The following is a 288358-nucleotide window of genomic DNA, read 5'->3' as shown; positions in this document are numbered from 1 at the left end:
TGAAAATAGGCCGGGCGCAGGGGCTCATGGATGTAATCCCAGCACTTTGAGAGGCCAAGGTGGGCAGATAGCTTGCGCTCAGGAGCTTAAGACAAGCCTGTGAAACATGGTGAAACCCCGTCTCTACAAAAAAATACAAATATTAGCTGGTGTGGTGGTGCATGCCTGTAGTCTCAGCTAGTCCCGAGGTTGAGGTGGGAGAATGGCTTGAGCCCTGGAGGTGGAGGTTGCAGTGAGCCGAGATCAGGCCACTGCACTCCAGCCAGGGTGACAGAGCCAGACCCTGTATCCAAAAAAAAAAAAGAGAAAAAAAGTGAAAATGAATACTAGTAATGAGGTGTTTAAATTTTTTCACCTTTTTGTCATATATCTATGAATAGTATATTTCAACAGCTATATATTTGTATATTTAAATCCAATATTGCTGGGATTCTTTGCTTTGCTTCGTGAAATAGGTGGATTCCTGGAGAGTTCATGATAAAATGTAGTGCAAGTAGCCCTACACATGGAGTCAGTAATCCTGAGTTCTTAACATTCTTCCTGCACTGGTTTGTTGTATGGCCTCCGACAAACACTTGAACACTTAGTGCCCTGGCCCTTACACCTATAAAATGAGTGTCATGCTGGGGCATGGGTGGCAGCAGGGCAAAGGTCTTTAGGTTTGTCTGGCATCAGGAGTCTGACAGAGGGAATAAACAGGTACTATGATTACAAGTGAGTTCTTATAAAGGTGATAATACTTGTCTATCGATCTCAAAGGGCATTTGTGAGGAGGATCACATGGGACTAAGAGGAAATACATTGAAAAGAATGAGTTGAAACCTTTTAGAAACGAAAGGATAAGATAGTGACTTTCCTCTTGACACTGTACATGTTGTATGTCAAAAATGTTAAACTGACTGAAATTCTAGCCTTACCTGGAATTTCATTTTTCCTTTAAAAATAATTTCAGATTTTATTTACTCTCCATATCCATTCCTATAAGCTATAACCTCTATGAAGATAACCCTCACGTCTATCCCAACCACAACTTTCATCTTGAGCCACAGAAATGCATTCCCAACTGCTCGCTAGATATCTCCACTTTGATGCTTATATACTGCCACCCTGTATACTGCCACCCACTCAACATCATTAAAGAAGCCATCGGCTGCATCAGACTTTAAACTATAATTTCTTCTGATATGTAACCTCAGAGTTAGCTTACACTTTTTCTCCTGTGTCCAATGATTTGTCAAGTTCTATATGGTCTCATACTACAATATCTCTTACTCTTGTACTTCCATCCTCCTGTTTCCATTTCTATTGCTACCATCTCATTTTGGTCCCTCATTACATATTATCTGAATTATAGTAAGTGTCTCCTCTGTTCACCCTCTTTCACCTGTCTCTAATCTGACTTCCACAATCCTGGAGAGTAATCTAAAACACGTGTCTGAATATAGTACTCCTCCAGTTAATCAGTCTCAGTGGGTTCCCTTCATCTAGATAGAACAGAGTACAAGGAGGCTTTTCATCATCTGGCTGCAACCAGTCTTACATTTCACCACTTTGTCACAAATATGTTTCAGTCATATTAAACCACTTGTAGTTGCTCCAATCTGCCATGCTGTCTCTTGCTTACATATGTTGCTTCCTGTTCTTGGAACACTCTCCCTGCCTTCTTACTTAATCATTTTCTCTGCCTTGCTAACTCCTGTCTGGCCCTCAAGATTCAGTTTGAATATCATCTTCTCTTAGAAGTCTTCATTAGTATCCCCCTTTGTGTTTGCATGGCTCCCTTTACATAATACTTTTATAGCATATTCTATGCCAATTGTTGGTTTATTTCTCTGTATCTGTCATTAGACTGCAAGCTTCCTGAGGACAAGGATTTTGTTTCATTCATCTTTGTATCACTAAAGCTAAGAGAGTGCTTTGCACAGGTAAATACATGTTTGTTATATGAATGAATGAATATGAACTTTATTATTAAAATTCTGATCAGTATACCATGTGGCAGAAATTGGAACATATGTAACCCAAAGATTGAGGTTTAGGTTAGAGAAACAAAGTGATTTACTGGAATCAAGTTATCAGGCAAGAGAAGGCAGGGAGAAAGGCAATTTGATAACGATTAAGGCCCAGGAAATGGGATTAATATACTAGGGACATAGAACAAAAGCCAGGGTCATAAATCAGAGTAAAAATTTTAATCTGAGTAAGTGAGTACCAAAACAGAGACAAGGCAGGGAAGCTCTTGTTGTTGAATCAGTCAAGGCCCTCAGGCTTTGGTGAGAAGCCTTGAGTGATAGACCAGCTCTTGAGTGAGAATGACCAAAAGATATATTATGTCTGGCTTCTGGGCCTCATGTATGACAAGCATTGGGACAGACAGAAAATCTTGGTGACCCTGAGTTAGATCTGGCAGATGCAAATGTTTCCTACACTGACTTAACCACATCGTAAGGACCAGACTAAAGTACTCCGATTTGAGAAAGCTGAAAATAATGCAACGTGTGGTTTAAAAAATCAAAATTGTCATATTAACTTGGCCTTTAAAAGGTTATTCTTAATGGTGATTTTCACGGTTAATAAAGCCATTAAGTACCCAAAAGGAGTGACCTTATCATACACTTTACATTTTAGCTTTAATGAATAAATCAATATGCAATTGATTTAATTAAGGAAGCTGCAGATAGTACTTTCACAACATGATTCACTTTGCATTTGTAAATATTTCAACTGCCAAGAATTTTCCCACCAGTCGTGTGACTTTTATGAATCTTAAACAGTTTTTAAAATAACTGCAGACCGATTCCATATTGAGAATAGATGAGAACATGTTGGATGAGTTTCTTAGGTCTGAAAGTTCTTCATTTTGCTTTCAGTTACATTTCTTCCACTAGACATGCTTTTTAGACAATCACATTAGCTTAATTAACTTCATGTTGCTCCTAAGAAGTTGTTTTTTTTTTCTTTAGCAAAGACAACAGTTCTTCTACTCTGGGGAGATACATTAACAATAAAATGTGTAAATAGTTACTTGACTAACTTTTGTAAGGCACATTTGGTAGCTTTTGGAAAATACCAATTTAGTCTGTTGAATTGCAGTAATATTTGACTAATCTGTTGTGCTATTTCATTCATCATGTCTTACACTCTACCAGAGTATAAGCCCCTTGAAGGCAGGGGTTATGTTTGATTCATCTTATGCTTCACAACTGTTGACACATAGTTGGTACTCAATAAATATTGACTAAATTAATATATGCATGTGGCCTTACATGACAATTTTGCTGCTGTAATGAAGACTGGTAATTCACTTATTTAACATTCCTCGTATTCTACCTCTGCAATATTTATAACCTATTCTCCTTCTTCTAACTCTTCAAGTATTAATGCCCACATAGATATTTATATGACCTAAGGCTAAAGTCATCACATTTGGATTAAATCTTAGTCATCCATTACAGTGAATGATTCTCTTAAAATCTGCATTTTAGACAATGTGTTTTTACTGGGCACAAAAATATAATTTGAAGTATCAATTATTTTAAAACAAAATATTATGCTGCTTTCTAATAACTTTTTTATTAGAGGCATAGAGCCTGTATCTGGATAAAAATAGGTCATCTGGTAAATTCATAGGGTTGAAAATCAAAGCAACCTTGAGAAATTATCTAAGACATTACTTTCGTTCATTATAATCTCTTCACATAGTTCAGGCCAATTTGTATTAATATTATTTTGAGAGATTCTCCTGTTGAACAAGTTCCTTTTAAATACAATAAAAATAATAGAAAAACAAAGACATACAAAATACAAATCTATTTTTAGTATTAGGTTCAATTAATATAAAATTACTTTGTCAAATTGCAATAAAAGTTCTAATTGATTATTTTTAGTTTTTTGGTTTTCTTTTTTTTCTTTTTTTGAGATGGAGTCTCATTCTGCTGTCCAGGCTGGGGTGCAGTGGCATGATCTTGGCTCACTGCAACCTCTGCCTCCTGGGTTCAAGCTATTCTTGTGCCTCAGCCTCCCGAGTAGTTGGAACTACAGGTGTGAGCCACCACACCCAGCTATTTTTTGTATTTTTAGTAAAGATGTGGTTTCACCATGTTGGCCAGGCTTGTCTCAAACTCCTGACCTCAGGTGATCCACCCGCCTCGGCCTCCCAAAGTGCTGGGATTATAGGCGTGAGCCACTGTGCCCAGCTGATTATTCTTAGTTTAAGTACATATCTCATCATAGGCCCATACCAAACAGTTCTGATATGGGCACCAGTCCAAGGATCACACTTTGAGTAGCTCTCATCTAGAAAATAACTGATCAAACAAACCTCTCTGTTGCTTGAGACACTGTTAATACAATATTTGCAATCAGGTTACAATCAAGAAGGCTTGCAGGTCTGTGAAATATTCTGTCTCTTTAGGTAACTTTTTGGAATTCTGATCTAATATATTGTATTGATATAATTTAGGTCTGAGAGGACAATCTTCTTTCTCTTTTTTTCAGGATTTTGTCAGTTCATTAAGTATGGACTCATTCTAGCTAAGCTAATACAAAAGTATCTTTTTAGTGAAAAATAATTGTTACAAGCATGCCTTTATAAATAGTGCATTTCCTCCTTGTTGACAAATGTATATAAGAAGTTAAATAATATATTCTGTATCTTGATTATGATTATACTTTTGTCAAAACTCATAGGCTGTACTCCTAAAATGGGTGATTTTTACAATATGTAAATTATACTGCAATAAAGCTGACTTTAAAAATGCAGACTGTGGTGGGGGCACATCCACTGGAGTTTCTGCCAGTAGGTAGGAAATGCTGGCACCAGTGGGATCAGAAATATGTGAAGTCTGTTAGATAGAAGCATCCGTATACTTTCCATATGAAGGATGCTTTCCTTTAGGGAATAGAAAATACTTAAGTCCAGGGCCCAAGCCTCCCTCTCCCCAGGAAGGTGCTGTCTGGACAATGCCACCTCTAGCTTTTGAGATTTGTTTTCTCTTTTTTGTTTTGGTCAACACTTGTTTCCTTAGATATATAAACTAGGTCAATTAAGATGCAGTCAGTTGTTGGTGGCCTGTGAGTAATTCGGGCCATATAAGGTGACTGTGTGCTTCCGTTTTGATGTATTTTGTAATTTTCTTCAATCATGACCAATTTTTTGTGGTAGAGGTGGGGATTGCCAAAGGATATCAGACTGGAGACTCCTGATAAGTGGTAGGAGTATTCAGTGGAGGTTCAGAGCATAGGGTGCTATAGCTACAAAAGTTTCATGGAAGAGATGGGATTAATATAGTTACCCATGGTTAGGATTTGTACAGAAAAATATTTCAGATGGGAAACTTGAGGCCTACTGTTAAGCCATTCTAGCTTGATCAGGGGATTATTGGGATACAGTGTGGAATAAAGTGAGAAAACCAGATTTCTCCTGTAGGTGTTGAAAGGTCAGTAGAAGTTTTTCACAAAGGATGTATAACCCTTGTTAAAAATCTAGCTAAAATCCCATTGCTCAAACCTAGACTTTATGTTCATATTGTTTAAGAGTTGACAGCGTTCAATTTTCTGTATGTGCACTTTGTTTTTCCAACTAGACCATGAGCTCTTATGGGCAAGAAATCACTTGTCGCAGAGCGGGTAGTACTTACTGAATTAGTTGGAAAGCTTTCCGTATTCCTTTAATCCATTCCAGTCTTATATGTTGGCCTTTTAATCAATATCAGATTTTTTATGTCTCTTTCTTAAATATTCAGTCTGGCTCTTGTAAGATTGTGACCTATGGTTGAAGAGTAACCTAATACTTCCTTGATAATATATGCCAGTTAATACAAGCCATCGTCATGTCTTTTTTTTTTTTAAAATAGAGATGTAATTCGGACTCATGTTAATCTTGAGTGTATACAAGCTCAAGTCTTTGGCAGAGAGCTTAGTTATTTGTTGTGAAACACAATCTTTGGAAGCTTACCATAAAATTCTCACTGAATGTGGAAACTATGTTATGAAAGGCTGGCAACCTGTGAAATCTTGACTCCCTGTGAAGTTTACAACATGATTTTGTAGTTGTTTCCCAACTTGTCCTGCAGAGCAACTCTGTCATGTCTTATAATGGTGACTCTTGGTTGCCAAGCTAGAGTTGAAATCAGAATATCTTGTCCTGACATAAATTTTGGTGAGTCACTTTTAGGTTTGGAGAGGAGTAAATAATCTACCAAGGATGTTCTCTCTCTTAATGAGAAAAGGGAATAGAGAGGAAGTTGTGATTAGAGTTTTCCGTATCAAATATACCCTACTCCTCCACTTTTCCCTCCCTATTGTTGGGTTGAGTGAATCCCCTTTGTATGCTAAGAGCACTGAGCAATTGTTCTTTTCAAACACTTATCATATTGCATTGACATGGACACATGTGTCTATTTTTTCCACATTAAGTAAGCTTTTTCGATGGCAAAGACTGATTCTTAGTCACCTCTGTATTACCAATGGCTAGTAGAGCATCTGACACATGGTGGCTAGAAAATAAATATTTGTTGAATTGAACAAATACTAATAATATTGATAATAGCTAACATTGAGTGCAATTACTTTTCAGCAGGCACCACTTTAAGCACTTTACAGATAGTAATTCCTTTAACTCTCCCTACAATCCTATGAGGTGCCTACATTATACAGATCAGAAAAAATAAAGAACAATGAATTAAATACCAGGTATGCTTAAGGTTATAAAACTGGTGAATGGCAGAGGCAGGAATCAAATCCATGACTCCAAAGTCTTAACCACTATGTTACACATATATATCAGGTAAAAGGAATGGTTTGTTTTCTAATAAAATTGCCTATACAAGAAGGCCAATTAACTAAAGATGGATTCTGATTGGCCAAGAGAAGTTCTTTCCTTTCTCCTAGAGTTTAGCTACCATTTTCTATTACAACTACCTGCTCCTTAATATGATTGTTTCCAGTCTGTCACTTTTACATACATTTGTGAGGTTGGTTTCTTTTGGATTGCATCTAAGTACTGGATAAGTTGCACCGTTTTATTGGGCAATATGTGAGAACATTTGGATCTTGAAATTCCATTATGTGTGGCCTGTTAAAAATAATACTTTCAAATCACTTGTGCTTTTAAACATTTTTTGTAAGTTGTTCTTATTTTTAATTACATGGATAATACATGAATGAATTCTTGTTGAAAAAAGTCAAACAATAGAATGTGAAAATTGCTCTTTACCTCATCTTCCACATCAATCCTTTGCATTGAAATGACCATTTTATTAGCTTGGTGATGTATACTCAATAATGTACTTTGTTTCCTTAATGATTTGTCTTGGTTATTGCTTCATATCAAAACATGTAGATCTACCTCATTTTAGTTAATTGTTGCATAATTATTCAGAAGATGCATGGTGATACATTCTTTATTTCTCTATCGATGGATACTTAGGTTATTTCCGATTTTTTCTTTTTTGTGGCTACTATAGACGATACTGTAGGTCATATTTCAGTATAGATTTAATTCAAGATTCATAAGAAGAAATAGCTGGCCATGGGGATGTGTACACTTCTACTGTAACAAGATATGGCCAAATTGTCTTCCCAGATAGCTGTAACAGTGTTGCTAGTAGTTTCTCCACAAAAAAGACTACTTGAATAAATGGAGAAATATGCCAAATTCCTAGATGAAAAGGCTCAATTTTATAAAGATGGCATTTATCATCAAATTAATCTGTAAATCCTGTGCAGTTCCAATTATAGCCCAATAGAATTTTTTAATGGAGCCTGACAGGCTGATTCTGAATTTTAAGAGGTAGAGGAAATAAGCAAGAAGAGTTGGGAAATTTTGGAAAAAAAAAATTGAAGGAGTGGTAATGTTGCAAGAATATCCACACAGTTAAATGAAAGAGAATGGAGAGTCTAATATACATATAACAATTTAGAAATTAAAAAAAGTAAAATTTCAGTCCTGTGGGAAAAAAATAAAAATCTATTTAACAGTGTGGGTAAATTTGGCTATCCATCTAGAAGCAAAGTTGAATACTTATTTCACACCCTATATAACTCCAAATGAATTAAAATTAAATATTAAATTAAGTATTTATAGAAAACAAAAGAATAGGAATTTTAAAGGAAAACTTGAGAGAATATATTATTGTCTGGGGTTGCAGAAACCTTCTTAAGCCATGGAGGAAATACAGAAATTAGATAAGTAGCAATAGATATTACAATACACAAAATATTACATTTTTAATGAAAAAATCATAGATTCAAAAGCTAATGGGACAAGATTTACAACATATTTTACAAACAGAAACTTCTTTTCTTTTTTCTTTTTTATTTTAATTTTAAGTTCCGGGGTACATGTGCAGGATGTGCAGGTTTGTTACATATGTAAACGTGTGCCGCGGTGGTTTGCTGCACCTATCAACCCATCACCTAGGTATTAAGCCCAGCATGCATTAGCTCTTTTCCCTAATGCTCTCTGCACATCCCCACCGTGTCCATATGTTCTCACTGTTCAGCTCTCACTTATAAGTGAGAACATGTGGTGTTTGGTTTTCTGTTCCTGTGTTAGTTTGCTGAAGATAAACGGCTTCCAGCTCCATCCATGTCCCTACAAAGGACATGATCTCATTCCTTTTTATGTTTGCATAATATTTCATGGTGTATATGTACCACATTTTAATATCTGTAGTATACAAAGAGTTTCTGCAAAGTAACATAAAAGTAATCAATTGAAAAAATTAGGCAAGGGGTGTGAATAAGGATTAAAAAGAAGAGGAAATGAAAATGGCCAATAAATAAATGGAAATATCCTCATCTTCATTAGTCATCAAGAAAATGCAAATTACCATAACAATGAGATATCAATTTTTTAACTACACAGAGAAAATTTAAGTGTGCTAACAGTGCTGACCACTTAGCTAGAAAAAGGGCACTATGATATATCACAAGTAGGATTTTGAATCGCCACCGCCTTTCAGGGAAGTAATCTGGCTGTAACTGTTTGAATGGAAAATTCAATTCAAAACAAGTATATTTACTTGTGTCAATGTCTCTGAAAAGTTTCATTTTAATAATAGTTCTCTTTGGTGAGGGGAATTGGAGGACTGATAGGAATTTTTTTTCTGTTTGATTTTTTTCCCCACATGTACATATTACATATCACCTATTAAAATAAAATACAAGAACATTTTTATATTTTTCCTTTTTTTTAGCTATTTCTTACAGGAAGGAACAAAAGCTTTTAAAAACTATGTAAATATATATTTTGATCCAGTAATCTCATGCCGGGCACTTTTACCTAGTTAAAAATGTATATGAAATACATTTATAGACCTCCCACCTTGGGAGGCCGAGGTGGAGGGATCACTTGAGTCCAGGAGTTCAAGACCAGCCTGGGCAACATGGCGAAACCCCGCCTCCACTAAATACAAAAATTAGCCAGGCATGGTGGTGCTCACCTGTAGTCCCCGCTACTTGGAAGGGGGTGGGGGTGGTAGTTGGGGGGCATGAGGATACAGGGGTGGGGTGGCGGGGAAGAATCGCTTGAGCTTGAGAGTTTGAGGCTGCAGTGAGCCAAGATCATCCCACTGCACTCCAGCTTGGGTGACACAGCAAGTCTCTGTCTCAAAAAAAAAAAAAAAGTGTATTATATGTATAAACATGTTCATTATAATACTATTTAATGTTTATACTAGAAAAACTGGCAACAGTCTGAATATTATGAGCAGAAAAAACTGGAAACAATCTGAAATTATTCTTAAATTTGAATATCGTGAAATATTTTTCTTCTAATAAAAATTATGAGTAGGACTCATTATAAACAATATCAACCTTGAGAGATGTAAGTTCATGATGTACTGTTATGTGAGAACAAGTTGCAGATAAATGAATTTAAACTGACATAATTAAAAAAAAAACCCTCACAAAGGAAAGAAGCAACATGTAGATATATGTTTATAAGACCATGCACAGAGTTGCAGAAATACATACATCAGGTTAACATTGGTTACCCCGAGTAGGGGCGGGAAGGAATGAGAGAGAAGAAGAGGTGGCGGAAGATAAGAAACAAAGAAAGGCTACCAAATAGAAAAATTCTCATGGTATATTATAAAGCAAGCAAGTAGAATATAATTTCTACCTTTAATACTATTGCAATTGTGTGAACTTTGAATATGAATATAATCAAGAACTAGAAGGAAACCTGGATAAATGAAAACATTGATTTGGTCAGGTGATGGGATTATGGACCTTTTTTGCTTTGGAATGCAGACATTTTAATATGTTTTTGTAATAACATAACATAAATATAAAGATGATATAGAACTTTGAAGAAAATCTTATTTTCTTATTGTAAATATTGTGCCATCTTCTTCTTTCACAATGTTGCCTATGAAAATTCAAAATCAATGACATCTGAATTTTCATTGCAAGGTGCAAGAATCAATGACATAGGGCAATGTGTTTTACTCTTTGGAAACTATCAGTAAATTTTTTCTTTATTGTTCGGGAATTTCACCACAGTGTGTCTAGGTGTGGGTCCTTTTTCATACATCCTGCTTGACACCTGATGGGACTTTTAAATCTGAGGGCTCATGTCTTACTTTAGTTCTGGAACATATTCTCTGATTATTGCTTTATCTATTACTTCCTATCCATTTTTTAACTCTTCTTTTACATTTGGCATTTGTAGTAGATAAATGCTGGAACTTCCAGATATATACTCCTTGTTTCCTAACTTTTCTTCCTTATTGTCCTTTGCATTGCATTCTGAGTGACACTATTCGTTTTATTTAGGGGGAGCTAGTGACTGGAAGAGGGCAGTCTAAGGAAGATTTGGGGAGTATTTGTAAAGTTCTCTTTCTTGATCTTGGGCTGGTTACACAGATTTGTTCAATTTGTAAGAAATCTTCAAACATTAGACTTTTGATATATACACTTATTTTAATAAGTAATTTTAAAAAAACTTCAAGGCTTTTGGCCTGAACAACTGGAAGGATGAAATTGCCATCCACTGAGATGAAGAAGGCTGCAGGTAGAGTAGGTTTGGGAGAAGATCAGGAGTTCAGGTTTGAACATGTTGAGTTTGAACTGTCTCTTGGATATGCAACAAGAGGTGTCAGCTATTGTGTTCAATCCTGCTAATAGGTTAGGTAAGATGAAGACAGAATTAATGATAGATTTAGCAATTTGGAGTTCAATAGTCCTCTTAATGAGAGCAGTATTGGTGGACTTGAGGAGAGGGCTGGGAGCTGATTAGAGTGGTCTTAAGAGTGTGGAGGAGACCAAATGAAGACAGGAAACATAGGCAACTCTGTTGTTTGCTGTCTGATCCAAAGCCATGATTGGGGTAAAAGGATGGCGTCAAACTTTTTGGCTGCTTCTTGTGGGACTCAAGCCTGTTATCATTTGGTTGCCCCATGGTCCGTTTATATTTAAGTCTCTGCCATGTCTGCACTAGAAGCACTCCTGAAGCTCTTCCCACTCTTCAGGAGCCCTTCCTGTGCACCTTTGGGCTGCCCCTCCCTCCCTCTCTTCCTTCTTCTTTCTGTCATCTCATCTTTTGGGCATTTCTTACTTTTTCTGATCCCCGAGGGCACCAGTTCCTGTTTCCCAGTGTGCCATATCCACTCAATCTCCTCATTTTACCTTTTGAAACTTCAATTTCCTTACCTAGAAAATGTGCAAAAGAATGGCTGCTTTATTGTGGATTTATGGGGGTCAAATGAGATTACATAAAGTACAGTTCCTTGTAAATTGTATACTCTAAAAAAACGAAATGCTAATTTTATGTTAGCTGTTACTTTTAGAATTTAAAGAGTGGTTGATTTCATTATTGTGATATGGAATATCACTCTTTTCTATTTTCTGAATGTAATTGTTTTTAGTGAATTTAGACGGCTTGCATTTTAATGACAACCTACTTACAATCTCCAATTGTAGTTAGCAGTACTATGGGAAGTGGGGCCAAGGATATTTAGACCCATTTCTGATCCTAAGTTTTATTCTGCCAAATGACATGTTGAATTTAAAATAATGGACCTCCTCACTACCCCTTTATACAGATTTTCTCCCACCAAATTATTAGCTACTTTAAGGGAAAGTATGGAGCCTTATTTTTGCCATATTCCCAGTGCCTTGAAAAGCATTTGGCACATAGTAGGCACTCATTTATGTTTATTTTTTGGAAATTGATCAGACTTGAGCAACGATTTCTGTTTGCACTGACTTGGGAGATATTATTAGTGTGATACAAGTTTTGCTTTAAAATATTCTAACAAGGTTTTACTGGCAGGCCAATAGTACCTATGGTGTGAGTATTAGTTTTAGGCAGAAATAAATTGCCTTTTAGGACTAAACATCATGGATGTTTACAATCTAAACACTAATAGTAACTTAAGAAGCTAAAAAGGCTATGCTTATTAATAGCTGCTATTACTGATACTGTCTCCAATGTCAAAATAACCTTAAAGTCTCACATCTAGTAAAGTACAGAACCGGAAGGCATACTCCTGACTACCTGAATTCAAAGCCAGTGATCCCAACTCCAAACTCCTCTAATATGTTTTAAGCCAAGTGTGTAAGGAATATAAGTTGGCAGTAGCCTCAATTTCAGTTTTCTGTTCTTAGGGAACAGTATTTATAATTTTTTTGCTTGGCTTATTCACTTTTCTCTGAGGATTAGCGATATAGAGTGATATTTGATCCTCTTACTCTGTGACATGCTAACGTGCTATTTTTCCCCTATTTTCTTTCTTTCTCTTTCTCTTTCTTTTGGTTGTTCTGACCCACACTGAGGCTCTGGAAGGTCTTTTAAGTTTTAATCCCTAATGTTTCCACAGGAAGAAGAGAAATGGCTTTTTTCCACAAGACTATATCTAATTTTAGTATTGTTTATGCAGTGACTTTGAAAGTATGTTTTCAAATTGCTATTAGTCTCTTTGTGTAGCCCTTGTGGCCTAAGCAACAATCAAAATTAAATGTTAATACATTTAGAGGGAGAAAAGAGCCTGATATAGCAAAATTAAACAAATATTTAATAGGTTCCTACTATGTGTCAGCATAATTTTAGGCTCTAAGGGAACACAGCAGTGATTTTATTTTGAATCAAAAAAGTAAAGACAAAAAAGGATGCATTTATGCTAAAAACTGATTTAATGGCAATAAAAATGTATTTTAAAATTTCTCAACAGATGATGTAATTTCTTCTTGAAACAGGTTATATACCTTTGCAGATTTAATATCTGTAGTATAATCATTTTATTTTAAATGAGTAAAACCAAACAGTAATGTTAGTTGCCCATTTTTCCTTTTTCTCATTTGGTTGCCTCAAATCATTTGCTAAATATACATTTTCATCTTAGTCTCTTTGTAACAACCATTAATTTAAAGCAATTTGTGGTACTAAATGCTTCCACCTGGATGAAGACTTCTGCTCAAAGCTTCTCTATTCTGTTTTTCTGGAGTTATGTGCTATTCGCCAGAAAAAAAGAGACTATAATATTTATCATATGTTAGCAAAATCTAAAATCTTAGAGTTAACCTACTTTTTAATGCTTTGGCAGGAATTTTAATAGTTATACGTCAAGGGTGAATACAGCTATTTTTTTTAGGGGGAAGGAATTTAAAATTCCTTAGCAAATTTTATCTCTCATCAACTTTTCTATATGTACCCTGTGAGGAAGGTAAATATAGAATATCTTTTTATTCCTGTTATATTGTTGGCAACACGTGGCCTTGTCAAAGAATGGCTCCTTAGAACTGTGTCTAGTAGCTTTGGAGCAGATAGTAGATTCTTCCCTACTTCTGCTCTATCCAGTTCTTCTGACCTACCTTTTTCTCTTCATTAGTCAACACCCTGTGGCCATTGAATACTTGTTCATATATTATTCTGATACTACTTGTTAACTGCTTCTAACTACTGTACACTAACTTTATATAAATTTTAAATTTTACATACATTTTAATGATTTAAAATTTAAAAATCCTTTTTCTTATTTAAAAAAAATCTTTAGCTTCTTCTTCAACACATACCATGTTGGTAAGCACACAGTAGGAACTCAGTAATCATTTTGGGTTCATTCATTTAGTCAACACCTAATGATTGGTACAAGCAATGTGGAGCACTGAATAGGAGGTCAGAAGAACTTGATTTGAGGTTGAACTCTACTATTTACTAGCTATATCACTTTAAGCTTTTCACAATCTCTCTGAGCAATTGTTCCTTCTTTAAAATGAAAGTGACTAAACTACATTTTTTTCCCCAAATTCCTTTCAATTCTATGATTCAGTGATCCAAAGGAGTGAATAAGAGTTTTCCATGCCAGGTGTGGTGGCTCATGCCTGTAATCCCAGCACTTTAGGAGGCCGAGGCGGGTGGATCACCTGAGGTCAGGAGTTCGAGACCAGCTAGGCCAACATGGAGAAACCCCGTCTCTACTAAAAATACATAAGTTAGCTGGGTGTGGTGGTGTGTACCTATAGTCCCAGCTACTCAGGAGGCTGAGGCAGGAGAATTGCTTGAATCTGGGAGGCAGAGGTTGCAGTGAGCCGAGATCATGCCATTGCACTCTGGCCTGGGTGACAGAGCAAGACTCCATCTCAAAAAAAAAAAAAGAGTTTTCCATGTTTCTAATTTCCCACCCATGCCTTATAATGCCTTGTAGTTACTGAATGTTCTGCCATTCTCTGGGGTTTTGTATTTGCAGCTTTGTTTGATGGTATACAACAAAATGATTTTTAATAGAACTCTAATACAGATATGTTTAGTGGATAATTAGTATATAAAGAATAAAAAGGCATATTTCTTTCCAGAGTCTATTGTTTTTCCAGGCACAGTAACCAATGGTTTGAAAACATATCCCTCAAGGGATAACGAGTCTTTTTCTCTTTAATGCTTGCCCTAACATATTTGCTTTATTTTTAGCTGAATAGAAGATCTGTGTGTTATAGACCAAATTTCTTCAAGCTGGCCTTCTTTTTGACATACGCAATTTTTCTAATCACAGTTGTTTGGGAAAGCAAGACTGTGCATGCTGATAGAAAAGACAGCAGAATCAGACAATTTTAGGGATAATTAGACCAGTCATGAAAATAAGGACTGGTCTATGTGTGTAGGACCTTAGAAAAAATCAGTCTTGGATAAGTATGTAAATAAATCTTTATAAAAATCAAGTTCTTGATCAAATAAGAAAAAAAGACCTGACAAGAAATTAATATAATCTATCTCACTCTCATAAAGTTGTTGCAAGGATTTAATAAGATTTAACACAAAGATATTACTGTATATCTTATACATCTCTCCTTACCTCTGATGTCCATTGTGGGGTAAAGAGATGGGAACACTCCTCGGCGCCTCTGGGAGGCACTATTACTATTGGTGAAGACCCCCAAATCTACATTTCAACCTTAACTTCCAATTTTAGTCTCTCTCTCTCTTTTTTTTTTATTTTGTTTTTAAATAGAGATGCAGTCTCACTATGTTGCTCAGGCTGGTATCAATCTCCTGGGCTCAAGTGATCCACCCACCTCAGCCTCTCAAAGTGCTGGGATTACAGGTGTAAGCCACTGTGCCAGGCCTTAACTTTGAATTTGATATTTCCAACTGTCTATCAGGGATTATGTATATGATAGTAAATCCCACTATCATTACAAAATCAATAAAATATCACTCAAATTGATCACCTTCCCCCCATCCCAATTATTTTTCCTGTCAAATTTCCTAATTTTTCTCTAAGTCAGTTTTTTCCCAGTGCAAACCAGAAAGGAAAGATGACTTAGGCTTTGCCCAAGGAGGTCGAACGTCAAAGAGGGAGCAACATCTAGGAAAAAAGTAGCTAACTAGAGTCTCAGAAATTGGAGCAGCGGAACAGAAAAGAAGCCGGAGAAAGAAAGGAGATTTAGAAAGTGAATGATTCAAAGACAAGAAAAAGCATGGTGGAATTGAAGGACAGTTCAGAAACTAATTATACAAATTGGGTTCATTTGTTTCACCATTCCTCTTACATGGCTTAAGCACTGTTTGGGGGCTAGAGTCTTATTTTTAAAGGAACCAGAAGGTATAGTAAAATTTCTAATATAAACACTTCTTTCTGTTTTGAAATCTCAATTCTTTGAAGGCATCTTAGAATCTTCATTCCCTATTATATTCTACCAACTAAGCAATACACAACAAACACTTACCAGGATTTAATTACTTTGGGGTTAAATGAAGAGACATTTTAAATTGCTTCCTCTCCTAGGCTTCTTATACTCATCTTTTCTACCGCATTACCACCGTAAGCCTAGCCCAAGCTGAGAAATATCAAGTCCAAACTTCCCACTTTAGTATTTGAGTTCTTTCAAAATCAGACCTCAATTTATTTCCAACCTTATCTTTTCCTACTGCCCATCAGAATCTTTCCACTTATCTAAACCAGTCTCCATTCATTATCTCTTGATCTTTTGTTTCTTTGTCTTCCTTGTGAATACCCTTGCCCCTCATGTCATCTTAATCCAATATCCCTTAAGACTCAGTTTAAGTCCTATCACTTCTGGGAAACCTTCTATGTACATTTCGGTGAATGGGAACCTCAATTTTTTTGAATTTCTATTGTAACTCCTGCTGTGTCATACATGTTTGTACCTAACCATTTTTTTTTCTCTTAAATGGTATACATGTCTTCACTTCCTAGAGAAGGCATGTCTTTGAGGGAAAATACTGTATACATTTATACTTCTTTTGTGTCTCCCACAATACTTAACAAAAATGGTTTTTGAATGCGTGATTTATGTTCAGTACAGAAATAGAAGGAAAAAGAGGGTGATGATGAAACAATATAAACCTAAGTTTCACTTTATTCTGTAAGTGATCAACAAAACACCTTAAAAACTGAAAATGTCCTTGACATTCCAAATTCACAATAATAACACAACGTAAGACTGTATGTCATTGTTGCAATATGTAACTGTATATAATAAACAGGGTAGACAACATTCTAAAGCAAGTATTTAAAGTTGAAAACAATTCAACATAAAAAACCTTTTTACTTTCAAATATATTTGATAATTTTGAAGAGGATTTATGCACACTGGATTTTAGAAAGAATCTATTGAGCTTCTAGAAAAAAGGAAAATGACCAAAGAAACAAGTCATTTTAAAAAATAAAGTCATATCATATCCAATGGCCTTTTAATAACATAATTGCTGTTTTGCTTCTTTCAAAACTTGAAATAAAATTGTTGCCACTGAATTCAGATTTTGAGGTCAGTGATATAATTATTCCCACATATCCCAGGGAACAATTTAAAACCTTGATAACAAAAGTCTTGAAGAAACAAGCAAGCCATTGAAGGCAAGAACTCTTCTGAGGCTGTTATCACTTAGTGAGGTAAAAATAGATGAAACTTGTAATTGTTACGAATATCATTTTCCACATAGGCAAACTTTAAGCAAAGAGAAACCTTAAACTAGAAAAATGTTACCTGAACATCTCTGAAGTGGAGTCTGGTTTATTGGTCTGGGGATTATAAAATAATCATAAAATTAGCTCATTCTGAATAAAATGCTAATTTTGAACCACTTCATGAAATTGACATGCGTGCCTTTAATAGCTCATTTTCTTTTTTTCTTCCTGATTTTTTTCTCCTTAACATTTTATAAATGTCATAATACACATTAAGAATCACGATGCCTCCCCTGTATTTCTGAGATCATTATCTTGGATATTACTGCACAGTTTCAAACATTTGAAATGCTGACATTGATTGATAAAGTTATTCATAATACATGCCTATTGCTGATTTAATTACTTTGAGGTTAAATGAAGAGGCATTTTAAATGGTGTGCTTTAATATAGTTCAATTATTGAAAACAAATCAAACAAGAAATATGTTTCAGAAAAGAAAGATGATAAAAGGACATCATTTCTGTGAAAAACTTTATTTTTAAATGTAGAATATTTATAAATTAATGGCACACAGAAAAGATGAATTTCTTGTCCTTTCTCTTTAAATATAAGCATCATCAAATATTAAGTGCCTGTAAATATCTACTCTAATTGATTTCATGCTTTTCCTTGACCTTGATACAAAGCTGGATGTGTCCCTAAAGAGCTAAATACCCATTTAGTCCTTCTGCTTTGGTGGGGCTAACTGATTCCTTCCTATTGCGAAATCATTTGCTTCCCAAACACTGTTCCCTCTAGGATTTAACCTGTCTTCTCAAAAGTACGCGTATATGCCACAGCCTATCATACTAATGCTATCTGCATGGCTTGTCAGTAAAACAAGCCTGCAGTGATGGGAGTGCTGCAGCTTTTAGTGCAGTTTCAAGCATAATGCAGTCAGCTCATGTCGGGAGATGATGTAAGATGAAGTTTCAGGGCTGTGATGAAAAGGTCTTCAAATCTAAATAGCTTCTGCAAGGCAAATGATTCTGTGTTTCTCAGGTAATTGTAATCCCTGAAATCAAACCACCTCTCAAGGTATGCAATGACATGGTTATCAAATGTTTTAAATGATTTCTTGAGCATCAGAGCTGAAAAGAATGACAGGCTTAGATTTGTTTGAAATTCATAATATTTGTCATTCAGCCTCTGAACCAGCTTGTTCCTATCATTTGGAATGGGGCTATACAGATGGCAGCCACTTGAATGCCTTTTTTTTTTTTTCCCAGAGAGAGACTGCTGTCCTAGAATTATGGCAGCATATTAAAGAAAAAAATTATACTTTTTAAAAATAAATTTTGCAGCTCCCATGGGATGTTATCTTGGGAAAACCTGCTACTTTATTTTCTTAAAAAAGAGCTCCTGCACAACAATATGTCACATCAGTTAAGTGCTTAGAGCAGGAATTTCCTTAGGTGACTCTTAGTGTTTCTAGCGGGAATTTTTAATTTATTTTGCTGAAATATTTCAAGTAAGATTAAATTATATTGTTAATAAGAGCAATTCTGCTCTAAGATATTTCCCCAACAATAAACAGATATTTTGATCTTGAAGGCTAAAATGTAAAATATATGGACCTACTCTAAACAGTGCTTGTTAACTATTAGTGTGAAAGAACAATTTATACTTAGGAGTTAATGTGCTTTTTAAAACTTGCCTCTGATGACTATCTGCTTCACACATTAATGTTATTTTTAAAAAGATTTCTGTTTTCTAATCATAAAATGGATAATTGAATACAAGTTGTGCTAATTTCTTTCTCAGCTAACCAGACATATGAGGAAAGTGACTGCTCAAAAGAGCATACCCAAGTCAGTCTGGTGACATGGTGGCAGTGTCCCTTGGTTGCAGACAGAGTACATTAGAAGTGAACAGAAATGCATTTAAGCCATTCTTCTTTTGTGCTCTTCTCGATCACAGCATTTACTGTGCTGTTTTGTAGTTGTCAGTTTATGGGAATGCCTCTTTCTCAGACTGTGTTCTTCTTGAGGCTAAGGACCCTGTATTTCATCTTCATAACCCCATCACTTAGCACAGTGATGATCATAGTATTTGGTAGTGAAAGATCTGTTGGTTGCTGAACACATTGTATTATAAGACCCATGAGAACAGTGACTCTATTGAATTCAGTTTTCTATCTTGAACAGCTAGTATATTTCCTGGCTAAAACAATGTGGAATAGAAAAAACTATAACTTTGTATTTTGTGGAAAAATGTTACAGACATCACCTCATTTCAACCTTCCATAAGATGGCTTCATGCAATAGTAGATAGGGGAGTTTATTATCATCCATTTTACAGATGAGGAGACAAAAATCCAGAGTGATGAATTAACTTACTAAAATTCACTTTACTTAACAAAACTTGTAACTATTTAGAGATAGACCACGCAAGGTTGGTCATCTATGAGTTAGGAAATGCCCTTAAAAATAAGTCTCGGCTGGGCACGGTGGCTCACGCCTATAATCCCAGCACTTTGGGAGGCCGAGGCGGGTGAATCACGAGGACAGGATTTTGAGACCAGTCTGGCCGGATGGTGAAACCCCATCACTACTAAAAATACAAAAAGTAGCCAGGCGTGGTGGCGGCCGCCTGTAATCCCAGCTACTCGGGAGGCTGAGGCAGGAGAATCGCTTGAACCCGGGAGGCGGAGGTTGCAGTGAGCCCAGATAGTGCCACTGCACTCTAGCCTGGGTGACAGAGCAAGACTCCGTCTCCAAAAAAAAAAAAAAAAAAAGAATAAGTCTCAAGGAGGCCCTGACTTTTTGAACCTTAATTCATCCCTCACTTCTGCTTCCACTTCTAAATTGGGAAAAGAAAGTTGCTGTGGGTGTTGTCAAATATTAATACTTTTTCCTCAGAGATATTTAAGTGTGTGTGTGTGTGTGTGAGAGAGAGAGAGAGAGAGAGATATTCTTTTGTTTCCTCCAAAGACATGAGGACTGATTATTTATACATCATTTAGTGTTTAATAATTTCTTTTACACAATCTTTGTAATGGGCCAACTAATGTAAACAATGTATTGAATCCATTCCCTGAAGTCATGGCTTTTTCTCCTTTAAGGTGGCAGAAAAGTTCCCACAACTTTTCCAGTCATACTTTTAGTGAAATGGATCAACACTAGGCAGTCTAAATGGCAGCATGATTGTAATACTGATACTCTGGGGTTGAAAAACTATGCCAATTAATTTGATGCAAAATTAGTGTCAGAACACTCTCGGAAAGGTATTTTTTGTTCGCGTTTAAACTGGCTGGAACTCTGAGTAGTTTCAGAAAAGCAAAGCTTTGTAAAGATATCATAAAATAACCTTGCCCATTTATTGCTAAAGAACTCTAAAGTGTACTCTTCCTAAAGCAGTCCATGCTTTACTTCATCCTCACTTGCAACTGTTTTCCAATAATACAGTGTCTTGATGTTGTCATTTTAAGTGGAAATCCACTCTAACCAAATCTTAAGTTGCTGCTCTACAAAGATCTTCCTCAAATTGAATACAACTCCTGGAGTCCTAAACTCATCTTGCTTGGCACAAAGCCAATGCGTTTCTGGAAATCAATTTCTCTAGTGGGGATGGAAGGTGGAAAGGTGAGTAAAGTTAACAGCTGTTACTTTCTTCTATTCTTTCATTCTTTCTTCCAACCTTCTCTCCTCCCCTCTCCTCTCCTCCTCTCCCCTCCCTTCCCCTTCACTCCCTTGTCTTTCCTCTCTACCTCCTTCCTCTCTTTCTCTTCCTCTCTCTCTTTTTCTTTCTTTGTTTCTCTCTTTCATTCCTTAACAGGAAGACCCCCTAAGGGGAAAGCACACAAACCAAAACCACTCCTAAAATGAACAAAAAATAACACCTGTCTAGGGCTTTGTTGGTAAAGTCTGGAGTTGCTGTAGAGGTTTTTACTTGCTGTCAAACTGGTTATTGCTGAAACTGTGGTTGGGGAGGTAGCAGTACCACTGTAGTGGGGAGGTATATGCTGGAGATTGATCAAAAAGATTCATGGCTTTGCCTTGAGGGGAGCAGTGAGTATCCCCTGGGGTAAATGCAGGAGTCAGTGGAGGCATGGTTTGCCATCCTGCTTCCTGCCATATGCAGTACTGAGCAACAGTGCCTTGCAGATAACAGAGAACCAGAATTCAGTGCATCACTGAGTAGCAGGAACACCAGTAATGATGGTGACTGCCAGATATTAAGGATAGCCCCTTGTCCCTCATTTTAATGTGGCTTAAGTCTGAGAAGTCTATAGAATCTGATGAGGAAGGAAGCTGCAGTAATGACTGATAGTGAATGCCCTATCAGCTAGGAATGTGAGGGTTCAGAATGAAGTCTGATATGATTTGAAAATCAAAAAGAAACAAAATGTACTATTTTTTGCATCAGAGCAATCTGGAACAAATTCATGCTTATAAGAAATACATTTAAAAAAAATAGATACATCAAACCTCTGGGAAGTAGGATGAAAGCCAGAGGAACTTTCACTTTTTACTTGAAATGTACGTGTGCGTGTGTGTGTAGCTGGGGGAAGGAACAATCCTTTTCTTTCAAAACAAAAACGATAGTCAGTTTGGATTGAGAACAGGATCTGCAAGTGTATAGATGTCTTCAAGGTCGTCTGAACCAGCCCTAATACTGATGTACTGTATACTCCTAGGATGACTTTGAGACCTGGAAGCTCTAGATTTAGACATCGTTTTGAAGGAGTATTACTAGGAGTAAAGTGTATGATCTCTTCTACTCATTATCCAATTCCATAAAGAATATTTGCCAGTATAAATATTTTATACTATTATATAAACTGTAATTATATGCCAATAATTAAATACCACTTATTTGTTCATTCAACACTTAATGAATATTTATTGGGACCCTATTATGTGGCAGGCACTTTCCTAGGCACTTAAACCTACATAGGACAATAAAAACAAATAAATCTTGTCATTTTTTTGCTCCTCAGGTTTGCTTGGGTACAAGAAATGTCACATTTTGTCTTGGTATGGGACAGACATACCAATAGTCTGGTACATCCTTCTACTGCTATACTTTATCAAATTGTATTAAAATAACCAGTTTATGCAATTTGGATCAAAAATAGCTTTTATAATATAAAGGTAGAAAATATGAAAGATGGGAACAACATATTTAAATCAGTAAAAGAAACTGCACAGAAAAAAATAAAGCAAGGAAAATGATAAAGTGGGGAAAATATTTACAACATATATGACACATGCATTTTCTATCTGTGACATATAAAGAGTTCTTCCAGGACACTAAGCAAAACATCAATAACCAGTTGAAATGCCTTCAAAGGACACAAACAGAAAATATACCAAAAAAGGAAAAACAATAGCAAATTTTATATATATGTGTGTGTGTGTGTGTGTGTGTGCATTTAAATGTTCAAGCTCACTAGTAATCAAGGGAATGCAAATTTAAGCACTAAGATACTATCTCTGGTTATCAGACTGGCAAATACTAATTATTAAAAAACTCCAGTTCTAATTCTCCCACACAGGGGTTTTCAGCCTCGCACTATTGACATTTTGGTTAGGATAGTCCCTTGCCTTGTGCAGCTGTCCTGTGCATTGTAGGATGTTTAGCAGCATCACTGGCCTCTTGCCACTAGAAAGATGCCAGCAGCATCCCTTTCCTGATGTGACAACCAAAAACGCCTCCAGACACTGCCAAATGTCCTCTGGTAGGGAAAATCACCCTGGATTGAGAACCACTGGTCTAACCCTACAGAAGGGCTTGGCATTACTCCCACTTGTCGTGATCTTTCTTTCAAATCTGTGCATGTTCTTACTCCAATGCATTTCCTCTTCTACACTTATCATCCTTCATGTGTCCTCTGAGGCTTTTGAGAATTTTTTGTTTTGTTTTGTTTTGTTTTTCACCAGGCTGGAGTGCAGTAGCACCATCTAGGCTCACTGCAACCTCTGCCTCCCAAGTTCAAGTGATTCTCCTGCCTCAGTCTCCCAAGTAGCTGGGATTACAGGTGCCCGCCAACATGCCCAGCTAACTTTTGTATTTTTTAGTAAAGATGGAGTTTCACCATGTTGGTCAGTCTGGTCTCGAACTCCTGACCTCAGGTGATCCACCCGCCTTGGCCTCCCAAAGTGTTGGGATTACAGACATGAGCCACCGCGCCTGGCCCAGTGACTCCTCAAGATGAATTCCCATAGCATCCTGCATTTACCTTATTTCAGCACTTTGTATAATGCATTTTATTTTATTTAATTATTCGGCAGCCTTTTCTAATAGAATGTAAATTCCATACAGGCCTGCATTGTGACTTTCCTGAGCCCCAGCCACTTTTGGCTTCATGGGTCCCTTTCTCCATAAAAACTATTGAAATTTTACTTTATGACTGCATTGGTCTAAAGACTAATGCAATTGAGCCTGGATAGTATATTCATTTTTTTCTTCTCATTTTAAAAGAAATTAAAGCATTTTCATGAGCTCCTGTAAAGTATAGTGGGTGCTAGGCACTGTGCCTCCCATGCCTAATGGACAGAATGGCTCTGGTTTCACAAAGACAGAGACTGTGTCTGTCTTGATCATCACTGTGCATCCAATGCCTACTAGTGAGTAGGTGTTTCATAAATAGTTCTCGAGTGTATAAATGGATTGAAATTTTGCCAAACAAGAAGTATTTCTAAATATCTGGGCCACAAAAAGACTTCGAAATAATTTTAGGCTGGGTGCTAGTGGCTCATGCCTATGATCCCAGGATGCTGGGAGGCTGAGCAGAGAAAATTGCTTGAGTCCAGGAGTTCAAGACCAGTCTGGGGAACATAGGGAGTCCCTGCCTCTGTGGAAAAAAAAAAAAAAAAGCATGGGCCTGTGCCTGTGATCCCAGCTACTCAGGAGGCTGAGGTGGGAGGATTGCTTGAGCTCATAAGGTCAAGGCTACAGGGAGCCATGATTGCAGTACTGCACTCCAGCCTGGGTGGCAAAATGAGATCTTGTTTCAAAAAATAATAATAATAATAATTTTAATTGTCAAGATATCCTCATCTCATTATTTTTATTGGATTTTCTCCCTAAATTCATTTGTGCTCTAGTTTTGACATGTAGTTGAAAAATATTCTACATTCTTTCATCATATTTATTATTAAAATATTCCTGATATGATTTATTTACCATTTTAAATAAACTCTTGACCATCTAGCCTTCCACTTCATTCTAACATCAAATGCGTGTGGTCGAACTGAGAATGTAGGCTTATGGTATATATTAGATTGCTTTATGTAGATTCTTCTATAATTATGTACTGGTTTTCTTTTATTTTGGAAAATAAGGATACAACAGGCAAATAAATTTAAAAGTCTGGTGGGATGTATAAGAGTTAGATTATGAGCCAATTCTGCTTTGCTTGTATGTATAAAATAATTGTGATTTTGACAATTTTGTGAATTTGCAATTTTGCCAAGCAAGGGGTCATCCAGCACTGACACATTGATATATGCTATTGATCTATGCTAACTAGCATATAGTCCCTTTCCTCAAGGAGCTTGCACATTAGTGCTATCCTTAAATTATTTTCCTATATGGGATTAGGATGCATGATAACATTAGTAATCAAAAGGCTACTAGTTAATTATGTAATGTGAACTTAATTTGGTTTATACTGGAAAGGAGAAAAATAAAGCCACCAATTCATTACAGTCTGCTTTTTTTGTTCTGTTTTTTTGTTTTTATTAATTTGATTGCCTCCATCTTTGCATGCAATCTGCTTTTTATGGACCGTATTTACATGTGTGTTTCCACCCAGTTGGTTTCCACCACCAATTGGGAGCTCTTGGAAGACAGGAGCACATTTTTTTCCAAATCCTTATTGCATCCAGAGAACTTGCTTTGTGTGTAGTAGATGCTCAGTAATTGTTTTTCATTACTTAGATACATACAAAAAGCAAGCAAACAAGTCACTAATTATAAAATATTGCTAACACAAGCTCAAGGTTGGGAAATAATATTAAGTGGAGATGTTTCACCTTAAAAATAGAACCACAGAACTTATTCAAAGTACTGTTTCTGGCCGGGCCCAGTGGCTCACACCCATAATCCCAGTACTTTGAGAAGCTGAAGCAGGTGGATCACTTGAGGTCAGGAGTTCGAGACCAGCCTGGGCAACATGGTGAAATCCCGTCTCTACTAAAATTACAAAAAAAAGAGTTAGCTGGGTATGGTGATGGGTGCTTATAATCTCAGCTACTCGGGAGGCTGAGGCAGGAAAATCACCTGAACCCAGGAGGCGGAGGTTGCAGTGAGCTGAGATTGCACTACTGCACTCCAGCCTGGGTGACAGAGTGAGATTCTATCTCAAAAAACAAAACAAAATAAAACAAAAACCCCCCAAAAAACAAAACAAAAAGCAAGCAAACAACAACAAAAAACCCCACAAAGTACTGTTTCTAAAATACTCTTGATTTGCAAAATAATAATTGGTAGTCTTGGGAGAAAAGTGCATCTTGGTCACGCTTGAGCCATGCAAACTACTCCTGTTCTATTCTATGGTACATCTTTCTAATGATAGAATATTTATGTCCTCTTGCTCCTTTAGGCAGTATTCAAAATGTTATTTTTCTACAGGTAAGAGTCATGACATCGTTCTTCTTGACTTAAATATTTTATACTTTTGAAACATGTAGCAATTCCCATGGGAACAGATATTATTTGCTGATAGTCTCTTAGGTTGTATCATTCTTGATGACATGGCTGAAAGCTCTTTTGTTTCATTAATAACATTTCTCCCATTGTAGGATGGGTAATCTCTGGGCAGGTTTCCCATTGCGAATGAAATCCAGCTAAAGAATGTGGAGTCTTGTTTGATTCTGCAAAGAGTGTGACTTAATTTGGTTGCTATGAGTCAATTGTCACCTCAATTATGGTTCCTCTAATCCTTGTTGATCAGAATCAATCACTTTTTTTTTTTCTGAGCTCTCCCAATAGGGTACTGCTATCTCTATTTAGCACTTATTTATTCTGCTGTAGTTACTTGACTGTCTTATCTACTACAAGAAAGAATGAGGGTCTCTCTTATTCATCTTTGCATTCTCCATGCACCTAGCATAATGTCTTGCACATAGTAGGTCTCAAAACATATTGGTTGGAAAAAATAATTTCAAAGTGGAGTAGAGTTTAAAATGCCTGTGATCTCCTCAGTGCTTAATGCATATTTTAAGAAGGTATACATTCTAACAGTAAGGGTGTGTGGATGTGTTTGGTGGAACTCCTATGTGAAATCAGGCTAGATTTTTTTTTTGTTTTTTCAAACAGAATTTTTATCAGCCAGGCAGCTTTCAGTGTTCACAACCTTATCACTACTGGCTGTACATTTCTTTGAAAATGCCAAGTGAGGGTCACCAGGCTAATGGATTTATCCACTATGATATTCTAGGAAATTATGCCATCCAACTTGCCAGAAGTTGCTTCAAGGTCAAACACTGAAATATCTAAGTAGATTACAAGGGTGCCTGAAAGATTCCTTTTTGACAAAGTCTTGTCCATTTCTATATCTATATTCCAAACTCTGATTACATATTTCTACTGTCCATTGTTAAGATGTCTTTTCTTTACGACCTTTTCTATTTACAGTCAGAATCTAGCAGTTATTTGAATTCTCAGCTCGGTGTATATTTCAGAAAATGTTACCCATTTAGCAAGTGCTTATTTGACTCTAAGGAACAAGGAATAAAATCAGGAAGATGAAAGAGTAACACTTCGTTCCTGTAAAGCAGTGGACTCTGTTTGGTCAGGAATTAGAATATTATCACACCGGTGTGCTGAACTGGCTGAACAGCCTCTCTTACTGATCCATGTGTAATGATTGGCAGATATTGGGCATCCTACCAAACAAGGGACCATACAGCTCCCGTTCAGTCAGACCTTCTGAAAACATTATCCCTCACTGGCCACTTCCTGTCCAGTTATTCACTCAAGACAGGTCTTCAATCACCTGGCCAGTTATGAAACACAGCACTAACTACCTGGTTACTCTCTGGCTTCGTATTTACTTTGACAGATCTCTGATCACTGGGTTTATCACAGGAAAAACACCATCCTGAAAAGACATTAAGTGTATAGCAAAGACTCCAGCTTGAGATTCAGTTGTGCTTCAGGTATGTTTTGAAATGCTTGATAGATTGTTTATATATTCCTTGAAGACAGGAACCATCTCCCTTGTATTTTCTAAGTTGTACCTCTATCTTCATTGCCACTTTTGGGCTGCTGGTTTGACACTTCTCCTGCTTGATTTTTGAAATGCCTCATCTCACTTTGGTTTGGTTTGATTCAGCATGCCCTCCTTAACCTCCACACTGCATGTGTTAATGGCACTTCGGAGCATCAAGGAGGAAGAGTGCTATAAATGAAGGCAGTGGCATGAAGGGCTTCAAAATAGAGAGAGATAAGTGGTCAGAGTTGTTTTTTTTTTGAGACAGAGTCTTGCTCTGTCGCTTAGGCTGGAGTGCAGTGGCACGATCTTGGGTCACTGTAACCTCGACCACCAGGGTTCAAGCGATTCTACTGCCACAGCCTCCTGAGTAGCTGGGACTACAGGTGCGCCACCACGCTTGGCTAATTTTTGTATCTTTAGTAGAGACGGGGTTTCACCATATTGGCCAGGCTGGTCTCAAACTCCTGACCTCGTGATCCGCCTGCTTTGGCCTCCCAAAGTGCTGGGATTACAGGCGTAAGCTACCGCACCCAGCCCATAAATGGTCAGAGTTTTAAGACACTGGGTGATAAGAGGACTGAGAAATCGGGGGGGTACATATTTTGGAGTGAGATTTCACCCATTTAGCTCCCTGCTCCCCAGGAATCCTTGGATTTTAGGCAAGATGCTAGACTTCTCACTGTATGATCAATAGGAGTTTGCATCATTTTATAGTTGGATATTAAATAAAAGAGTAGCCCCTGAAGGCTGGAGGACTTGGCAAATTTGGGTATTCTAGCAATTGTCATTATATATAGCTGTCTCTGTGAAAAATCCTGAGTTGGATTTTAACCCAGTTGAAGAGGAAAATCAAAGAGGAAGGCAGATAAACATTTCTTTACATCTGTGCCAAGGGAACATGTGAGAATCTAACTCAAGATGTAGCATTGAATTTGATTCTGGAAAATACCAGAGAAGACTATAATTGAGTTCCTCTAAAGGAATAAGTTCTTTAATTCAATGTCATCTTTTACTTACAAAAAACATGCCGTCACTGTGTACCAGGAAAGTAGAATTCTATTGTGCTTACCTTGAAGCGTGGTTTGTAATACAGTCATTGGCAAGCTCTATTTATTTTTTAAAGGCAAGCAGGGGAAAAATGGTAAAACCCAAGCCTCTAAATTTCTATTGACCACAGGATGCAGATCTTATTTATTGTCTATATGTCACAAAATGGGAACATGTGGCTTTAAAAAATTAAACTTTGATCTAGGCTTCTTCCTTTCCTCTCCAGTAAATTCTATGAGTATTTTTTTTTCTTTTAGTATTTATTTCCCATCATTATTACAATATGATTAAGTTACATACAATTTGGAAAATAAAAAGAAAGAAGGAAGTCTCCCTGTTAATACAGTCTCACTGTCCCCTATTCTCTTTTTTTTTTCTTTTTATTATTATTATTATTATACTTTAGGCTCTATGGTACATGTGCGCAATGTGCAGGTAAGTTACATATGTATACATGTGCCATGCTGGTGTGCTGCACCCACCAACTCATCATCTAGCATTAGGTATATCTCCCAATGCCATCCCTCCCCCCTCCCCACACCCCACAACAGTCCCCGAAGTGTGATGTTCCCCTTCCTGTGTCCATGTGCTCTCATTGTTCAATTCCCACCTATGAGTGAGAATATGCGGTGTTTGGTTTTTTGTTCTTGCGATAGTTTACTGAGAATGATGATTTCCAATTTCATCCATGTCCCTACAAAGGACGTGAACTCATCATTTTTTATGGCTGCATAGTATTCCATGGTGTATATGTGCCACATTTTCTTAATCCAGTCTATCATTGTTGGACATTTGGGTTGGTTCCAAGTCTTTGCTGTTGTGAATAATGCCGCAATAAACATACGTGTGCATGTGTCTTTATAGCAGCATGATTTATAGTCCTTTGGGTATATACCCAGTAATGGGATGGCTGGGTCAAATGGAATTTCTAGTTCTAGATCCCTGAGGAATCGCCACACTGACTTCCACAAGGGTTGAACTAGTTTACAGTCCCACCAACAGTGGAAAAGTGTTCCTATTTCTCCACATCCTCTCCAGCACCTGTTGTTTCCTGACTTTTGAATGATTGCCATTCTAACTGGTGTGAGATGGTATCTCATTGTGGTTTTGATTTGCATTTCTCTGATGGCCAGTGATGGTGAGCATTTTTTCATGTGTTTTTTGGCTGCATAAATGTCTTCTTTTGAGAAGTGTCTGTTCATGTCCTTCGCCCACTTTTTGATGGGGTTGTTTGTTTTTTTCTTGTAAATTTCTTGGAGTTCATTGTAGATTCTGGATATTAGCCCTTTGTCAGATGAGTAGGTTGCGAAAATTTTCTCCCATTTTGTAGGTTGCCTGTTCACTCTGATGGTAGTTTCCTTTGCTGTGCAGAAGCTCTTTAGTTTAATTAGATCCCATTTGTCAATTTTGGCTTTTGTTGCCATTGCTTTTGGTGTTTTAGACATGAAGTCCTTGCCCATGCCTATGTCCTGAATGGTATTGCCTAGGTTTTCTTCTAGGGTTTTTATGGTTTTAGGTCTAACATTTAAGTCTTTAATCCATCTTGAATTGATTTTTGTATAAGGTGTAAGGAAGGGAACCAGTTTCAGCTTTCTACATATGGCTAGCCAGTTTTCCCAGCACCATTTATTAAATAGGGAATCCTTTCCCCATTTCTTGTTTTTGTCAGGTTTGTCAAAGATCAGATAGTTGTAGATATGTGGCATTATTTCTGACGGCTCTGTTCTGTTCCATTGATCTATATCTCTGTTTTGGTACCAGTACCATGCTGTTTTGGTTACTGTAGCCTTGTATAGTTTGAAGTCAGGTAGCGTGATGCCTCCAGCTTTGTTCTTTTGGCTTAGGATTGACTTGGCGATGCGGGCTCTTTTTTGGTTCCATATGAACTTTAAAGTAGTTTTTTCCAATTCTGTGAAGAAAGTCATTGGTAACTTGATGGGGATGGCATTGAATCTGTAAATTACCTTGGGAAGGATGGCCATTTTCATGATATTGATTCTTCCTACCCATGAGCATGGAATGTTCTTCCATTTGTTTGTATCCTCTTTTATTTCCTTGAGCAGTGGTTTGTAGTTCTCCTTGAAGAGGTCCTTCACATCCCTTGTAAGTTGGATTCCTAGGTATTTTATTCTCTTTGAAGCAATTGTGAATGGGAGTTCACTCATGATTTGGCTCTCTGTTTGTCTGTTATTGATGTATACGAACGCTTGTGATTTTTGTACATTGATTTTGTATCCTGAGACTTTGCTGAAGTTGCTTATCAGCTTAAGGAGATTTTGGGCTGAGACAATGGGGTTTTCTAGATATACTATCATGTCATCTGCAAACAGGGACAATTTGACTTCCTCTTTTCCTAATTGAATACCCTTGATTTCCTTCTCTTGCCTAATTGCCCTGGCCAGAACTTCCAATACTATGTTGAATAGAAGTGGTGAGAGAGGGCATCCCTGTCTTGTGCCAGTTTTCAAAGGGAATGCTTCCAGTTTTTGCCCATTCAGTATGATATTGGCTGTGGGTTTGTCATAAATAGCTCTTATTATTTTGAGATACGACCCATCGATACCTAATTTATTGAGAGTTTTTAGCATGAAGGATTGTTGAATTTTGTCAAAGGCCTTTTCTGCATCTATTGAGATAATCATGTGGTTTTTGTCTTTGGTTCTGTTTATATGCTGGATTACATTTATTGATTTGTATATATTGAACCAGCCTTGCATCCCAGGGATGAAGCCCACTTGATCATGGTGGATAAGCTTGTTGATGTGCTGCTGGATTCTGTTTGCCAGTATTTTATTGAGGATTTTTGCATCAATGTTCATCAAGGATATTGGTCTAAAATTCTCTTTTTTTGGTTGTGTCTCTGCCAGGCTTTGGTATCAGGATGATGCTGGCCTCATAAAATGAGTTAGGGAGGATTCCCTCTTTTTCTATTGATTGGAATAGTTTCAGAAGGAATGGTACCAGCTCCTCCTTGTACCTCTGGTAGAATTCGGCTGTGAACCCATCTGGTCCTGGACTTTTTTTGGTTGGTAAGCTATTGATTATTGCCACAATTTCAGCTCCTGTTATTGGTCTATTCAGAGATTCAACTTCTTCCTGGTTTAGTCTTGGGAGGGTGTATGTGTTGAGGAATTTATCCATTTCTTCTAGATTTTCTAGTTTATTCGTGTAGAGGTGTTTGTAATATTCTCTGATGGTAGTTTGTATTTCTGTGGGATCGGTGGTGATATCCCCTTTATCATTTTTTATTGCATCTATTTGATTCTTCTCTCTTTTTTTCTTTATTAATCTTGCTAGCGGTCTATCAATTTTGTTGATCCTTTCAAAAAACCAGCTCCTGGATTCATTTATTTTTTGAAGGGTTTTTTGTGTCTCTATTTCCTTCAGTTCTGCTCTGATTTTAGTTATTTCTTGCCTTCTGCTAGCTTTTGAATGTGTTTGCTCTTGCTTTTCTAGTTCTTTTAATTGTGATGTTAGGGTGTCAGTTTTGGATCTTTCCTGCTTTCTCTTGTGGGCATTTAGTGCTATAAATTTCCCTCTACACACTGCTTTGAATGCATCCCAGAGATTCTGGTATGTTGTGTCTTGGTTCTCGTTGGTTGCAAAGAACATCTTTATTTCTGCCTTCATTTCGTTATGTACCCGGTAGTCATTCAGGAGCAGGTTGTTCAGTTTCCACGTAGTTGAGCGGTTTTGAGTGAGATTCTTAATCCTGAGTTCTAGCTTGATTGCACTGTGATCTGAGAGATAGTTTGTTATAATTTCTGTTCTTTTACATTTATTAAGGAGAGCTTTACTTCCAAGTATATGGTCAATTTTGGAATAGGTGTGGTGTGGTGCTGAAAAAAATGTATATTCTGTTGATTTGGGGTGGAGAGTTCTGTAGATGTCTATTAGGTCCGCTTGGTGCAGAGCTGAGTTCAATTCCTGGGTATCCTTGTTGATTTTCTGTTTCGTTGATCTGTCTACCAAGCAAATGGAAAACAAAAAAAGGCAGGGGTTGCAATCCTAGTCTCTGATAAAACAGACTTTAATCCAACAAAGATCAAAAGAGACAAAGAAGGCCATTACATAATGGTAAAGGGATTAATTCAACAAGAAGAGGTAACTATCCTAAATATATATGCACCCAATACAGGAGCACCCAGATTCATAAAGCAAGTCCTGAGTGACCTACAAAGTGATTTAGACTCCCACACATTAATAATAGGAGACTCTATGAGTATTTTTGAAGGAGGAAAAACTAGGAAAAGCTTTTCTTTTGATGTCTAGGCACTATTTGGTTAGAATCATAGCAAACATGTTTTGTTTTTGAAGAAGCAGTATGGAATATTGTGTCGATGCTGTAATAAAGTATAGAATGTTAATCTGAAGATGTTAAATAGAGTTGTCAGACACTAATATTTTGAATTTGTAGTAAGTTTTGGTTAAACACATTTCTAAGATTAAGTGATAAATTATGAGAACCAGGCTTAACTCTGATCTGTAACATGTTCAAAAGAATACATATACTTGCAAAATAAAATGATTTAATTCTGTATAATTTCTCCATATGTTTCAGCTATTTTTTTTTCTGTGCAGGAAGAAGTACTAGAGCAAACTATAATCTGTTAGTAAGGCAAATATGAGAAGTCGTAAAGTTTTTACTTCAAGATATTATTTATTTTCAAAGTTGAAACAATGCTGTGTTTTGTATTTGATAAGACTTAGACCTTGCGTCTTCTCTTTATGTGTAGAGAATTAGTTATCACAAGCACTCGCTTTGGAGACTGGAGGACACAGAGATGCCTGAGTTTTTCCTGTTCAGTCATTCTGTTTCAGAGAGGAAATAATAACTGCTGCAATGACCTGGCAGTTTCTACTCCATGCAAGTCTGAGTAATTCGGAGGGGACACTGCATATCAGTCATTGTTTTGTGTCTAAGATTCAGTGATAAAGAAGCACCTATATATTCAAGAGAAAAGAAAGTGGAGGCATGAATTCAGAGAATTATTTAAGCCCAATCCTCCATGTGCTGAATGAAAATCACAGGCCCAAACAAAATTACAGGTATAATTTTTGCCACTTTTCATAGGAAAGCATAATATGAGGCAATGTATTGAAATAAACTGTAAAAAGGCCTCAAGCAATTGAGGTTGGTCATTAGCTTTTTTTATAGGGAAATTCTTTCTCTATTTGGGTTACGGTGTCAAGGTTATCCTTCATCTGGAGAATTTTGTAATTTTGCATTGAACAAGAGACTGTTACTTATTTTTAAAACTAGTGTATGCAAATTATGATTAAATTCCTGGGTATTTAATCTTTTGAATATCATTTAAAAAATAGAAATGATGGTACACTGAGATAATAATTCACTCATTATGAATAATTTATTTTATAGCTTGAAACTCTGCATAAAGCAAAGTTGATGTTGCCTAAATTTTCAGGCAGATTCTAGTTAAGATATCAGTAAGTTTGAGTCATGTGTGTAGTATTATGTAGTGAGAAATATTTGTAATGTGGATGCTAAAAATTCCCAACTTGAAACCCTAAAAGAATTATGCTGTCCAAATAATGTTTTTCTAATACAATAAACATGTTTTTGCCTTCCTGAAAAAAAGGGCAACTAAATCTGCTTTGATTATAGGTGGCTTTTATATTTTAAAAATTTATGGCAATTATAATTAATCTTTTTTAAGCTGGAGAGTGAATATAATCATCTTCTGATTACAGATTTTAAATAATGGAGGCCATTAGACATCACAGAATTTCCCAGGCTCAAACAGCTTGTCATTCATAGATGGTATTAAATTCTCATGTCAAGGAGGAACCCCTTGATCCACTGTTTGCCTATTTATTTATTTTATCCTTTTGCATTTTGTTTCTTCAGAATTTACTATGTGCCAAACAATATTCTGAGAATTTACAATAATCCTGTGAGGCAAGCACTGTTATTATCTCCATTTTATTGAGGAGAAGTGTGTTATAGTAGAAATAGTACTGTATGGGTTTAGCATCAAACAGACTTGGTTGAATCCTGAATCCACCACTTACTAACGATGTGGCCATAGGCACTTATTGTGTACTTATGTTGTGAACTTCAATTTCCTTTAAACAAAATGAGGGAAGATACTACGTACCTCACAGGGTTATTGTGAACATTAGATAGGAATACAGGAAATCACTTTACCCAGTTTCTGACAAATAATAAGTTTTCAATACAGTTTAATTTCCTTCCTATTCCCTTCAACCTTGTGTTAGTCAGGACTCTTGGTTACAAGTGATGGGAACCCACATCAAATGGACTTTAACAAAAACGAAAACGTTGGTTCATTTAACAGGGAAATTTAGGGGTTCTACCAATGTCAGTAGAATGTCTGTCTCTTGGCACTGTGTTCCACTGTTTTGGCTTATTTTCAGGCAGATTATCAATCTAATCCATTTAAAACCTTAATCGGCTTTTTACCAGTTTGCATCTGGTCAGCGTTATGGGCTGGTAACCAAAGATACATATCTCCGTGAGTCATGGTGTTGTAGGAAAAACTGGTTCTTGTCACACGACCAGGAAAGATTAGGCTCGCAGGCACTTTGAAGGGTGAGGGGTAACAGAATTTATTGGGCAAAAAGGAAAAAGGAAAAACAACACAGCAAAGTGAGATGAAGTCCTGCTAACAGGCTCTCCACCTCACCGATTAAATCCCAGGTCACCACACAGGAACAGGAAAGGCCAGGCTCCTCCCCACTGCAAATGGTGCGAACTTTCGTGGCTCCACCCCGTTCTTCCAGTGCGCAGGCCGGTTGGAGATTCTCCGAGGACTCCTTTATGCTTGGCTGTTTCAATGGCCCTTGAATCTGTGCCTCAGAGTTTCTGTCTTTAGGCAACAGACCTAGGGCTTTGACCATTGACTCAACGCTTAGTTAAATGGCATCTGTCTTGCTCATTCTTGGGATAATACAAGTAATAGTAGGTTAGGATGTGGTGGAGATACAGTTCATCTGTCTCTTGCCTGTGGCAGAATCCCAAAGAACTGTTCTTTAAAATGCAGGTAATTGTGCTCTTTGTCACACAGGAAATGCACAGGATAAAGTCGTAGGTAAGGAGCTAGGGGATTAGTACCAGTCTTATCTCTTGTGATGTATCCTGTTTTGTAAACTTTACTCACATTAAGTTTAGCTTGGAGCAGAGTATAGCTTGGAGCAGAGTATACAGCACTTCCAACCTGGTAAGATTCATGGTTATCTGTCAGTCATTTTGTATTGCTGGCCATAAGCAGAAGGTGTCTCCTTATCTACTTTCAGACACATAAGCTTGAGCCACAGTTTTTATCTTCCTGATAGGCACTTATTCAAGGTCAAAAGCAGTAATCAATGAAATTCAATATCCTGAAGTATTTACATCAAGTACCCAAAGTCTGAATCCTAGGATATAATAGGAACAGTTTAATAAGCTACTGCAAAATAGAGCTTGCCTATTTTCCAGCTGGAGACAAGAGAATCTTTAATGTCCTGTATTCCAATCACAATTGACCAGTTCCACTTTTGTGATATGTTACTTTTCAGTACCACTCTTCTAGATATCAATATCAATTTTTTTGAGATAGGGTGTCACTCTGCTGCCCAGGCTGGAGTGTAGTGGCACAATCACGGTTCGCTAAAGCCTTGACCTCCCTGGGCTCAGGTGATCCTCCTACCTCAGTGTCCCAAGTAGCTGGGACTACAGGAACACACCACCATGTCTGGCTAATTTTTGTATTTTTTGTAGAGATGGGGTTTGGCCATGTTGTCCAGGCTGGACTTGAACTCCTGAGCTCAAGCAATCCTCCCACCTCAGCCTCCCAAAGTGCTGGGATTACAGGTGTGAGCCATGGGCTCCCAGCCCAGTGTCAATTTTATGAGCGGTCTTTGGGTTTCAAGGGACAAAAACCAATTCAAACTTGTTTATTGACTTACATGATGAAGATGTTCTGGAATGGCTAAATCTAAAGGTTCAAATCTTATCATGAGAGTGCTGTATCTCTCTAGGCAAATGGGCAATTAGCATACCGAATGATAAAGTTAGCTGTAGGATGCCATGCTAGAACAGAATAGAAAGCCAAATAAAATTTCCCTTTTTCTTAAAAAGTTCCTAGTATAGCAGGAAACATATACATATAGAGACATCAGTCTATATAACCTGTAAAACCTTAAGGAAGAAGAGCATGAGAAGTGGTCTTTGAAAAGGAAGATAAATGGAGAAAGAAATGGAGCTTTCCTAGAAATATAGCCAGTCGAAGAGAAAGTAGAATTATATACAGTTCATATATAATTCAGTTCTACAGACATATGCCATCAGTGTATATTAGTTTGCGGAGAGATACAGATTTATACAAATGTTTGAAGCAAAGTACCATTTAGTGAATTTTTGAAACACTAAAATCTTAAGTCCTTAATTCATTGAGTCATTCAGTAGATTGACTGCCTATGTTATGCTGGGTGCTATGTTCTTTGAAGCCTCACTGAGTCTTTGAAATAAATCTTTTCACAGTAGTTGGTAGTTTTTATAATAAATAGGACTTTCAAAATACAACCTTTAACACACAAATATGAGATGCCTCCTGAGCTGAAATGCTAAGTTTTGTTTTGATGATGTTTTGCTGCAATCTTCTAAACTTCCATTTAAACATATTTCCTTTAATCATAAAGACGATGTCAAAATTCATTCAGAAATGTCTTCAAAATTCTCATTAGCACATGAAGAAAATTTTCATTGATTTGATTGAAGGAAAAGGCGAGCACTTCCATACATATTCTTGAAAGGGAAGATAAAAGCCTGCACTCCAACTGATGAAGGCCAACTATTGAGTTTTACTGATCTTTCTTTTTCCCTAAAAGGGTTACTTCTCTTTTCCTCAGTTTGCTTTCTTCTACCAAAGAGTAACAATGACTTATTCTGTGATTGAGAACTAAACAGCCAAGCTCTGACCTGAGCATAGAGGGAGTAGGGCTTGCCATGTAATGTCTAACTGTTACTTACACTTGGCTTTTTGCTTGCATTTCTTTGTGGCAGACAAATAAATGATACAGTCTTTCTGAAAGCTTTCAGAATGTCCCAGAGGGCTGCCTTAGAAAAAGCCAAATCTCTGTTGAATTCACGAAAGAAAGCAATTTCTGTCCATGTGAAAGACGGAGAGAGTAGAACAGTGTATTGACCACTGTGGGGATTTTAAGGGTATCTAGGGAAAATCAGTTTCCCTAGGGTACGATCTAAATTTTATTTGATGGATGGTATCTATTGATGTAGCTCTGTCTTTTGTAAAGAAGCAAGCCAACTTATTATTGACTTATGAATCTGAAGAAAAAAGGCAGGGAAAATATGAAGCAGCAGCATGCTTTCTAACTGTCAAGTGTACATGGATTTGATGTCAAAATGAAGATAACATTTGTCTTGGGAATCACTTTGAATAATTTAGAAATAATATTAAATGATTAACACCTATGTTCTGTCATTCTTGTTCCTACCTGTTCTCATATGATATAACGTTATTATACATTGTGTTTCATCCCGAAGGATCCCAAAGTGGTTTACAATCACAGCATACTTTTAAATCAGTCCAGGTCTCCTGGTTGAACAATGTATTTGGGATGACAGAATTATAACTTTCTTGGCAGACCCATGCATAATTCACTAAGATTATCTGCACTACAAAAAAAAAATCAGTTTATATATAATTCTTAATAATGGAAAAATCACTCCCTTAAGTTGAATGCTTGTCAAAATGAGGAAGAGGCTGAACTAGCAATGCTGAGTAAGAGTACTAGGCCGGGTGCGGTGGCTCATGCCTGTAATCCCAGAACTTTGGGAGGCTGAGGTGGGCAGATCATCTGAGGTTGGGAGTTCGAAACGAGCCTGACCAACATGGAGAAACCCTGTCTCTATTAAAAATACAAAAATCAGCTGGGCATGGTGGTGCATGCCTGTAATCCCGGCTACTCAGGAGGCTGAGGCAGGAGAATCTCTCGAACTCGGGATGCAGAGGTTGCAGTGAGCCAAGATCGCGCCATTGCACTCCAGCCTGGGCAACAAGCAAGAGCAAAACTCCGTCTCAAAAAAAAAAAGGCGTACCAAACTTGTGTTATCATTCTGTTTCCACCAGGGATGGGCTTGTAAAGGATTATGTAAAGGGGACTGATACATAGAGCAAATTACATGGTTTATGTATCTGGATACATCAGTGAGTTACAATGCATTGCCCTGTGTTCCAGAACTCTAGCTAGAGTCAAAGGGCTTGTTAAACCTACATTGGTCACTCTTCTGTGAAAGGAACCATATCAGGCATACCAAACCTGTACTACATACCCTGCTTGCCCTTTTGCTGCTGCTCAAATTCAAGGTGTCTGTGTTAAGGTGCTCCCACTCATTTTCCTCACATTGATAGACTGAAAGAAAAGAAAGCAGTTGAAACTTAACAAAATCAGTTTGTGTAACTTACAGAGCGTATCTGCCAATAAAATGTTATTTGTAACTTAGAGTTTATAATAATTTGGACACAGCATTACTATTTTAAAAATATTCTTAATTTTTTTGGTATATATTTATGAGGTACAGTGTGATATTTTGATTGTGTATTCATAGCAGAATGATTAAGTCAAGCTGATTAATATATCCATTGTTTCACATACCATTTTTTTTTTGTGGTGAGAGCATTTGAAATCTACTGTCTTGGTAATTTTCAAGCATATAGCACATTATTATTAACTATAATCATCATGCTGTATAATAGATCTCCAGAACTTATTTCTCTTTTCCAACTGAAACTTTGTGTGTGTGTGTGGTTTTTTGTTTTTTTTTTTGATGGAGTCTCTCTCTATTGCCCAGGCTGGAGTGCAATGGCATGATTTCAGCTCACTACAACCTCTGCCTCCCAGGTTCAAGCAATTCTCCTGCCTCAGCCTCCCTAGTAGCTGGGATTACAGGCACCTGCCACCATGCCTGGTTAATTTTTTTTGTATTTTTGGTGGAGACAGGGTTTCACTATGTTGGCCAGGCTGGTCTCAAACTCCTGACCTCAAGTAATTTGCCTGCTGTGGCCTCCCAAAGTGCTGGGATTACAGGCCTGAGCCATGACACCCAGCCTGAAACTTTTTGTTCTTTAACCAACATCTCCCCATCATGCCCTCTGCCCCAGTCCCTGGTAATCACCATTCTACTCTACTTCAATGAGTTCAACTCTACTTCAATGAGTTCAACTATTTTAGATTCCACATATAAGTGAGACCAGGCAGTATTTGTCTTTCTGTGTCTGGGTTTGTTTCACTTAATGCCCCCCAGATTCATCCGTGTTGTTGCAAACGGCAGGATTTCCTTGTTTTTAAAGGCTGAATAGTATTCCATTATGTGTATGTACCACATTTTCTTTATCCATTCATCTGTTGATGTCAGCATAATTCTTATTGAGAAAAAAGCTCAACATTTCTTTCTCTTTTGACTTTAAGGGCTAACTAAAGATTAAGGAGAATCAGAATTCAGTAGTTTATCCAACCCTGGTACCAAAAACTTAAGGCCCAGTCCAAACTTCCAGGTGGCTTTGTTTACACTGTGAGGGGAAAACCACCTACTCAAGTCCCAGTAATGGCAGACACCCCTCCCCCCACCAAGCTGGAGTGTCCCAAGTCAACTTCAGACTGCTGTGCTCGCAGCGAGAATTTCAAGCCAGTGGAACTTAGCTTGTTGGGCTCCATGGGGGTGGGATCTGCTGAGCAAGACCACTCGGCTCCCTGGATTCAGCCCCCTTTCCAAGGGAGTGAACGGTTCTGTCTCGCTGTCATTCCAGGTGCCACTGGGGCATGAAAAAAAACTCCTGCAGCTAGCTCAGTGTCTGCCCAAATGGCCACTCAGTTTTGTGCTCGAAACCAGGGCTCTGGTGGTGTAGGCACCCGAGGGAATCTCCTGGTCTGTGGGTTGTAAAGACCATGGGAAAAGCGTAGTATCTGGGCCAGATAGCACAGTCCCTCACGGCACAGTTCCTCATGGCTTCCCTTGGCTAGGGGAGGGAGTTCCCCAATCCCTTGTCCTTCCTGGGTAAAGCGACACCCCACCCTGCTTCGCTTCGCTCTCTGTGGGCTGCACCCTGTCTAACCAGTCCCAGTGAGATGAACCGGGTACCTTAGTTGGAAATGCAGAAATCACCTGCCTTCTGCGTTGGTCTCACTGGGAGATGCAGACTGGAGCTGTTCTTGTTCGGCCATCTTGCCCGGGAATCCTCTTTAGTCTTAAAATGTAATCTTGAAACAAACTGGAGAAACCTTTTATTCGCCCTTAGTCTTAGAATATAGCCTTAAAATGTACTTTGAAACTCTGTCTCCTTTCCTTTCCCAGGAGACACTCTTATCTAACTGTATGTTTGTTGAGAAATTCCAGGGACTAATTTTAAAACAAACCAGGCGTGGGGAGACAGCTGCAGAAGTCTCTCCCATTTAGAGATTACCTCAAGATGGAAAATCTACAGCCGAGTCACAACTTAGATGGGGCCAGCCAGCACTCCAGGTAGACAATAACTTACAATAGCCTCGGAACAAGACACGCAGACCCTGAACTCTGCGCAACTCCTGCATGCCTTCCATACCAAGTTTCCCTTCTTAAAACCCTGCCCTCAGCCCAAAACTTGGAGATGGTTTCTTTGAGGCTTGAGCCTGGCCATCTCCCAACTGCTAGCATTTGATAAATAAAGGTACTTTTCTTTCACCACATCTCGCTTCTCATGTTTTGACTTCTGAACAGTGATCAGCTGGCCTTGCATTCAGTTACAGAATTACACTAGTCTGTGCATACTAAGAGGTGGAGATCACTGGAGGCCATCTTAGAAGCTGCCTATCACACCAGTGCTTTGCATGACTCTCAAGCATAGTCCAAAGTGACCAGTCTAGAATTTCTCGGTAATTAAATTAGAATTTCTCTGTGTAAACACATATTGTTTTATCTTTAAAATTACATGTAAATGTTTGTGCGGTACTCCAAGTATAGATACATTTGTATAAAAGTAATGCTTTCCCCCAAATCTTTAAGTACAATTGAGGCTCCAGGAGGATGTCTATTTTATGGCATCATGGGCACATTGCATCTTTCTACCTCAGTGCTAAGGGTTACTAGTTTGAGAGGGTCTGGATTGTGTTGAAGCTCATCAGGGTCTTGTTGTCAGAGCTGAATTTTCATCTCCTCTAAATTCATTTGCCCTATTTAAAATTCTCCCATTAACCATATTCTTTTGTTTAATTCTGGCATTCTGTATTATATAGAAGTTAAACTTTTCTTTCTGATGAATGGGAATATTTTAAACAATATTCAGAAGTTGAACACTTAGTCTCTGCTCAGCTTTCAAACAGAGCTGATTTTATTTATCAGGCCAAAGATTTACCAGTTACTTATTTATCTGTACTCGACTTCACAACAGATTAGGTGGCAACTTCTGGGTATGAAATTTCTCCTCTATTTTGTTTAGAAGGAGAAACTTCAAAGGAAGGGAAATTTTTGAATTTATTATTGAAAAATTAGAGGGCTATGTGAAGGCTGTCAGGGAATGTGTGAACTATTATCACAGTATTGCTTTCAATTTCTATGTACGTAAATGTTTCTGTTATTATACTTCTATTATACTAGCGACCTTCAAGAATTTTCTGATAAACATACTCTGATAAACTATGTTTTTTGGTGGCTAAGGGAAGATTCTATATATGTTAGTTTTTCTTTTGTTCATTAACATGCATATTTCATAATATTAAGTTTTTATTTTTCTGTGGATAAACCACTAATCTGTTCTCTTTGGAACCTGTGCTAGAATTGAAGGAACCTCATTTTGCTAATATATATTTGCCAAAAAAAAAAAAAAAAAAAAAAGACAAAGCCAAGTGGCTTTCTTTCCATCTTCCCACTGACTCTTTTTTTATTTTTTCAAATAAAGGGAATTTTTTTTTTTTTTTTTTAATCCAAAGGGTGAGCTACTTGCCAAGCATACTGGTAAGGGTGTCAGATGTTAGATGTTATTTCAGCTGGGAGATAAGCAGCAAAGTATTAAAAAATACAAGGCATTCAAATCTGATATATTGTATCATCAGGTTATTCATTGCCACATAGAAAATAGGAAACAGCCTAATTTGGATTTCTGCTCACTTAGAGGCCTATATGGAGTCCGCAGAGGTGATTTTTCCCCTTCCTTCCTTCCTTCTTTTTTAAAAAATATTTTAAGGATCAGGAATTTCTGTACCTTTCTCATATTGTGAAGAAAGTAGAAAATGCTGGAAGGAAACATATCTCCCCTTCACTATATATATTTTGGTAACAGTTTTATTGAGATGTAATTCAGATATCACACAATTCACCCATTTAAAGTGTTCCATTCAATGGTTTATACTATACTTACAGAGTTCTGCAACCATCACCACAATCAATTTTAGAACATTTCATCACCTCAAATAGAAATCCTATACCCTTTAGCTATGACTCATAAACTCCCACCTCCCCATTTCCTTCCAGCCATAGGCAGCCAGTATTCCATTTTCTATTTCTTTAGAGTTGCCTATTATGGATATGTTACATAAATGGAATCATAAAATGTGGAATTTGTGTCAGCTTTCTTTCAGTTAGCACAATATTTTCTTTTTTTTTATTATTATACTTTAAGTTCTAGGGTACATGTGCCAATGTGCAGGTTTGTTACATATGTATACATGTGCCATATTGGTTTGCTGCACCCATTAACTCGTCATTTACATTAGGTATTTCTCCTAATGCTATCCCTCCCCCATCCCCCCACCCCACAACAGGCCCCAGTGTGTGATGTTCCCTGCCTTGTGTCCAAGTGTTCTCATTGTTCAATTCCCACCTGTGAGTGAGAACATGTGGTGTTTCGTTTTCTGTCCTTGTGATAGTTTGCTCAGAATGATGGTTTCCAGCTTCATCCATGTCCCTACAAAGGACATGAACTCATCCTTTTGTATGGCTGCATAGTATTCCATGGTATATATGTGCCACATTTTCTTAATCCAGTCTATCATTGATGGACACTGGGGCTGGTTCCAAGTCTGTGCTATTGTGAATAGTGCCACAATAAACATACGTGTGCATGTGTCTTTATAGTAGCATGATTTATAATCCTTTGGTTATATACCCAGTAATGGGATCACTGAGTCTAATGGTATTTATAGTTTTAGATCCTTGAGGTATCACCACACTGCCTTCCACAATGATCGAACTAATTTACACTCCCACCAACAGTGTAACAGGGTTCCTATTTCCCCACAACCTCTCCAGCACTTGTTGTTTCCTGACTTTTTAATGATTGCCATTCTAGCTGGTGTGAGATGGTTATCTCATTGTGGTTTTGATTTGCATTTCTCTGATGGCCAGTGAAGATGAGCATTTTTTCATATGTTTGTTGGCTGCATAAATGTCTTCTTTTGAGAAGTGACTCTTCATATCCTTTGCCCACTTTTTGATGGGGTTGTTTGTAAATTTGTTCAAGTTCTTTGTAGATTCTGGATATTAGCCCTTTGTCAGATGGATAGATTGCAAACATTTTCTCCCATTCTGTAGGTTGCCTGTTCACTCTGATGGCAGTTTCTTTTGCTGAGTTAGCAAAATATTTTCAAGGTTCATACATTTTCTAGCACAAATAAGAAATTCATTCCTTTATATAGCTGAGTAATATTTCATTGTATGGGTGTAACATTTTGTTTAATCATTCCTCAGTTGGTGGACATTTTAGTTGTTTCTACCTTTTAGGCTACTATGGATAATGCTGCTATAAACATTCATTTATAAGTTTTTGTGTGGGGATATGTTTTCATTTCTTTTGAGTATATTCCTTAAAGTAGAATTAGTGAATCAAAAGATAACTCTATATTTAAATTTTTGAAGAACTTCTGGACTGTTTTCCAAAGTGACTGCACCAGTTTCCATTTCCACCAGCAGCATATGATGGTTTCAATTTCTCCACATCCTCTCCAGCACTTTTTTTTTGGTCTGGCTTTTCAATTATAGACATCCTAGTGGGTGTAAGAAGTGTCTCATTGGGATTTTGATTTGTATTATCTTGATGGCTAATAATGTCAAGCATGTATTCATGTGTTGATTGGGTATTTGTACATCTTCTTTGAAGAAGTGTCTATTCAGATCCTTTGTCCATTTTTTATTTGGGTTATTTATCGTTTTTATTATTGAGTTGTAAATGTTATTTATATGTTCTAGATACAAGTCTCTTTCAGATATATGATTGACACTTTCTTCCATTCTGTGGGTTGTGTTTCCACTTTCTTAATAGTATACTTCGAAGCACAAGTGTTTTTAATTTTTATGAAGTTCGATTTATATATTTTTGTTTTGTTGTCCGTGCTTTTGATAGCATATCTAAGAATCCATTGCCAAATCCAAGGTTATCAAGATTTATCCCTATGTTTTCTTCTAAGAGTGTTATGGTTATAGCACTTATGTTTACATAATTGATCCGTTTTGACTTGTTTTGTATATGGTGTGATGTAGGAGGTTCAACTTCATTCTTTATGCGTTTGGCTATTAAGTTGTTCCAGCACCATTTGTTGAAGAGACTATTCTTTCCTTATGGAATGATCTGATACCCTTGTCAAAAATCAATAGACCATGGATATACGTTTTTTCCCCTGAACTCTCAATTCTATTTCATTGATCTATATATGTCTACCCTTATGCCACTACCACACTGTCTTGATTAGTATTGCTTTGTAGTAAGCTTGGAACTGAAAAGTGTGAGTCTTCAAACTTTGTTCTTTTTTAAAGATTGTTCATGTTATTGTGGGTCCTTTGAATTTCTATATGAATTTTAGTATCAGCTTGTCAATTTCTGCAAAAAATCCAGATGAGATTCTGATAGGGATTGCATTGAATCTATAGATCAATTTAGGGAATATTGAGATCTCTATTATACTAAGTCTTCTGATCATATAAATATGATATCTTTCCATTTATTTGGATCTTCTTTAACTTCTTTCAACATTATTTTTTAGTTTTCAGTGTATGTTTTGCACCTATCTTGTTAAATTTATTCCTAAGTATTTTTTTATGCAATTGTAATTGGAATTGTTTTCTTACTATCATTTTGGATTGTTCACTGCAAGTATGTGCAAATAAAATTAATTTTTGTATGTTGATCTTGTATCCTGCAACCTTTCTAAACTCATTTCCTAATTCTAATAGATGTTTAGTGGTTCATTACATTTTAAATTGAAAAATAACGAATACTTACTTTAAAAGCCAATCTATATCAATCTATATCTATATGCAAAATTTTTCCAATGCATTTCTTGAAGTAATGTTTTCTGTCACACCTTTCTCTATGCTCATTCAAATACATGCGTGCGCACACAGACACACACACACACACACCTCTCTCTCTAAGGTAATGCATATACACAGAGCACATTCTTTTCTTTTTTTTTTTTCTTTGTTTTTGAGACGGAGTCTCGCTCTGTCGCCCAGGCTGGAGTGCAGTGGCGCAATCTCGGCTCACTGCAAGCTATGCCTCCCAGGTTCACACCGTTCTTCTGCCTCAGCCTCCCGAGTAGCTGGGACTACAGGCGCCTGCCACCATGCCCGGCTGATTTTTTTGTATTTTTAGTAGAGACGGGATTTCACCGTGTTAGCCAGGGTGGTCTCGATCTCCTGACCTCGTGATCTGCCCGCCTCTGTCTCCCAAAATGCTGGGATTACAGGTGTGAGCCACTGTGCCCGGCTGAGCACATTCTTTTTCGATGGTGGTATAATATTCCATGATGTTGATGCACCATTTTGTTGAATTATTTTCTTGTTAATGGAAATTGATATTGTTTCTTTTAATTATTTGGTTTACCATTAAGTTAATAATGCAAAACAACAATTTGTGTATGTTCTTACTATAAAGGTCTGGGATTTGATTTTACCCTAATTCTAAGCTAACCAATTTGACTGCCATGGTTTCATAGATGCTGTAGAAGGCAAAATACTTCTGGGTTAAAGACAAAAGGTATTATTACACACAGCACTGCAAGCAGTATGAGCACAAGCATATTCACATCAGTTCCCGTTGTTCCTCAGTCCCACAGGGGAGATGATATGGCCCTGACTGATGCTTTATAGGCAGTGTGTTTGTGGTACACCTGAGAAGCACTAAGCTTAGAAAATCGACCACTTTTGTAGCAGACAGTAAGCAAGCCTGCTTTTGTACTCATTCCTTAAGGTTGCTCCCTGCAAACATAACCTGAGGAATGGACCAAGTAAAGAGCAATCAGGCTTTTATGTTCTTAGCATACTCAGCAAGATATGTGGGATTCCGAGAAAACCATGGATGACTGTTTCTCCTACAACATATGTACTGGTCATTTTTATTTCTTAGGCTAGATTTCCCAATGTGGGACTCCTTGGTTACATTATGTGTGTGCATGTGTATGTTTTTATATATATATATATACACACACACACATATGTGTATGCATATGTATATACACAAATATGTATATATACACACACACACAAATATACTGGTTAAGCTATATACATGTGTGTATGGTGTATATATACATATAATTGGTCTATTTTTAATTGGAATGCTTCTCTTTTTATCGTCAGTTTGGAGGATATAAACTTTTTGTTGTAATTTTTCAAATATATTTCCCAGTTTATCATTGCCTTTTGACTTTAGTTAAATTATATATGTATATGTGTATATATAATCTAACCTTTATATTTATATATGTACATTATATTTACATGTATATATGCATATGTACATATGCATATATGTACATATGTGTGTATATGTGTGTATACATATGTATATATAGACATGTGTGTGTATACATATATGTGTATATATGTAACCACTGTTTGTTTAAATATAAGCCACTATTTTAATATAAATATATTTATATTTACATATATAATTTAACTTACTATATTTTATTTAACTGAATATTGGCAGATTGGTTTTTAGAAGGTTGCAAAAATTTATACTCTCACCAATAACATTGGTATGTACCCATTCTTAAAAATATTCTCACCAATGTTGAATCCTGTAACTTTTCTCTGAGTACTAGTGAGGTTGACCACATTTTCATATTTAGTGGACACTATTCTCTCAAATACCTCTTCAAATCTGTATCCGTTAGAAATGTTTTTGGTTGCAAGTATCAGACTATCTGGTTAAGAGTAATTTAAGCAATAATGATAATACCACATTACAAGATGTCTATAAGTAAGCAGAAAGTTGACCATGCAGTTGCTCAAAAATGGCATCAAAATCCCAGGATTTCTTTCTTTCAGATATAGCATTCTTTGCAGGTGGGAAATTGATGTTTGCAAGCTATGTGCCACAGCTCCAGGCATCATGTCCACATTAAAGGCAGATAAAAGAGAAGATGAGCAGCAAGAGCTGTGTCTGTTTCTTTTATAAAAACAAAACAAAAGCTGTTTCAGAAGCCACTCCCTTTTCCACAGCAAACTTCTAGTTAAGTCTCAGTGACCAGATCTGGGATTTATGGCCATTCATAGAGGCTGGGAAAGCAAGCATTAACTTTTCTAGCTTCCATAGTATTTGTGGGTAAGAGGTAAGGGAGAGCAAAGCTGGAAATGGTTGCTCCGTTAGGTGACTATGACGGTTAATTTTTTTTTTATTTATTTATTTATTTTTTATTTATACTTTAAGTTTTAGGGTACATGTGCACAATGTGCAGGTTAGTTACATATGTATACATGTGCCATGCTGGTATGCTGCACCCATTAACTCGTCATTTAGCATTAGGTATATCTCCTAATGCTATCCCTCCCCCCTCCTCCCACCCCACAACAGTCCCCAGAGTGTGATGTTCCCCTTCCTGTGTCCATGTGTTCTCATTGTTCAATTCCCATCTATGAGTGAGAACATGCGGTGTTTGGTTTTTTTGTCCTTGTGATAGTTTACTGAGAATGATGATTTCCAATTTCATCCATGTCCCTACAAAGGACATGAACTCATCATTTTTTATGGCTGCATAGTATTCCATGGTGTATATGTGCCACATTTTCTTAATCCAGTCTATCATTGTTGGACATTTGGGTTGGTTCCAAGTCTTTGCTATTGTGAATAGTGCCGCAATAAACATACGTGTGCATGTGTCTTCATAGCAGCATGATTTATAGTCCTTTGGGTATATACCCAGTAATGGGATGGCTGGGTCAAATGGGATTTCTAGTTCTAGATCCCTGAGGAATCGCCACACTAACTTCCACAATGGTTGAACTAGTTATGATGGTTAATTTTATGTGTCAACTTGGCTGGGCCATGATGCCCAGATATTTGGTCAAATATTATTCCGGATGTCCTTTGGTGCTTTTTGATAGGATTAACATTTAGATTGGAAAATTCAGAGTAAAGTAGATTGTTCTCCATAATGTAAGTGGGCTAAGTTCAAATAGTTTCAAGGTCTGAAAAAAGACTGACCTCTTCTGAGCAAGAGTGAATTCTGTGGCAGAGTGCCTTAGGCCTGGAACTGCAGTATCAACTCTTCTCTGGGTTTCCAGCCTGCTGGCCCACCCTACAGATTTTGGCCTTACCAGCCTCCTTAATTGTGGGAGCCAGTTCCTTAAAAACAATCTCTTTTTCTCTATATACACATTTCCTATTAGTTCTGTTCTCTGGAGAACCCTGACTAATACACCAACTCATAGTATTTTCCAGAATATTTTGGCTCCTTTTAAATTGTTTCTTTTTTTCTCATCAATTTGTAGGATATTAACTTCTTGTCATATTCTTTTTCAAATATCTTTTCCAGTTTGTTATTGCCTATTGCCTTTTGACTTTAGTTTCTTTCTCTTTTTTTAAAGCTATGAGCTATTTCAAACAGAAGAAATATACAGAGAAAAATATAATGAACACTCATGCACTTTTTTTTTTTTTTTTTTTTTTGAGACAGAGTCTTGCTCTGTCACCTAGGCTGGAGTGCAGTGGCATGATCTCGGCTCACTGCAACCTCCGCCTCCTGGGTTCAAGCGATTCTCCTGCCTCAGCCTCCTGAGCAGCTGGGACTACAGGCACGCCTGGCTAATTTTTTGTGTTTTTAGTAGAGATGGAGTTTCACCATATTGCTCAGGCTGGTCTCGAACTCCTGATCTCAAGTGATCTGCCTGCCTACCTTGGCCTCCCAAAGTGCTGGGATTACAGGCATGAGCCACCACGCCAGGCCCTCATGTACTCTTTATCCAGTTTTATTAAATACTAACAATATGGCATCCTGCTTCAGATCTTTTTAAACTAATAAAACAATACTAATAGAATTGAAAGTCCTATATTCTCTACTCTAAGCCCAGCATGCTCCCTCTGTAAAGCTACCTCTATCCTAATTTTTGTGTTTATCATTACCATGTACATTTTTATACTTGTTTTATGTGCTGTTATTCTTGGATAAATGATATGTGCATATACATTTCTGTCTTCTTAACAAATATGGAGTTTTTGATGTTATGTGTAGGATTTTATATATGTCTATTTGATCAAACAACTCACTGTTCAAAGCATATATTTCTTTATTAATTTTTTGTTGGCTTAATCTATCAATCACTGAGAGAGATTTGTTAACGTTCCTGTTGTTAAAATTTAAAATGGAATCTATTTCCCTTTTAAATGCTGTCACTTTCTGTTTGCATATTTTGAAACTTTGCTAACCTGTTCATGGCAAGTTTGGAATTGTTACATCTTCCTGGAAAATTGGAACTTTTATCATTGTGCAAGTATCTCCTTTTCCTGAGCCCTTACCCACTTTTTTCCTTAAAGTGTCTTTTGTTTGCTGTTTATATAGTAATCATGACCCTTTTTTGGTTAGCATTTGTCTAAAAAAAATTTCTTTTACCCTTTTCTTTTGAACTTTTCTACTTTCTAAAGTTTTAGGTATGTCTCTCAAAAATAGCATTTAGCTGAATTTCTTTTCTCTCATCATCTAAACACTTCTGTTTTATAATTTAGTTTAGTCCATTTAACAATACGTGATTACATATGCATTCGTAATGTATTGTTAATGATTTGTTTTGTGCTTTCTACTTACCATGGCTTTTTTCTTTACCTCTTTTTCTTGAACTCCTGGACTCAAGCAATCCTCCCACCTCCGTCTCCCAAAGTGCTGGGATTACAGACCTGAGCCACCACTCCAGCCTCTTTACCTTTTTTCTTTTTCTCCTTTCCTGCTTTCTAGATTTGCCATTCTCATCTTTTCTCCATCTTCTAGTTTGAAGTCTGACCTCTCCAGAATGATTTTTCATTTGATTGTCAGTAGCCCCAGAGTTATCACCATTCTGTGATCATTCTGCATGTGGTGAGTTTTGGGGAATGGTTTCTGGATCAAATGGGTAATGTAAATTCAAACCATAAACCTGTTTTTTTAAGATAAGCTTATGTTAATAAATTCTTAGAGTAGACTCCCTGCCCACCCCCCAAACCCTGAAAAGAAAGCAACATGATATAGACAGTTTCTTGTGCCAGTTGTTTGTGTGCTTCTACTTCTTCCTTTTATTGCGGTTGCAGCTGTTCAAGACTCATTTTTGTGAGGAACTTCTCAGTTTCACCTCCACACTTAATGTATACTCTAGGCCATATCTTGCCTCTGCTTGGACTTTAGAACTCAAACTTCAAACTTGTTCTGACCAGCAACGTTCCTCAATGTGCCTGCAGTTTCAGCTCTGGGTTTTATTTCTCTGGCTTTCAATTTTCTCTTCATTCTTTGCCACTGGTAATCTCCTTTACTTTCATTGGAGCACAGCTAGGCATTTAAAAAGATGTTTGCTACATTTTACCCAACATTCCTAGCTGTTTTGTAGTTGGGGGATTTTCAGATTCTCTAGTCTGCCATATTTGTAGAAACGGAAGTTGAACTTCGAAATTTTTAATACTTTTTTTCTAACAAGTTATTTAGGTTTTCAGTTGATCAGGATGACAATAAGGACCTTGAGATTCACTAACCCTATTTTGTTATCAAGCTTTTTTCTAAAACTCAAAAATAGTTAATATTTTATTTTTATAATAAAATTTTAGTTCATTTTACTGATGATTCATTTGTTCGGCATGGTGTTTTCTATCAGATGACTTCCTTTTGGATTCTATTTTCTTTCCCTCCTTCTTTCTTTCTTCTTTCCTTCCTTTTTTCCTCCCTCCCTTCTTTCCTCCCTTCACTCCTTCCTTCCCTTTTTTTCCTGTCACTCTTGATAATGGTTTAACTGGAAACAACACCTTTTGTTCTTAAGACAAAGAAAATAAACATTACTTTAATGTTTCCTGGTCTTTATTATTGCTAAGGGAATGGCTGTTTGGTCTAATTTTTGTTCTTCTCAAGATAATTTCTCTTTTTTTACTGGCAACTTTCATGATTTTATCTTTATATTTGATGTTATGCTTTTTTTTGTATAACGATGTGTCTGGGTACAGATTTATTTATTTATTTTTTTACTCATTACTCAGAATATAATTTTGATCTAAAGATTAGTGTCTTTATATTTTGGAAAAACCTAGCCATAAACTCTACAGATATGAATTCTGCACCATTCCCTCCTTTTTTTCTCTTCTGGCACTCCTGTTAAAGGGATGTTGCGGTTTCCCAATCTATTCTCCATATCTTGATCATATTTTTCTGTTCTTTGAGTCTTAGTGTCTCATTCTGGGTGAATTTTTTGCTATCATCACTTTTCAATTCATTGATTATTCAACTGTGTCTAGTTTGTTCTATTTTTTGTTAAAATTAGATATTTCATTTCTAGAATTTCTGGTTGGTTGTTATACAAATTTGCTTGTTCATGTTTTAGTTCTGCTTATTTTTATTCCATAATTCACTCTTCTTTGATTGAGGGAATTTCTTCTTTTTCTTTTTTAGTATTCTAAACATACTCAAAATCTTTGTCAGACTACTTTCTAAAATTACTTGGCTAAAATAAAGAATCCTTTAGATAGACAATAAATATGCTGCATTGGCCTCTCACCTCGCTAAACTTGTAGTTTCTCTTGAGCTATATATGCAGGCAATTTATTTTTGCCAGTTTCCTTCCTAGAGCAGGATAAATCCACCCCAGATCTTAGCTTTATGCAATAAGCTTTGCTCATTTCCCATCTTATTTCTACAGCACTTTTAGTCACTGTTACCCTACTAGAGATAAAATCCAGCCATCCATACTTTGCTTCTAAGAATTGGAACCAGCAAGCTAGTGGCTCTGGGATTGCCCAACACTTTGTATTTTTGTTTGATTTCTGGTCCACAGAGCTGTTTTTCTTGCTTTTGACCTGAGTTGCATCTTCTTATTTTTATCTTCATGTATTTTTGTCTGTAATTGCAAAGTGGAGCAGCAGAGATACATCGAATTGTGACCTTTCTATGCCTGCCATTTCACTGCAAGTTTTTTTTTGTTAATATTTATAATTACACTTTCTGCTTATAAAGCCAATTACAGAAGTCCTGGCCAGAGCAATCAAGCAAGAGAATAAAATAAAAACCTTCCAAATATAAAAAGAGAAATGTTGAACTATCTCTGTTTGCTGATGATATGATTCTATACCTAGAAAACCCCAAAGACTCCAACAAAAGGCTGCTGGAGCTGATAAATGATTGCAGTAAAGTTTTAGGATACAAAATCAATGTAAAAAGTTCAGTAGCATTTCTGTACATCAATAATATTCAAGCTGAGAGCCAGATCAAGGACACAATCCCATTTACAGCAGCCACACACATAAAAAATACCTGCGAATACATGTAACCAAGGAGGCAAAAAATCTCTATAAGGAAAACTACAAAAAACTACTGAAAGAAATCATAGATGACACAAACAAGTGGAAAAACATTCCATGCTCATGGATTGGAGGAATTAATATCGTTAAAATTGCCATACTGCCTGAAGCAATCTCCAGATTCAATGCTATTCCTATCAAACCACAAATGTCATTTTTCACAGAATTAGAAGAAGTTATTCTAAAATTAATATAGAATCCAAAAAGCAATCCTAAGCAAAACGAATAAAGCCAGAGGCATCATATTACCCAACTTGAAAATATGCTATAAGCCTACAGTAACCTAAACAGCATGGTACAAAAGTAGACATAGACCAATGGAACAGAATAGAGAACACAGAAATAAAGTTGGGTAATGTGATGTAAGCCATCTGATCTTTCACAAAGTCAACACAAATAAGCAATGGGGAAAGAACTCCCTGTTCAATAAATGGTGCTGGGACAGCTGGCTAACCGTATGCAGAAGACTGAAACTGGACCCCTTCCTTACAACATTTACAAAAATTAACTCAAGATTAAAGATTTAAAAGCAAGACCTAAAACTATAAGAATTCTAGAAGAAAACCTAGAAAACACCATTCTGGACATCAGTCATGGGGAAGAATTTATCACTAAGTTCTCAAAAGCAACTGTAATGAAACCAAAAATTGACAAGTGGAATCTAATTAAACTAAAGAGGTTCTGTATAGCAAAAGAAACTATCAACAGAGTAAACAGCCCACAGAATGGGAGAAAATATTTGCAAGCTATATATCTGACAAAGGTCTAATATCCAACATCTATAAGGAACTTAAACAATTCAACAAGCAAGAAACAAACAAGCCAGTTAAAAAGTGGGCAAAGAATATGAGCAGACACTTCTCAAAAGAAGACATACAAGCAGCCAACAAACATATAAAAAATGCTCCATAGCACTAATCATCAGAGGAATGCAAATAAAAACCACAATGAGATATCATCTCATACCAGTCTGAATGGTTATTATTAAAATGTCAAAAAAATAATAGATGCTGGTGAGGCTGTAGAGAAAAGGGAACACCTATATGCTGTTGGTGGGAGTGCAAATTAGTTCAGCCATGTGGAAAGCAGTTTGGAGATTTCTCAAAGAACTAAGAGTTGAACTACCATTCGACCTAGCAATTCCATTACTGGGTATGTGTTCAAAAGAAAATGAAGCATTTGTCTGGGCTCGGTGGCTCATGCCTGTAATCCCAACACTTTGGGAGGCTGAGGCGGGCAGATTATGAGGTCAGGAGATGGAGACCATCCTGGCTAACACGGTGAAACACCGTCTCTACTGAAAAAATACAAAAATTTAGCCGGGCATGGTGGCACACGCCTGTAGTCCCAGCTACTCGGGAGGCTGAGGTGGGAGAATCGCTTGAACCCGAGAGGTGGAGGTTGCAGTAAGCCAAGATTGCGCCACTGCACTCCAGTCTGGGCAACAGAGCGAGACTCCGTCTGAAAAAAAAAAAAAAAAAAGAAGGAAAATAAAGTATTCTACCAAAAAAACCACATGCACTCATAGCACTGTTCAGAATAGCAAAGGCATGAAATCAATTTAGATGTCCATTAATGGTGGATTGGAAAAAGAAAAGGTGGTACATATACAACATGGAATCCTATGCAGCCATAAAAAAGAATGAAATTATGTCCTTTGCAGCAACATGGATACAGCTGGAGGCTATTATCCTGAGAAAATTAATGCAGAAACAGAAAGCCAAATACTGAATGTTCTCACTTATAAGTGGGAACTAAACATTAGGTACTCGTGGACATAAAGATGACAACAATAGACACTGGAGACTACTAGAGGGGGAACGGAGGGAGGTGAGTAGTGGTTGAAAAACTAACTTTTGGGTACTATGCTCATTTTCTGGGTGACAGGCTCAACTGTACCCCAAACCTCAGCATCATGTGATATATCCATGTAACAAACCTGCCTATGTACCCCTGATCTAAAACAAAAGTTGAAATTATTAAAAAATAAATAAATACTTACAATAATTTAAGGTGTAAAAGAAAGCATCTTGGACTTCAGTTGACCATTGTAAAATTGTTTACCCTTGAAGTATCTTGAAACAAGTGTTGATTTGGAGAAATTTTTTGACATATGTCATGGTTTCCAACAATAGACATTAAAACTCCATATTCAAGAATTATTTGGAATCTTTAAATAAAATATACTCTATTTTAAAAACTTTTTATTATGGAAATTTCAGAAGGAGAGAAAAAGTAAGGATATTAGTCTAATAAATCCTCATGTATCCATCACCCAGCTTCTACAATTATCACCACGCTGCCATGCTTGGTTAATCTATCCCATCTCCACCAACAGTTCATTCTGTTTATTTGTGTTGAAACATATCAAAACAAATCTCAACTGTGGTATCATTTTAACCACATTGACTTCATTATATATCTCTAACAAGGCTTTAAAAATTGTAACCACAATATTATTAGCCAACAAAAGTAACAATAACTCATTAGTATCAAATGGGTTCATGTTCAGTTTTCCTCAATCATCTCAGACATGCCTTTTTACAGTTAGTTTGTTTGAATCAAAATCCAATCAAAGTCACACATTGAAATTGCTGGTATGTCCTTTAAATCTATTTCAATCAATGACAGTTTCCCCTTATCCTTTTCCCCCCATGTCATGTATTTGTTGAATAGTCTGGGTTAATTGCAGGTCATAGTAATTTAATTTGCAAAATTAGTTAAAAATGTGTAGATAAGTTGTTGAAAGAGCTTGGAAGAAATGCTGAAAACTTTTTTAAAGTACCATTTAATATTAAGGTAGAACATTAATAGAGAATGTCTTCTGTATTAGTCCTTTTTTGCTGTATATTAAATTATTCTAAAACTTAGGTAAGAATAATAAACATTTACTATCTCATACAGTTCCTGAGAGTCAGGAATTTTGAAGCAGCTCAGCTGAGTGGTTGCTCAGGGTCTCTCATGAAGTTGCAGTCAGGTTGTTGGCCTGGGTCGCAATTTCTGAAAACTTGACTGGGCTGTCACATTCTCTTCTAAGATGACTTACTCACACAGCTGTTGGCAGGAGCCTTCCATTCAAGGAAACCTGGATCTCTCCATAGGGCTGCTTAAAGCATCACTTCCATAGGGTGAGAGTGCTCCGAGGAGGAAGGAACGAAGACAAAAGTCATAGTCTTGTTACCTGAGCTTGAATGTTACATACGCTCACTTCTGCTACATACTATTGGTCATACAGACCAACCCTAGTACAAACTGGGAGGGGAGTGTGAATACTAGAAAGTGAGAATTATTGGGGACCCTCTTGGAGGCTGGCTATCTAAATGGGCAGTAAACCAGAAATAAATTGATTTATCATTCTACCTATTTCCAATCTTGCAAGTAACATAATTTTTCCTTGTGGCAGGCACCAGAATAGGGCACTGATATGACAGTATTAATAGGGACCTTTATTTTCAAGTTCAACTCACATTTTATATGTGGTGGGAACTAATTCTTGCCATATGAACATTTCTGATACTATATTAGTAAATGGATGCATCTGTCTTCAATATAGAGGACAATTAGCCTCTAGAAACCCAGGAATGATAATCTTACACACAGAGGTCACATCATTAGGATCCACAGCATTTCAGGGATGATCTCAATAACAAAAGTGAATGGACTCCTCAGGACACACAATTATGAGTTATTTGCAATAGTTTTTTAGGCTATTAAGCTTCTCATTAGCACAAGATAGTTAATATTCCAGGAATGTATTATTAATGTTACTTTGTCATTATGGAAACAGGAAAAAGAGTACTTGTAGTAATACCATGGATTTCAAAAATGTCATCAGAACAAGAATTATGCATGCATGAATGAGACGTTCATTATTTTATTGCTTCTTATTTTAACTATATTAACTTAGTCATATATATCTAAGGCATAGCCAAAGGTGGGATACTGTAGATATGATAAAGGCATAATGAACGTATTATATCAGTAAGCATTTATCAGCTCTTTTAAAAATAATTCAAATAAGAAGATGTTAGAAAGGATGAGACCTTAAAATACTTATCATTTTATCCCCTCATTTCAAGGATCTGACAGGTAAAGCAATTTACCCTAACTCAAAAGGTAAATTTGTATCTGTATTCTTACTAGAAAATGGAACCAGAATGCCTGACTCTTATTCCAGGGATCTTTCTAGCACATTATACCACTCTCTAATCATTAAAAATAAGACATCCTCAGTATCATCTATAAGGTTTTTATTAAATTCAGTGGAGTTTATGAGGCAAAATACTATAACAGCAACAGAAAACCAAAACCAAAATTAATATAAATTCAAATTTATAATTTTAAAATATTTAATTGACAAATAAAAATTGTATATAGTCAAGGTATACAATGTGATGACCTGATATGGTATACACTGTATAATGATGATCACAAATTAACACATCCATCACTATCTATGCTATACATTAGACTCCCAGAAATTGTTCATTTTATACATTTTTGGTTTGTACATTTTGGTCAATATCTTTTTATTTCTGCCACCCCCTAGGCCCTGACAACTACCACTCTACTCTCTGTTTCTGTGAGTTTGACTTTTTTGATTCCTTATGTAAGTGGATCATACAGTATCTGCCTTTCTGTGCCTAGCTTATTTTACTTAGCACAGTGTCCTCCAGGTTCATCCATGTTGTTGCAAATGGCAAGATGTCTTTCTTTTTTATGGCTGGATACTATTCTATTGTGTATATATTCCGTATTTTCTTTATCCAGTAAACTGTTGACTGGCCCTAGGTTGTTTACATATCTTCAATGCTTCAATGAACATGGAGGTGCAGATATCTCTTTAACATACTGATTTCATATACTTTGGATATATACCCAGAAGTGGGACTGTTGGATGGTATTAGTTCTATCTTTAATTTTTTCTTTTTCTTTTTTTTTTTTTTTGAGACAGAGTCTCGCTCTGTCGCCCAGGCTGGAGTGCAGTGGTGCGATCTCAGCTCACTGCAAGCTCCACCTCCTGGGTTCATGCCATCCTCTTGCCTCAGCCTCCCGAGTAGCTGGGACTACAGGTGCACGCTGCCACGCCCGGCTAATTTTTTTTTGTATTTTTAGTAGAGACAGGGTTTCACCCTGTTAGCCAGGATAGTCTTGATCTCCTGACCTTGTGATCTGCCCGCCTCAGCCTCCCAAAGTGCTGGGATTACAGGCGTGAGCCACCGCACCCGGCCTATCTTTAATTTTTTTTAGGAACCTCCATACTGTTTTTTATAATGGCTATACCAATTATAGCCTATCCAACAGTGTACAAGGGTCCCCTTTTCTCCACACTCTTGCCAACACTTGACATGTCTTGTCTTTTTTATGATAACCCTCCTAACAGGTATGAGGTGATGTCTCCTTGTGGTTTTTTCATTTCTTTGATCATTAGTGATGTTGATCACCTTTTCATATATCTGTTGGCCATTTGTGTATCTTCTTTGACAAATGTCTATTCGGGTCCTTTGCCCATTTTTAGATTGGGTTATTTAGTTTTTTGCTATTGAGTTGTATAAATTCATTATATATTTTGGATACTAACTCCTTATAAGATACTTGGTTTGCAAATATTTTTTCCCATTCCATAAGTTGCCTTTTTATTTTGTTGATTGTTTCCTTTGATGTACAGAAGCTTTTTAGTTTGATGTAGTCCCTTTTATTTATTTTTGCTTTTATTGTTTGTGCTTTCAGTATCATATCCAAAAATAATTTCCAAGGTCAATGTCAAGGAGCTTTTCCTCCACACTTTCTTGTAAGAGTTATATGGTTTCAAATCTTACATCTTTAATTCAGCTCAAGTTAATTTTTGTGTATGGTGTAAGACAAAGGTGCAATTTCTTTCCTTTGTATGTGGATATTCAGTTTTCCCAACAACACTTATCGGGAAAGAGCCTTTTCTTTCCCCACTGTGTATTCTTGTCACCCTTGTAAAAGATTAGTTGACCATACATGCATGAGTTTATTTCTGGATTCCCTAATCTATTTCACAGGTCTATGTGTCTGCTTTTATGCCAGTACCATACTGTTTTGATTACTATAGATTTATAATGTAGTTTGAAATTCAGCAGTGTGATGTGTCCAGTTTTGTTTTTTTCTCAAGATTGCTTTGACTATTGAGGGTTGAAGCAGTGAAGGAAATCAAGAAATGCATTACATAAGGGATAAAGAGCCTATTTTTCTCTTGTTACACACTAACATACAGAAGAAATCTGTTGATAGAAAAATACACAAATACTGACAAACAAAAAACTGTTGTAGATTTTTATTTATTTAAGGACCTTGAAACTTTCATTTTAATAGGAACCATAGAGCAAAATATAGAATTTCTGTAGAGTTTCTACTTATTCATTTTGTACTCTCCTTGTTTATAAAGAATGTGAAGCAGCCTTTTGAGGAGTACATACAATAAAATAAGGAGAAAATATAAATAGGAATTATCAGGGCAAGCCAAAACAAAATTACGAGCAGAAAGTCAAGATCAGGAAAAATCAGGGCACAAGAGTCTGCAAAACTCCTGAAATTTAGCTTCAAATTTAGCTCTGAGATTCCTAGAAATCAAAAGAAAAAAAGAAACACAGTTATTTTCATTACTTTTGTGGAAGGTTTCCAAGTACCAATTGGATTCTAAAAAGAAATTTTGTGGGAGGCTGAGGCAGGAGAATGGCTTGAACCTGGGAGGTGGAGCTTGCAGTGAGCTGAGGTCGTGCCACTGCACTCCAGCCTGGGCGACAGAGTGAGACTCCGTCTCAAAAAAAAAAAAAAAAAAAAAAAAGAAATTCTGCACATTGGGCTTTCTATCAGGAATACCGAATGATATAGTGGACAACAATTTCAATCTACAGCAAAATCTGTAGTGAAATTCTTATTAGCGTTTCTTGTGTTGTCCTTTGAAAATTACACTGATGTTAATACATATTTGAGTTGCTGAAGGTTATTTCTGAAAGTCTAGGGTGGTTTAGGTCCTAGACACCTGATTCAGATTGCCTACTTAATTGAAAAATAAAACTTAAAATATCTAGAAAAATGAGGGAATTGAATATCATTTGAATACTTTCGTAAGTATATCATAAAATATGTTTATCAGTGCTTTGATCAGAAAACCATATAGTTAATTTGTATGAATAATTGTTATTGATGTGTTTATGAAATGTAACAGTAATTCCAAAAGAATTACCCAAATATAAATTATATAATAAAAAGATTTAATAACCTCAATGTAAAAAATCAGGTTATTTCAATAAAACGTGAAATTGGTGAGGATTAGTGATGATGAATAAACGCATTATTAAATCTGTCATTCCATATAGATGAGATCAATTGGCACTTTTTTTATATAGGTGGAGATATAGAGATCAAATTTTTTAATGTAAACATAGACGTTAGTACAATAAATCCAATGTTGTACTGGAGCCAAATCATACTAGCTCCTGAGAGCTAATTGTTGGCATCATTAATGTTATGTTGGTAACTTGAAATTGGCAATGTTGGAAGTATTTACACTACCAAAACCAGCAATTGGTAAACACAAAAGCACTACAAATCACAGCTTTTTGCGGGAGGACCAGTTTACTAGAACACCACATAATAAAACTATCATATACAACTTCCATATCACCAGATTACAAAGAGAAAGACAGAAAGTGAGCAAAGCACAAGGAAAACTAGAACAATGAGCAAACGAAATTTAAAAGCAATGATCAGCTGGGTGGAACGGCTCACGCCTGTAATCCCAGCAATTTGGGAGGCTGAGATGTGTGGATCATTTGAGGTCAGGAGTTCGAGACCAGCCTGGCCAACATGGTGAAACCCTGTCTCTACTAAAAATACAAAAATTAGCTGGGAGTGGTGGTGCACCCCTGTAGTCCCAGCTACTTGGGTGGCTGAGGCAGGAGAATCCCTTGAACCCGAGAGGCAGAGGTTGCGGTGAGCTGAGATAGCGCTACTGCACTCCAGCCTGGGTGACAGAGCGAGACTCCGTCTCAAAAAAAAAAAAAAAGTAACGATTTATTAAATCTGGACATATTAAATATGGCAAATGTCAAATAGCATGTCAAAACTATGACCAAATATATCACTCATCATGATAAATATCAAAGGATTAAGCTCTCCTAATACAAGACCGATATTCTACAACTAGGTTAGAGAAAAATTGCAAATAAAGAACAAAGCTTTATTAGGCAAATTAAAGTGAGAGGAAAGAAAGGTTCACAACTTCAACACCAGGCAAAGTAGAATAAAAAGTAAAAAGCATAAAACTACATTGAAAAGACTGATTTTTATTGACAAAACAATGGTTAAGTATCAGATAACATCGAAATATATAATGCAAAAGTTATCAGAATGTAAGGAAAAGTTAGCAAAATCACAACCATCGGGAAATTTTGACACAACTTTTCTAATCTTTGACAAATTGAGTAGAAAAACAAGAAAGTAAGGAAGAGACTAATAATACTATCAATTTCACACACACATTTGTGCTATAGAAAATACACTTCTTTTTTTTCAAATGTCTATGAAACACCAAAATTGATCATATTTCATATTTTAATCCACAAAAAGAATCTTACTACTTTCTCCAAAGAAGAAATTGTGTAAACTGCGTTCTTTGTCAAGGTTGCATAAAACCACGTAATAGCAGAGTTATAAATAGAAAAAATGGAACCATTAAGAATCAAAAAAACAACTCTTCTAAAATGGATATTGGAGCTAGTAGAAATCAAGCTTAGCTTAAATCGCTATTTAGAAAATAATGCCAGGGAAAACAATACTATCAAACTTATGAGGCGAAACTGCATTCAGAGGAAACTTACTCGTTTTAAGTGTATTTATTAATAAAGCAACTATTTGACATGAATTGTAAATATTGGTGCAAAAATTCCAAGTAATGAAGTAGCAACCTGAATCCAGTAATATATTCAAAGAATAATAGCTGATGATTAAGCAAATGTTATGATTTATAGTTGTAAATGTTATGAATAATAGTTGATGTTTAAGTAAATGTCGTACCATTAATGCATGGATGGCTCAATATTAGAAAACCAATAATAATTCATAATAGCAGGCCAAAGGAGAACAATATTTCAACAGATGCTTAAATATTTTTTCTGGGGGGAAAATGCCAATAGATATTCCTAAAGAAAACCCCTGGTAAAATAGAAGTAGAAAGATAGTTTCTTCACATTATAAAAAATTATCTCAGTCAACATTAGCATTATACTTAATGAAGAAATACCAGAAGCATTCCTATTAAAATTCAGAACAAATAGGACTATCTACTATTATCTCTATTATTCAGTGTCATTATGGACATGTTTGTCAAAGCATGCACAAAATATAAATGTATAAATCAAGTATAAATGAAAAGTAGGAAATTTTCATTATTTGTAGGTGATGTAATTCTCGATCTGCAAACCTCTGAAGAATGAAGTACAAAACTATAATATTAATATACTAAAATCAATATACTTACTATATTCCAGCAATAATCCATTTGTTAATGAAATGAAAAACATCTTCACGATACTGACACAAAAATGCCAAATAGTAAAATTTAAAAAAACATGTGCAAGACCAAATTAAGATAACTACAAAACTCTACTAATGACATAAAAGAAGACTAATTAATGGAGAAACACAGGAAGTATATCTACACATGCAACAAACTTTCAAGCGAGCTCATATCACAGTATGTGTGTATGCATGCATGCATGCATGTATATATGTACTTAGTATTTGCGTATATGGAGAGAGAGATGTACAATGGCCAGAGCATCCTATAGTTCATCTGAAAGAATAAACATGAGAAGATATCCAATTAAATTCTAATAAAGAAGTGTAAAAGGATGGAGAGAGGTGACTTGTCTACCAGATACAAAAACATGTTATAGAGCTACAAGAATTGAAATTGGGAGATGCTGGTGCCAAAATAGAATGAAGAATGGAACCAATACATAAGGTATTTCGAATCAGTGGAGACAGCATGATTATTCAATAAACGATTCTGAACAACTGGACAACCAGTTGTACAGGAATAAATTCTAGATAAATTAAAGGATAAAAGATATCAAGTAATAGACCCCAGCATTGGCAATATGAGATGCTAATATATAACAAAGATGGCATTTCAAATTCAGTGAGGAAAGGATGGAATATTTAATATATGGTTCTGGGACAACTGGCTGTCCATATGGAAGAAAATAAAGTTAAACTCCGATTGCACATCATATAAAAACACACACACACAAAAACAGATGGATTAAGTACTAAGTGTAAACAAATAAAAACTAAAATCCTGGAAGAAAAATAAGGAGATTACATTTATAGCTTCAGAATAGGGGAGACATTGGCAAAACAGGAGAACCAGAAGTTATTAAAAAATGTAACAGTTTTGACTATATAAAATGGAGATATTTGTTATGGCAAAAGATACAATAAATCAGTAGATTATAGATCTGGGAGAATTCTGATACTAAGGTGACAAATAATTTATTATGTACAAAAATTATTACAAATTGACAAGAAAAAAACACCCTAATAGAAAAATGAAAAAGGATATAAAGAAGCAAATCACAGAGGGCCTGTCGTGGGGTCGGGGGTAGGGGGAGGGATAGCATTAGGAGAAATACCTAATGTAAATGATGAGTTAATGGGTGCAGCAAACCAACATGGCACATGTATACCTATGTAACAAACCTGCACATTGTGCACATGTACCCCAGAACTTAAAGTATAATAAATAAATAAATAACCCAACCAACCAAACCAAAAAACCCCACCAGGATTGCAACCCCAACTCTGCCACTTACTGGCCACATGACTCCCATGCATATTGCCTTACTTTGAGCCTCAGTTTCCACATCTTGTAAAATGGTTTTCTTTTTTGGAGTTATGAAAATTAAATGAGATGACACGTATGACTGAGTCCCCACCCTCCACACACACACAAAAAGTAAATGTCTAAAGCTCACCGACAAGCAGATTCTTCTAAATTGAAATAATGAATTATATTCTTTTAATTATAAAACATATATTTTCATATATTTTATTCCTAAAATTGGAATGTCCCTTAGAATTGATGGCATTCTACAATCACTGAAGGCTGAGTAACAGTTATACCATGATTTCCCCTGCTGCACATGCATGAACATGGTTGTTACTACCGGAAGCATGGCTGGCCAACTACAATCTCTACATGTTTCACTCAACAAAATTACGGAAGGAAAGAATGTGAATCCTGACTGTTTATTTAAAACCTTGTATTGACACTTTCTGATATAATCAAGAAGATCCCAGCATCAAAAACTGCAGAATGGGTGTCAGTGGCTTCAAATAAAATCCTGGTGATGATAATGGAGCAATCTTTTAAGAACGTTGCACCACCAATGTTTTTGATGACACATAAAATAACATTATGTGCAAAAACATGGATGATGATGATTTTGAGTTGAAAGCATACATAAAAGTTGGATTCAATGTTTGTTAGGTTTTTTTTTAGGAATACCATAACCAATTTAGTTTATTTATATGCACAGGAATAATATACAGTAAAATTATTTGGGTAAGTATGTCTAAAAGAACTTTTCAATAAGAATAAAATAAAGATTCTAAATGATTAGAAAGTATTGTGTCATTTTTAACTGGTAGCACATTTTCTTTCTTCTTAGTGGTGCATAAAATAATAACACATCTTAAAATCAAAGACGTTTTAAGACTTAATGAAATACAATACAATTTACTATTGAACAGCAGGGGTTTAAACTGCACTGGTCCACTTATGCAAGGATTTTCTTCTGCCTCTGCCAAAACTGAGACAGCAAGATTAACCCTTCCTTTCTCCCTCCTCCTCAGCCTACTCAACATGAAGACAATGAGGATGAAGAACTTTATGATGATTCACTTCCACTTAATGAATAGTAAATATATTTCTCTTCCTTATGATTTTCATCAGAACTTTTTCTTTTCTCTAGCTTCCTTTATTGTAAGCATACAGTATATAATACATGTAACATGCAAAATATGTCTTGTTCAACCTTTCTTGTTTTCTGTAAGGCTTCCTGTCAACAGTAGTACCTATTAGCAGGTAAGTTTTGGGGGAGTTAAAAGTTATACAGAGATTTTTGACTGTGCAAGGGTGGGGAGCGCTCTGATCTCTGCATTTTTCAAGGGTCAACTGTATTATGTCTCTCCTATTGGGAAAACAAGATCCCCCTTCCAAAAAGATATGTATAATAGCATTTTTGCAAAGCAAATGATGACCTCCAAACTCGTATATATAATAATAGTTAACATTTATAAAACACATATGATGTGCCAGAACTCTTCTAAGAAATGTACATGCATTAACTCAATTAGGTAGATATTACTATGATCCTCAGTTTACAAATGAGGAAACTGAGGTATAGGGAAGTAAAGTCACTTGTCCAGGTTCACACAGCTGGTAAATGGCAGGAATGCAATTTGAACCTAGGCGTTTTGGCTCCAGAGTGTCCATGTTCTCTCTTAATGATTCATTCATATTCTCATATTCTCTTTCTCTCTCTCTTACTGAAATGCACACATTCTCTCTCTCTTTCTCTCACGCAAAACACCCCTCCACATTTTGTTTTTCTCTTTATGCCCCTCCCTCATTGGGTTTAATTATGAGCATGAAGAAAACTCTGGAAGGATATATACTAAGTCGTTAACACAGGTTATAGGGGTGAAGGTGATATGGGAGAATGTCAAGCAAAAAGAGAAAAAGAATAAAAAAAGAGAAGAACTCCATTAAAACTCCAGCTGTGTATGATATAGTTATGTTTATGCCTTATATAAAATTAAATGTGTGTATATGTATAAAACATGATAAATAAAAGTTATCTAAAGATTTTCAGACAGTCCATAAAATATATACAAATGGTCAACACATTTGAATTTTACTGATCATAAAAAAATCAAATTAAAAGAATGATGGCATATGGGCCGGACCCGGTGGGTCACGTCTGTAATCCCAGCACTTTGGGAGGCTGAGGTGGGTGGATCAGTTGAGGTCAGGAGTTCGAGACCAGCCTGGACAACATGGTAAAATCCTGTCTCTACTAAAAATACAAAACTTAGCTGGGCTTGGTGGTGTGCACCTGTAATCCCAGCTCTTGGGAGGGTGAGGCAGGAGAATCCCTTGAACCTGGGAGGCAGAGGTTGCATTGAGCCGAGATGGCACCACTGCCCTCCAGCCTGGGCAACAGTGCGAGACTTTGTCTCAAAAAAAAAAAAAAAAAAGAATGATGGCATATGATTTCTGCCCATGGAATTTGCAAAGATGAAGAAGTGAAATATACAATGTTACCAACATAGCAGGAAAATGGGAGCCCTTATATGCTGTTAGTGAATATTAAATTGGTCCAACCTATCTGATGGGAAATGGAAATGGCAGTATAATAGTAAGTCTTTTGATCAAGTATTATTACTCCTAGGAATTCTCCTTAAGGTAATATAATAATTAGTGATGATAATGAATATTAGTGTTAAAGATGTTCAATATAGATCTATTATTTCATTTGTTCATATATTCATCTATATTCTGGTACCAGGATGTATATTTAAGTGTTAATTAAAACAGCAAAGAAGAAAAATGAATGGGAGAAGGAAGAGGAGGGGGAGAAAGAAGAAGAAGAGGAAGATGATGCAACCCCAAGGTCTAAAAATATGAATGGCTAAATAAATTGTGATACATTTATTTGATGGAATATTATACAACAACTAAAATTACATTTACAAATAATATATTCTAACAGGAAAAAATTCCTATTACACTGTAAAGTAAAAAATGATTATGTCTATTTTTTTTTTCTTTTCCGAGATGGAGTCTTGCTCTGTCGTCCAGGCCGGAGTGCAGTGGCATGATCTCGACTCACTACAGTGTCTGCCTCTCGGGTTCAAGCAATTCTCCTGCCTCAGCCTCCGGAGGAGCTGGGATTATAGGTGCGCACCACCACGCCTGGCTAATTTTTGTATTTTTAGTAGAGACGGGGTTTTGCCATGTTAGCCAGGCTGGTCTCAAACTCCTGACCTCAGGTGATCCACCCGTCTCAGCCTCCCAAAGTGCTGGGATTACAGTCGTGAGCCACCGCACCCGGCGGCTATGTCTGTTTTATGATTTAAAAACTGTACAACAGATTTAAGAATTAATAGAACATTTAAAAAATTATAGTGGTTATTTTGAATATATGTGGTTATTTATTACTTTTATTTTTATTTATACTTTACATTTCAAAATATTTTATAATTTTATATGTAGATATTTAGTTATATTACTATATATTTATATTTATATACTTTGTATATTTCATAATTAGGATGCAAGGTTATTATGTTATTATAAAAAGAAAACAGAAATTAATCTCTACTGTATTATGCTATATCACTGAAAACAATGGTGCACTGCAGTAACATAGAATGGAATTCAGTAAGGACAGTCTTCCTTAGATAGTCTCTCTTTTACAGTTTAATGTCACATTTAACAATCATACAGTGCCTGGCATGAATCTAAATGTGGTATTAACACGTTTAATCCTCACAACAACCCTTCCTCAAAAACTGAATCACAGAGTTTCAGTAACTTGCCCTAGGTCACACAGCTAGAAAGAGGCAGCACCTGGATTTGAATCTAGACAGTTTGATTCCAGAGCCTGGCTCTTAATCTCTATAGTTAAGCCCCTACCACAAGTGAACGAAACAATGAAATAAAGAATATTAGCCGGGTGCGGTGGCTCATGCCTGTAATCCCAGCACTTTGAGAGGCCGAGGCGGGCGGATCACCTGTGGTCAGGAATTCAAGACCAGCTGACCAACATGGTGAAACCCCCTCCCTACTAAAAATACAAAAATTGGCTGGGCGCGGTGGCTCACGTCTGTAATCCCAGCACTTTGGGAGGCCGAGGCGGGCGGATCACGAGGTCAGGAGATCGAGACCAAGGTGAAACCCTGTCTCTACTAAAAATACAAAAAAAATTAGCCGGGCGCAGTGGCGGGCGCTCGTAGTCCCAGCTACTCGGGAGGCTGAGGCAGGAGAATGGCGTGAACCCGGGAGGAGGAGCTTGCAGTGAGCCGAGATTGCGCCACTGCACTCCAGCCTGGGGGACAGAGCGAGACTCAGTCTCAAAAAAAAAAAAAAAAAAAAAAATTAGCCAGACGCAGTGGCGCGCGCCTGTAATCCCAGCTACTTGGGAGACTGAGGCAGGAGAATCGCTAGAACCCGGGAGGAGGAGCTTGCAGAGAGCCAAGATCGCGCCACTGCACTCCAGCCTGGGCCACAGAGCGAGACTCCGTCTCAAAAAAAAAAAAAAAAATATATATATATATATATATATATATTTTAGGAACAATGATATAGTCATATAGTATAATTGGAGATGGGGCTGAAATTTAGGGGCATATTGATTAAATGAATGTGCAATTAAGTAAAATTATTCAAAATATTGTCTGTGGCAGCTTACTGGCAGAATGTGAAGTAATAAGCAACAATTTTAGTTTTTCTCCACATCTTATTAGATATCTAGTAATGATAGCTATCTAATTATCTATCATTAGACAGCTAGCTATCTAATGATAGATAATTCAGATGTGCTGTTGATATCGCAGTAACCCTCCTTCCCTTTCCTTCCTCCCTTCCCCACTCCCTCCCTCCCTTCCTTTCTTCCTTCCTTCCTTATAGAAACAATTCTCATGTTTTTGTCCAGACTGCGTTTTAAAGGTCTCTACTATCCCACAGGCACAGATGCCAATTCTTCATAAAAGCTCTTTGATGAGTGCGGTTGCTTCAGGCTATCTCACCAAATCTCACCTTCCCAACCTACTCTCATCATCTTGTGCCTCCCATATAACACTCAGATTTGATTCTTGCCAATGAACAGCCCTTCTTCTTCCACTTCAGTCCCAAGCCAGGTTCTGATGATTTCTTGCTTTACTATGTTGCCTTGCCTTGGACGTAGATTTGGTTCTTGTATTAGTCTGGGTTCTACAAAGAAAAAGAACCAATAGGAGCTATATATACATAAATATTAGATGCTATAAATATGTATATATTATATAATATATAATAGATGTATAATATACACATATACACTTATTTATCATAACAAATTGGCTCATATACAGATTCAATGGTATTCCTATCAAACTACCAATATCATTTTTACAGAATTAGAAAAAACTTTTCTAAAACTCATATAGAACCAAAAAAGAGCACAAATAGCCAAAGCAGTCCTAAGCAAAAAGAACAAAGCTGGAGCCATCGCACTACCCAACTTCAAAATACAAGGCTACAGTAACCAAAACAACATGGTACTGGTACAAAAATAGACACAGAGACCAGTGGAACAGAATAGAGAGCCCAGAAATAAAGCCACACACTTATAGCCATCTGATCTTTAACAAAGTTGACAAAAATATGCAATGGAGAAAGGACAGTCTATTCAATAAATGGTGCTGTGATAGCTGGCTAGCCTTATGCAGAGAATGAAACTGTACTCCTATCTTTCACCACATACAAAGATTAACTCAAGATATATTAAAAATTTAAATGTAAGACCTCAACCTATAAGAATCCTAGAAGAAAACATAGGAACACCATTCTGGATATTGGCCTTGAGAAAGAATTTATCACTAAGTCTTCAAAAGCAATTGCAACAAAACAAAAAATTGACAAGTGGGATCTAATTAAACTAAAGAGCTTCTGTACAGCAAAAGAAACTATCAACAGTGTAAAAAGACAACCCACAGAATGGGAGAAAATGCCAACTATGCATCGAACAAAGGTCTCATACCCAGGATCTGTAAGGAACTTAATTCAACAAGCAGAAAACTAATAACCCCATTGAAAAATGGGCAAAGGACTGAACAGACACCTCTCAATAGAAGACATACAAGCGGCCAACAAACATATGAAAAAATGCTCCACAACGCTAATCATCAGAGAAATGCATATAAAAATCACAATGAGAAACTATCTCACATCAATCAGAATGGCTATTATTAAAATGTCAAAAAATAACACACTGGTGAGGCTATGGAGAAAAGGGAATGCTTATACAGTGTTGGTGGGAATGTAAATTAGTTCAGCCATTGTGGAAAGCAGTTTGGAGATTTTTCAAAGAACTGAGTTGAGGCCGGGGGCAGTGGCTCATGCCTAAAAGCCCAGCACTTTGGGAGGCCAAGGTGAGAGGACTGCTTGAGTCCAGGAGTTCAAGACTAGCCTGGGCAACATAGCAAGACCCTGTCTCTACAAAAAAAAATCAGCTGGGGAGAAGAAAAAAGAACTCAGAGTGGAACTACCATTCAACCTAGCAATCCCATTACTGAGTATATACTCAAAGGAAAATAAATCATTCTACTGAGAAGGCACATTCACTCATGTTGACTGCAGCACTATTCACAATAATAAAGACATGGAATCAATCCAGGTACCCATCCAGGGTGGATTGGACAAAGAAAATGTGGTACATATATAACATGGAATACTATGCAGTCATAAAAATGAATGAAATTATATCCTTCGCAGCAACATGGATGTAGCTGGAGGCCATTATCCTAAGTGAATTCATGCAGAAACAGAAAACCAAATACTGTATATCCTCACTTGTAAGTTGTAGCTAAGCATTGGGTACACATGGACATGAAGATGGCAACAATAGACATTGAGGACCACTAGAGTGGGAAGAGAGGGAATGAGGCAAGGGCTGAAAAACTACCTATTGGGTACTATGCTCACTACCTGGGTGACAGAATCATTCCTATCCCAAACCCCAGCATCATGCAATATACCCATGTAACAAATCTGAACATGTACGCCCTGCATCTAAAATAAAAGTTAAAATTATTTTTTAAAAAAGAAATTGGTTTACCTGGTTATGAAAGCTGAGAAGTCCTAAGATTTACAGTCAGCAAGCTGGAGATTCAGGATTGCTGATGGTATAGTTGTATTTTGACCTGAGAACCAGGAAGGCCAATAGTGTAAGATCCAATCTGAGTCTGAGTGTGAAGGCAGGAGAAGATAGATGTCCCAGCTGTAAGAGAGTCAGGCAGAAAGAGTAAATCCTCCCTTATTCCACCTTTTGTTCTATTCAGGTCTCCCACAGATTGGATGATACCCATCCACACTGGGGAGAGTAATCTCCTTTTTTTCAGTCTACCAATTTAAATATTAATCTCATCCAGATTAATATCTAACCCTCACAGACATACCCAGAATAGTGTTTAACCAAATACATAGGCATCCCATGGCCCAATAAATTTGACACATGAACTTGACCATTACGAGTTAACCTTTTGTCAGCTTGGCACCCAACATGCATCTCTTTAACCACACTTAATCTCCATATAAAATGACAAGACCACAGTTCCACCCAATATGATACAACTCTCCTACACACAAGGAAAAATGCACTAACCCCTTCCCTAGAAGAAGAGGTAAAGTACTTGAGTGATGTTTACTCTCCTTGAGATGTCATAACTTAAATGCTATTATGTAAAATTAACAATACATTATAATGTTTCTTGACACAAGGTCTTGCTCTGTGGCCCAGGCTGGAGTGCAGTGGCACAATCATGGCTCACTGCAGCCTCCACCTCCTGGGCTCAAGTGATCCTCCCACCTCAGCCTCCTGAGTAGCTGGGACCACAGGTGCATGCTACCATGACTGGATAATTTTTAAATTTTTTGTAGAAGCAGGATCTCCCTTTGTGGCCTAGGCTGGTCTTGAACTTCACGGCTCAAGTAATCCTCTTGCCCCAGCCTCCCAAAGTGCTGGGATTACAGACATGAACCACTGTGCCCCAACAAATTAACAATATAGTACTTAAATACTATGATATATGGTTAATATGTGACATGATAGGGGAATAAGAGAGGGAAGAAAAAGATATTTTGCATACACACACAAATATATTCATAAAATAAAGAGAAATACTCATGACAATTACAGTCTTTGTTTCTGTAACTGGTCATGTGGCTGTAGCTGGTATTTATAACTACTTTCTTCTACTACCCATTCTGTATTCCCTTTGCCTTCAGCAACCACCTCAGCTGGTTATGGTTGTTTGCCTGGTGGAGTGACCTAAACCTTCATTCCTGAAGGGTCTGGGCCACTTTTTGTCCTGCCTGCATTGTGTTGTTGCAGCTTCTCATTTACCTTAATAATGGGGCACAGTAATACTAAAGAGATGCCCTGCGGCAAACTTGTCCAACCCGTGGCCCATGGGCCGCATGCAGCTCAGGACGGCTTTGAACGTGGCCCCACACAAATTCATAAAGTTTTGTAAAACATTATGAGATTTTTTGGCGATTTTTTTTTAGCTCATCAGCTATCATTAGTGTTAGCGTATTTTATGTGTGGCCCAAGACAATTCTTCTTCCAGTGTGGCCCAAAAAAGCCAAAAGATTGGACATCCCTGCCTTAAGGGATCTCCTGTATTCCACACATACTCTTCCTTACCTCCACTGTGGTATAGTAGTCCAATTTCACCTTGGTAATCAGGATCAATCATCCCAGCCAGCATAGTCACTCCTTTCCTTGCCTGTTTAGTGAGAGGCTTGAGGAATACAAAGTGGCTGGGTGGCAGTGTTAACTTCCAGTTCAATGGAATTATTATTGTGTCTCCTGGTGGAAGCATTTCTCTCTTTGGAACTAAGACCTCTAAGCCAGCAAAACATAAGGTCATGGGAACAGGAAGTAAAAATTTTGCTAGTAGGTCACTAGGGATAATAGTGGGTGGTGACATTCCTATTTCCATCGCTTGATTCCTGGACTCATGAATCCTGGCTATAATGAGAAACAGCATCATATATTGAATGCTGGTTCAGAACATATACAGCCGTCTGGAGGAATGCTGCTCTGGCCCTGCTATAACAACCTTTAAAAGACTATTCCACTGTTTTATCCAACAAGCTGCTTCAGGATGGTGGGGAACATGGTAAGACCAGTGAATTTCATGAGCATAGCTCCATTGCTGTGAAGTGAATTCCTTGATTAGCAGAAGCAATACTGTGTGAATACGGGATTCTATAAATCCATGGATGGTAGTTTTGGCAGAAGCATTGCATGCAGAGAAGGCAAATTTGTACCTAGAGTGTCTGTTCCAGTAAAAGCAATCACTGACCTTTTCATGATGAAAGCACGCCAATGTAATCAACCTGCCATCAGGTAGCTGGCTGATTAGCCTCGGGAATGGTGCCATATTGGGAGCTCAGTGTTGGTCTCTGCTACTGGAATATCGGGCACATAGCAGTGGTCATAGCTAGGTTGACCTTGTTGAGTGGAAGTCCATGTTGCTGAGCCCATTCATAGCCTTCTTTCTTGCCACCCTGGCCACTTTGTTCATGAGCCCATTGGGCAATGATAGGGTGACTCAGGAAAGAGGCTCACTGATCTCTATGGAATAGATCATCCTATGCACTTGATTAAAATCTTCCTCTGCTGAGGTCACCCTTTGGTGAGCATTCACATAGGACACAAACATCTTCACAATTTTTGCCCATTCAAATAGGTCTATCCATGTACTTCTTCCCCACATTCCCTTGCCAACAATTTTCCAATCATGTTCCTTCCAATCCCTTACCATTCAGGCAAACCATTGCCAATAGCCCATATATTGGCATATTATTGCACATCTGGTCATTTCTCCTTCCTAGCAGAGTGAGCAACCATGTGCACTGCTCAAAATTCTGGTCACTGGGAAGATTTCTATTCACCAATGTCCTCCAGGAATGTCTCAGAAAGGGGCTGAAGTGCTATTGCTGTCTACTTTCAAGTATATTGTGCGGAACCAGGCCCAAGTCTTCTGTTTCTCTGTCAATTGATTGTAGGGAACTCCCCATAAGGCCACAGGTGAGACTGGGAGAAAGAAGGCAGCATAGCAGCAGTGGGGACCACAGGCATTTCATGTAGCTTACTTGTGCCTTCAGGGCCTGCTTGGGACAAGTCATGTATATATTGCTTCCATTCAATGATGGAGTGCTGCTATGCATGCCCAACCTTATGGCTTGGTGGGTCAGATAACACCCAGTTCATGATGGGCAGCTCAGGTTACCTGGTAACTTGGTGATCCATGGTTAAACATTCAGTTTCTACTAAGGTTCAGTAACAGGCCAAGAACTATTTCTTAAAAAGAGAGTAGTTATCTGTAGATAATGGCAGGGCTTTGCTCCAAAATCCTATGGACCTGGGCTGTGACTCACCTAGGCCTGTCAAAGGCTCCAAACAGCACCCTAATTGAAAACTGACACCATAAGCAGCACTGGATCTGCTGAATCATATGGACCAAGTGACAGAGTAGATGCATGTCAGACTGGATCTCTTGTAGAGCCTTCTCTTATTTTGGGCCACACTTAAAACTAGCAGCTGAGTGGGCACAGTGGCTCACATCTGTAATCCTAGGACTTTGGGAGGCTGAGGTGGGAGGTCTCTTGAGTCCAGGAGTTTGAGACCAGCCTGGACAACATAGGGAGACCCCATATCTACAGGCAAAAAAAAAAAAAAAAAATTCCAGGCTTGGTGGCACACACCTGTGGTTCTAGCTACTCAGGAGGCTGAGGTAGGAGGATCACTTGAGCCTGGAAGATTGAAGCTGCAATGAGCCATGATTGCGCTATTGTACTCCAGCATGGGCAACAGAGTGAGACCTTGCCTCAAAAAAAAGAAAGAAAAAGAAAAAAACTAGCAGCTTTTTGGATTAGCTGGTAAGTGGGATGGAGTAATGCCTCCAAATGAAGACTATGTTGCCTCCAAAACTGAAAAAGGCCTACTAGGTATTGTGTCTCTTTTTTGTTGTTGTTGTTGTAAGAAGGGCCAGATGCAAGAACTCATTCATCTTAGAAGAGATAAGTGCAAGTTTCAGTCTGAGTCTGAAGGCCTGAGAACCAGGAGAGCCAATGTTGTAAGTCTCAGTCTGAGTCTGAGTTCAAATGCAGAAGATTGATGTCTCAGCTGAAAGACAGTCAGGAAGAGATGTTAATGTTAATCTTATCCAGAAACACCCACATAGACACACCTAGAATAATGTTTAATCAAATTTATGGGCACCTTGTGACCCAGTTAAGTTGACATATAAAAGTAATCATCACATTTCCCTTTGTTTCCACATCTGCTCCAGTGGGACCACAACCACACTCTGCTGCCATTTAAGGCAGAGTATCTTCCTTCCGCTCACTAGAAAAAAAAACCCCAAAGAAAACAAATAAGCAAAACATTCCATAAAGCTAAAGCAGGTTTTCTTTTCCTGAAAACAAATCGGTCAATTTGATGATTTGGTCAAACATAAACTATCTAAATATATTAGTCTTCTCAGGCAGCCATACCCAAGTACCATAGACTGAGTGGCTTAAACAACAGAAATGTATTTTCTTACAGTTCTGGAGGCTGGATGTCCAAGATCAAGGTGCCAGCAGGTTTTGCTTCTCCTAAGGTCTCTCGCCTTGCTTGCAGATGGCTGTCTTCTTTATATGTCCTAATATGGCCTTTTCTCTGTGTGCAAGGACTTTTCTTATAAGGACACCCGTCCTATTGGATTAGGGCCCTCCCTTTATGACCTCAATTAGCTTAATTACCTCCTTAAAGGCCCTATCTCCAAATACAGTCACATGGGGGTTAAAGCCTCAACCTATGAATTTTTGGGAAGTGATCAGGGGTAGGGGGGTTGGGGTGGGCCACACAATTCAGTCCATAACAACTAAAATCATTAGCTTTTAAAGAATTGGCAATTTGGGTGCAACATTGAGTTTGAGTTCTTTTAAAACTCTTTTTGCATCTTGAAGCATTATATTCCATTTTTTCAGAATATTTTCTATGTATTGAATTTTTATTTCTAATTTGTTTTCATTCAACTATTCCTTTTTTGTTCTTTTTGTGGAAGGGAAAGTTGGATCCAGCTAAGTGTCCAAGAAATATTTTATTTTACTATTTTTATATTTTCTTATTAAAAAACAATACACACACATATACCTAAGCAAAAGATGACCTTAGAGAGTGCTCATAATCTCCCCTACCTAGAAACAATGACTGTTAGCTGTTAACACCTGGATGTAAGACTTTCAGATCCTGTCTGACATAGTTTTTCTACAGTTTTCTATAAAATCGGGTATTACTGTGTTTGCTGTTTAATGACCTGTTATAATGTATTTAAGTAATCATCAACTAGTTGTACATTTAGGTCAAATATTAGTGCTACTACTGCTGCTGCTGCTGCTGCTACTGCTACTACTACTGCTAGTAACAATAATAGCAACAATAACTTTGATACCAGTGTCAATACCTCCTAGGGTTGATGTGAGGATTAAATAAGATATAGGTTGCAGAAATATGTTCATTGCAATTCCTGGCCCATATTAAGTGACTAATGAATGCTGATGCCAATTTTTTTTTTTCTTAGTTTAGCCTGGACCTGTGTTTCTAGCATTTTTCCTTGTTTTTCTCCCATTACTCCTATAGCCTTCACAATAAAGCATAAAAAATTGAGCATGTCTTGAAGGAACTTCCTGATTTTGCTCATCCTAAATATCTCTTCCTTCAAGGAGGCTTCTCTACCTCCTCCAAGACTAAGTCAGGTTGCCCTTTTATGACTTCTCATAGCATCCTTGATTGTCCTATCATAGTACTCACCACAGTTCATACTTATACCTGTTTAACTGTTTTCCTTGCTAGATTATATGCTCCCTGATTATCTAAGAGTCTAAGGCTGTACCTAGTATATAGTTGGCACTTAATCAGCTTGGTTTCTACACATGGGCCTGCCTTCTCTTCCTTTACAATGGGCTTACTAACTGCTCTCTCTCACGAGATGTTTGGCAGGATCAGATGAGGCAATGCATGTGAAATAGGCAATGTATATAAAGTACTTCCACAAATAAAAAGCATTTGAATAATTTGTATATAACCTTGCACAAGGTTAATAAATCGTAATAGTTTAGAAAATTGTAATCGGATTTTAATGGGCAAATGTTAATGTACATTCTCCACCAATATTTAGTAATTATATGAAAAAAGTAGGAGACATTTATAGCAGTCAAGATCTTTATAGTGTATTTCAATACATGATAAATTAGTGAACATTTCTTATCTCCTCCAACAGTTGTATATCTTAAGAATTCATCATCATAAGCATTCTCTGGATTTTCACAGAATTAATCCTTAATAATAAATGAATATAAAAGAGTTAGACGAGTACTGCGGCATGCTAATCATTTGTTTCAATGTCAATTAGAAAAAAAATAGTCTCTTTGGCCTGCTGTCTTCAAATATGTATTATATAGTTAACTTTGAATTTACAAATATAAAATGTCCATATTAAATGAATATATTGAGATACAGATCAATGCCAATGGTGAAAGTTATAGTTTGCAAAAAAATAGAACACCGATTTAACCAAAATATTAACTACATTGAGACAGTTCTTGCAAACATGTTTAGTCGTAGATCAATATTTACATAATACTTACATATTTCCTCAAAAATGTTATGACATCTTAGACACTAAAGACTTAAGAATTACGTCAAATGCAAGTCATAAATAATTTTAGGCAGACTGAATGTAAATTTAATATAAATAGAATTGAAGGGGCAGAGAACATTCATTCATACTTTACAGGTCTCTCAAATGCATATAAGTCTTGATTATTCTGCTTCTAAGGATCTTGCTCAGTTTTAGCTTGGTGATGATTTATTGGTCTTGCTCAAAGTTTCAGCCATAAGGAAAAGGCGAGAGTCGATGTAACACTAAATGAGAATTCTTAAAATATGTAGACTGTCCCTGTGAATTTGCCTAAGAAAAGCAACTTGTACATTGAAGGATGAAAAAAATAATTTTAGTATTTATTTAGCATTGAATTAGTTTGGATTTTACCCGATTTGTATGGAGGGAAAAAATCTTGTTAGGTGAAATTTCCTTATTAAACAGTTGAAAGATTATTCATCTAGATTTGGAGAGTATTTTCTAGACATTGGTGTGCATTCATCATGGGGTAATGCTTCTGTCTGTAGTTATAGAATTTATTTGTTGATAAGCCTGAACTGAAAGTTCATGTATCTTCTCCTTCTTCATTGTTCATCTGCCCATATGGCCTAGACTCATAAGGATTGGTCTTTTTTCTCAGACGACACTAGTAATGATTCTTGAATGATGAAAGCAATCTAAATTGTGAATTTAGTGGAAAAGTACTGGATTGTGAGTGAGATGAGTGAATTTGAGACTTTGCCACCATTAGCACTATAATCTTAGAAAGTCATGTATTCAAAATGAGTCTTGAATTTGTTTTTAATCTGTAAAATGGTGATAGTGATTACCTTACGAGGCTGTTGAGAGGATTAAATAAAATGTTGGGTGTGTAAGTCATAAGCCATAAAACATTATACAAATACAAATAATTATTTTATAGAAAGATTAGTAATTTGTTTCACTAATAAATAAAAATCTTGGTTCAACTTGTTCATGGGTAAAGAGACTTTGCTTTGTATTTTAGCTTTTTCATTTCTGAAGGCACCGAAATAATTTTACTTAATTATTTTTTAAAGTCTAGTTTCTTAGATAAAATGTGCTACTTATGTACATGCAAAAACAATGAGTTAATATTCAATGAATTTCAGATGACTTCAATTTGAATATGCTAAAAGAGGCATGAACTTGTGATTTTAAGTTTAGTGTTTTTTAATTTTTAAAATGCATTTCTATACTTTCATTTGGTTAATCTTGGATAATTTTAAGTGTATATTAGGCGATATATTAATTCCCAAATTGCGTCTTTAGTGAATGTGGATTTGTTTTTCCTCTATAACAGCAGTCCCCAACCTTTTTGGCACCAGGGACTGGTTTCGTGGAAGACAATTTTTCCATTGATGGGGTGAGGGGACAGGGATGGTTTTGGGATGAAACTTTTTCACCTCAGATCATCAGACATTAGTTAGATTCTCACAAGGAGCACACAATCTAGATCTTTTGCAGGTTCACAATAGGATTCATGCTCCTATGAGAATGTAATGTGGCAGCTGATCTGACAGGAACAGAGCTCTGGTGGTAATGTTCGGTCACCTTCTGCTCACCTCCTGCTGTGCAGGCAGGTTCCTAACATTCTACAGACCAGTACCAGTCTGCGGCTCGGGATGGAGACCCCTGCTCTATAAGATTGGAAATGTCACTTTCACTATAATACTGCCCTCAAAGCTTTGGTGCTCATTGTTACTGATTAATCCTTTCCAAAATAAAATTGGTTATTTTGGCTAGTTAAGCACTGAGCCATGAATGGAGCTGCTATTAAGAAGTTAATCAGACCTGAACAACTTAAATTACATTAATTGGTTGTTTCAATTAATACCATGAAAAATCAGATTAATCTATTATGAGTTTCTCACTCCTAAAATACAAATTGTGTAATGATGCAAATATTGTGATTACCATCTTTACATTTCTCAATATAACACGAAGTTAAAAATAAATTTTCTTTTTTTTATTATTATACTTTAAGTTTTAGGGTATATGTGCACGTTTAGGGTACATGTGCACAACGTGCAGGTTTGTTACGTATATATACATGTGCCATGTTGGTGTGCTGCACCCATTAACTCATCATTTAACATTAGGTATATCTCCTAATGCTATCCCTCCCCCCTCCCACAACCCCACAACAGGCCCCGGTGTGTGATGTTCCCCTTCCTGTGTCCATGTGTTCTCATTGTTCAATTCCCACCTATGAGTGAGAACATGTGGTGTTTGGTTTTTTGTCCTTGTGATAGTTTGCTGAGAATGATGGTTTCCAGCTTCATCCATGTCCCTACAAAGGACATGAACTCATCTTTTTTATGGCTGCATAGTATTCCATGGTGTATACGTGCCACATTTTCTTAATCCAGTCTATCATTGTTGGACATTTGGGTTGGTTCCAAGTCTTTGCTCTTGTGAATAGTGCCGCAATAAACATACATGTGCATGTGTCTTTATAGCAGCATGATTTATAATCCTTTGGGTATATACCCAGTAATGGATGGCTGGGTCAAATGGTATTTCTAGTTCTAGATCCCTGAGGAATCGCCACACTGACTTCCACAATGGTTGAACTAGTTTACAGTCCCACCAACAGTGGAAAAGTGTTCCTATTTCTCCACATCCTCTCCAGCACCTGTTGTTTCCTGACTTTTTAGTGATCGCCATTCTAACTGGTGTGAGATGGTATCTCATTGTGGTTTTGATTTGCATTTCTCTGATGGCCAGTGATGATGAGCATTTTTTCATGTGTCTTTTGGCTGCATAAATGTCTTCTTTTGAGAAGTGTCTGTTCATATCCTTCGCCCACTTTTTGATGGGGTTGTTTGTTTTTTTCTTGTAAATTTGTTTGAGTTCTTTGTAGATTCTGGATATTAGCTCTTTGTCAGATGAGTAGATTGCAAAAATTTTCTCTCATTCTGTAGGTTGCCTGTTCACTCTGATGGTAGTTTCTTTTGCTGTGCAGAAGCTCTTTAGTTTAATTAGATCCCATTTGTCAATTTTGGCTTTTGTTGCCATTGCTTTTGGTGTTTTAGACATGAAGTCCTTGCCCATGCCTGTGTCCTGAATGGTATTGCCTAGGTTTTCCTCTAGGGTTTCTATGGTTTTAGGTCTAACATTTAAATCTTTAATGCATCTTGAATTAATTTTAGTAGAAGGTGTAAGGAAGGGATCCAGTTTCAGCTTTCTACATATGGCTAGCCAGTTTTCCCAGCACCATTTATTAAATAGGGAATCCTTTCTCCATTGCTTGTTTTTGTCAGGTTTGTCAAAGATCAGATAGTTGTAGACATGTGGCATTATTTCTGAGGGTTCTGTTCTGTTCCATTGGTCTATATCTCTGTTTTGGTACCAGTACCATGCTGTTTTGGTTACTGTAGCCTTGTAGTATAGTTTGAAGTCAGGTAGCATGATGCCTCCAGCTTTGTTCTTTTGGCTTAGGATTGACTTGGCAATGCAGGCTCTTTTTTGGTTCCATATGAACTTTAAAGTAATTTTTTCCAATTCTGTGAAGAAAGTCATTGGTAGCTTGATGGGGATGGCATTGAATCCATAAATTACCTTGGGCAGTATGGCCATTTTCATGATATTGATTCTTCCTATCCATGAGCATGGAATGTTCTTCCATTTGTTTGTATCCTCTTTTATTTTGTTGAGCAGTGGTTTGTAGTTCTCTTTGAAGAGTTCCTTCACATCCCTTGTAAGTTGGATTCCTAGGTATTTGATTCTCTTTGAAGCAATTGTGAACGGGAGTTCACTCATGATTTGGCTCTCTGTTTGTCTGTTATGGGTGTATAAGAATGCTTGTGATATTTGCACATTGATTTTGTATCCTGAGACTTTGCTGAAGTTGCTTATCAGCTTAAGGAGATTTTGGGCTGAGATGATGGGGTTTTCTAGATATACAATCATGTCATCTGCAAACAGGGACAATTGACTTCCTCTTTTCCTAATTGAATACCCTTTCTTTCTTTCTCCTGCCTAATTGCCCTGGCCAGAACTTCCAACACTAAGTTGAATAGGAGTGGTGAGAGAGGGCATCCCTGTCCTGTGCCAGTTTTCAAAGGGAATGCTTCCAGTTTTTGGCCATTCTGTATGATACTGGCTGTGGGTATGTCATAAATAGCTCTTATGATTTTGAGATACATCCCATCAATACCTAATTTGTTGAGAGTTTTTAGCATGAAGGGTTGTTGAATTTTGTCAAAGGCCTTTTCTGCATGTATTGAGATAATCATGTGGTTTTTGTCGTTGGTTCTGTTCATTTGCTGGATTACATTTATTGATTTGCGTATATTGAACCAGCCTTGCATCCCAGGGATGAAGCCCACTTGATCATGGTGGACAAGCTTTTTGCTGTGCTGCTGGATTCCGTTTGCCAGTATTTTATAGAGGATTTTTGCATCAATGTTCATCAGGGATATTGGTCTAAAATTCCTTTTTTTTGTTGTGTCTCTGTCAGGCTTTGGTATCAGGATGATGCTGGCCTCATAAAATGAGTTAGGGAGGATTCCCTCTTTTTCTATTGATTGGAATAGTTTCAGAAGGAATGGTACCAGTTCCTCCTTGTATCTGTGGTAGAATTCAGCTGTGAATCCATCTGGTGCTGGACTTTTTTTGGTTGGTAAGCTATTAATTATTGCCTCAATTTCGGAGCCTGTTATTGGTCTATTCAGAGATTCAACTTCGTCCTGGTTTAGTCTTGGGAGAGTGTATGTGTCGAGGAATTTATCCATTTCTTCCAGATTTTCTAGTTTATTTGCGTAGAGGTGTTTATAGTATTCTCTGATGGTAGTTTGTATTTCTGTGGGATTGGTGGTGATATCCCCTTTATAATTTTTCATTGCGTCTATTTGATTATTCTCTCTTTTCTTCTTTATTAGTCTTGCTAGTGGTCTATCAATTTTGTTGATCTTTTCAAAAAACCAGCTCCTGGACTCATTGATTTTTTTGAAGGGTTTTTTGTGTCTCTATTTCCTTCAGTTCTGCTCTGATCTTAGTTATGTCTTGCCTTCTGCTAGTTTTTGAATGTGTTTGCTCTTGCTTCTCTAGTTCTTTTAATTGTGATGTTAGGGTGTCAATTTTAGATATTTCCTTCTTTCTCTTGTGGGCATTTAGTGCTATAAATGTCCCTCTATGCACTGCTTTGAATGTGTCCCAGAGATTCTGGTATGTTGTATCTTTGTTCTTGCTGGTTTCAAAGAACATCTTTATTTCTGCCTTCATTTCGTCACGTACCCAGTAGTCATTCAGGAGCAGGTTATTCAGTTTCCATGTAGTTGAGCAGTTTTGAGTGAGTTTCTTGATCCGGAGTTCTAGTTTGATTGCCCTGTGGTCTGAGAGACAGTTTGTTATAATTTCTGTTCTTTTACATTTGCTGAGGAGGGCTTTACTTCCAACTATGTGGTCAATTTTGGAATATGTGTGGTGTGGTGCTGAAAAGAATGTATATTCTGTTGATTTGTGATGGAGAGTTCTGTAGATGTCTATTAGGTCCACTTGGTGCAGAGCTGAGTTCAATTCCTGGATATCCTTGTTAACTTTCTGTCTCATTGATCTGTCTAATGTTGACAGTGGGGTGTTAAAGTCTCCCATTATTATTGTGTGGGAGTCTAAGTCTCTTTGTAGGTCTTTAAGGGTTTGCTTTATGAATCTGGGTGCTCCTGTATTGGATGCATATATATTTAGGATAGTTAGCTCTTCTTGTTGAATTGATCCCTTTACCATTATGTAATGGCCTTCTTTGTCTCTTTTGATCTTTGTTGGTTTAAAGTCTGTTTTATCCGAGACTAGGATTGCAACCCCTGCCTTTTTTTGTTTTCCATTTGCTTGGTAGATCTTCCTCCATCCCTTTATTTTGAGCCTATGTGTGTCTTTGCACGTGAGATGGGTTTCCTGAATACAGCACACTGATTGGTCTTGACTCTTTATCCAATTTCCCAGTCTGTATCTTTTAATTGGAAGATTTAGCCCATTTACATTTAAGATTAATATTGTTAGGTATGAATTTGATCCTGTCATTATGATGTTAGCTGGTTATTTTGCTCATTAGTTGATGCAGTTTCTTCCTAGCATCGATGGTCTTTACAATTTGGCATGTTTTTGCAGTGGCTGGTACTGGTTGTTCCTTTCCATGTTTAGTGCTTCCTTCAGGAGCTCTTTTAGGGCAGGCCTGGTGGTGACAAAATCTCTCAGCATTTGCTTGTCTGTAAAGCATTTGATTTCTCCTTCACTTATGAAGCTTAGTTTTGCTGGACATGAAATTCTGGGTTAAAAATTCTTTTCTTTAAGAATGTTGAATATTGTCCCCCACTCTCCTCTGGCTTGTAGAGTTTCTGCCAAGAGATCAGCTGTTAGTCTGATGGGCTTCCCTTTGTGGGTAACTCGACCTTTCTCTCTGGCTGCCCTTAACATTTTTCCCTTCATTTCAACTTTGGTGAATCTGACAATTATGTGTCTTGGAGTTGCTCTTCTCAAGGAGTATCTTTGTGGCATTCTCTGTATTTCCTGAATTTGAATGTTGGCCTGCCTTGCTAGGTTGGGGAAGTTCTCCTGGATAATATCCTTCAGAGTGTTTTCCAACTTGGTTCCATTCCCCCCATCACTTTCAGGTACACGAATCAGACGTAGATTTGGTCTTTTCACATAGTCCCATATTTCTTGAAGGCTTTGTTCGTTTTTTTTAATTCTTTTTTCTCTAAACTTCTCCTCTCACTTCATTTCATTCATTTCGTCTTCCATCGCTGATACCCTTTCTTCCAGTAGATCGCATCGGCTACTGAGGCTTGTGCATTCGTCACATAGTTCTCGTGCCATGGTTTTCAGCTCCATCAGGTCCTTTAAGGACTTCTCTGCATTGGTTATTCTAGTTAGCCATTCGTCTAAGCTTTTTTCAAGGTTTTTAACTTCTTTGCCATGGGTTCGCACTTCCTCCTTTAGCTTGGAGTAGTTTGATCGTCTGAAGCCTTCTTCTCTCTACTCGTCAAAGTCATTCTCTGTCCAGCTTTGTTCTGTTGCTGGTGAGGAGCTGCATTCCTTTGGAGGAGGAGAGGCACTCTGATTTTTAGAATTTTCAGTTTTTCTGCTCTGTTTTTTCCCTATCTTTGTGGTTTTATCTACCTTTGGTCTTTGATGATGGTGATGTACAGATGGGGTTTTGGTGTGGATGTCCTTTCTGTTTGTTAGTTTTCCTTCTAATAGTCAGGACCCTCAGCTGCAGGTCTGTTGTAGTTTGCTGGAGGTCCACTCCAGACCCTGTTTGCCTGGGTATCAGCAGCGGAGGCTGCAGAACGGCAGATATTGGTGAACAGCAAATGTTGCTGCCTAATCATTCCTCTGGAAGTTTTGTCTCAGAGGAGAACCCGGCCATGTGAGGTGTCAGTCTGCCCCTACTGGGGGGTGCCTCCCAGTTAGGCTACTCGGGGGTCTGGGACCCACTTGAGGAGGCAGTCTGTCTGTTCTCAGATCTCAAGCTGCATGCTGGGAGAACCACTACACTCTTCAAAATTGTCAGACAGGGACATTTAAGTTTGCAGAGGTTTCTGCTGCCTTTTGTTTGGCTATGCCTTGCCCCCAGAGGTGGAGTCTACAGATGCAGGCAGGCCTTCTTGAGCTGTGGTGGGCTCCACCCAGTTCGAGCTTCCAGGCTGCTTTGTTTACCTACTCAAGCCTCAGCAATGGCGGGCGCCCATCCCCCAGCCTCACTGCCACCTTGCAGTTAGATCTCAGACTGCTGTGCTACCAATGAGCGAGGCTCCGTAGGCGTAGGACCCTCCAAGCCAGGTGCGGGACATAATCTCCTGGTATGCCGTTTGCTCAGTTGGAAATGCAGAAATCATTCGTCTTCTGTGTCGCTCACCCTGGGAGCTGTAGCCTGGAGCTGTTCCTATTCGGGCATCTTGGCTCCACCAAAAATAAATTTTCTTTAACAATTAGGTATTGCAGAAGTAGTTGCATGTTGTATACCTTTCAGTGGTGTGTTGCAGATTAGTTACTAGCACTCTTTAATTATATGGAACAATGGTCTGGTTTAAGTACAATGGCTGATATTTTAAAATAGGCAGTGATGATTTGTATATAAACAGATATTTTCAATATAGTCATACAGAATCATTGTCTGAATTGTCTTTCTGTTCTGTAATATTTAGAGAATAGTAAATAAGTCCATTTTCCATTTTTAAAACTCACTTGAAGCTAGAGTAGAAAACAAAACAATTAAAGTGACGATAATGAAGCCTTCACTCAAATAAAAAATGGTTACTATAGTAACAAAATTAGAGCATTACAATAAAAATGGAATGAAAAGATAATTTCAAATGCTATATTAATCTTTTGAAATATGGAAAGAAGAGTTGCTGTTTGATATTTAGAAGACCCTCGGCTGCTGTTGAACCTTCCAAGATGACTGATTTTTCTTCGTCTCTTCTTTTTAAATTTTTTTTTTTTTTTTTGAAACAGTGCTCACTATGTTGCCCAGATTGGTCTTGAACTCCTGGCCTCAAGCAATCCTCCCACCTCAGCCTCCCAAAGTTCTGGGAAAAAAGATATGAGCCACCACACCCGGCCTCTCTCCTCTCTTACATATAAATGTGAAAGCCTCTGACTGCAGATATTAACTAGAAGAGAAGGGAACTGTTAGTTTTGTTTGTGTTAATCTTCCTAAGACTGATTACAATCACTTTATTAAAGCAACTTATGGAATGGAGGGCAGATTGAATGAAGTGGTGCATTTACAAATGACCTACAGAATCTCATTTTCGTGTTTATTTTCTACTTTCTCCATCTCATGGAGATGGCTCATCTCATGCAGTCATAATATAATAGATTTTACTAAAGAGGGAAGAAGGGGAAAATCCAGAGTTTGGGATGAGTATGGAACTGCATATTCAGTAGGTTCCATATTGAAACCACTGAGATTATATTATATTGAGATCACTTTAAAATTTTATGCTAATGGTATAGTGACTGTCAGAAAGTGATTGGTATTAGCACATCTTCTTGGATCTGGAAACTGAAGATACAAGTTTTTAGTCATAAAGGGAGTGAATTTTAAAAAAGAAATTAAGACTATATGATATTTAGATATTTTAATTCTTTAAGCTTTGCTCCTATTGTGTTATTTTTAATATGATAATTGGAATACATGTGGTTAGATATTTTAATAAAATATGAAAAAATTACAATTGACATAATTAACCATCCCGGGGTTATGAGACAATAACCAATACACTGTTGTCTAACAAATAGTATCTCAGCTCTAATTGCAGCTAAACTGTCCAGCATAAAGAAAGCATTTTAGAAATTCTAGCCCTGCAAAGCCATATTATACAGAGGAATCTTGGACCCTCATCTGAATTCCTATAGCTGTTACTGTCTGTTACGTTCATTTGACACAGAGGTACCATCATATGTTGAGCATTTTGTGTGTGTATATCTCATCTTGTCCACTAGACCACAAGTCCTTTAAGAGAAAGGCCTTAGATTTTATATCTCCAACAATTCTGTGTGTAGATGGTGCTAATTTAGTCTTATTACAAGGTGCATAACATGCATATATATATATTTTTTTTTGAGATGGAGTCTCGCTGTGTCACAAGGCTGGAGTGCAGTGGCACAATCTCGGCTCACTGCAACCTCCGCCTCCTGGGTTCAAGCGATTCTCCTGCCTCAGCCTCCCGAGTACCTGGGATTACAGGCATGCGCCACCACGCCCAGTTAATTTTTGTATTTTTAGTAGAGACGGGGTTTCACCATGTTGGCCAGGATGGTCTTGATCTCTTGACATGGTGATCCACCCGCCTTGGCCTCCCGAAGTGTTGGAATTACAGGCGTGAGCCACCGCACCCGGCCAACATGCAAATTTCATATTAATTTTTTTTTGCTTGTAATGCCTAACAATAATGAAGAGTACCTGGGTAATAGTACTCTATGAACCTAAGAATAGTTTAAAATTAAAGCTACTAAAAATGAAATAGAAATGACTATTTTAGTTTTGGCATGGAACATTTTTGGTGTGTAATTTTGATAACAATGTGTTGTTGATAATCTCACACTGGGAAGGCTAAATATAACGCATGTGCCATAATATGTAAGTATGCTTAAAGTTCTTGTATCTGTTACCAAAGTTTTTGTTTATAATCCTTGAAATACTGCCATAGTCAAATTGCATTGGAAGAGAAAAGTCATGGAAACATTTTCATTTTAATCTGTTTACTGAATTTTAGAGTTGCTTTTTGTTGGTCCAGGTTTTCAAAGAAATGACATTTGGTACTGTAGTCAGTGCTCGCTATTTGTTTTTTAACTTCAGTAATACAAGATCATCTTATTTTTCTATATAAAGGGAATTCTGCTCTGTATAATTCGTGAAGAATTAATTCAGCCATTATTTGAGACAATGTGAAAGAAACAATCACTGTAAAGTGACACAAAAATAATTTCAACTAGATTCACAGTGTTCAGTTTGCAGGCTCTATCATGACATTTAGATGCTAGAGTTAAACTATGTGATCCATTAACAATTAGACATTAACACCCTTTTCTTTTGTCTCTCTTCATGCAAATGGAGTGTCATGAGTATAAATGCTGTCTGAACCTCAAGGAATTATAGAGGTAACTTTCTGCCCTCATTGTATGTCAAATTACTAGACTATTAGATTAACAAAAGAAATACTTATGACCTGCTGACCAGATTTTTGGCATCCCTTCAGCCTTCCAAATCCTATAGTGATATTCAGTGCCTCTTAATTTACATGACAAAACAAATGTTGTATGAAAGCAAGGTGGTTATTGAGCCTTGGAGGTTGCTAATAGCTTTGTAATTATCCCTTGCACTTTCATGGTGGCGGAGTATAGATGGCATCTTTGGGTTCCTTCCAATTCTAATATTTGAATAATTTTAACAGTTATGAGAAATAGTTGAGCTGCTCTCAGTGGCTACTGTGGTCAAATGTCAGGATTCCCGCTAAATATGTACATGTGTAGCTATGCACAAAATGAAAAACACTTGGTCCATGCAAATTAATTTTCAAAAATAAGCATAGTGAACATCTGTGTCTTTGTGCATACCCTCTGCTCTAATCTGAAATGTCCTTTGGACCCTCTCTCAGGAGAGGAGTCAAAGGTCACTTCCACTGTAAGATCATTTTCGGCTGCTCCAGAAAGATTAGGAACTTTGTCCATGATTCCTGTTTCTCCAGGCCTCACCAGCCTTTGAGTTTCATGTAAATAATAATACCTCAAATAAGTTGTACATGCCCCCATCTGTTTGACACATGACTACAGGTTTCTTTAAAGATCCTTCCCCCAAGAATTTCTGCAACGTTTCAAGGGTTCCCTTATGTGTATTTGTTACAGGTAGTTAGACAGATATGAGCGGGGCAGGAGAGGGCTCTTCCCCCACCCACCAGTTAATGTCAGGTGATGGTTCAACAATTATCACATTGCCTCTCTAAAAATGATAATTCGGCAACCGTGCTGGGGAGAGACAATCTCCTGATGGTCCACAGCTGTTACATTAGAGTGTTAATTGAATGCAGGCACCAGGGAGAAGCAAAAAGATCTTCCAATAAAATCGCAGGTACTGGGTGAGTGAGCCCGGGCATGTACATTAAGAGACAAAATGGTGGAGTATGACCTTCTGGGGGCACTCCACCAGAAAAGGGAAGAAAGCCTCAGATGGGCATGCATGCAACTTCTAAATACACTGCACGTGCTCACCTTCCAAGTGTAAGGAGGGCACTGTGCATGTGGGCAGCCCACACTAAGGGAAGAAGCATGGGAAAGGGGTGCAATACACCAGAAGTGGGTCAGCCTATAAAGTCCTAAGATCAAAGTTAAATGCCACACTTGACCTTCTTGGTGCCCACCTGGGTCTCTTCCAAGTGTACTTTCCTTTCTTTCCTGCTCTAAAGCTTTTTAATAAACTTTCACTCCTGCTCTGAAACTTGCCTTGGTCTTTTTTTCTGCCTTATTCCCCTCAGTTGGATTGTTTCTTCTGAGGAGGCAAGAATTGAGGTTGCTGCAGACCCATGTGATTCTCTGCCAGTAACTCAGATACCTTCTGCCAGTAACATATTCATGAACAAATCAGTCCACTGAGTGCAACAGCACCTTTACCAGGCTGCCTACTTCTTTTACTTGCTCTTGTTTGTCTCTAGTATTACCTTCTATTGATGAGGGATCCCATGGAATGATGCCTATACCCCCAAGTACTTTGTAACTGCCCAACAGGTTTACCTCGCCTGCTGCCTAGACAAAGCCAGTTTATCAAGACAAGGGAATTGCAATGGAGAAAGAGTACTTCATAGAGCTGGCTGTGTGGGAGACTAGAGTTTTATTACTCAAATCCGTCTCATGGAGAATTTGGGGATTGGCGTTTTAAACAGATATTTTGGCGGCTAGGGGCTAGGAAAGTGGGAAGTGCTGATTGGTTAGGTTGGAGATGGAATCAGCGGGGGTTTAAAGTGAGGTTTTCTTGCTGTCTTCTGTTCCTGGGTGGGAAGGCAGAACTGGTTGAGCCAGATTACCAGTCTGGGTTATGTCAGCTGATCCATCCAGTGCAGGATCTGCAAATATCTCAAGCACTGATCTCAGGTTTTACAATAGTGATGTTATCCCCAAGCAATTTGGGAAGTTCAGACTTTTGCAGACGGAGGCTGCATGACCCCTAAACCGTAATTCCTAATCTTGTAGCTAATTTGTTAGTCCTACAAAGGCAGACTGGTCCCCAGGCAAGAAGGGGTCTTTTCAGTAAAGGGCTATTATCAATTTTGTTTCAGAGTGAAACCATAAACTGCACTTCTTCCCAAGGTTACTTTGGCCTATGCCCAGGAATGAACAAGTACAGCTTAAAACTTAGATGCAAGATGGAGTCCATTAGGTCTAATCTCTTCCACTGTCACAATTTCCTCAGTTTAAAATTTTTGCAAAGGCGGTTTCAACTTAAGAGTTTAGGACTTAATTGAGGCTGGATCAAGAGGCTAATACAAATGACAGACATCGTGCTCTACCCAATATCACTGCACCCCTAGAGGACTGACTGTATTCCTGGACCCTTCTTTTCTCAGGAAGAGTGATTCCAAGATGCTCCTTAGCACATGGACTTTAACTGGGTTTATTCAACCAGTTTGCAAGATATGTCAATTCTTGTCTGATCATGCACAGACTCAAATTGAGACTCACATAATTTTATTTTAAAATGATAAGCTGCATCTTTAAGATGATTTGATGTAAGACCTGGTAGGTGTAAGATCCACTGAAAGAGAGAAAATCATTTTCTGCAATTAGATATCCCAGTGATTCTCATCCTTATTTATCTTGGTTGTTTCTCTTAGTTTGTGTACACTGATTCCCCCATCCTCACCTCATCCCACTACTTGTACTTGGTTCATGGCAACTCCCAGAAATCTTTCCATACAAACCTTGATTATTGTCTTCTGTGACCCCGACTCATGGATGAGATAGGGACCCTGAATACCTTTTTCTCAATCTTCCTATCCAGCTTCTATCTTATTGGATACAGCTAGTATAGCCCTTCTCCCACTCTATTGTAATAATTCAATATTGTCAACTCTGTCCCAAGTTCAGATAATTTTGGTAATGGGTATTACCAGGTGCTCTTTTCATGAGCAGTTTTCCCAGGCCTATATCCAGCTTCTCTGCTTTCTGTATTAGGATGGCAGGCACAAACAGGCTGACAAGCGTTGTCAGAGAAATGGCTGTCAAATATGCTGATGAAAAGTCTGTTTTGCTTGAGAGATATTAAGAAAATAGAAAAATCTATATAAACCTCATTTTTATATTTTTTAAGAAATTAGATCATTTTAAATTAACAGCTTAATTAAGATATAATTCACATATAACACATTTCACCCTTTTAAAGTGTACATGTTAATATTGTTTAGCATATTTACACATATGTGCAATCATTATCACAGTCAATTTTAGAACATTTTCATCACCTCAAAAAAAAAAAAAAAACAAAACGAAACAAAACTGTGCACCCTTTAACTATCACCTTCATCCCATAAACCTTCCAGACCTAAGTAAACACTATCTACTGTCTCTATGGATTTGTTTATTCCAGATATTTCATATAAATAAAATCATCTAGTATGTGATCTGTTGTGACTGTCTTCTTTCAATTAGCATAATGTTTTCAAAGTTCATCTCTCTGGGAGCATGCATCAGTATCTCGTTCTTTTCTATGACTAAATAATGTTTCATTGTATAGTTATGCTACAATTTGTTTATCCAGTCATTCATTGATGGACATAGGACTGTTTCCATTCTTTGGCTATTGTGAATAGTGCTGCAGTGAGTCACATGCGTACATGTACTTCTTTGAATACTTGTTTTCAATCTTTTGGGTATATACCTAAGAGTGAACTTGCAGGGTAATAAGGTAATTCTATGCTTTTTATTTTTATTTTTATTTAGGCAGGATCTCACTATATCACCCAGGCTAGAGTGAATTGGCATGATCACGGCTCACTGCAGCCTCGACCTCCCAGGCTCAAGTGATCTTTCCACCTCAGCCTCCAGAGTAGCTGGGACTACAGGCATGTGCCACCATGCCCAGCTAATTTTTAAATTTTTTTTAGAGACGAGGTCTCATTATGTTGCCCAAGCTTGTCTTGAACTTTTGGGCTCAAATGATTCTTCCACCTCAGCCTCCCAAAGTGCTAGCATTACAGGTGTGAGGCACTGTGTCTGGTCTTATGTTTGACTTTTTGAGAAACCCCCAAACTGTTTTCCATAGTGGCTGAACCATTTTCCATTCCTGCCAGCAATGTTTAAGGATTCCAATTTCTCCATGTCTTTACAAACACTTGTTCTTTTCTGCGTTTTCAATGATAGCCATCCTAGTGGTTGTACATTGTCGCAGTTGTGATTTGCATTTCCCTGGTATCTAATGATGTTAAATATCTTTTCATGTGCTTATTGGCCATTTATATACTTTCTCTGGAGAAATATCTAAGTGATTTGCTCATTTTAAATTGGGTTATATGTCTCTTTGTTGTTGAGTTGTAAGAGTTCTGTATATAGTCTGGATAGTAGGCCATTTTCAGATATATGATTTGTAAATATTTTCTTCCCTTCTGTAGGTCATCATAACTTTCTTGATAATGTTCCTTCATGCAGAAAAGATTTTAAAATTTTTGATGATGTCTAACTTATCCATTTTTTCCATTCTTATCCATTGTTGAACATTCTTATCCATTCTTAATGCTTCGAGTGTCATATCTAAGAATCCACTGCCAAATCCTAGGTCATCAAGATTTACCTTTATGTTTTCTTCTAAGAGTTCTATGGTTTTGGCTCTTATTTTTAGGTTGCTCATCCATTTTAAATTAATTTTTGAATATGGTATAAGGTAGGGGTCCAACTTTATTCTTTGCATGTGGATATCCAGTTGTCCTAGCACAATCTGTATAATAGACTATGTTCCCCCATTAAATGGTCTTGGCTCCCTTGTTGAAAATCAGTTGACTATAGACACATAGATTTATTTCTGGACTCTCAATTCCATTCCAGTGATCTATTATGTCTCTTCTTATGTCAGTACAACACTGTTTTGATTACTGTTGTTTTGTAGTAAGTTTTAAAATCAGGAATTGTGAGTCCTCCAACTTTTGTTCTTTTTCAAGATAGTTTTGGCTATTCTGAGTTTTTTTGCAATTCCATATGAATTTTAGAATCATCTTGTGAATTTCTACAAAGAAGCCAGCTGGAGTTCTGATAGAGATTGTGTTGAATGTATCAATTAATTTGGGGAATATTGCATCTTAACAATATTACATCTTCTGATACATAAAAAAAGATATTTTTCCAATTGTGTAATCTTCTTTAGTCTCTTTCAACAGTTTTATAGATTTCAAAGTATACGTTTTGAACTTATTTTGTTAAATTAACAAAATTGTCTTGTTTAATTGCCCTGGCTAGAACCTCCAGTACTCTGTTATGAACAAATGGCAAGAATGGAATCCTTGTCTTGCTCTTAATCTCAGGGAAAATGCATCTACTCTTTCACCGTTAAGTATGACATTAGATGTGAGTTTTTCATAGATGTCCATTACCAGTTTAAGAAAATTCCTTTCTATTCCTAGTAAGAAATTATATCTTTTAAATCAAAACATACACAATTAAATTTAGGCATTAAAAATTATTATTTTTCCATTACTAAAGGGTTTCATTTTTCTGACAAATATTTCAGAGTTTAGGAATCTCCTGGTCTTTAAAAAGCAATATTTCATTAAACATTACCCTGTAGCTAAACTCTGGCCAGATTTATATTTTTGTCTCCAAATCTTTCAATCTCCCTCTCCCTATGTTACCTACTGGTTTTATCACACACAAAATGTACTCAAATGTCAAGTGTTGTAATTAGATATTGCAGAGAGTGGGGATTTAAAATACTAAGTGATGTTCTTTATTACTCCCAAACTATAGAATAGATTAGAATGAAACCAATACTCTTGCTACAATCTGTCCCTAAAATAGAAGCACACAGGAGCTAATCTTTATTCCTGGGTCTTTTCTCTTTCACCTTCACCTTCACTGTGTCATGTATCTTGTGTCCAAGGTCTCTGGTGCCATGCCTTTGGCAATGCCTTGGAATTGTTTCTGAGTCAACCCTCTTGAGACAAGCAGCTTCTCTACTTAACCTGATGCAGCAGTAATGCAAAGGAAGATTTTCTAAATACTACACCTATGGAAATGAGTAGAATTACTGCTCAATAACTAGTAATTTAAGATTCGTATCCTAGAAATTAAATCATGGGAAATATTTCAAAACTAGATAGATTTTGTGCAGTCTGAGGGTTGCTTAGCATTGCTTCAATACGTGGAGAAGCATAACCCTCATGGATCAGCAAGGGAAAAGCCACAGGAGTTTGAAGTATGAATTATCTCTGTCTCCACACAAGAAGAGACTCAACTCAAATAGATAAATAGCTTTTTTTCTTTTTTTTTTTTGCCACAATCATTAAGTGGAAGCATGGATGTTTTGAATACCAAGGAATACTCAAGAATATATTATGCTGCATCTACCAGGAATGCTTTTAGTTGCAAATAACAGAAAATCTGAGTAAGAGTGGATTAAACAAATAAGAATTTATTTTTCTCACTTAAGTCTAAATGTGGTTTTCAAAGTGTGATCCACGGACCCCTGTAGGTCCTCAAGATCTTTTTAACAATCATTATAAGATTTTATTTGCCTTTTTTCCTGTTGACATTTGTATAGATGATGCTAATGCAACAGAGGCTAAAACTGCTGGCATCTTAGCAAAGGGGTGGCACCAAGCTGTGCTGGCAGTAGTCATTGGTATTCTTCACTGCCATGAATTTGTGGAAAAAAAAAAAAAAAGCAAGTTCCACTTTAGAACATTCTTGAAGAAACAGTAAAATGTTAATTTTATTCAATCTCAACCCTCAAGTACACATTTTCTTAATATTCTGTGGGATAAAATGGAAAGTTTTAATAAAGTACTTCTGCTGCACACTGGAGTTTGATGATTGTCTCAAGGAAAGAACTTGCAGAATTGAGTAACGAGCTGAATTGTCTGCTTTCCTCATGAAACATCATTTTTACTGTGGTGATACAGACTTGGGTATTTGGCAGATATTTTCTTGAAAATGAACAAAATAAGTCTGTCATTTTTAAGGAAAACAATTTAAAGTATTTGTTGCTGATAATAACATTCAAGCTTTCAAATGAAAATTAGAGTTCTAGAAAAACTTACATCTGCCACCATGAGCTTGTCAGCTTCCCAACTTAAAGACTTGGTGGAATCAATGGTGGTATTAACAAATGTGATTTTTTGATATTTCATTATAAAATGGGTCATTAATTAGAAGTCCTGCATCACTCGGTGGACCAGTATTTTCCAAATAATAAATTAATACCTCATGGTATGAACTAATAAGTGGATAGAAGACCCATTCAAAATGAAAGATTGACAAATAGCTTTCAATATAATGCAGTATGAAAAGCTCATTGATATGACTTCAGATTCCATATTGCAACTGATCTTTTAAAAAAACTATCACTTGTTAAATTTCAGTGTGGTATCAAGCAGAAATATCTATGTTATCTGAAAAGGCCATTAACATACTCCTTTTTCAAACTAAATACCTATGTAAGGCTAGAATTTCTGCATATAATTGAACCAGAACAACATATTACAACAGATTGAATTCAGAAGGAGATGAGTCCAGCTGTCTTCTATTATTCCAGACTTTGAAGAAATTTGCAGAAATGTCAAACAGTACTACTCCTTTCCCTAAATTTATTTTTTGAAAATATGATTTTCATGAAAATGTTTCTTATGTTAACATGTGATAGATACTTTTTATGTTTAAATAACTTAATAAATAAAAATTTAAAAAATCTATCCATTTTTATTTATAATATGATAAACATCAATAGATATGTTCCATATTAGAGAAAGGTTTTAGGCAATCCTCAATAATTTAAAAAAACTCTTTACTTTGAAATAATTTTAGATTTACAGAAGAGTTACAGAGATAAAAGCTTCTACATATCCTTTATTCAGCTTCCTCTGTTAACATTTTATATAAACATTACACATTTATCAAAGCTGAGAAATTAATATTCCTCAATAATAAGTGTGATTATAAAGAGTTCTGAGACCAAAAAATTTGAGATCTGCTGTTCTACAGGTAAGCAGTTGCTAATATTGGTTCAGCTGCTCAACAGCACCATCAAAGACCCAGAAATTGTGTCTTTTATTTCCTTTCTATTGTCTTTTTGTCTCATGATTATCATCTCATGGTTGTAAGATGGCTCAGAGGTCCAAATTTCTCTTCTTAGTGTAAGGCTGAAATAAGAGGGAAGAGAGTGTCAGCAAGCTCTCCTTTTATGCCCTGTCCCTTTTACCAGGAAGCAAAATGTTTTCTAGCAAGAGCCCACCACGCTCCCTTTAATATCTTATTGGTCAGAACTCACCAAGCTATAGCTTGGCCTAGAGGCCCAACCCTAGATAAATTGCTAGGGGAAGAAAATGGAACTAAAATGACTAGAACAATTAGCTTACCAACTGGGGCTGGGTTAGAGGTCTGTCTACCCTGAGATTAAGGGATATCTACCTACTCCTTGAAAAAAGTCAGGTTCTAGTATTAAGGAAGAAGAGTGGAGACAATTGCTTTTAGGTGGAGAATTGGTATTTCAACTGTCAGGCTGGAATTTCTATAAGAGATTATAGGATTGAAAAGTGAACGGGCTACTGAATACATCCTGATTTTACAAGTGTGGAGGGAGTGGTGGCATTATTTGGAACCACATCTAGCCACTTTAAACACCTGGCACACAAATACTAGCACTAGACGTTGAATTGCTATTTATCAGCAACTCCCTCTACACATTTCTTAGTAATGTATAAGAAGATGGCAAATAAGAGAGTAACTCTCAATTCCAATTTATTCCATTGACAATAATTCCAGGAAATCTCAAAATGTGAATGAAAATGACTTTCATTTGAAGGGCTTGCCAGGATGTAGGGTAGAAGGTGAGGTTGAAGAAGAAATTTAGGGCTAGGACTTAGGTGTTTCTCTATTTGCATAACATGTGGAGTGAGCACAAAAGGAGCAGCACATCATAAAATTGAATGACTCAAAGCCATTCTGGGAATAATGTAGGAGGAAAACTGTGCCAGAGACTCATAAAGAAAGAACTCTTAGAGAATAGGATCGTCATTAAACCCCACTGTCAATATGCTTGTAATCATAGTAGTATGAAATCTGGAAAGATTCCAATACATATAGATTAATATGCTTTTAACCTGCACACTAAGAGTATAGAGAACCTTAAATATAAAGTGCTTTGCACTGTTTGGTAAGCAGCCAGTATTTTATCATACTAAATTTATAAAAGAATATTATTAAGTTGGTGCAAAAATAATTGTGGTTTTTGCCATTTGGCAAAACCAGACAGGAATAGTAGCAACTATTTGGCAAATGTTGTGGGCCAGCAAACAGGAATAGTAGCAATCATTTGGCAAAAACCGCGATTACTTTTGCACAAATCTAATATCATATATCTGACTCATGAGCATAACAAAGTATGTATGTATACAAGGACTCAAGGGAAATTCACTTTATCTTGGTCTATGTCATTTCCTACTGTAGTGACCTGGACGTTGGATTTCTTTTACCTAAGTCTCAATGCAAGCAGCTGTTCTATACCTCTTATTCCTTGGAATCTTCTTACAAAGTATGAGGAGTAGTATAAGCCTCTTCTTCTAGCTTAATATATGTAAAAGTGTTAAATCCAGATGTACATTTTGTGATTGCTACATATTATAAGCAAGGACAATCCTTTCAACTTGGTCATTGTATAACAGAAAGCATTCATAGCAGCAATTCCCACCCCACCCAGAGACAGAATGCATAAATCTGCCTTTGGGATTCCAGTGTATTAAAACACTGGAACTGATTACTTAACCTACTATCCCAGGTGTATTCTACAGTTGGAATTCATGTGTTTTCTTGAATCTTATTGGGAATCACTTCTACGTATAGGTTACTCTATTCCCTCTAATTAGCAGGATAGCCCACAGTAGTAATAGACCACTTTCAAAATAGTCTATTACCTTGTATGGTGATAATCCCCAGCTTTCTTTATGTATCTCTCCCAAGATCCCAAGGTATTTTTATCCATAGGACACAAAACTTCTGATTCCTGTTCTGGAATTCTATGCTAACAACTGATTTATTTACACTGACTGGTTACTACAAAAATGGGAGAAACTTAAGCACATGGGCTTGGTTTGTCATATTATACAATAACTAAAACACCCCTCCCCTTTAAAAATGTTCCTCATTACCCAATATTCTGTCCAGTAGTTCCTCTGGTGCTGTCCCACAGTGCTATCCATCCAAGATCATAGTAGGCCTGTATTTCTGGGTGCTAGGGAGGACACCCCCAACTCTGGGGTCAGAATGTTCCTAAGGCAACAGTTAAGAGTTAGGGAAGTGCCTATACTTCTGCTATGTTTAGGGGAATGACTGCATTTAATGGTGGAATTTTACAGAATTTTAAATGGGATTTTTTCATCACAATTTCTGCTAAACTCCTAAAGCTGAAGAGAGTAAGTGTGAAGTACCCACCCCTCATTCTAAAATAAGCAACAAGTAGCTGTAAGACACCCACTCTAAGGCTTTCTACCAAATATTTAAACTGGTTCTGTTAACCACACTCCCATATGCTTCCCAGCCAAGCTACATAGGAAGAGAAATGTGTTGAATTAAATGAATTCATAACGATAAGTAAGTGAGTGGTGGAGAGAATGGGATATTTCCTACAGTCTTGATATTTCCTTTAGATTGGAGAAGGAAGAAATAAAAAGAAAGAGATATGTAGATCATAAGAACAAAGAAGACAAGGATCCTTCACCCTGAAGCTTTGCAGTGCAGATGGTGAGATCTCATGACCCCAGAGAGGAAATGGCTGTGGCATGTGCTGTCTAAGATGGGACCAAAAGAAACCTAATAAATTATACCCATGTCCCAAATGTGGCATTGAACAATAAAAAGATTACCATGGTCTAAGTAGGCACTGAACAGTAGCTCTCTGCTGGACCCCATGGGACACCAGACAGGAATAGTAGCAGCTACCACTGGCAACCTACGTGAACTGACAGGCAGGAACTAGAGGCAGGAACTAGATAGCTCCACCTTTTTCCCCCATGCCTTAGCATTGTATAAGACTTACATGAGAGTGCCAATTTCTCCGTCTTTCTAAGAAGGGCTCATTATAGGATAGCCTTAGACTCTTAAAAAACACAACAAAAGTTGTATTCAGGGGTAATGGAGGTGGAAGGAATATGGCAGGCCTGTCAGGCACATTTTGAGCATTTTCAGGAGAATTGGTGGGATTAGAAAGCAAGGGATCCATGTGTATTGCACTAGAGGCTAATGTTTCTTCTAGAAAAGAATTTAGGGGAAGAATCAAGATGAATGAATTCCACTCTGGAAAAAGACCAGTGTTTAAGGACAGAAGGGAAGTGGACTGTAAGTATAATATGGTGTATATCAGATTATATTCTAGGCCAGGCTCAACAAACTCAAGTCTGGATCCTTTAGCAAGGAGGCTGCAGCGAAAAGCGTAAATCTAATTGAGACATTCAAAGCCAAATAACCTGCAGCATTGGCACCAACAGTTTTGGCACTAATATAATATGGTATCTGTGGTGCCATATGTGTTTAGCTTCCTAAGTAGGTACTAAATGATAGCTCTCTGCTAGACCCCATGGGCCATCACACAGGGATAGTAACAAATCCCTGTGATAATAACAAATGACCAAAATCTTAGTGGTTATTCCAGCTTCTGGTGGCTCTTGGCATTCCTTGGTTTATGGCAGCATAACTCCAATCTCTACTTCTGTCTTCACATGGCCTTCTCCTCTGTGTGACACTGTGTGTTCTTTTTTGTCTCTTATAAAGATACTTCCATCGGATTTAGAGTCTACCCTAATCATAGTATGATCTCATCTCAACTCTTAATTATATCTTTAAAGGCCCTATTTCAAGTAAGGTCACATTTTGAGGTTCCAGGTGGATACGAATTTTGGGGGAGGTATTATTTAACCAATTAAAATCAGCAACCTCAGTGCAGGCATCTGCAGCATTATCACAGGAGGGAGTCAGCATCTGTAATATTGCCTTGGTCCAGCAAAGATATTAGGCATTGATGTTCTTGCTAAAGGTATTCGCATCCTGAAGCCATCTGTGTAGAGCAGCAATGGAACATGTTTTAGCAGTAGATGGGGACAAGAAATGACTGAGATCTTATAGAAGGAGACTGCTGTAAGGGCTGCAAGCTGGGTAAATTAGTCAAAAAGCTCATATTGGCCAGGCTCCATGGCTCGTGCTTGTAATCCTAGCCCTTTGAAGCGGTGGATCACTTGAGGCCAGGAGTTCGAGATCAGCCTGACCAACATGGTGAAACACCATCTCTACTAAAAATACAAAAGTTAGCCAGGTGTGGTGGCACACTCCTGTAGTCCAGCTACTCGGGAGGCTGAGGCACAAGAATCGCTTGAACCTGGGAGGCAGAGGTTGCAGTGAGCTGAGATTGCGCCACTGCATTCCAGCCTGGGTGACAAAGTGAGACTCCATCTTGGGGGGGAAAAAAAGCTCATATTAAGAACCTGCTTAGCTGAATCCCAGTGCATTACAACTAAATCTCATCATATTAGTCAGGGCAAGCAAAAGTGGAACAAAGATGATAAAATGGTTATTGACTGGACCATTGCAAGGAAGTTTCAAGTACCAAGAGAGAAGGATGGACTTAGCAGTGACAGGAGAAGCAAAGAGGGCTTAGCTAGATGTAATAAACTTTATATGAGATTCTAAAGTTGACTGCAAAATTTCTTCAGGTTTATGGATGGGACTGGTTGTGTATGCAGTTTGCTGGGGTTCTGGCCACCAACATGGGGAGAAACATTAACTCCATATGTTACCCCTGGTTAACAGGAAGGAAGACAGAGAAAAGTAATCAAGAAAGCCAACCAATCAATGAGCATAAATGATGTCAGCTATGACAGTGTCACAGTTAAAGAGCAGGAACACTGGAAAACTTAAAGGACAATAAGAAGGGAGTTGGCCAAAGGATATTTTTACTACTTCTATGAGGAAAGAGAGACCAACAAAATGATATGCTTCCTATCGTTACCACGTTGTCTAGTATTACCTTAAGTTGGGTGTAACTGCAGAAAATATTCAGAAACATTGATCAATTTCCACTTCAGAAAGGGAGTCTATGGACAAATAACAACTGTGCTTATTTTCCAGGTTGACGGTACCTTCAGTTCCACAAGCCTAAAATTTGTTAGAAATAATACTAGCAAGAATCAGAAACCTACATCGACACTGCTTTATATGAGTGATAAAAAAGTCTCTATTCTTTCCCGTCTCTAGTAACTACTTTGATCATAACACATAGTATACATGTATTGAGATATTACACTGTGCTCCACAAATATGTACAATACGCATGTGTCAATTGAAAATAATAATTTAAAAAATTAGAAAGTCTCAAAGGGTCTTTTTCTCAGGCACTGTTTTTATTGACATTATTGCAACACAACAAAACAAAAGTGTACTTTTTATGGTCTGGCCAAAGACATAGAGATATTTCTATCCAAATAAAAAATTGGGATAGTCTGTCAACGCTATTTTTTTTATGATTTGCTTGTTTACTTCTACAGAATAATTAGAATTAAAACACCTTTAGCCACACATTTTAATTTTTTAGCAGAAAATAAAATAGTATATAATTGGACTGTCCCAGAAATTCTGGGGTGTATTTTTGTCTTATTTGTACAGTTAACATTTTGATAACTATTTCAACTTCATGCCACCTAACGTCTAGAATCTCTCACCCTCTTGACCTTACATTCCACCTACTTTGCTGATATATAGCAATGGATAAACCCAAACATCTGTTTTGTTTGCTTGTGCTGAGTTCTGCTACAGAAAGTTGTAGAAAAGTGCCAATTGGCTCCACTACAAATTTATGCCATTTAATCTCAATTGGGCCTTCAACACTGCTTGGCAATTCTTCATTCATCCCTGTGATGTTGCCCCCAGCAGCTGTTCGAAATCTTTTTTACTTTCTGCAGGCTCTCAATCTCCAAAGAAGAAAATCGTAGGAAGGAAACAAAACCGTTTCTAAAAAGTATAATACAATATAAACTTCCCTGAAACAGGATTTGAAACTGCATATTAAAAGAGCACAACCAAATACCTGAGGAAATGGACTTAGGCCAATAGAGAGATATATTCTAGTAAAATACTGGAATTTAAAGGGGAGGAAAAATAACTCACCAAGGAGAGGAAATAAGATTTTCATTAGACTGACAGCAAAGCTTTATGCTAGCAGAAAAAGAAGTAGCATATTAATACAGCCAAGGAATGAAAATATGAGCCACAGATTTTATATCTAGCCTGACTTTCAAATAAAAAGCCACAGGACAATTTATCAACAATTTGTTGATTCAAGAACTCAGGGAATATTGTTCCCATGAGGCCTTTCTCTTTTTAGAGAATATGCTTCTGACAACTAAAATGTCTGGAGAGACACCCTCAACCTCAAGCCTGATGGCACTGATTACTAAAAGCAGTTATCATAGGAACAGATGCAGCCAAATATTTTCTACATCCAGACAGAAGAACACACCACCACCAGGGAAGGCAAAAGAAGGCAAATCAACTAAAATCTGATCAAGCCTGTAGAACTAACTACCAATTTACAGGAAATGCAAGACAGGAAAATCAAGACTGGGGAAAATTAGAAGACAAAACACACAGTTTCTTCAACAAATACATTGCAAGAAAAAAAAAAAAAGAATGGAGGGGAATCTCTAGATTAAAAGAGACTTAAGAATAATCAGGGGAGACCTAACTAGTGTTCACGAATGAACACTTGGGTAATAAATTTGTAAAGGAAGTAAAGAATTGATCACCATAAAGGTCAGGGTAGAGATTACGTGTGAAGGAGATGGAGGGAGCTGTGATTAGGATGGCGCTTTGGGGTGGCTGGCAAAATTCTGATTTTTAACTTTGGTGGTTGTTTATAAGGATGTTTGCTTCAAAATAATCGCTTAAGCTATCCATTTGTTTTATTTAGTTTTCTGTCATATTTTACAATAAAAATGTTTAAGCTCGGTGTGGTGGCATGCTCCTGCAGTCCCAGCTACTCGGGAGGCTGTGGCAGGAGGATCACTTGAGTCCAGGACTTCAAGGCTGCAATGTGCTATAATCATGCTTATGAACAGCCACTGGACCCCAGTCTGGGCAACATAGTGAGATTCCATTTCTTAAAAAAAAAAAAAAAAAAAAAAAGTAACTCCCCTCCCCTCTCTCTCTCTTCCTCTTCTTTTCAGACAAGTTCTTGCTCTGCAGCCCAGGCTGGAGTGTAGTGGTGCGATCATAGCTCACCGCAGCTTCAAACTCCTGGGCTCAAGTGATCCTCCTGCCTCAGCCCCCTGAGTAACTGGGACTACAGGCGTGAGCAACCATGCCTGACTAATTTTTTAAAAAATTATTGTCTAGAGGTGTGGTCTTGCTTTGTTGGCCAGGCTGGTCTTGAATTTCTGGCCTCAAGTGATCCTGCTTTAGCCTCCCAAAGTGTTGGGATTACAGGCATGAGCCACCACATCTGGCCTAAAGAGCTTAAATAAAAAGAAAAAAACATTATATGTTGTTTTGCAGCAGTGAGGCATTAACACCTCTGCTTTTGTCCACTACAAGTCTCACCACTTCCATTATTTATTTTATCAATGTGGGTTCCTCCCTAGTAATTAAAGTTGCGAATAAAAACGACAGTAAATTTTATACTCACAAATCAATGAGTAAAAATGGAAACTGGAATTTTCACATAAAATCTGCAATTTCCTCTCACTTTAACTCAGATCAGAAAGGTACTTTTTATATTTATCACTATTTCTTCAATTTCATACACAATTAAGTCACCAAAATAAGTCTAAGTATGTTCACATATACTAAAATAGAAGAAAGACAATGGAGAAGAAGGTAAAACCTACCAGATGCATCACTTGCTCTTAGCTTTGTTACTTCATTATTATCTAGCATCTGTTACCTATCAGCCTTGTCTGTTATAACATAAGTAATAATTTTATATTTATACTTTTGATAATGGTCAGTTTTAGGGCATATACAGAAGTAGTTATAGTAGTATAAGGAACCTCCATGTACTCATCATGCAGCCTCAACAATTATCAACAGATGACCAATCTTGTTTTATCCGTACACATATCCAATATCCCTTGTCACTGGATTATTTGAAGCAAATCCTAGACATGTTATTTTCATCCCTAAACATGCTTTCTCAGAAAGTAAGCAACAAGAGAACTCGTTAAGAAAACAGCATGCCCAAAGACTTAGCCAAATACTACCAGTTAACATCAGTGCCTACGAGAGACCGAAGCTAACAAAATCCTGCAGCTCCACCCAGAAAATTTCCAATATTTTGCTAAAGTTTAAGTTTTCAACTTTGTAGTTGTAATTTTACTACCAGTTATCACCCATGCTTGCAGGATACTAAAGCCAACAAAAGCAACAGTGCTATTCAGAAAATTCTTAGTATTTTGCTTAAGTCTAAGTTTGCAATGTTTTAGTCATAAAGTTCAATCAGCATGGATAATGAAAAGAGAATTAATCTGGAATAGAGATTTGAGTTAGTCTCAGCTCTGCTAATTTAGTTTACCACATCCTTAAGCAAACCACTTAAAACTTTTGGTCTGTTCCTTTAGAGGATGAGTGATAGCTCAATTTTCTTCAAGCTCTCTACATATCTCTAAATCTTTAACAAATTGATTCTGAGTAGCATGATCTCTTTTTGGAGTTAGATGATCAGGCTTAAATGCTCTTCACAAAGAGTTAACTGTAATTGAAAAATTATCTAAGAATGAGGTTAAAATCATGTAGCCCTCTAAGAAATACTTTAAAATATAAATTTTAAAGCCAGGCATAGTGGCTTACATCTGTAATCCTAGCACTTTGGGAGGCCAAGGCTAGAGGAATGCTTAAGGCCAAGAGTCTGAGACCAGCCTGGGAAACATAATGAGACTCTGTCTCTACAAAAAATTAAAAAAAATTAGCTGGGCATGGTGGTGCACACTTGTAGTCTCGGCTACTCAGGAGGATGAGGCAGGAGGATGGCTTGAGCCTAGGAGTTCGAGATTACAGTGAACCATGATTGCACCACTGCACTTCAGCCTGAGTGACAGAGCGAGACTGCGTCTCTTAAAAAAATTACATAAATATATATATATATATGCTAAACATAAAATCACTGCTATTCCAAGAAATTTCTGTCCATGAGACATTTTTCTAGCATAGGTGTGTAGACAAAGCAGAGATTGCTCTCTAAAGAACCGGGAAACCATTAACTTACTGTATAATGAAATGCTCAACTAAGAAGTGGGTTAAACCAGAATTCACTTTCAGATAGATTTCAGGACCAGATTTTCACCCCGGTTTTAACAAGGCACCTTAGGAAATAATAATGTTTACATTCAAAATACGCTTAGCAATGCAATGTCATTTCTATAAAAATTATAGAATGCAAAAATGCATCCTAGTAAGAAAAAAATTATATGGATTGAAGATGCTTACTAACTGTTAGTTTGCATTAGTAATGTTCTAAACTCCAACTTCCCACCACCATGAGAAAAGCCTAGCGAATGGTACGATTGAGCTGCATATTGCAACTGCCATCTTACAGGGAGCATGCTGCTCGGAACAATGAAACGCAATTCTTAATTCTCTCCAACAACTAACTAAGATCACCGGAATAAAATCAACTTACATTTTGGTGTCTTGTTCATCTGCACAGTCTTCAGCTTTCACTTTGGCTTCCAATCCTGTTGCTGTTTTCACCTGGCTTTTGGAGGTTCCGAAAGTTGAAAGTCCAATAGTCTAAGTCTTTAAGATCTCTGCCTCTATATTGTTGACTGATATGGTTTGGCTGTGTCCCCATTCAAAATTTCATCTTGAATTGTAATCCCCATGATCCCCACATATCAAGGGAGAGACCAAGTGGAGGAAATTGAATCATGGGGGCAGTTTTCCCCGTGCTGTTCTCGTGATAGTGAGTGAGTCTCACGAGATCTGATGGTTTTATAAGGGGCCCTTCCCGCTTAGGTCCGCCGCTCTTCTCTTTGCCACCTAGTGAAGAAGATGCCTTGCTTCTCCTTCACCTTCAGCCATGATTGCAAGTTTCCTGAGGCCTCCCCAGCCATGCTGAACTGTGAGTCAATTATATGTCTTTCCTTTATAAATCACTCCATCTCGGGAAGTTCTTTTTTGTTTGTTTGTTTTTTTGAGACGGAGTCTCACTCTGTCACGCAGGCTGGAGTGCAATGGCGCGGGTCTCGGCTCACTACAACCTCTGCCTCCCAGATTCAAGTGATTCCTCCACCTCAGCCTCCTGAGCAGCTGGAACTACAGGAGCGTGCCACCACACCCGGCTAATTTTTGTATTTTTAGAAGAGACTGGGTTTCACTATGTTGGCCAGGCTGGTCTCGTACTCCTGACTTCGTGATCCGCCTGCCTCGGCCTCCCAAAATGCTAGGATTACAGGTGTGAACCACCGCACCTGGCCGGGAAGTTCTTTATAGCAACGTGAGAACGGACTAATACACTGACCTTGCAGATTCTGAATGGTTGGCCATTTACTGCACGCATTTCAATCCACTTCAACACCTGTTCAGTGATTTCCTACTACCTGGAATTCCCTTCCCTTTCCTAGCTGCCCTCATTCCTTTCCACAGTGAAATTTCTGGGTGCTTTTCCATAATCCGGATTCCCTGGCTGTACAGTTGTCCACTTTCCTTTCCACTAAGACAGGGGATTTGCTTTCTATTGTAGTTGAACCTTGGTACCTACTGACCGATTTCTTGTTTGCTAACCACTATATTTTCAGTTTCCTGCCCACTGTAGTTGCCTACTTTCTTTTCCACTCTGACCCAGGATAACTGTTTTGTCAGCCACCGTTCTGTAGTTTCCTTCCCGCTCTGTGACAAGAGCTGTACCACTTGTTTCTATGATAGCTCACTTCTCTTCTACCCTGGTATTTTCCTCATACTAGGAGACTCTCTCACACTCTTACTCATTTTTCTTCACCAAAATTGCACTTTGGGACAAAACCCAGTGCCGATGATGTCCACATAGTCTTTTCAATAAACATGTGGTCTTTTCTCTGTACTCCTTCAAAGATGCACTTACTTACATGGATCAGACAACACACATACCTAGTCTAGAAGCAAATATCTTTGGATTTAATGTTAGGGGTGACTTTCTCCCTCCTTCGGAGACGTGATCACTTTTATGGACCAGATCACATGACTAACTCATCAGGAATTTAGTATCTCTGGAATTAATTTGGTGGTAGCACTTTTTGCCTCCTCCCTCAGATAAGCATTTGGTTATGTTGATCAGACCTCATGACTAATTTGTCCAGCATCCAATATCGCTAGAATTAATTTTGCTTGTGCATTTGCCTTCCTCCTGCTTCAGGTAAATCTTTACTTATAAAGATTAGATGGCCGGGCAGGGTGGCTCATGCTTGTAATTCCAGCACTTTGGGAGGCCAAGGTAGGTGGATCACCTGAGGTGTGGAGTTCGAGACCAGCCTGGCCAATGTGGTGAAACCACGTCTCTACTAAAAATACAAAAATTAGCTGGGGGTGGTGGCGCATGCCTGTAATCCCAACTACTCAGGAGGCTGAGGCAGGGAGAATTGCTTGAACCTGGGAGGTGGAGGTTGCAGTGAGCCGAGATCACGTCACTACACTCCATCCTGGGTGACAGACAGAGACTATGTCTAAAAAAAAAAAAACAAAAAACTAGACAACACAAATAACTAGTTTGTGTTATTTTAATATAAATTTGGGGTGAATTTTTTCCTCTTCTCCTTCAGAGAAGTTTTCCTGTATTTGGATTACACCCTAAATCTAACTTATTCAGAATCCAATATCACTGTGATTAGTTTGGATTTTTCTCCCTCTCCTCCTTTGGATGAACCTGTCTTTATATGGTTCAGACCACTACTTCTTTCAGGATCCAATATTACAGGAATTAATCATAGTGGTGACACTTTTCCTTGTTATCCTTCAGATATATGTTAACTTGTATGCATCAGACCCTCATGAGTATCTTGCCCAGGATCAAATACCAGCAAATACCAGTGCAGTTAATTCTGGTGTTTGTCTGGAGCCTAAGCTTTCCCCTAGATTTTGTTTTTTGACAGTTTCTTTGTCCAAACCCAAACTCAAGCTTTCCCCTAATAATAATTCTATTCTCATTTTACTTTTTACCACCCCATTTCCCCATTTCCATCCCTCCAGAAATACCTTCTTGGATGTGGCCTCCATAAGTCCTTTGGCCCTCTAGTTTATAGTGTCTGAACCCTACATACTTTATCCTGGAGGTTCAATGTACATAATCCATGTGTAAAAGCTATGATGACAGAAAAGAGAAGCATAAGGGGAGCAAAAGGGTGCATTGGAACTCGTCCCGTAATGTGGCTTAAAATCAGAAGTAGGAGAAGAGTGCCAGCTTTGAAATAATAGGCAAAGAAAATCCACAAAATAAAAGAAGTTAGGCGCAGTGGCTCATGCCTGTAATCCCAGCACTTTGGGAGGCCGAGGCAGGCAGATCACCTGAGGTCGGGAGTTCAAAACCAGCCTGGCCAACATGGTGAAACCCCATCTCCACTAAAAAAATATAAAAATTAGCTGGGTGTGGTGGCGCACTCCTGTAGTCCCAGCTACTCAGGAGGCAGAGGCAGGCGAATCATTTGAACCTGGGAGATGAAGGTTGCAATGAGCCAAGATTGTGCCTCTGCACTCCACCTGGGCGACAGAGTGAGACTCCATCTCAATAAATAAATAAATGAAGTTGGTCTATTTGTGACTTGCTATTTATAAGCTCATTATCATATATAATAAGTCTGTCCCCATGAAGTAAGAGCTTCTGATTAGTTCTGTCTTCCATTATATAGCTCTTTTATAGAAAGATCTGTTCTTATCCCCCAACCCTCACATAAATCCCCAAAGCAACTGACTTAGTTCTTCTTTATCCAGTCATGTAGTGAGCCCACTCTTGACTACTTACTTCTTCAAGAAAGTTCTGTCCTTACACCCCCTTCCCCACAGATGCATGAAAACCCTAATAAAAACCCCCAGGAGAGAGACTTTAGTTCAGGTTCTCCTTCAAGTCAACGTGTTCAGATCCACTTCAAGACCTTTATTTTCCCCAGAGTATTCTGTCCTTAAACCTACCCTCACAGAAACACCCAGGGCTAGTATGGGCTTATTCAGTTCTTCCTCATCAAACCACATTCTGAGCCAACCTCCTGATTTTCACTTCTTTCAGAAAGTTTTGTCGTCATATCCTCACTATATCACAAAACCCAGGGAATGTCAACATCATATTTCTGGAATTTAAAAAAACATTATGCAGAGTATAACTTGAGAGTCTTCAGTTTTCTTCATATAATACTCACATCTCAAACACACAAAGACAGATTAGAACCTGTACAGATGGATGGATTTATTAATTTTATAAGTGTTGTATGTTTGCACTTTATGTTTAGAAAGAGGATTCATTCAGAAAATCACCATGGAAAGTCTTCCATTAATTGTTTTTACGGACAATATAAATCGAAATTTAAAGGATATTGAAGAAAAAGAGCTGTTGAATACAAGCGACTTATATTTTCCATTAATTCTAGGGTCCTTGTCATTTTATCACATAACCCTTTATTATCACCAAGAGTAACAGAAATAAGTTTCACTTTTATGACTGAAAAAACTTAATAAAATGTCACAGAATATGAATAGTTTGTTATATGGTAAAAAGAGAAAAAGCAGTTTAAAAAATCAGTTTCAGATGAGTAATGACCATGTTCATAAAAACTTAGCAAAGCAAGTTGTCCTATGGTACTGTGTATTTTTTTTTTAACAATTACAATGATCTAAGCCTTTTTCTTATAATTAAACAAGTTTTCTCTTATTTTAATATTAGAACATCTTGTACTTTTAAGCATCTATTCTACAATTTTAGTTAATAAATCACTGATGAATTTAGGCTGAACAGAACTTAAATCATATTTAGATAGACGCAGCATTAAAAATAAATATTTTCAGATAAGAGAGTGTTTTGGGTTGGAATTTTCCCAAAAATAAAATAATGTGATTAAAGAAGTTTGGGCTGCTTATTACTTTAAAAGTTATTTTCACTGCATTATCCTTGATTGAATACTGTTTATGGCAAACTAGCTGTAAATTACATTTTTCATTCAATTGGGGGAAAATTTTAATGTGGTTTGGGCATTAGATGAGCTGAAATCTTACTTAAAAGCAAAGGTGCAGATCATTGACTTAAGAAAACAAGTGCTAAACAATATAATCTTATTTTGGTCAAAATATATAAAACCACATATTATATGTAATACATGCATAACAAAGTTAAGAAACATATTTACTATAGAGTTATCTTAGGGGATCTGTGATGGTGACAATGTGAAGGCTTCATTTTTAAGTTTTTGCTTACTCATATTTTTTAATTTTCTATGATGCACAAATACTATTCTACTGTAATAAATGGTATTTTAATTGATTGCAAATGGAAATGTTTTCTGGAACATAATATGCCACTTAGCTGTGATTTAGCTTTTAACCAACAATGAAAAAAGAAATGCAAAAATCTCAAATTAAAAAAAGTGTTTTTATGAGTTTAGCAAATGCATTGGTTTTCATGAATTTATCACTTTTATGGCTAACATTTGAATAGCCCATTTTCATGTGCTCATTTGCAGGGTAGATTTTTAGAAGTTCTATTTTATTATGACGTTTGTGTGTGGTGGTGTACATTTTATTCTGTCCTTAAACCTGGTGGTGGATTTGCCTTGTGCATACCATAAAGCTTGTTGAATGTAATAGAATGTACCGGTACAGTTTGAATATACCTATACTAGCTTTGAACAAATTCTGAGGGTGGTGGAGTGGTGGGCAGATAGTGGTGGTGGTATTTGCCTACCCGAGCCAGCAGCTTATCACGGACCTGAATTATCTTGAAGTATTGCTTTAAGTACCACTGGATAGATTGTATTTAACCTGAGGCCAGTTTATCACTGTTCCACATGAGAATCTCCTATCTAGTTCAACAGTCATGTATTGATTGAGTGCTAACTCTGTGCTAGGTATTCTTCTAGCTTCTTCGGATACACCAGCATACAAAACAGACAGACAAAAAGTCTTGCCTTTGTGAAGTTAACATTGTAGTGAAGGGAGACAGACAATAAACATAAAACACATCAGAAAATTGTATGTTCCAAAGCTAAGGGAAATGGGATCTGGAGTGTTGGGGGAGGGTGTGATTTAAAAAAGGATGATTGGGATGTGCCTCACTGAGGTGACATATAAACAAAGACTTGAAGGAGGTGAGAAGTGAGCCATACAGGTGTGGGGGAGGAAAATTGCAGGCAGAACACAGTCCTTAAGTGAGGAGCATTCCTCGTGAGTTATAGGTGCAGCGCAGAGGCCAGGGTGGCTGGAGTGCAGTGAGAGTGAAAGGAACAGAGACTCAGGGGATGTGGTCAGGGAGATAATAGGATTTGCAGGAGGTAGATCCTGTAAACCATTGTAAGGTCTTTGTCTTTTACTCCGAGTGAGATGGGAGCCATTGAAGTGAGCAAGGGAATGACATGATTGGACTTAAATTATTAAGGGGATGGCTCTGGCTGCTGAAAAGAGGCCAAGGCAGAAACAGGAAAACATGTTCTGGCAGTAATCTACAAGGTTGTTGGCAGTGGCTTGGACTAAGGTGGTGGTAGTGGGAGTAGTGAGAAGTGGTCAGATTCTGCAAAGATTGTCAAGCTGAAGTCATCAGAATTAATCGAGGCCAGAAAGGCTGAAATTGGGGTGTGTTTGGGGAATAAAATAAAGAGTGCTTGTTATGAGTGAACTGTCTATTAGGCATTCAAGTTAATTCTTATTTCCATCATCAGTACCAATTATCTGTAAGCACTGAATATGGGGGAGATAAATAGTAGGTAAAGAACTGTAGAAAACACTTCTTGATAGCCAGTATACTTGTAATCTAAGAGAATCTGGGTATACACGTACAATTACAACCTTTTCTAACATTCAATATTTATTTATTCATTGACTGGGAAAATATTTATTGGTGCACTAATAGATACTCAATATTAGTGCTAGAGAAATTGGAGACCAACTGCTTAGTTTTGAATCCTGGCTTCACCACATACTGGTTACTTAGCCTTGAGATGCCTCAGATTACCATCTGGAAAATAAAGATAATAATAATATATACCTCACAGGGATGCTGAGAAGATTAAATAGGATAATCACATGCAAAGAATTTAGAACAGCACATGATAAACACTATTATGTGTCACTCATTATCCTTATCAAGGCCTCTTTTTTCCTTTCTAGCATATCCTCTCCCTTAGCCAACCTTAATATCAACAGAAAAGAATATCTGTAAAAAGAAAGGCCACTACATGGGATGTTGTGTATGTTCATTTGTTTAACTGTAGTAATCTGTATGTATACGTATTTCAAGATAAGTATATCAAAATATCATGTTGGACACTTTAAATATATGTTATACAATTAAAATAAGATAAAATCAAGAGCAAGATCAAAATGCAGATAGTCTAGAACCTCAAGCCAGTTCCTACTGCTATTCTTGATCAACACACTGGCTAGATATCTGTAAGTTAATTTTTCAGACTCATACACATAAAAATGGGTAAAGATTTTTTTAGAACTCTTAAGACTCCCTGGGGATCAAGAATCTCTTCTGTAGTCACCAGAACCTGGAGAACATTGCCTCATTCAACAATACTGCATATTCCTATTAGTCCTTAATCACTCATACTCACAAAGGTGTTTTAGTCCAGAACAGAGAACAGCCTGTCAGACAGGTACCTTTTGTGTCCTACCCCAGCTATACTTCTGTTCTCCTTTTCCTCTCTCCAGGCCGAAATTCTGCTCTTTCCTTATTTAAACCCAGTTTGAACCTCAAAGCTCAAGTGCTGATCTGTGACCATCTGATCAGATTTGCCCCCATTTATGCCTGACCACCTGCTCCCACTAATGTAGAATTCAAAGCTGGGTTGTGTTATTCAATTTGGCCTGACTCTATAAACTGAGACTTTGACTTCTCTTTCAAGAAAATGAAAACCACATGTGTTTCTTCCCTTTTGAACCAGCTTCCTTACCATGATCACTTTCTCAATTTTGCATTTCTTTTCTTTTTTTTTTTTTTTTTTTGAGACAGAGTCTCTCTCTGTCACCCAAGCTGGACTGCAGTGGTGCAATCATAGCTCACTGCAGCCTCAAATTCTTGGGCTTAAGCAATCCTTATGCCTCAGCTTCCAGAGTAGCTGGGACTACAGGTGCAAGCCACCACACCTAGCTATTTGTGTGTGTGTGGAGACAGGGTCTCACTGTGTTGCCCAGGCTATTCTCAAAATCCTAGCCTCAAGTTATCCTCTTGCCTTGGCCTCCCAAAGTGTTGGGATTACAGGCATGAGCCACTTGCTGGGCCTCCATTTTCGTACTTTCTTTATTCTGCAAGACAATTCTGAGGGTTTAGGGTGTTAAGATATAGTGCGATTGTGGTTTGAAAAGTGTAAGAGCACTCATAGTCTCTTGAATAATGTCTAGGTTCTTAGGAATAAGGATAATATTATCAGTGATAAAGATAATCAACGTTTATTCAGTGCTTACCATGTGTCATATATTGTGCTGATGTGTTAACTCCTTTACATTCATTATTATCTCAATTAATATGGTAAATAACCTATAAGGAAATTTTATTATTTTCTCCATTTTATAGGTGAGGAAACGAACGCTTAAAGAGTTGCATTAGTCAAAGAGTAAGTGGCAGAACTTAGACCAGGCTGTTTTGTGCCAAAGCAAGTACTTTTAACTACTAAAGTATATCACAAGACTACGGTGCTTCCTAGGTCTGTTCTCTCATGCAGTTTTTGTCGTGTGTACAATTCATTACCTCATAGTTATTCTTCAAAACTTGATAAACATGGGAAGACAAAAAAGCCCCTTTAGAAATGTTCAGCAGTCCCTGCCCTTTACTTTTAAGAAGTCCTTATATTTGTACAGAGTTCTACAACCTGAAAATACTTTTACACCTTATCGCTTTTGATCATCATAACATTTTTTGTGGTGATTAAGACAGGGCTTGTTATCCCCTTTTATGTAAATAAACCAAGGTTCAAAGAGGTTAAGTGAGCTGCGCAAGGTTATACCAGGTTTCCTATAAGTTGACTCTCTAAAACTTTCAGCTGTAACTAAGTGTTTGAAAATCATTGTTCAAATATATCATTCTTAACACAAATTGTAGAGGCTCATGGAGGAGAGCATCAAATACCAAGAACGAGATATTAACAAAGTGTCAAAGATCATCCTCTTTTCTCTTTGTTCTTCAAGGGAGAGGTTGTAACCTTAAAGGGGCTATATTAGTTTGCTAGGGCTATCATAAAAAAGTACCACAAAATGGGTGGCTTAAAACCACAGAATCTTATTCTCTCATAGTCTGGAGGCTGGAAGTCCAAGATCAAGGTGTTGGTAGGGTTGGTTTCTCCTGAGGCTTTCCTCCTTGGCTTACCAATGGCTGACTTTTTGCCTTTTCTGTGTGTGTGTGGGTCCTGGTGTCTCGTCCTCTTTGTATAAGGGCACCAGTCATATTGTATTAAGGCTCACCCATATGACCTCATTTAATCTTTTTTTTTTTTTTTTTTTGAGACAGGGTCTCACTCTGTTGCCCAGGCTGGAGTGCAGTGGCACAATCTTGGCTCACTGCAACCTCTGCCCCCTGGGCTCAAACGATCCTCCCACCTCAGCCCCCCAAGTAGCTGGGACCCCAGGTGTGTGCCACCACGCCTGGCTATTTTTTTGTACTTTCAGTAGAAACAGGGTTTCACCATGGTGCCCAGGCTGGTCTCAAACTCCTGGGCTCAATTAATCCACCCGCCTTGGCCTCCCAAAGTGCTGGGATTACAGGCGTAAGCCACCGTGTCCAGCCAAATCTTAATTACCTCTTTAAAGATTCTATTTCTGAATATAGTCACATGTGAGATACTAGGGGTTAGGACTTAAACATATGAAATTTGGGGGACATGATTTAGTCCATAACAGGGGATTTCCTGTTAAGCAAATGTTCCTTCATCTGATGGATATGAGAACTATAATCAATTTTTTAAAAACTTCCAACATCAGTGTGAAATGCTGTATAAAATCAGAGCCATCTCATGAAGACTTAAGCTTGACACAGTTCTTAAAATGAAGAATCCTAATAGACAAACACAAGCTTTATCTCATAACCATTGCTAGAAGGAGGAAAAAGAAAGAAGGAAATTAATAAGCATCCAGACCAGCTAGGGAGAAATAGTAATTCCAAACCTTCAAAATATACAATATAAATAACAGTAGATAATTTCATAAGTATCTCTGTTAATCTCTAAATCAAATTAGTATGTGACTACACTTAATATTTCTGTGGGGTGCTTATGTTTTGACTGACTACTTATTTAGGTTACCAAGTTTAAGAAATTATTATCCGAAATCATAAACTGGAGTTTAGAATGGATCAGAAGGTGGACTGGAACCCATATGTTACTGATTACCAGAAGGAATGTGGGATATGATTTGAGATTTTAGAAGTCTGCCACTAAGACCTGTTAGGCTGTTCAGACATGAACAGTAGCCACAGGCACCAGGTAGGCCTTCAGTGGGCATCAGGAAGCCAGCAATAGGAACTAGGATTTAGGATGGATCTGAGGTTCTGTCAAGACTCGGTGATCAGTCATAATGCTACACTTGGAGGAATGGTGTCAAAACCACGGCAGAGATGTAGGTACTATGGCAGAAGGCCAATATCTAGTTGTAGGAATTAGGTCACTATTAGAATATAATACACAAAAAGCAGTATAGGTCAGCATGGAAACACCAGCAAAGTAGCTTGATTTTGAGCAGGTCACCTACTTACTGGCTTAGGGCTTCCAAGCTTCCTCCTGCCCGGAGGCATAACTGAGCTCAGTAGCATTGAATGAAGATTTGAGAGTTAAAAGACCCAGAAAGACTTAGGTGCAAAAGACCCTGTACACTATTCCTCCCCATGGGGTAGTAGATGTCATAGACATGTGCTCATTTTGTTTTGAATTTAAGTTATCAGATCTAGCAGCAAAATATACCCAAAGTGTTTCCAGAAAAGTTTTGTTCTGGTGGTGTTGAATTGACTCATTTTCCTTTAAAAAAGTGTATCACTGGCCTGTAATAGAGCTTGTCCTAGCATTGTACTTTCCTTAAGATACCCCTACACAATCCTGTCGCTGTGACTGGTTGTCATTCCACAGTTGGTGCAGTGATATCACTGATCCAACATCAGCATCCACACAAATATTAGAATCTCATCAAATAATAGAAATTATGTACTGACTTTTCCCCAGGACAAATTTAAGGAGAAGAAGGAAAGCAATTAAGAAGTACCTACATCTCCTGGGGGAAAACTTTTAAAAAGTCGATTTCTGTGATATATGTTACCCTGCGGCTAGATTGAAGCAATGCAGTCTCCTCCCTGAGGCTTCTCTTGTACACCACCTGGAAGTGTCAGTTGGTACAGATTGTAGCAGACTGTCTGCTTAAAGGCATTGACCACATGGAGCCTGTGACATCTGTGGTTTTGGTCTTAAATGACTGTGTACTTGATTCTAGTTCTGAGATATGTATTTATCCAGTGTGGGATCTGGAAGATACTTAAAAAGTGATATAAAACATTAGCAAAGTAAACTGAATCTCTGTGCTTGCATTTATTGAATATTACATTTAGTTAGTGTTTTACAAATAATATATCAAAATTAATAATATAGAACATAATTGGATTTCTTTTTCAAAATTTGAGTAGGAGAGCTAAGAAAAGACAGAGCCTAAAGGGCCATTCAGACGTTGTTATGCCCAGTGATATGGGTTGAATTGTGTCACCCAAAAAGATATATTATGTCCCAGTCCTCAGTACCTGTGAATGTGACCTTATTTAGAAATAGGTATTTGCAGATGCAATCAGATTAAGATGGGTCATATTTGTTAAGGGTGGCTCCTAATCTAATATTACTAGTGTCCTCATAAGAAGGGGACAGTTTAAACGCAGGCCGACACAGAAGGAAGTTGGCGGAGATTCTCTGCCTTGGAGTTATGCTGCCACAAGTCAAGAAAAGCCTGGGGCTACCAGAAGTTGGAAGAAGGTTCCACCCCCATAGGCTTTGGAGGGAGCAAAGCCCTGCCAATGCCTTGACTTCAGACTTCTACTCTTTCTAGAGAATAAGATTCTGTGGTTTTAAGCCACCCAGTTTCTGATATAGAGCAGCCCTAGGGAATGGACACACCTAGTTTTGTATCTCTTGTCAGGGTTGTACTTAAATAGGGTCAATTAGATTTTAGAGCATGCCAGGTGATATGATTTGGCTGTGTCCCCATGCAAATCTCATCTTGAATTGTAGCTCCCATAATTTCCATGTGTTGTGGGAGGGACTCTCTGGGAGATAATTGAATCATGGGGTGGTTTCCCCCATACTGTTCTCATGGTAGTGAATAAATCTCATGAGCCCTGATGGTTTTATAAGGGGTTTCACCTTTCACTTGGCTCTCAGTCTCTTTTGCCTGCCACCATGTAAGACATGACTTTCACCTTCCACCATGATTATGAGGCCTCCCCAGTCACGTGGAACTATGAGTCCATTAAAACTCTTTTTTTTTTGATGATAAGTATGAGTCCATTAAACCTCTTTTTTTTTTTGGTAATAAATTACACACTCTTGGGTATGTCTTTATCAGCAGAAAACCTCTTTAAACCTCTTTTTCTTTATAAATTACCCAGTCTTGGGTATGTCTTTTTCTTTATAAATTACCCAGTCATGGTGTATGAAAATGGACTAATACACCAGGGAACTTTTAGGATATTTGGCTACTGGTGAGTTCTGGGGTTTGATTTCTGGGAGGGGGGATGCCAGAGAGACCTAAGCTACCACATAAAATTAATCTCTTTTCAGGAAAACTGTACTTGAATAACTCAGGGCAACTACTAATGTTTTCTGGGTGAATGGGTTTTCAGAGCTGCTGGATTGTGTGTGTGTGTGTGTGTGTGTGTGTGTTTATGTGTATCTCAGAAACATTTAAAGTGTTGAAAGAGGGAAGTCAGACTCTTCAATCATTCTGGTTATGTTCATTATTAACTGCAATGAACTGAATATTTGTGTCCCACCCCCCCAAATTAATATATTAAAATCCTAATACCAATATGGTAGTTTTGGGAATTGGGTCCTTTTGGGGGGAAATTACATCATGAGGATGGAGACCTCATGAATGGGATTAGCACCCTTATAAAAAGAAGAGGAGACACAGCCTGTCTCCCTGTCTGCTCTCTCCCATGTGAGAATATAGCAAGAAAATAGCTATTCGTAAACAAGGAAGTGGGCCCTCACCAGAACTGACAGTGCTGGCACCCTGATCTTGTACTTCCCAGCCTCCAGAACTGTGAGAAATAAATGTTTGTTGCTTAACTCATCCAGTTTCTGGTACTAGACTGGGTGAGTTAATTTTTAGCTCAGTGAATTAATTTTTAGTCCAAATTAAACATTAACGGAACTAAAACATTAGCAGATTCAAAATGTGTGAATAATGGTACGTGTGGAATTAGTCAGATGGTTTGCTTTTTAGACAGGTTTCAAATTATTCTGTGGCAATCTAGGTCATATCTTTCCCCTAGCAAGGTTTTTAACTATAAGCTGTTACATATTCTAGTATAAATTCTGTTTAAATCTTAGTAGTAGCAAACAAACATTATTTTCATCCATGATATATTTATTAGGATGCTGATATCAGTAATAAATTCTTCACCATTCTTTTAGAGAGGTCAGCTATGGTAATATTTATAATAGCAGTAGAGATAAACAGTTGAGGAGCTTGCGTTACAAATGTTAAGACCACTTAGTATAGTAGTAGGGAACAAGGTAGTTAATCTCATAATTCCATTTTTTGGCAGACACAAAGAGACAGAAACACAACGCCTTATCCTACAGAAATATTGTCTTCTTGCCATATCCTGACTTTCAGCCTTATGCTCTGAAATAGCAACAGTGTTTTGGTGTAGGACATATACAAGGCTTTTAAAAAATTTCTTTTTGGCCCGGCATGGTGGCTCACGCCTCTAATCCCAGCACTTTGGGAGGCTGAGGTGGGTGGATCATGAGGTCAGGAGTTCGAGACCAGCCTGACCAACATGGTAAAACCTCGTCTCTACTAAAAATACAAAAATTAGCCGGGCACGGGGGTATGTGCCTGTCATCCCAGCTACTCAGGAGGCTGAGGCAGGAGAATTGCTTGAACCTGGGAGGCGGAGGTTGCAGTGAGTGGAGATTGCGCCACTGCACTACAGCCTGGGCAACAGAGCGAGACTCAGTCTCAAAAAAAAAAATTTTTTTTTCTTTTTGGCCATTTCCATTGCTCTGCTTCTGTGGCCATTACTGCTCATGACACCAGATGTTCCCACAGATCCACACAGGTGAGCAGTTCACTTGGTCAGAAATGATAATGGGTTGGAACTTTCAGAAAGTCAAAGACTGAGAATTTGTTGGAAATTTACAGAAAGGTACCATAATTAGTCATGGAAATTATGCAAGTTGCAAGTAGCACATTTACATTCATTTGTGTAGGGAATCAATTTATCCAATAAATACACTTAGGAATATAAATAGATAATTTATCAGGATTTTGCAGAAATAAGTGAAAACTTTATGTGTTTTGCATGCCTGCAAATCTGATGCCCAGCGTTCCCAGATATAGATATTTCCTGTTCAGCATTATTGGTAATTGGATAAGAAAACTTATATTTTCAAGCTGCAATGGTATAGTCATATTAGTAGATGTTATTACAATATGAGTATTTCCTCATTTTTTTCTTACTTAGAATATTACTGAAATAACCAAGTATTGTTAGAGAAGACATGAGCTTTTGCGATTTATATTTAAGGAAAAGTGAAAACCAGGTGAGTGGGGACAGTCAGAAGCCCAGAAGTGGGTATGAGATTATTTAAGCTCTCTGAAAGCAAGAGACAAGTAGTGGAAGTGGGGCAAGAACTTCAGTGTACAAGGCTTGACAGTATCTGTAAATAATAGAATACATTCTCTTTCTCTTGTTATTATTTAAAACCAGCTGGTAGACAGGAGCTATAAAAACAGCTGACCAGGACAACTTTTTTCCCACTTCTAAAAATTTATCAAACATTTTTAATGTCAACGTCCAGAATCTCAGTGAGTATATACAAATATTACTTATCGAAGGAACACACACACACACACACACACACACCTTTTAGTCTCCAGTCTTTTTCATTTTATTTAATTAAAAATACTGTGCTAAGAGTTGGCATATATTTTCTCACTGAGGAAATGGAAAAATAGGCCAGAGACATCAGCCAACAGGCAAGATTGGTCTTAAGTCCAATTTTGCCTATGTTGAAATTAACCAATTTAGGCTTGGTCTACAATTATAGAGTATTAGACTTGGAAAGGGCCAAAGAAATAATCAATCTTAGCCCTTTCTTTTTACGTTTTCATTAACCCTTTCAACAAATTATTGAATACTTACTATGTGCTGGGTTCAATAATAGATGTTAGGGTATACAATGGTGAATAAAATAGTCTCTGTCCTCAAAAGTCTCATAGTCCAGGGAATTGCTAATCAAATTTGAATATATATACAAGTCAGCTGAGAGATTCTGTTAAAATGTAGGATCTAATTCAGTAGGTCTAGGGTGGGGCCTGAGATTCTGCATTTCTAATAAGCTCCTAGCTGATGCCCATACTGCTGGTCCATGGACCAAACTTTAAGAAGCAAGGATTGAGATGGTGAACATATGAGAAAACAAGTTTAAAGTGGCCAAGTGACCTGTCCAATATCACACGACAAACTCATGAAAAAGCCCAGATTCCTGGCTTAGTCCAGTGACCCTTTGATTCACATTGCTCTGATGATCAGAGTTTAATTATCATATGGCTCAGATGTCACCCACACATTTGAAGTGCTAATAATTATTGTACCTAAATGCTGCTAATTCAGCAGTAGAAGCTGCAAATTTCTGTTTACACTAGAAGATGTATGATTGGAAAGGAGACCCTTCCACAGAAATTCTAGAGATCGGGGAAAGATACCCAAATCCAAGAAGGATCCACAGTGTGGCTAAACACAATCCATTACTGCATTTATTCGTTTGTACAAGAAACATTTATTCACAATCTACTCTATGCATAGACAAGAATCCTTACCCACTTCTTCTATACCCGTAATGCACTGTACAATCCTAAGAGCACAAGGAGATGCTCCATTTGTCCTTTTGGCTGAATGATAGTACTGCTGTAATAGATACGGGAGATCAGATGCATTGTTGAAGTTCTCTCCTCAAGGAATTTGAGATCTAGTTGTGAAAAGAGGATTTATTTTATTTTTTTTCTTTTTGAGACGGAGTCTCTCTCTGTTGCCCAGGTTGGAGCGCTGTGGCGCCATCTTGGCTCACTGCAACCTCCGCCTCCTGGCTTCAAGTGATTCTCGCAACCCAACCTCCCGAGTAGCTGGGATTATAGGCGCCCACCACCACACCTGGCTATTTTTTATTATTATTATTTTTAGTAGAGAGGGGTTTCACCACGTTGGCCAGTCTCGTCTTGAACTCCTGACCTCAAGAGATCAGCCTGCCTCAGCCTGGGATTACAGGCGTGAGCCACTGCACCCGGCCCAACTTACTTTTTTTTTTTTTTTTACATAATTACCGGGAATAATTCCTACATATGAACAAGAATATAATCTTGTGATATAAACTATTGATAAGTGTTAGAGGAATTCAAAGTTGTGGAAAGTTAAGTATAAGCTGAGACCAGTCAGAAGTCTTTATTTTTTGAGACAGAGTCTCACTTTCGCCCAGGCTGGAGTGCAGTGATGTGATCTCGGCTCACTGTAGCCTCCGTCTCCCGGGTTCAAGCGATTCTCCTGCCTCACCCTCCTGAGTAGCTGGGATTACAGGCGCCTGCCACCACGCCCAGCTAATTTTTATATATACATATTTTTAGTAGAGACGAGGTTTCACCATGTTGGCCAGGCTGGTCTCGAACTCCTGACCTCAAGTGATCCACCCACCTCGGCCTCCCAAAGTGTTGAGATTACATGTGTGAGCCACCGTGCCCAGCCAGAAGTCTTGATAAAGTACATGACAAGTGAGCTGAAGTATAAAGGAACTGGGGGATTTGAGGATTTGTTGAGGAGGCACTGTGAGAATATTTAAAGTAGGGAGACCTCATGTGTGAAGGTACAGAGTTGCGTATGAGAAGCTTAGGTGATAGTAGTCGATTAACCTGGCTGTGGAGGATGGTAGAGTGTGGAGGACCTAATATGATAGAAACTGTTACATAGATATAGGATGAACATCTCTAAGACACATTCCCTATAAACCTGCAATATAAATGTATAACACAAAGATTTTTATCTTGTTCTGACTTCTTATTGGATGAATGTCTTACTGTTAACATACAGCTACCATCCAATTAAAATTATTGCTCAACTCATTTAGTTAGTTAGTAGTCCAGATTTACCCAACATTAAGATGTAGCAAGTAATATGACTATTGGAACTTAAAAAATATTTCTATGTTTTGTTGACTTCAAGGAGTGTGGCCTTAAGCAAGCTCTCTAATGTCCAGTTATCTGGCATTTTTGACAAGAAAACAATCTTTAACATGCACAGCCGTTATCAACACTGTCTTGTAATACACTAGAAGACAGTGGCAGCTATCCAGTGCATCTTAGATTTATAACTCCTCAGAGAATAAATGCATTGAACATTCTATACATTATTTCTACAGTATGTCTAAAGTTACTGCTAAATACTTAATGATGGAAAGATACATTTTATTGTGACAATTTTCCACATCAATCTTGGGAAATTTCCACTTAACATATATTTGGCCTACGAATGGCTTAGAAGATTACAAGAAAGAGGAGTGAGGGAGGATAAATCACTTGGCTAATAAAAATTGAGGCAAAAATAACCCATTGATAATAGCTGATGTCTTCTTAAGTTCCTGAATGCACTTTTCTGAATTTATTGTGAACTTGACTCAAATGTATGTCAATTTTTAACAGCATTAATTACTTGGAATTCTCCACATTGTCGTTTCGTTTGTTTGTTTGTTTGTTTTGAGATGGAGTCTTGCTTTGTTGCCCAGACTGGAGTGCGATGGCGCAATCTTGGCTCACTGCAACCTCTGCCTCCCGGGTTCAAGTGATTCTCCTGTCTCAGCCTCCCGAGTAGCTGGGATTACAGGCATGCACCACCAAGCTTGATTAACTTTTGTATTTTTAGTAGAGACGGGGTTTCACCATGTTGGCCAGACTGGTCTTGAACTCTCCACCTCTGGTGATCTGCCTGCCTCTGCCTCCCAAAGTACTGGGATTACAGGCGTGAGCCAATGGGCCTAGTCCACATTGTCTTTTTTGATTTTCCACTCAGAGTTTCTATTTTGTTGTGAACATGCTTTTTTTTTTTTTTTTTTTTTTTTGAGACAGAGTCTCACTCTGTTGCTCAGGCTGGAGTGCAGTAGCAAGATCATAACTCACTGTGACCTTGAAGTGAGCTCAAGTGATCCTCCCGCTTCAGCTTCCAGAGTAGCTGGGACCACAGACTCGTGCCACCATGCCCAGCTAATTTTTGTATTGTTATTCTTTGTAGAGATGAAGTCTCCATGTGTTGTGCAAGCTGGTCTTGAGCTCCTGGCCTCAAGCGATCCTCCTGCTTTGGTTTCCCAAAATGCTGGGATTACAGGTGTGAGACACAATGCCCAGCCTGAACATGCACTTTTTAACCTTTCTGCTCAGCTCCTGATTTATTAGCATGTGTTGAAATTCAGTTTTATGCCATCTAAAGTTGTTACTTTGAAGTTATTCTTTGGGAATCACTGTAATGAGCCCTTTGCACAATATGGAATATATCTTCTTGTTTGTGTACAGACTGTGCTATCATGTATGGCAGTACCCATCCCATTTCTTCATATATTCCTCTGCTTAGGAGGTTACTGCCTAGCTACACCCCAGTGTATTTCCTTACTCTCAGCCTATGAGATAGAGATAGAAATCCCTTAGATCCTTCCACCCTTTATTTGATTCCTTTAACTTTTGGCAGCTCCAATTCTGTCTCTGGCAGCTGTTGGGGAAAGCTCTTGTTTAACCTTCCCTGACAGGCCCGGGGAAAATTCTGGGAAGCTTTACTAACTTGCCCTTCTACCCCCCTAGTGTTTTCTTTCCTTTGCAGATGTTTTTCTGTGCTTTTCATAACCATAAATGTATTTCAGATGAACCACTGTAGTTTACAGTTGTTGCAGTTTTTCTCATGCTAAGGTTCCAAACAAATTTTAACAGCTGCTAAGGAGGCTGGCAAAAAGCCTTGATTGCTAATTCTGTGTTAAACTACTTTTCACAATGGGACATTCTATAATATTTGGTATAGTCTCTAAAGCAAATGAGTTCTATCTCACATTATTACTGTTTGTATCATACTCATTCCTAGCTTTAAAAAGATTCCAAGTCCATGCTTTCTAAAATGGGCTTGATTTTATTTAAAACATTATAGAAAAGTTAGGGGTTCCCAATGTAATAGGGATGTTATGATGGAGAAACAGGTAAGAGTGGTATCAGTAGAGTCAAGTGAGTTAACACACAAATATAGTAAACTGTACCTTCTGGAAACATTACTCTATAAAGGTGAACATTTGTTCTCTTGGCTCTAATTTGTAAATAGGTGGAAGGGAAGCTGCTTGTTAAAATTGGAGCCGAGAGATTCACATGTCCTTAGTGTGTTTCCAAGTATGCTGGGGTCAGGGGAGCTGGTTGGCAGTCTGGTGTGAAGTGAAGATGTGCTCAGAATCTCACAAATAAATCCATACTGCAGTAAATCCCGTGCCAGATAATAAAGTGCGCATCGTATGTGTAACAGGGAGATGGCGTATTAATGAGGAAGTCATTGAAAACAGAATTTGATCTGTAACTGCTAAAAGTTGCTTCAAAAGCCACATCTGATCTGCTAGTACCACCAAATTATTTCACAACTAGTTATGAAACAATTTTTTAAAACAATCTAACAGAAATACTGTGCTGTGCTGTATTTTCATCTGTTTTTTTTTTTTTTTTGTCTTTTTTGAGACAGGGTCTCGCTCTGTCACCCAAGCTGGAGTGCAATGGCACGATCTCGGCTCACTGCAACCTCCGCCTCCTGGGTTCAAGTTATTCTCCTGCTTCAGCCTCCCGAGCAGCTGGGATTACAGGTGCCTGCCACAACATCCAGCTTATTTTTGTATTTTTGGTAGAGACGAGGTTTCACCATGTTGGCCAGGCTGGTCTCGAACTCCTGACCTCAAGCGATCCTCCCACCTCGGCCTCCCAAAGTGCTGGGATTACAGGCGTGAGCCACTGCACCTGGCCTTTTCCTCTGTTTTGTGACTCAATTTGTCAACCAAGTTTTGATGGTGGATTTCTTATTATAAAGATATTTGATAATAAATAATAACATTTCAATCTGGGCAACATGGCAAAACCCTGTCTCTACAAAAAAATACAAAAATTAGCCCAGCGTGGTGATGTGCACCTGTAGTCCCAGCTGCCCAAGAGGCTGAGGTGGGAGGATCACCTGAGCCCGGGAAGGTCGAGGCTGCAGTGAACTGTAATCATATCACTGCACTCCAGCCTGGGCGACAGAGTGAGACCTTGTCTCAAAAAAAATTAAATAAATTAATAATAGCATTAATAAACAATTTCTTGAAAAACACCCACATGGAATCTACATGTATTTTTGTTGGTTCTCATTAGTTTTTTTTCACTCTTTATCACAATCAGTTGTTCTGTTGCATATATTTCTGATTTGTAAAAAAAAAAAAAAAATAGAAGTGGAAAAATAATTCAATAATCTGATAAATAAATGCCAACTCCATATTTAATAGTGAAACATTAGAGCCCGAATTTCCATTACTGCTACTAATGTACTCATTCCATATGAGTACGTGAATAGGGTCATTAAAATAAAGGGTTTCATACTCAAGTAAGTTTGAGAAATGCTGAGTTAAACAAGATTTTTTAGGCCGGGCGCGGTGGCTCACACCTGTAATCCCGGCACTTTGGGAGGCTGAGGTGGGCAGATCACGAGGTCAGGAGATCGAGACCATCCTGGCTAAAACGGTGAAACCCCGTCTCTACTAAAAATACAAAAAATTAGCCAGGCGTGGTGGCAGGCGCCTGTAGTCCCAGCTACTCGGGAGGCTGAGGCAGGAGAATGACATGAACCCAGGAGGCGGAGCTTGCAGTGAGCCGAGATTGCACCACTGCACTCCAGCCTGGGCAACAGAGCGAGACTCTATCTAAAAAAAAAAAAAGATTTTTTATGTTTTTTTTGAGACAACTTTTTCATTGCAGTGGTACAATCAACGCTCACTGCAGTCTCAACCTCCTGGACTCAAATGATTCTCTTGCCCCAGCTTCCTGAGTAGCTGGGACCACAGGCATGCACCACCATGCTTAGATAATTTATTTTTATTTATTTATTTTTTTTTGTAGAGATGGGGTTTTGCTATGTTGCCCAGGCTGGTCTTGAGCTCCTGGCCTCAAGCAATCCTCCCGCACCAGCCTCCCAAAGTAGAGATTACAGGCATGAGCCACTGCACTTGGTGAAGTTTTCCTTTTAATGCAAGACTTTGCAGCACCTTTAATATGTTAATACTCACTGGGGCTCTCTAAGAGAAATAGAGGAGTATATAACTTGGTGGTATCACAGAAGTATTTGACCACAGAAATATTTTTTAGAGCATCCCCAGCAAGCAGGGCTCTGAGGAATATGCCTTGGCAAACACTGACACAGCACTCAGCCAGGTGTGAGACAGTATGCACTAAACTTCTGCCAGCAGTTACTCTTGTGTAACTCACTACAGACAGGTGTCATCTTAGTGAAATGGCTAGACTTCACTGTGGATGTGAATCAGCTGGAGGTGTCAGTCAAAATGCAGATTCTTAGGCTCTACTCTAATTCAGCAGATATGACTTGAATTCCAAGAATCTACGTTTAAATGCATCAAGTGAGGTTTCTGATATAAGTGTCTATAGTTTATGCTTTGAAAAACACCATGTTAGAAAGTTTGGGTCATTAATAAACCATAAAAGATGAATGTAATTAATTCATATAAATTTGAACGTACAAGTTTAATAACACTGATGTTACATGTTGAAATTGGGACATTCTGAAAGCTTATAGGCTGGGCACAGTGGCTCATGCATGTAATCCCAGCACTTTGGGAGGCTGAGGTGGGAGAATCACTTGAGCCCAGGAGTTCAAGGCTGCAGTGAGCTTTGATGGTGCCATTGCACTCCAGTCTGGGTGACAGAGTGAGACCCTGTCTCTAAAAATAAAATAAAATAAAAATTTCAAAAAGGAAAGTTTATTGATGAAAGGGCAATTAGGTATGGATAAAACTTCACATTCATTTAACTTATACATCAGTCGTCTTTAATACTCATGTGCCGAGGTGCCAAGCTTGGACTTATTGACTCACTGTCACCGTAAAATATTCATGTAATCTGCATGTTTGCTCATGTGGCATGTAACTGAAAGCAACGAAGATGCCCCTTCCCTTGACGAACCTCAATTTGCACTTCTGGCAATGATTGTAGCTCTCTGCACATAGCTTGATATTTTCTGCTTCATGCCTTTGCTCTTGCTAGTCCCCTTGTCTGAAATGTCCCTTTTCTTGTTTTCTTCTCTGGCTAGTTTGTTCTCTGCTGAGTGTGAATATGTAAAGGTGGTTTGAAATGGGCATAACATATTCATTATGTTGTTAAACGAGTGATGATTGAAGCTGGTGAAATATGTGTGGGTGTGTAGTTGTTGGAGCAGGAATAATATCTGTTAGCTTGAAACAGTTACCAGGTAGCCTAAAATTCCAAGGCAGGCTCACAAGGACTCGGGTGATCCAAAAAGCTATAGAAATATAGAAATTCAGGAAGGCATTATTATGAGGAAGAGAAGCAGTTTAAATTGTACTCAGTTTGCAAAAGATAATTTTCACCTCACTGAATTTTGCTGATAATTGAATCAGGTTCGGTTGTTTGTTAATAATAATTTCATTCTTTTTTGACTAATTTTCTCACCTACATGGATCTGTCTCAGCAATAGCAGTTTACTATGCATTAATAATGATGACTGGTTACTGATTGAGTAGAATGGTTCTTCCTACCAGGTAGATATACATCTTCAGATAGCATTCAAAGCACTTATTTTTAATTATTCTGAAAATAAAAACAAATACTAATACACTCATATCTATTTCTTTAAAATCTTCAGCTAAAAGAAGCAGTATATCTTGCCATGTTCCTCATTCACATTTGATGCCTCACTTTTTGTCAAAATGCCAAGTATCTGCCATGGTAGACATATACTGGTAGATGTACTGTGATTGTAATGTTTGATAAGGGAGAAGAATTCTATTCAAGTCTTTTAGAGTGTTAGACTTTTCTAACTTCTAGTATGAGATGTGCTTCCAGCGAAAAGAAAAGAAAGGATATTGCATTTAGTTATGATTCATGAATGTCAGGATTTAAGTGTTGCAGGACTTTGTGGAAGCAGAAGTAGTGGGAAACAGGAAGCCGGGCTGCCATAAGCACATACATAACAAGTAATTAATTGACTACAGACGTGAGGGAACCTACAGAGAACATTAGAAAACACTATTGTACATGAAATGCATTAACGGTAATTTTGTGAACAGCTGAATGGCTGAATGTTTGATAACGAAACAAACCATTTTAATTTGATCTAAGCTTCAGCTTTTAATTGAATTTATAAGAACATGGGAAAAATTAACAGGCAGCTTCTGGCAATTCAAAAACATTATTTTGCTTTAGAGTCTAAGCTTCTTTCTAAATTTGGGAAATCTGGCCCTGGATAAAGATGGAGCAAAGAAAAATCATTCTGTAATACCAAGAACTGCAGATTTGTGTCTCTGATTTCAAATAAATGCAGTTGTCATTGTTTGTCAGAAAGGCAACTATTCCTTTGGACATAATCATATCTTATAGTGACTAACAGGTCAGCTCTAATTATTAGATGGTTGGTTGAATCAGATAGGTGACTTTTTCCTCTGTGAAAAGGCAAGAATATCATATAGAATAATTTTTCAAATGCTTTCAAAGTAGAGCAGTGTGTGAGGCCAGAGATGAATCTTCTTTGTTAATAGACCTCAGAAGAGCTGGGCAAGGAACAAGGAACTTTTTAAAAAATAATAGGACCCCGTGTCTTTTGACTAGGGCTGGCTAAGACTTATGTGTTCAAAACTGCTGCTTCCTACGATAAATATAAAGGATCATCAGTTTTCTATTCCTAAAAAGGGTGCCTTGAGCCATCACATTTGTATCCCAATAACCTTAATGTATAATCTAACCTGTCACCGTTTTGCATCCTCAGATGAAATACTTTATCATCTTACTCTATCATTTGGTAGAACAATGCAAGGCAAAACAGACTATTCCATGATAAAAGATATGAATCATATTCTGGAGTAGGGGGTGTCTAAAGATGAAGTATAATTTTTCTTCCTCCTGCAGAGGTGATGAATGTCTTTTGTCCCTCTTTTTTCTTATAAACAAAGAGATTCAATTGTTTTCATCTAGTTCCCAAATCCCATCAAGCTGAAAGTTTACTTTTTCAAAAACTGTTGGGGCAGATTTTCTCAAATAAGTAAAACTGTAGTTCAAAAGTCATCTACTTCAAGGAATTTTCCCTAATTATGTTTATCTCAGTTGATTTCTCCCTTTGTTTGTACTCTGGCATTTTATATACAATTTGGAATGTATTATCAGACAGTGTTATTCTTCTCTTTTACATGTGTCTGTCTTAGATCTCATTCTAAATAATAAGCTCATGTAGAGCAGGAATTCTCTGTCTTATTTTTATGTTTTGCATCTTCCATAGTGTCTGAAAAACTGCTATGTGCATAATAGGTGCTTAGTAGAAGTGATTAGTACAACATATTCATAAATGTTCTTGGGTAGCCCCTGTATCGGCTAAGTGGATTTGAATAACTATTTATGTTTAATAAAAAGCGTGAAAGTCTTTTTTGCGCTTTTCCTTGGTAGAGACATTGTATAGGAACTCTGGGACTTGCACAACTTGATACTTTTATTGTGTAAATCATAGTTTGGAATTGATGGATTGACACATGGAGATAATAATTCATTTTTAAGCAACTTTGAAAATGCAGCAGTGAAGGCTTCAAGCCTTAGAAGTATTATTATTTTTAAAAGATCAAGTCCAAAATGTGGTAAATAATCTGTGACTAAGAGGTTATGACCAAGCTTGGTGCAGACATTTCAGATAATTGGTGATGGTATCTCCTGATGCAAGTGAAGGGCTATGATCATTGCTTTGGTTGACTGGGGTTGGCAGTACAGAGCAGAGAAGGATATAGAAATACACAGCTGCTATGTAAGGCCAGGAATGAAAGGAATTTTGGAAAATACAGTCAGCTTCTGATTATCTATGTATAGATAATTCGCACCCCATGATGTATTTTAAATTTCATCACTGACTAGCTTTCCCTTGTTACCTAGTCTCACTTTTCCCTCTGTCTGTTTTGTGGTCTTTGGAAACTTCCACTTAGTTGACTATCTAGATTAGACTATCTAAATTTACCAGAAAGGTAAATTTTTGGAGGAAATAACTACATAGAATCAAAAACAAAACACAGAGCTATACTATAGTAGATGCTAGGATGTGGGTGAATGTGGTCATGTAGGACTGTTAAAGCATTGTGAAAACTGCTCTCTCAACAAAGATTTTTAAAACAATCCTATTTGCATCAGTCTTCAGTTCTCAATTGGGTGGACCAATTGGTAATTCTTTGTGAAGAATATTGAATGTTGTTCACTGTTACTACAGATATTCTTAAGACAGAATTTGGACCTCCTGGGACATTATATGTTTTCAGTGTATTTAATCTGTTGCTGAGCAATGTGTAGAAAAAAGGTCTTGAAAATTAATGCAGCAATACTGAGAGATTAAAAATTCCTGAAAGTGTGTGTTACTAAATTTTCTTCTCTGCTGTGGGCTCTGTGCAGAATTCACACAAAGTAGAGGGAAAGATAACCTCATGGGAATTTGACATGCAATAGCTGAGGATATCAATGCTGACTGTAACCCCCTCCACAAATGCATGTATCCATCTTTTTCTAAAGTACAGTTTTAATGGAGTATCTTTAAAACATGGGTTATCTGACTAAACATTTGTTTAGAGCTAGACAAATTAGAATTGTGCCTTATTAGAACTATTTTTTTCTTACATTTGTCAATCCTTGTTGTGTGTTTGTCTTGTCTCTATAATTAGAGTATAGGCACATTAAGGACTGAGACTATAGCTCACTAATCTTTTGCATTCCCCTTAGGCTGTGTAGAGTGGTTGGCACACAGTAGGTACTTGATACATGTTGTTTGCCTGAATGTATTAGTTTTCTTCATGTGCATCTGTGTGTATTTCATTCAAGACAGATAGATGTCTAAATGAAATCAGGAGACAGAGGCTTCCATGGTCCACTCTAAATTTGTCACTCTCAATATTGAAGGAATTCCTCTAATACGTGACTTCAATACCATTTCTCTTTTTCTCTCATTCTCATTTTATATGTATATGGATGTATATATGTACGTTATTTTAATCTTCTTTTTCTAGGACTTATCCTCCCATTTCTCCTTGTATTTCCAAACTGGGTTACGAATACTGCATACTTTGCTATCATACAGTAGCAATTTTATTTATATATATATATATATATATATATATAGGAGACAGGGTCTTGCTATGTTGCCCAGGCTGCAGTACTATGGTGTGATAATAGCTCACTGCAGCTTTGATCTCCTGGGCTCAAGCGATCCTTCCACCTCAGCTGGGACTACAGGTGTGTACCACCATGCATGGCTAATTTTTAAAATATATACAGAGACATGGTCTTGCTATGTTGCCAAGGCTGTATTTTTTTTTTTTTTTTTGGTAAGTGTCTAAACATTTTAGTAGCCTGTGACTGTTGAATGTGTAATTTAATGAATGAGTGGAAGTTGAATTTGACTTGTAAACATTGGAACAAGGTTCATGGAAGTATCTGGCTTTCCTACCTTCTAGAAATCCAAATGCTAAGTATACTTTTTCCTCTTCTCTAATTTAAGTAGAAGAAAGGATATCTTTACTAGTTTCTGCTAGCTCCATGAAGGCAGAGAGTATGGTTGTCATCTCAGTTCTCCAGAACAGTGCCTGAAACATAACAGATGATAAATGAATATTTTTAGAAGGAATGAACGTAAATAAAGTCAATAGGATCAAATGGCCACACTGACCTTCTAGCTGTTCCTGCAACCTGCCAAGTAACTTCCCACCTCAAGGCCTTTACACTTGCTGTTTCCTCTGTTCTGAATGTTCTAGATACCCATATGATGAATTGCATCATTTTATTCAGATCTATGTTAAAATGTTACTTCTTTAGATACATTTCCATTCTACTATCTGTTAAAATAGTTTATCTCCACCTCTCCCACCCCAATTACTCTTATCCATCTTCACTGTTTCTTCTTAGCACATATTGCTATAATATTTCATTATGCATTGTATACTTGACATTATCTCTTTCTTCCCCCTAGAAGGAGGGGAGAATAAAATTTGAGATATGTAAATTCAGAGACTGTATAATGTCAGGGTTTTATGAGGAAACAGAAATCATTTTAGATAGTTCAAATAAAGGGATTTTAAAGAATTACTTACAGTGGTAAGTTTGGGCAGGGTTGAGGAAATAAGGTATATTGAAACTAGACTTGATAGGGAGAGAGGAAGAAAGAATGTTACTGAAGCCCGGTGAGAGCTGGAGCTGGGAAGGAGGGATTGCCTGAAAGAAGATGTCTTGCTAAAGGGACTCTACTGCTGACAGAGAAAGACATGGCGATGGCAGTAAGGAGAAGCAGGAGAAGAAATGGCTGACTCTTCTCATTTATGCCATTCTCCTACCCATGCCTCCTGTTATGAAAACCCAGGGAGAAACCAGCTGGCAAAGAGCCCAGGTGAACCAGTTCTTAGGGGTCAGCCTCTTAGGCAACAGTGGACAGAGGAGTGAGAATGAATCTTGCCAAGAAAACAGAATAAAAAGCACAGTGTATTGTTTGGCTCACGGCTGAATCTTTCATGCTCAGAACAGTACCTAACACAGTGCAAGTGCTCAATAAATACTGTTAAATAAAATAACCAATGATGATAATTTGTTAGAGCAAAGGAACATTGATCCAGGATATTATCATACAGGGTCTCTGATCTTATGTTGGGGGGGATGATAGTTGTCCAAGGCATATATTTGGAGAAATTCGCAGATTACAACTACCCTAAAGAGGAGAATCAGTGCCTTTTATTATTTCAATCCACTAATCACTTATTTGTAATTTATGAGTTATATCTTAGTATTCAAAGATCTTGGGAGAAATTTTCCAGTAAGAAATTTTGGTAACTATATGGTTTTTTTCAGGGAAAACGGTACTAGAAGATAGCTACTGGATTGCTTTATTATTACACAGGTAAGTAAAAAGTATGTAATGACATCATTGATTAATTAGCTTTAACTCCCACCTTGATTATGGGGATTCATGAGGATGAACAGCAAAGATAAGGGATAGAAATATATCTATGATCTCAACTCTAAGTCAGCTGCGTACCTGTAATTCCTTCACTCTGCTTTATTCCAAAAAAACAGTCTGGCATCAATGTGGATAATGGACTAGAAAAGGGTGTTATTCATTGATACAGGAAAATCAGGAGATTTATTCGGAGACTACATTAAAGAAGATGATGGTGGGTATAGCAATGAACAGGCTTTTTGGTATTGAGATGGGAAGTTGAGGGAGCTGACATTTCAAGTCTCTCTAAAGAGAAAAGCAAGACTGAGATCAAAGAGTTTTGGTGGTGGTGGTGGGATATAGATTGCTTTGAGAAAGGTAGTAAAGGTTTAGAATAGTAAGAGACTTTAGAGCTAGAAGGGCCCTTACAAATCTCTTAATTCCATGGTTTACAAACTTTGATTTTTCAATCAGTGGAATTATTTCTCCAAATGAATTATTTTGCAGTAGTCTAGCATATGTAAATCAGATAAAAGTTCAATGGCTCAGATAGAAGGGGAGAGAAGCCCTGAGCTTCAAATGTTATGTGTCCTTTATGCCTCCCACCTGCTCATCCTCCGATAGCCCAACGTGGTTCCAGATGTATTTCTGAAGAATGCCTAGTCTCCTTTGAAGACAGTTTCAAAGCCATCAATCTCCTCATTTTGTAGATGAAGAAACAGACCCAGAGAAATGAATTGACTTTTCCACAGTAAGGTCAGGACTAGGATCCACCTCTCCTAATTCCTAGCCAGAACTTTTTTTTTTTTTTAACTATATTATGCTATCCCACAGCTTGTAGACATAAAACTAATTGGCATCAACAAAAGTCTCCAAGAATCTTGGATTTTAGGCTTTATTTTTCCAACGACATTTACCCTCAGATAATTTCTTTCTGTACTTCACAGTTCTATTTTATTACAAAAATTAGGAAATGTCTTTTCTTACCAACCTCCCAACTTTAGATTAAATAAGAAGGTGTGTTGTGCTTAGAGATCCTTGGAAGGAAGTTGTGAAGCACATTCAGTTTCCTACCTGTGAAAAGCATAAAGGCTTTCTGGGGAAGTCATCAAGCAGAACTGGGAATGAAAAGCATTGAAACATTAAAAAATGCTCATGTACTACATGTAGTCTTCAGTAACTTTTGTTTTTTTCACCTGAAATTATGTTTCTGAGATTCATCATGTTATTGTGTGTAGCTGTAGTTCATTCCTTTTCGCTGAGGTCTGAATATACCTCCATTTATTTATCATAGTTTAGGGAGACATACACATGACAAAATTAGGGTTTTTAAAAAAGCAAGGAAATGATCTTTAAAATAAGCATAGTAATGGCCTCTTAAGGGGAGAAAGAAACATGGGATTGGGAAGAAACCCCCGGTAGTTTTAACATTATTAGTAATACTTTAGTACAGAGATATTCTAAGTGTGGTCCCAAGGCCACCAGCATCAGCATCACCTGAGATCTTGTTAGAAATGTACATTTTGGGGTTCCCCTGAGACCTACTGAATCAGAAACTTTGGGGATGGGCTCAGTAGTGTTTGTTGTAACATGTTTTCCAGATGATTCTGATGTATGCTGAAGTTTGAGAACCACTGTTGTACTGTTATGCTTTATAATTTATAATTTACTTCTCTCTCTCTCTCTTGCTCTCTGTGTGTCATTCTCTCTCTCTCTCTCTCTGTGACATTCTCTTTCTTTCTGTCTCATATTACACAATAAAAAAATAAAAGCATCTGATCAGTGACTAACCAGAAATAAAGAGCTGTAGGGATATTAGAGCCATTTGATAGCTATTCCTTTAGCAGGCTATTTGGTCAGAAGGATAAGTGGTGGGAAGAAAGGAAAGAAGAAGAATGGAACCATGGAGTAATTCAGGAGGAAGGTGAAGGTTAAATAAGAGAGGGTCCTTCTGGCAGTATATGATGACAAAAGTGTAGCTGAAAATATAGAGTATACTTTGAAACACATGTATATATGTTTGAATCTGTGTGTGTGTGTGTGTGTGTGTGTGTGTTTATGCTTTGAATGATACCTTGCTTGGAAAGCTTAACATGCCCCCATCAGTAGAGATAATGACTCCCCCTCTCTACTTACCCCTGCTTCTGAATAATTTAGACTCAGCAGGGAGTAACGTACTTTCACCACAGGATACAGCTGCTGTTATTAAAGTAGATCTTGCTGCCTTGGCCAGGCATTCTAAAATGAAATGAATGTGTATCATTACTACTTTGACTTCCTTTTTTGTGATTTTGAAGCTGCAGTTGCTTTTGCAAGCTATCTCTTTTTCCTGCTGCTAGCATCACATATCATCATACTGAAAGTGAACACTACAAAAGGGGTAAAAAAGCTTAGTCTTTATTTATTTTGAAAGAAACTGGTTATTAACTGAACATTTATTCTTAAATGGCTAACCAGTGTTCAGACTGCAAAAGGGTAGTCCACTCTGAAAGGTACCACACAGTCTAACTGTTAAAGATGTCATTGTTGCACACAGAGGACACAGAGGCTTTAACCTGCCAACTGCCTGGGGACAGTCAGGGAAGGATCTCTTAAAAGATATTAATTGTGCAACATACACACCCTAGGGAAAACATCTCTAGCAGACAGAAAATAGCACCAATGAGTTTTATACCTCTTTTGGGTTTGTCATTTGCAACATGCTTTAGACCAATAAGATATGAGTTTATCCTCTTTGCCAGACTTCTATTAAGATAAACTAAATGCCGTAAGAACGTTTCCTGTCATCACCCTTGTTAAGGTTCTTGCTATTGTAATAACTTTCTGAACAGTCTACCCTTCTCTTACCTTGTCCACACTCCAGTTCCTCCTTCCTGCCACTGCCAGATTGACTTTCATAAAGTACAGTTTTGATTGTGTCATTAGTCCACATACTACATCTCGGTCTCTGCTTTGGTGAATTAGAAACTCAGAGCTGACTATATGCTTTACTGTTAATAATTGTGCAGGATCTTCTTTACATAGTTTTGTACACAACCTACTCCTGATGTCATTTGACTATTTTATTATTATTTTAACCATTCATCTTGGACTCTTTACATATTTTTATCCTATTACATTTATTTTTGTTAGTTGCCTCAAATTCCTTTTGAAATGTGGAGAGGTGAAAATAAACAGATGCAGAAATAAATACAGTCAGTAAGTCATTCTCCTTCTTGGAGGCTTTTATTACCTCCCCATTGTGCACTAAATAAACCCTGAACTTCTCAGTCTAGCTGAGGTCCTCCATGATATGGCCTCAACCCACTCTTACAGTTTTATATTGTCTACCACCAAAGCGTGTACATTCTATGGTCCATCAGACTGAATCCCTTGCCTTTCTCCAATCTTGCCATGTGTTTTCTTGCCTCCATGCCTATGTGTATGCCGTTTCCTCTACCTAGATCATTTCGTCTCTTATCTCTGCCAGTTGAGATGCTCTCCATTAAACTCCATAGTTCCACTGCTACTTCTTCCTGAATCCTTTTCTGATCTAGCCACCATTTATGATCTGCCCTCCTCTAGAACATTTTCTTATTGTCCTCATCATATTCTACCTTGTGTTATAGTTATTTGTACACTCACCTTATACCATCACCCACTTCATGCTCTAAAAATTAGAAGCTTCTTGAGAGCAGGGGCCATGCCCCATGTATCATTGTATCCTCTCTGCAGTATGCCTATCAATCTGTTGTATTCAGTAGGTGCTCAGCAAATGTTTGTTGAATAAGTTTATATGACTAAAAATAATAAATGCAATTGTATTTCTGTTTGGATAAGAGATCGCATGTTTTAGCATTTGGACATATGTGCAAAATTTCTTGAGGCATATGGGACCACCAAGTACAATCCATTCCCACTACTGGAAAACCCAACAAAAAGGGTAGGCCTTGTTGTCACAGAGGCAGTAGCCCTTGATCTGTTATGAAGGATATCTGGCTTCTTTTTGTATAAAAAGAGCATTAACCCTGGGAATTTAATAATTTGGGGGAACAGTTCTAATGAACATTGAAAATATAGTTAAACATCCACAGAAGAAAATATGGACATAGTAATATGGCAATGCTAACCTCCAGACAGAAAATAAGGATATGACTTGCTTTTTGTTCTATAGCATGGTTAATGAAATGATTATGTCCTATTGAGTCACTCAAACTGTCTGAGAAGTCACCAGACACCCTGAGTCAGTTTGAAGAATTTGATAATATGCCCTTAGAGATGGAGAACAGGATACAGATGCCAAAAATAGATCTGATGAATGAGTGCAGCAGAATTCCTAGTATGACAAAATCAGGAAGCTGGAATTTGTTGAGCTGAAAACCATAACAGGAAAGCAAAAGACAATGATAATGTTTGAGTCTTAAAGTGGATGCCATTAAATAAACATACTAAGATGCCAGAAGTTTAAAACGACACTATTTTCCTCTCCTTACTCTTTATTTTTATATACCATGTTGCCTGTTAAATGATCACTTCTAAGAACTACATTCTGAAAATATATTCTGTTGACTAATCATATACTTCATATTTACCTAATTGGTATGGACCAAAAAAAATGCAAATGAAAAAAGACATCAGCTGAGGAGCAAAAAGGAAAAGGGAAAAAGACAACTTCAAAGTAATTATTTGTGATATTTTTGTTTAGGCCTGAAAAAAATGGCATCCAGCATGCTGCTACTGACATATGGTTCCCTCTATGACCCTCAGAACCAAACAGTATGAATAATCCAAAGCTTGCCGGAATCCAAGACTTTTATATTAAAGTCATTCTTTTTTTTTCCTTCAGCATTGTGTAGCTGCTTTGCTGAACAACAATGGAAATACATTTCCTGCCTCTCTTTTTTCTTTTTCATTTCGTTTTTTTAAATTCAAGAGCAAGCTTTAGAGTTTAGCTAAAATGCCTCCATCAAATAAAGTGGGACAGCAGTACTTAGGACTATTTTTCTGTTTTTATTCATGACCTCAGTCATAGAAGAATGCTAGCTTTGAAGTCTGAAATTTTTTTTTTTATGTTTGGAAGATACCACATGTGTCTTTTACATAGTCTGGTAAAGATGCTTGATTTTGGTTTTATATATGCCCTCTGTTATTGATGATCCAAGCAGTAAAACATATAAAATAAAATTATGCTTTTTATGAATGTGATTGATCTCTTTTGTATTCTAAAGAATAACCTGGCAAAGCATTATGTTTTTGATTTAGGTCTTCATAAGTCATCTACATAGAGGGTACTAAATAGGAAGAGGTGATAGTGACATTTTGCATGTTAGGAGTTCAGGTTCTACTTTAATTGCTGTGGGATTACATTTCACTTTTTTTTCCATAATATTTTCTCTGCAACAACAACCAGGTAGTCTTCCTGCCTTAGTCTTCATTAAACTCCCATCACCCTCCACATCACTACCAGATACATCTTCTAATTCATTAAACGAATATCACTCTCCTCCTCAAAAACCTTTGGTGTCTCCCCATTGTCTGCCAACTCTCTTTAATCTAGCATTCAAAGCCCTCCACGATTTGGCTGCAATTCATCATTTGAGTTTTACGTGTCCCTAACAACTCCCTTGCTAGTACTTATGTTTCAGCTAAACACACCCACATTTAATATACCCCTCATCCCATCCACTCCTCACCCCCACACATGTGTTCCTATCTGTCCTTTTCCACTGCCGTTGCTTTTGTAATACTCTCTACCAGGACCATCCAACCTCTTATTTTTACCTGTTTTGAGGCAGAACTCCTACCCATATTTTGAGGCCCAGTTTAAATGCACCATGTTTCAAGTCTTACTTGTCCCATTTATAATAGTTTTTGTATCTTATTTCCCCTCATCATTATCTTTCCTCTGGTTATTTTCCCTCACAACTCCTTAATTGCGGGAACTTACCATAGTACAGCAGCAGCCTTCCTTGTGCATGACAATTGCCAATAATCCTTTGTTGAACAATGGGAATGAGACCTAATGTCCACCCCCATATCTCTGAACTTTTCTATCTTAATTTATATTTAAATGTACACGCTATTCTGGTTATTGGAACTAGCATCCTAGCAACCTTTCTTTCCATAAACGAGGGAACTTGGTGATTTGTAGAGATGCTGTTGTTCATAAACAGATATGTAATGTTTATTATGTATGGAAATAACATAAACTCATTAATGGAAAACAATAGTTTGGAAGATTTAAGTATCTGAATCAATATTTAAAGCTGCCATAGCACAGCAGGACTTAGTCCCCTCAGACATTTGAATGAATGACCAAGCCATCAATTTAACCTGTTGAGTACGTGACTGAACAGACAAAACCTTAGATGCGTCAATATAACCACACTGGCTGACCTGAAATAAGAGTCTCTTTAGCTTCAAGCAGAATTTGCAAAACTTCCAGAATTCAAGCCTCAGGTGCCAACAACACTCAAAATAAACTTTACAATTTTCTGAGACTTTAGCTATGTTCTGCTAATAAAAGGTATTATTTAGTATTTCTTGACTCATCATTTAAAAGCCAATATCCTGGCTACATGTATAAAGGCTTGAGAGATTCCCTTCCTGTTTATTTGGTGAGTTAAGTTGGCAGGCAACCACTGGAGAGACACTGATGTCTGTTAGTGCCACAGGTGTGAGTTTTGTAATCTCTCTTTCTGGAAAATGTCCAGGATGTCACTGTTTTGAAGGCTGGCTTCCCCTTGAAAAAAAAAAAGTAAATGTATCCTGTGCACTATTGTCACTTAGAGCTGTGGAGCAGCAATGACTAAAAGCCTCTTGAGAAATAAACACAAGTGACAAAAGATTAATTCTTTTGGCATTCTTATAGAAAAACCATGATCCTTTCCAAAGAGAAAACTCCTTGAAGTCCGTGTGGGTTCATTAGAGGTCCCACTCTGGGAAAACTAAAGCGCAGGCAAATCATCAGTTTGTGTGTCTGACAGTGACATCTGTCACCCATTGACCTCAGATGTGACACTGCTGATTTGGCTGCCTGCCTTCTTCACGGCTCCATGCATGTCCCTCTAAAACTGCGCTAAATTATTGGAAATTTTAAAAACCACTCCTTGTCTCCAATGACTTTGATTGAAGAGCTGCAAACTAGGTATGAAGAAATTCAAACACATTAGGTTCCCAGGCTATTTGGTTGGGGGCGGGGGGTGGTGGCTAAAGAGCTAGAATATTGTTCTAGAAATCTGGATAATGGTAAGTACCTTGTAAAATGAATGACCCATTTTTCCTTCACTGAAGGTTCACATTCTTGTACAGTCTTACTGAACTTGTGTACTAGTTAGCTGTCCCACTAAGAGTTTGTCACTAAACAAAACAAGCATACAAGTCAATGCTGTGGACCACGAACTTGCTTTTCCTACAGGATTTTGCTCACATGGATGGGTCAAAATTGGGAAACATGGCTTAACCAAATTCAAAGGCTTTTTGGTATAGGACTTCTCAAAACCTTCATTCTGTTCCCATGTGTTTTGTGCATCTCTAAGAGGAAACTGGAATGTAAGGTTGACCATGAGACCTATTCCTCCTGCTCACCCAGAGGAATTAACTCTTCCCTTTCATGAATGGGTATAGATTGAATACCTGTTAACAACAAAATCTGTCAGCAGCATCACTATTGAAGAAGACATAGTGAACCGGCTTTGTTTTCTTTAGTGGATGGAACTCATTCCACTCTGTAACATTTTGTTCTTGGCTTAACAAGCAACAGTGCAAGTGGCATAACCCTGCATATTTTTTTGTTTTAGGTCACTCTGAGAAGTTGGTTTACTTATATTTAGATAATTAGTACAAAGCAACACTGCCTTGATGGAACATTCTTTAGTTTCCTTTTAGAGTCTTCACACAACTAGGATTAAAGAAGACTAAAATTATATTACTTCTGGAAGGAAAGCTGGATCTCTACTAGTTTGGTAGGCATGAAAACTAGAGAGACTTTCACTCTCCGTGGAGCAGTAATATTAAGTCTGACGCAAATGGCTCCTTTCTGGCTTATTCATTCATTTGATAAATATTTATTGAATGCTTACTATATTCCTAGTGGTCTTTTAGGTGTTTGGATTAGAGTTACTTAAAAAAGAACTTCCAACCTTGTGGAGCTTACATTCTATGGGGGAAGAAAACAAGCAAGCAAATACATTTATGAAAAAAAATGATATATTTACAGATCAGATAATTGATATGAGGGAACTAAAATAAGGTGATAAGCTGGAATGGGGGGTTCTTTTTATAAAAAGTGTGATTTCTAATTAAAGTTTCTAATCTCAAATATGTTTTCTCCGTAATGAATTTCTGTGGTAATAAAATGTAATACCTCTTCTTGTTTTTCTTCATAAATATACATACTTATAAAGAAGAGGTGATCGTTGAAAGAGAGGTGAGCCAGCCATGTGAAGATCTAGGAGAGCAGATTTCCAAGTGTAAATTTTAAAAATTATAGGAACTGTGAGGTAGAGTCTTTAGCTGGTTTTAAGAACAGAAAAAAGCCATTGTGGCTGGAACATAGTGAGGAAGGGAATAAATAGTGCGATTTACTAGATCGGTGGTTCTCAAAGTGTGGTCAGGTACGTTGATAGTCATACACAGGCTAGCAAGCTGTACTGTTGAGTCAAGGAATAAGAGATGGTGTCCTCGGGCACCCAATTTATGCAGGTCCTGATAGTTCTCTGAGAAATCAGGGAGATATTATTTAGTGCAGTGGTTCTCAAAGTATGATTCCTGGGCCACCAATATCAACAACACTTGGAAACTTGTTGGAAATGCAGATTTTCTACCCCATCCCAGACCTACTGAATCAGTAGGACTGAGACCAGCAACCTTTGTTGTAACAAGCCATTCAGGCGATCCTGGTGTTAGATAGAGTTAGTGATTCACCTTGCTGGAAAATAACTGGGGGAGTGAGTGTGGAGTAAAATAGTGTCACTTTAGGAGGAAGTGTCTTCTTTGTTTAAAAGCCTTATTCTTCTATTTGTGTTCCTGAACCCACCTGCTACTGGAAAGTACCTAGCTTCATTAATTCATTAACTCTTCCTGCATGTATTAGGAATAAACAGATGGTGCTCTTAGGGTTGTACATAGATAATTTCAGTTAATCCTTATAATAACCCTGTGGGATAGGTACTGTTATTATTCCCATTTTATAGAAAAGGAAATGAGGGTGCAGAAAAGAAATTTGACCCTGGTCACAAAGGTAATAAGAGGAAGTCTGGTTCCAGAAGCACATTAATAAGTACTTTTCTACACTGCCTCTCACATATCTGGGATCAGTTGGGGTGATTTGATCTAAGATAACATTGTTCAAACAATTGCCTTTGCTTTTGACTTTGACTTCAAGTCTCTGAATGGTGCTCATAGAGGTCACCTAGTGACTATTCTAGTCTAAAACCCTGAGAGGTAAAACAGCTTGCCTAAGATTATAGAGCCAGTTAGTGTCAGAGCCATGACTTAAAACCCAGGTCCCTAACTTTCAACTCAGTGTTAACACATTTCCATTGAAAACAAAACTGTGGATGTGACATACTGAAAACAACAAAGCCAGGCCACATATCCAGCAGCTCATGTATTTACCAGTCTTCCTTTATCTTGCTATTGTTAGCACAATGAGTTCTTTTCCTGATTCTGGTGCCCATGAAGGGCCAGAGGAGAAGGCCCCCTAGGGAGAATACTGCCATAGCTGGCAATAAGAGCAAACACTAGTCTTGCACATGGAATTTGAGTCTAGGGTGCCAGAAGGGAACATTAGTTTCTATTAGTAGTATCTTTCATTGTCAAATGCATGAAGACAACAATGCATCAAAAAAAAGTAACTTTTCACCGGGTTCTTTTTTATGTTTCCTAGATTTTCTCTTTGTTTGCTTGGTTGGTTTTGTTTTTAACTGCTTTTCTCATTTTATCTGTAGTGAAATTTTACCAAGGGAATGTACAGAAGTTGACATTCTGATCACTTCTTGGCCTTTTGGCTAACATCAAGTGCAGAAGTTAACATTCTGTAGAGCCTTAAAATAGCCACCCCTGTACGTTTAAGGCTTAATCACAAAACCTCAGCAATATTAAACATAAAATCTCCATTTCAGCATATGAATCTGAAATGAACTAGCTTTTCTGTCTGTATCTGCTGTTTTACATTTACAAAAGTGTGATGTATAATTTAAGTTTTAATCTCAAATGTGTTTGCTCTAGAATAAAATTCTGTAATAATAAAATGTTCTATCTCAGCTTGATTTCCTCTAGAAATATACTAACTATTCTTGTCTTTTTCCCATTAACACAGTCAGCAAATAAAGTATTAATTCTGATTTAAAATCTAGTTCTGACTAGCATAATATTGTTTCATTAGAGTCATTCAAGATGCTTTTTGGGGACCCTCTTAGGGGATTAATAAGAAGTTGTAATGAAAAGTCACATATTGTATATTAGATGTAATTATACAATGCATCTCTATTTATTATCAGTCTCCCAAACAACTTCTATTTAAAGAAAAGGGAAGTGTTGATTATTCCTGGGCAAGATGGCTGAATAGGAGCAGCTCCAGTCTGCAGCTTCCAACGAGACCAACGCAAAAGGTCAGTGATTTCTGCATTTCCAACTGAGGTACCTGGTTCATCTCATTGAGGCTGGTTAGATAGTGGGTGCAGCCCCCAGACGGTGAGCAGAAGCAGAGTGGAGTGTTGCCTTACCCGGGAAGTGCAAGGGGTCGGGGAACTTCCTTTCCTAGCCAAGGGAAGCCATAAGGGACCATGCTGTGAGGGATGGTGCCATCCAGCTCAGACACTATGCTTTTCCCATGGTCTTCGCAATCTGCAGACCAGGAGATTCCCTCGGGTGCCTACACCACCAAGGCCCTGGGTTTCAAGCACAAAACTGGGCGGCCATTTGGGCAGACACTGAGCTAACTGGAGGAGCTTTTTCTTATCCTCGTGGTACCTGGAACGCCAGTGAGACAGAACTGTTCACTCCCCTGGAAAAGGGGCTGAAGCCAGGGAACCAAGTGGTCTTGCTCAGCGGATCCCACCCCCAAAGAGCCCAGCAAGCTAAGATCCACTGGCTTGAAATTCTTGCTGCCAGCACAGTCAGACTTCACAGTCTGAAGTCAACCTGAGACGCTCAAGCTTGGTGGGGGGAGGGGTGCCCGAGCTTGGTGGGGGAAGGGGCGCCCGCCATTACTGAGGCTTGAGTAGTTGGTTTTCCTCACACAGTGTAAACAAAGCCGCCTGGAAGTTCGGACCCACCGCAGCTCAGCAAAGCTGCTATAGCCAGACTGCCTCTCTAGATTCCTCCTCTCTGGGCAGGACATCTCTGAAAGAAAGGCAGCAACCCCAGTCAGGGGCTTATGGCTAAAAGTCCCATCTCTCTGGGACAGAGCACGTGGGGGAATGGGAAGCTGTGGGCACCCTTAAACGTTCCTGCCTGCTGTCTCTGAAGAGAGCAGTGGATCTCACAGCACAGTGCTGGAGCTCTACTAAGGGTCAGACTGCCTCCTCAAGTCGGTCCCTGAACCCCGTGCCTCCTGAAAAGGAGACACCTCCCAACAGGGGTGGACAGACACGTCATACAGGAAAGCGCTGGCTGGCATCTGGCAGGTGCCCCTCTGGGACGAAGCTTCCAGAGGAGGGAGCAGACGGCAATCTTTGCTGTTCTGCAGCCTCTGCTGGTGATACCCAGGCAAACAGGGTCTGGAGTGGAACCCCAGCAAACTCCAGCAGACCTACAGAAGAGGGGCCTGACTGTTAGAAGGAAAACTAACGAAAAGAAAGCAATAGCATCAACATTAACAAAAAGGATGACCATGCAAAAACTCCATCCAAAGGTCACCAACAGCAAAGACCAAAGGTAGATAAATCCATGGAGATAAGGAAAAACCAGCACAAAAAGGCTGAAAATTCCAAAAACCGGAATGCCTCTTCTCCTCCAGAGGATCACAACACCTGGCCAGCAAGGGAACAAAACTGGATGGAGAATAAGTTTGATGAATTGACAGAAGTGGGCTTCAGAAGGTGGGAAATAACAAACTTCTCCAAGCTAAAGGAGCATGTTATAACCCAATGCAAGGAAGCTAAGAACCTTGATAAAAGGTTAGAGGAATTGCTAACTAGAATAACTAGTTTAGAAAAGAACATAAATGACCTGATGGAGCTGAAAAACACAGCACGGGAACTTCGTGAAGCATACACAAGTATCAATAGCTGAATCAATCAAGCAGAACAAAGGATATCAGAGACTGAAGATCAACTTAATGAAATAAAGCATGAAGACAAGATTAGAGAAAGAAGAATAAAAAGGAACGAACCAAGCCTCCAAGAAATATGGGACTATATGAAAAGACCAAACCTATGTTTGATTGGTGTACCTGAAAGTAATGGGGAGAAAGGAACCAAGTTGGAAAACACACTTCAGGATGTAATCCAGGAGAACTTTCCCAACCTAGCAAGAGAGGCCAACATTCAAATTCAGGAAATACAGAGAACACCACAAAGATACTCCTTAGAAGAGCAACCCCAAGACACATAATTGTCAGATTCACCAAGGTTGAAATGAAGGAAAAACTGTTAAGGGCAGCCAGAGAGAAAGGTTGGGTTACCCACAAAGGGAAGCCCATCAGACTAACAGCAGATCTCTCTGCAGAAACCCTACAAGCCAGAAGAGAGTGAGGGTCAATATTCAACATTCTTAAAGAAAAGAATTTTCAACCCAAATTTCATATCCAGCCAAACTAAGCTTCATAAGTGAAGAAGAAATAAAATCCTTTACAGACAAGCAAATGCTGAGGGATTTTGTCACCACCAGGCCCGCCTTACAAGAATTCCTGAAGGAAGCACTAAATATGGAAAGGAAAAACCGGTACCAGCCACTGCAAAAACAACCCAAAATGTAAAGACCATCAACTATGGTCAATGAAGAAACTGCATCAACTAATGGGAAACAAGAAGAGCTAACTATCCTAAATATTTTTCCTAAATATATACCCAGATTCATAAAGCAAGTTCTTAGAGACCTACAAAGAGACTCCTACACAATAAAAGTGGAAGACTTTCACACCCCATTGTCAATATTAGACAGATTAATGAGACAGAAAATTAACAAGTATATTCAGGACTTGAACTCAGCTCTGGACCAAGTGTACCTAATAGACATCTATGCAACTCTCCACTTCAAATCAACAGAATATACATTCTTCTCAGCACTACATAGCACATATTCTAAAATCGACCACATAATTGGAAATAAAACACTCCTCAGCAAATGCAAAAGAACGGAAATCAGTGGTACAAACCACTGCTCAAGGAAATAAGAGAGCAACCAAACAAATGGAAAAACATTCCATGCTCATGAATAGGAAGAATCAATATTGTGAAAATGACCGTACTGCCCAAAGTAATTTATAGATTCAATGCCATCCCCATCAAGGTACCATTGACTTTCTTCACAGAATTGGAAAAAACTACTTTAAATTTCGTATGGAACCAAAAAAGAGCCGGTATAGCCAAGACAATCCTAAGCCAAAAGAACAAAGCTGGAGGCATCATGCTACCTGACTTCAAACTATGCTACAAGGCTACAGTAACCTAAACAGCATGGTACTAGTACCAAAACAGATATATAGACCCATGGAACAGAACAGAGGCCTCAGAAATAACACCACACATCTACAACCACCTGATCTTTGACAAACCTGACAAAAACAAGAAATGGGGAAAAGATGCCCTATTTAATAAATGGTATTGGGAAAACTGGCTAACCATATGCAGAAAACTGAAACTGGACCCCTTCCTTACACCTTATACAAAAATTAACTCAAGATGGATTAAAGACTTAAATGTAAGACCTAAAACCATAAAAACCCTAGAAGAAAACTGAGGCAATACCAGTCAGGACATAGGCATGGACAAAGACTTCATGACTAAAATACCTAAAGCAATGGCAACAAAAGCCGAAATTGACAAATGAAATCTAACTAAACTAAAGAGCTTCTGCACAGCAAAAGAAACTATCATCAGAGTGAACAGGCAACCTACAGAATGGGAGAAAACTTTTGCAATCTATCCATCTGACAAAGGGCTAATGTCCAGAATCTACAAGGAACTTAAACAAATTTACAAGAAAAAAAACAACCCCATCAAAAAGTGGGCAAAGGATATGAACAGACACTTTTCCAAAGAAGACATTTATGTGTCCAACAAACATACGAAAAAAGGTTCATCATCACTGCTCATTAGAGAAATGCAAATCAAAACCACAATGAGATACCATGTCATTCCAGTTAGAATGGAGATCATTAAAAAGTCAGGAAACAACAGATGCTGGAGAGGATGTGGAGAAATAGTTATGTTTTTACACTGTTGGTGGGAGTGTAAATTAGTTCAACCATTGTGGAAGACAGTGTGGTGATTCCTCAAGGATCTAGAACTAGAAATACCGTTTGATTCAGCAATCCCATTACTGGGTACGTACCCAAAGGATTATAAATCATTCTGCTATACAGACACATGCACACGTATGTTTATTGCAGCACTATTCACAATAGTGAATAGTGAATAGTGAATAGTGAAAGACTTGGAACCAACCCAAATGCCCATCAGTGTTAGACTGGATAAAGAAAATGTGGCACATATACACCATGGAATACTATGCAGCCATAAAAAATAATAAGCTCATGTCCTTTGCAGGGACATGGATGAAGCTAGACACTATCATTCTCAGCAAACTAACACAGGAACAGAAAACCAAATACCACATGTTCTCACTCATAAGTGGGAGTTGAACAATGAGAACATATGGGCCTAGGGAGGGGAACATCATACACTGGGTCCTGTTGGGGGGTGGGGGGCAAAGGGGAGGGATAGCATTAGGAGAAATACCTAATGTGAATGATGGGTTGTTGGATGCAGCAAAGCACCATGGCACATGTATACCTATGTGACAAACCTGCACGTTCTGCACCTGTATCCCAGAACTTAAAGTATAATAATAATAAATAAATAAAAATGGAAGTGTGTTCAAAATACTTTTTGATGTTTTTAACTTAAAATTTATTTTATCCCTGGCTGTTCCTAAAATATAGGGTCTATGAGAGGGAAGAAGGTTTTCTCAAAGTTTTCTGAAGAGGAACTCTTGCTTTTAGATCCTTGCTCAAGTGTTTTTGAGACTACAGTGTGTGTTGAGCAATAATGCCCACCCTCTTAGCAAGGATCTTAAGAGAAGGTATTTTATTAAAATATCAGCTTCCCCTTTTTTCACTTCCTTGCTTTCAAGTAAAATTATGGCTTTTGCAAAGAATACCTCAACAGTTAATGTGAGTCATTTTTCTTTAACACTAATACTGGTGTTTCTGCTGCTTTAAAATAAAAAATTTCTAAACTATTGTAGCTCCTGAAAACTGTGTCATAGGCCAGTGCACTACAATATAGAAATTCCATGTGTGCAATTAGCTTTAATTAAGAATGAGTTAGATTTTCAGATAAATTGGTAACCTAAGTTCCCAACACAGTGTGTTAGCAGCATTACTGCAACTTGAGGAGTTACTAGGAAGTGTTTTTACTTTTATCCTTGTATATTAACAAGGTTTAGGGCAAAGGCTCACTTCTGTTCTAAGTGGAAGGAGTAGTTCTCATTCTGAGATTAAATGTCTCTTCAGGAGGCTGGCCAAGAGTTCTGCTTTTTATTCAGGTCTTAATTTTTTTTGTCACTTACACATATTTAGTGTTTTTGTGTGTAGGCACACAAACAGTTATGTAGAGACAGGCATACAGGTTTTTCTCTAACAGTTTAGAAGCTGTACTAGACACTAGGGTGACCATCTCCCCTTGTTTGCCCAGAACTGAGGTCTTTTCCTGGAATGCAGTACTTTCAGTGCCTAAACCAGAAAAATTTTGGGCAAACCAACATGGTTTGTCATCTGAGTTGAAGAAAGTAGTTCTGGTATGACAATACAAATGTTTTGTACTCCCTCATAGTTAATTCTGGACTTAAAGGGGAGATATTTGGGAAGCTAACTTAATACTTGTAGTATATAACAAAAGTAGTGAAAATAATCAAATTTAGTCAGCAACAGGCCTAAGAACTAGTCAGATGGGAAGGTTAGAGGTAATAGCAGAAGTATGAAAAGAGGAGACCATGAATAATTACAATCTTAGATTCTAGAACTTTATTCTGTGTTTTAAGATTTAATCTAAGAGTTGGATAAACAGTGGGGTTTGTATATTGAGCTGAACAATAATGGAAAGGATTATTAAAAATATCTGCACTATTTATTTTTATCTGCTTGAAGTGCAATAAAACACAACAGGCTGTGAATTATTGTGTAATAGTTACCACATTGTGTCATTAGATGTGAGACAGACGGCTGAGATCCAGTTAAATGCACTGCCATTTTCAGCCTCTAGAATTATATTATAGTTCTGAGAGAAGAAGTGTGCACTGGTTTGTGAAGTCTAGGATTGAAACCAAGAATTTTTTGATTTTTAGATCTCTGATCCAACACAAAGTTATGTGTTTCCAGCCAAGTTGCTTAAACATAGTGCCACAGTTTTCTGATTCTTTGACTTAAAAGAGCAAAAGTTAGCTCTCAGCTTTTAGACTGTACAATTTTGGACAGTCCATAAAGGTAGTGGTCATTTGAAGTAAAGATGAGAATGAAGTCCACTTTAGTATCAGAGACTACATTTCACGCCATGTTATCTGTCTGTCAAGAAAACAATATGGTTAGTCAGTATCAAGTAGAAAGTCCTGTCTGACTTTCATTATCTACTCTCAAACTACCTATCAAGTCCCACTGGGCAGGCAGTATCGCATGGAAATCAGCGCATGTGTTCTAGATCTAGACTGTCTGGGTTCAAAGCCTTGCTCTACCATTATTAACTCTGTGATGTTTGTCAAGTTACTTAACCTCACCATGCTTTAGTTTCTTCATTTGCAATGTTGGGTTGTCACTAATAACATATAACTCTTAAGGATAAATATATAGAGAACAGTTAGAATAGTGTTTGGTGCAGAGTAAGGGTTTGATATTATTATTACTGTTGTCTTTATTATTCCTTAATGTGTGCCTTTGCTCTGGGCTCAATTCTCTCTTTAGTATATACATGCCATGCAAACTCATGTTTCTTTATATCTTTGTTTGCGCTGAACTCTCTGCATGAAACATGGTATTTTTTCCAGCTTGCCCAAAGATTATCCATTTTTAAAAGACCATTTCTATTCCCATCTCTTATGTGAGACTTTCAGAAAACTCTCACTTTGATAAATTCCTTTATAATTACTGCCAGAAACATGCAGTTCAGCTTTCAGCCATTTGTTTGTTGTTTGCTGTTTGCTATGTGCTAATGTTATCTCATCTGCTGATCTGTTAACTTTTTGACAGTTGGGCCAATGTCCTGTCTATTTTATTGTTTTCTACAGCCCCTAGTATGTTTCTTGAATAAAAACAAGTTGAGTATCCCTTATCCAAAATGCTTGAGATCAGAAGTGTTTCTGTTTCCAGATCTTTCCAGATTTTGGAATGTTTGCATATACATATATATGTATATCTGTTTGCAGATACATAACGATATCTTGTGGATGAGACCCAACAGAGTGTAAAATTTGCATTTCATATACACCTTATACACATAGCCTGAAGGTAATTTGATACAATGTTTTAAATAATTTTGTAAAAGAAACAAAGTTTTGACTGTGTTTTGACTTTGACCTGTCACATGAGGTCAGGTATGGAATTTTCCACTTGTCGTGTCATGTTGGTGCTCAAAAGTTTTGGATTTTGAAGCATTTTGAATTTCAGATGTTTGGATTAAGGATTCTCATTGATTCATATAAGGGAAATAATGACTAAATTTGTTCCTTAAATTTTTCTACCACTTTTGAGACAATAAAGCCACTAGTTACATCACTTCAAGAATAGATCTCCCAAAAATCTTGCTGAGTTTAAACTATTTTTAAGCAGCTATGTGTACATGGTAGAATAATCATTTACAGGTAAATTTTCTTTCATGTTTGGATTCAGAAAAGAAAAAAGTTCATATACATCATTGAATCACATTTACTGAAGTGAATCCTGTGAAGATAGGATGAATTGAGATTAAAATTTTTTTAAATTTAGTACTTTGGTGCTATGGTTGAATGTTTTCCCCCTCCAAAACTCATGTTGAAACTTAATCTTTGGCTGGGCATGGTGGCTCACATCTGTAATCCCAGCACTTTGGAAGGCCTAGGAGGGTGGATCACTTGAGGTTAGGAGTTCAAGACCAGCCTGGCCAACATGGTGAATCCCCATCTCTACTAAAAATACAAAAATTAGCTGGGCTCGGTGGCGCATTCCTGTAGTCCCAGCTACTTGGGAGGCTGAGGCAGGAGAATCGCTTGAACCCGGGAGGTGGAGGTTGCAGTGAGCTGAGATCGTGCCACTGCACTCCAGCCTGGGCCACAGAGCAAGACTCCATCTCAAACAAACAAACAAACAAAAAAGAAACTTAATTCCCAATGAAACAGTATAAGGAAGTGGGGCCTTTAATTGGTGATTGGGTTATGAGGGCTTTGCCCTCCAGAATAGATTAAGAGATTCATGGATGAATGGATGAATGGGTTAACTAATTACCAGGTTGTTATGAGAATGGGTTAGTTATCATGAGAGTGAGTGCGTAAAAGTCAGTTTGGTTCTCTCTTGTGCTGCCTTGTGCTGTCTTGGGTCTCTGCAGGGAGTCCCACCAGCAAGAAAACTTTCGGCAGATGTGGCTCCTAGACCTTGGAATTCTCAGCCTCCAGAACTGTAAGAAATACATTTCTTTGCTTTAAAAATTACCCAGTCTCAGGGATTCAGTTATAGCAACAGAAAACAGACTAAGTCCTATGGTTTGAATTTATGTGTCCCTCCAAAATTCATATGTTGAAACTTAAATACCAATGTGATCATATTAAGAGGTGAGTAGGTCCTGAGGGCTCTGTCCTCTTGAATGGGAATAATGCGTTTTAAAAGAGGCGTCACACAACATTGATCCCTATTGTCCTTCTGCCTTCCCCGCATGTAAGGATGTAGCAACAAGGTGCCATCTTGGAAGTAGAGAATGAGCGTTCACCAGACACTGATTCTGCTGATGCTTTTATCTTGGACTTCTAAGCCTCCAGAACTGTGAGAAATAAATATCTGTTCTATAAAAATTACTCAATCTGTGGTATTTTGATATAGCAGCAGGAATGGAATAAGGCATGGAAATTTTCACATACACGCAAAAGCAGAGAGAATAATATAATCAACTCCATGTAACTATCACCCAGTTTCCACAATTAGGAACACTTTTCCCAACTTGATTTATCTATTCCACCATTCTTTTTGGCTGGAATATTTTAAAGCAGAATCATCATATTTCATCTGTAATAGTTTAGTATGCATCATTAACAGTTAAGAGATACAAAAACAATGCTAAAGAGAACCAAGAAATAATTCTTAGTATTGTGCTAAAATTGCCAAACCTTGTCTTAAAATTTTACAACTTTAATAATACCACTTTGCTCTCTTCTACTCCAAACATATAGGTAAACCTAAAAAAAATTGATGTTCTTAGTGGATGACAGGAAATATATGTGAAACATGAAGGGTCTTTTATTGTCTCAGCTGTGGTCTTTGAATTATTGCAAGAACCATGCTTTGATAAAAAACACTACATTATGATTTTGATATGATAGATTACTATAATAATCAAATGGAAATTATATATTTATTTTATTTTAATGTATTTTTCAGCTGTATGATATTTTTTGGATATCTTAAATTAAATGTAGAACGGGGCTATCTAGACATGACACAATATAGCTCATCAATCTATTTTAATAAGGCAATTTTTCTAGGGATGTTAGAATTTAATAGCTTTAATGATTTGATGACACTGCTTTACAAGTGATTGTGATATCATTGCCTCTTAAACTGATCATAAAATATAACAATGGTGTTGAGGTATATGTTTAAATAGCTATTCATCTTATTCAGTTTATCAAAGGCTGTCTATGCAAGTGGCAATCACTGGTTTATAAATTAGAGTAAGTCATGTTTTGTTGTTGTACTTTTAGAGTTACAGGATAATAGGACACCAGTTTGAGCTACTTAGTTTGCAAATCCTAATGCAACAATGTTATATTAAGAGGCACATGATGAGAATTTTTAGAGAAATTCTTGTATCCAACAAAAGTTGGATAGTTCTATTATGTAAACCTGAGCCAGACATGTATAAGAAAAAAAAACTTAGAGTTTAAGCTTGTTAGTAATGTATACATTATAACTGTAGATTCAAAATCTATAGTCTTGAAACTCATTTTCTCTAGTGCTGGGGGGAGCATGTATATAGATAGACAGATATACACATGGCCCGTAGTACCATAAATCCATGAAGGCTCTAACCATCAGCTCTAACCAGCTGGAGTGAAATGTACCTGACTTGCTGTCAGTTCTCTTTGTAAGTTAGGGTTCAGTGAACTCCCATTTTGGAATCATCTAGGATGAACCGAATTCAAACAAAAACTTGCTTACAGGCATTTAAAGCTGAACTATAAATCTTTCAGTGATCTTTGTTCTGTTTCTTTGTTCTGTTATTTTTTTCCTCACATTTGTAACGGTTGCCTCTGTGTATATTTTGACTTTGCAGATATTCTGCCCAATAAACTGCTTGAGTTTGTAACTTGATACCATTAATTTGTACCAATGCTTGCATGTATTCATATATTTCTACAGAATTAGCTTTAGGCTTTTATTTTCCCTTCATTATGTGAATTTGACTAAAGCAGAGCTATCCTTCAAAGTGAAAATATTTTATTAGGAAAATTTCTTTGAAATGACTTCTTTATTTTAGCATTCTAGAATTGCCAGACTACAGCCGTTTCTAGAATATAATTCCCAAGAAATTTCTTCCACTAAAGTGAATTATGGGTTGTGGGCACAGATTTTTTTTTTTTTTTTTTTTTTTAATTCTTGCATGGCAAATAGAAAAAAGTAAAGAGGACTTCAACTTCTAGTTTGAAGAAAAATAGTTTGGTCTGGTGCCCTGAAATTCAACCTTCTATCATGGGTACTTTAAGTTAAAAAACAAAATCAGAACTGCCGTTTTTCCCCCCTCAACTCTCGGGCTTTTGAATATAGCTTTCTTTTGAAATATTATGAAGAATATTTCATAATTACTTTCTTTCAAATTACTACTTTCTCAGTAATGCTTACCATGAAAATTTAAAATGCAAACAGCATATCCAATATAAAAATAAAGGAAACCAACTCAATAGCAGTCTGTCAGAGAGTTGGATTTTATGATCTCATAAGAGTAATCAGAAAAGTCAATCACGAAGCTATCTGAGACACACATAAGACAGACCTGAAAAAATGCTTTTCAGTAGATCTTTTGATCTACAAACTTTAGGTCACATTTCTTCTGTGTCCACGGACATTAGACCTATTTAATAGGCTGGAAAGTGGAGAGTTATTACTAATATGGAAATTCAAGGCCATCATAGACAGTAGGTTTATCCGGTGACTAGTTCTACAACCTGTGCTAGTCAATTGATTTCACTTAGCCTCTATTTTTTCATCAGGAAAATGGGAACGACAGTTGTTACTGTGATGGCAAGATAAATGTAATGAATGTGCAAGTGTCATGATATAGCAAAATCCCAGCTATTTCCATCCAATAGTAACATCATGATGCTAGGAACTATCAAGGAATACAAATCTGTGAGTTACTTTTAATAACTGTAGAATCACTTGAGCTCAGAAGTTCAAGACCAGCCTGGGCAACATGGTGAAACCCCATCTCTACAAAAAATACAAAAATTAGCCAGGCATGGTGTCATGCGCCTGTAGTCACAGTTACTTGGGAGGCCGAAAAGGAAGGATCGCTTGACCTGGGAGGTTGAGGCTGCAGCAATCCAGCCTGGGTGACAGAGTGAGACCCTGTCTCAAAACAAAACCAAAACCAAAACCCATGATTAAAATAGTTCACAGAGTGTCTTTATGGTGATACTTCCAAAGGAAATCAGTATCTTCTCAGTCAAAATAGCAACCACAATAATAAGAAAACTAGAGAATACAAAATGTTGGCTTTCTGAAGAAAATGGTAGCACTAGTAGGAGACAATATTGTAATAAGAGAGGAAATTATCAGTGATTTCAAGTTTACTGGTAAAAGTACATTCCAGCAGAAAGCACACTAGAGGTTTTGATTTTCTTGACAGTAGTTTCATTCACTCTATTCGGATGGCCAGCCATTCTGGTTTGCTGGGCATTTCCTTGATTTTAACACTGAAGGTCCCATTTCCTACCAAAGCCCTCACTCCTGGGCAGCTCACTCCTGCTTATTTGGTCTCCATGACATTGGCTATTTGTTTGTCAAGTATGCAGTGGAAAATGAGATTTCACAAGGCTCTTAGCATTCATATTTAGAACTGTAATTTTATTCCCTGACATACATACTCTCTGTCAATTAAATATTATTTTTATAATTTTGTATTAAAAGTGGTTGCTGGCCCGGCACAGTGGCTGACACCTGTAATCCCAACACTTTGGGAGGCCAAGGCAGGCGGGTCACTTGAGGTCAGGAGTTCGACCAGCCTGGCCAACAGGCCAGGCTACTAAAAATACAAAAATTACCTGGGTGTGGTGGCTCATGCCTGTAGCCCCAGCTACTCAGGAGGCTGAGGGTCGCTTGAATGCAGGAAGCAGAGGTTGCAGTGAGCCAGGATCGCGCAACTGCACTCCAGCCTGGGCAACAGAGTGAGACTCTGTCTCAAAAAAAAAAAAAAAAAAAGTGTTTGCTGAGTAGGCGCACATAGCACGCTCTGTGCTAAATAGTGGATGTTTCTGGAAGTGCTGGAAGGGGTGTATTAATCAAGGTTCCCTAGAGAAACAGAAGCAGTAGGATATATATGCAGAAAGAGATTTATTAAGAGGAATTGACTTGTGATTGTGGAAGCTGAGAAGTCCCACATCTGCCATCTACAGTCTGGACACCAGGAAAGCCTAATTCCGCACTGACTCTGAAAGTCTAAGAATCAGAAGAGCTGATGGTATAAATCCCAGTCTAAGGGCAGGGAAAGACTTATGTTTTAGCTCAAGTAGGTAGGCAGGACATACCAAGAGGAGACTTCCTCCTTCTTCTGCTTTTGTGTTCTATTCAAGCCCTCAATGGATTTGATGACACCCACCTACATTGAAGAGAGTAATATGCCTTACTGAGTCCATGATCCAAATGCTAATCTCATCCAGAAAACCCTCACAAAGACACTCAGAAATAATTTTTAATCTGAGTACCTTTTGGTGCAGTCATATTGACATATAAAATTAACCATCAAAAGGGGATTATGCCATAAAAGAGTGACATACAATCAGTCGCCTGGAGATGGTGGAGAAGAATTAATAATAAGGTGGCTCTAAGAAAGGAAAGAATACTTTGGTATTCCATAAATATTAAAACTAAACACAAGATATTTCTATGCTGTTTAGTTTTGAGTATGCAAGAGTCCCTTTGGGGGATGCAGTCTCTCCTTCTCTAGGCTAATAGTAGCTGAGAAGTTCATAGTACAGTTTATCTCTTGGAGGAGCTGATGACATTTTGTTGAGATAAAAACTGTCTAGTTACCAAGAAGCTAAAGCATTAATTAGTGCTAAAGTAGTTGGTCACAGGCAAGTATACCTGAGGCCAGAGGTTGAGATTGGACAAAAATTATCTTTCTCTCACTATTCTCTTCCTTTAATTGAGTCTTTCACTTGCTATAAGGAGAAAGGTAGAAGGCAAAAAATGGAAAGGAAAAGAAGGAAAACCAAAAAAAAGGAAGCAGGCAAGAATTGTTCTGGAATGCTTTTCATTCACACAAAATTGGTTGCATGAAATTAAAACCCACCAAAGAATAATTAAGCTCCTATTTGCCTAGATTCCAAATATCTAAAACCTATTTGAGTAGTATGTGTCATCTAGTGTTCATACAAGCCCTGTTATAAAGGTGGAAATAATGCTACTTGATAAAGATGAAAGATCTTTAAAATAATTTTCCAGAGGAGAGGCCCATTCGTGATCTTAAGTGTGTCTTAGGCACCAGAAAGCTAAATGCAGAATGTGGTGGCAATGTGCTTGCTCACGAATATAGCTCTGTTATGTAAATACCCTATATTAAATTCTGACTCACTTTTTGTTTTATCTCAAATCTGTATAATAATACCAAATACATTAATAATGTAACATTTATTTCTAGATTCTCTGAGTGTCTTATTGGCTTTAGTCATGGCATATTTTTTAAAAAGGGAGGTAGAAGATACCCTAGTGCTGAGACTTGGAGATTTGCTACATAGGAACAGGCTCTCTAACCCTAGCTAGTGTTGCAAATCAACGTGCCTCCCATCCTCCAATGCCTACTAGGTGATCTGCCAAATCAGATCCTGAAATTTTCTTTTTATAGTTCATCTACAAGTTTTCTGGCATACATTTTGTCCACTGCCTCGTCAGATCTTGGCTTTCCTTATGGAAACGATGGAAAGATCTATATTTCTTGCCTGAGATGTAGTCATAACCTTATATAGATTTAGTAGTTTGTGTAACAGCAGAGAATATGAGCTATAACCATTTTCCCTACAAAGTACTAGCAATTTTCCTTGGAATGTGGAATAAGAAAGCTCCTTGATTAATTCAACAAATAAGTATCCAAAATATATTTACCACGCGCTATTGGGTTTACAACTCAAAAATGCATTTTATAATTTTTTTTAGTAATTCTAGACATTATAAGACGATGTTTTTTGAAAGTTTAAATGTTAAAATGTTATTAAGTCAGAAGCTAACACCCATTCAAAATTCAGTTAGTCAACTTTGTCAACAAAGGCAATTCCGTTTTATAATATAGTATTAAACAAAATGAAAATAGAAATTATACATAAATAACATATATGCTTATGGGGTTGTGTTTGGATGTTTTTTCTTATATTTTTAGGAAACATAAACATTTTCATAAGTTTTCCCTTTTGTAAAAATAGGTGAAACTAAATGGCAAGCTTCAAAATTGCCTCAGTTTTGCTGGACTAATATGACATCTAATAAGGGTAAAGTCAGCTAGTTCATGTGCTTATTTATCAACAATATTTATTTATTGTCCATTGTATGTATGTTAAACTTAACAGACAGTCATTTTGAAAAATTTTCAATCAAAAAATGGACAAAAATGCTTAAATTCCACTATGGATGCCCAATCATTATTGGTTAAAAAAAATACAAAATGCTGTACTTTCTATAAGCTCACAAAATAAAATCTTTGCTACCTTTAGTTAGATTGCTAGAGTAGAAGAAAATAAATGAGAACTCAGATTTGGAATACTGTAGCCATTTGTGTGACCTGATTAATCTCTTTCTTATGTGGCATTCATTTAAATAATTTGCTCACACTAATTTTAGATCTCTAAATTGCCCACACTTTGTGTGCAGAAACTGATTATGATTGTCATATCCATGAAGTAATACAGAACTAAGAAACTTCAACTCAAATCTCAGAATTAGTAGGCATGAATTAATTTGAAATATGCTTATCTGAAAGTATCCTCAGTATTCCTTTGAAGAAATGCTTGAAAATTAGAATCACTGAATATATGTGAATTTATAATATTGTATGAGTAGTGAAAGGATCCATTGGTAACCACCTCAGGTGTTGAAATAACTGAAAAGAGAAAACAAAATCCATTCTGTTTATTTATTTATTTATTTATTTTGAGACAGGGTCTCACTCTGTCACCCAGGCTGGAGTGCAATTGTGCGATCTTGGCTCACTGCAACCTCCGCCTCCTGGGTTCAAGTGATTCTCCTGCCTCAGCCTCCCCAGTAGCTGGGATTACAGGCATGCACCACCATGCCCGGCTAATTTTGTATTTTTAATAGAGATGGGGTTTCTCCATTGGTCAGGCTGGTCTCGAACTCCCGACCTCAGATGATCCGCCCGCCTTGGCCTTCCAGGGATTACAGGCATGAGCCACCATTCCCAGCCCCGTTTTGTTTTATTACAGAAGTTTTGGGATACCACTGGAGGCAGAGATTATGGAACTGACCATTCAAGAATGTAAAAAAGATTTCTGAGCCGAAATCATACAAATCATTCCAGTCAGCAGAGGTTCAGTGGCTTCTTAAACACAAACAAAAAATATGTATTTAGATGACCAAAATCCCAAATCGTGTGAATTACAGTTAGAATTAAGAAAATCAGATCTCTAATGATACTATCTTAAAGTTGGATTTTGCTCTTTGAAATTAGAGATTTGTGGAGTATTTCTTAAATAAATTATGTGTCCAGTCTTTCTGAGAGTTAGTAGCTTCTGAAAGTGAGAAAATGGGTGCACTGGGATGATGAACAAGGATAGAAATTGTGCCTTAGATTGCCGTTTCCACAATATATTGCTGAACCCCAACCTTTGGTTAATTTGAGGACATCACATTCCCACCTGGGTAGAGTAGTACATACCCGGTGACAAAAGAGGCCTCTTGAACATTGTGTTTTCTTTTTCTGAGTGGAGGTCTTGGTACACTGAAGCCAACTTGGAAAAAATATTTTCTTAGTCAAGTTGTATTTCACTATGGAAATAATTGCCATGTGATTGCATAAATTGACAAGGTGAATTAAATAATTGGGGCGTTTAAATAGACAGTTCAAGCAAACAACAAGGCTGTTGCTACAGGGTTGGAATGGGGTAGTCCTTTTTGTTATCACAAGTAGAAAGGAATTACTTAGATTGAATACTTATATGGTTCAATTCTTACGTTTTGCATTCAATGTATAGCAATCTATGGCCTTTAAACGTGTGTCTCTCAGTAAAGATGCCAGAAGTTTGTGGTGGCAGGCAACGTGATTGTTACGGACTGAATGTTTATGTCTCTTCCCCAATGCATATGTTAAAATCCTAACCACACCCACACCCCCTCCGTCCCCTTTGATGGTATTTGGGTAAGTAATTTAAGGTAACATGAGGTCATAAGGATGGGCTCTTATGATGGGATTAGTGCTTGCCATGATCTGAATGTTTGTGTTTTCCATTCATGCTAAAACCTAATCATCAAGCCGATGGTATTACAAGGTGGGCCCTTTAGTAGGTGATTAGGTCATGAGAGCTCCACGCTCCTGAATATGATTAATGCCCTTATAAAAAGAGGCACCAGAGGCCGGGTGCAGTGGCTTACGCCTGTAATTCCAGCACTTTGGGAGGCTGAAGCAGGTAGATAGAGGGAAACTGTCTCAAAAAAAAAAAAGGAGGGGGGTGGGGGGCGCGCCAGAGAGCTGCCTTGCCTTTCTGCCACGTGAGGACACATATAAAGTGCTCTGTATGAGGAATGGGCCCTCACTTGACATGAAATATTCTGGGGCCTTGATCTTGGACTTCCTAGCCTCCAGAACTGGGAGAAATAAATTTCCGTCTTTCATAAATTACCCACTGTAAGGTGTTTTGTTGTAATAGCCTAGATGGACTAAGACAGTGTCCTATTAAGAAGAGACACCAGATAGCTTACTCCCTCTCCCTTTAGCTCACAAAGAAGAGGTCATGTGAGCACATGGCAAGATGGTGGCTGATGACAAGTCAAGGGAAGAGTCCTCAGAATGAAATCTACCTTGTCAGCACCTTGATATTGGATTTCCCAACCTCCAGAACTGTGAGAAATAAATTTCTGCTATTTGAGCCATTCAGTGTATGATATTTTGTTATGGTAGCCTGAGTAGACTAACACAATGGTAGTTCTAAGTAACAGTTTTTGGAATTACAGAGATATTGATGGCATAAACATTTTTACAGGTTTTGGTGAGTTTCTCCTTCTGTAATTATCCTGCCTTATAGTTAGTCCTTTTTGTCGTTAGAAAATAACTATCTTTTGGGTCTGTCTATACAATCGAAAGTGCCTTATAATAAATTTTGCTTCATAAGAAACAGCTTTATAGTTTGGTGCCAGTGCACCTGAAAGATCTGCATTCAAATGAGAGGTACTTCTTCTCAGCCTGCATTTTCCTTCTAATCTAGGTGGGCAGTTAAGCTGTTCTTTAATGGGTGTGCAACAATCATAGACTTATAGGAAGAACCATAAAGGTAAGATTTTCCAGCCTCTTCATTTTAATCTTCCAAGGAAATAAGAATGAAAGAATAACTATAGCTTCATTACCAAAGGACATTTTAAGACGATGGTGCAAGTGGACATTTACCAAATAATCATACAGAAAGACAAAAATTATATAAAGAATACTAGGTAGATTTAGGAGTTTTGTTTTTTTTTTTTTTTTTTTTTGGAGACGGAGTCTCACTCTGTCCCCCAGGCTGGAGTGCAGTGGTGCGATCTCGGCTCACTGCAAGCTCCACCTCCCGGGTTCACACCATTCTCCGGCCTCAGCCTCCCGAGTAGCTGGGACTACAGTCGCCCGCCACCACGCTCGGCTAATTTTTTTTTTTTTTTTTTGTATTTTTAGTAGAGATGGGATTTCACCGTGGTCTCGATCTCCTGACCTCATGATCCGCCCGCCTCGGCCTCCCAAAGTGCTGGGATTACAGGAGTGAGCCACCGCACCCGGCCCGGTAGATTTAGGTTTTATATTTATTTTATTAAAAAGAAATTTAATTCAACTTGGGGTCCAAATATAATTGGAATTTCAGAAAATACATTTGGTCACCATATTAATGAAATGAAAGCTACTGTCTTCACTTTTGAAGCTGGTAAGAGTATGATAATACATTAGCAAATTTGGTAATTGGTGGAGCTACTTTTTTGGATATATTTCTTTTATTGACTTAGAGGTTTAAGGAGGTATATTTTGCAAAACTTACTGGAGAACTATGAGGTTATTTTCCTTCTTTATTAAGCAAAGCCAGCTGCTACATATATACCCTTTGGGAATTATTTTGATATGTTGTGGAAAATAGCTAAGTCTTATACAGTAGAGCATGTAACTTTGTAGAAAATCTGTAGTTGTCTTGTAGTTGTTTATTAAAGATGTTTTGAGTCTCTTTTTAATTCAAGGATGTCTTTAGGATCTAGTTTGCCTTTGGAATATTCTACCCTATGTTTTCACTGTCAAGGAAATGACATTACGTTAGCCCTATTTAATTTTCCAGCTATCTTAATAGAATGTGTTGAGTAAGCATTAAGGATTATTATTATTATTATCACCATCATCGTCATCATCATTAATTGTGTTAAAAGGAAACCTCCGGAGGCACAAGCGACCTGCTGGCAGGGATTATCCACTTTGGAGTGTGCACTGGATCAGTTTTGCTCTCAGCAGTAGGCAGCGTTATAATCAATAGAAATTGCCCATATGGGGTTTAAAAGACACTGTGATAATTTTCACCAGAAAGACACGGAAAGTTTTGGAGCTTATTGTAAACCACTACTTTGTGAACCTTCTGCAATTGACTGCAATGTCTAAATCAGAAGATGTAGCAGTTTTTTTACATGCTCAGCAAAAATTGCTAACTGGTTTGGTGTGTGTTGTTTAAATAAACATTCACTGAGAGTTTCTTGCATTCTACTGAGTAAATATTAAACTGCACTTTTCCGTTTTTGCTAATAGTCATCATCATTAAAAAGTTTTTTTTTTTTTAATTCCCACATGTTCCTGGTTCAGGTAAACACTCTTTGCCCTGTAGGAAGTTGTAACTTAAAACACTAATACTTTACCAATTTATGTTTCGATAAAACTTTTTGATTAAAATCTCCAAAAACCTTCGACTTGGCCTTTACATAAATAAATGTGGGCAGGGGAGATTGGGATTTGCAGAAAACACAAACCCCTTTTCCAGAAAGTAGGGGTGGATATAAGAGCTATCTGGCTGCGACATCTCTCACCCCATTGATCACCAGGGTACCTTTGGCTGATATGGCTGGCTAGGCAGGTGTCTGCTTCCTCCCTCACTTCTCCATGTACATCCCACCTGAAGCTGCACATTCAGTCAGAGAATCTTCCCTGGTAGAAAAGGACCATTCTTTGGTCAAGGATATATGAGTAGCTGTGCTCCTCTGTTAGAACCTCCAAGCAAGCTCCCAGAAAGTGGGGCTATTTCTTAACCCTATTAAAACTTTGTATCTTGGTGTCATTTGGGAATAGGACAATGCATAAATTTAGCATAGTAGTAACCTTTCACATAGAAGTTAGAAAGATTTGTTAGAGCATCAAAGGAATAAGCAAGAATAACCCAGAATAAATACCTAAATTAGCATTTCTCAAATGTTAATGACCATAGAATAATCTGGGGAGGGGAGCGTGTTATAAGGAGAGATTTCATATATACTTTGGAATATATGAAGTGGTGAAACTTGGAATCAATCTTTGTATTACATATTTTGAGTGATTCTGATGGTGCATGGTCCACCTACTGCACTTTGAATAATATTGCTCTAAACCTTATGTTCCTTAACTTCTACTTTCTTGGTCTGACAGCAAGTGCCTTTCTTTATCGGATTTCAGAAATTTCAAGAATCAAATAGATTAAATGTGCAACCTTCAGATCTTTAAATATATTATTTCACATGGCTCCAAAAAAAGTCTGAGTTTGATGGATTTCAATCTGCTTATTAATATAATTAACTTTGTAACATACAAGTGTAACCCATTCTTCCACAACATTTCTTTCTGAGAGGGTGTTTGTATGTGTCTCTTCTCTCCCCAAATGGTCCTGACATCAATTTATTCAAGTGGCTCATACCATTCCTGACTCATTATTATTCATTGGGCTTAACATCTTATCAGCTACAATTTCAATTTATTGGCTTTAAAGAGGATTTTCTAAGTTATATACAAAAAGTAACTTTTCTGCCACACAGAGGAAGATATTATAGGTAAATAAGGCAATATTTATAGCATGACAATAAAAAATACCTCAAGGATTGGGGTATTAGATTGTGTATTTAGTTGTCAGTTATAGATTGCAGGAGTTTATTATGTTAAACTATCATATATCTAGAGTTGAAGTAAAATATGCCAGAATTTTTTAAAAAAGAAATCCCAATTCATCCATTGTATGGAAAATGGAATAGATGGCAGCCTACTTGCATAAAGTGATTTCATTAGTAAGGGGAATTTTGTGTGTGTGTGTGTTTTGTTTTGTTTTAGACAGAGTATCGCTCAGTCATCCGGGCTGGAGTGCAGTGGCACAATCTCAGCTCACTGCAAGCTCTGCCTCCTGGGTTCAAGGGATTCTTGTGCCTCAGCCTCCCTAGTATCTGGGATTACAGGCGTGCGCCACCGTGTCTGGCTAATTTTTTGTTCTTTTTTTTTGTAACCGCCCAATGGGTTTACCTTGCCCGCTGCCTAGACAGAGCCGATTTATCAAGACAGGGGAATGGCAATGGAGAAAGAGTAATTCACACAGAGCTGGCAGTGAGGGAGAAAGGAGTTTTATTATTACTCAAATCTGTCTCCCCAAACATTTGGAGATCAGAGTTTTTAAATATAATTTGGTGGGTAGGGGATAGGGAAGTGGGAAGTGCTGATTGGTCAGGTTGGAGATGGAATCACGGGGGGTCGAAGTGAGGTTTTCTTGCTGTCTTCTGTTCCTGGGTGGGATGGCAGAGCTGGTTCAGCCAGAATACCTGTCTGGGTGGTGTCAGCTGATCCATCCAGTGCAGGGTCTGCAAAATATCTCAAGCGCTGATCTTAGGTTTTACAACAGTGATGTTATCCCTAGGAACAATATGGGGAGGTTCAGACTCTTGCAGTCAGAGGCTGCATGACTCCTTAACCTTAATTTCTAATCTTATAGCTAATTTGTTAGTCCTGCAAAGGCAGACTGGTCCCCAGGTGAGAAGAGGGTCTTTTTGGGAAAGGGCTACTATCAATTTTGTTTCAGAGTCAAACCGTAAACTGAATTCTTTCCCAAAGTTAATTCAGCCTTTGCGCAGGGATGAACAAGGACAGCTTAAAGGTTAGAAGCAAGATGGAGTTGATTAGGTATGATCTCTTTCAGTGTCATAATTTCCACAGTTATAATTTTTGCAAAGGTGGTTTCATTCTTAGTAGAGAAGGGGTTTCGCCGTGTTGGCCAGGCTGGTCTCAAACTCCTGGACTCAAGTGATCCACCCCACTTGGCCTCCCAAAGTGCTGGGATTACAGGCATGAACTACCACACCAGGACTGGGAATTTTATTTTAAAACCTAAAAGACAGACCTTTTCAAATGCTGCTGTTCTTTACTGGACTGTTAACAGTTCTTTATTTGATGGTTTTGCTGGTGTATTTAAGGACCTGGTCCAATCAAGAATATTCTCTGTGTTTGCTGGCTGACAGCATAATTATACTAAGTCATCAAGAGACTGTTCTGATTCTAAGGGTAAAAATCCCTTCCTTTAGCTACCACAGGATTGACATGCTTCATTGTCCATTATTCATCATTCTTCTGCTTCCTCTTCTTTACAGTCTGGATCAAGAAAAGTCCGCCTGGAGACGCTACTGCACATACTTAGGCATCTTGGTGGTTTTGTCTTGATTTTTATTTTTTATTTGCCAAAGAGTTACCTAACTAGAGTTTGATGGTTATTCTAGATTGTCTTCAGAGGCTGAGTCACTTGTCCAATTCCTGGTGTTTGATTTTTGGGTTTCTTTTGTTGGTGGTGTTGTTTTTTTGCCTATGGCTGAGGAGGTCTTTCCACAGTAAATAGATATACAATTCACCAAACACAAAAACAGTCAAACCTGCTGGTTTTCCTCAAGAGGGTTGATGTTTAATTTATTCCTTAAGAAACTTTGCCTTATATTTCTCTCCCTCCTCCTCAGCCTTTTCTTCCTCTTCCTTATGTTTATGGAAAAGCTCAAGCAGTCTTATGTGTTAATAGGCAAGGCTGAGGGCAGAGTTCTGACTCTGGGAAATGTTTACTCTGGAAATACACAGGAGACATTTGTTTGGTCTGACTCATCCAGACTGGGCCATAAGCCATTTTGGGCAAATACGAGATGTCTTAAATATTGATGCTTGTCCAGACTAAATTTTATGTTTAAAAAACAAATAAACATGGCCATTGCAACCTCTTAATTAACCACTGTTTACCAGTCCACTAATATTTTGATAGTTATCTTTCCTTCTAGGGATACATATACAATTCGTAAACATAATCGGTTTTCATTATTTGCTCCACAAATGGTTACTCTTGAGAAGTAGCTATTTTCAAGACTTCCATGGCCTCTTCAAATAATAATGCTAGGGAAAATCAATTTATGCATTTACCCATCCCAAAGCTGTTCATGTCTGCGTTGGGGGAGTTGAAGGTATGGAGGGAGGAGAATGCAAATAATACCCTGACCCTGCTTTGTCAGCTTGATCTAATCTTTGCTCTTAAACCTCCCTGCAAATCTGCCAGAAATCCTGAGGGAAAGACTCTGATCTCCTGTTCCTGCCTCTGGCCAGTAGCCCAGGGCTGCTATCATACCCCGCCTCTCCAATTAACCATTGTTCCACTTGAAACACAGAAAGGGAAAAACTAGTTGGACTACTTTGATGCTATTTTTTTAAACTTATACTAAACCTAGTGGAACTCTTCTTTTAATCCATTTATTTATTTGTGTAGTCAGTTATTCTTCACTCATTGTTATATAGAATATACTCCCTACATGTTCAGCAACAGGTTAAATGTAAAGGAGCAGTAATGGGGGACCACAGGGTAGAGGGGTATTGTTGACAAGAGAAAGGACAAGGAATAGAAACAGAAGTCTTCACTTCCTTAAAATCTAGCTGGGGGAAAAATTACATACCCAGGTCAAATAAATTAAAGCAATTAAGAAGCAAGGGGAAAAATGTAATATAATAGAAACAGCATACATGAGTGGTGAAAGGGATGTGAGAGCCCACAAACATTTAGTTCAGTTCAATATTTGAGTAAACATTATGTGCTAGATCCTGTATTTTAAAAAAACATGACAGAAAATAAGATAACAGTGGTAACAATCTGGAGGCAGAGACAGTTAACTTTCTTGTGAGGCACATTGTAGTGAATGTTTTAAGATCTACATAGTACCATGGGGGGAATTATAGAGGGAGAAATTAATTATGTGTGAGGGTGTTGTAACTGCCCAAGGGGTTCTTCCTGCCTGCTGCCTAAAGACTATGGCACTATAGTAGAGAAAGAGTTTAATAGACATGAGGCCGGCCACCTCAGATGAGAGATGGAGTTCCTACTCAAATCATCTGGTTGGAAGCTCCTAGTTTGGGAGTTTTGCAAAGGCAGTTTGGGGGAAGGGGTGGGGATGGCCGGGTAACAGGTGCTTGCTGCTGATTGGGTAGGGCTGAGATGAAATCGTAAGGGGTTGAAGCTGTCCTCTAGTGGGCTGAATCCCTTCTGGATGGGGCCACAGGAGTGGGGTTGGTGGGTCCAGGTGGAGCGATGGGTGTCAGACATGCAAAAAAACTGAAGAGATATCCCAAAAGGTCAATCTACAATAGTGGTGTTATTTGTAGGAGGAAATGGGGAAGTTGCAGATCTTATAACTTCCAGAATAATGGCTGACAGTCCTTTGTGTCTGCACCTTAGCAGGACTCAGGGGCCCCTCCTCCCCTCAGCCTAATGGCCTCCTGTTAGCTTTACAAAGGTGGTTGAGTTTTGGGCAAGGCCTATTATCATTTAAATAATAGCCTAAAGGTCTTCCAAAGTGAGCTTGGCCCAATAGCCCAGGAATAACTAAGGGAAAGGCAAGATAGGGAAGACAGGGTGGCTCAGCTTATTGTTAGAATTTTTCTCACTGATAATAATTTTTGCAAAGGCAGTTTCAGGGTTAGGAAAGTTCTGGATAAGAAGTGTGGTTTGAGCTTGGCTGTGAAGGATGTATGTCATATTTTATAGGTAGAAATGGTTGGTCGGGGGAGGTGGCAGTGTGGGGAAGTGCCGAGTGTGAAGTATGGGGAGTATTCAGATCCTTTGCTGTGTTTCAGTCATAACACATGAGGTGAGGTGCAGGTGGAGGTCAGATGGAAAGACAGGCTAGATATGAAGGCCCCTGAAAGCAACACTGAGCAGCTGGAACTTTATTTTGTGAAAAATGGCAATACTGATGATTTTTGAAGAAAGAAGTAAGGTGAACAAATCTATCTTTTAAGAAGTTAACATTGTGGGCCAGGCGTGGTGGCTCACACCTGTAATCCTAGCACTTTCGGAGGCAGAGGCAGGTGGATCACCTCAGGTCAGGAGTTCGAGACCAGCCTGGACAACATGGTGAAATCCCATCTCTACTAAAAATACAAAAATTAACCAGGCGTGGTGGCGCACGCCTGTAATCCCAGCTACTTGGGAGGCTGAGGCAGGAGAATTGCTTGAACCCAAGAGGTGGAGGTTGCAGAGATTGCGTCATTGCACTCCAGTCTGGGTGACAAGAGTGAAACTCCGTCTCCAAAAAAAAAAAAAAAAAAAAAAAAAAAAGAAGTTAGCATTGTGGTTAAGAGCTAAGTGCTCTGAAGTCTGACAAAATTGGATTTGATAAGTGAATATCTATTGAGCGCCTACGTTCCAGGCACCGTTCTAGTCACCTGGGCCATAGTAGTGATGAATGTTGGCAAGTCCTCTGCTCTCATGGTGCTTACTCTTTAGCAGGGTACAGGAGACACAGAGGACAGTAACGACAACAACAAAATACATTTTACAGATAGCTTTAGATGGTGGTAAGTGCTATGCAGAAGATGGAATTAGTGAGGTGAATATCTGAGGCAAAGACTTCCAATAAAAGGGAATAGCTGATTTAAAGGCCTTATGTGGGAATGAGCTTGATGTGTTTTAGAAACAGACAGAAGGCTGATGTGGCTGCATTGAAGTGACTAAAGGGCAGACATGCAAGAGATTAGGATCTAGAGGAAGGTAGGGGTCTGATTATCATGTCTTTGTAGACCAGGGTAAGGATTTTGTTTTTTATTCTAATCATATCAGGAAGCCATTAGAGGAAATTTTAAGTAGGGTTTGACATGACATGATTTAGATTTTTAAAAAGTTAGTTCTGCCTGATATGTGCCGAATTTGTAGGGGATGTAGACAGAAGTGGAGGACTCTGTGTATGTTTTAAAGTTAGAACAGGCAAAACTTAATTGAGATCTATTGTTTTCTAGTTATTTCACCTTGAACAAATTACTTAACCTCACCTCAGCCTCAATATTCTCATCTGTAAAAAGGGGATGACATTAGTGATAGATGCAGGAGGAAGATAAGGGGGAGGATCCCCGGAGAATCTCCTATCTATCTGCCTGGGCACTGGGAGAACACGGTGGAGTCATGGGAAGTTCGTACCGTTTGCAGGGGGGCAGGAGTCTGGCCTCTCCTGTTCCTTTGTGGTACCTGGGATTCAATCGGTGAGCTGGGGGCCTCTTAACAGGAAACCCTCTTGCTTTGCTGAGAGTTTTCTTCCTTTTTACCTAGTAAATTCCGTTTCCCCTCACACTTTAAAGCGTCTGCGTGCCTAACTTTTCCTGGTCATGTGACAACAACCTGTTTTTTTCTACAACATTAGTACTGACCGTATAGAGTTGCTGTGAGCATTAAATTAAAATGCCCCGCTATATACTGGCACATCATATGTACTCATTCAATGATAGCAGTTGCTATTATCAATATTGTGATGGTGATGGTGACTCTGGGTTGGATATATGACAAACTAGAAGCATGGAGATCAGTCAGGAGGATACTGTAACTATCCAAGGGAGTTAAAATGAGAGGCTGGAGCAGAGCAGTGGGAAAGGAAAGCATCATGTTAATAACATTTAATTAATGAATACCAAACATTTAATTTAAGTAGGAATGTTTAATGACTTATATTCAAATGACTAATAAAGTTTAACATTAGTAAGTGCAGAGAGTCAAAACTCACTTCCATAGTGAGACTGAAAATAATGGTTTATTTTCGTTCCTTTAATTCCTGGTAACTAATTACTTTCCTGTATTATCATTTCCTGTCACATAAAACCATGATTCATTTCAAGTATACTGTTGGGACATGGTCAAAATACATCAACTAGGCCTTCAAATGAAGTGACTGTGCATGAGGTGCACTCTCTTTCAGCTCTGCACCATAACTAAAGTCTTCCTTTGCTATATTTGAACTTAAGGTGATTCTTTTGCATTCATGGATAAAAAGACAGGTAGACCTTCCATTTATTGTTTCATGCTTTGGGTGAACCTTGTTACCCTAGCAGTGGGAATGAGTTGCTGACTGTATTGGTAATTTTCTTCCAACATCATATGAGTTGCCAAGTAAGTCATCATTCTTGGAGTACCAAAGGGCAGTTTTCAGTTACTCATTTCTATTTTCTGGTGTTGATCACTCATGATAGACCTGAGAGAAACTGAGCTTCAAAAGGCTGGTCTAATATTTATGAAGTTTAATGCATAGTTACCTAGGTGACATGACATTAGCCATGAAGGTTAAGGCTTATGAATATTAAAAGTTTAAAGAGCTCTTTGGCAGGTGTGGATTTTAATTAGTTATTTCCTTACAGAAAAGTGTTGAGAGGCCAGAATTTAATCTATACAAATCATCAGAAAAAGACATATACAATTCAGAAAATCTTGGCTAACTCAGCATTGCAGTTGTTATTTTTCACTTAGTCTCAGGTTTTTGGAAAAACCATTAGGAAGTGGAGTGAGAGAAAAAAAAAAAACAGTGAATTTGTTGTCTAAGTGTTTTATAAAACACACAAAAGACATTAATTGCTAATGTAATGAGCATATCAATGCCGATTCAATTACTATTAGAAAATAAAAGGTTTTAATAAGAATCACATAGCTATAATCAAATGAAATATTAGCTATGAGTAAGATTTTAAACAAATAGCGACATACGCCCCTTAAATTGTTTTTGTCACCTAAATGTGCATATTCACAATAATTATTACTCTTCATCAAGTGCTAGTATATTCTCAGAAGTCACACTGAACCTTACAACTTCTCTGCCCCAGTCACCACTACTTGCTTAATTAAACTTGGGTAGTATAGCTTTTTACTGTCTTGGCTGTTGGTATTTAGGCTTTATCTATCTCTGTGTTCAGTCTGGGAAGAGAGGCTGTGCTAGGCTTTGCTATATCTTTCAAATGAAAACCTAGGAAGCAAATGATGAATATCTTAACTCTGTAGGGTTAGGTCATTTTATATATGAAGGTAGGGGATTGAACATAAAAGACAATTTGGGGTTCCATTTGTTCTTCTTTTATATTTGCTTCTCTCCAGCCTGTTGTAATCTGTGGAGCTCGAGGCTGCCTCAAAGGCAACTAATATTCAGTAAAGATAAATTGCCAAACCTTCAGCTTCTAGGAAAGTTGTCAGGTAAGTAAACTGTCAACAGCAATTACTTTTCTTATCTTAGGCAGATAACTAACTCCAAACATTCCTTCCTTAATATTTTCCAAAGTGTATTCCTCACATTCAAATCTGCCCTCAAATTTATCTAATTAAGGTGAACTGAAAAGATAATTTCCATACCCTGTTTCTAGTATTACTGTAAATTCCTTTAAATAGAGATATAATATAATATATGCTGTTTTAGCTATGAAGATTTTACAAAATACACTTAAAATATTACTGGCTAGACATTTATTCTAGAAACTTTATACATTACCTTATTAATTCTCATAATCAACCTTTTGAGAGGATAATTATTAATCTTATTTTACAGATGAGAAAACAAAATCAGAGTGATTAAATTATTTGCCTAAATCACAGACCTTATATGTGGTAAACTCTAGATTCGAATCCAGATTTGCCTAATTTGAAAGCTTGTTAGTTTCTCACTCTAAGACTATAGATCCTCACACTGCTTACAATCATATGATACAATTATCTGGATCTCTATCTCTCCCCATCCCAGCATGTAAGCTTCATAAAAACAGGGGCCCTGTCTGTCTTGTTCATTGCTGTAACCTCAGGGTCCAGAAGAGTTTCTGGTATATTATAGGCACTCAGTAAATAATGTCAAATAAAAGTAATCATTAAAGTTTTTTGCTAATTTCAAATCAGATAGTTGTATAAGAGCTACCAAAAATGCCAATTAAGTGCCATAAGGGGCTATCTCAGGGAGAGATTACTGTGTGTTGGAAGTTATTACAATAGTATAGAACAGACCACATGCCTCCAAAAAGGAGTGTAGCTAGGCTTGGTGGCACGTGCTTGTAGTCCCAGCTACTTGGGAGGCTGAAGGGGGAGGATTGCTTGAAGTTTGAGTTTGAGTTTGAGGCTCTAGTGAGCCATGATCACACTACTGCACTCTCTAGCCTGGGTGACAGAGTAAGACCCCATCTCTTAAAAAACAAAACATAACAAAACAAAACAAAAAAGAATGGGAACACCTCAAATCCTCAAAGGTGTGTTCAAAAAAATATAGTGGGAGGGAAGGAGGATTAGAACTTCAATTACTATTCATCTTTGTTTCAATTCATCCTTTTGCAATTATACTTTTCATAATTTATAATGTATATATTATAGGAATATAAATACAGTGTAATAAATATAATCTAGTAGTATATAACATACAGTAATATGATATACACAGTAATACAATCATATGTTTATGTGGGGGGTGAATTCTCAAACGTTTTTACTGCTAGTTGTCTGTGTTTGGAGACTTTTGGTCCAGAGGGAGAAATAAACATAAGCAGATATCTATAATTTGGTGTTCTACTTGCTTATAAATGTCTATACAAATAGACAAATATACTTCAAGGTGGTGGTGGTGCTGCTGGTGCTTGTGATGGTACTGGTATGTATGTGACGGGAGCTCAGAAAAAGTTTCACAGAGAAGGTGATACTTTAAACAGAATCCTATAGAATAGAGAGGTAAAATGGGGATTTTCAGGGATGAAGAACACTTGCAAAGGTACAGAGGTATAACATTCTTGATACATTTGAGGAACTATAAAATACATCTGGATTACTAAAGAAGAAGGAGTAGAATGAGGAATGGCAGCATATTATCATTGGATTACATGTATCTAATATATAAATACAAATATTGAGGATGAGCATTTATTAAAATCTGGGTGGGGTACAGGATAAAAAACTTTGGAGATCACTCACTGAATTAGACTATAGGTAATAACAGGCTGAACTAGAGGGGTGACCATGGATGTAAAGAAAAGGATATCATCAAGTGATACCCCAGCAGAGAGATTAAAGGTTTTAGTAGGGCCGGGTGTGGTGGCTCACGCTTATAATCCCAGCACTTTGGGAGGCCAAGGTGAGCAGATCAGTTAAAGTCAAGAGTTCAGGACCAGCCTGGCCAACATGGTGAAACCCCATCTCTACTAAAAATACATTAAAAAAAAAAATTAGCCAAACGTGGTGGCACACGCCTGTAGTCCCAGCTACTTAGGAGGCTGAAGCAGGAGAATCTTTTGAACCCAGGAAGTGGAGGTTGCAGTGAGCCGAGATTGTGCCATTGCACTCCAGCCTGGGCGATAGAGACTCTGTCTAAAAAAAAAAAAAAAAAGAAAAAAGAAAAAAGAAAAAAAGGGGTGGGAGAGGGATGGAGAGGAAGGAGTTAAAGAGTTAAAGATAACTTCTGAATTTCAAGCCTCGGTGAGGTTATTAAAACATAGACATATAAAATTATCATTAGGAGAGGAGGGCAGTTTTGTGAGATAAGATAATTTGGGGATATAGCATGTTAGGGAAGAGACATCCAAATGTAAAGGATCAATAGGGAACTAGGATATGAGACAGGAACTCTGGAAAAAATCAGGTCAAAGTTGGACAATTCCAACTTTGAATTATCCATTCATCAAATATATAATGAGCACCTATTCTGTCAGGCACTATGCTAGACACTGGGGCTAGTTAGAATGCAAATAAGACAGACATGGCACCTTCCCTCAAGATGCCTACAGTCAAGAGGGAGAAGCAGACAATAAACTAGGAAAATGTTTATGTGTAATCACAGAATCATATAATAATAGAATCATGGTCAGTTCTATGAAGGGAGGGCTACTTTACATTAGGTAAAATGGTCAAAGAAAGCCTGGGATAAAGTGCTATTTCACCTGAGAACTGATAGATGAGAAGGAAACAGCCAGGAAAAGTAGAAACAAGAACATTCCAGGAAGAAGGAACAAAAAGGATTGGGTGTGAAAGAGATCTTGTTGTGCTATAGAACAGAAAGAAGGCCAAGGTGACTGGAGCTTACAGAGCAAGGGACATGGTGGCACAGAATGAAGCTAGAGAGGAAGGCAGAAGCCAGATCATGGACGGCTTTGAAAAGCATCTAAAGAACATTAAATTTTGTTTATTTCTTTTTTCTTTTTTTGAGATAGAGGCTCACTCTGTCACCCAGCCTGGAGTGCAGTGGCGCCATCTTGGCTCACTGCAACCTCCATCTCCTGGGTTGAAGCGATTCGCCTGCCTCAGCCTCCTGAGTAGCTGGGACTACAGGTGTGCACCGCCACACCCGGCTAATTTTTGTATTTTTAGTAGAGACAGGGTTGGCCAGGCTGGTCACAAACTTATAGCCTCAAGTGATCCACCCGCCTCGGCCTCCCAAAGTGCTGGGATTACAGGCATGAGCCACAGTGCCCGGCCTCAATTTTATTTTTTTGTAACAAAAAGTTATTGAAAGATATTATCTGGGGCAATAAAATGATCTAATTTACCTTTTAGGTTTATTTGAGTTAGCAGATAGTTAAAGCTTTGAGAACAGATGCATTCTCAGATGGAGAGAGTATAAACACAGAAATAAAAAGCTGAGGGCTGAGTCTTAGAGAATGCTCATTATTAGGATATAATGGGAGAAGGAGCCAGCAAGGAGGAGTGAGGGGTGTTCAGAGAAGTAGGAAAGGCATTCTGGAAGTCCACGTAAGGAAGTTTTTCACAAAAGAGAGCATGGACAACAGTGTTACATGTTACATGCAAATATCTTAGGGAGGAATGAGGTCTGAGAAAAAGCCTATATACTTGGGAGCAGGAAACCATTCTGAATGTGTAGCTTCCATAATGAACAATGAAGGTATAGGCCCACACTGCTGAAAATTTGTTAGTCAACGTGGGGATAAACTAGAATGATGGATAGAAGTAGCAAGTTCAAGCAAAGGTCTTTTCAGACTAGTTGAGATCTGTGGGAGTTTGGATTTGGGTTTGGGGTAAGAGAAGTGAAGGGAGTGGCAGGAAAGGTAAGAGGAGAGGAGGCAACTGAAAACGTTTGGAAAATGCTTGAAAGATGGGATAATTTGAAGTCCAAGGGCCTGGACAGTATTGAAAGAGATGTGTTCAAGATCACAAGTGCTAGTGTGAAATTTTAAAGGAAGAAGATCCTTTTTCCTCTGAGGCTGGAGAGAAGGGTGAGAGAGTAGATGTAGCGACAGAGAAACTCTGAATTGAAGTGGTAGAAAGGTTAGGAAGTTCATGGAAATTGACACTGATTTTCAATCAATCAAAATGAACAACATGCACTAATGTGCTATGTAGGCTTAATAAAGTAAAACCTCTTTAAATAAGGGCAGGAACCATGGGGTTATCTTGTTTGTTTTGTTTGTTTCATTTGTTTTTGATATTCCAGTAGTATCTAATAGCATCTTGTACAAGGTAGGTGCTCAATTAACATAGGTTTGTTGTTTGATATGATCACTATCCTCAAGAAACTTACAGTTGGAAACAACCAAATAACATATGCAGCATATGGTAATTTCTGAAAATGTGATATTGCTAATAATTGCTGTAGGACTTGAAAAGAAGCAAGTGTGTCTGTGGATTGGGCAGATGGGGCAATGCTTCATATAAGAAATGAGTTTTTATTTGGGCCTTAATGCTTGCCTAGGATTTAAATGCTGATTTTGCAATTAACTAGAAGTGGGCTTCTTCTATATCTTGGAGTTGGTTAGTTACCTTATGACAAATTGGAAAGACCTGATCATTGTAGGAATCATGCTAGAAAATCAGCAAGATGTTATTTAAGAATAAATGCTATACATGTGTATATATAGTATATGGACACTGTATTTATATATGCATACACATATAATACACACATTATATCTACTATACAGAGGACAAATAATAAGTAATGTACGCATATATGTTTATGTTTGTGTACGCACACATATGCAAACACACATATATTTATTTTAGTGTCTGCTTTACAAAACTAGAGTAATAGAGGTGAAACAAATTTCAAGATGTTATATGCATCCATTTTATTATTTCAGATGGTTAAAAATCTTAATTCATGAAGATTGATCTATTTTCTTCTTTGCTATATCAAGAGAAAGCTATTACATAGAAATAAACAATTTTAATAACCACATAATTTCTCATAAACTAAATAAATTTAATTTTCTAAAAAAAAAGAAGAATTGGCTAAGGTGTAGAAACAAAAAGATCAAAGTGAGAAAGGGACTCTAACTTGTGTTCAAGAGGCTGGAAGTTTAGTAGAATTCTTTGCTTTTGGACTGTATCTTCACAAACTAAAACTGAAATTCACCACTTCAGTCTAATTTGGAATGAAAGTCAAGAAATTCCATTCTGTCACAATTTCCAGATTAATGTTTCTATTTCCTCTATCTCCACTCAACTCTGTATCAAAATCTTACCCTCTCTTTTAAGATTTATCTCAAATGCCACTACATCCTTATAAAATCTTTCTTGTCCCTCTCCTCCCAAATTGGATTTTCTTTCCTCTATTACTTTCCATGCTATTTGGGAACTCTTATACAAATTTATAATATATAGTTACACGTTGCTTAATAGGGATATGTTCTGAGAAGTGTGTCACTAGGCGATTTTGTTGTGTGAATATCATAGAGTGTACTTACACAAATCTAGATGGTATAGCCTACTACTCACCTAGGTTATATGGTTTAGCCTATTGCTCCTAGGCTACAAACCTGTACAGCATGTGACTGTACTTAACACTGTGGACAAGCCGGGCTCGATGGCTCATGCCTGTAATCCCAGCACTTTGGGAGGCCGAGGCGGGCGGATCACCTGAGGTCGGGGGTTCGAGACCAGCCTGACAAACAAGGAGAAACCCCGTCTCTACTAAAAATACAAAATTAGCCAGGCTTGGTGGCACATGCCTGTAATCCCAGCTACTAGGGAGGCTGAGGCAGAAGAATCGCTTGAACCTGGGAGGCGGAGGTTTTGGTGAGCCGAGATCGCGCCATTGCACTCCAGCCTGGGCAACAAGAGCGAAACTCCATCTCAAAAAAAAAAAAAAAAAAAAATACTGTGGGCAATTGTAACACAATGGTAAGTACTGTGTATGTAAGCATAGAAAAGGTACACTAAAAATATAGTATAAAAGATTAAAAATGGTAGACCTGTACATTGTACAGCGTACAAAAATATTTCTTTATATCCTTATACTATAAGCTTTTTAATTTTAATTTTTTACAGTTTTAACTTTTTTGTTAAAAATTAAGACACAAACACACACATTAGCCTAGGCCAACACAGGGTCGGGACCATCAATATCACTTTCTCCCACCTCCACATCTCGTCCCACTGGAAGGTCTTCAGGGGCAATAAAACTCATGGATCTGTCATCTCCTATGATAACAATGCCATCTTCTGAAATACCTCATGAAGAAAATGCCTGAGGCTGTTTACCGTTAAAATTTTTTAATAAGTAAGAGTACACTCTAAAATGATAAAAAGTATAGTGTAGTAAATACATAAACCAGTAGCATAGTTGTTTATTATCATTGTAAAGTATTATGTTCTTTACATAATTGTACGTGCTGTACTTATATATGAATGGCAGTGCAGTAGGTTTGTTTACACCAGCATTACCACAAACACATGAGTAATGCATTGTGCTATGACATTAGGACAGCTACAATGTCACCAAGTGATAGGAATTTCTCAGGACCATTATTGTCTTGTAGGACCACCGCTGTGTGCGTGGTGCATGGTTGACTGCAACATTGTTATGCAGTGCATAACTGCAGCTATTTGTAAGGACACCTAATTCTCACTCTCATCTTCTAGCCCCCACTAAATTTCAAATTACTTAGTGACAGGATCTGGGTACTGCTTATGTTTTATCCCCTTCAGAAATTAGCATAAGCAATTTTTGACATGGACTGATGTAGAATTAGAATGAGGTAAGGAGTTGATATAGTTGGGAAGCCATCACTGAAAGGTTTGGCTAATAAGAGATAGCTCAACCTTTGTCTTGGCAGTCTCTGTGAAAACCCTGAATTATTTAATCTTTAATGTTAATTTGTTTACACATGCCGGTAATTTTCTTTGTCACTATTTATATACAGTGTAGAGATTTCCTAAGGTAGTACTAATAGATTTTGTGATTATTTTTGAGTTATAAGTATACTGAGCAAAACAGTATAATATTTACAAAATAACATATGGAGGTAGCATAATATAGTGTAAGGAGGGAACACGTTGAAGTCAAGCTGACCTGGGTTTGAATCCTTGTCCTCCTACTTAGAATCTAGAAGGTATGGGTAAATTTTTGTCTGCCCAGCATCTATTCCCTCTTCTTTTGTTAATCGAAGACTGACTTACCTTTAAGAGAATTATTTCCTTTCTGTGATTAATTCATAGGGCTTAACGTGGGGTTAACACACCCCTGTCCTCAGTTCCAAGGGAAGGCACGTGACCTAGGCCTGGCCGATCAGCATATTCCATATTTATGGCCAAAGCTAGGTTGATGTGTATCAACTGGGAAAATGAAGCACTCTGTTAAGAGGATGTAATATAAGACTAGAGCTGATGGCTGTGATCTTTCTCCAATCAGGACTGAGCCTGTCCAAGAACACAAGCAATGCAGAGAAAAGCAGAGATGAGTGACCAAGATAAGGGAAAGAGAGACATGATGACATCACTCAGCCTCTGGATCTAGCCATGAGTGAAGACAGTTCATCTTTTGTTTCCCCTCCCATGCCACCCCTGCAGGCTTCTAGTTACATGAGCCAATGAGCAACTTGTTTATTCCTTAAGTCAGTGTGAGTTGGGCTTATTTTGCTTGTAATCAAATAACATTAAATAGATACACAACCTGACCTTGGGCAAGTCATAGTCTCTCTGAAGGTCAGTTCAGCTGTAAAACAGGATGATTCCTTTTTTACTCATCACACAGGGACATTAAGAGGCTCACATTTATGTGAAATGTACATGAGTACATTTTGACAACTGTAAGTGTTTGGAAAAAAAAGGATAAGTATTAGTGTGTATCCCTGAAGAATAAAGAGATATTGTTTACTGTAATTTTGTTTTCATTAGAAAACAAAGAAACACTATTCAGTCAATTATTATAGACACTGGAAAAGCATAAGCCCATGCCTAAACCATTATAGTTAAATCTCTCACCACAGGATTTCTCTTTCATGACCAAAAATCACAGATTTTTTTCTTTCTTTTCTTTTTCAAAGAACATGAAAACCTACTTATTATTCCACCTAGAATATGCAAGAGCTGGCATTTAACTTTAACGTTTGTTCTTAAAAGCCTGCACAAAAATTTTGAAATAAAGATTTGTTGCTGTCTCACATACTCCTCATATTCAACTTTTCATTCTGAGTACAGGTTGTAAATATGTTTTTAGAGCAAAGCATTTAAGAAACCGCAAAATTCAACCTTGGAACATTACATTAGTCATTCAAAGGAGACATATTTTTAAATCAGTTCAAATACGTGTCTCTACCACATTTCCCTCCTACTCCTTTCCTTATATATCATATTATATTTGATGATCCAGACACTTAAATGATAATCTGTGTAACTCGAAAAAGTTACTGCAATTGCCAGAGGAGCCTAATTTCTGCCTTGGCACCTTCGGGACTTAGAATCATCTGCATTATTTACAGATGTCTCAAATTATAGGGAAAATTTGCATGTGAGTGTGGCTGTTTAGGGATGGGATGGGTGAAGAACTTGTTAATGTATCCAAATGTATGTTAACCTAAGGAGATGACCTCTTGGCCTTAGAAATCTGCCTTCAAGTTTCTGAATCCAGGGACTGTATGTTTAATTTTCACCTATTTGTAGTAAGGGACTGACATAAGGATGTAAATGGTACTTGCAAAATTCTATTTTAAGACCAAAAGGCAAGCTAGCACAGCAGAATAATACTTAGAAAGTGAACATAGGGAATTTAAACAATTGTCTGCTTTGGTCAGAAAGATGGTCTTGCTCTTAATTTTTTCCCAGCCATTTTCACTGGCTAGAAATGCTAAGAAATGTGCCACAGTATTCTATGCAAATTAATCCCGTAATGGGAAAAAACATCACTCATGCATCTGTGAATGTACTATAGTTTCTTATATTCAGTATAGGTCCTGATGTACTCATCCTTATTTTTTCCTTGACATCTGTGGAGTATATCCCAGCACCTTAAAAAATTCCTTAACATGCTTTTTTCCTTAATGCATGTATGAGGAAAGCAAGCAGATTTAACTCAGTATTCACCAGGATATATACTTTTAGTATATGTAATTTGATGAAATCCAGGAACATTTCATTCTTTCCAAATGAATCCACCAATGAGCAGCCATTCCTCCTTACTAGAAAAATATCAAATGACTAAAAATAATAGCATCTATCTGTGGGTTCTGTTCTTTTTAATCCAGGTAAGGGACTGAAACATTTCTTTCTGCATGGAGATAAGGCAGTACAACCTTTTAAAGTGGTTTCAATAAACAGATCAAGCTCCTAATGCTTCAGGTAGTTGTCCCTCCTACTGCTTCATACCCAGAAACCCTAGACCTCTATTTTACAAAACAGGATACTAATTTTAATGATTATGAAAGTAAGAATTGGAAAGGTCAATTGTTTTACCTAGCATCCCAGAGCTAACAGGTGGTAGATACAGGATTTAAAACTACCTCTGAAAAAAATAGAACAAACCAAGTCTCTTTGACATCCAAGACGGTGTTCTTAACCGCTGCATTGTCCTGTCTCTCAAGCAAAAAGTGACTTAAAATTTCAGCAGAGATGCCAACTTGGACTCTTAAAAGTAGTCACACAAGTTTCCCCCATGCTGTACCCCTCTATGGCCAATTGCCATCTTTACCCCTATTTCTCTACCTCCTGCCACAATCAACAGTACTTTCTAGGGTGACCATCAAAGTATAATCAATTTACTCATTTTACGAATATGAAAACTAATCCTAAGAAAAGAAAGAAATGACTTGTTCAACGTCACACAGTGAATTAGAGGCAGTGCAAATATTAACACAAATCAGCTTGTTCAGTCCAATGTTGTTTCACTACAGGGAAAACAACCCAGAACATTCAGGCTTCCTTATGATAGGCTACTTTAATATTATTCATATATATAGTTTAATATTATATATAGTTCAATATTATGTACAGAGTTTAATAGTATATGTATTTTAATATTTTATATATACACATAATACATACATACATATACATATATATATATATATATAAAGTGTGTGTGTGTTTGAATAAATGATGGATAAAAAGTGCCTGAAATCTTGTAGTCACTATATTAATCACAAAGATGTCTTTAACATCTCGAAAACAGAATACTGGAGTTTTCTTCTCCAAACCTGTTCTTTGCCTATTACTATTCCCTGTCTTAGGAAATCACTACCACGTCTAGGACTAGGGGGACAAAAGGAAGAGATTGGGGTTATCAGAACCAGGAAGCTTGGAGGAGGGTCCATATAGAGCTGGAACACACATTCCTGAGGAGAGGGTGCTGGCAGCCTGATGCAGGTGTCCCTTGAGGAACACAATAAGCCTGAATCTGGGAACAATGGGACCAAAAGCTACAGACTGGAACCAAAGCCTTGGCCTTGGTGGAGGGCCATTATTGTGGTAACATTTAAGAAACCAGAAAGCAAACGGGAAGGAGTAACGCCTTCTGCCCTTCCTTCAGGCTTGCATTCTCCCTCCTGTGCTCCCTAGCTTCAGCACCTATCAGTGAACCCACGACAAATGAGCCAGCTGGAAATGTGATTCGCAGGGTTGCAGCCCCGGCACCACAGGGCCTCATAAAGTAGAACACAGAAGGTAAGTCTGAGAGACATCAAGTTAATAACTGGCACAGAGGATCATAGTAAAAAAGTAGGGGTTTTACCTCTCCTTCACCCCTCCTTCCATTAATATATTTGTAACCATCTGTGGGGCTCATGGCAGAAGGAACAATGATTTCCATGGGAGCTGGGTAGTATCGTTATATCTTTTAAATCCCCTTTCCTGATCTTCAGAGAACATCCTTTATGTCTTTTAGCTTAATGGATTCTTGGCTTCTGCTCTACTACTCCTGAGATTGCTCTAAGATCACTTAATAACACCCTGTTTGCCAAATTCAGTGGCCTCTTTTCCGTGCTCATTCTAACTTTCTTTGGCACATAATATTTTTGACAACTTCCTCCTTCTTAAAACTTTTTCCAAAGCACATTTCTCTATTCGTTTGTCTGCCTAATGCCTTCTTTTTCTCAGCTTTCCCCACTCTTCTTCTGCCCACTCTCCAAGGCTTAGTGTTCCTTGGAACTCTGGCCTGGACCCCTTTCTGTTTTCACATTTCTTGGGTGATGTCATTCAGTTCTACATTTTTAGCTACAACCTATACGTAGTGAATCTCAATCTTTATTGGTAACCAAGACCTTTTCTTGAAATCTGATTACAATATGTCTCTCTGTGGGACAGCTCTACTTAAAACGACCCACTGACATCTCAAGCTTAACATGTCCAAAACAAAACTCATCTCTTGAAACCTATTTTTTCTTCTGCAAACCTCTTTCCTTGATTAATAATGCCAATGTCTGTTAAATTACTCAAGCTAGAAAACTTGGAGTCATTTTTGATTAATTTATCTCTTCCTCACCTCTTGAATCCAGTCAGTCACCATATCCTGTTGAGTGTCCTGTTGCTTAAATATCACTTAAATCTATTTCAATCTCTTTATTCCTACAGTCACTGTTTGGTTCAGGCTCTCACCATTTCTTACCTTGACTCTCATAATAACCTTCTAACTGGAATTCCAGCTTCCAGTTTCCCTCCTCTCCCAGGCATCCTCTATATAATCATCAAGGTTAGCTTTCTCTCAAATATTGCATGTCCTCACACATATGTGGGAGCTATCAAAGTTCATCTCATGGAGGTAGAGAATAGAATGGTGGTTACCAGAGGCTGGGAAGGGTGTGTGTGGGAGGGGGATGAAGGTAAGTTGGTTAATGGGTATAAAAATACAGTTAGATAGAAGGAATACATTCTGGTGTTCAACAGCACAGTAGGGTGACAACAGGTAACAGTAATTTATTGGATATTTCAAAAATAGCTAGAAGTTTAAAATGTTCCCAACACAAAGTAATGATAAATGTTTGAGGTGAAGGATAACCTAATTACCCAGATTTGATTGTTATACACTGTATGTGTGTATCGAAATATATGTACTGTATAAATGTATGCAATTATTATGTATTGATAAAAATTCACTTTCTGAGAAACAAGTCTAGTCATGCTGCTTCCCTACTTTTAAAAAAGTCATAAACAACAAAAAGAGCAACTCCAATGTCTTCCCTCTTTCTAGAGAATAAATTATAAAGTCCCTGCCTGTTTTCCTGTCTGAGTAAATTCTCAGTAATTGTGTAAGGCCTATCTCAACTAACCTAATTGTGTGGAATCTTTCTTGACTTATACAGAAAAAGCTATTTTCTTTCCAGTATTTCCTTATCACTTAGCATTTACTTGTATTAGCATTCATCGCTTTGGATTTCACTTACGTTTTTTACATGTCTGCCTCCCACACTGGTTATATGGGTTCTCCAAAGGGTACGGACCGTGCTTTAATCATCTTTGCATTTACAGTACCTGGCATAGTGCCTGGAACATTCTAGAAACTTAAAAAGCATTTGTTAAATCGATGAATAAATGAATTCATTCATGTGTACAAGGGAAGAATATCTGGGAACAAGTTGTAACCTCACTCAACTTCTCTCTTCTACTCAAAAAGCATACAGGAATGCAAGTAAGTGAGGATCACTATGAATTGGCTTTAAATTATTTTCTTCAAAATAAATAAATCAGTTACAAACTTTCCTTTTAAAATATTATTATAAACATATTCCTTGCAGCACAGCTGAAAATTTGTCTGTGACACAGTTATGTGTCGTAACCTCATGGTTGGGAACTGCTCTAAAAAACCAGGGGAGTGTTCTTTCTGTTTCTCTGAAGACATAGATCTGGTGGTTTTGGGGAATTAAGCCTTACATATTCATTTTAAAGTTTTTTTCATGCTTTAGTGTCTTGCACATACATATTCCCTGAAGCCTTTGAAGATGGACTCATTTTTACAAATTTAGTACATATATCATGGCCCTTTCTCATAAATGCAGCCCTCCAGGTCAGCACTAAAGCACACTGCAAGAATGTTTGTATTATTTTATCTCTTGTGATACTTGTTCTATGTGTAAACAGCATTTTTGCCCTCCTTGTCATAGCAAGTCCTTCAGAACGTCGTGTAATTTTACAAAGAAACCATGAAAATAACAAATTATTTTTCAAATAGAATTTAGGGAAAGAGTTTACAAAGTTATATCTGTATTTAGAGGCTTCAATGACTCTTCTCACTTTAAATTCTGTGATTTTATGATTAAAATATTGCTCTAGGCTAAAGGGAAAGAATAATTTCCTCTTCTGAAAAAAGAAACTGAGTCAACTAGAAATGTCATCTAGAGTACAGTTTTGGATTACAGTAGTCCCCCCTTACCCACAAGGGATATGATCTAAGACTCCCACAGTGGATGCCTGAAGCCCTGCATCGTACCAGACCCTATATATACTATTTTTTTTTCTTATACATACATACCTATGACCAAGTTTAATTTATAAATTAGGCACAGTAAGAGATTGAGAACAGTAACTAATAATAAATAGAACAATTATAACAGTATACTGTAACAAAAGTTATGTGAATGTGGTGTCTCTCAAAATAAGTTAATATTTTTGTTTGACCTTGGATAACTGAAACTGTGGAAAGTGACAGGGGGTAAGGAAGGGGACTTCTGTACTTTCAGTTACTGCTCTAGATGGTGAGAATATGACAGTACAACTTTCCATAATTGCTCCTCTTATAATATTCACACATAATGTGAATTTAAATCTTTTGCATTCTCACTTGTATGTTCATGCAGCAAATTTTGAGTCTTGAATACTTTTTGTTTGAAGGAAGTGCCTCCTTTCCGGAAAAGAAACCTATTTTTTATATGCTAGTTTTTATTATGTAGGAGAAGATTTGACACAAGCAAACTGTCTGTAGATTTTGTGGATTTTTCCAGTATTTTTCAGAAGGCCCTTAGAAAACGTGCCCTGTTTTTTAAGAAAAAAAGTGAGAGGCACAAGAATGTCTATCGAAATAAACAACCTGTAAAGAAAGTACACAGAATACTTTACTGAAGGGGAGGGGCAGCACACACTGTCAAAGCAATTGTTCTTTCCAGGAGGAAAACCAGAAAATGTCACTGAGTTTAAGTATCTGTATAAGTCACCTCATTGTCCTCAAAACATGGAGTTCTTAGACTAGGTGCAGTTTCCCTTTAATAGGATCCATGCATAAATGATTGAGATTAGAAAGAGCATTGCTCTGAGAAGTCTGAAAAACATCTGACACAAGACAAATAAACAGTGATCAGTGTAAGCACTGTCTATAGCACCTGGCACTGGAGCTTCTATTCACATTCAGCACACAAGGAAAGGTCAAGAAAGGTGGGAAAACTACAGGTTGCCTGCCACATGATTACCAGAATTCCACCAAAGGAAGCTGAGAATTTCACCCTTAGCAGTTTAATAGGGCATGGCATTTGTGTTATATGATTTTATTTGGTAGTGTGAAGTAATTTAATAGACTGATTGTACTGAGAAAATCAAGGCAAGTAACTTGAATTTCTCTATCCCAAAAAATGTACAATTTTTCCTAGTTTATTTTGGCAACAGTGCACTCTCTATATTATGGGTACTAGGCAGTTATTGCAGCAAGGAAATCTACCTGTGTTGGAGTCAGTACCTTGACATCATTAAGGTACACATGCGTATACAGAGGTGGGTATTTACCTTTGACAGAGTTCAGTTCTAAACTTCTGTAAATGCTCTGCCCTTGACAAAGCTGATCTTCTAAGCCCCGTCTTCATGGCTATATGGATCAGTGCTTGTGACAGTCACATTTTGAAGACAAAGGGAAATATTTCTTACCAACCAGTGCCTCTTTTGACTTCTTAGACTTACATATGGAATTACTATATTGCTCAGTACAGAATAACTGATAAAATTGGAAATGACTTTCTTCTCTAGTTGTGTCTTATAAGGGTGTATTGTTTACTTAACACATTAACATTAGATATTGCCCAAGAAAAGAAAAGCAGAAGTAAGTTGAAATTAGGTGCCTTCTAGCTCTGTAGTGCCTTACTAGGTTAGTATGAGGAGGCGGTAAGATGAAAGAGCTGTCTTGGTATGTTACGGTTCATAGGTTACCTGCCAGTGAATCAGACTCCTTTTCCTTAGAACTATTTCTTTGGTGTTTCATGGCTCACAGGACAGGAAGAAGTAGGGATTAGTTCATTATATATATTTTTGTTATTTCAATTTTCTTATTTTTCCTTTTCTCTTTTAGCTCTCTCTTCTACCACTCTCAATTTTTAGCTTCCCTCATACCATCTCCAGCTGTGTTCACATGGGAATGGCTGGTTCATAAATTTAAATGAATAGTGCTGGGTGGATAAGCAAGTAGATTCTCTATCATGTGACCTTCACTCCAAGCGACAATATTTTCAGTGCTTACCCATAGATTTTTGCAACATATCTGAACTTTTCTGGCCTGCCCAAATCTATCAGACTAGAAATCCCTGAAGACCAGGCTATTCTGTAAGATTTATGATTCTTCTAGTTTTTAGACAAGTAGAGACTGCATCTATCTTCTGATAGATAAGGTTTTTTTCAGTTCCACAGTTGTCTGAAACAAGGTGGTGCATTTTTAAAAGAGACAATATAGTATAGAGGAAGGGGTATAGACCTGGGAACCAGAGACCTAGTTTCAAGTGCTGACTCAGCAACTAACTACTAGTGTGACTTTGATAACCTTGGACTAGTCATTTACTCTCGGTAGTTTGGTTTCCTTGTGTGAAAAAAAAAACTCACAAAACTATATCAGTCTGTGTGGTTTTTAGATTTACATTCAATAAATAATTTACAATGTCAGCACTTTTTCTTTCCTATACACAGAATGAATCTGAATAGTGAAATTAGGTACACATCGTACAGAATAGAGTATGTACTGGATGACAGCAACTATTTATTCAGGCAGGAAATAAGTCATATGTATGTGTGTATATGTGTCTGTATATGCAAAAGTACAGACGTGTTATAATATCTTTAAAAATAATAGTTTTTCCATATTATATGAAAAATGCATGTTCTGTTTTAGTTATTTATTGCTGCTAAACAAACCTCCAAAACTTAGCATCTTAAACAGCAACATTTTATTATCTATCATCTCTTTTTGGATGACTTGGCCTCAGATGAATGGGTCTTCTCCTCCATGTATTGTTGGCTGGGATTGCAGTCATCTAAGGGTTTGATTGGGTTAGAGAATCCAAGATGTCTTCACTTACATGCCATGGTGGGCACTGCTGAAAGGTTGGGCTCAGTGAGGATGCTGAAAAGGCTGGGCCTTCCTTCTATCCATATAATATTAGGGCCTCTTTCCATCTACATGTCCTCGTCACATAGTTTCTCCATGAGGGTAGCTGCCAACATCCACAGGCATAGTTTATTGGGGACTGTCTTTGGAGAGAACCTATTTTATGGTCATTATTTTTAAAATTGGAGATATGAAAACAAGGTAAAAATTTTCCATGAGGATTTCAAAACTTACTATGAAAAAAATAGTTACAAAATAATATGCACCTTATAATGCCATTTTGGTTGAAAATGTGTGTGTGTGTGTGTGAGCACACAAGATAAGAAATCTGCAAGGATAAACAACAAAAGCTAAAACAGTTATATTTGTGTTGTGGAATTATGGATGATTGTTATTTTCTTATTTTTATTTATCTCTATTTTTGTAACATTTCAATAATGCATATGCATTACTTGTGTAAAACACGGAATCAATTTAAGTCCAACCATGCAGTGATAACCACTATTAATATTTGGTGAATTTCTTCTTAGTCACTAAACATTCTTTGAAATGTGATTTTAACTCATTGTATTGTATTCTATTACATAGATGTATTATGACTTAATCATTTTCCTACGTTGAACATTTAGGTTGTTTTTGTATGTATGTATGTATTGTTATTTTAAACAATATAATGAACATATTTATACATATTGGACTACATCAATTATGATTTTCTTAACATAAAGTAATAGAAGTGAAGTTTCTGGGTGAAGAGGTATGGACTTTCAAATTTCTCAATAAATGTTGTCAAACTACTTTCCAAAAGGTTATAAAAATTTGTTCTACTTTTTTAGTATCTCTGGGGGAAGCCCTCACCTGAATCAGGACCAATAGTTGTAGATTAATTGAAAATATTAAAGTAGAGGACATTAAAAATATATACATATCTTAAAGCACTTTTATTTTAACTCAAGACTTCCAAATACATGTGTGCATTTGCCAGCCTTCTGCTGTAGGGTTAAGAATTTTTCTTTGAGTATGGTCTCATTTACTTGATTTCACTGTTGTTTAGTGATCTGCTGATAAATGTCTAACAACCAACTTTCTGGAAAAAAATGGCCCTGATTATTGTGTTTCATGATTCCAGTGGTGTAAATACTCTCACCATGGCCACTTTTAAGCTACCAACATAGTACTTAATGTAGAGTCGAAGTATGTAGCAGCACACCATTATACAGTATTTCCACTTATACAGACAGAATAAAGGTAAATAACCTCAAGAACATAGATAACTGTAAAATGTAGTAAAATATTTAGGAAGTGATGAGTCTTCTGTATTTAGTGCTTTTATTTTTAATATAACTTAAGTTTGTATCATTTAATTATTAATAATGACAGTATTTAATAACAGACTCACAAAATTCCTGAAAATTTAATAATTGGCTCTTGTAACCGTTATACCACTGGTATTTTTTCTTTCAGAAACCACAATATAATGCATCCTCTATGATTTCCAGTTTTGGTTTCTTTGAAGTAGACCACCAATTTAACAGGACTTGTTATATAATTTGGATGTGGAGTCCTTCTGAATGTTTGCGATTCCCACCCTTAACCAATCATTTATAGTTGTTTCATCCACAATTTGATAGCTTTTTTCTTTTTTTTTTTTTCAGTAGCTGTCCTTTAATCAGTTGCATTTTTTTTTTTTCCTGGAAATGAGTCTGTTTTTCCCTTTGCACTTGTCCTTCACCATTACCATGTTATGTAATATACAAGGTATAACTAGCATCAATAGGCTTGTGAATAATCACACTGATCTTTGGTAGACATACAATTTAACTGGTGTGAGCAGAGTTGCCCAGATATCCATGGCTATGAGAGTATCCTGGTTATGTGCATTCAACATCCCATGGGCCTGGAGATGAGTTAGTGAGTACTGTTATTTTGTATTCTGTTTCTTTAATCTGAAGGACGGTCAGATCTTTAGTAAACATGACCCATAATGATCTGGATAATGCAGATTTCTGCCCTATTTCTTATTGTGGGGATTTATTATACTGATTCATTGATGCTGTTCCCCCATGACCACTAGGAAGGATCTGTGCGAGTGCTAGGCAGAGGTATAAGGAAGGTATGTGGCAGCCAACCAGCCCAGGAAACAATCACATCCGTGACCTTATGCTCTAGGGTCATTAGCACTTGTTTCTAGCCAACTGAGCTAATGAGGCTCTTGACATTTTATTTTTCTTGACATTTGTTTCTTTTTCTGCTTTATATCCCATTGAAATAGTTATTAAGTCAAATAATGTGAGAGCCAGAATGGTCCTTGCAGAGCAACTCCAGCGCCCTCACTTAACAGAATTTCTCTCAAACTGTTCCAGGTCCAAGCCTCTCATGTTCTATTGATGTGTGCACCTCAGGAACTTGGAGTTGCAATGCTAACAGAATTTTCTGCAGGAGATTGACATTTTGTGTTACGTATCTGGCCATCCCACTCAACTGTGTGAATGGATAACTGAGGTTTAAGGACACTAATAGTTAAGCAACTTGGGAAGAATCATCAGTGCTACATATTAGAAACCTTGCAATCTTATTAGAAAGGTAAAGAAGACTCCACTAAGTAAAAATGTCAAGAGATATTTGTGAAACTTTCAAATTTCCCCTGAGCCTCAAGGTATCCAAATGATCAAAGGCAATCCAAGAGGTTAGTGACTCTTCCTATGTTTTAAGTAATTGTTGCCAGAAATGCCATTTCCTTTCTGCTTTCTGGCTGGAGCCTTCTTCAAAACCTTCTGTAAAAAAGGTTTTAAAATTCTAAGAACTTGAAACATACTCTTTGCCTCTGTGTTATTCACTTCTGTGATTATTACTACCTCCTTTCCTTCTCCTCCTTCTTCCTTTTGCTAATTCAGTCAGAGAACTAATTTACATCTAATCAAAAAGAGCTTTATAGGCTGGGTGTGGTGGCTCATGCCTGTAATCCCAGCACTTTGCCGAGATGGGTCGATCCCCTGAGGTCAGGAGTTCGAGACCAGCCTGGCCAACATGGTGAAACCCCATTTCTACTGAAAATACAAACATTAGCTGGGCGTGGTGGTGGGCACCTGTGATCCCAGCTACTCAGGAGGCTGAGGCAGGAGAATCATTTGAACCTGGGAGGCGGAGGTTGCAGTGAGTCGAGACTGTGCCATTGCACTCCAGCCTGGGTGACAAGAGCAAAACTCTGTCACAAAAAAAAAAAAAAAAAAAAAGCTTTATAGGTCATAGAAATTTTGAAGTGTCGACTTTAATGATAAATATCATCTATTTCATTTGTCAATGCTATTAAATTTCACTTTATTCTTGATCAGTATTTTTAGAATAAGCTAAGTAAGCTTGAATATCTTACCTTCAACTTTCCCATACACAATTGCCAATTCTGGTCTTATCTGTTCATACCATTCTCCCCACCTATAAACTTTTTCTATTAATCAATCATTCTTTTAATTGTGTCAATTGGAATTATGTCAGTGTGAACCTGAAGCAAAGATAAACTGTTACTATGTCTAAAAAGGTTAATCTAACTACTTGATGTTAGAAGTCAAGATGGGACATTAAGTAATCAAGGCCCTTGAAGTGGTTGTCGGTAAATGCTCCCTGGTTATAGGAAGGCTTGTAGAAGGAAATGTTTCTTAGGACTAAAAACTGAGAAAGAGACAACAGTTTGAGATGGCATGATTGTGAGTCTCTTGAGACAAATTATATTATCTTATTCAATCCTTGTGGCTTTGAGAGTGTCAGAGTGACATATCTATCAAGTCTCGTAGTTATCAAGAAACAGTGTCAGGATTCAAACTTCCAGGTGTCAAATTCATTTTGCTTTCCAATTTACAGTTATTATGGTATGAGTGGAGAGTAAGTGCTGCTTTGTGCTGTTTTGATCTGGTTGTTTGATTTTGTAAAAGAGGATTTCCAATCTTTCTTTACAGTGACTTAGGCATTCCATTTGAGGGCTAGGCAAAATTGGCACTGAGGAATCAGATCTGTTCATCTGCCCCATCCACTGAATACACATTGAAAAATCTTTAAAACGTAGCCCATGAATTTCAAATTTATGGGAGAAAGGTTGAGGTTTTGGGAAACTGTGAAATGTTGTCCTTTACAAGAATCTGTGAGGGAGCACAATCTTATTCCCTCCTTCAATAGGTACATTTATAGAAAATTTTCCTCGTTTTGCTTTGCCCTGAAGAGCTAGAGAGGGGAGAATCTTGCTTTTTCTTAGATTTGGGGTTAATTGAATCTTCTGATACCTTCACTAAATGATATTTAGGAGCTGGTATGATGCTCACAACTAGGTCTTATTTATATTACTGCAGGCTGGACTGTTACATACAACTAGGTGAACAGGAGAACATCACAGAACATCAACACCAGACAAGATCACTCTGAAACTATGATGGAGTGAGACAAAAACAAGGTCACTGTACAAACCATTCAACACCAATGCCCCCTTCTCTCTCAACTAAAATAAGTGATTGTTACTTGTTTACCAATTGTAGCTTTAACTTCATCGAATCTTCCCTCCCTATAGATACAATTCACTGAGACACCTGATATAGTTGGGCTGTGTCCCCACCCAAATCTAATCTTGAATTCCCATGTGTTGTGGGAGGGACTCGGTGGGAGAAAATTGAGTCATGGGGGCAAGTCTTTCTCGTGCTGTTCTCGTGATAGTGAATAAGTCTCACAAGATCCGATGGTTTTATAAAGAGGAGCTCCTCTGCACAGTTTCTCTCTTTTTGCCTGATACCATCCATTTAAGATGTGACTTGCTCCTCCTTGCCTTCACCCATGATTGTGAGGCCTCCCCAGCCACGTGGAACCATAAGTCCATTAAACTTCTTTCTTTTGTTAATTGCCCAGTCTTGGGTAGGTCTTTATCAGCAGCGTGAAAATGGACTAATACAATACGCAATCATAGACTCAATCCCACTTTCTGATAGCATCCCATCTAGAGGGAACTTCTTTTTCCTTAGACCCTGCCCAAAATTATGCAGCCTAATCCCAAGTTCTTTAATAGATTCTTTCTAACGCCTTCTTCCTGAGATGCCCATGGTTCCCTTGATGTATGTTCTTTCTCACTGCAACAAATAATAGGCTCAATTTATTCAGCTACGGTATGTTCTTGGTAGTCTTTGGCTGAAGAGAAATGATACCAGATTCTCATGATAGACAGGGTCTATTCTGTAGTCTACTTCTTGCTTAGAATATCTGGTGAGCAGTCACCTCTGATCAGGCCCTCTATCAATATGCCAGTGCTATGCAAGATAGAATCTTGAATTTCTTAAGGAACTTTCAGTCCTGATTTAAATTTCTGGGCATTATTTGCTGTAGTTCCACAGTTGTGTCTCTCTAGAGAGAAAGGGCTGTCAGCGGGAGGATGGGGTTAATGCAAATAATACTAGATATATCAGAAAACTTCTCTTTTAGTTTTATCTCTGTTGGCAAATAGCCTTGTGACTATGGTCAAGTTGTTTAACCTCTTTGGACCATAGAATTTTAGCCTTAAAACAAGAGTTAGACAGTAAAGGTCTCTGAGGGTCCTTCTAACTCTAACATTTGGTGATTTTATTACATGAAATCCACTCTGGATATGTCATCTTCTTTCTCTCATAGGTAATGTCATATAACTCTGAAGAGTTTTGTGATGTGAATCACCCAACATATTCTGTTTTTTAAAGCTATCCAAAGTGCATAAAGGTAAAGTTCGTCATTTACTTCACAAATATTTGCAAACAGATGGCTAGCATAATTGTTTCTGGAGTAAAAGCAGACATTGTTAAAATATAATAAGAACCAGATAAATCTGCGGGAACTCTCTTAGCTCTGTCTCCAGGGAATCAGTGCTAATAAGTCAAATTAGTCATTTTTATTTAGGAGATATAAAAAGGCATATGGTTTCATGCTGTACCAGCTGTCATAAAATTTTGGAGAAAAGTGTTGCTTACAAAGCTTCTAGGGGAAATGTTTCATAGAAGCATTTTAACCTTTATAGCTTACAAAACCAGTTGGCTTCCTTTTTTTTTTACAAACTATTTTTTTGGCCTGAATTCTCTTTAACAATAAAGGTTCAGCAGGAAGGAAAACACACAGCTAGAAGAAAAATAACTGGACTGCCTTCTAGTGGAGTACCTGTTATAGATTGCTTTCATATAGAGCTAAGATTTTCATGTGAGTCTAAAGTGCGTTTTGATGAAATACATTAGGAGACTTGTTTTCAAGTAAGATACATTTCAGAAAGCTACACTTCACTATTTAACCTTCACGTATCATATGAATTACAATGGTGGCCACAATATATGCATACTTTATATGCATACTTAAAGGTCCTTACTCATATACAAGTTCGTTTTATTTTTTGGCCTTTCCTCCCTTATACTGAAGTACGTGTGCTTTTGTGTATGTGTGTGGTGTGTGTGTTTGTGTGTGTATGAAACTGTAGAGTCCAAAGGTCTTCCACATATTGTGCTTTATTCTTCTGACAGTTTCTCTATTCCTTTGCAGTTTTTCACTTCTATCTTTTTAAAATTTCCTTGTTTATTCACTTTGTAGATTCAAGCATTCCCCCATTTCTCTTTAGTTTTTCATTAAGAGAAGCCAGACCTAGGAAAGATAGAGTTTGAAATAGAAATCTAGAATCAGATACTTATAAGTTTCTATATGAGTTAACCATTGCAATTGTGGTTGGCCTCATGCCAAGAAAGAAATGTATAATAAATCATAAGAGACAAGATTAATGAGAAAGCCTTTGGAATAATCAGAAAATATAGTGGAGTTCTCAAAAACTAAGAATGGAAATTGAGTAGTTCCGTGTGAATGACATTTATACGGATAAATAGTATTTGGAAAGTATTAATTAGAAAATGTATCGATTTTACTTGCCTAAATTACAAACGTAGCATTTGGGTTGTCATAGTAATTTGAATACATTTGTTCTTTGAAATGATTTTTGATTATGCAATTGCAGAAGGCTTTTAACAATTTTTACCATGCATTTCCTAGGGGCCTTATGTCCACAGTTTCTATAAAACAAAATTGTATTTTGCTTCTTATCTTTTTTATTACACTAAGACTAAAGTGCATTTTGTCACATTTTGTATAATATATTGTCTACAAATCCATCAGATAATGCATTTGTTAAATAGTTGACTTTTGCCATTATCTCAATAGATTAGAGTAGCTGTTCCCAACATTTTCAAGGATGAAGATTTCTTGTATGTATCAAAATACTTCTTGGAACAACTCCCCATTCACCCTTGCCACCAAGAAAATAGCTTTCCTTTTCTGTTTTTCTGTTATGATGTCATATATCTTCTATTAATTCAGTGTTATTTTAATGAATTTACATTTCATTAATAACCATAAAAGTACCTGCATATATTCAACAATAGTAGCACATATTATTATTCAGCTAGCAGATCCCTATATATATGGATTGGCAAAATCTTTGTAAGAACTGATTAGTCTCTCAGGCATCCGTGGTACAGAGATTGGGAGCTCTTGGATTAGAGCTTGACACCACTTAATTGCCACTTTATTGCTTTTGCTGATTTAATTCCTAAAGTGGTTCATGGGATTCTGCTCTCCAAATCTGACCCTGTCATTTTAGGTGGGCTGTTACCAAAATGGTAGTAGTATGGTATAATGTTTTTGGCCACCCTCCTTTTGTTTCTCCTTTGAAGTTTGTTATGGGAGAGGGCTGGCCCAGATGGCCACCGATTAATGGGAAATGTGAGGGTTGGGTACTGTGTGTTTTGAGATGAAGCAGGGCATTTCCTGTCCAACTCATTAAAATGAGTTGAAAAAAGCAGGGATGGAGAGCCGAGTACAATTCCGTAAAGGGTAAGTTGGAGTTAAAACATTTAGAAAAGCACACACAAACACCAAGTCAAAGGATAGAATCAATATCAGGACTATTGAGCCAACTGTTCAAGAGTTGAGTTTGAAAAAGTCTAAAGTAACAACAGGAGCAAGCATGATACTGCTTTTTATTCATCTACTTTTGAAATTAATCCAGAACTGGCTGTTTGTTTTTAATAAATGGTGAAGGGCTAATTGGCTTACCATGCAGTGTTTTCCATTTGGTCTCCCACATTATACTTCTCAGCTCTGTTTAGAAACTGGAAGGTTAGTTTGTTCAGTTTTTTATAACATAAAGCCATAATGTTGGTTTGGTTCTATCATAGGAAGCACGATAATGGGTGTTTAAACTACCAAATCCATCACCTGATCTGTCCATAAATCTCAAACCTGCATTTTATATAGTTTTTATAACACAAATTAAACAGTTTACCTTTTCTTACACTGTTTCCTATGGGTTTTCTTTCCCACAGAGAAACAATCTGTTTTCTATCTACAGGCTGTTTAAACAACTGCATCCAGCTGTCATGTGGCTATGTGAGGTTGGGCACAGGGAGATTCTACGTAAATGAGTGATCAGTTCTCTGATCCTTCTTCCCTGGCGTGGAAGCTGGGGAAAGCTCAGATGGGCTCCATAAGGCTGGAGTAGGACTTAGGAGCACAGCTCTACCATGGCTGTATATGTTGTGCCAAGGCATGAATACCAAACCATCCAAATGCTGAGGGGCAAACCCAAAGTTAGTAAATGGAACTTTAGAGCAAGAAGGCCTATGTTACGTGAAGTTAAATAGATTTCTTTGCTACAAAAGTTATCATAGTATTTCATGTGCTAATATGGAATGTGACTCTCCTAGATGGAGATAGATTATGCCCTCTTTTCCAAATTTATTTGATCATTGACTCTTTGAATGTTTGTAAATATGTGGTAGAGTGGTTTTCTATTAATAATATCTTGCCAGGCCAGGCGTGAGCCATCACGTCTGTAATCCCAAGGCTTTGGGAGGCCGAGGCAGGAGGGTTGCTTAAGGCCAGGTGTCCCAGACAAGCCTGGGCAACATAGTGAGACCCTTTCTCTCCCCTCCCCCGTCAAAAAAAAAAAGTCAGGCATGGTGGCGCATGCCTGTAGTCCCAACTACTCAGGAGGCTAATTTGGGAAGATCACTTAAGCCCATGAGTTGGAGGCTGCAGTGAGCTATGACCACTTCTTTGTACTCCAGCCTGGGTGACAGAGCAAGACCCCGTCTCTGAAGAAAAAGAAAATAACAATATCATGCCAGACACTATTGTTCCATGGAACACAGTTTGAATGGAGAATGCTGCCATAATAGAAATAAAATTTAAAACAAAAGTTCTGTTAACTGTGCAGTCATATTATTTTTGAATATGGAAAAGTGGATGTGTTTTGGAACGCACAAAGCAAAAATAATGTAACTTAATTTGTTAAGGTCTGCGAAGTGATTAAGATGCATCAATAATCATATTAAAACGGAGATGGCTGGATTTGAGCCATTTTAGCAAATCTTAGATATTAGGGTGCTAGGATGGTGGCCAGAGTGGAAAGGACACCCTTTGGTCACCCTGGTCACCATGGTATGCTGTCAGTGCAAATAGAAACCCAAATCTAATTTCAAACAAAACCTAAGTAATAGCAGTGAGTTTCCATACAATTCTCTTTTTAAATTCAAATTAAATCATTTCCTTGAAGTACCACAAATGTTATTTTCAATTCCCAAATTTTCCTTTTGTATTCAGTTCCCTCTCAGTGATAGCATTTTTTTCAGTACAAAGAAAATCTTATGTTTACATAAATGCACTGTCTAACGGTCCTGTTTACATCACTCACACCAATAGGTCTGGAGGTCCTTTTCCCGATGAGAGTTTACAAATGTCACAGCCTTCTTCTCTTCCCTCTGTTAACCTTTCAAGGACAAAATTCCTCTTAATTAAGAGTTTAACTTGTGAGGTGGTATGTTTCAGTTGTCTGAATTAATGTCAGTGTGCCTTGGTAAGCTGCGACATCTGTTCAGAACACAGGTCACCCTCTCATCCAGCTAATTTATACTGCTAGAGATGGCTTCTACTTTTCTTTTCTAAGAAAGTCATAGTTGGCTGCAGGCAAACTTACCAGTTGAGAATATCATTTCATTAAGCCTGTCTCCACATTGCTTCCTTGGTATTTTGCAGGATGGAAGAAGGGGTAGCAGGCACAAATAGCTTCATGTTAATGAACTGCCTTGAATAGGTTCTGGATTTGAGGGTCTATTTCCAGCCTCTAAAGAAGGCAAAAGGTCTGCTGCAATCCCAGTTTGATTTGAGGTGTGCTAGTAAGGGCCTCTACTCTTTCAAATGCTGGGCATAGTACCAGAATTTCCTCTGTTGGGGAATTTATTATACCTTTGAATCTTGGAGATTTCAGTTTCTCAACAGATGTCTGCTAAAATGCAAATGCCCCAAGGAGAGGGGCATAATAAGTTTTCTTATCATCTAATAATTTAACTAATTTGAGTTTGACTTGCTTTGCAAGTATGGCCCAAAGCAAGGGTGCATCCAGGTATTGTGGTACCTAAAACTTAAACACTTTAGAGGAGGGATCTTTAAAAAAAGAATAAACATTGGCCAGGCGCGGTGGCTCACACCTGTAATCCCAGCACTTTGGGAGGTTGAGGCGGGTGGATCACAAGGTCAGGAGATCGAGACCATCCTGGCTAACACGGTGAAACCCCGCCTCTACTAAAAATACAAAAAATTAGCCCGGCATGGTAGCAGGGGCCTGTAGTCCCAGCTACTGGGGAGGCTGAGGCAAGAGAATGGTGTGAACCCGGGAGGCGGAGCTTGCAGTGAGCCGCGATCGGGCCACTGCACCCCAGCCTGGGTGACAGAGCGAGACTCCATCTCAAAAAAAACAAAAAAAAAAGAATAAACATTTACCAATAAAAAATTAGTGAAGATTCTTAGAAGGGACCTGGGCAAGTTTGGGGACCTAAAGCTTCATTAGTTTCATGGTAAGTCCGCCTGTGGGCTAGGGTAGTGATGAACAACCTTTAGGGTGCAGGGTGCATTAAATGTATGTGAGTGGTATGTTAAAAAATGTAGATGCTCGGGGCCCATCCTTCAAGATTCAGATTCAGTAGATCTGAGTTTGAGCCCTGGAACCTTGGAGCTTTTGTGGTCTGAGGTATCTACCTGTATTTCACACTTTGAGAAACATGGTCCAGCACAGAGTAGGCACCTGAGGGAAGGAGCAGGACCTTATTCTCCAGTGGTTAGTTAAAGGTTTCAGTTATGCAAAATAAATAAGTTCTGGAGATCTACTATACGGCATAGTGCCTGTAGCTGACAGTACTATATTGTATATTTAAAATTTGCTAAGAGGACAGATCTTAGTGATCTTACCAGAAGAAAACCTCCCCAAACAAATGAAAAACTCCACAACACAATAATAATAAAGGAACAGGGAGGAAACTTGGAGATAATGAATATTTTTATGGCCTTGATGGTGGTGATAGTTCCATGGGTATATACTTGTCCCCAAATTCATTGAGATGTAGACATTAAATATGTACAGCTTTTTATATGTCAATTCTACCTTGACAAAATGGTTAGAAAAATAGGAAGAAGCCAGAGATAACTCCTAAAGAACGCAATGGTCCTCATGGCTATGCGACTCTAGAGCCACATCCATAATCGCCATTCCTACTGCTTCTTCATGTCTTGTTCTTCTCTGCATGAAATATACACATTCTCTCACATGCCCACAAAATGAATGTAAGTCACAAAATGTCTAAATTTAGTGAATTGACTTATTGCATCTATTTATTTTGCATATCCAGGACAAAGCAAGAGAAAATGCAGGCTTTTTTCATAAAGAAGCATTTTCATTATTGAAAAGAGGACCTATATGTTATATGGTAGCCACATTTCTTGGAAAATTGCAAGAAGGAGAGATGAGATCTCTGACATTACCCTCTGCAAGGGTAGTCCTTTGCCCATATATAAAGGTGAGATGAACGTTTGGGCAGGAAGAGGGACAGAGGAGCAATGTGGCTGACTTGTGGTCCAAGATATACTCTTCTACTCTTGGGGAACTAAGATCAACAGAGAAATATTTCTGTTTAGCTGGTTTCATAGTAAGAACCACATATGATGAGAGACTGTAGTTACTGTACTTTATTATCATATAATACTCTTATACACAAATATGAGCTGCATGCCAGGAAGTCTTTGTATTAGTCAAGATTCTCCAGAGAAACAGAGACAATAAGATTCTTTTCCTAATAGGATGTGTATGCGTATAGAAAAAATTCCATTTTTTTCTATACGCATACACATCCTATTAGGAAAAGAATTAACTCACATGATTATGGAGGATGGCAAGCCTAAAATTTAGAGTGTGGGCCAGCTGGCTTGAGACCTAGGAGAGCTGATGTTCCAGTTCCAGTAGGAAGGGTGGCAGCCTAGAGACCCAGGAAAGCTGATGGTGCACATAAAATCTGAAAGCGGTGTGCTGGATAATTCATTCTTGTTTGGGCAGGCCAGTCTTTTTGTTCTATTGAGGCCTTCAACGGATTGGAAGAGGCCCACCCACATTACAAGGATCAGTCTGCTTTATGCACAGTTCACCGATTTAAATGTTAACTTGATTCAGAAACACCTTCCAAGATGACACATACAATTAAACATCGTAGTCATATAAGTCATGGTTTTCTCTATTTCATTGTGGAGGACACAATGTGTGGGGCAATGGGCCTCCTCTCAAGGCATCCACTGGAGCCAAGCACCTGCCATATGGAAACTTTCTCTCTTTGGTAGAGACCATCTGTTTTATTTTTGGGCATTCGGAAACCACCTAGCAGAAGAAGGTCCTAAACTCCTGAATGGTTTCTATTCCTGAGATTATATAGTAAGCACTTGCATGCTTCCCATCACTCACAGTGCTGAGGGTGTCCGTGAGACTATTTCCTACTTTTCCCCCAACCCAAGTATGATTTATCCTCCTTATCAATATAATGTCACTTTATTTTCAGATTTGTCGTTGTGCAGTTTATCACACTCCATGCTGTAATACAGGTAGTTCTGAACATGTTGTATCCACCTGTCCTTCCTTCCCCCTCTCCCCACCACTAATTTATGAGCTACTTGAGAGCAGGTATTGTGGGTCACTTATCTTCATGTCCCTCATTACATCTAGCAATGAGCCTTGCTCACAGTAGGTGCTTAAACAGTATTGGTTGAAATTAGTTGGATTGTATTTGTGGGGCTCTAAAATAGTCCTGACCAGCGCTTACTTGAAGTAAATTGGAAAATAGTTTTCTCATAAACTATAGCCTGACAACCAGAGCCCTAGCATTTCAAATCTTGATCCTTGTGTTCCTGTAGCTCCTCCTAGTGGGAAGGTTGCAAAATTTCTTGGCTACAGGATTACTGCAGCCAAGTTATTACTGCTAGAAACAACAGGAACCACCACCAAATGAAACATAAACCCTTTGTAGGAAATATATATAGTTTAAATTTTTACCTTTTTTAAGGTTTATAGCTGGGCCCAAAGTTTCTAAAAGGTCTATTCAGCCTCTGTGAGGAGCAACTTGGGTTATTTTTGGAGATTTAACCAAAGGGTATTGATATACACCACGGCATTCCTTGGTAGCCAAGCATAGGGCTAAGATGAGAACTATTTGGCTACTTCTTAATATTTAAGTGGATGAGCAGCAAACATCTTTCTCCATCTTCCTGAGCTCCGTTCTGCAACTGCAGTGCAGCAGGGCAACAGTGCATTTACTGTGGCATGCTGTTGGCCCCATGCACTTCCTCCTTTCCCCTATAGATCTCGGCAGTGCCTTCTGCTTTGGTCCTGACAGGTAGGTCAGTTGGTTTCAGTCTGCCTGGCTGATTTATGCTGCTTTAGGATCCCTTAAGCCTATGCTTCTGGTAGCCTGTACTTCAGATAAAAGTGTTTTTGATTTTTGCATTTCTCTATAGAAACCATAGCCTATTTTCTTTAATCCCAATGTTTTCAGGGGATGTCTGGGCATTATGTATGCATGTTTAATGATTCATACTCCTAGGATTTTGAGTTTGTTTTTAACTGAACTGTATCTGTTCTCTTACAGAATTTTAGAAGTATTAAAAATAATGTAATAAGCCTTTGCAATGTCTGTTTTTAGGAGGTTGATTGCAGTAATTTTTTTTAAACCAACTGATGCACAGTATACAGTACATTCCCCAAATCTGTTGTATATAGGGTAAAAAAATCTTCAAATGGAAAAATCTTCCTTCTTTGCTGTGAGCAAAATAATTAACTATTTGACCACTGATCCATACCAGTGAATGTGATGCCCCTTAGCTTTTCTGAGGTTATGCATAACTCTTGTCTATCCAGCTTCATAAACTGTGGAGTAGGCTTTCTGGGGACAAAGATCTGAGAGTGAACGTTATAACATGAATCAGCCCTAGCTACAAATTTGATGTAGTGTTTGCTGGAATTGACAGCAAAAGGCAACATTAATCCATATACTAGTGCAGCAGTGGTTTCATTTCATCCCTCTGCAACTACGTGACTTGGAATATATTTGTGTTTTCATTTTATTTCAGCTCCTTTGAGCAGACAGTATGGTACTTTTTTGAGCCATGACATAGGTTTGAAGCAATACAGTTTATACCTGTGCAGTACTCCTCATTAGAGAAGTGTTTCTCGGTTAAGATTGTTGTCTCTCTACCTGGAAACATAAAACATAAAGTCATACTGTAAGGATAAAGACTATCAATGTATGGTTGGCTCAGTTAACTGGAACCTCATGTTCACTCTTCTAGGTATATTCTGCTTTGTCAGAATCTCTTCTGTGATCTTGGACAAGGTATATGATTTCATTTTCTACTCTTAGATTAATTACGTGGGATTTGATCGTATGTTGCTGTATTTACCCTGGAGTTAAATATGTATTCTCCTCTTAATTTAATCTAGTGATTTCACATTTGATTACCATGAGATAATTAGAGATGGAAGTTCTGTGGTTGGTGGGAAACCAATCAACGATTTAAAAAATTTTGTTACAGATTATTATACCCACATATTTATTGGCAGAAGATAATAATTTAATAATTTAATTGGCAGAAGAAAAACTAGAAGTGGCATTTTTTTTCAGGGAAAAAATCCCCAAATTGGCTAAATCTCTTCTATCACAAAGTTTTTTTTAAGAATAATGGGGGAGTGAGGGATACTTATAAACCACTGATTTCTTTACTCTTCTCTAGACACATATTTTTAACCCCAAGGCTCATCTGCAATTGATACTTTACATTTTTCTTATATACACACTTTTCAGTGTGTTGACAACAGTTTTAACAAAAAGTACATGTAAGTATATGTGATATTATTAGTTTGTGTTAATGACTAAGCTACAATCAAGCCCTGAACATTTTGTCAAGTTGTGTTTGAGGGGTCACTGGGTTCTCTCGTATGTTGAGAAGCTTTCTGGCCCAACTTAATTAGTACTTTTCAGAGAAAACAAGCCTGTTGGCCTGGATACTTACTCCATCTTTGGACAAGTGGAAGATTAGAGTCTTTGTCTAATTAACAGTTATCTACAGCACATAGCCTATAGGTGATAGCGTAAATTGCATGCTGAAAAATGCTACCTGAAAACAATGATCTAATATGGAATGACAGAGAGAGGGTCTTGGTACTTATCTCTATGAGTGTCTTTGGGGGCAAGGACAACTCCCTATAATGCAGACTTTAAGGAGTTATGATTTCTCTGGGAGGAGTTGGGACAGGCCTAGGTTACTGCAGGTGATGGGGAGCATCTTACTACTTGCTGGATAAATACTTCTGTTTATCTCAGTCACAACCCTCAAATTCCCGTGGAGCAAGGAATTATCTTTAGAAAAGTATCCTAACTAGATCTTGCCTCTTTCTGGAAATCTCTTCCCAAAATAATTGCTTGACTTTCTCCTCACCTCCATCACATGTTTCTTCACAAGTCACCTTTACATTGAGGCCTTGTATACCATCCTATTTGAGATTTCAACCTGCCCCTCACACACACACACACACACACACAAACACAGACACACACACACACACACACACTTCATATCTCCTTCCCTGCTTTATTTTTTCTTTTTAGCATGCATTACTATGTAAAATATAAAATATTTTATTTTTTCTAAACTTGGTTATTGCTTGTATCCCCAACTGGAATGTAAGTTCCATGAAGGCAGGAATTTTTGTCTGTCATGTTCATTGTTGTAGTCCTGGTGCCTTGAATAGTCCCCTGGCATATTTAACAATGAAAAAATTGTTGAATGTATGAATGAGGAAAAGGACAAAAAGGAAGGAAGAGGCACTCGGAAAGGCATTGATTCCAGACTCCAGAAGCTCTTTTCACTTTCAAAGTTAGGGCCAAAATTCTTCAGTCTTTTTTTTTCATTAAGGTGGAAATAATTTAGGGAATGCTATGCTTCCTCATTAATGGAGAGGACTGCAATCAAATAGAGCTATCTACTGTTAAATAGAGGGGGCTTCAATCCGTTGGGTTAGTGAAGAAGGAGAAAAGATATAATAAATCAGGCAGTGACGCCAAAGAGCATATTGGTCAGGGATGTTTTATATCTTGTTAACTGAGATAGAAATGGGGATGTGGAGAAGAGGTAGCATGACGATGAGGAAGGAGAGGGTGACAGAAGAGGAAGAGGTATAAAATATACAACTAAATCAATTTGGTTATAAGAACAAGTTTTTTCAAACAAATTTATTTTCTTGCTTTTGACCATGTGTCATTTAACGATGGAGCTATGTCTGCCCTGAAAAATGCATTGTTAGGTGATTTTGTTGTGGTGCAAACAGTGTACTTACACAAACTTAAACGGTATAGTCTACTACACACTTAGGCTAGATATAGCCTAGTGTGTATAGTTGTATAGTGTGTATATCTATACCTAGATATAGGTGTAATTTATTGCTTCTAGGCTGCAAACCTGTATAGCATGTTACTATACTGAACAATGAAGGCAATTGTAACATAATAGGATTTGTGTATATAAACGTAGAAAAGGTATAGTAAAAATATTGTGTAAAAGATAAAAAATGGTACATCTGTATAGGGTACTTACCAAGAATGGAGCTTGCAGGACTGGAAGTTGCTCTGAGTGAGTCAGTGAGTGAGTGGTGAGTGAACGTGACGACATCAGGACATTACCGTACACTACCGTAGACTTTATAAATGCTTAGGCTATACACTAAATTTCCAAAAAATTTTTCTTTCTTCAATAATAAATTAACCTTAGCTTACTGTAACTATTTTACTTTATAACCTTTAAATATTTGTAAATGTTTTTACTCTCTCTCTCTTTTTTTTTTTTTTTAGACGGAGTTTCATTCTTTTTCCCCAGGCTAGAGTGCAATGGCGCCATCTCGTCTCACCACAAGCTCCACCTCCCGGGTTCAAGCGATTCTCCTGTCTCAGTCTCCCAAGTAGCTGGGATTACAGGCACCCGCCACCACGCCTGGCCAATTTTTGTATTTTTAGTAGAGATGGGGTTTCTCCATATTGGTCAGGCTGGTCTTGAACTCCAGATCTCAGGTGATTTGCCTGCCTCGGCCTCCCAAAGGGCTGGGATTACAGGCATGAGCCACTACCCTTAGCCAACTTTTTTATTCTTTTGTAATAAAACCTAGCCTAAAACACAAATACATCATACAGCTGTACAAAAAAACCTTTCTTTATATCCTTATTCCAACAGCTTTTTTCCTATTTTTAATATTTTAATTTTTTTAAACTTTTTAAACTCTTTGTTAAAAATGAAGACACAAACACAGTAGCCGAGGCCTGCACAGGGTCAGGATCACCCATATCACTGTCTTCCCTCCATGTCGTGTCCCACTGGAAGGTTTTCATGGGCAATATCATATCTCCTATGATAAAAATGCCGTCTTCTGAAATACCTCCTGAAGGATCTGTGGCTGTTTTACAGTTAACTTTTTCTTTTAATTAGTCAAAGGAGTTCATTCTAAAATAATGATAAAAGTATAGTATAGTAAATATATAAGCCAGTAACATAGTTGTTTATCGTTATCAAGTATTATGTACTATACATAATTGTATGTGCCATACTTATATGTGCCTGACAGTACATTAGGTTTGTTTACACCAGCACTACCATAAACATGTGAGTAATGCATTGCTCTTTGACATTAGGACAGCTACAATGTCACCAGGTGATAGGAATTTTCCAGCTCCATTATTATCTTATGGGACCACTGTCCCATAAGATTATTCAATGTTGACAAAACATCATTATGCAGTGCACGACTACATAAGTTTTAGATATTAAAAGACTTATTTTTAACTTCAAAACATAAAACAGAAACTGCCGGGCATATGTTAGATTTTATTCTAGAAATGGTGCTGTAAGCGAAAATATTTAAGTTAAAACTGACGTTTCTAATCAAATAATGTGGCCTTCCTAACCAAGAATCTGTTCCCACTCTTTTTGGAAATTACCATAGACACCATACTTCATTAACTAAAATTATAAACTTGTATATTATAAAGATTTTTTAAAAAGTGCATGTAAATTGATTAATCAACAATTTTAAAATTCATATGGAACCCAAAAAGAGCCTGCATAGCCAAAGCAAGACTAGACAAAAAGAACAAATCTGGAGGCATTACACTACCTGATTTCAATCTATACTATAAGACCATAGTCACCAAAACAGCATGGTAACCTGGTATAAAAATAGGCACATAGACCAATGGAACAGAATAGAGAACCCAGAAATAAACCCAAATACTTACAGCCAACTGATCTTTGACAAAGTAAGCAAAACCATAAAGTGGGGAAAGGACACCCTTTTCAACAAATGGTGCTGGGATAATTGGCTAGCCACATGTAGGAGAATAAAACTGGGTCCTCATCTCTCACCTTACGCAAAAATCAATTCAAATGGATTAAGGACTTAAATCTAAGACCTGAAACGATAAAAGTTCTAGGAGATAACACTGGAAAAACCTTTCCAGACATGGGATTAGGTAAGGATTTCATTACCAAGAACTCAAAAGCAAATGCAATAAAAACAAAGATAAACAGTTGTGACTTAATGAAACTAAAGAGCTTTTGCAGGGGAAAAGGAACAGTCAGCAGAGTAAATGGACAACCCACAAAGAGGGAGGAAATCTTCACAATCTATACCTCTGACCAAGGACTAATATCCAGAATCTACAACAAACTCAAACAAATCAGTAAGAAAACCCAAACAATCCCATCAAAAAGTGGGCTAAGGACATGAGTAGACAATTCTCAAAAGAAGATATACAAATGGCGAACAAACATATTAAAAAATGCTCAACATCACCAATGATTGGGGAAATGCAAATCAAAACTACAATGCGATGCCACCTTACTCCTGCAAGAATGGCCATAATCAAAAAATCAAAAAACAGTAGATGTTGGCATGGATGTGGTGATTAGGGAACACTTCTACGCTGCTGGTGGGAATGTAAACTAGTACAGCCACTATGGAAAACAGTGTAGAGATTCCTTAAAGAACTAAAAGTAGAACTACTATTTGATCCAGCAATCCCACTACTGGGTATCTACCCAGAGGAAAAGAAATTGTTATATGAAAAAGATACTTGCACACACATGTTTATAGCAGCACAATTCGCAGTTGCAAAAACGTGGAACCAACCCACATGCCCATCAATCAACGAGTGGATAAAGAAACTACCGTATATATACTGGATGGAATACTACTCAGCCATAAAAAGGAACGAATTAACGGTATTCACAGCAACCTGGATGAGATTGGAGACTATTCTAAGTGTAGGAACTCAGGAATGGAAAATCAAACATTGTATGTTCTCACTGATATGTGGGAGCTAAGCTATGAGGGCACAAAGGCATAGGAATGATACCGCGGACTTTGGGGACTTGGTGGAAAGGATGGGAGGGGGGCGAGGGATAAAAGACTACAAATAGGGTTCACTATATACTGCTCAGGTGATGGGTGCACCAAAATCTCACAAATCACCACTACAGAACTTACTCATGTAACCAAAAGAACTTACTCATGTAACCAAATACCACCTGTACTCCAATAACTTATGGAAAAATAAAAAAGAATAATATAGAAAATTGTGTTTAGTAATACAATTATAGTTCTTAGCTTACTCTTTATAATTTCCACTTTATTTTTTTGACAAAATAAATCAGAATTGGAAGTAATATCTTCATTAGAATAGATTCATTCAGATATTCTGCCTAGGGGAGATTTTCATAGGCATTTTTAAAGGAGTGTTTTGGGGGTTACCTAGGGACACTTGATAATTTCTTAGGAGACAATCATAGAAGCTGCTGCTTTTTTGCTAATGCAAATTGCCATGTAGCAAATAATTTCTTGTCTCCTCTGCTGCCTTCAAACAGAAAGGCTAAGTTGAGCTCCCATCTCATCAGTACTAGCCGTTTCATTCATATCCTGATGTTATGCAGGGCAGACCTTATGAACAAACCTTGATTTGCACTGAAATTTTCATCCTTTGATACCTTACCATGTTCCTGCTTCTCACTGTCAGAAAACCTCAAAGCCTTGGCTTGGCCATACTTAAAGGTACACAGGGCTGAGCTTGATCCCAAATCCACAGAAAAACACCTTTTCCATCTTATGCACAAGTTCTGCATGTGGTCATTTAGTGGTAGATTGCAACTGTCACTAGAATACTAGTTTTTCTTTTTAGAAGCAATCTTAAGGTTTGAGTACAATCATGTAATGATACTTCTTTTGTGACAAATGTGCCATAACTTCTACATTTAAATGAGTATTTTCCTTAAAAGTAATCGCACTGGGACAAGATAATCACTTAAATAATATTGCCATAGTTCAAATGATTTTTAAACCTCTATTAAACTGCTTTCAGAGATAGTTTATGAGCAACACAAAACACAATAAAACCAGTCTTATTACTTTATAGTAACAGGAGAAGTCTCTTGGTCCGTTATTCTCACCACTCACCTTATTATTTCTTTGTATTTCTCATCCTTTCAACAATCAATGTATATCAACCATGCATTAGGCTCTGGGGATGCCATGGTGGATCAGCCTCTTTCATATTGTCTAGCAAGGAGAGTGAAGATATGGGCCCCTCTGCAAGCAGATTGAGACGTATGAGGAAAAGAAATGTACCTTGTTTACTTCTCTATCTTTAGCACCTAACATGGTGACTGGCATATAGGCACTGAATTGATAATTGATTAATAATTTAGTTAGTGGGTTATTAGCTTTAAATGCCTTAAGTTGATAATATGGGAACAGTGGCTGGGTCATTGGAAATTGACATACTGTAATTTGAAAACTGCCAACATAATAACAAGGAAGAAGTGTTCTAATTACACACTTTGTTGTCAGAAACTTTGTTGTTACAGGTAGAAATAAAGTGGGGGATAATGCTATGTGCTTCAGAAACTCACAAAATATATCCAGTGATCTTTTTCTTGCTTTCAAGTATGGTGTGATGTAGTTCATGTCTAATTGCATTGCTGTAAAGGAATACCTGAGCCTGGGTAATTTATAAAAAAAAGAATTTATTTGTCTTAGGGTTCTGCAGAATATACACGAAATATGGCACCAACATCTGCTTCTGGTGAAGGCTTCATGAAGCTTCCACCCATGACAGAAGGCGAAGGTGAGCAGGCATCACATGGCGAAAGAGGAGGAGGAGAGAGGGGAGGAGGTGCCAGGATCTTTTTAACAATGTGATCTCCTGGAAACTAATACAGCTAGAACTCACTCATTACCATGAGGACAGCACTAAGACATTCATGAGGGATCCACCTCCATAACCCAAACACCTCCCACCTGCCCCCACCTCCAACATTGGGGATCAAATTTCAGTGTGAGATATGGAGGGGACAAGTATCCAAATTACATCAGCTCTTGGAACAGATACTGTGATGGCTCACCCAATATGTGCTCCCTACTATCCTTCTACTTTCTAACAGAGCCCAGATTTTGTCCTGCTATCAATTCTTCTTGATGGGGCTGACCCCATTTCAGACCATAGGGGATGGGTCCTAATTGATGTAAGAGAGGTCCTGGTAGTCCTGTTCTCCTTGCCAAAGATTGATTGGTTTAGGCACAAGTACATGACCCAACTCCAGAAATGTTTCTGGGAAATGTTTCTTCATTTTCCTCAGAACTGTTGCCAGCATCATGCTACAAGCCTGAAGGGAAGATCTACTGACAGAGAAGGACAGAGACCCGGGAAACACAGAGAAGGAGAGACAAAGCCTTGACATACCACACCAGTGCCTGGCCTACCTATGGACTTCTCAGTATGTGAGATTTAAAACACTTTTCATTTTATTTTATTTGTTTCTTTATTATTATTATTATTATTATTATTATTATTATTATTATTATTATTATACTTTAAGTTCTAGGGTACATGTGCACAACTTGCAGGTTTGTTACATATGTATACATGTGCCATGTTGGTGTGCTGCACCCAGTAACTCGTCATTTAGCATTAGGTATATCTCCTAATGCTATCCCTCCCCCCTCCCCCCACCCCACAACAGTCCCCAGTGTGTGATGTTCCCCTTCCTGTGTCCATGTGTTCTCATTGTTCAATTCCCACCTATGAGTGAGAACATGCGGTGTTTGGTTTTTTGTCCTTGCGATAGTTTGCTGAGAATGATGGTTTCCAGCTTCATCCATGTCCCTACAAAGGACATGAACACATCCTTTTTTATGGCTGCATAGTATTCCATGGTGTATATGTGCCACATTTTCTTAATCCAGTCTATCATTGTTGAACATTTGGGTTGGTTCCAAGTCTTTGCTATTGTGAATAGTGCCGCAGTAAACATACGTGTGCATGTGTCTTTATAGCAGCATGATTTATAATCCTTTGGGTATATACCCAGTAATGGGATGGCTGGGTCAAATGGTATTTCTAGTTCTAGATCCCTGAGGAATCGCCACACTGACTTCCACAATGGTTGAACGGATGTGGAGAAATAGAAAACACTTTATTTTAAAGGTCTGTTTTATTCAAGGTTTTCTGTTACTTGTGGCCAAAAGCAACCTAACTTGGGTCTCTTGACTTGAATTGTGGTGTCTGTCCTTCCTTCTCTGACAGATAGCACCTGCACAGTGATAAGGAGGCTATAAACAATGACTAGGTGGTTACTGACCTGTGTCTAGGTGTGTTTGTTGGTAACTTCCCATTGCAAGGAACAGCAGCAACCCAGTTTTCCTCAGGCAATGTGGCTGTTATAAAGATATGTCAGAAAGTAAGGAAGCAGAAGAAACTATTTCAGTACTTGGGCAATTCATCCTTACAGATGGCCAGAAAGACCATATTTAGGATACTATATAACCCTCTTGCACCAAAAGCAACTCTAGTAGTAAATAATTCTCATGATTTAGGTTCTGCCTTCTGCTTTTACTTCTTCCTACCATAATTCTGTCTGTTTCTATTGCTGCCAAATGCTCTCAGCTCTCAACTTCATCGCTTTCCCCTGCCGTGTGAATTCTCCTTCCTGCCTTTTCTTGACACATCTTTCAGCTTCTGTCTGTACTCTACTATCTCTTGACCCTTTCCGTGGTGTTTGGAGTTTCAAATCTCCAGGTGATATAATGGCTTCATCTCAAGGATGAGCCTGTCTTCATACTTGAGATGCTACTATCATCCAACACAAAACTACCCGGATGGGCCAAGCTCCCTTGTCTCTTTACCATAAGCTGCTGATCTCCCCTCAAGTCCAGCTGCCTCTGGGTCAGGTATGTAACCTGTTCAATCCGTGTAGCAAGATTGCGGTGTCTCATAACAAAACATGGAGGCTTATTCAGAGGAAACCTCTTCTGGATGTTTTGTGAAGAAGATGATGGCATGTGGCAGATGCTTTAGAATATCAGTGTCAGGGATTATTTAGTTAGTATAAATTATTATTCAGTACATTATGAGACCAGGAAATGTGACTGAGGAATGTGCCCTTCCCCTAGCCCTTGACCTTCCTTAGATGTACTAATACTTGATATGGTGTCATAATTTCTTCTTTGTCCTCTGCAACCTCTTTCTCTTTCATGTTCCCTTTTCAGTTGCCCAACTAGCCCTCCACAAGTCTAGTGGTCTGCTTACCCAGATCATACTTTCTACTCATATACCATGATTAGCTACCACACCATGCTTTCCATTTTCTCTCCCCTGATCATGACCAACGTGTATTCTCTTGATCAAAACATGCCAAGGCAAGAAGTGTGGCCAACCACCGGAAGTTCTTAGAGGTATGCTAGTATGCAGAGAAAGAACAAACACTTATTCAGTAACTACAACGTAGTAGGCACTGTATCTGATGCTTTATGTGGTAGGAAAATAGCACCATTGGTAGGCAACTATTGTGTCTATCCAGTTTGTTGTGAAAAGGTGACCATACTGATCATTTGAATATTATTTTTGGTGATTATGATGATGAACTGTTTTCTTGCTGAAGCTTCTATTTATAGTGCTAAATTGTGAATGGGATTCATTTTCCTTAAGAGCAGCCAGAAAATATTCAGTATAATACTGTTACCTTTATATTGTTTTTAGCCCTTTTCCCAGTCACTTTGGACAGTAGATTTTTCATTCCTGTTTATAAAAACTGAGGAAGAGAAAAAATATAACAAGGCAAATATCCTCAGCATGGTTATTTCTGATTGTGTAGTTTCTGTTGTTAGCATCCTGGATATACCAGGTGCTGAAATGAACATACAATTTCAAGAGAGGCTATATTTTGAAGTAATTAAAACATCCAATCTTTTATTTATTTTTTTATTTTACTTTAAGTTCCAGGATACAAGTGCAGAATGTGTAGATTTGTTACATAGGTATACATGTGCCATGGTGGTTTGCTGCACCTATCGACCTGTCATCTAGGTTTTAAGCCCTGCATGCATCTGCTGTTTGTCCTAATGCTCTCCGTCCTCTCTCCTCCCAACCCCTTGACTGGCCCTGGTGTGCGTTGTTCCCCTCCCTGTGTCCATGTGTTCTCATTGTTCAACTCCCACTTATGAGGGGTGTTTGGTTTTCTGTTCCTATGTTAGTTTGCTGAGCATGATGGCTTCCAGCTTCATCCATGCCCCTGCAAAGGACATGATCTCATTCCTTTTTATGGCTGCCTAATATTCCATGGTGTATATGTGCCACATTTTCTTTAGCCAATCTATCATTGATGGGCATTTGGATTGGTCCCATGTCTTTGCTATTGTAAATAGTGCTGCAGTAAACATATGTGTGCATGTGTCTTTATAGTAGAATGATTTATATTCCTTTGGGTATATACCCAGTAATGGGGTTGCTGGGTCAAATGGAATTTCTGGTTCTAGATCCTTGAGGAATCACCACACTGTCTTCCACAATGGTTGAACTAATTTACATTCCCACCAACAGTGCCAAAGCGTTCCTATTTCTCCACAGCCTTGACAGCATCTATTGTTTCTTGACTTTTTAATAATCGCCATTCTGACCGGCATGAGATGGTATCTCATTGTGGTTTTGATTTGCATTTCTCTAATGATCGGTGATAAAACATCCAATCTTTTTTTTTTTTTTTTTTTTGAGATGGAGTCTCGTTCTGTCGCCCAGGATGGAGTGCAGTGGCGTGATCTCGGCTCACTGCAAGCTCCGCCTCCTGGGTTCACGCCATTCTCCTGCCTCAGCCTCCCGAGTAGCTGGGACTACAGACAGACGCCTGCCACCAGGCCCGACTAATTTTTTTCTATTTTTAGTAGAGATGGGGTTTCACCATGTTAGCCAGGATGGTCTCGATCTCCTGACCTCGTGATCCACCCGCTTCAAAGTGCTGGAATTACAGGCATGAGTCACTGCGCCCGGCTAAAACATCCAATCTTAAAAAAATTGTTTATTGTTTACAGTTCTATGAGGGCTGATTTGCAGACATAGAAATTGGTTGAAGGAAATTTATTTTTAGAAAATAGGAAGGAAGCTCCAACCCAGGGAGCAGGTAAATATTTTCATACTGACTTATAAGACAAAGAAAAGGGGTTGCAGATAAGACCACTTGTAAGTAAAGGAATATCTGACTCAAGGTTATTCTTAAATAACTACACAATTCATTTATAGGTTTATTTTTGTTCATCAGTTTTTCTTTCTACTGCGTTATGGTGTCTGTCACTAAGACATAGGTATAACCTGGAATTGCATTACTGAAGTTGTTTTTTCAATTACCTTCCTAAGATAATTACCTTTGTACTAGACAGTTTTAAAAATCAATAAAATATTCTTGGCAAAAGTCAGTAACAATTAATAATACAACTCATGTTAACAAACAGTTATTCAACTTAGCAAAAATAACTGTTTTATAATGCCCTCAAATACTAAGAAAAGCATTTGGACTAAGAAAAGCAAATATAAAGTGTATTTCTTGAAGGATATAATTTAAAATAACTTCTCCTTCTTGGTAAAGTTGAGAATAGACTCTATCAATACCAATGACTTCAACTGAAGGTAACAATGAATGAAGCTGTCATCAATTATTTTAAAATCACAGGGTCTCTAAATATTCTCATGTGTCATTGGTTTGTATAGAGGCTTGATTGATTTATCTTGTCCATTGTCACATTCTTTTTAAAAATTTTTAATTTTTAATTTTTGTGGGTGCATTGTAGGTGTATATATTTATGGAGTACATGGGATGTTCAGATACAGGCATGCAATGCATAGTAATCACATCCAGGTAAATGGAGTATCCATCACCTCAAGCAATACTCTGGTTTCTCTTCAGATTTTACAAATCTTTTGCCTTTCACTATCATATTCTTGGGATACCAAGAATCCTGTCAAATATTACTTGACGGAATATGGTATGATAAAATTGGTATGATATACCAATTTTAATGATATAAATAACTATTTCAACTCTTTTGATTCTGATCCATACTTGTTAATGATTGCCCACTAATAAATGGTCGAAGAAAGTCTGGCTATTTTGTTGTTGTTGTTGAGATGGAGTCACATTCTGTCACCTGGGCTGGATTGCAGTGGCACGATCTCAGCTCACTGCAACCTCCGCCTCCTGGGTTCAAACGATTCTCATGCCTCAGTCTCCTGAGTAGCTGGGATTGCAGGCTTGCACCAGCATGCCCAGATAATTTTTGTATTTTTAGTAGAGACAGGGTTTCACCCTGTTGGCGGGTTGGTCTCGAACTCCTGACCTCAAGTGATCCGCCTGCCTCTGCCTCCCAAAGTGTTAGGATTACAGACGTGAGCCACCGCACCTGGCCAAGTTGGGCTATTTGTAATTGGTCTAAAGTTTTTGATCCATAAAATGAGAATAGTCACTGAAGGTGTTGGTTGGATAGACATGTGGAATAACCAATACAAATGAATTACTAAGACATTTGCAAATATGAAAATTCTATAATAGATATTAATAATAATTTTAGATAGACACTCATAATTGTAACTTTGGGTGAATATCTTATGGGTTACTCCTCCTTTGCATTAGAGTTTGCTCAAATCTTTTCCAAGCAGCTCCCTGTTCATTGGCATCTTTAATGCTATTTGACAGAAAGAGTCAAAACCTTTCCTTCAACAGAATGTTCAGTAACCTTCACCAAATAACCATTAATTAAGCAATTAAAGTAAATTTAAGGAAAAAAGAATTTTGAAAAGAGTAGAATTAACTCAAAAGATAGTTTAAAAATAGTTTTCTAGCACTTCAGTCATTATTGACCAAAAAGTTCCTAGGGGATATTAACAATGCATTTGATAGTTGCCAAGGAAACCTTAACCTTTCCTGAGAATGTCTGCCCTTCTGCATTGTACCTGATTGTCAGAATAACTTCAGCAACTGATTATAACTGAGCCATTTTCAACATCAAGCTTTTTCTTGTCAACCTCTTTTCAAAGTACTAGCACGAGTATTCAGGGTATCTTGCTTTGTATCTGTATTTATATTTCTGAGAATTAGTACTTCAAATATGAAAGTTCTTTATACCAATTTCCCCAGTCAGTCCTCACCATCATGTAAGATAAATCAATCCTAGTTTAGAGACAAGGAAACTGAGGTACCACAATGTGTTTATTGTGTAAGAATGATTCCATCATAAATCTTGCTAGCTTCCTTTATTCAGAGCACAACTGAACAAATATCTAGCACTACTTAAAAAGCCTGTGTTTTCATGTATGTCGATAAACTATAAATCTTTGAGGTGATGGAAAAAGCATCAGATAGGGAGTCAGGAGACCTGGTAAACCAAGTGTGTGACGTTGGCTGAGCTAACAGGTCTCTCAATTTCTTCATCTCTTAAATGACAGTGATACCATCCATCTCATAGGGATGTTGGGAGAATTAAATGACAGTGTATGCAGAACACATTACATAATTAACATAGTAAGCACTCAAAATCTAGTGAGTACTCTTATTGTTTAAGGGGTATATATCATATCAATAGATACTCTGTTTTCTAAATACTGACTTGAGGATTGTGATCTATAGAAACATATGATGGGGTTAGGAGAACAACATATCTGATATTAGAATCATGCTGGAAATTCCAAGATGTATGGCCATCATAGACATGGCATAATACTGCACGGGCAGGGTGGGAAGGGAATTACTACTTATTTATTATAATGCCAGACACCGTGCTAAATACTTTGTATTCTGTTCTTGCATTAAATCCTCACAATTTAATGAGATGGGTGGTGTTATTATCTCCACATGTGTAACATTATTAGGCTTTAAAATAAGAAAGGGAGCACAAATGTACTCTTTGGCGGAAACCTGCAGAATTAGTTTCCTCTGTACTAGGGCAAATTAAAAGTTTATATCCATGCAAATTATACTAATAACCTGGGCAAATCCATACACAAGTTGGTTAATAACAATGAGAAAAGAAAGATAGGAAGCAGTGATGTAGTAAGTAGAACATTGCTTTGTATGTTTATGAAGATTCAAGATAAAACGAACACAACAATCTAGATTGAAAACTGAGTGTTTCTATTTTTTAAATCTACCATTGTTAAAACAAGTGTTGAATTATTTGTGTGTGTGAAAATTCAAGCAAAAGCCAAACATAACAAAACAGAAACCACCCACTCCTAACATTTGTCCTTAGATTATCCAAGTCCCTAGGTTGTCTTTATTTGTGGCTAAGCATGCTATAAAGGAGGACATTTGCATGCATTTATAGGCATCATGTAAATGTAAAGATGCTAAGAAAATATGACTAACATTATGTTGAGAACCAACAAAATGAGCACTTTCTCAAGCTTCTTTCATGTTATGTCTTGTGTAGATATAAAAGTTTTTTTTTTTTTCTGGGATCTATGAGTGAGTCTAAGATGATTTTTTATTGTGGTAAAATATGCATAAAATTAACCATTTTAATTGTTTATAAGTGTACAACTCAGTGGCATTAAATACCTTGACATGTTGAGCAGCCATTACAACTATTTATCTCCAGAACTTTTTCATCATCCTAAATGGATACTCCATACCCATTAAACAATAACTCCCGGTATCTACCTCCTTCCAATCTCTGATATCCATCATTCTACTTTCTGCTCCTATTAATTTTACTATTCTTGATAACTCATATAAGTGAAATCATACATTAATTGTCCTTTTGTGTCTGGCTTATTTCATTTCACTTAGCATAATGTTTTCAAGCTTCATCCAGGTTTTAGAATGTATTAAATTCTATTCATTTTTAAAGCTGAATAATATTCCATTGTATGTAAATAACATGTTTTGTTTATCCATTCATCTGTTGATGGACATTTGGATTGTTTTCACTTTTTGGCTTTTGTAAATAATGCTGCTTTGAATATTGGTGTACAAATATCTGTTCGAGTCCCTGCTTTCAATTCTTTCAGGTGTGTACCCAAAAGAATTGCTAGATTATATAGTAATTATATGTTTAAATTTTTGAGGAACTGCTATGCTGTTTTTCACAGTGGTTGCACCATTTTATATTCCACTAGAAATGCACAAGCCTTCCAGGTTCTCCACATTCTCATCAACACTTGTTATTTTCTGTTTTTAAAGATAATAGTCATGCTAATAGGTGTGAAGTATAATAGTATCTTACTGTGCTTTTGATTTATATTTTCCTAACAGTTAGTGCTGTTCAACATCTTTCATGTCCTTAGTGACCATTTGCATATCTTCCTTGGAGAAATGTCTATTTGAGTCCTTTGCCCATTTTTGAATTTTTGTTGTTGTTGTTGAGTTGTAGAAGTTCTTTATATATTCTGGATCTTAACCCTTATCAGATATATGATTTGAAAATTTTTTCTCCCATTCTGTCATTGCTATTTCATTTCAGAGTATCTGTTGGTACACAAAAGTTTTAAATTTTGGTGAACTCCATTTATCATTTTTTATTTAGTTGCCTGTGTTTATGGTGTCATATCCAAGAAATCATTGTCAAATCTGATGTCTTGAAGTTGTTGCTCTCTGTTTTCTTCTAAGAATTTTATAGTATTAGCTCTTATATTTAGGTGTATTATATTGGTGTATTATATGTGTTTACATTGATTCTCATGTGTTGAAACATCCTTGCATTCAGTAATAAATCCCACTTGTTCTTGTTGTAGAATCCTTTTAAGATGCTGCTGAATTTGGTTTGATAGTATTTATTAATATTGGAAGATTTGTACACCAACATTCATAAGGGATTTTGGTTTGTAGTTTTCTTTTCTTGTAGTGTCTTTGTCTGGTTTCAGTATCAGGGTAATGCTGGACTCATAGAATGAATTAAGAAGTGTTATCTCCTCTTCAGTATTTTGGAAGGGTATGAGTAGGATTGGTATTCATTTTGGGTTTTTTTACATGTTTGATAGAATTAATCAGGTAAGCTGTTCGGTCTAGGGCTTTTCTATGTTGGGAGGTTTTTGATTCAATCTTCTTAATAGTTGTAAGTTACGAAGATTTTTTATTTCTTCATGATTCAGTCTTGGTAGGTTGTGTATTTTTAAGAATTTGTCCATTTCATGTAGGTTATTCAATTCGTTGGCATGCAATTCTTTATAGTACTCTTTTATAATCTTGTTTAAAAAATTTCTTTAAAACCAGTAAGGAATGCCTTCACTTTCATTTTTGATTTTAATAATTTGAGTTTTCTCTCTTTTTTTCATAGTCAAACTAGATGAAGAGTGGTATATTTTATCAAAGAACCGACTTTTGGTTTTCTTGATTTTTTTCTGTTGTTTCCCTATTCTCTATTTTATGTTTCTCCACTTTAATCTATTATTTCCATCTTTCTGCTAGTTTTGGGTATAGTTTGTTGTTTTACTGGTTCCTAATGGTGTAAATTTAGGTTGCTGATTTGAAATTTTTCTTCTTTTTTAAAGGTAAGTGTTTACAGGTATAAATTTCCTCTTAACACTGCTTTCATTTTCTCTTGTATACACTTTGGTATGTCGTATTTTTGTTTTCACTTGTTTCAAAATATTTTCTAATTTCCCTGTGATTTCTTTTTTGACCTATTCGTTATTTAAAAGTACGTTGTTTAATTTCCACATACTGGTGAATTTTCTAATTTTCCTTCTGCTGTTGATTGCTAGTTTCATTCCATCATGATTGGAAAAACTTTATATGATTTCAATCTTTTAAAATTCATTAAGACATTTTTTATGGTCTAAATATGGCCTACCCTGGAGAATGTTCCTTGTGCACTTGAGAAAAATGTGTATTCTGCTGCTGTTGGATGGAGTGCTCTGTACATGTCTGTTAGGCCCAATTGATTTATAATGTTCAAATCCTCTGTTTCCTTGTTGATCTTATGTCTGGGTTTTTGATCCATTATTGAAAGTGGAGTGACAAAGTATCCAGTAATAATGTATCTGTCTGTTTCTCCCTTTAATTCTGTAAATGTTTGCTTCATATATTTTGGAGGTTTGATGTTTGATTTGTGTATGTTTATAATTATTATATCTTCTTGGTGAATTGACTCCTTCATCAATATACAATATACTTATTTGTCTCTTATAACAATTTTTGATTTTAAGTCCTTTTTTTTTCCTGATATTAAGATAGCCACCTGGCTTTCTTTGGATACTATTTGTATGGAGTATCTTTCCACATCTTTTCACTTTCGCCATGTTTGTGTCCTTAGGTATAAAGTTAGTGTCTTGTATACGACATTTAGTTGACTAATATTTTTAAAATCTATTCTGCCAATCTATGCCTTTTTATTGGGGAATTTAATTCATTTACTTTTGAAGTGATTGCTGATAACGAAGGACCTATATTTGCCATTTTGTTATTTTATTTTCTGTATGTCTTAAAGCTTTTCGTCCCTCATTTCTTCTATTACCATTTTCCTTTGTGTTTAGTTGACTTTTTGTAGTGACATGTTTTGATTCCTTTTTCATTTCCTTTCGTATATATTCTATAGGTATTTTCTTTGTGGTTACCATGGGAATTACATATCACATCCTGAAGCTACAGCAATTTATTTTTAATTGATACCAGCTTACCTTCAATTACATACAAAAACTCTATTCCTTAATAGCCTCTTCCATGCCTCCACCATTTTGTTTTCAAAGTTACAAATTCCATCTTCATACACTGTGTGCCCATTAACATAGATTTATAATTATAATTATATTTATGGATTTGTCTTTTAATTTCTATAGAAAACAAAAGTAGAGTTACAAACCAAAAATACAATGATACTGGTTCTTATATTTGACCATGTACTTACCTTTACCAGAGATGTGTATAGCTTCATATGACTTTGCATTGCTGTTTAGGGCCTTTCATTTCAACCCAAAGGACAGGGCAGTTATGGTAATAATGAATACCCTCAGCTTTTGTTTAACTGGAAATGTCTTAATGTTTTACTCATTTTTGAAGAGCTGGTTTGCCAATTATAGATTTGTTCATTGACAATTTTTCTCTTCCAGCACTTTAAATATATCATCTCACTGCCTTCTGGCCTCCAAATTTTCTGTTGAGAAATCAGCTGATACTATTATTGATGATGACTTATGTATGATAAGCTGCTTCTCTCTTGTAGCTTTCAGGGTTATCTTCGTATTTGGCTTTTGACAGTTTGATTTTAATGTACCTCAGTGTGGGTGTCTTCAGGTTTTTCCTACCTGGAATTTATTGAACTTCTCGGATTGTAAATTCATGTTGTTTATCAACTTTAGGAAGTTTTTGCTGTTATTTCTTTTTTTTTTTTTTAACGGTTTTTTTTCTCCTTTTTTCTTTTTATTATTATTATTATTATTATTATACTTTAGGCTCTATGGTACATGTGCGCAACGTGCAGGTAAGTTACATATGTATACATGTGCCATGCTGGTGCACTGCACCCACCAACTCGTCATCTAGCATTAGGTATATCTCCCAATGCTATCCCTCCCCCCTCCCCCCACCCCACAACAGTCCCCGAAGTGTGATGTTCCCCTTCCTGTGTCCATGTGTTCTCATTGTTCAGTTCCCACCTATGAGTGAGAATATGCGGTGTTTGGTTTTTTGTTCTTGCGATAGTTTACTGAGAATGATGATTTCCAATTTCATCCATGACCCTACAAAGGACATGAACTCATCCTTTTTTATGGCTGCATAGTATTCCATGGTGTATATGTGCCACATTTTCTGAATTCAGTCTATCATTGTTGGACATTTGGGTTGGTTCCAAGTCTTTGCTATCGTGAATAATGCCGCAATAAACATACGTGTGCATGTGTCTTTATAGCAGCATGATTTATAGTCCTTTGGGTATATACCCAGTAATGGGATGGCTGGGTCAAATGGAATTTCTAGTTCTAGATCCCTGAGGAATCGCCACACTGACTTCCACAAGGGTTGAACTAGTTTACAGTCCCACCAACAGTGTAAAAGTGTTCCTATTTCTCCACATCCTCTCCAGCACCTGTTGTTTCCTGACTTTTGAATGATGGCCATTCTAACTGGTGTGAGATGGTATCTCATTGTGGTTTTGATTTGCATTTCTCTGATGGCCAGTGATGGTGAGCATTTTTTCATGTGTTTTTTGGCTGCATAAATGTCTTCTTTTGAGAAGTGTCTGTTCATGTCCTTTGCCCACTTTGTGATGGGGTTGTTTGTTTTTTTCTTGTAAATTTGTTGGAGTTCATTGTAGATTCTGGATATTAGCCTTTTGTCAGATGAGTAGGTTGCAAAAATTTTCTCCCATTTTGTAGGTTGCCTGTTCACTCTGATGGTAGTTTCCTTTGCTGTGCAGAAGCTCTTTAGTTTAATTAGATCCCATTTGTCAATTTTGGCTTTTGTTGCCATTGCTTTTGGTGTTTTAGACATGAAGTCCTTGCCCATGCCTATGTCCTGAATGGTAATGCCTAGGTTTTCTTCTAGGGTTTTTATGGTTTTAGGTCTAACATTTAAGTCTTTAATCCATCTTGAATTGATTTTTGTATAAGGTGTAAGGAAGGGAACCAGTTTCAGCTTTCTACATATGGCTAGCCAGTTTTCCCAGCACCATTTATTAAATAGGGAATCCTTTCCTCATTTCTTGTTTTTGTCAGGTTTGTCAAAGATCAGATGGTTGTAGATATGTAGCATTATTTCTGACGGCTCTGTTCTGTTCCATTGATCTATATCTCTGTTTTGGTACCAGTACCATGCTGTTTTGGTTACTGTAGCCTTATAGTATAGTTTGAAGTCAGGTAGTGTGATGCCTCCAGCTTTGTTCTTTTGGCTTAGGATTGACTTGGGGATGTGGGCTCTTTTTTGGTTCCATATGAACTTTAAAGTAGTTTTTTCCAATTCTGTGAAGAAAGTCATTGGTAACTTGATGGGGATGGCATTGAATCTGTAAATTACCTTGGGAAGGATGGCCATTTTCATGATATTGATTCTTCCTATCCATGAGCATGGAATGTTCTTCCATTTGTTTGTATCCTCTTTTATTTCGTTGAGCAGTGGTTTGTAGTTCTCCTTGAAGAGGTCCTTCACATCCCTTGTAAGTTGTATTCCTAGGTATTTTATTCTCTTTGAAGCAATTGTGAATGGGAATTCACTCATGATTTGGCTCTCTGTTTGTCTGTTATTGATGTATAAGAATGCCTGTGATTTTTGTACATTGATTTTGTATCCTGAGACTTTGCTGCAGTTGCTTATCAGCTTAAGAAGATTTTGGGCTGAGACAATGGGGTATTCCTAGATATACTATCATGTCATCTGCAAACAGGGACAATTTGACTTCCTCTTTTCCTACTTGAATACCCGTGATTTCCTTCTCCTGCCTAATTGCCCTGGACAGAACTTCCAACACTATGTTGAATAGAAGTGGTGAGAGAGGGCATCCCTGTCTTGTGCCAGTTTTCAAAGGGAATGCTTCCAGTTTTTGCCCATTCAGTATGATACTGGCTGTGGGTTTGTCATAAATAGCTCTTATTATTTTGAGATATGTCCCATCAATACCTAATTTATTGAGAGTTTTTAGCATGAAGGGTTGTTGAATTTTGTCAAAGGCCTTTTCTGCATCTATTGAGATAATCATGTGGTTTTTGTCTTTGGTTCTGTTTATATGCTGGAGTACATTTATTGATTTGCATATATTGAACCAGCCTTGCATCCCAGGGATGAAGCCCACTTAATCATGGTGGATAAGCTTTTTGATGTGCTGCTGGATTCTGTTTGCCAGTATTTTATTGAGGATTTTTGCATCAATGTTCATCAAGGATATTGGTCTAAAATTCTCTTTTTTTGTTGTGTCTCTGCCAGGCTTTGGTATCAGGATGATGCTGGTCTCATCAAATGAGTTAGGGAGGATTCCCTCTTTTTCTATTGACTGGAATAGTTTCAGAAGGAATGGTACCAGCTCCTCCTTGTACCTCTGGTAGAATTCAGCTGTGAACCCATCTGGTCCTGGACTTTTTTTGGTTGGTAAGCTATTGATTATTGCCACAATTTCAGCTCCTGTTATTGGTCTATTCAGAGATTCAACTTCTTCCTGGTTTAGTCTTGGGAGGGTGTATGTGTTGAGGAATTTATCCATTTCTTCTAGATTTTCTAGTTTATTTGCGTAGAGGTGTTTGTAATATTCTCTGATGGTAGTTTGTATTTCTGTGGGATCGGTGGTGATATCCCCTTTATCATTTTTTATTGCATCTATTTGATTCTTCTCTCTTTTTTTCTTTATTAATCTTGCTAGCGGTCTATCAATTTTGTTGATCCTTTCAAAAAACCAGCTCCTGGATTCATTTATTTTTTGAAGGGTTTTTTGTGTCTCTATTTCCTTCAGTTCTGCCCTGATTTTAGTTATTTCTTGCCTTCTGCTAGCTTTTGAATGTGTTTGCTCTTGCTTTTCTAGTTCTTTTAATTGTGATGTTCGGGTGTCAATTTTGGATCTTTCCTTCTTTCTCTTGTGGGCATTTAGTGCTATAAATTTCCCTCTACACACTGCTTTGAATGCATCCCAGAGATTCTGGTATGTTGTGTCTTGGTTCTCGTTGGTTTCAAAGAACATCTTTATTTCTGCCTTCATTTCGTTATGTACCCAGTAGTCATTCAGGAGCAGGTTGTTCAGTTTCCATGTAGTTGAGTGGTTTTGAGTGAGATTCTTAATCCTGAGTTCTAGCTTGATTGCACTGTTATCTGAGAGATAGTTTGTTATAATTTCTGTTCTTTTACATTTATTGAGGAGAGCTTTACTTCCAAGTATATGGTCAATTTTGGAATAGGTGTGGTGTGGTGGTGAAAAAAATGTATATTCTGTTGATTTGGGGTGGAGAGTTCTGTAGATGTCTATTAGGTCCGCTTGGTGCAGAGCTGAGTTCAATTCCTGGGTATCCTTGGTGACTTTCTGTCTCGTTGATCTGTCTAATGTTGACAGTGGGGTGTTAAAGTCTCCCATTATTAATATTTGGGAGTCTAAGTCTCTTTGTAGGTCACTCAGGACTTGCTTTATGAATCTGGGTGCTCCTGTATTGGGTGCATATATATTTAGGATAGTTAGCTCTTCTTGTTGAATTAATCCCTTTACCATTATGTAATGGCCTTCTTTGTCTCTTTTGATCTTTGTTGGTTTAAAGTCTGTTTTATCAGAGACTAGGATTGCAACCCCTGCCTTTTTTTGTTTTCCATTTGCTTGGTAGATCTTCCTCCATCCTTTTATTTTGAGCCTATGTGTGTCTCTGCACGTGAGATGGGTTTCCTGAATACAGCACACTGATGGGTCTTGAGTCTTTATCCAATTTGCCAGTCTGTGTCTTTTAATTGGAGCATTTAGTCCATTTACATTTAAAGTTAATATTGTTATGTGTGAATTTGATCCTGTCATTATGATGTTAGCTGGTTATTTTGCTCGTTAGTTGATGCAGTCTCTTCCTAGTCTCGATGGTCTTTACATTTCGGCATGATTTTGCAGTGGCTGGTACCGTTTGTGCCTTTCCATGTTTAGCGCTTCCTTCAGGAGCTCTTTTAGGGCAGGCCTGGTGGTGACAAAATCTCTCAGCATTTGCTTGTCTGTAAAGTATTTTATTTCTCCTTCACTTATGAAGCTTAGTTTGGCAGGGTATGAAATTCTGGGTTGAAAATTCTTTTCTTTAAGAATGTTGAATATTGGCCCCCACTCTCTTCTGGCTTGTAGGGTTTCTGCCGAGAGATCCGCTGTTAGTCTGATGGGCTTCCCTTTGATGGTAACCTGACCTTTCTCTCTGGCTGCCCTTAACATTTTTTCCTTCATTTCAACTTTGGTGAATCTGACAATTATGTGTCTTGGAGTTGCTCTTCTCGAGGAGTATCTTTGTGGCGTTCTCTGTATTTCCTGAATCTGAATGTTGGCCTGCCTTGCTAGATTGGGGAAGTTCTCCTGGATAATATCCTGCAGAGTGTTTTCCAACTTGTTTCCATTCTCCCCGTCACTTTCAGGTACACCAGTCAGACGTAGATTTGGTCTTTTCACATAGTCCCACATTTCTTGGAGGCTTTGCTCATTTCTTTTTATTCTTTTTTCTCTAAACTTCCCTTCTCGCTTCATTTCATTCATTTCATCTTCCAGGGCTGATACCCTTTCTTCCATTTGATTGCATTGGCTCCTGAGGCTTCTGCATTCTTCACATAGTTCTCGAGCCTTGGTTTTCAGCTCCATCAGCTCCTTTAAGCACTTCTCTGTATTGGTTATTCTAGTTATACATTCTTCTAAATTTTTTTCAAAGTTTTCAACTTCTTTGCCTTTGGTTTGAATATCCTCCCATAGCTCGGAGTAATTTGATCGTCTGAAGCCTTCTTCTCTCAGCTCGTCAAAGTCATTCTCCGTCCAGCTTTGTTCCGTTGCTGGTGAGGAACTGCGTTCCTTTGGAGGAGGAGAGGTACTCCGCTTTTTAGAGTTTCCAGTTTTTCTGCTCTGTTTTTTCCCCATCTTTGTGGTTTTATCTACTTTTGGTCTTTGATGATGGTGATGTACAGATGGGTTTTTGGTGTGGGTGTCCTTTCTGTTAGTTTTCCTTCTAACAGACAGGACCCTCAGCTGCAGATCTGTTGGAGTACTTGAGGAGGCAGTCAGCCCGTTCTAAGATCTCCAGCTGCGTGCTGGGAGAACCACTGCTCTCCTGAAAGCTGTCAGACAGGGACATTTAAGTCTGCAGAGGTTACTGCTGTCTTTTTGTTTGTCTGTGCCCTGCCCCCAGAGGTGGAGCCTACAGAGGCAGGCAGGCCTCCTTGAGCTGTGGTGGGCTCCACCCAGTTCAAGCTTCCAGGCTGCTTTGTTTACCTAAGCGAGCCTGGGCAATGGCGGGCGCCCCTCCCCCAGCCTCGCTGCCGACTTGCTGTTTGATCTCAGACTGCTGTGCTAGCAATCAGCGAGACTCCGTGGGCGTAGGACCCTCTGAGCCAGGTGTGGGCTATATTCTCCTGGGGCACCGTTTCCTAAGCCCATCGGAAAAGCACAGTATTCGGGTGGTAGTGGCCCCATTTTCCAGGTGCCGTCTGTCACCCCTGGAAAGGGAACTCCCTGACCCCTTGCGCTTCCCGAGTGAGGCAATGCCTTGCCCCTGCTTTGGCTGGTGCACGGTGCACTCACCCACTGACCTGTGCCCACTGTCTGGCACTCCCTAGTGAGATGAACACGGTACCTCAGATGGGAATGCAGAAATCACCCGTCTTCTGCATTGCTCGCGCTGGGAGCTGTAGACGGGAGCTGTTCCTATTCGGCCATCTTGGCTCCTCCATTCGCTGTTATTTCTTTAACTATGCTATCTGCCCTTCTATGTCTTCTACCTCTGAGACTCCCATAATATGTATATTGATACTCTTGATGGTGTTTCGTAAGTCCTGTTGACTCTGTTCACTTTTATTCATTCTTTTTTCTTTATACTCCGTAGACTTGATAATTTCTAATATCCTATGTTCCAGTTCATCAATTTTTTTCTTCTGTCTGCCCAAACCTGCTGTTTAAGCCCTTTAGTAAATTTTTAAATTCAGTTATTATATTTTTTCACTCCAGAATTTTTGTTTGGTTCCTTTTTAAATTTCTCTTTTTGTTGATATTCTCATTTTGTTTATATATTAATATTTAAAAATTTCCTTTAGTTCTTTTCCTGTGTTTTCCTTTAGTTATTTGAGCATATAAAAGACAGTTGCTTTAAAGTCTTTGTCTAGTAAGTCCAATACTTGTTTTTCTTCAGGGGTGGTTTCTCCCAATTTATTTTCTTTCTTTGAATGAACATGTTTTTGTTTCTTTATATGCTTTGTGATTATTATTTGTGTGTTGATAATTGAGCATTTGAAAAAACAACCACCTCTTTCAGTCTTTACAGATTTGCTCTGTGCTTGAACTGTCCTGCACAATTAGTCAGGCATGCATGCCCTGAGTCTTGGGATCAGCCTGAGATGATAGCTGAAGGTCTTCTTACGTCTTTTCTGTGTATATGTCAGGCTTGGACCTTGGTGTGGCTTTTTAAATCCCCTGTATAGATAGCTGATTTTTGAATATCTTAGTTTCCAAAAATGTCTCATTCCAGTTTCTCCTTGGGACATTAGATGGTCCATTGTATGTCTCCACCTGTATTTTCTTGTCCCACACATCTACAGGTCTGTTGTTCTCTTGCAGCTTTCAAAAGCAATGCCTGCTGCTTTCCTGCATGAGCTCTGAGTTAGGCAAAACTGAAATCAGTCCTTCAGGCAGCCCTCACACATGTTAGAAGATTGCAAATAAAGTATTCTCTATGGGAGATAATTGGGAACTGAGCTACCAGTTCTGCCAGACCAAGATTGTGCTGTGCAGAGGAGGAAGTGGGGCAAAGGTGAGCAGAAATGCCATGGAATTTTCCACCATTTTGAATCTGGCTTTTCCTTGAGTATTCAGTTAATTGTTTCTCTAAGGTTATGCTAGTCAGTTTCTGGTAGTTTTTGATGTTTCCATAGGGGAACAAGAGATTGGAGCTTCCTAGTATTCAATTTTGCTGATGTTATTCCAGATTTAGATATTTTAAATTAGAAGAACATGACCTATACTGTAGTTAAGAAACATCTCAAATTTTTCCTTAAGGGGAAGAACAAGCTAAAAATATAAAGAGAGTACAGAAAGATCAAAGTTAAGTTTTCTAAACCATGATTGATGGATCTTTAGAGACTCTGTGCACATATTTTAAGGCTTCTATGAGCTACCTGGAATTGAACACCGAAGTTTGTATTTATTTATGATTGGTCTTGGTAGTAGAAAAGCATCCATAGCTTTTATTAGATTCTTAAAGGGAATATATTCGATTTTTTCCTATTTATAAAAGTAATACATACATCTCAAATGATCTACTGCCCACAAAGTACCAGAGAAGTTCTATTTAACTGTAAATGGTAAGATCATTATGTTACATATATTGGTGGTTTGTGGACTAGTGATTTAAACCACTCCAGGACATGCATGAAAAGGGAAAACTTCCACGTTCACTTTAAGAGATTAACACAACCTTTAAATCAAACTTGAAAAAAACTTTAAGAAAAAAGGGTAAATTACAGACTAATCTGACATGTATATATGGGTGCAAACAGCATACAAACTTCTGTCTTTCCACATATGTTCATTGCAGCACTATTCACAATAGCAAAGCATGGAATCAACCTAAATGCCCACCAATGATAGACTTGATAAAGTAAATGTGGTACATATACACCATGGAATACTATGCAGCGATAAAAATGACAGGATCTTGCCTTTGTAGGGACAAGGATGGAGCTGGAGGCCATTTTCCATAGCAAACAGCACAGGAACAGAAGACCAAATACCGGAGGGTTCCAAGATGGCCGAATAGGAACAGCTCCAGCCTACAGCTCCCAGTGTGAGCAAAGCAGAAGACGGGTGATTTCTGCATTTCCAACTGAGCTTTGAAGAGAGTAGTGGTTCTCCCAGCACAGAGTTTGAGATCTGAGAACAGACAGACTGCCTTCTCAAGTGGGTCCCTGACCCCCGAGTTGCCTGACTGGGAAGCACCCCCCAGTTAGGGACAGACTGACACCTCACATGGCCGGGCACCCCTCTGAGACAAAGCTTCCAGAGGAATGATCAGGCAGCAACATTTGCTGTTCACCAATATTCGCTGTTCTGCAGCCTTTGCTGCTGATACCCAAGCAAACAAGGTCTGGAGTGGACCTCCAGCAAACTACAATAGACCTGCAGCTGAGGGTCTTGACTGTTAGAAGGAAAACTAACAAACAGAAAGGATATCCACACCAAAACTGCATCTGTACATCACTATCATCAAAGACCAAAGGTAGATAAAACCACAAAGATGGGGAAAAAACAGAGCAGAAAAGCTGAAAATTCTAAAATTCAGAGCACCTCTCCCCCTCCAAAGGAACGCAGCTCCTCACCAGCAACGGAACAAAGCTGGACGGACAGTGACTTTGATGAGTTGAGAGAAGAAGGCTTCTGAGGATCAAACTTCTCCGAGCTAAAGGAGGAAGTTCGAACCCAATGAAAAGATGCTAAAAACCTTGAAAAAAGGTTAGATGAATGGCTAACTAGAATAACCAGCACAGAGAAGTCCTTAAATGACTTGATGGAGCTGAAAACCATGGCACGAGAACTATGTGATGAATGCACAAGCTTCAGTAGCTGATTCGATTAACTAGAAGAAAGGGTATCAATGATTGAAGATCAAATTAATGAAATGAAGCAAGAAGAGAAGTTTAGAGAAAAAAGAGTAAAAAGAAATGAACAAAGCCTCCAAGAAATATAAGACTATGTGAAAAGACCAAATCTATGTCGGATTGGTGTACCTGAAAGTGACGAGGAGAATGGAACCAAGTTGGAAAACACTCTGCAGGATATTATGCAGGAGAACGTCCCCAATCTAGCAAGGCAGGACAACATTCAAATTCAGGAAATACAGGGAACGCCACAAAGATAATCCTCGAGAAGAGCAACTCCAAGACACATAATTGTCAGATTCACCAAAGTTGAAATGAAGGAAAAAATGTTAAGGGCAGCCAGAGAGAAAGGTCGGGTTACCCACAAAGGGAAACCTATCAAACTAACAGCTGATCTATCAGCAGAAACTCTACAAGCCAGGAGAGAGTGGGGGCCAATATTCAACATTCTTAAAGAAAAGAATTTTCAACCCAGAATCTCATATCCAGCCAAACTAAGCTTCGTAAGTGAAGGAGAAATAAAATCCTTTACAGACAAGCAAATGCTGAGAGATTTTGGCACCACCAGGCCTGCCCCAAAAGAGCTCCTGAAGGAAGCACTAAACATGGAAAGGAACAACCGGTACCAGTCACTGCAAAAACATGACAAATTATAAAGACCATCGAGGCTAAGAAGAAATTGCATCAACTAACGAGCAAAATAATCAGCTAACATCATAATGACAGGATCAAATTCACACATAACAATATTAAACTTCAATGTAAATGGGCTAAATGCACCAATTGAAAGTCACAGACTGGCAAATTGGATAAACAGTCAAGACCCATCAGTGTGCTGTATTCAGGAAACCCATCTCACATGCAGAGACACACATAGGCTCAAAATAAAGGGATGGAGGAAGATCTACCAAGCAAATGGAAAACAAAAAAAGGCAGGGGTTGCAATCCTAGTCTCTGATAAAACAGACTTTAAACCAACAAAGATCAAAAGAGACAAAGAAGGCCATTACATAATGGTAAAGGGATTAATTCAACAAGAACAGCTAATTATCCTAAATATATATGCACCCAATACAGGAGCACCTAGATTCATAAAGCAAGTCCTTGGAGATCTACAAAGAGACTTAGACTCCCACACAATAATAATGGGAGAATTTAACACCCCACTGTCAACATTACACAGATCAATGAGACAGAAAGTCAACAAGGATATCCAGGAATTGAACTCAGCTCTGCACCAAGGGGACCTAATAGACATCTACAGAACTCTCCACCCCAAATCAACAGAATATACATTCTTTTCAGCACCACATCACACTTATTCCAAAATTGACCACATAGTTGGAAGTAAAGCCCTCCTCAGCAAATGTAAAAGAACAGAAATTATAACAAACTGTCTCTCAGAACACAGTGCAATCAAACTAGAACTCAGGATCAAGAAACTCACTCAAAACTGCTCAACTACATGGAAACTGAACAACCTGCTCCTGAATGACTACGGGGTACATAACGAAATGAAGGCAGAAATAAAGATGTTCTTTGAAACCAATGAGAACAAAGACACAACATACCAGAATCTCTGGGACACATTCAAAGCAGTGTGTAGAGGGAAATTTATAGCACTAAATGCCCACAAGAGAAAGCAGGAAAGATCTAAAATTGATACCCTAACATCACAATTAAAAGAACTAGAGAAGCAAGAGCAAACACATTCAAAAGCTAGCAGAAGGCAAGAAATAACTAAGATCAGAGCAAAACTGAAGGAAATAGAGACACAAAAAACCCTTCAAAAAATCAATGAACCCAGGAGCTGGTTTTTTGAAAAGGTCAACAAAATTGACAGACCACTAGCAAGACTAATAAAGAAGAAAAGAGAGAAGAATCAAATAGATGCAATAAAAAATGACAAAGGGGATATTACCACTGATCCCACAGAAATACAAACTACCATCAGAGAATACTATAAACACCTCTACGCAAATAAACTAGAAAATCTAGAAGAAATGGATAAATTCCTGGACACATACACCCTCCCAAGACTAAACCAGGAAGAAGTTGAATCCCTGAATAGACCAATAACAGGCTCTGAAATTGAGGCAATAATTAATAGCCTACCAAGCAAAAAAAGTCTTGGACCAGACGGATTCACAGCCAAATTCTACCAGAGGTACAAGGAGGAGCTGGTACCATTCCTTCTGAAACTATTCCAATCAATAGGAAAAGAGGGAATCCTCCCTAACTCATTTGATGAGACCAGCATCATCCTGATACCAAAGCCTGGCAGAGACACAACAAAAAAAGAGAATTTTAGACCAATATCCCTGATGAACATCGATGCAAAATCCTCAATAAAATACTGGCAAACCGAATCCAGCAGCACATCAAAAAGCTTTTCCACCATGATCCAGTGGGCTTCATCCCTGAAATGCAAGGCTGGTTCAACATATGCAAGTCAATAAATGTAATCCAGCGTATAAACAGAACCAAAGACAAAAACCACATGATTATCTCAATAGATGCAGAAAAGGCCTTTGACAAAATTCAACAGCTCTTCATGCTAAAAACTCTCAATTAATTAGGTATTGATGGGACCTATCTCAAAATAATGAGAGCTATTTATGACAAACCCACAGCCAATATCATACTGAATGGGCAAAAAGTGGAAGCATTCCCTTTGAAAACTGGCACAAGACAGGGATGCCCTCTCTCCCCACTCCTATTCAACATAGTATTAGAAGTTCTGGCCAGGGCAATCAGGCAGGAGAAAGAAATAAAGGGTATTCAATTAGGAAAAGAGGAAGTCAAATTGTCCCTGTTTGCAGACGACATGATTGTATTTCTAGAAAACCCCATTGTCTCAGCCCAAAATCTCCTTAAGCTGATAAGCAACTTCAGCAAAGTCTCAGGATAAAAAATCAATGTACAAAAATGACAAGCATTCTTATACACCAATAACAGACAAACAGAGAGCCAAATCATGAGTGAACTCCCATTGATAATTGCTTCAAAGAGAATAAAATACCTAGGAATCCAACTTACAAGGGATGCGAAGGACCTCTTCAAGGAGAACTACAAACCACTGCTCACCGAAATAAAAGAGGACACAAACAAATGGAAGAACATTCCATGCTCATGGATAGGAAGAATCAATATCGTAAAAATGGCCATACTGCCCAAGGTAATTTATAGATTCAATGCCATCCCCATCAAGCTACCGATGACTTTTTTCACAGAATTGGAAAAAACTTCTTTAAAGTTCATATGGAACCAAAAAAGAGCCCACATTGCCAAGAGAATCCCAAGCCAAAAGAAGAAAGCTGGAGGCATCACCCTATCTGACTTCAAACTATGCTACAAGGCTACAGTAACCAAAACAGCATGGTACTGGTACCAAAACAGAGATGTAGACCAATGGAACAGAACAGAGCCCTCAGAAATAATACCACACATCTACAACCATCTGGTCTTTGACAAAGCTGACAAAAACAAGAAATGGGGAAAGGATTTCCCCTTTTAATAAATGCTGCTGGGAGAACTGGCTAACCATATGTAGAAAGCTGAAACTGGATTCCTTCCTTACACCTTATACAAAAATTAATCCAAGATGGATTGAAGACTTAAATGTTAGACCTAAAACCATAAAAGCCGTAGAAGAAAACCTAGGCAATACCATTCAGGACATAGGCATGGGCAAGGACTTCATGTCTAAAACACCAAAAGCAATGGCAACAAAAGCCAAAATTGACAAATGGGATCTAATTAAACTAAAGAGCTTCTGCACAGCAAAAGAAACTACCGTCAGAGTGAACAGGCAATCTACAGAATGGGAAAAAATTTTTGCAATCTACTCATCTGACAAAGGGCTAATATCCAGAATCTACAAAGAACTCAAACAAATTTATAAGAAAAAAAAAACCCCATCAAAAAGTGGGCAAAGGATATGAACAGACACTTCTCACAAGAAGACATTTATGTAGCCAACAGACACATGAAAAAATGCTCATCATCACTGGCCATCAGAGAAATGCAAATCAAACCACAATGAGATATCATCTCACTCCAGTAAGAATGGCGATCATTAAAAAGTCAGGAAACAACAGGTGCTGGAGAAGATGTGGAGAAATAGGAACACTTTTACACTGTTGGTGAGACTGTAAACTAGTTCAACCATTGTGGCAGACAGTGTGGTCACTCCTCAAGGATCTAGAACTAGAAATACCATTTGACCCAGCCATCCCATTACTGGGTATATACCCAAAGGATTATAAATCATGCTGCTACAAAGGTACATGGACACGTATGTTTATTGCGGCACTATTCACAATAGCAAAGACTTGGAACCAACCCAAATGTCCATCAGTGATAGACTGGAGTAAGAAAATATGGCACATACACACCATGGAATACTATGCAGCCATAAAAAAAGATGAGTTCATGTCCTTTGTAGGGACATGGATGAAACTGGAAACCATCATTCTCAGCAAACTATCACAAGAACAAAAAACCAAGCACCGAATGTTCTCACTCATAGGTGGGAATTGAACAATGAGAACACTTGGACACAGGAAGATGAACACACACCGAGGCCTGTTGTGGGGCGGCGGGACGGGGGAAGGAAAGGATTAGGAGATATACTTAATGTAAATGACGAGTTAATGGGTGCAGCACACCAACATGGCACATGTATATATATGTAACAAACCTGCATGTTGTGCACATGTACCCTAGAACTTAAAGTATAATAATAAAAAAAAGAAGACCAAATACCGCATGTTTTCACTTATAAGTGGGAGCTAAATGATGAGAACATATGGACGCATAGAAGGGAACAAAACACACTGGGGCCTTTTGAAGGGTGGAGGGTGGGAGGAGGGAGAGGATCAGGAAAAAGAACTAAGTATTAGGCTTAATACCTGGGTGATGAAATAATCTGTACAACAAACCCCAGTGACACAAGTTTACCTATGTAATAAACCTGCACTTGTCCCTCTGAACTTAAAAGTTAAAAAAGAAGATACACCACAGTTTATTTATTCATTCATCTACTGAAGGGCATCTTGTTTGCTTTCAAGTTTTGGAAATTTTAAATAGAGATGCTATTGTAATAAAAAAAAAACTTGTGTGTTTCCCTTGTCAAAGTAGATTTACACCTTCTCAGACAGTGATTTAAACCATATTGCAGGCTAGCCCAAGCTAGATTATTTCCCCTATCTCCATCCTTATTTATTATTATATAAATCTATTCCCATTTACCTGGACTGCACCCAGGTATCCTATCTCTAGATTGCATGTTTTTTTTTTTGTTGTTGTTTTTTGGTTTTTGCTTTTTTCATTATACCTTGTTGCTCAAAAGCTTGAATTAAAAGTGAGGGAAGGCCAGGTGCGGTGACTCACGCCTGTAATCCCAGCACTTTGGGAGGCTAAGGTGGGCAGATCATGACATCAGGAGATCGAGACCATCCTGGCCAACATGGTGAAACCCTGTCTCTACTAAATAAAAAAATTAGCTGGGCACGGTGGTGCACGCCTGTAGTCCCAGCTACTCAGGAGGCTGAGGCAGGAGAAATGCTTGAACCTGGGAGGCGGAGGTTGCGGTGAGCTGAGATCGCACCACTGCACTCCAGCTTGGAGACAGAGTGAAACTCCATCTCAAAAAAAAAAAAAAAAAAAAAAAAAGGTGGGGGTGGAAGTATAGCTTTCCCTAAAAATATAGTTACTCCTACATGAATGTGAAAACTAATGAATACCTATTATTTTGGTATCTGTAAATTCGGTGAGATATAGAATCATTTCTTCATTGTTTAATATTTATCAAAAGCTACAATGATCTAATCAACCTAATAAAATGATGAGAAAAACAAGAAGGTTGAAAATGAATCCTACAGATTTTACAGAGTCTATAAACTGTATAATAGTTTAGCCAAGACCATAAAAACCTCTTTTTTTGGGAAAAGTCTTCTGGTCCTCAAATTCATGGTTACAGTATAAGCATGAATTTTGAAACTTCTGAATGGTAAATTGTTCATTTATATGTCTGATAGTAAACAGGACTATATCTGATAAAATATAAAATCAATGATGCATTATAAAATCAAGTAGATCAATAAACCATGAGACAATGGTTTTTTTTTCCTTGATTCTAGTGGTTAAATTATATTAAAACATTCTTTTGGCAGTCGTTATACTATAGCTTTTCCAGTAAGGAAGAAAATGCTGTATAATAAACAAATAAGGTTTTATTAATAAATATAACTATATCATGGCAATTTTGCATATTTTGAGGTCAGATATTTTTAGAAGAAATTTAGAAAAATTTTGACATATTTAGAAGTCAGAATTTTGTTTTAGAAAAAAAGTTTTTATAGTGATGTTATTGGAGAAGTGTCCAAGATAGCTGACCAGAAGCAGGTTAGGTGTGGGGCTCTCACGAAGAGGAATGGATAGGGTGAGTGAATACAGCAACTTCAACTGAAACATCCAGCTACTCGCCTTGGGACTAATCAAGAAAACAACTTGACCCCTGGAGAACAGAGAAAAGCAAGGCAGGACGATGGCCCACCTGGGAGTGACATGGAGCCAAGGGAACTTCCCCGCTCAGGGAAGTGGTGAGTGAATGTGTGATCCCAGGAAACCAGACTTCTCCCATGGATCTTTGCAACTCTTGGGTCTGGAGATGCCCTCATGAACCCACTCCATCAGGGCCTTCAGTCTGACACATAGAACTATGTTGAGTCTCTGCAGAGCAACTGCTCGGGCACGTGCAGAGACCCAGGAGCTTTAGGTACTCCAGCTCTGGGCTTCCCAGCAAAAGTAATTGAAATTCCAGCAAAGCGGGAGGTTAGACTCCCCATAAATACTCCTAAGAAAGAGGCTGAATCCAGGGGGCCAAGCGGCAATGGTCTGCGGACCCCACTTCCATGGCACCTCACAGGATAAGACCCGCTGGCTTGGAATTCCAGCCAGGCACTGGTAGCAATGTTGTGCCTCCTTGAGACAGAGCTCCTGGGGAAGGGTGGGCCACCATCTTTGCTGTTTGGGTGATTTAGCCATTTCAGCCTGTGGGCTTTGGAGAGTCTGAACTGACCTGGGGTGGAAGGGATCCCCCAGCACAGCACAGCTATTCTACCAAAGTGTGGCCAGACTGCTTCTTTGAGTGGGTCCTGGATCCATTCCTCCTCACTAGGCAGGACCTCCCAACCGGAGTCTTCAGCCACCCCTGCTGGTGTTCTCTAACAGAGATTTGAGAACTCCCAGGGACAGAGCTTCCAAAGGAAGTGGCAGGCTGCCATCTTTGCTGTTTGGGTGACTTAGCCATTCCAGTCTGTGGGATTTGGAAAGTGCAAGCTGACAGGGGCAGAAATGGTACTCCAGCACAGCACAGCACAGCTGCTCTATGAAAGCATGGCCAAACTTATTCTTTAAGTGGGCCCTCCTTCCTGTTCCTCCTCACTGGGTGGGACCTTCCAACTGGGGCCTCCAGCTATCCCTGTTGGTGTTTTCTGGCTGACAGCGATTTGAAAAGTCCTGGAGACAGAGCTCCCAGAGTGAGGGGTGGGCCACCATCTTTGCTTTTTAGGTGACTTAGCTGTTATAGCCTGCAGACTTTGAAAAGCCCAAGCCGAACAGCGGTGGAAGTGGCACCCCAGCACAACACAGCAGCCCCATGAAAACATGGCCAGACTGCTTTTTTAAGCAGGTCCCCAACCCTGTTCCTCATTACTGAGTGGAGTCTCCCAACTGGGATCTCTGGATACCGCCACTAGTATTGTCCGGCTGACAGAAGTTTCAGGCCTCCTTGGGACAGAGCTCTCAGGAGGAGGGGCAGGCCACCATCTTTGCTGTTTGGGCAACTTAGCCATTCTAGCCTTCAGGCTTCAGAGTGTCTGAGGCGATCAGGGCCTGAACTGGAGCCCCAGCACAGGACAGTTGCTCTACAAAAATGTGGCCAGACTACTTTTTTAAGTGGGTCCCTGATCTCATTCCCCCTGTCTGGGTGAGATCTCCAGTCCGGGGTCTCCATCCACAGTGCATTTGAGCCAGAAACATGTATGTACCTCCTTGATGCAAAGCTCCCAGAGGGAGGGGCAGGTTGTCATCTTTGTTATTTTGCAGCCTTCACTAGTGATACCTCCAGGTACTGGGAAATTTGAGGTGACTAGGGACTGGAGTGGACCCTCAGCATACCACAGCAGCCATCTGGAAAGGGGGCCAGATTGTTAAAAGAAAAAAAATCATTCTAAGGTCATCTACCTCAAAGATTGAAGATGGATAAGCCCACAAAGATGAGAAAGATCAGCACAAGAACACAGAAAACTCAAAAACTGAGAGTGCCCTCTTGCCTCCAAATGACCATGTGACTTCTCCAGCAAGGGCTTGGAACCAGGCTGAGGCTAAGATGGCTGAAATGACAGAAGTAGAATTCAAAATATGGATACGAGCAAAGTTCACTGAGCTAAATGAGTACATTGTAATCCAATGCAAGGAAGCTAAAAATCGTAATAAAACATTGCAGGAGCTGACAGTGAAAATAGCCAGTACAGAGAAGAACTTAACCAACCTAACAGAGCTGAAAAACAAAATAGAAGAATTTCATAATGCAATCACAAGTATTAATAGCAGAATAGAACAAGTGGAGGAAAGAATCTCAGAGCTTGAAGACTGGCTCTCTGAAATAAGGCAGGCAGACAAGAATAGAGAAAAATGAATGAAAAATGAACAAAAGTTACAAGAAATATGAGATTATGCAAATAAACAGAATCTATGACTGATTGGTGTACCTGAAAGGGATAGGGAGAATGGAACCAATGTGAAAAACATGTTTCAGGATATCATTCATGAGAACTTGCCCAACCTAGCTGGAGAGGCCAACATTGAAATTCAAGAAATGCAGAGAACTCCGGTATGATACTCCACAAGAAGATCCTCCCCAACACATATAATCATTGGATTCTTCAAGATTGAAATGAAGGAAAAAATGTTAACGGCAGCTAGAGAGAAAGGCCAGGTGACGTACAAAGGGAAGCCCATCAGAATAACAGTGAATCTCCCAGCAGAAACCCTACAAGCCAGAAGAGAGTGGGGGCCAATATACAACATTTTCAAAGAAAATGAATTGCAACCCATAATTTCATGTCTGACCAACTGAGCTCCATAGGCAAAGGAGAAATAAGATCCTTTTCAGACAAGCAAATGCTGAGGAAATTGTTACCAAGAGATCTGCCTTATAATATCTTCTGAAGGAAGCAGTAAATATGGAAAGGAAAGACCATTACCAGCCAATGCAAAAAAAGCACTGAAGTACACAGACCAGTGAAACTATAAAGCAACCACATAAACAAGTTTGCAAAATAACCAGCTAACCTCATGATGACAGGATCAAATCCGCACATAGCAATACTAACCATAAGTGTAAATGGGCTAAATGCCCCAATTAAAATATGCAAAGTGGAAAGCTGGGAAAAGAACCAAGACTCATTGGTATGCTATCTTTAATAGACCCATCTTACATGCAATGACACACAGAGTCTCAAAATAAAGGAGGAAAATCTACCAAGTAAATGTAAAACAGAAAAAAGCAGGGGTTGCAATCCTAGTTTCTGACACAACAGTATTTAAACCAACAAAGATCATAAAAGAAGGGCATTACATAATGGTAAAGGTTTCAATTCACCAAGAAGATCTAAACTATCCTAAATATATATGCAACCAACACAGGAGCACCCAGATTCATAAAGCAAGTTCTTGGAGTATCTTTGAAGAGACTTAGACTCCCACATGGTAATAGTAGGAGACTTTAACAGCCTATTGACAATATTAGATATATCACCGAGACAGAAAATTAACAAAGATATTTAGGATCTGGGCTTAGCACTGGATCAAATGGACCTGATCAATATCTACAGAACTTTCCACCTCAGAACAACAGAATATACATTCTTCTCATTGCCACATGGCAGTTATTCTAAAATCGATCACATAATCAGAAGTAAAACACTCCTCAGCAATTGCAAAAGAACTGAAATCATAAGAAATAATCTCTCAGACTATAGTGCAATCAAATTAGAAAAAGAGATTAAGAAATTCACTCAAAACCTTGCAATCACATGGAAACTTATTAACCTGCTCCTGAATGACTTCTGGGTAAATAATAAAATTAAGGCAGAAATCAAGAAGTTCTTTGAAACTAAAGAGAACAAAAATACAACGTACCAGAATCTCTGGAACACAGCTAAGGTAATGTTAAGAGGGAAATTTATAACACTAAATATCCACATGAAAAAGTTAGAAAGGTCTCAAGTAAACAACCTAATAACACAACTGAAAGAACTAGAGAACCAAGAGCAAACAAATCTCAAAGCTAGCAGAAGACAAGAAATAACCAAAGTCAGAGCTGAACTGAAGGAGATAGAGACACGAAAAACCATTTAATAGATCAATGACTCCAGGAGTTGGTTTTCTGATAAACAGTAATAACATAGATAGAATACTAGCTAGACTAATAAAGAAGAAAAGAGAGAAAATTCAAATAAACACAATCAGAAATGACAAGGGAAATACTACCACTGACCCCACAAAAATGCAAACAACTATCAGAGAATATTAGGAACACCTCTATGCACATATACTAGAAAATCTAGAAGAAATGGATAAATTCCCAAATGCATACACCCTCCCAAGACTGAACCAGGAAGAAATTGAATCCCTGAACAGACCAATCATGAGTTCTGAAGTTGAGGCAGTAATAAATAGCATACCAACCAAAAAAGGCCCAGCACCAGATGGATTCACAGATGAATTCTACCAGATGTACAAAGAAGAGCTGGTACCATTCATTCAAATTGAAACTATTTCAAAAATCGAGGCAGAGGGACTTCTCCTTAACTCATTCTGTGAGGTCAGCATAATCCTGATACCAAAACCTGGCAGACATACAAAACAAAACAAAACAAAACAAAACAAAAAAGAAAACTTCAGACCAATATCCTTGATGAACATCAATGCAAAAATCCTCAACAAAATATTGGCAAGTTGAATCCAGCAGCACATCAAAAAGCTTATCTGCCACGATCAAGTAGGTTTCATCCCCAGGATGCAAGGTTGGTTTAAAATATACAAATTAATAAATGTGATTCATCACATAAACAGAACTAAGGACTAAAACCACATGATTATCTTCATAGATGCAGAAAAGGCTTTTAATAGCCATTCATTTAAAAACTCTCAATAAAGTAGGTATTGAAGGAACATATCTCAAAATAATAGGAGCCATGTATGACAAACCCACAGTCAATATCATACCGAATGGGCAAAAGATAGAAGCATTCCTCTTGAAAACCAGCACAAGACAAGGATGCCCTCTATGACCACTCTTATTTAATGTAGAATTTGAAGTTCTGGCCAGGGCAATCAGGAAAGAGAAAGAAATAAAGGGCATCCAAATAGGAAGAGAGAAAGTCAAACTATCCCTGTCTTCAAATGATATGATCCTATATCTGGAAAACACTAGTCTCAGCCCAAAAGCTTCTTAAGCTGATAAGCAACTTCTGTAAAGTCTCAGGATACAAAATCAGTGTGCAGAAATTGCTAGCATTCCTATACAACAACAACAGTCAAGCTGAGAGCCAAATCACAAATGAACTCTCATTCAGAATTGCCCCAAAATAATAAAATACCTAGGAAGACAGCTAACTAGGGAGGTGAAAGATCTCTACAACGAGAACTACAAACCACTGCTCAAAGAAATTAGAGATGACAAAGAAATGGAAAGACATTCCATGCCCATGGATAGGAAGAATCAGTAATGTTAAAATGGCCATATGGCACAAAGCAATTTATAGATTGAATGCTGCTTCTATTAAATTACCATTGACAATCTTCACAGAAACAGAGAAAACTATTTTAAAATTTATATGGAACCAAAAAAGAGCTGAATAGCCAAGGCAATCTGCAGCAAAAAGAACAAAGCTGGAGACATCATGCTACCTGACTTCAAACTATACTATAGGGCTGCAGTAACCAAAATAACATGGTACTGATAGAAAAAGAGACACATAGACCAATGAAACAGAATAGAGAAACCAGAAATAAGACCACACACTTACAACTATCTGATCTTCAACAAACCTGACAAAAACAAGCAATGGAAAAAGGATTCCCTATTCAATAAATGGTGCTGTTACAACTGGCTAGCCATATGCAGAAGATCAAACCTGAAGAGCTTCCTTACACCACATACAAAAATTATCTCAAGATGGATTAAAGACTTAACTGTACACACCTTCATGTGGAAAGCCACAAAATCACCACCAATTAGCATTTAATTATCAAGAATTAGAACATTTACAGACTGTGAAAAACATTTCACCTTTACAAATTCTGCCTCCCTCAGGTGCTTCTGAGCAGCTCTCGAATGGCATAACTGTGATGCATCCATCTGGTGAAAATGACACAACTATGTTAGAATTTGAATGTCAAGATCCTGTGCAGAAGGATATAAAGATTAAGAATGCAGATTCATGGAAAAGTTTAGGCAAACCAGTGAAACCATCAGGTATACTGAAATCCTCAGGTGAGCTCTTCAACCAATTTAGAAAAGCAGCCATAGAAAAGGAAGTAAAATCTCGGACCCAGGAACTGTACGGAGACATTTGGAACAAAAGACAAAGGAACCAAAAGCATCTCAAGAAAATCAGAGGGATCTGGGAAATTAATTGACTGTAGAATCTTTTTCAGATAAAATGCAAAACAAGTGCTATGGAGAAGAGCAGAAAGAACATCAGCAGTCATTGGAAGCTCAAGATAAATGCAAACTCTGGTTTCTCAAAGACCGTAATTTAACATGGGAGAAAGCACAAGAGTGGAGAAGGAGAGAAGCAATGGCGGGTACCATTGGTATGACTCTTCAAAGAGACATTATGACAATGTTTGAAAACAACTTTGATTAAAACTCAGTTTTAAATTAACCGTCAACTTAAAATGAATGGTAAAAGATCAAAATGCATATGGTAAAATGATTGCTTTCAGATAACAAGATACCAATCTTATATTGTAGTTTGACCACTTTAAAATGGTTAAATGGTTTTCACTTACAAAAAAATAAAAAGAAAAGACGACTGTAAAACCCAAAACAATGAAAACCCTGAAAGACAACCTAGGCAATACTATTTAGGACACAGGAATGGGCAAAGGTTTCATGATGAAGATGCCAAAAGCAATTACAACAAAAGCAAAAATTGACAGATGGGATCTCGTTAAACCTAAGAGCTTCTGCATAGCAAAAGAAACTATCAATAGAGTAAACAGACAAACTACAGACTGGGGGAAAAGTTTTGCAAACTATACATTTGACAAAGGTCTAATATCCAGTATCTATAAGGAATTAAATTTACAAGAAAAAAAAACAAACAACCTTGTAAAAAAGTGGGCAAAAGACAGGAACAGACACTTTGCAAAAGGCATACATGTGGCCAACAATCATATGAAATAAAGCTCAACATCACTAATCATTATTGGAATGTAGATCAAAGCCACAGTGAGATACCATCTCATACCCGTCACAATGTCTCTCTCTCCACACACATACCATCTTATTTTTCCTGAACTGTTTGAGATTGTCTTGTTGATGCGATTCCTCTTCTCTCTAAATACTTTAATGGATATTTTCTAAGAATAAGAATTCGCTTACTTGATCATATAACACTTATCAAAACTAACAACTTCACATTGATATAATACTATTATCTAGTGTATAGATGTTATTGAGTTTTTGCCAATTGTCCTAATACAGTCCTTATAGCAAAAGAAAACTCAGAATTATGTATTGTGTTCAGTTGTGTTTTGTATTGTGTTCAGTGTCTTATTGGGAAAATTTCGAGTCTTTATTTGTATTTTACAACATTGGCAGTTTTGAAATGTATAGGTCTGTAATTATGTAGAATGTCTCTCCATTTGGGTTTACTTTTTGTTTCTTATGATTAGTTTTAGCTTAAGCACTTTTGGCAGGATCACCACAGAAGCAATTCTGAATTCTTAGTGCATCATATCAATAGGGCATGTGAAACCGATTGGTCCCATTACTGGCAATGTTCACTGGCATCATTTTGTTGCAATGGTGTCTGCAAGGTTTCTCTACTATAAAGAAGTTAACAAGTATCTTGTGGGGATATACTCTGAGACTATGTAAATATCCTGTTTAGAACCAAAAAATTGGAAACATGTCAATATTGGAGATTGTTTAAATTATGACATATACAGTGGAATACAATACAATCACTGTAAATAATGTTTTATGAGAATGTTTAAACTGTGAAAATATGTTTATTGTGCTATGTTAAGTGAAAATAAAAGCTGGTTACAATGCAGTAGGTACACTATTGTCTCATAATTTACACATACATACTCCAAGCCTGGACGGATATATGCTGCTGTAGGTTGGGTTTCCTAGAAAGCAGACTCAGGAATGGATATGAGCAAGAAGGATATTTACTAGGGAATACTCTCAGGTTCAATTCGTGTATGGGGGAAAGGAACAAAATGTGACTGGGTAGAGGGAGAAGTTTTGCTGTGGCTTTGGCCACAGCAAATAGTCATCTGATTACACAGGCATGGCTCTTTCTAAATTGAGGAAGAGTTCCAGAATTGAGGAAGGGGGAAAAGTGGAGAAAAGAGGGAAAGGGAAACCATGGGGCAATTGGGGAATCTTTGTAACGACACAGAAATTAGTCATTGTATGCAGACTGCCCCCTTGGAAGGGGCTGTGACTTTAGGCTAGGTGTCACTCCTCAGCCAATGAAATTTCCAAAGAAGGCTGAAAGTGGAAAGCTGGCAGTCACAACCTTTCTAATAGTTTGAAGGATAAATCCCTGAAGGGGAGATTGGGTGGCACATCACAGCATCCATGGTATGTGCCATAATATTGCTGATGCAATTACTAATTATTCTATTTTCTATTTTGCCTGTATATGTTACAAATGTTCTAAAATAAACAAGTATAATACTTACAATTAGAAAAACATCAATAAAACTTCTGTTTTCCAAAGAGAAAATTGCTGCACTGTTTTAGAAAGGAAATACTATGTATGCTTGTGGTCCTGGGACTTGAATATTTCTTTAGAGTTAGGATGGCATAATGAGCTTTGGTGCTGTGCGAAACTGGTTTCAAATCCACTCTACTTTATGGCCTTCAGCCTTAATATCTTACTTAATATCTCAGAGTTTCATATTTCTCATTTGTAGTGGGAGAAAGCTGAGTGTGTGGTGGAGGGCTAGGTTTTGGGAGAGGTATAGCTGATACCTATCTTGTGAATGTGACAATTAGAGATAATATTGATAAAATGCCTGTTACATAGACCTCAATAGACATTATTTGTTCATTTGTTTAGATTGTATATTTTGTTAAGGCCTCTGGATTTTGCTATTTGTTTTAAAATATTATGTATACACATATCTTCCCAAACATTACCTCTCTATAAAAGCCTAGAATAACTAAAAATGAAAGTTTTTTTCAAAAATATTCAATTTTAGAATCTCTCAGGAACAGAGGCAAGGCATTCTCTAGGTATTTTCTTAACCCTTTATTTTCAACTAAATGCTCATATATCAAACAAATGAACTGAGAGCAAGGGAAAAGCAATAGATTGTGTTCTGTCATGTATAGGACAACTTTCTAGATTTAAGGGTATATAATTTTTCTTGGTATTGTTCAATACTACATTGATTTAAAAATGTTCCTTTAATACAATGTTTTAAGCATCATAGTACAATCAACCTTCTGTACAAAATTTAAATCCTCATGACTACTTGTTGAAAAATTTGTAAGAAAGCACAATGTGATCAATTAAAACAAAATGACTTAAATGCAGCTTTGGTATGCTGAGCAATATTAATTTCAATTAAAGCTTAGAAAATTTTGTTGTGATTTTTATGTCATGCATTTCTTGCCACTCTCACTACCTCTGTGAAAATTCTAGTCTAATTTTTATTCTATAAATTATATTTTCTCTTTAATGCATTTAATTCTCACTCTAAATCATTGACTTGAGCTGATGAATAATAAAACTAAAATTTCATATTGGTATCAGTTTATATCTCTATTTGTCAGATATGTTCAGCAATGCTCCTTGAGCCAATCTGAGGAGTAATGGTGGGAAAGATTGTTCATAGGCTTTCAAACCTAGTACTGTACAGTGAGGACTTTCTGTGTTTGGGAGCTTTGCCCCTTTTCAAAAATTACTAGGTTATAAAAATTCCACTCAATTTAACCATAGACACAACTTACTAGTTAGAAAGGATTGGACAATTAATTTGTCAAATAACTGGGCACTTTGTTAAAAAAGCAAAATGTTACTAATTTACAAAATCATCAGTCAAATCAGTTGCTTAATATTGTGTAGAAACATAACATTTGAATGCATTTTGCAGGTTTAATACACTATGGTAGCATCATATATGTATAGTATAATAATTTACAATAATTTACTAATATCTATTTGTAATGGATAATTTTGTGTGCCAACTTGAGTGAGCCATGGAGTGCCCAGATACTTGGTCAAACATTATTCTGAGTGTTTCTATGAGGGTGTTTTAAAATGAGATTGATATTTTAATTGGTAGACTGAGTAAAGTAGATTGCTTTCCCCAATGTAGATGTGCTTCATCCAATCAGCTGAAAGCCTGAATAGAACAAAAGTCTGACCCTTCTCCAAGTAAGATTTTTTTCTGCCTGACAGCCTTCAAACTAGGGAATCAGCTTTTTTCCTGCCTTCAGACTTGAACTGAAACACTGGCTCTCCCTGGATCTAGAGCCTGCTGGCCTTCAGACTGGGACTACACCATCAGCTCTCCTGGTTCTCAGGCCTCTGGACTCAGACTAGAACTAAACCATCTGCTCTCCTGGGTCTCCAGTTTGTTGACTCACCCCATAGACCTTGGGACTTGTCAGCCTCCATAATCACAAGTCAATTTCTTATAATAAATCTCTTTCTATAGATATCCTAATGGTTCTGCTTCTCTGGAGAACTCTGACTAATACACCATTATAATAACATAATTAGTCATATGTTTAGTGTTTATAATATGCCATTCACCAGTGTTCAAATAATCAAAACATTTAATCCTCAAAACATTTTGAATGAAGTATGTTTCTTTCTTGTGTCCATTTTTAGAGCAGGAAATGAGGCTTGGAAAGGATGAACAACTATAAAACTCCACACTGTTAATAAGTATTGAGGCCAGTATTCAAGCCCAGGATGCCCCATTCTAGAGGTACTATGTGTGACAATATGCTATATGATAGCTCCTTCCCCTTTAAAAATTACAGCAGGTAACCTTAGGAAGAAGTGACAAAGTGTATTTATCAAATATTTTCTTGGGTCCTCCCTTTAATGGATATTAGATATTGAACAGGTGGGTTTGTGTTTACTGTCTTATTTGAATTTGACTTGCACTTTTGGGCCAAAAGTTTAACAATTTCCTGACTTAACCGTCTTTACAACAGCCCTGGGAGTAAAATATACACAGGTGTTATCCCTTTTATGAAACTGGCCCATACATAAAAGGCAACACAAATCAAGCTGAGACTAAGCCTCAATGTGCCTGATTCTTTGGAAAAAATATCTATTCAGATTATTTACCCATTTTTAAATTAGGTTATTTGCTTTCTCTCTCTCTCTCTCTCTCTCTCTCTCTCTCTCTCTGTGTGTGTGTGTGTGTGTGTGTTTGTTGTTTTTGTTTTTAGCTATTGAGTCGTTGTAGAAATTCCTTATATATTTTGGATATTAACCCCTTAACAGATAAATGGTTTGCAAATAGTTTCTCCCATTTCATAGACTGTGTTTCTACTCTGTTGTTTCTGTTGTTGTGTAGAAGCTTTTTAGTTTCATGTAGTCCCACTTGCTTATTTTTGCCTTTGTTGCCTGTGCTTTTGGTGTCATATAGGATTAATCGTTGCCAAGACCCATGCTGTAAGTCTTTTCCCCTATGTTTTCTTTTAGGAGTTTTACAGTTTCAGGTCTTAGGTTTACGTCTTTAATCCATTTTAAATTGATTTTTGTGTATGGTGTAAGAAAAGAGTCCAATTTTATTCTTTTGTATGTGGATATCCAGTTTTCCCAGCAGCATATGTCAAAGAGACTGTCCTTTCTCCATGGTGTATTTTTGGCACCCTTGTCAAAAATTAGCACATATAAATGACCAACACATATATGGAAAGGTGCTTGACATTACTAATAGTTAGAGAAATGCAAATCAAAATCACAATGAGATATCACCTCACACTTGTAAGGATTACTATTAAAAAAACAACAAAAGATCACAAGTATTGGTAAGTATGTGGAGAAATTGGAACCCTTATACACTGTTGGTGGGAATGTAAAATTGTACAGCAGTTATGGAAAACAGTATAGAGGTTCCTCGATAAATTAAAAATAGAAATACCATATGATTTAACAATCCTACTCTTTGTGTGTTTATCTAAAAGAATTGAAATCAGGATCTTGAAGAGATTTGCACTCCCATATTTATTGTAGCATTATTCACCATAGCCAAGATGTGGAAAAAGCCTAAATATCCACCAATGAATGAAAATATAAAGAAAATGTGTTATGTACATATAGTGGAATATTATTCAGCCTTACAAAAGAAGCAATTGTGCCATATGCAACAACATGGATAAACCTAGAGCAGATTGTGATAACTGAAATAAGCCAGTGACAGAGGGACAAATACTGCATGATTTCATTTCTATAAGGTATCTAAAATAGTCAAACTCATGGAAACAGAGAGTAGAATGGTGGTTGCTGGTGGCTGCGGGCAAGGGAAAATGGGAAGTTGCTATTCAATAGGTGCAAAGTTTTAGTTTTGCTATATGAATAAGTTCTAAAGATCTGCTATACAACGTGGTGCCTATAGTTAACAATACTGTAATGTACACTTAAAAATTTAAGATGGTAGATCTCATGTTAAATGTTCTTAGCACAATAAAAAAATGTGCTTGATACTTACTATAATTTTCTACTGTGTGTAGGCATAGTGCATTTCATTTAGCTCAAATAAATGCAAACACTGGGTAATTTAGGCTAAATCTAGAAATTTGAAGCCAAATATATTGCTAACTATTATTGGACTTATTATTATTCTTTGAATGGTTCCTCAATGACCCTTCAAGTAAATCAGCCATTATTCCTTTCCAAAGCTGTCTAGAGGATTGATTTTGTTGGTGTAGAAGTAGCTAATCAGTCCATCATTGAATGTCCACACTTCCTATAACAAACACTCCATATTGGTTTTATCACTGTGATTTGGCAAGAATATAAAATTCTGGGTAGTTTTCATTGTGATGAGGGCAGGCCACCTGCATTTCAGCTTTGAAAAGTTACAACTTTGTGAATAACTTAATGGTTGCTATAGTTTGTGTCGAATAAAAGCTTAAAATAACATAGATTTCTTCCTGACTCCTTCTATGCATAGATGATACTCATATGTAATTTGAAACTTTTTCAGTATATTTGTTTTCTACTTTCAAAATTTTTCATATTGTCTACTGAATTGCCTGCATTTTTGAATTATAGGGAAGCAAGCCACAACTTCACTTGTGTTTGAAACTGCCTTTCGATAAATGGGCATAAATGCATTTTATGATGACCAGTTTATTTTAGAAATGCACCCAGATTTCCTGTTTTTAAATTGCACAGTGATTTCTTGATGGCAGTGTTTGCCTGAATGGACTGAAAATACATGGGCAATTCAGAAGACATAACCGCCTTGAACACGTTTCTTGAAAGCCTCGTGACTTCTAATTTCTCTTAGGTTAAATAAGAGTTGACTGCCTCATTTACTACAGCAGCCAGACTCAGCCTGAAGGGCAGCTGGTCATCCAGGTATCTTAGATGGTAACAAATGTAGTCGAAATATAGTGCCTTAAGTTTCACTATTACCTATTAAAATCCCTCTAGAAAACTTTTCAATGTTAATTAAAACACAAATATTCCTGGACAGTGTAATGCTACTGTTACTTTAGATATTTAAATTTTCAGAAGTGAAGAGGATTTTTTTCTTAATTGACATTTAGCTTGCATTTAGTGTATATAATCACCAGAGAAGTGAAGAGAGTATTAACATATATTGGTGCCTAATAAATCCCACGTGCTCTACCAAACATTTTAATTTGATATATGATAAATGCATTCAATTTACATAACAATTGTACAGTTAAAACTACTCATAGAAGAGTCTCTGTCTCTCCCAGCATCCATATTAGCAGTTCTTAGGGAACAAAGTAGCTTTGCCTGAGCTATGTGCCCATTCCTCAACTATCTGAGAGTAAGGAAGTAGAATACTCTGCTTGACCATACCTTGTTGTGATTCCACTCATGTGGCTGAAGTTATAGCAAGATTAGGTTCACCAGAACCACAAAACTTGGGGTCCTCACAGGAAAACAAAGCAATTATGTGAAGACAGAAGGAAAGTATGATTAGAAAATAAACTTTGGAAAATCTGGGTGACAAATTCTAACATTTGATTTGATAGACATATATAAAAGTAAGTTGAAGGAAGAGAAAATAAATATAGAAGCAGAAATTAATGAATAGAAAAAAAAGCCAATCAATAAAAGTTAATTTGTAGAAAATACTGATAAACAAGAAAAACACCTGGGAAGAAGGAATAAAGAGAAAATGCACAAATAATATTGGGAATAAAAGGATAACATAAGAATAGACAGAAGGTATCATAAAAGACTAAACGATTTTGAAAACTAAAATATATATATAGTATGTGCCCTATAGAAGCTTAAAATAATATAGATCTCTTCCTGACTCCTCTATGAAATGATGTATTGTACACCTTTCTCCATCTTCCATGCAGTCAACCCACATTTTACTGTAGTCATTGTTGTGCCAAACAGCTTTGCATGGGTGTGACCTAATAGCTGTGGTCACCTCATTTTTCTTTCCAATGTGCAGGAAGCCATAGCACTCATATGCATATGCCATCTGGAAGTAAGAGGGATTTAATAGCCCATGGGGTCATCCTTGTCTGATGAGGTAAAGGAGCTATTGGGTGAATGGTAAACCATTCTAAAGTGTATTCTATATGGCTTTCCATCAGATTCCTAGTGGAATCTAGCCCCACTTGGCCACAGTCATGATCAACTCAATAATGCAACCTTGGAAAGGCTATTTTCCCTTCCTTCTTTCACTCCTCTCCAATCTCACACACCCATTCCCTGGGATAATACCACTCAAATATATTATCTGCCTAGAAGCCCTTGTCTCAGGCTTTTACCATATAGGAAATAATTTCATGCTTAAACAAATGGTCAGTTTTCCAGACAAATATATATGATCAGAGTGATACCGGGAGAAGTAGAAAATCTAAGTAGACTGATTATCATTAAAGAAATTGAACTGAAATTTAAAAATATTGCCCTAATTCCTACTCCATTCTAAAGTATCAGGCCCAAGTGGATGTGATTTTTATTACACTTTTGAGGAATAATCTCTATTACATAAATCTCTTTCAGTCTAGAAAATAAGGATATGCTCCCCAGCTTACTTTATGAAACTATTAATGAATAGTTTCTGAAAAATAGACAAAGAAAGTATAACAAAAGAAAATTATAGTAAGTCTCTTTTCTGGACGTAAATACAAAATTTCTAAATAAAGCATTAGAAAATTGAGAGAAATTTGACAATATATAATAAAGTTGAAAGTGCTGATATCATGTGACTCAATACTTCATGTTTAGGTATATAACATAGAGAAATTCATGCACATCTACACATGGTTGGTTGCCTAATCAAGCTTTACAATACTAAGAATAGGAAGAAATTTAAATGTTTATCATAGTGAATTGATAAATGATGATATGTTGACGAGATGGAGTATTATATAGCAATTAAAATTATATAAACTAGATCTTTATATAATTAACATGGATAGATTGGTATAAATTAATGAGTTACCTTTATAAACATAGATTTCAAAAACATAATGTTGAGCCAAAATGTAAGTCAAAGGATGATGCCTATGCTATTTAACTTTTTGTATACATTTAGGAGGAGCAAGTGCAGTTTTGGCACATGGATGAATTGTGTAGTGGCGAAGTCTGGACTTTTAGTGTAATCATCACCCGAATAGTGTACATGGTATCCATTAGGCATTTTCTCATCCCTCACTTCTCTCCCACCCCACTACTCTTCCATGTCTCCAGTGTCTGTTATTCCACACTTTATGTCTATATGTACGCATTATTTAGTTTCTGCTTATAATGAGAATGTGCAGCATTTGACTTTCTGAATTATTTCACTTAAGATAATGGCCTCCAGCTCCATCCATGTTGCTGCAAAAGAGACATTTCATTCTTTTTTTGGCTTAATAGTATTCAGTGGTATATATATGTATCTATACCACATTTTCTTTATCCAATCATCTGTTGATGGGCATTTAACTTATTTTTAAGGCAGCCTAAACAATACTGAATGAATACTTGTAATGTATAAGAACATGATGGGGAGTATACACACCAATTTCATGATCATTGATGGCTCTGGCTAGGGATGGAGGGGAATTGGTTTGAGGAAGACTACAAAGGAACTTGAACTCTATCTGTAATATTTTATTTATTTTAAAGAAAAGAGACAAACTGTAAAGTAATTATGATAGTGTTGATATTTATTAGTTCTGGACAGTGGATAAAAGTACTTGTGGTTTATAGTTCTTTCTAGCTTTCTATATATTTTAATAATTTTTTTTTGAGACAGAGTCTTGCTTTGTCACTAGGCTGGAGTGCAATAGAGCGATCTCAGCTCGCTGCAACCTCCGCCTCCTGAGTTCAAACGATTCTCTTGCATCAGCCCCCTGAGTAGCTGGGACTACAGGCACGCGCCACCATGCCCAGTTAATTTTTGTATTTTTAGTAGAGACAGGGTTTCACCATGTTGGCCAGGATGTTCTCAGTCTCTTGACCTTGTGATCCACCCGCCTCCCAAAGTGCTGGGATTACAGGTGTGAGCCACCGCTCCCAGCCTTATTTTGATAATTTTCATAATAAAATTGCAACCCTGATTGGTAGATAGTGTTCTAATATTTTTGTATTCAGGCAGCAAGTACAGTTCATTAAGAAAATGAGAAGGTGCTGTAATCAATAGAAAAAGGGCAAATATTTAAGAAAAAATATAAAAAATCAGAGTATATAATTACTATTTATGTAAGTGAATACCATCGACCAAGAAATACAAATTAATAATGAGATTCCCCTTGGCTTCTTTAACATAAGCCATTGAAATATGTGTGTGTGTCTGTATGTATATGTGTGTGTATTTATCTATATATCTATGTATGCATTTATATACATCCTTATCAGTCTTTCTGTCCATTGAGCCATCGATCCTTCTATCCATCCATTCATCCATCCAATGCAGTGTGAGTGAGGGAAACACATAGACTATACTGATGATAGTGTAAAACCTTTCCTGTAAGCAATTTAGTGATATTTATTAACGTTTATACCATTTTGCTAATTCTTCTCTAGTAATTTATCCTAGGAAAATAATTGATCTATGAAAAGACATATTTATTATACAGCTACTTTTCATAATGAAACATTGGAAATAGCTTAAAGATTTATAGTAAGTCACTGGTTAAATACCTTATGGTCCATTTATACTATGAAATTCTATGTAACCATTCAAAATTAGATTTATATCTATGGATAGGAGTTAATTTCTACATCACAGTCTGAGGTATATATATATATATATATACACCATATATATATATATATATATACCATTATATATATATACACCATATATATATATACCATATATATATACACCATATATATATACCATATATATATATACACCATATATATATATATACACCATATATATATATATATATGTATATGCCATGAACGTGAAGTCCTTGTATATACCATATAAAGCATACACACACACAAAGACATACATACTGGAAGGAAATACACCAAAATATTGACAAGCATTAATTCTGAGTTTTGGGATAATGAGGGTGGTTGTTATAACATTATTTGTTCTTTTTAGATATGACAAACTTTCTATAATGAATGTATATTTTTTATAAGCAGAGAAAAAAATCTGTTCCTAAGATGCTGAAATAATCCTTGTCTAGTACATCTATATATAGTGGAGTGAACCCTGCAATACACACTGCCACTTACTTTTACTTTTTAGTAACAGTATCAAATATCAACAATATAACAAATATCAACTATAATAGTAAATGGATGATTAGATTATTGTGCAATACAGCACCATGTATAGGATACCTAAGTCAGGCCCATTTACTTATTGTGCCTCATCTTTTGGACAATGATTAAATAAGGCTGCTATATTATTTGAGTCCATTAACACTCCAAGGCTCTAAATAGCGGTGAAATTCTCCCTTTCACAGACACTGTACCTTTTAATTATCCATGAGAAGGGAAATTAAATTTATTTGGTACTCACCTAGGATCCTAGTCATTTCCAGAAAAAAGAGAGTAATAGTGGACTATTTTTCTGAATCCTAAAAGTTGAGTAAAATTATTCTCAGAGGCCATGCTTGAATATTTCAGTAGCCAGCTAGTACTCCTGCTACAATCTATCAAATATTGGGGTAGCCCCTTAAGGGTCTTTGAGCTCTTGGAAATTGTCTAACAGTGAGTAAAATACTTAGTACATTTTGGGGGAAATTATATAAGACACCAAGAGAAATGTTGCCTTGCAAAAAAGAAAATAGGTAAAAAATTTAAATGATTAATGTTATTAATAATATCCACACCTGTTAGGTATATTTTTAAACATCTCCTAAAAGAAGACTATGCATATTTATTAAAATAACTATTCATATTTCTTATTATTAGGATATGGCACAAAGAGAATATTAGGAAAGCAATCCAATTTAGATTATAAGCATTTAAAAAATAATGGTAATATAGTGAGTAATGACTCATTTATCTAGAATAAGGTTAATGTAACCTTACCCCTTTTAGTACTCAAGGTTTTATTAGTTTAAACTAATTTTTTATTTTAAAAATATTTTTCCAATATGCCATGCACTGGACTAGGCTCAGGCAACAGATGTATCAATAGGCCAAAATCCTTTATAAGTTTAGATTATAATTATTGGCTTCATTCCTGATTACCCCACCAAACTATGAGTTATCTGAGGGAAATTATATGTCTTATTTTTCAGTATGTTAGCACAGCTATTAGTATATAGCAGGCATTTAATAAATGTTTAATGAATATAAAATGTCTTTTTATATTCTAATGCCTTTCTTAGCTGTCAGCCATCATATCTTATGGTTGTCTGCTATTTATCCTTCTAATCTGATTTATATTCATTCATTTATGTATCTGTGCCTATTATGTGCAAGATTCTATTTAAAAGCTTTGAGAGATACAAAGATGAGCAGCATATGGAACTTTCCCACAAGGAACTTATAAAGTTTCCTTTTTAGTTGATGCAGTTGAAAATATAAGAACTGTATAAAAATACACATAATAAAAGCATGTGCTAAGTGTCAGACACTAGTGAAAAACTGGACAAATCAAATAGCCTTTTCCTAGTCCTCATTACCCTGACCTTTCTGCAAACTTCATGGGGCATTAAAGGATGGCAAACTGATTCTTTATAAAACATAAAGGAAGAAACTGGCATTGTGGAAAATAACTTAGACATGGATCCTGCCAGTAAAGATCTTCTATGTTGGTAAAGAAGATAACATATTAACATAAATAACTAGAAGAATAAGGAGAAATTTTCAGTGCTATGCGAAAAATACAGACAATAAGTAATTGGGACTCAGGGAAAGGAGAGATCATTTTGGGTTTTCTTCATATGAAATAAGTATGTGGTTTTTGACAAGTGGCTTCTCAGAAGACTTTTTCTTTTTCGTAAAGTTTATGGCATGTTTTTCCTGATGGTTGAAGTTACTAGAAATCTGTTCTTTGGATAAGTGACATGTTACTCTGTATGCTTTTTGATACATTTATTTGCAAAGGCAGAGAAATAGAAGAAGGAAATTTAAGAGCAGAGGATGTGTATTTGTTAGAAATAGGATTTCTTCATGAATGCATTTCCAATTGGGGGGAGATGGATCATTGGAGGTATATACAATTACTTCTTTCCTGTGTATGAAAAGAGAAAAAAGAATCCATATAGATGTAGGTGATACAAAAAAATCAATGTGATTGATTTCTTAAGTTTCACATGGAAAATCTGTTTCATTGCCTTATAATTAAAATTAATATTTATATTCTCTATATGAGATATTAATACTCTGTAGTAAAAGAAGCATAATAAGACAAAAGCAATAAATGAAGAGTATTTTAGACTAGCCAGGATAAAACGGTTACTATTTGGAGTACAAAAGATCACATCTTTTTGGTAAAATAGCAACATATAAATTGATTGAAAGGAGGTTAGTTTGCTTAATTGTCAGAAATTATCCCCTGAATTTACCACTTTTCTGAGGGAGGGTGGTTCTTTTAGTGGAAGAATTGGTTAGGCTGGCCATTATCTGTGCAGAAGGATTGAGCTTTGCAAAAACAACATCTGGCACGATTAAACTGGACTGCCAAGGTAGAGCCAATAGTGAAGGATAAGAGTGTAATAAAATTTCACTCATGTAGGCAGAACCAGTCTACCAGAAATAGCAAAGTGAACCAGAAAAAAGGTAATGTGAATGTAATTCAGTCTAAAAAGTTTATGAGACTGGCATGGTACATTATTTTGGGAAATTTCAAAAACCAATATGACATAGCCTTTTCCTCAACAAATCCACATTGTTAGAGGTTCAAGGTGTTATTGCAAGGAATGATAATGATATATATGAATGCACAAGAAACGGTGAGTTTGTTAAATAAAGCATGTTTTTTATATATTTCAGCTTCTAAAGGTAGAATAAAAATGGCCACAGCCTGGGGATTGTATATTTCTATGCACTGCAGTTTCCATTGTCTACTTCCTTGCACTGAGCACATAAAAACTTAGCGGTTGGCGTGGTGATGTCTGTTCATTGAGAGATGCCAGCAGTGATTGTTAAAATAATGTGATTTATTCATTCTGCCTTTGAATTTTTTAAATTAATTTTTTATTTTAATAGGTTTTTGGGAAACAAGTGGTGTTTGGTTACATGAATAAGTTAATTAGTGGTGATTTCTGCGATTTCGGTGCACCCATCACCCAAGCAGTGTACACTGTACCCAATGTGTAGTCTTTTATCCTTCACTCCCCTCCCACTCTTTCCCCGAGTCCCTAAAGTCTACTGTATCATTCTTATGCCTTTGCATCCTCATAGATTAGCTCCCAATGATGAGAGAGAACATAAGATGTTTAGTTTTACATTCTTGAGTTCCTTCACTTAGAATAATGGTCTCCAATTCCATCCAGGTTGTGGCAAATGCCACTAATTCATTCCTTTTTATGGCTGAGTAGTATTCCATGGTATGTGTGTGTGTGTATATATATATATACACACACGTGTATCTATCTATCTATCTATCTATCTATCTATCTATCTAAAACATTTTCTTTATCCACTCGTTGATTGATGGGCATTTGGGCTGGTTTCATATTTTTGCAATTGCAAATTGCGCTGCTATAAAGATGCGTGTGCAGGTATCTTTTTGGTATAATGACTTCTTTTTTTCTGGGTAGATACCGAGTAGTGGGATTGCTGGATCAAGTGGTAGATCTACTTTTAGTTCTTTAAGGAATCTCCACACTGTTTTCCATAGTGATTGTACTAGTTTATATTCTCACCAACAGTGTAAAAGTGTTCCCTTTTCACCACATTTACGCCAACATCCATTATTTTTTTTTTTATTATGGCCATTTTTGCAGAAGTGAGGTGGTATCCCATTGTGGTTTTGATTTGAATTTCCTTGATAATTAGTGATGCTGCGCATTTTTCCATACGCTTGATGTCCATTTGTATGTCTTCTTTTTCCTATTTTGAGAATTGTCTGTTCATATCCTTAGCCCACATGTTGATGGGATTGTTTGTTTTGTTCTTGCTGATTTATTTGAGTTCTTTGTAGATTCTGGATATTAGTCAGTTGTGGGATGTATAAATTGTGAAGATTTTCTCCCACTCTGTGGGTTGTCTGATAACTCCGATGATTATTTCTTTTGCTGTGTTCCTTGTTCCCCCCTTGTTCACCACTGCCAACATAAGTGGGGCCTCTCCCATAGGAACTCAGCATGAGTGCACCTATAGACAACCTTCCTGGAACAATTCAGAGTGATTGCATCCTCAGAGGAGGAGAACTCCCCAGTTTCAGGCTTGCATGAGAGGCAGAATCACAATTCCTTTCTATTCAGAGCATCAGTATTTCCACAGATGTAAAGAGGTGCCTGTCTGATCTGAATAGCCAGAACACTGGGACAGGAGTGAAGCTTGGATGTAGATAGCTTTCCTGCTGGCCTGGCAAGGGAACTGAGGTAACTCCCACTCTTGACCCTGATAAAACCTCAGTGCCTCTAATTGAGAGCTTCCCCAGCCACCCTCATCAAGTTGGGGGCCTCCACCCACCACTGGATATTGCTTCTACCCATCTGCTTCAGCTGCAACTGGTTCCTACCCAGGGATACCTCCCCTACTGGTTTGACTCCTGAAGCATCAACTCAGCAAACAAAATACTGGGGAAAACTACTAGACGTAAGAAATGAGACAGACAGCAGCACCATAATAGTGGGACATCAATACTCCACTGACAGCACTGGATAGATCATTAAGACAGAAAGTCAACGGTCAAAAAAGGAAAAATGGGCTTAAACTATACCCAAGAACCAATGGAATTAACAAATATTTACAGAATATTTTTCCCAACAAATGCAGAATATATATTCTTCTCATCAGCACATGGAATATTCTCCAAGATAGACCATATAATAGGCCACAAAACAAGTTTCAATAAATTTAAGAAAATTGAAATCATATCAAGTATTTTCTCAGACCACAGCACAATAAAACTGGAAATCAACTGTAAAGGGAAACCTCAAACTATACAAATACATGAAAATTAAACAATCTACTCTTGAATAATTTGGGGGTTAATAAAATTGAAATCAAGTTAGACATTAAAAAACTATTTCAAATGAATGATAATAGTGACACAACTTATCAAAACCTCTGGGGTACAACAAAAGCAGTGTTAAGAGGAAAGATCATAGCACTAAATTCCTACATCAAAAAGTCTGAAATAGCACAAATTGACAACCTAACATCACACCTCAAGGAACTAAAGAAATAAGAAGGAATGAAACCAAAAGCCAGTGAAAGAAAATAACCAAACACCTCATGTTCTCACTCATAGGTGGGAATTGAACAATGAGAACACATGGACACAGGAAGGGGAACATCACACACCGGGGCCTGTTGTGGGGTGGGGGGACGGGGGAGGGATTGCATTAGGAGATATACCTAATGTAAATGACAAGTTAATGGGTGCAGCACACCAACATGGCACATGTATACATACGTAACAAACCTGCATGTTGTGCACATGTACCCTAGAACTTAAAGTGTAATAATAATAAAAAAAAATAACAAAGACAGAGCAGAACTAAACGAAATTGAAACAACAATAACCAATACAAAAGATAAATGAAACAAAAAGCTGGTTCTCTGAAAGATAAAATTGATAGACCGCTAGTGAGACTAACCAAGAAAAGAAGAGAGAAGTCCAAACAAACTCAGTTAGAAATGAAACTGGAGATATTACAACTGATATCTCAGAAATACAAAAGATCACTCAAGGCTACTATGAACACCTTTAGGCACACATACTAGGAAACCTAGAGGGAATGAATAAATTCCTGGAAAAATGCAACCCTCCTAGATTAAATCAGGAAGAAATAGAAACCCTGAACAGACCAGTAACAAACAGTAAGATTGAATTAGTAATAAAAAAAATTGCCAATAAATGCAAATCAAAGCCACAATGAGATACCATCTCACGCAAGTTAGAATGGCAATCATCAAAAAGTCAAGAAAAAACACATGCTGGAGAGGATGTGGAGAAACAGGAACGCTTTTACACTGTTGGTGGGAGCGTAAATTAGTTCAAGCATTGTGGAAGACAGTGTGGCAATTCCTCAAGGATCTAGAACCAGAAATACCATTTGACCCAGCAATCCTATTACTGGGTATATACCCAAAGGATTAGAAATTATTCTACTATAAAGACACATGCACACGTATGTTTATTGCGGCACTATTCACAATAGCAAAGACTTGGAACCAACCCAAATGCCCATCAGTGATAGACTGGATAAAGAAAACATGGCACATATACACCATGGAGTACTATGCAGCCATAAAAAGGATGACTTCCTGTCTTTTGCATGGACGTAGATGAAGCTGGAAACCATCATTCTCAGCAAACTAACACAAGAACAGAAAACCAAACATCACATGTTCTCACTCATAAGTGGGAGTTGATCAATGAGAACACATGGACAGAGGGAGGGGAACATCACACACTGGTGCCTGTTGGAGGGTGGGGGGCTAGGGGAGGGATTGCATTACTAGAAAAAATACCTAATGTAGTTGATGGGTTGATGGGTGCAGCAAACCACCATGGCACATGTATACCTATGTAGCAAGTCTGCACATTCTGCACATGTACGCCAGAACTTAAAGTATAATAAAAAAATACTTTAAAAAATTTCCAATAAAAAAACTAGGACCAGATCGATTCACAGCTGAATTCTATCAGACATTCAAAGAAGAATTGGTACCAATACTACTGAAATGATTCCAAAAGACAGAGAAAGGAAGGAACCCTCCCTAAATCATTCTATGAAGCCAGTGTCACCTGAATACCAAAACCAGGAAAAGACATTTCAAAAAAAGGAAACTACAGACCAATATCCCTGATGAACATAGATGCAAAAATCCTCAACAAAATAGTAGCTAACCAAATCTAACAGCACATCTAAAAGATAATACATTATGACCAAGTGGGTTTCATCCCAGGAATGGAGGGATGATTTAATATATGTACCGTGTCAATAAATATGATACATCATAGAAACAGAATTACAAACAAAAACCATGTGATCGTCTCAACAGACGCAGAAAAAGCATTTGATAAAATCCATTATCCCTTTATGATAAAAACCCTCAACAAAATACAACAAATGGCAAAAAGGAACTTACCTTAAAGTAATAAAAACCATATATGACAAACCCACAGACAATATTATATTACATGGGGAAAAGTTGAAAGCATTCCCCCTGAGAACTGGAACCAGACAAGGCTATCCGTTTTCACCACTTCTATTCAACAAAGTACTGGAAGTCCTGGTCAGAGCATTTGGGCAAGAGAAAGAAATAAAGGGCATCCGAATTGGAAAAGAAGAAGTCAGACTGTCAGTGTTTGCCAATGATGTGATTGTATACTTTAAAAACCCTAAAGGCTCGGCCGGGCGCGGTGGCTCAAGCCTGTAATCCCAGAACTTTGGGAGGCCAAGGCGGGCGGATCACGAGGTCAGGAGATCGAGACCATCCTGGCTAACATGGTGAAACCCCGTCGCTACTAAAAAAATACAAAAAATTTAGCCGGGCGTGGTGGCGGGCATCTGTAGTCCCAGCTACTCGGGAGGCTGAAGCAGGAGAATGGCATGAACCCGGGAGATGGAGCTTGCAGTGAGCTGAGATTGCACCACTGCACTCCAGCCTGGGCGACAGAGCGAGACTCCATCAAAAAAAAAAAAAAAAAAAAAAAAAAAAAAAAAAAAAAAAAAAAAAAAAAACACCCAAAAGACTCATCCAAAAGGCTCCTCCTAGATCCGATAAACAAATTCAGTAAAGTCTTAAGTTACAAAATCAGTGTGCATAAATCAGTAGCACTGCTATACAGCAACAATGACCAAGTTGATAATCAAATCAGAAGCTCAATCTCTTTTACAACAGTGGCAAATAAAATAAAAGACCTAGAAATACACTTAGCCAAAGATGTGAAAGATCTCTACAAGGAAAACTACAAAACAACACTGAAAGAAATAGATGACACAAACAAATGGAAACACATCCTATGCTATTGGATGAGAAGAATTAATATTGTGAAAATGACCAAAGCAATCTACAGATTCAGTGCAATTCCCATAAAAAATACCATTATTATTCTTTAATGAACTAGAAAAAAAAATCCTAAAATGTATGTAGAACCAAAAAAGAGCCTGCATAGCCAAAGCAATACTAAGCAAAAGGACCAAACTTTGAGATGTCACATTACCAGACTTCAAATTACACTATAAGTTTATAGTTACCAAGACAGCATGGTACTGGTATGAAAACAGGCACTTAGACCAACAGAACAGAATGGAGAACCCAGAATCCAGAAATAAAGCCAAATAATTACAGCCAACTAAACTGCTACAAAGCATACAAAAACATAAATTGGAGAAGTGAAACTCAGTTCAGTAAATGGTGCTGGAAAATCTGGCTAGCCACATGTAGAAGAATGAAACTGGATCCCTATCCCTCACCTTATACAAAAATCAACTCAAGATGGATGAATGACTTAAACCTAAGACCTGAATCCATAAAAATTCTAGAAGAAAACTTAGGAAAAACTCTTCTGGACATTGGCTTTGGGAAAGAATTTATGACTAAGACCCCCATAAGCAAATGTAACAAAAACAAAAATAAATAAATGGGACCTAATTAAACTAAAAAGCTTCTGCACAGCAAAAGATATAATCAGCAGAGTAAACTGACAACCCGCAAAGTGGCAGAGAATATTTGCAAACTATGCATCCGACAAAGGACTAGTATCCAGAATCTACAAGGAACTCAAATCAATCAGCAGGAAAAAAACAAATAATCCCATCAAAAAGTGGGCAAAGGAAATGAATAGACATTTCTCAAAAGAAGATACACAAACAGCTAACAAACATGAAAAAATGCTCAACAGCACGAATCATCAGCAAAATTCAAATTAAAACCACAATGAGGTACCACCTTATTCCTGCAAGAATGGCCATAATTAAAGTCAAACAAAAACAGATGTTGGCATGGACGTGGTGAAAAAGGAAGGCTTATACACTGCTGGTGGGAATGTAAATTAGTAGAACCACTTTGGAAAACAGTATGGAGATTCCTTGAAAGACTGAAAGTAGATTTACCATTCAATCCAGCCATCCCACTACTGGGTATCTACCCAAAGGAAAATAAGTTATTATATCAAAAAGACACATGCGCAGGCATATTTATAGCAGCACAATTCACAATTGCAAAGATATGGAACCAAGCTAAGTGCCCACCAACCAATGCGTGGATAATGAAAATGTGATATCTCTACACCATGGAATACTTCTCAGCCATAAAAATTAACGAAATAATGTCTTTTGCAGCAACTTGGATGGAGCTGGAGGCCATTATTTTAAGTGAAGTAACTCAGGAATGAAAAACCAAATGCCGTAGGTTCTCATTTTCAAGTGGGAGCTAAGCTATGAGGATGTAAAACATACAGAGTGATATAATGGACTTTAGGGACCTGGTGGGGGCAGGTTGGGAGGCGAGTAAGGGATAAAAGACTACATATTGGATACAGTGTACACTGCTTGGGTGATGAGTGCACGAAAATATCAGAATTCACCCTGAAAGAACTCATCCATATAACCAAAAATCATCTGTACCCTAACAACTCTTGAAATAAAAAAAACGATCCTTAGGGATAATTTCCAGATAGCTTTAGGAATGTTAGAAATGGACATTTCTAACATTATGAATAGGAGAAGTCACTTTATAAAAATTAAAAAGAAATTACCTTTTTTTTCTCATGGAATTTTAAATATAAAACCATTTCATTCTACTTGTCAACATGCTTCTCTGGAAACTGTGCAATAATTAGTCTTTCCCCAAAATAGAACTGATGGGATTTTGACTATTCTTTAGTTGCATGAACTGTCAGTTGTAAATAGCTCATGATGTGCCTATAGCAAAATTATGCATGTGTGCTACTCATAGGTGATAGAAATGAAACAATTATTAGCTATATGGAACTGCAGTAGTCCTATTGTACTAATCTTCTGATTAAAAAAGAGAACAAACATGCAAAAACATAAACTTTGATAGGAATATGAATATTGTACTGATAATGTCCTAGCTATATGTAATATGTAAATTACATATATCCAGGACAAGATTAATGAGACACGAGTATGTTTGGCAGTTAAGTGTTCAGATTCTGAAGTGATGATATTAGTAGGAGAACAATTGGTTGGATTTCTATTGGAGAAAGACACTTCACATCCCTTATAAATATCTTAGCCATTTCTTGTTTACTATTATACAAAGACATATTGTCAGGATTGTGTCATTATTCCAACCAAACCAGATAATTCCATTTTAAAAAATACCAAACTAACCTAATAAACACAAAATGTCTGTTTGAGTGACTGATATGTTACTTTTCAGACATGTGTATGGTGCATGAAGATACTACCTTATCATTCAATACTAGATACTGTATTTTTGTAATAAAGCTTTCAATATTTAATGAATTGTCCTTATCTCTTTAAGGGTCTTCCAAATTGTCACTACTAAATGAAATCACATGTTATAAAGTATTGTTTTGTAACTCAGTTCATATTGTATGTTATTAGTCTTTTAAATATATTTAATCACCAAAAGATCTGTGACAAAGCCATCAAAAACATTAAGTGGGAAAAGGGCACGCTATTCAACAAATGGTGGTGGCATAATTAGCAAGCCACATGTAGAAGAATGAAACTGGATTTTCATCTCTCACATTATACAAAAATCAACTCAAGATGGATCAAAGACTTAAATGTAAGACATGAAACCTTAAAAATTCTAGAAGATAACATTGGAAAAATTCTAGACATTGGCTTAGGCAAAGACTGCATGATCAAAAACCCAAAAGCAAATGCAACAAAAACAAAGATAAATAGATGGGACTTAATTAAACTAAAAGGCTTTTGCACAGCAAAGTAATAATAATAATAATAATAATAATAATAATAATCAGCGGAGTTAACAGACAACCCACAGAGAAAGAGAAAATCTTCACAATCTATATATCCCACAAAGGACCAATATCCAGAATCTACAAAGAACTCAAACAAATCAGCAAGAAAAAAACAAACAATCCCTTCAAAACGTGGGCTAAAGATATGAATAGGTAATTCTCGAGAGAGAAAATTAAGATATACAAATGGCCAAGAAACATATGAAGAAATATTCAACATCACTAATTATCAGGGAAATGCAAATCAAAACCACAATGTGATACCACCTCACTCCTGCAAGAATGGCCATAATCAAAAAATAAAAAAATAACAGAAGTTGGCGTGGATGTGGTGGAAAGGGAACACTTACACTGTTGGTGGGAATGTAAACTAGTACAACCACTATGGAAACAGTGTGGAGATTCCTTAAAGAACTAAAAGTAGATCTACCATTTGATTCAGCAATCCCACTACTCAGTATCTACCCAGAGGAAAAGAAGTCATTATACAAAAAAAGATACTTGCACACATATGTTTATAGCAGCACAATTTGCAATTGCAAAAATATGAAACCAGCTCCAATGCCCATCAATTAAGGAGTGGATAAAGAAAATATGATATATATATATAGACTACTACTCAGCCATAAAAAGGAACGCATTAATGGTATTCACAGCAACCTGGATGGAACTGGAGACCATTAGTATAAGTGAAGTAACTCAGGAATGGAAAACCAAACATCATATGTTCTCACTCATAATTGGGTGAGCTCTCTTGAAAGTAAAAGAAATAATTCAAATGAGCCTGAGAATAAATGGAAATTTATAGTTTCATATTAATAAAAATTCCAAAAGTGAATTTGTGTTAAGGTAATACTGGCTGGAGACTCAGTATTGCAGGGTGATGTGGCTTGAATGTTTGCCCCCCCGAAACTCATGTTGAAACTTAATCCCCAGTGTAACAGTATTAAGAGGAGGGGTGTTTAAGTGGTAATTGGGGCCAGAGGCGGTGGCTCACACCTGTAATCCCAGCACCTTGGGAGGCCAAGGTGGGCAGATCTCTTGAGGTCAGGAGTTCAAGACCAGCCTTGCCAACATGGCAAAACCCCATCTCTACTAAAATACAAAAATTAGCCATGCACAGTGGGTGTGCCTGTAGTCCCAACGACTCGGGAAGCTGAGGCAGGAGAATCGCTTGAATCTGGAAGGTGGAGGTTGTAGTGAGCAGAGATCACATCACTGCACTCCAGCCTGGGTGACAGAGCAAGACTCTGTCTCAAAAAAAGAAAAAAAAGATGATTGGTTAATGAGAGTTCTGCTCTCATGAATGGGTAAATCTATTCATGGATTAAGTGACTCATGGGGTATCATGGGAGTGAGTTGTTTTTTTTTTTAAATTATGAGAGTGAGTCTGTTATGAAAGCCAGTTTTGTTCTTGCTCTTGCCCTCTCACCATATGATGTCTTCCATCATGTTATGATCCAGTAAATGTTCTCACCAGGTATGGCCCCTTGGCTTAGGACTTACCAGCCCCTAGAACTGTAAGAAATAAATTTTTTTCTTTATGAATTACCTAGTCTGTGGTATTCAGATATAGCAATAGAAAATGGACTAAGACATAGGGTCATCTGTCTCTGTCACTGTCTCTGTCATTCTCATATATATAAATATTAGAGAAATATATATAATATATATAGAAAGATATACATATACATATATAATTCATATATAGAAATGTATACATATACAAAGAGGTATAATTTATGTATTGAAATATATACATATTTCTCTATCTCTGCCACCATTTTTCAACTCTAATTATCTCTCTTTGGCTTCATTCTTTCCCACTGTAGACAGGTTTTCTGCAAATGGCAGGGAATATGTCCTCAAGCAACTAAGCAACTCCATGTCTCAGACAAGGAATTTGACTTAGCATGTTTGTAAATCTATCCCTGGACCAATCACTGTAGTTTATAAGATGTGAGTTCCTAATGTTTTTCATTCTAGCCACCACTTGGTATTATCAGTCTCTTTGATTTGATCCCTTCTAATGGGTTTGCATTATATATATAATATATATATATAATGCAAATATATATATTTAAATAAGGAATGGATAGTAAACTTTTTTGGGGGTTTCTGTTTCAATTGTCAAAAAATGATATATTTGACATATTGGTATGATATATTATATTGATAGATTGCCTAGTATTGTATCTTCCTTGCATTTTTAAGGTGAAACTTACTTGATCATGGTGGGTTGTTCTTTTACTATTGAATTTTATTTTCCAGGATTTTATTCAGCATCTTGCATCTGTATTTAGAAGTGAAATTAACACTTTTGAACTATAATAATCACGATTTTTTATGAGAGTTACTATAACTTTGTAGAATACATTGGATAGCTATCCTTAAAGATTTTTAAAAGTTAAAAAACAAACAAACAAAACTTGAGTCAAATTATCTGGCTGTGGGGAATCTTTGGAAATGCCAGATTTAGTCTTAAAGTATTCATATTTGGAATGATGGTAAAACCAAAAGCTGTATTGGTGTTATGAATCTTTCTTCCTGTAGGAGCGTAAATAACATTGTTCAGGTAGGTCTTGGGGAATATAGGCCTAGCCACATTGCAGAAAGTGAGTGGGAAAAGCACCACTGTATGTACACAGGAGAAAAGAAAAGGAGTAGGAAGGAATAAGTTAGGAACTTTGACTGCATTTAAAGCATTTGTAAGATGACAGGCAGCTTTAACATTTATGAAGTTTCTGTGAACATATGAGCTTTCCTGAAAGCCTACATTTAGGTGTTTAAGATAATATTTACCTATATATCACATTCAATATTATATAAATTTCCAATACAATCAATATATCTTTGACAAACTTTTAGTATTCTGATAATTAAAAGTAATGAAATCACAGAATTCTTATGATCTTATGTGCATTTCTTTCAGTACTAGCTATTAGGAAGGCAGAGTCACAGGTTTGGGAAGAATCAAAGTTGATCATTTGCAAAATCTCTGTGGGAAAACTCCTGAGAACTGCAGATTAAAATCCATGTCAGAGCGTTGACTTTTCCAGTTATGAAGAAATGAATGTGTCAGCATGGTGTGTGCCCTAGTAAGACACATTTCCAGAAGTCACACATCTCATATTCTCTAGAGAAATCAGTAGGGCAAGATATTCAGGGATGGCAAAAACCTAGTGCCCATGGTTTTGGACAGATAGCCCACAGCCTTGCTCCTCACCTCTTTTATCTCTTGGAGTGACTTATTTCCTTTAGTTGCTTTGACCTGCTGTTCTTGCAGCTGCTTCATAGGGAAATGTGGAGGGAAGAGAATAATTGGAAATTGTAGAGTCTTTGGTGGAAAAATATGTGCCGAAGTTGGTATTTTAACTATAGTACTACACAAGTACTATTTCTTGTATTTAACATTCTAAGATTCTAGGGTATAGTAATCTTTTTTACTTTATATGTATAAGAAGGTTATAACTAAGGTGTGTAGTCAGTTACAAGAGATGATTTTTGAGTGAATATAAGAATGAATGAAATGAGTTCATAATCTATCAGAATAACCCAATTATATGATTTTAAAGAAGTTCTCCTAAGAAAAATATAAAAATAGCTATTATATAGTCTAGAGATAACTTTATGGATGTCTTTCCTCTCCTCACTTATATCTTTTACATATTTCTTTTGCATCATGTCTTTACCCCTGCTGTCTCTTTTCTTCCCTTTCACACATATACACACATATACATACACATACACACAGGTACATACACATATACATATATACATGTATATATGCGTGTGTATGTGCGTATAATGAATATATGTGTGTGTCTATATGTACATATAGTTATATATGTAATAGTAAATATGTATAAACATTCAATGCCACATGTGTGTTTTATTTAGAATCCGCTCCTTTTTCAGTCCCTGCTATGGTTTGAATGTGTCCCTCCAAAAAATCATGTGTTGGAAACTTAATCCTCAATGCAAGAGTGTGGGAGGTAGGGTCTAATGAGACATGATTAGGCCATAATGGCTAAGGGAATATCAATGCTGCTATCATGAGAGTGGGTTCATTATAAAAGGGCATATTTGACCCCTTTTTGCTGTCTCATGCTCTTTGCCCTTCCACCATGGGATGACACAGCGAGGAGGCCCTCACTTGGCACCAACCCCTCGATCTTGGTTTTCCCAGCCTCCAGAACTGTAAGCCAATAGATTTCTGCTCATTATACATTACCCATTCTGTTGTATTCTGTTCTAGTGGTGCAAAATAGACTAAGATGATCCTCCTCTCCATTTCTCTCTTTCTGTTTTCCATCCCCTTTTAACTTTCTTTTTCCATGTTCCGCCTCCCAAAGTCCACATATCTCTTTGATTTCTCTCATTCCTTTTCTAAACCAATCATTAGTTCTCTCCTCCTTCACATTTCTCTAATCTCTCCTCATTTTTTTCTTTCTCCACACTCTTCCATGTTTCTCCCATATTAGAAACACACACACTCTCTCTCTTCTTCTGAGGCTCTCTTCCCTCTCCTCCATGTTTTTCTCCCTCCCCTTTCAGCTCAAGCTAACATATTTTACTCTCCTGGTATCTCTGCTAGGTTTTTGTCGGTATCATAGTATTTTTTGGGATTGATTTTTCTTCATTTATCTGTGTCTTCTTCCTTGTTTTTCTACTTTTATGGATTTGTATCTTTTTTACTCAGTACCCTTCTGAGTTTCTATCACTTCTCTCCATGTTTTTCTGAGTTGCCACACCTTTGGCTGTGTTACTCACTTTTCTTCTAATGCATTTCTTTCTCTCCCTGCTAAACTTCTCATTCTACAAGTCTGATATGGTTAGGCTTTGTGTCTCCACCCAAATCTCATCTCATCTTGAATTGTAATCCCCATAATCTCCATGTGTCAAGGGAGAGAATGATGGGGGCAGTTTCCCCCATGCTGTTCTCATGATAGTGAGTGAGTTCTCCTATAAGGGGCTCTTCCCCCTTCACTTGGCACTTCCTCTTCCTGCTGCCCTGTGAAGAAGGTGTCTTGCTTCCCTTTTGCCTTCTGCCATAATTGTAAGTTTCCCAAGGCTTCCCCAGGCATGCTGAACCATGAGTCGATTAAACCTCTTTCCTTAAATTACCCAGTCTTAGGCAGGTCTTTACACCAGCATGAGAACAGACTAATAGATATACACATCATGAGCCTGCCGTATCTCAAAGGAAAAATAATTTGAACCTTCAGCACTAGTTTATATCCACACAAGCACATTTATCACAATATATCACTTATTTATTTCTGAATGCTAGGTAGAGTGGTTGCTGCTAAGACAGGATATGGTGAGGACTATGAGAAAGTACAAACTTGGATTTGAATCCTACCTGCATCAGTTGGACAAGTTTCTTAGCTTCTCTAGGCGTGTTTTCCTAACTGGTAATTGTAAGGTGAACCATATAATTTATTGTCCAAACTGAGGCACTTTTATTGAGAGTGAAAGGGCGGTTCTAAAAACAATTAAAATTAAACAATAGTTGGAAATATTTATGTATCGACCCACAAATTGATTTTGTTTTTTTAATGGACTTATAAAATAGTTTTATGCAAAAACTTTTTAAAACTAAAATCTTCCTAAAGTAAAAATAACACGTTTGTGTATAGTAAAGCAAATTACAAAAAATTTATACTGATTATCTGAACACTAAAACAACATAAGTAGACTAATTATTGTTTGAGATTTAGTTACATACGTTTTTTTGCTTATGCTATTAAGCTACAGACTTTGATGTTTTTTGGTTACCCCAGAAGCATACTGGATCTTAATTTGCATAGTACCTTGAAGGTGAAGGCCTTAGTGTTGAAGGTGGGAAGAAAGTCAGGGGTTGTATTGTGTTTATATGCATATATCCAGTTAATCCTTGTTTTTTCCCAATATGTTACGCACCACCACTCTGGACTGTTCCTAGTGTCCTCCAGTCCATAAGATCCTCTGTCTTATCCTCTTCTAAAAATAAACCTCGAGGAGATGGTTGGTTAATTTTCTGTCCAGAATGAGGGTGGGCATTTGGGGATCTAGAAAGCTGAGTGCTTCTGAGATTTGAAGTTAATCTTCCTTATTTAAGAATCCCCTCCAACACAGTTCTACTTCCAGTGACTATTTAGTGAGCCTTTTGGGGGATTCTATGAGTCAAATTAGCTTGGTTATTGCCTTCTTCACTACTAGTTTATATTCACTTTTCTTAGGAACTACTGAGTCATTTTCCATTTTCCGTATACTTTTCAGCTTCCAATATTTTTTCAGTGTCGTCTCCTCTCCCATCTTCTCCAATTTTGTGTTTCTGTACCTTTAAAACATCCCCTTGGCTTTTTAAATTTTTACTTTAAACTTTTTTCTTTATTAATAGACTTAAATTTTTTAGAGCAGTTTTAGTTTTACAGAAAAATTGAGCAGAAAGTACAGAGTTCCCAAATATTCCTTCCATTCCCTAGCCCACACAGTTTCCCCTGTTGTTAACATGTTGCATTAGTGTGACACATTTGTTACAATTGATGAACCAATATTGAATATTGATACGTTATTAACTGAAGTCCATAGTTTACTTTAGGGTTCACTCTTTGTGTTGTACAGTGTTGACAACTGCATAATGTTATATGTCCACCATTACAGTATCACACAGAATAGTTTCACTGCCCTAAAAATGCCCTGTGCTCCACCAATTCATCCCTTACTTCCTCTTCTTGAACTCCTGACAACCACTCATCTTTTTTCTGTCCCTATAGTTTTGCCTTTTCCAATGTGTCATATAGTTGGAATCATATAGTATGTAGCCTTTTCATACTGGCTACTTTCACTTAGCAATATGCATTTAAGTTTCCTCCAGACCATTTCTTGGCTTGATAGCACATTTCTTTTCATAACTGAATAATATTCTGTTGTATGGGCATACCACAGTTCACTTATCCATTTGCCTATTGAGAGACATCTTGGTTGCTTCTAAGCTTTGGCAATTATGAATAAAGCTGCTGTAAATATTTGCATGCAAGTATTTGTGTGGACATAAATTTTCAGCTTACTTGGGTACATACCAAAGAGTGTAACTGCTGGGTCACATAGTAAGACTACATTTAGCTTTGTAAGAAACGGTCAGACTGTCTTCCTAAGTGGTTTTATACTTTTGCATTTCCCACTCCCGCCTCACCATGAATGAGAGTTCTTATTACTGTACATCCACACCAGCATTTTGTGTTGTTACTGTTTTTGAATTTAGACATTCTATTAGTGTAGTGATATTTTGTTTTAATTTGCAGTTCCCTAATGACCTATTAGGTCATACGTCATATTAGTTGTTGAACATATTTTCGTATGCTTATTTGCAATCTATAAATCTTTTTTCATCTGGTGTCTGTTTAGATCTTTTGTCCATTTGTAATTTGGTTGTTTGTTTTCTTATGGAGATTTAATAGTTATTTGTGTATTTTAGATACCAGTCCTTTATCAGATATGCTTTGCAAATATTTTTCCTAGTCTGTGGCTTATTGTTTCAATCTCTTAACAGTGTCTTTTGCAGAGCAGAGCTTTCAATTTTAATGAAATCCAAGTTATCAAATTTTTCTTTCATGGATTTTGCTTTTAGCATTATATTTAAAAGTCATTGCCAAACCCAAGGTCATCTAGATTTCTGCCTACGTTATCTTCTAGAACTTTCATAGTTTTGTATCTTACATTCAGATCTAGACCTGTTTTATGTTAATTTTTGTGAAAGGTATAAGTCTCTGTCTAGATTCATTTTATTATTATAGGCTGTCCAATTGTCCAAGCACCATTTGTTGAAAAGACTCTTCATTGAATTGCTTTTGCTCCTTTGTCAGTGATCAGTTGACTATAGTTGTGTGGTTTTCTGTATTTGTGTTTCTGGGCTTTATATTTTCTTCTGTTGATCTATTTGTCTCTTCTTTTGCCAGTACCATACTCTGTTTATTACTCTGCCTGTATAGCTACAGTGAAGACTGTAAAGTAAATCTTGTAAAGTAAATCTTGAAGTCAGGTAGTGTCAGTTCTCCAACTTTATTATCCCTCAATATTGTATTGGCCATTCTGGGTATTTTGTCTTTTGATATAAACTTTAGAATAAGTTTGTCAATTTCTACAGATATTTGATTGGGATTGTGTGGAATCTCTAGGTAAGTTTGGGAAGAACTGACATGATAAAAATATTGAGTATTCCTTTTCATGTATATAGACTTTTTTCTTTTTTTTTTTTTTGAGACGGAGTCTCGCTCTATCACCCAGGCTGGAGTGCAGTGGCGCCATCTCTGCTCACTGCAAGCTCCGCCTCCCAGGTTCACGCCATTCTCCTGCCTCAGCCTTCCGAGTAGCTGGGACTACAGGCGCCCACCACCACGCCCGGCTAATTTTTTGTATATTTAGTAGAGAGGGGGTTTCACCATGCTAGCCAGGATAGTCTCGATCTCCTGACCTCGTGATCCGCCCGCCTCGGCCTCCCAAAGTGCTGGGATTACAGGCGTGAGTACATAGACTGTTTCTTTATTTCTTTAGGTGTGTGTGTGGTTTTAAGAATTCTTTCATAAGTTTTGCAGTTTTCCTCAAAATGAATGTTGTACATATGTTGTTAGACTTATACCTAAGTATTTCATTTGTTTGGCACTAGTGCAGATGATGTTGTGTTCTTAATTCCTAATTCCAATTGTTCATTGCTAGTCTGTAGGAAAGAAATTGATTTTTTGCATATTAATCTTATATCCTGCAACCTTGCTATAATCATTTATTAGTTCTGGGAGATTTTTGTTGTTGTTGGTTCTTTTGAGATTTTTCTACATAAACAATCATATCATCTGGGAACAAAGACCTTTTTTCCTTTCTTCCAAATCTACATACCTTTTATTTATTTTATTTGTCTTATTGCATTAGTTAGGACTTCCACTATGATGCTGATTAGGATTGGTAAATGGGAGTGGGGCATCCTTGCCTTGTTCTTGATCTTAGAGGAAATGCTTCTAGTTTCTCACCATTAAATATGATATTAACTGTAGGATTTTTGTAGATGTTCTTTATCACATTGAAGATGATCCCTAAGAGTTTTTGTCATGAATGGGTATTGGATTTTGCCATATGTCTTTCTGCATCTGTTGATATCACCGTAGGACTTTTATTCTTTAGCATGTTAATGTGATCTGTTGCAATAATTTACCTTCAAATGTTGAACAAACCTTGCATAATTGGAATGAATCCCAATTGGTTGCACTGTATAGTTTCTTTTATATATCATTGAATTCCATTTACTAATATATTTTGTTGAGGGATTTTGCATTTCTATTAGTGGGAGATATTGGCCTATAGTTTTTCTCTTCTTGTAATTTCTTTGGCTTTAGTATTAGTATAATACTGGCCTCATAGAATGAGTTAGGATGTATTTGCTCACTTCTATTTTCTGGAAGAGATTTTAAGGAATTGGTATCATTTCTTCCTTAAATTTTTGGTGGGATTCAACCTACCAAACACTATTTCAGCTTAGTGATTTCTGTTTTAGGAGGATATTAATTACTGATTCAATTTCATCAATTGATATTGGCATACTCAGATTATCTGTTTCTCCTTGTATAAGTTTTGGTAGTTTGAGTCTTTCAAGAAATTGGTCCATTTCATATAAGTTTCATTTCATCAAAATCATGGGCATAGAGCTGTTCATAACATTTCTTTATTATCCTTTTGATGTTCATAGGCTCAGTAGTGATGGCTCCTCTTTCATTTATGATATTAGTAATTTGTATCTTCCTTCTTTCTTTCTTAGATAGCCTGATTAGAGGTTTATCCATTTTATGGATCTTTTCAAAGAACCAGCTTTTGGTTTCATTGATTTTCTTTCTTGATTTTATGTTTTCAATTTCATTGAGTTATGTTCTAATTTTTATTAATACTTTCCTTTACATTAGCCTTGGAGAAAGTCTCTTTGGCCCTCAATGACTAGTGACAAGTCTGTCCATTTGTGTCGACAGACTCAGTCTTTCTTCCTGTGATGAGTTAAGCTAATGAAACCTCAGGAAAGGCAGTTGTGATCTTATTTGGAAAGTATGGCTTCTAGGTAGATAAGAGAACTTCAGAGAACAACTTCACTTTGTGCTTTGGGAGACACAGAGGATTGAAATAGGGGTGGGGCAGGGAGAGGTCAGAGAGAACTTGAGTCTTCTTTTTCAGTTCAGCCTGTCAAAGCACCATATTTTGGGGTATTGGTTTCTGATCCCCAACACAATCAATGTTACATACTACTCTCAAAGTACTGCTTTTGCTGCAACTTGCAAATTTAAATAGGTTACATTTTCTTATTCATTTAGTTCAAGGTATTTTTAAATTTCTCTTGAGCCATCTTCTTTCTTTCGTTTTTGTTTTTGTTTTTGAGATGGAGTCTCACTCTATCGCCCAGGCTGGAGTGCAGTGGTGTAATCTCGGTTCACTGCAACCTGCCTCCCAGGTTCAAGTGATTCTCCTGTTGAGGCATCTTCTTTTACTTGTGTGTCACTTAGAAGTGTGTTGTTTAATCTCTAAGTATTTTAGGATTTCCCATTTATCTTTCTGTTATTGATTCCTAATTTAATTCTTTTATGGCCTGAATGCATACTTTGTATAATTTCTACTCTTTTAAATTTGATGTGCTTGTGAGACTCATGATAACCACAATACAAAAACCTATAATAGATAAACTAATAAAAACCAACAGATTAAACATACTATCAGAGAAAAATTACTTAACTACAAAAGATGACAGTAAGAAAGGGAGAAAGGAAGCGAGGATTTACAAAACAATCAGAAAACAAGAAACAAAATGGCAGCAGTAAGTCTTCCCTTATCAATAATAATACTGAATGTAAATGGACTCACTTCTCTGATTAAAAGACATAGAATGACTTAATGGATAAAGAAAAAAGACTTAACTATATCATGCCTACAGGAAACTTACTTCATCTCTAAAGACACACATAGACTGAAAGTGAAAGGGTAGAAAAAGATATTCCATGCAAGTGGAAATCAAAAAAGAGCAAGGGTAGCTATACTAACTTCAGGTAAAGTAGACTACAAGTCAAAGACTGTACAAAGAGAAAAAGAGTGTCACTACATAATAAAGGAGTCAATAAAGCAAGAAGATATAATAATTATAAATATCTATGTGTGTAATACCAGAGATCCCAAGTATGTAAAGCAAACATTAATAGGTCTGAAGGCAGGTATAGACTGCAATATAATAATCATAGGGGACTTCAGCACCACACTTTCAGTGATGGACAGATCATCTAGACAGAAAATCAACAAAGAAACATTTGAGTTAAACTATCTACTAGACCAAATAGGCCTAACTGCCATCTGCAGAACATTTCACCCAACTGCTGCAGAATACACATTCTTTTTTATCGGTTCGTGGAACATTCTCCAGAGTAGACCATATATTAGTTCACAAAACAAGTCTCAAAAAATTCAAAAAGGAAAAATCATATCAAGTATATTTTTCTGACAACAATGGAATAAAACTAGAAATCAATAACAAGAGGAATATTAGAAAATTCATGGAAATTAAACAACATGCTCTTGAATGACCAATGGATCAATGAAGAAATGAAGAAGGAAAATTAAAATGTCTTTAAACAAATGAAAGTGGAAGTGCAACATACCAAAACCTATGGGATACAGTAAAAGCAGTACTAAGAGGGAAGTTTATAACAATAAATGCCTATGTCAAAAAAGTTGAAACACTTCAAATAAGCAATCTAACAGTGCAACTCAAGGAACTAGAAAAGCAAGAACAAACCAAACTCTAAACTAGAAGGAGAGGAATAATAAAGATTAGAGCAGAAATAAATAAAATTGAGACTAAAGAACACAGAAGATCAATAAAATGAAAAGTTGACTTTTTGAAAAGATAACAAAATTGGCAACCTTTAGGTAGACTAAGAAAAAAAGAGAGGACCCAGATAAATAAAATCAGAAATGAAAAAGGAAACATAACAACTGACACTTAAGAAATCCAAAGAATCATTAGAGACTATTGTGAACAACTATACACTAGCAAATTGGAAAACCTAGAAGAAATACGTAAATTCCTGGATGCATACTACCTACCAAGATTGAACCACGATGAAACAGAAAACCTCAACAAACCAATAATAAATAATGATATCAAAGCCGTAATAAAAAGTCTCATCTCAAAGAAAAGCCCAGAACCTGGTGGCTTCCCTGCTGAATTCTACCAAACATATAAAGAAGGACTAATCCTGCATGATTTTTAATTGGATTAGATCCCTTTTTTCCTGGCTTTTTTGAGATAATCATTCTTTCCTTCCCTCCTTTTTTCTATTAATAAGGTGAATTACATTATAGATTTGTTAAACTAACTTTCCATTCTTGATATAAACATATCTTTGTCATTCTGTATTAACCTTTTTATCCATTGCTAGATTCAGTTTGCTAATATTTTACTTATATTCCTTGCATTTCTTTCCTGATTTTGAGTTTGGCCAGTGACTTTATACTTATCCTCAGAGTTGTTTTATTTTTTATTAAAAAAATTTTTTTTACTTCTATTCATTTTTATTATTATTATTATTTTTATTATACTTTAAGTTCTAGGGCACATGTGCACAATGTTCAGGTTTGTTACATATGTATACATGCACCATGTTGGTGTGCTGCACCCATTAACTCGTCATTTAGCATTAGGTATATCTCCTAATGCTATCCCTCCCCCCTCCCCCCACCCCACGACAGTCCCCGGAGTGTGATGTTCCCCTTCCTGTGTCCATGTGTTCTCATTGTTCAATTCCCACCTATGAGTGAGAACATGCGGTGTTTGGTTTTTGGTCCTTCCAAGAGTTTGCTGAGAATGATGGTTTCCAGTTTCATCCATGTCCCTACAAAGGACATGAACTCATCATTTTTTATGGCTGCATAGTATTCCATGGTGTATATGTGCCACATTTTCTTAATCCAGCCTATCATTGTTGGACATTTGGGTTGGTTCCAAGTCTTTGCTATTGTGAATAGTGCTGCAATAAACATACGTGTGCGTGCGTCTTTATAGAAGCATGATTTATAATCCTTTGGGTATATACCCAGTAATGGGATGGCTGGGTCAAATGATATTCCCAGTTCTAGATCCCTGAGGAATCGCCACACTGACATCCACAATGGTTGAACTAGTTTACAGTCCCACCAACAGTGTAAAAGTGTTCCTGTTTCTCCACATCCTCTCCAGCACCTGTTGTTTCCTGACTTTTTAATGATTGCCATTCTAACTGGTGTGAGATGGTATCTCATTGTGGTTTTGATTTGCATTTCTCTGATGGCCAGTGATGATGAGCATTTTTTCATGTGTCTGTTGGCTGCATAAATGTCTTCTTTTGAGAAGTGTCTGTTCATCTCCTTCGCCCACTTTGTGATGGGGTTGTTTGTTTTTTTCTTGTAAATTTGTTGGAGTTCATTGTAGATTCTGGATATTAGCCCTTTGTCAGATGAGTAGGTTGCGAAAATTTTCTCCCATTTTGTAGGTTGCCTGTTCACTCTGATGGTAGTTTCTTCTGCTGTGCAGAAGCTCTTTAGTTTAATTAGATCCCATTTGTCAATTTTGGCTTTTGTTGCCATTACTTTTGGTGTTTTAGACGTGAAGTCCTTGCCCATGCCTATATCCTGAATGGTATTGCCTAGGTTTTCTTCTAGGGTTTTTATGGTTTTAGGTCTAACATTTAAGTCTTTAATCCATCTTGAATTGATTTTTGTATAAGGTGTAAGGAAGGGATCCAGTTTCAGCTTTCTACATATGGCTAGCCAGTTTTCCCAGCACCATTTATTAATTATGGAATCCTTTCCCCATTGCTTGTTTTTGTCAAGTTTGTCAAAGATCAGATGGTTGTAGATATGCGGCATTATTTCTGAAGGCTCTGTTCTGTTCCATTGATCTATATCTCTGTTTTGGTACCGGTACCATGCTGTTTTGGTTACTGTAGCCTTGTAATATAGTTTGAAGTCAGATAGGGTGATGCCTCCAGCTTTGTTCTTTTGGCTTAGGATTGACTTGGCGATGTGGGCTCTTTTTTGGTTCCATATGAACTTTAAAGTAGTTTTTTCCAATTCTATGAAGAAAGTCATTGGTAGCTTGATGGGGATGGCATTGAATCTATAAATTACCTTGGGCAGTATGGCCATTTTCACGATATTGATTCTTCCTATCCATGAGCATGGAATGTTCTTCCATTTGTTTGTATCCTCTTTGATTTCATTGAGCAGTGGTTTGTAGGTCTCCTTGAAGAGGTCCTTCACATCCCTTGTAAGTTGTATTCCTAGGTATTTTATTCTCTTTGAAGCAATTCTGAATGGGAGTTCACTCATGATTTGGCTCTCTGTTTGTCTGTTATTGGTGTATAAGAATGCTTGTGATTTTTGTACATTGATTTTGTATCCTAAGACTTTGCTGCAGTTGCTTATCAGCTTAAGGAGATTTTGGGCTGAGATGATGAGGTTTTCTAGATGTACAATCATGTCATCTGCATACAGGGACAATTTGACTTCCTCTTTTCCTAATTGAATACCCTTTATTTCTTTCTCCTGCCTAATTGCCCTGACCAGAACTTCCAACACTATGTTGAATAGGAGTGGTGAGAGTGGGCATCCCTGTCTTGTGCCAGTTTTCAAAGGGAATGCTTCCAGTTTTTGCCCATTCAGTATGATATTGGCTGTGGGTTTGTCATAGATAGCTCTTATTATTTTGAGATATGTCCCATCAATACCTAATTTATTGAGCGTTTTTAGAATGAAGGGTTGTTGAATTTTGTCAAAGGCCTTTTCTGCATCTATTGAGATAATCATGTGGTTTTTGTTGTTGGTTCTGTTTATATGCTGGATTATGTTTATTGATTTGCATATATGAACCAGCCTTGCATCCCAGGGATGAAGCCCACTTGATCATGGTGGATAAGCTTTTTGATGTGCTGCTGGATTCGGTTTGCCAGTATTTTATTGAGGATTTTTGCATCAATGTTCATCAAGGATATTGGTCTAAAATTCTCTTTTTTGGTTTTGTCTCTGCCAGGCTTTGGTATCAGGATGATGCTGGCCTCATAAAACGAGGTCGGGAGGATTCCCTCTTTTTCTGTTGATTGGAATAGTTTCAGAAGGAATGGTACCAGATCCTCCTTGTATCTCTGCTAGAATTCGGCTGTGCATCCATCTGGTCCTGGACAGTTTTTGGTTGGTAAGGTATTGATTATTGCCGCAATTTCAGAGCCTGTTGTTGGTCTATTCAGAGATTCAACTTCTTCCTGGTTTAGTCTTGGGAGGGTGTATGTGTTGAGGAATTTATCCATTTCTTCTACATTTTCTAGTTTATTTGCATGGAGGTGTTTATAGTATTCTCTGATGGTAATTTGTATTTCTGTGGGATTGGTGGTGATATCCCCTTTATCATTTTTTATTGGGTGTATTTGATTCTTCTCTCTTTTCTTCTTTATTAGTCTTGCTAGTGGTCTATCAATTTTGTTGATCTTTTCAAAAAACCAGCTCCTGGGTTCACTAATTTTTTGAAGGGTTTTTTGTGTCTCTATTTCCTTCAGTTCTGCTCTGATGTTAGTTATTTCTTGTCTTCTGCTAGCTTTTGAATGTGTTTGCTCTTGCTTTTCTAGTTCTTTTAATTGTGATGTTCGGGTGTCAATTTTGGATCTTTCCTGCTTTCTCTTGTGGGCATTTAGTGCTATAAATTTCTCTCTACTCACTACTTTGAATGTGTCCCAGAGATTCTGGTATGTTGTGTCTTTGTTCTCGTTGGTTTCAAAGGACATCTTTATTTCTGCCTTCATTTTGTTATGTACCCAGTAGTCATTCAGGAGCAGGTTGTTCAGTTTCCATGTAGTTGTGTGGTTTTGCGTGAGTTTCTTAATCCTGAGTTCTAGTTTGATAGCACTGTGTTCTGAGAGACAGTTTGTTATAATTTCTGTTCTTTTACATTTGCTGAGGAGTGCTTTACTTCCAACTATGTGGTCAATTTTGGAATAGGTGTGGTGTGGTGCTGAAAAAAACATATTCTGTTGATTTGGGGTGGAGAGTTCTGTAGATGTCTATTAGGTCCTCTTGGTGCAGAGCTGAGTTCAATTCCTGGGTATCCTTGTTAACTTTCTGTCTCATTGATCTGTCTAATGTTGACAGTGGGGTGTTAAAATCTCCCATTATTATTGTGTGGGAGTCTAAGTCTCTGTCTATGTCATTAAGGACTTGCTTTATGAATCTGGGTGCTCCTGTATTGGGTGCATATATAATTAGGATAGTTAGCTCTTCTTGTTGAATTGATCCCTTTACCGTTATGTAATGGTCTTCTTTGTCTATTTTGATCTTTGTTGGTGTAAAATCTGTTTTATCAGAGACTAGGATTGCAACCCCTGCCTTTTTTTGTTTTCCATTTGCTTGGTAGATCTTCCTCCATCCCTTTATTTTGAGCCCATGTATGTCTCTGCATGTGAGATGGGTTTCCTGAATACAGCACACTGATGGGTCTTGACTCTTTATCCAATTTGCCAGTCTGTGTCTTTTAATTGGAACATTTAGCCCATTTACATTTAAAGTTAATATTGTTATGTGTGAATTTGATCCTGTCATTATGATATTAGCTGGTTATTTTGCTCGTTAGTTGATGCAGTTTCTTCCTAGCATCGATGGTCTTTACGTTTTGGCATGTTTTTGCAGTGGCTGGTACCGGTTGTTCCTTTCCATGTTTAGTGCTTCCTTCAGGAGGTCTTTTCGGGCAGGCCTGGTGGTGACAAAATCTCTCAGCATTTGCTTGTCTGTAAAGTGTTTTATTTCTCCTTCACTTATGAAGCTTAGTTTGGCTGGACATGAAATTCTGGGTTGAAAATTCTTGTCTTTAAGGATGTTGAATATTGGGCCCCACTCTCTTTTGGCTTGTAGAGTTTCTGCCGAGAGATCTGCTGTTAGTCTGATGGGCTTCCCTTTGTGGGTAACCCGACCTTTCTCTCTGGCTGCCCTTAACATTTTTTCCTTCATTTCAACTTTGGTGAATCTGACAATTATGTGTCTTGGAGTTGCTCTTCTCAAGGAGTATCTTTGTAGCGTTCTCTGTATTTCCTGAATCTGAATGTTGTCCTGCCTTGCTAGATTGGGGAAATTCTCCTGGATAATATCCTGCAGAGTGTTTTCCAACTTGGTTCCATTCTCCCTGTCACTTTCAGGTACACCAATCAAACGTAGATTTGGTCTTTTCACATAGTCCCATATTTCTTGGAGGCTTTGTTCGTTTCTTTTTATTCTTTTTTCTCTAAACTTCCCTTCTCACTTCATTTCATTCATTTCATCTTCCATCACTGATACCCTTTCTTCCAGTTGATCACATCGACTCCTGAGGCTTCTGCATTCTTCATGTAGTTCTCGAGCCTTGGCTTTCAGCTCCATCAGCTCCTTTAAGGACTTCTCTGCATTGGTTATTCTAGGTATCCATTTGTCTAATTTTTTTTCAAAGTTTTTAACTTCTTTGCCATTGGTTTAAATTTCCTCCTGTGGCTCAGAGTAGTTTGATCATCTGAAGCCTACTCCTCTGAACTCGTCAAAGTCATTCTCCATCCAGCTTTGTTCCATTGCTGGTGAGGAGCTGCGTTCCTTTGGAGGAGGAGAGGCGCTCTGCTTTTTAGAGTTTCCAGTTTTTCTGCTCTGTTTTTTCTCCATCTTTGTGGTTTTATCTACTTTTGGTCTTTGATGATGGTGATGTACAGATGGGTTTTGGTGTGGATGTCCTTTCTGTTTGTTAGTTTTCCTTCTAACACACAGGACCCTCAGTTGCAGGTCTGTTGGAGTTTGCTGGAAGTCCACTCCAGACCCTGTTTGCCTGGGTATCAGCAGCGGTGGCTGCAGAACAGCGGTGGCTGTAGAACAGCAGATATTGGTGATCCGCAAATGCTGCTGCCTGATCATTCCTCTGGAAGTTTTGTCTCAGAGGAGTACCAGGCCGTGTGAGGTGTCAGTCTGCCCGTTCTGGGGGGTGCCTCCCAGTTAGGCTGCTCAGGGGTCAGGGACCCACTTGAGGAGGCAGTCTGCCCGTTCTCAGATCTCCAGCTGCGTGCTGGGAGAACCACTACTCTCTTCAAAGCTGTCAGACAGGGACATTTAAGTCTGCAGAGATTACTGCTGTCTTTTTGTTTGTCTGTGCCCTGCCCCCAGAGGTGGAGCCTACAGAGGCAGGCAGGCCTCCTTGAGCTGTAGTGGGCTCCACCCAGTTCGAGCTTCCAGGCTGTTTCGTTTACGTAATCAAGCCTGGGCAATGGCAGGCGCCCCTCCTCCAGCCTCACTGCCACCTTGCAGTTTGATCTCAGACTGCTGTGCTAGCAATCAGCGAGACTCCGTGGGTGTAGGACCCTCCAAGCCAGGTGCGGGATATAATCTCCTGGTGTGCCATTTTTTAAGTCCATTGGAAAAGCACAGTATTAGGGTGGGAGTTACCTGATTTTCCAGGTGCCATCTGTCACCCTTTTCTTTGACTAGGAAAGGGAACTCCCTGACCCCTTGCACTTCCTGAGTGAGGCAATGCCTTGCCCTGCTTCGGCTCGTGCCTGGTGCACTGCACCCACTGTCCTGCACCCACTGTCTGGCACTCCCTAGTGAGATGAACCTGGTACCTCAGATGGAAATGCAGAAATCACCTGTCTTCTGCGTCGCTCATGTTGGGAGCTGGAGACCGGAGCTATTCCTATTCAGCCATCTTGGCTCCACTATAAAGACACTATGTGTCTTTATAGCAGCATGATTTTTAATCCTTTGGGTATGTACCCAGTAATGGGATGGCTGGGTCAAATGGTATTTCTAGTTCTAGATCCTTGAGGAATCGCCACACTGTCTTCCACAATGGTTGAACTAGTTTACAGTCCCACCAACAGTGTAAAAGTGTTCCTGTTTCTCCACATCCTCTCCAGCACCTGTTGTTTCCTGACTTTTTAATGATTGCCATTCTAACTGGTGTGAGATGGTATCTCATTGTGGTTTTGATTTGCATTTCTCTGATGGCCAGTGATGATGAGCATTTTTTCATGTGTCTGTTGCCTGCATAAATGTCTTCTTTTGAGAAGTGTCTGTTCATCTCCTTTGCCCACTTTGTGATGGGGTTGTTTGTTTTTTTCTTGTAAATTTGTTTGAGTTCTTTGTAGATTCTGGATATTAGCCCTTTGTCAGATGAGTAGATTGCAAAAATTTTCTCCCATTTTGTAGGTTGCCTGTTCACTCTGATGGTAGTTTCTTTTGCTGTGCAGAAGCTCTTTAGTTTAATTAGATCCCATTTGTCAATTTTGGCTTTTGTTGCCATTGCTTTTTGTGTTTTAGACATGAAGTCCTTGCCCATGCCTATGTCCTGAGTGGTATTGCCTAGGTTTTCTTCTAGGGTTTTTATGGTTTTAGATCTAACATTTAAGTCTTTAATCCATCTTGAATTAATTTTTGTATAAGGTGTAAAGAAGGGATCCAGTTTCAGCTTTCTACATATGGCTAGCCAGTTTTCCTAGCACTATTTATGAAATAGGGAATCCTTTCCCCATTTCTTGTTTTTGTCAGGTTTGTCAAAGATCAGATTGTTGTGGATGTGTGTTTTTTTTTTTTTTTTTTTTTGCCCAGCTTTTGTAACAAAGTCATACCAGCCTCATAAAATAAATTTGGGAGTGATTCTTCATTTTTCCCTTCTTGAAATATATTCTGTAAGATTGGATTTATTTGTTCCTTATGTGTTAAGAGAAAGTTCTATATTCACTTTCTTTTGCTGTGGTAAATAATTACAAAAAATTTTAGCAATTTAAAACAGCACCAATTTATTATCCCACAGTACTGTGGGTAAGTAAGGGGGCAGGGCTGGTTTCATCTCTTTGAATCTCATAAGACCAAAATGAAGGTGTCAGTAGAGCCATATTTCTTTCTTGAGCCTCAAGGGTAGAATCCATTTTGAAGCTCATCAGGTTGTAGTCAAAATTCAGTTCCATACAGCTATAGGAATGAGGTTTCCTTTTCTTTGTGTAAGATAATTAGTAACCTTAATTCCATCTGCAAAGTCCGTTTGACATGCAACATAACACGTTAAAAAGCATAACACCATGGAAAAAGATCATGGGGGCCAAAAATTCCGCCTGCCAAAAGTTCACTTGAAAAACCATTTGTGCTTGCTTTCTCTCTGTAGAAAATTCTAACTACTGATCTTATAAATAATTATAATAATTTTAAGATTTTATATTTCTCCTTAACTCAGTTTGAAAAGTGAAATTTTTACAGAAATTTAATCATTTTATCTACATTTTCAAATTATATATTTTTTCATAATATCATTTCAAAAAAATTTCGACTTATATTTTAGATTTGGGGGTACATGTACAGGTTTATTAAGTGGTTATATTGCATGATGATGAAGTTCGTGGTATGATTGTTCGCATCACTCTGGTAGTGAGAATAGTACCCAGTAAGTAGTTTTTTGGCCCTTCCCCCTGAGCAGTTTCCAGTGTCTGTCACTCTCATCTTTATGTCCATGTGCACATAATATTAGCTCCCACTTCTAAGTGAGAACATGTGGTATTAGTTTTCTTTTCTTGCATTAGTTTGCTAGGATAATGGTCTCCAGCTCCGTTTATGTTTCTTCAAGGATAGGATTTTATTTTTTTATGGATGCATAGTATTCTATGGTGTATATGTACCACATTTACTTTATCTAATCTGTGATTGATGGTCATTTAGGTTGATTCCATGTCTTTGCTACTGTGAATTATATGGCAAATGAAGATATGCATGCATGTATCTTTATGGTAGAACAATTCATATTCCTTTGGGTATATAACCAGTAATGGGATAAACTGGGTTAAATGGCAGTGCTGTTTCTGGTTCTTTGAGAAATCACCACACTGCTTTCCACAATGGCTGAACTAATTTAGACTTTCAACAACAGTGTATAAGCATTCCCTTTTCTTTGCAACCTGGCCAGAGTCTGTTATTTTTTGACTTTTTAATAAAAGCCATTCTGACAGATGTGAGATGATATATCATTGTGGTATTGATTTGCCTTTCTCTATGATCAGTGATATTGAGCTTTTTTCCATATGATTGTTGGCTGCAAGTATGTCTTCTTTTGAGAAGTGTCTGTTCATGTCCTTTGCCGACTTTTTAATGAGGTTGTTTTATTTTTCTTGTAAACTTGTTTAAGTTCCTTATGGATACTGGATATTAGACCTTTGTCAGATGCATAGTTTGCAAAATTTTTCTCCCATTCTGTAGGTTTTCTGTTCATTCTGTTGACAGTTTATTTTGTTGGGTAGAAGCTGTTAAGTTTAATTAGATCCCATCTGTCAGTTTTTGCTTTAGTCATGATTGCTTTTGGTGTCTTTTTGATGAAATCTTTGCCCATTCCTATGTCCAGGAAGGTATTGCCTACATTGTCTTCCAGGGTTTTTATAGTTTTGGGTTTTACATATATGTCTTTATTCAGTCTTGAGTTGATTTTTGTATATGGTGTAAGGAAGCGGGTCCAGCTTCAATTGTCTGCATATCGTTATCCAGTTATCCCAGCACCATTTATTGAAGAGGGAATCCTTTCCCCATTGCTTGGTTTTGTTAGCTTTGTCGAAGATCAGATTGTCCTTGATGTGCAGCCTTATTTGTGGGCTCTCTCTTCTGTTCCATTGGTCTATGTGCCTGTTTTTGTACCAGTACCATGCTGTTGTGGTCACTGTAGCCTTGTAGTATAGTTTGAAGTGAGGTAATGTGATTCCTCCAGCTTTGTTCTTTTTGCTTAGGATTGCCTTGGCTATTTAGGCTCTTTTTCAGTTCCATATGAATTTTAATATAGTTTTTTTCTAGTTCTGTGAAGAATGTCATTGGTAGTTTTATAGGAATAGCATTGAATCTGTACATTGCTTTGGGCAGTATAGCCATTTTAATGATATTTTATTCTTCCTATCCTTGAGCATGGGATGTTTTTCCATTTGTTTGTGTCTTCTCTGATTTATTTGAGCAGTGTTTTGTAATTCTCATTGTAAAGATCTTTCATCTCCCTGGTTAGCTGTATTTCTAGGTATTTTATTCTTTCTGTGGCAGTTGTGAATGGGGTTGCGTTCCTGATTTGGCTCTTAGCTTGACTGTTGGTTGTGTATAGCAATGCTAGTGATTTTTGTATATTGATTTTGTATCCTGGAGCTTATCAGCTGGAGGAGATTTTTGGGCTGAGACTATGGGGTTTTCTAGATATAGAATCATGTCATCTGCAGACAGAGATAATTTGACTTCCTATCTTCCTATTTGAATATGCTTTATTTCTTTCTCTTTCCTGATTGCTCTGGCCAGGGCTTCCAATACTATGTTGAATACAAGTGGGGAGAGAGGGCATCCTTGTGTTGGTTTTCAAGGGGAATGTTTCCAGCTTTTGCCAATTCAGTATTATGTTGGCTGTGGGTTTGTGATAGATGGGTCTTAACTATTTTGAGGTATGTTCCTTCAATACCTAGTTTACTGAAAGCTGTTGAATTTTATCTAAAGCCTCTTCTGCATTTATTGAGATAATCTTTTTTTTGTCTTTAGTTCTGTTTA

Source organism: Pongo pygmaeus, chromosome X (genome assembly GCF_028885625.2).
Source record: "Pongo pygmaeus isolate AG05252 chromosome X, NHGRI_mPonPyg2-v2.0_pri, whole genome shotgun sequence".
Classification (NCBI taxonomy): Eukaryota; Metazoa; Chordata; class Mammalia; order Primates; family Hominidae; genus Pongo; species Pongo pygmaeus.
Note: the sequence above shows the minus strand (reverse complement) of the source record.